Raw genomic sequence first — 272,140 nt, 5'->3', positions numbered from 1 at the left:
AACTAACTTATCTAAGGTTATCTATTCGGTAAGTGACAGAGCTTTGAACCCAGATGATCTGGCTCCAGCATCCACATGATTAACCCCTTTGCTATACTGCTCTCCACAGACAAACTTAGCTAAACAAGGTCACTTATCTAAAGTTACATAGTTGCTGGGGTGCGGTGGCTCAGGCCTATAATCCTAACCCTCTGGGAGGCCAAGGCGAGAGGATTTCTTGAGCTCAGGAGTTTAAGACCAGCCTGAGCAAGAGTGAGACCCCATCTCTGTCAAAAATAGAAAAATTAGCTGGGCATCCTGGTCCATGTCTGTGGTCCCATCTACTCAGGAGACTGAGGCAAGACAGTTGCTTGAGCTCAGGAGTCTGAGGTAGCAGTGAGCTATGATGATGCTGCTGCACTCTACCCAGGGTGACAAAGCGAGATTGTTTCTAAATAAATAGATACATAGCTAATAAAGAGTGAAACTGGTATTTAAGCCAGGACTTTGCAGTGCTAAAACTCATATTCTATCTACCAGTCTTATTGTCTCTCCATAGCTTAAAGTTCAATAGCACTCTTACCATGTCCCCTGATGGGAACATTTCCCACAAGGAACTACAACATCTGAATCTGCAGGAATGGGAAGCACAGATTCCTCAAGTAGTTTTGATGTTAAATGAGTCCTCTCATACTTCCACTCCTGGATTCCTGGACTCATGTGTTGTACCTGGTAAGGATGCAGAACCATATAAAGGCTATTGATTTAACATACGTACTGCATCGTGGATAGTGTCCTAACCTCAGTGTATCATAGGCAAGCTAGCATCTCAGTTGTGCCTTCAACAGGCCCATCATTCTGTCATGTTGGTGGCATCTAGGTGATGTGACAGATCCCATGGCTGTGTGCCCATTGCTGCACCTCCTTGTAAGTTGCCATGCAGTGTTATATGTGAAGTCCTACTGATGAATCAAACGCTCCATAAGCGTTTGATGCTGCTGAAGACCCCATGAGCAGGAAAGGCAAACCCATACCTGGAATACATTCTGTTCCTACTAGAACAAATCTCTGGCCCCTCTAGGATGGAAGGGACCTAATATAGACAGCTTGCCACCAGGGTCTCCTTCAGGGATAGTGCCATGTGAGTGGCTCTGCACTGAGCTCTGTTACTAGCATATTGGACATTTGGCAGCATTAGTGGCTAGATCAGTCTTAGTCAGTGGGAGCCTCCAACCCTGCCACTGTGGTCCTCCAGAAGTTCACCCTGCTAGCATCAGGGTGGCCTATGACAGAGGATGACTGACATCTACCAAAGTCGTTTTGTCTACCTGTTTGTTAATGTCTCTTCTGTGACAGATGCTTTCTGATGGGCATTAACATCTGATACAAAAATATTCACACTTTGTGTCTTCTCTTATTGGTCCATTCACATGCCTTTACCCTAGACTACTTTTTTTTTATGAGACAAGGGGTCTCACTCCGTCACCTGGGCCAGAGTGCAGCAATGTCATCATAGCTCACTGCATCCTCAAACTCTTGGCTCAAGCTATTCTCCTTCTTCAGCCTCCCAAGTAGCTAGAACTATAGGCGCACACCACCATGCTCAGCTAATTTTTCTATTACTGTTTTTTTGTAGAGATGGGGTCTTGCTCTTGCTCAGGCTGATCTCAAAATTCCTGGCCTCAAGCAATCCTTCCACCTCTGCTTCCCAAAGTGCTAGATTACAGGCATGAGCCACCATGCCTGGCCCATTCTACAGGTTTTTTTTTTTAAAGGTGATACTAATCTCTGACATTTCCCTTTGGATGAAATATTGTTTTTGATTTATTGGTTGATGGGGGAGGAGTAGTTTCAGAAATTTCCACCTGGTCTTCCCCGTTATAATAGTTCCTATCACACAAGTCAAGAAACCAATGTGGGGGTTGTACTAACCATCAAGTAAGCCCATTCTAATTATATACTCAGGGACTGGAAAAATGACCACTGTGAGCCAGACCTAGGTGAAGATTCTACTGACCACCTGTCCTCCTGACCACCTGAGGTTTACCTGACCACCATATGCTCCCGCTAACAGGGAGGCTATGATAATGCTTTGGGCCTGTGTATCAAAATCGACTCAGGTCCTGTGACCAACTGTCCTTGAGACATTTGAATATCCCCTTTTCCCCAGTAGAAAGTACCTGAGTGAATGGCCATAGGTTCCTTTGGCTAAGCATTAGGGGAATCAGCACTGCATATACATGGTGTCACAGGGGCCTTATTTCAGAGGAACTAGCCTCTCTCTAGTCAGTGGATTCCAGGTCTGAAAACTGACTTCGGTAAGAAAACTGGTCAAAATCATCACACATTTTTATTGAGGTAGTTGCCCTAAAGCTCCTGATTATCCATCCTTGATTTTTCTGGTTGAATAATGTGATGGTTTGTTTTAGGTGTCAATCTGACTGTACTAAGGGATACCTGGATAAAAAGCAAACCATTATTTCTGGGTGTGTCTGTAAGGCTGTCTCCATAGGAGATTAGTTTGTAAATTGGTGGATCGAGCGTGCAAGATCTACCCTCAATGTGGGCAGGCACCATCCAATCAGGTGGGGGCATGAATAGAACAAAAAGGCAGTAAGGTGAATTCACATGCTCTCCCTCCTGAAACTGAGACACCCTTCTTCTCTCGCTCTTGGACATCAGAACTCCAGGTCTTGCACAGTGTTCCCCAGGTTCTCAAGCCTTTAGCTTCAGACTAAGAGTTACATCATTGGCTTCCCTGGTTCTGAGGCCTTTGGACTTGGACAGCCATACCACCGGCTTTGCAAACGGCCTGTGGTGGGACTTCTCAGCCTCCATACTGGTACGAACCAATTGCCCTAATAAACCTTCTATCTATCTATCTATCTATCTATCTATCTATCTCCTATTGATTCTGTCTCTCTGGTGAGCCCTGCCTAATACAAATAGATTGAGCAATACCTTTGCTGGCTGCACAACTACCTAGCCCCTAGAGATGCTGCCTCCTAACTCAGTGCCCGTCAGTCTCCCCTGGATACTACTTTGACCTTGCTGCTTGTTATGATAATTGTACCACTTGGCTCCCGATGGCTGAGCACTACCACCTGGCCTCTCTTATTTGGTACCCATCATTCCCACTGCTATTAATGAGCACAGTTCTGTAACATCTACCACCAACCCTGCCTTTCAGAGGGAGGCCACCACCTATGACCCAGAGGTGCTGGTTCCTCTCACCAGTATGTTCATCGTTGCTTTGGCCTTCCTGCAGAACTGTCGTCTGGTGAGTTTTCAAGGCTTACATGATCTGTTCATTCTAGCATTCTCCTTTCCTTAAACCTTTTAACCCCTTCTTCCACAGCCTGTCATGGCAGTTATAGTATTTCTACTTCACTTAAGAGTAGACTGTCACTTTCTCCAGGTTTATAAGAACCATTCCAGCAGGGTATCAGCACCTTGTCCTGGGGTTCTTGCCAGAGTGCTAAAACCTATATCCCAGAGAAGTATTCCCACATTTTATAAGAAAGTAAGGCTGTATCTTGGCTGGGTGCGATGGCTCACGCCTGTAATCCTAGCACTCTGGGAGGCCGAGGCGGGAAGATCGCTCAAGGTCAGGAGTTTGAAACCAGCTGAGCAAGAGCGAGACCCCATCTCTACTAAAAATAGAAAGAAATTAATTGGCCAACTAAAAATATATAGAAAAAATTATCCAGGCATAGTGGCGCATGCCTGTAGTCGCAGCTACTCAAGAGGCTGAGGCAGAAGGATTGCTTGATCCCAGGAGTTTGAGGTTGCTGTAAGCTAGGCTAATGCCATGGCACTCTAGCCAGGGCAACAGAACGAGAGAAAGGAAAGACAGAAAGACAGAAAGACAGAAAGACAGAAAGACAGAAAGACAGAAAGACAGAAAGAAAGAAAGAAAGAAAGAAAGAAAGAAAGAAAGAAAGAAAGAAAGAAAGATTGATTAGTTAGTTATCAAAAAGATTAAATTACCAATAAATAAAAAACAATATTTCATCCTAAGGGGAATGTCCCACATTGCTAAACACTCCTTTATCCAACTTTATGTTCTATCCCCATCCCTGGATCCAGCACCTCTAGAATTGAGTCTCATAGATGCTCTTTGAGCTTTATGTGTCAGCTAAGCTGTATAGAACCTTCAGAGTATATTACCTTTTCTCCTTAGCAGGCCCAACACTTCCCTGTTGGTTTATATTGTGATTTATCTTTGATATTCATCTGGTGGCTAAAAGGGGAGGTGGGGACAGATCTTGAAGGAAGGTGCATATAGTCTTTAAAGGTAGAGGTCTCTTAATCATCTTCAAAAGGAAAGCATTAGTTGTTTTTTTAATTTATTTTTTATTTTTTTATTTCAGCATATTACAGGGGCACAAATGTTTAGGTTACTTATATTGCTTTTGCCCCACCCGAATCAGAGCTTCAAGTGTGTCCATCCCCCAGACAGTGTGCACCACACCCAGTAGGTGTGAATATACCCATCCCCTCCTCCCCCTCCCACCTGCCCAACACCCAATAAATGTTACTTCTATATGTGCACTTAAGTATTGACCAGTTAGTATCAATTTGATGGTGAGTACATGTGGTGCTTGTTAAGCATTAGTTCTTAGAGAGTGGGCCTCTTCTACAGGTTCAGAGAGTTCAAGGGAATCTGGGGACTCAGGATCTGAATATATCAACCCAGATGTCTCCATCTCTCAGGGTCCCTTTTGTTCCCAGTCAGGCCCCTGAGCTTGCGTGACAGTCTTGGCTAGGTTGACAATTTAACATTCTTTGAACTTTGCTACTCCACTAAGTCCAGGGCCTGAGCCTCAGCTTTTTCTGCCCTTCCACCACAGAAGAGAATTTGTTTCCTTTTGTTTCTTTTTTCTTTTTCTTTTTTTCTGGTTTTCACATTTAGCCTTTAATTAATCATCCTTGGTTTTTTAATTATCTCTTTCAAAAGCATTAATTCCAGCAATAGCCATCCAATACCATTGTCTTTATAATTACTACTGCCCCATATTGCTCAAATGCCTAGTATATTGCACCCTGGTGCTCCCTTCCATGGGAATACCATCCCAGTTCATCACCAGTGAAAGCTTTAGCAATTGCAAGGCTATCTCATACCTGTGCTCCATCCACAGCCAGGGATGGAGTCCTCATTGCCAGCCAGGGGGCAGGCAATCTAGTTCCCAGATCCCATCTTAGCACCCATTTTCTACACCTCCTGGCACTAACTGTCACAAGTTGTATTCTCCAAGGAGCAAATTCTGAGATGGAAAGTAGCAGAAAGTTTGTAGGGGAGCACTCTCAGGAGGACACCTGTGAGGGGAATGGAAGGAAGCCATACTGAGTAAAGGAAGAAATTGAGCTGCAAAGTAGTCCTGACAAAGCCTCAGCTGACGCCAAAGGGAGTTCTGAATCTATATGGCCCTTCTGAGTTCAGGGGAGTGACCAGGCCTCTATATGCCCACGCCAAGCAGTCATTGGATGCAGACTACCCTGCAAAGGGGCATGACTTGGGCAAGGTGGCTCTTTTCAGCAGAGATTAATCAGAGTAAGTCCTCAGTTCTGAAGAGTGGATCTGGATGGTGCAGAACAGAATCATCCGTGACAGTGGTGCTGGGGGGCTTCTCAGAACTGAGGGGAAGAGAGACGGGACTATCCTTCAGGTGAGGAAGTGTTTCGACAAGTGTAACCCTCTTTCCTTATCTGCCTGTTAATATGGCAGGATTCTGGTTGCAAAATTTGACTCACCGTAAAATAATTTTAAAGATGTTTTGTTGATGAGACTTCTAGGGAAATATCTGGCCAAAAATAATTATTTCTAAAATTAATTATTTCCTGAGTTTAGAACAAGAGATCCCAGACAGCTTTAACCCTTTAGTTATATTTCTGCTTTAATAGAGTAACGTTTGAAAATACACAGATATCCAGGGAAAAAAAGTAAAGCAGTATGAGGTATTGAGAGCACAACTGTGCTTTAATTTGGGTCTTAAGTTTCTAATTGTAATAGCTATCATACTTCTAGATAAACAATGTCCACTAGATGCCAGTGGATGTGTCTCTGCAGACACATCCAATGGCAATAGTATAGTACACTGCACTTTGTAGCACGTGTCAAATACCCATTCTGTGAATTCACTGTGTTTCATCTTGTTTTTTGTTTTGTTTTCATAAGAAAAGGAGCATATCACAGAGTAAGGTTTCTGAAGACTTAGCTATGAAATATTGCCTGTCAATTTGCTTCTCAAACCGAAATTTTAAAAAACAGTATAATTTATTATTGAAAGCAATTTTATAGATGTGGGAATCTGATTAATTTCACAGTGATACTGGTTGAATATAATACTCAGAAATGCAGGTATTTTCCAGAACAATAGGATAGATAACAGAATTAAAGAATAATTCTTTAATAATTCACAAGGGAAAAAAAGATGATAAAATTTAAGCTTCTTTTTAAAATGTTTTACAATTTCTATAAAACTCTTTCTCCCAAGATAAATCATTTAACCATGGTACCCAAACATACTGAATACATTGCCTGGTGTCAAGGTGGGGAAACCCTCTCTTTTATATAATAAAATTCTCTTCGGATCCATCTTGACCCAAGTCCTGGTTGTTTGACGGCAGATTCCTGGCAAGAGACTTAGGGTTGTAATAGAAAGCATCACTTTCATCTACTGGCTGGTAATCTGGTTCCATTTCAGTTAGGAAGCCACTTCCAAATTCAGAGCCGGAGCCGGAGCCGGAGCCGGAGCCAGAGCCTGACCCAGAGAAGTCTTCAGAAATGGGGAAGATATCATCCATATTCTGGAATCTTGTTATTTGAAAGTATGAAAGAAAAATGAAAAACACAGTAAAGTTTAAGCTATAAGGAGGATAACTATAATAGTTTTTTAAGATAACGAAATATATGCAGCCACCCAATTGCTCAAGTTAAGAGTTAAAAGCTTCCCAACTATTCAATGCTTTAAAGCAAAAAAAAAAAAAGTCAAATTTTCTTATGTATTTACCTATACTTATTGTACCTAACTCATTGCACTTACCAATTCCACATCTATTGCAGACTCACATAAACAATGTTAATTTTCTTATCACTAGCATAGCAACTCTATATTTGAAATTTCCTCCTGGAGTCATTTTTGTAAAAAAAACCTCTTTTATCATTTTCTCCCTAAAAAAGGACAAGCAACTAAGTCTACCTAGACAGATGACATTTTTTTCTTAAATCAAAATTTCCATGAAACTTCTAATAGTTTACAGTACTTCAAGAAAGCTCACTTTTGAAAAATTCTGTGTAACAAGTTAAGCATTATATATACCAGCATATTAACATTTCATTTCTTCCCCACAAAACACCCCAGTCCAGGTGTGGTGGCTCATGCCTGTAATCCTAGCACAGGGAGGAGAAGTGAAGCCAAATAGGGGATAGGGAGGTAACCCACAGATTAGATTAGTAATGGGTGTGAGGACAAAAGAGTCCAGTATCTGCACAGAGGCAGGGACCATTTGTCCATAGTGACAGGAGGGAAAGCAGAATGTCAGAGTGAGAAGCAGTTACTGGTTTTGGGGATGGAAAATAGGAGAGATATTAGGAGAGAAGAAATGGTGTGAAAGAATTGTTTTGGAGATTTGGGGTTAGTCCCCTAATGTTTTAGATTTAAATGAATTATTATCAAAACCCATGACTTAAAAGTAATGGAGCATGCTGTAATATTATGTTCAAACTCAATGCTGTGGTTTTAAAGTCAGAGCACAGGGGTAGGACTGCAAAGTTGCATTTTGAGAATTGCTATGATATAATCTCTAGTGCAGAGAATGCCAGTGATAAACAAAGTCACCAAGATCCTCAAAGAGATCACAGATTTTCCTGATTTGGGGCATGATGATTTACCTGGTTTTGAGGACAATGATTTTCTAGGTTTGAGCCTGAAGACTAAAACATTTATGAAAATCCTTTTCTTAATACATTTTTGCTACATGCTGTATAACGTTGGTATTCATTGAAATAATGAATTCGAATATAATTGAAATTTTTGTTACTTATGAATTTATACTGGGTATTTTTTACAGGATTAAAGTAGGTTTTATTTGATCAAAAAGAAGTTTGGGCCAGGCGGGGTGGCTCACGCCTGTAATCCTAGCACTCTGGGAGGCCGAGGCAGGAGGATTACTCAAGGTCAGGGGTTCGAAACCAGCCTGAGCAAGAGTGAGATCCTGTCTCTACTAAAAATAGAAAGAAATTAATTGGCCAACTAAAAACATATAGGAAAAATTAGCCAAATTAATAAATTAAAAAAAGAAGTTTGGTTTTTGTTTTCCAAGTCATGGCCATTTATTCTTCCTTTCTCTATTTTTTTTAATCATTACTATCTAATTTCAGAATATTTTAATCATCCTCCCCCAAAAAACTCATACCCCTTAACAGTCACTCCTGATTCCTCCCTCGCTGTAGCCCCTGGCCACAGCCCCTGGCAACTACTTTTCTAACTTCTACCTCTAGGGATTTGCCTATTTGGAACATGTTTGGTAAGTGGAATCATACGATATGTGGCTTTTTGTGCCTGGCTTCTTTCATTCTGCATAGTGTTTCCAAGATTCATCTATGTTGTAGCATATATCAGTACTTCATTATTTTCATGGCCAAATAATATTCCTTTGTATGGATATATGACATTTTGTTTATTCAGTGATGAATTCCTATTGGATTTTAATATATAATATGTTTTGTTTACATAAATAAAACAATGTTCAATCATTTTCAGTACTTGTTGGTGAAAAGTACTCAATGATCGTCTCAGCCACTCACAAAAAAAAACCTTGCAAAAACGTATATGAATTATGTATACTTATAACTCCATATATCAGTATATACCGTACAATTTTACCATCTACTGAACAATAAAAACCAAACTACTAAAGCATGCGCTTGGAGAAAAACTCTGAACAATCTTCCCACTTCTGTGCCAAGATTTCAACAGAGATTCTATAATTACAACCACTTTAAAATCAGGCCAGGCACAGTGGCTCATGCCTGTATGTAATCCCAGAACTTTGGGAGGCTGAGGCAGGAGGACTGCTTGAGCCCAGGAGTTTGAGATAAGCCTGGGCAGCATAGCGAGACCCTGTCTCTAAAACAAACAAACAAACAAACAAACAAACAAACAAACAAAAAGAATTAAAATCAGAAGAAAGTCCACTTACGAAAAAGGGTCAGTCCTTGGAGGGAAGATCCTGTTGGATTCACCTGGAGCAAGGTCGAACATTGGTCCCTTTTCATCAATGCAGTTTGCAGAATTACTGTTGGGATTGCAGCGGACCCACTGGTACCTGGCTCTCCGCATAGGATAACCTGCCCAAACAAGGGAACCCACATAGTTAATAAATATTTATTACGGAGCTTCTAATCAGTCCCTAAGAAGTTCTTAACTAAATAGATTCTAAACTTGGGAGAAGGTAAAATGTGGACAGGTTTTGGAATCAATTTCCTGAGTGAAGTCCCCAGCTCTGTTACTGATAGTTATGAAACCTTAACTTCTCTGAAACTCCACTGCAAAATGAAGATACCAAGAGTCATAGCTTGTCACAAAAATTAAATGAGAAAATGCTTATAAAGACCTGAATGTGGCGCCAGGCCCAAAGCCTGCCTCTTTTTATAGAGATGAGTCAAATCAGTTCAGAAAGGTTAAGGCATACACTGACGAGTACCTGTGATATTACAGAATCCTAGTTCTTGTGTTTTAGGACCAGATGGTGTCCTTCAGAATGAAAAGTTTACCTAAAAACTTGTCCTTAGCCTGGTGCAGTGGCCTGTGCCTGTAATCTTAGCACTTTAGGAGGCCAGGAGTTCCAGACCAGCCTAAGCAACATAGTGAGACCTGTCTCTACGAAAAATAAAAAAATTATCCTGTCGTGGTGGCACACACCCGTAGTCCCAGCTACTAGGGAGGCTGGGTCAGAAGGATGGCTTGAGCCCAGGAATTTGAGGTTGCTGTGAGCTATGATGACACCACTGCACTCTAGCCCTGGCAACAGAGCAAGACCCTATCTCAAAAAAAAGGCAGCAAAACGTATCCTCTTTCTTTGCACTCAGACTTCATAAGAATAAGACTGTTCTATTCACAGAGGAACAAATTGGAATATCAAGTTTCTCACAGCTTCTTTTGGACTGAATTTCTAGGGAAGAGGCTCCAAATGTAGTGTTATGAGGTTGTATGGGAGATCGTTTATTAGTTCATAAAATAAAATCTTCATTGCTCAATTCAGCAAGGATGGAGGCCTGGTGTGAGAAATACTTCACCGTTCTTCAAAAGGTCATCTCCTCCCCACCCCAAGCACACACTTTATTCTAACTAACAAGTGCTACTAATAATTACCTAGCAAGAAGGAACATGTCTAGAATTCTTGAGAAATAGCACAAGACAATGTAAAACACTCAGACAAATTATACTCATGAGAGAGAATATCAACCAAATGTTTAAAAAGTAGTTATTGAAAATCCTGTGTAGCATCATGGAGAAACCTACCTTTAAAAATGAGTACAAAATCAGAATACCACTTTGTATGCATAATAGTTTCAACTATACAAACAGATACTGGAGGGAAATGGGAGGAAATACACAAAAATAACTGTGGTGGTAGAATCTTTGGTGATTTTTTTCTCATTTTGTTTTCTAAATTGCTATAACAATATTCTTTTAAAAATATAAATATTAAAAAACTCTAGACAAAAAGTAAATATTCTCCCATTGGTTTGTCTTTCTCTTTCTTTCTTTCTTTCTTTCTTTCTTTCTTTCTTTCCTTCTTTCTTTCTTTCTTTCTTTCTTTTCTTTGGAACTAATATTCTATCATAATCTTCCCTATGACTCCTGAGTATAGCTTACAGCGTCTAGTCTGGGACAGCTAGTTGTCCAAAATGGGTTAGCTCTGTCACTGCCTGGAGGCTGGGGACAAGGCAGGCAAGATGACATCTCAATGTCTGCCTGTTACTCACTGTGTGATCTTGGCCAGCTTAACCTTCCTGCACCTCAATTTCCTCTTCTGTAAATGGGAACAGTAACAGATTAACAATGAGATATAAACGTTAGGTTCTTAGAATGGGACCCAGCACCATGGTCAGAGCTCTTTAATGCTACTTTCTCTGATAATAGGGAGGAGGAGAACAATGACCTATGTCTGGCAGCAGACAACTTGTAAATTTTAATTTAAATGCAAATTCTTATTCTACCATGTAGTACCCTCTGACCATCAATTTATGGTCTTTCAAATCTGAATAATGGTATCCCAAAGAGTTGCTGTTTAAATGAGATAAAAGAATGTGAAGTACTCAGCACAAGCCTTCACACATGGTAGGTTATTTCCTACTATTTGCAACTTATTTCTCCTTTTCTGATTTATTTTCCCCGAGACAGCATTAGTTTGGCATCTAATTGCTACTTAGAAGCTTCTTCTTGTAGGTGGGATAAAAATCCAACATCTCCAGCAGAGGGCAATGTCTTCACACCCCATGCAGTCTAGACTAGCACTGTCCAACAGAAACATAAAGCAAACCGCACAGGGCATTTCAAATGTTCTACCAGCCATATTTAAAAAAAAAAAAAAAAACCAAACAGGTGAAATTAATTTTAATACATCGTATTTAACCCCATATATTCAAAATATTTTCATTTAACATATAATCAACATAAAAGTTATTAATGGGATATATTGCATTCTTTATTCATCCCAAGTGTTCCAAATCACGCATATTTTACATTACAGCATGTCTCAAAGTGTTCGGTAGCCACAGGTGGCTCATGGCTACTGTATTGGACAGAGCAGGTCTAGGCAATCTCCTCTGCATGTGGCTGACACACTGGACACCAGTGCTTACTTGCATGGGAAGTTAAATGGAAAAAGAAAAATAATGCTTTATGAGGAAGCATCCAGGTGAAAGACTACATCTTTTCACTAGTATAACAAACACAACTCTGGCAAATTCCTTTATTTTATTTTATTTTATTTCCATTTTCAGTTGGCCAATTAACGTTTTTTTTTTTTTTTATTTTTAGTAGAGACGGGGTCTCAGCTCTTGCTCAGGCTGGTCTTGAACTTCTGAGCTCCAATGATCCACCCGCCTCGGCCTCCCAGAGAGCTAGGATTACAGGCGTGAGCCACAGCGCCCGGCCAACTCTGGCAAATTAATAAAAAATATTTCTAAGGCCGGGTGCGGTGGCTCACACCTGTAATCCTAGCACTCTGGGAGGCCGAGGCAGGAGGATCGCTCGAGGTCAGGAGTTTGAAACCAGCCTGAGCAATAGTGAGACCTCCTCGTCTCTACTATAAATAGAAAGAAATTAATTGGCCAACTAATATATATAGAAAAAATTAGCCGGGCTTGGTGGCACATGCCTATAGTCCCAGCTACTCTGGAAGCTGAGGCAGGAGGATCCCTTGAGTCCAGGAGTTTGAGGTTGCTGTGAGCTAGGCTGACGCCATGGCACTCACTCTAGCCTGGGCAACAAAGCGAGACTCTGTCTCAAAAAAAAAAAGAAAGAAAGAAAGAAAGAAAAAATATATATATATATATTTCTAAGATACAAAATTCACCCATAGTTCAGAATCTCAGCTTTTAAAATTTAAAAAGCAGGCTTTCTTTGGGGGGCATGTTCAAAATGTAAAAGCAACTCTGGTGATGGTTGTAGAATTCCATGAATATACTGCAAACCATTGGATTGAACACTTTAAATGGGTTAATTTTATGGTATGGGAACACTATCGTTTTTGGGGAGGAGGGAACACTATCTTAATAAAGCTGTTTTCAGTCAGCATTTTTTCATGAAATTAAGATTTAAAAAAAAAAATAAACACATAAAAATAAAGCTGTTAAGGCCAGGCACGGTGGCTCACGCCTATAATCCTAGCATAGCACTCTGGGAGGCCAAGAACAGAGAATCGCCTGAGTTTAGCAGTTCAAGACCAGCCTGAGCAAGCGTGAGGCCCCATCTCTACTAAAAATAGAAAAATAAGCTGGGTGTGGTGGTGCACGCGTGTGGTGCCAGCTACTTGGGAGGCTGAGGAAGAAGGATTGCTTGAGCCCAGGAGTTTGAGGTTACTGTGAGCTAGACTGATGCTATGGCACATTAGCCTGGAGGACAGAAAGAGACTCTATCTCAAAAAAAAAAAAAAAGGCTATTAAAAATATATATAAACAAATCAAAGGTAGAAGTGCTTCCACTCCAAAAGTCTACTTAATTTGGGGCCGATGTTGTAAAATGTACTTAAAAATAAAGAACATGGTTACAGGCACAACATTCCTAACATAGCTATTCAAGAGTGTTGGCAAAACGTGAAAAGGTATGGTTCCAACACCTGAAGTTTCAGAACATCTTGACTCTCTCTTGTTTGAAATAAATGTCTTATGATTATTGTAATTTAAAAATTAAAAGGGAGTATTCTCATGGACAGAAAGGTTATCTTCCTAAAAGACCCACTTATAGGATCTGCTGGCTACTTTTGTAGTGAATTCCAGGGCAAAGAATGATTTTTATCTGAACATCTTCCCCTACTTGCCCTCCCACCTCTCCCCAACTCCCAAGTCCTTGTTTACCAAAATACTTTCTATGAGTAATAGTTACCAGAACAACTTTCTCCAGTAGGCACTCTGTATCTTTTTATATTATGGTACTAATTTTTCCGCCAACATAATCACAATTTACTAATTTCCTATTTTTAATGGAAACTTAAGCAGTACCTACCATGAAGGGGAGAAATGTCTGAGCTGGAGTTACTTCTTATTGGCCTATCTACCCTACAAGATAGATAAGCTCCCCTGCCCTTGCATGGTTTGATAAGCTATAAAAAACTCCAAGTTTACTTTCAATTTCTCCCTCCATGCAGTGGGAAACAGTCAAAGGAAGGTTTTTTGTTTTAATTAAAGAAACTCTGTAATCCACAAGCTGCAGTAAAGCTAATTCTGACCTTGAAACCAGATGACCAGTACTGCCATTGATTAGCCGTAATGGGCCTTAGGCAAGATTCACAAATTTTCTGCAAGGGTTTGATGTGTGGAGCAAATGAGATGATGAATGTCAGATCTAGCTTTCTCCTCTATGAATTGGTGCTAATTCCTCCTCACGGGGAATGTGATGCTGATTACCACGGAATGGATGTGGAAATCACTTTACAAACGCAGCACACCTGGGAGGAATCAATATCATTACTGAGATCTAGGAGACAGTGTAGAGCGGTCACATGGTCTAGAACTGGCCCCCTTGGTCACACCTGAGGGTGGAGGTTCCATTTTCTCTCTGTACGGGCATCTTTGAAAAGGAGAGGCAAGAAGAGTGTAGGATTCACAGAACTAATCAATAATCTCCTGGAGCTCCACGTTAAGCAGATTAGCCCTCTGTGCTCTCCAGGCTTTCCCACAGAGCCCCAAATTTCCATTTCTTTGTGCTCAGTAGACACAGTTTCACACCATGTCTTTACTTGGCTTTGACTTACAGGAAAAATAAGTATATTATGGGCTGAACGGTGCCCCCTCAAATTCATAGGTTGAAGTTCTAACCTGTAGTGCTTCACAAGGTGAGATTATTTGGAAATAGGGTCATTGCAGATGTAATCAGTTAAGATGAGGTTGTTAGGGTGACTCTAATCCAATGACTGGTGTCTTTATAAGAAGAGGGTCTTAGGACGAAGATGCGTGGAGGAAAGGCCGCGCAAAGACAAGGCAGAAGGTGCCATCATAAGGTAAGGAGAGCGGCCTCAAAATGAAACCAACCCGGCCAACACCTTGATCTTGAACTGTGAGGAAATCAATTCCTGTTGTTTAAGCCACACGCTCTGTGGTACTGCCTTATGGCAGCCCCGGCAAACTAATACAGTAACTAAGATAGTTTTGAATGTGCTCAGTAAAAGCAAGCCAAGAGCCTAGTTAATTTGATCATTCAAACCAATGGTTTAAGTAAACATTTCTTAGAAGATGGGGGAAGAATGTTATCCAGATCACATCTGGGGTCACGTGGAGGTGATGAAATGGTGTCGTGGCTCTTTGTGTTGCAGCTCGTGATGCGATCACTCAGACATGCAGCCATGGGTGGGCATGTGTTGCCCTTCGTGTTCACATGTGGGCACACGCCTTGAGTTCAGTACCAAGTTCAGTGCCTTTCTTTGTATACTCTCTAGTTTGTCAGTTCATTCATTGTCTCTTTTTTTGGTTTCCTTTTCTAACAAAGAGCTGAATCTACCAGATGATGACATAAACGCTAGCATTTTATACAATTTCATGATGATTTCCTTTTTTCTTCATTTCTTTCTAAGGAATACATACTATACAAGGAACATTTTTTGTTTTCATTCTAGTTTTACTTAATGAATCATAGTGGGAAATGTGATATTTCTGGGAAATTTTGAAAATATAAAGACTTCCATAGCTCTGGTTGGGGTATGCCCAACACCACCTGGTCACTCAAGTCTGTGCTACAAGTACAGACCTCTCTGCTCTCGACCTCGCCAGAATACATCGTTATTAGAGAATTATTTCATCAAGCCGAAGATTTTCCCTGAAAAGATCCAAGTAAAACCTGTTCCCTACAATGAACAATGTTTTATACTTTAAAAATAAATAGATTAATGAAGTTTCAGCAACATTACTTGGTGTTTCTCTTCAATGTTGACATCATTAGAAGAAAATGATTTTATAATTTTCCAATGTAAAATGAATGTCTCTGAGATCAACTGTGAGATTCCATTTCCGTAGGAAGTAAGATCATGACAACTAGAAGTCACTTTGAAGAAACAAATTCAGGGCACATATGTCACTGTGACTCAACATTTCCCTTACGAGTTGGGGGAACTTCATGTTTTTCTACTATAAGTTCTAGCATCTATTTATCCGGCCATGACCTCTGTCTTTTATTTAGACACTATTCCTTATTTACCAAAGGAGAAGATATGGTATTTTCTTACAAACTGATCATTTTCATGTTCTTGGTCATTAGAGGTTTTAAGTTGTTTCAGTTTGACTACACAACCCTAAATGATAGAGAAACCTAAGAAGGTATTTCCAAATGTGATGTTTCTCTGAGCAACAAAGCAACAGCACAAATACTAACATTCTCTGGCTTCTCTTTCAAATCTGAGAGGGTTTGCATTAACTATATCTAACCATAATTGAATTTTCAGTAAGAATCAAATTAAAAAGAAAAAAATACACAGAGTCAAATTTACTCTGATTAAAAAATAGCATCTCAGGCCAGGCGCGGTGGCTCACGCCTGTAATCCTAGCTCTCTGGGAGGCCGAGGCGGGCAGATTGCTCGAGGTCAGGAGTTCGAAACCAGCCTGAGCAAGAGCGAGACCCCGTCTCTACTATAAATAGAAAGAAATTAATTGGCCAACTAATATATACACAAAAAATTAGCCAGGCATGGTGGCTCATGCCTGTAGTCCCAGCTACTTGGGAGGCTGAGGCAGGAGGATTGCTTGAGCCAGGAGTTTGAGGTTGCTGTGAGCTAGGCTGACGCCATGGCACTCACTCTAGCCTGGGCAACAAAGCGAGACTCTGTCTCAAAAAAAAAAAAAAAAAATAGCATCTCGTAGTGTTAAAAATAATGTTTTTAAATGCATTAAAAATATCATGCATGAAAACCTGGGGTTGATACAGACACTCAGGGGTAGGTAGATATTCCAAAACACTCAAAGGTGCTGTCTCCTCCATCCAACTGACACACGAGTCATTTTCTATAGTCCCTTGTTGTGCTTTTTAAATTTATAAACCATGCATTTTCATCTAAAAATAAAATAGCACATTTTCATCATTGTAAGAGTTTACAAGACTGTACCTGCCTCGGAGTTTAATTTTTCTTGGTACCAAACTGAACTCACATCAAGGAGTTCAGCCACCCCAGGTCTTTCTTCTTTGCCTCCTTCCCCACAATATTATGCATTTTGTACCTTAAAATGAGCATAATCACTTGTGTGGACTCTGGGGCTCACAAAGAAGATTACAGAGGAACAAGACTCCTGAGTCTTACCTTGAACTGAAGATTCCAAAACCAGGATGAGGGTGAGAGCAAGGACGAGCCCACTGCACTTGAGTAGCCGCTGCATCACGACCAGCTCACTCCAGCCCCACCGGCTGCACGCCAACCTCACGATTAGGAAATGTAGCACTGTGCTCTCTGTCCCTTTTAGAAAAGGTTCCAAAACCTCAAACCCTGCCCAGAACTCACGTCACAATTTCCTGAACAAATAGAAAGAGATCCACATCAAAACCCAGAAATAAAGGAGGGGGTTAAGGCAGCAAAATAACTATTCATACCCATTATGAAACTGCACCGGACTCTCCCCAGGCCTCCTTTTTCAAAAGTTTTGCTGTTTGCCACTTGCCTGTTAGAAACTTTTTCCCCCCAAAACAGTAGAATCAGCATTCAAGACAGTTTGCTCTTCCTTTCTTCAGGTAACAATCTAAACATGAGATTGCTAACACTGAAAGTCACTGCATGATTGATAAGATAAGAAAGGGAGGTGCTGCCTTTTTCCTCACTGAACACCTTCAACATAAAATGTACTAATTTGCTTTTTCTTCAAGGAGCAGCATAACTTGCTGAGCCAAGCTTGAGAGGTGAAATGTCAAAGCTTAATTCTAATCTATGAGACTACAGGTACATGTTACGACAGCCAACTAATTTTTCTGTTTTTTTAGTAGAAACGGGGTCTCATTCTTGCTCAGACTGGTCTCAAACTCCTGATCTCAAGCTATCCTTCCTCCTTGACCTCCCAGAGTGCTAGGATTACAGGCGTGAGCCACCCAGCCTGGCCAGAGTTGTTGGATTTCAGTTTTCTTCATCCTGGACTCAGTTTCTCCCATCAGATCATTGGCTCTCTCTCTACCTCAAAAATACAGTGAAGATTTTCAGATACAAAGAATTTGTATCTGGTGAGTTTGATCACTTTAAAAAAAAAAAAAAAAAAAGAATTTGTAAAGCGAGTTATCTTGCATTCCTTTGCTCCTTCACACCGAGCATTTTTCATGATTCGGTTCCATTTATACTTCCATCTTTTCTCCTGGCAAAATTTTTTAACTTGATTTTTGGGTCCTCTGGCCTTGAATAAGCCCAAAATCAAGAACAGGGGAGGCCGGGCGCTGTGGCTCACGCCTGTAATCCTAGCTCTTGGGAGGCCGAGGCGGGCGGATTGCTCAAGGTCAGGAGTTCAAAACCAGCCTGAGCAAGAGCGAGACCCCGTCTCTACTATAAATAGAAAGAAATCAATTGGCCAACTGATATATATATATAAAAAAAAATTAGCCGGGCATGGTGGCACATGCCTGTAGTCCCAGCTACCAGGGAGGCTGAGGCAGAAGGATCGCTCGAGCCCAGGAGTTTGAGGTTGCTGTGAGCTAGGCTGACGCCACGGCACTCACTCTAGCCTGGGCAACAAAGCGAGACTCTGTCTCAAAAAAAAAAAAAAAAAAAAAAAAAAAAAAAAAAAAAAGAACAGGGGGAGGTGGTTCTCTTAGTGCGCTGCTAGAACTCAGAAACACACAAATCTCTGCCCCATGTGAACAAAGGAACAGCATTTTCCCAGGTCCTGGGCTTGCTGCAGATTTCTGGAGAACAAAGGCTCCATATTTAAGTCATACAATAAATGCAAGTTTATCACACAACCTTGCCCTTGCAGCATGGAATTTTTCCTTACTTCCTTTCCAGGTTCAACCACTCTCCATTTCGACACATCCATCCCTACAGCTCCCTGTAAGACAGTTTACTGCTCATGCCCACTTTCCATTTTCATCCTTGTCCTGGCCTGTCCTATGATAGGAGGGAGGAGTTTCCTTTCCCTTGTTTTAGGCTTCCTGCTGATTCCTTTACCATTTCCTGCTCAAGACAGGGCCTCGGAATCTAATTGCTGCGGTACAAGGACACAAAAAGTGCACATTTTGGCGCTCCTCAAGAAGCCCGTTGGTTATGAAATCCTATATAGGCTACTCAAAAAAAAAAAGCCCATTGGAACCAGCCAGAAGTGTGTCCACAACCCAGGGACTCCTCCAAGTGCAACAATCAACCCCAGTACTCACTAGCCCAGAGAGCTTGTCCCCTTTGGAATATTGGTTTCAGTTTGAAATATCAGCTGTCATCTTTGGTCCCTTTTAATCCTAACCCCCAATTTAGAACCCTGGCACCAAAACAATAATTCCTGTCAATGGCACCAATAAGTTTCCCACAAACCCTTAGAGCTGATTAGAGCTTATGCTTTAAAATGGTTGTTTTGGAAGCTTTTTCCATTTGGGAACTTCATTTTTTTCCTTCTCTGCGTCATGTTAAAAAACATTTGCAGTATTCATAAGCATTTGCTCTTCTCACACTACACCAACAACCAATGGTTTCCAAATAGTCTTCCTGCCGTCTCATTTCCCTAGTCCTCTTCAAGCCATCGAGGAGCAGGACAAATGTGTGCAGGAGCCAGAAGTCCTGGGTCCAAGCCTACGCCCTTCACTCACTCTTCGTGAGTCCATCACCCAGCTCTAACAATGGTGTGGATGTGCTCAAAAGCACAGGGCACACACCCCACACTGAGAGGGAAGTGTTGGCAGCACTCCTCTGGGCTGGGCACCATCTCTTGCTCAAAGATTTTTCCATTAACCAAATAGGATCCACATCTTTCTTTTTTTTTTTTTTTTTTATTTATTTTTATTTTTTTTTCTTTAAGGTCAAAGGGATGGTAAATTTTTTTTTTTTTTTATTTATTTTTATTTTTTTTTCCACATCTTTCTTATGTGTTTCCCTAAACCTCAACCTCTACAATATGCATGTGTTCCACAATTTTTTTTGAGACAGTGTCTAACTCTGTTGCCTAGGCTGGAGTTCAATCATAGCTCACTGCAGCCTCCAACTCTTGGGCCCAGTCAATCCTCCCGCCTCAGCCTCCTGAGTAACTGGGAGTACAGGCTCGTGCCACCTTACTTGGCCAATTTTTTTTTTTTTTTTGTAGATACAGACCTTCACTGTGTTGCCCAGGCTGGTCTCAAACTCCAGGCCTCAGGCGATCCTCCAGCCTTGGTTGGCCTCCCAAAGTGCTGGGATTACAGGCATGAGCCACTCATTCTTTTAAAGCTCCACGTTAAAGATTCTAGCACTTAGAAGTCTCTAGTCTCTCAAAGAAAAGCCACGAAAAAGTCTTGGCTCATTTAGGGTCTTGACTCTGAACTGGGTACTACACCAAAAAACAATAAATAGCAAATAGATCTTGTACCACATCTATATGTCTCTGGAGACCTAAAGGATAACCCTTGCAAGAATTTTTGAATTCTAGAACTGGAAGGGACCTTGAAAATCATCTAGTTCACCCACTCAGATGAGAACAATGCAAGTCCAGAAAGATTAAATGACTTCCTACTGGTCGGTCACACAATTGGTGAGTGACAAACCAGGTCTAGAACTCAAGTTTCCTAACTCATACCCCAGTGACAGGTAAGGAATGAAGGGGAAACAAGATTAAGATTTGTAAATAATCAGAATTCTTCCCTTTGGTCCATTTCTTTTAGAGGTACACACTACACATTTTTGTTTAGAATGATAAAATGACTGGGGTTTGCTTTTTTTTTTTTGTCTTGCCTGTTGCCCAGGCTAGAATGCCATGGTGTCAGCCTAGCTTGCAACAACCTCAAACTCCTGGGCTCAAGCGATCCTTCTGCCTCAGTCTCCCAAGTAACTGTGACTATAGGCATGTGCCACCATGCCTGGCTAATTTTTTCTATATTTAGTTGTCAGGCTAATTTGTTTTTATTTTTAGTAGAGATGGGGTCTCACTCTTGCTCAGGCTGATCTCAAACTCCTGAGCTCAAGTAATCCTCCCGCCTCAGCCTCCCAGAGTGCTAGGATTATAGGCATGAGCCACCATGCCCTGCCTGAGATTTGCTTCTAAATAATCTAGTTTGAGGAGGAGATGAGAAGGATACAGCTGTAGGGTGATAACCAAAGCTAAGTAATGGGTAAATAAAGAGTCATACTATTCTCCCTACTTTAATTTATTTTTGAGAATTTCCATAATAAAACTTTCTTTTTTTTTTTTTAGACAAAGTCTCACTCTATTGCTCAGGCTAGAATGCCATGGTGTCAGCCTAGCTCACAGCAACCTCAAACTCCTACGCTCAAGTGATCCTCCTGCCTCAGCCTCCTGAGTAGCTGGAACTATAGGCATGCACTACCATGCCCGGCTAAAAAATATATATATATATATATATATATATATATATATATTTTTTTTTTAGTTGTCCAGCTAATTTCTTTCTATTTTTTCAGTAGAGACAGGGTCTCACTCTTGCTCAGGCTGAGTGAACTCCTAAGCTCAAACGATCCTCCCACCTCAGCCTCCCAGAGTGCTAGGATTACAGATGTGAGCCACCAAGCCTGGCCCATAATAAAACTTTTTTAAAAAAATCATCTTTTTAAAAAAGTATCTTTATTTTATTTGGAACCCATATAAAGAAGAAAACATCTTCTAATTCACAAAAGGATGTTGCATAAAAAAGAAGACATTTTCTTGAAAGTCATATACTATACTTTAAAAAAGTAAAAAATAAATTAAAAAGAATGGGCCGGGCGTGGTGGCTCACGCCTGTAATCCTAGCTCTCTGGGAGGCCGAGGCGGGCGGATTGCTCAAGGTCAGGAGTTCAAAACCAGCCTGAGCAAGAGCGAGACCCCGTCTCTACTATAAATAGAAAGAAACTAATTGGCCAACTGATATATATATATATATAAATTAGCCAGGCATGGTGGCGCATGCCTGTAGTCCCAGCTACTCGGGAGGCTGAGACAGAAGGATCACTTGAGCCCAGGAGTTTGAGGTTGCTGTGAGCTAGGCTGATGCCATGGCACTCACTCTAGCCTGGGCAACAAAGCAAGACTCTGTCTCAAAAAAAAAAAAAAAAAAATTAAAAAGAATGGAGACTCAGACTTTTGGGGGGAGGGGGGGAAATGGGCATTTATTGAAACCTTAAAATCTGTACCCCCATAATATGCCGAAATAAAAAAAAAATTAAAAAGAAAAGACATTTTCTTTAAAAAGCGACCCATTTTTTCCATAGATCTCAGGCACCTGAGTTCCCCAATTCTTTCAGTTCTACCGTCTTTCCCACCTTCTTGCATTTAGGAGGAACTGTGGCCAAGGCACAAAATTATCCTGACACTTCTGTTCCCAAGGGAGCCGCTCCCATGTGTCCTTGGTCTCCTCACCGAGTGACAATGGATGGGTGCCATAGGATGGATGCCTGGGGAGATGGCACAGTCTCAAGGACATCCTCTGCTGTGCTGTGTGGCTAGCTTCTCCCTTCTCAGCACGATGGGCACACTTCTAGTTTCCCAAGAACAAGATTCCCCCTACCTCTTAAAAATCTCTAGTGTCCTATCCAGAAATTTCCCCAGGTACCTAAAAGTTGGGGAACTTGAGGATTTAACTTGAACTAGACAAGAGGGGTAGAGAAGAGCTCCCTTACCATAGTTTGGGTCTACAGTTTGAGTAGAAGAAAAATAAAAGTAGAGATTATACATGAAATTGCTGTACCTTCTGCTGAATTTTGCCGTGAGTCTAAAACTGTTATTTAAAAAAAGTCTATTTTTAAAAAAGAAAGGCATTAAAGAATTTATCAAATGCTACCTTGAGTCTAGTAGAATATGAAATTCCAATTCCAAAATCATAGGGATTTGAAGAGCCAAAAGTTACAGTGGAAGAGTGACATTCTGAATACTATTAATATAAATAACTGGGAGCAGGGGAATGTGTAACTTCTCTTGAGAATATTTGCACAGGAATAAAAAATACTGGAAACAGGCTGGGTGCAGTGGCTTATACCTGTAATCCCAGCGTTTGGGGAGGCCAAGGATGGATAATCGATTAAGGGTAGGAGTTTGAGGCCAGTCTAAGCAACATAGTAAGACCCATCTCTACAAAAAATAACAAATTAACCAGGTGTGGTGGTTTGCACCTGTAGTCCTAGCTACTCAGGAGACTAAGGCAGGAGGATCGCTTGAGCCCAAGAGTTGGAGGTTGCAGTGCGCTATAATGACACCACTGCACTCTAGCCTGAGCAACAGAGAGAGACTCTGTCTCCGAAAAATAAAAAATAAAGAAAAAGAAAAGAGGTTTTTATTTGACTTCTTAACTCTTGCCTTTTTCCCAGGACCCACTATCTATCGATGCAATTCTAAAATTTTTTTGTGTATCTTTAGTTATTTATCTTTTCTAATGCTTACTATGGAAAAGCCAGCAGTTGGGGAATTGCAAGGGGGGACTTAAAAGAAAGGACAATCTCTTGTCACCTTCCACCTAGAGATGACTATTACCATGTCTGGACTTTGGCAATTTGAAGTAGCACACATCACTCCCCCTCGTCTTCCTTTATTGTTTTTATTTTATACCCTATCCTGTGTAGTACATAACCCCACCCATGTCTCCAGAACTAACTTGATTGTTGATTCTAGCCAATGCTACAACCTGTCAATTTTACCACCGGAAGACTCCAAGCTGACTCTGAAGATAAGCAAACTGTCCATGTTCCCAAACTCAGTGACAATATTTCCTAGGCTTCACACCCCTACCTCACTCGTATTTTCTACTCCCCCAAACACTTACTTACCAAAATTACACTCACATAACTGCAATTATATTTAAGGTTATCAGTCACTAAGGAAGAGAGAAGTTCTTGCCCCTTAATTTGTAACCACAGAACATTAACCAGATCTTCAACGGCCTTTACATTTCAATTCCCGGAGGCTGACCACATTTACCAATTAAGTTACTACACTTTAGTTGGTTCTTATTTTTTTTTGCTTGGCTCCAGGCTTCTCTTTTTTCCTTTTTGGTCTTGATTACAAACATAAAATATGAACAGAATTGCAGGTAGTGAAATGCTATTCAGAAATTGCATGGCACAGAGATGGTATAAAAGTTTTTCTCATGGTGAATTTTAACTTTTAATCCTCACTACAGGTAAAAGATGCAGCCAGCCTCTATCGAAAAAGACAGTATCGGCCCGGCGTGGTGGCTCACGCCTGTAATCCCTGCTCTCTGGGAGGCCGAGGCGGGCGAATTGCTTGAGGTCAGGAGTTCGAAACCAGCCTGAGCAAGAGCGAGACCCTGTCTCTACTAAAAATAGAAAGCAATTAATTGGCCAACTAATATATGTAGAAAAAATTGGCTGGGCATGGTGGCGTATGCCTGTAGTCCCAGCTACTTGGGAGGCTGAGGCAGGAGGATCGCTTGAGCCCAGGAGTCTGAGGTTGCTGTGAGCTAGGCTGACGCCATGGCACTCACTCTAGCCTGGGCAACAAAGTGAGACGAAAGAAAAGAAAGAAAGAAAGAAAGAAAGAAAGAAAGAAAGAAAGAAAGAAAGAAAGAAAGAAAGAAAGAAAGAAAGAAAGAAAGAAAGAAAGAAAGAAAGAAAGAAAGAAAGAAAGAAAGAAAGAAAGAAAGAAAGAAAGAAAGAAAGAAAGAAAGAAAGAAAGAAAGAAAGAAAGAAAGAAAGAAAGAAAGAAAGAAAGACAGTATCTATTGTTGGAATCAGTTGCTTCTCTTCTCAAGTCACTGAAATGCTCTACAGCTTAATGACTGTTATTTGATGATATCCCCAAATGGACTAAACTTCCAGGTCAGCTTGGCATGGGCTATACATCCGCCCCCAAGCACCAAATGAATGAATAAATGAATAAATTTTGTACTCAATACTTCTATATATTTTTTTGCTTGTGCTAGTCTTGGCATCATGGCAAGATTATACCAGACATGTAGTTTTGACTGTTATAGAATATAATGGGTTCAAATAACTTGATTTCCAAAAAATTAACAGTAGTGTTTTCTAAACAGTAGGATGATAAAATGTTTCTTCTTCATCTTTTCCAAAACTATTCCTAATTTTGTAGAAAAAAGTGTGCACCATATTAATAGTCAGGAAAAAAACACTCAATAAAAATATTTTGATTGTGTACAAAAATTTAACTTTAAAAGACCCCTGTTAATGGAGGTTATACTTTGGGTAACCTCCACTGGGGCACGATGGGACTAAAGAAGGTGGTTCAGAGATTAGCACTCAGGGACCACCTGATAAAAGGAATTTGCCTCAAAACAATGTAGCTAGGAAAGAGATCGGAAGAGAGGAGTACAGTACTCAGGAAGGTTGAAGGGAAGAACACTTGTTGAGTTAAGCAGATAGTCCAAGTCTCATCATAAATGAAACAAGAATAGTTTCTTTTCAGATAATACTACTAGCATATGCGGGTAAAAGTGACATCCCTACTACTGCTTCCAAGACCTTGGAACTAGGGACATGAGATCCCTTCAAGCAAACTTACAATAATGAACTGGAGGAAAGACGCGCAGATTCACCCCAACACGGCAGACTTGGGGGAGGAGGAGGCGAGGAGAGGAGGTCCTGTCCTCAGAATCAAGCCAACCTTCCCCAAGGCACATCCTACCTTAAAGACCAACTGAAGGCTGGGCGCGGTGGCTCACGCTTGTAATCTTAGCACTCTGGGAGGCCGAGGCGAGCAGATTGCTCAAGGTCAGGAGTTCAAAACCAGCCTGAGCGAGACCGTCTCTACTATGAAAATAGAAAGAAATTAATTGGCCAACTAATATATATATATATATAAAATTAGCCGGGCATGGTGGCTCGTGCCTGTAGTCCCAGCTACTCGGGAGGCTGAGGCAGGAGGATTGCTTGAGCCCAGGAGTTTGAGGTTGCTGTGAGCTAGGCTGATGCCACAGCACTCACTCTAGCCTAGGCAAGAAAGCGAGACTCTGTCTCAAAAAAAAAAAGACCAACTGAAATCTCCTTGAATAAGATAAAAGGGCTTTTCCCTAGGGGAACAGAGGTGGTCTTTCCTTCTTCCAGATGGGTGGGAATGGGTGGGCTGGACCAGTCTGCAAAATATCTCCTTCTCAGGACCCCTGATGATGTTTTCAGATTTAGCTTCACCCACCTGGACAAATATGGACCGGAGGTGCCTAGAGAGTTGCTGACTGCTCTCACTCTGCAGCCTGTGGTCAGTGAGGTTCCCATTAGAAGGAAGCTACTCGGGCTGAACGGGTTCATGAAAGTCTGGACCCTGCAGGATCAGCTCTGAGGGTCGTCCTGTCAATGCTGGTTTTTAAGCAAGGCCACTTCACAGAGCTTCCAAACCCACAGACGCATTGTGCTTCCCACCCTAAGCTCTGCCTCAACTCCCCTAGTCCCCGCTGATGTTCAGTGAGGGTATTATCTCAACATCTGCATCTTTTTGAAATTTGGTTTTTATTGAAAAATAAAAATGTACATTTACTGTGTACAACGTGATGTTCTGAAATATGTATACGTTGTGGGATGGCTACATCAAACTAATTAACATGCAGTACACCACATCCTTACTACTTTTCGTGGTCAGAACACTTAAAATGTACTCTCAGCGATATTCAAGAATGTAGTCCACTGTTACTAACTGTAGCCACCATGCTGTATAGTAGGGCTCTTCAACTTATTCCCCCTAACCAAAATTGTGTCCAACACTTGCTTCTGAATAGAGGATGATGATTATTAAAAGACTGAAGATCATTTTAGAATGTAATCCTCGAGACAGGTTTAGGTAAAAGGGGTGGAGCTTGTGGGGAGGGAGGAAACAAAGAGGAACAAAAAAGAACTTGCTCAATATGTCTCAGTTCAAGCCCAGTCCAGTGGCTCCCGCCTGTAATCATAGCACTTTGGGTGGCCAAAGCACGAGGACCCCTTTAGGTCAGGAGTTCGAGATCAGCCTGAGCAAGATCAAGACCCTCATCTCTACAAAAAATTAGCCAGGCATTGTGGCATGTTCCTGTAGTCCCAGCTACTCGGGAGGCTGAGACAGAAGGATCACTTGAGCCCAGGAGTTTGAGGTTGCTGTGAGCTACAATGATGCCACTGCACTCTAGGTTGAATGACAGAGTGATACACTGTCTTGGGGAAAAATAATATATATACACATATGTGTGTGTGTGTATGTTCATATATCTCAGTTCAAAATCACACTGTTGGAATTCAAGGCTTGCCTTGGGATTCTCCTTGTTCCATGTGACCAGAAGACCCCCATCTCAGAGGCTTTTCAGCTATCATACTACGATTAGGGGAGTCTGGGCCCAGCCTGACTAGCCCACACAAGCTCACTGCCAGGAGCCATCCTCCTGTCATTTAAAACTGCATTTAGCCAACATGGTAGCCACACGTGGCTATTAAACACTTGACATCCAGCAAGTCTAAATTGAGATGTGCTGTATTTGTAAAATATACATTGGATTTTGACATAGTAAGAAAAAAGTATGTAAAATCTTATAATTTTTAAATATTGAAATGATAATATTTTGAATATACAGGGTTAAAATATATTATTAATATCCATTTCACCTTTCTCTTTTAAAAACATACCTACTTTAAGAAAATGGAGGCCGGGTGCAGTGGCTCACATCTATAATCCTGGCACTCTGAGAGGCTGAGGCAGGCAGATTGTTTGAGCTCAGGAGTTCGAGACCAGCCTGAGCAAGAATGAGACCCCGTGTCTACTAAAAATAGTAAGAAGTTAATTGCACAGCTAAAAATATATAGAAAAAAAAATTAGTCAGGCATAGTGCCACATGCCTGTAGTCCCAGCTACTTGGGAGGCTGAGGCAGAAGGATTGCTTGAGCCCAGGAGTTTGAGGTTGCTGTGAGCTAAGCTGATGCTATGACACTGTAGCCTGGGCAACAAAGTGAGACTCTGTCTCAGGGGAAAAAAAAAAAAAAAGTGGAAATTACATATGGCTGACCTATGAAAAAATTTGAAATTACATTCTTGGTTTGCATTATATTCTATTGGACAGTGCTGGCTTAGAAAATGGTGGCTCTTTTAAAATTAAAGCAAATCTTCCTTAGAAGAAAGAGATAGACGCACGACCTAAAAGAGTTCCTGCACTGAAAAATATCCCCTAACTAGGCAGTCCTCAATGAAAAGCACTCAGACATCGTTTGGAAGAACAAATGTAACCCAAAGACAAAAGCACACATGGGCGGCTTTTACTGGGACAATCCAGGTACGGTTCCGAGGACTTCATGTGTATTTTTTTTTTTTTTTTTGAGACAGAGTCTCACTTTGTTGCCCAGGCTAGAGTGAGTGCCGTGGCGTCAGCCTGGCTCACAGCAACCTCAATCTCTGGGGCTCAGCAATCCTACTGCCTCAGCCTCCCGAGTAGCTGGGACTACAGGCATGCGCCACCATGCCCGGCTAATTTTTTGTATATATATTTTTAGTTGGTCAATTAATTTATTTCTATTTTTGGTAGAGACAGGGTCTCGCTCAGGCTGGTTTCGAACTCCTGACCTCGAGCAATCCGCCCGCCTCGGCCTCCCAAAGTGCTAGGATTACAGGCGTGAGCCACCGCGCCCGGCCTCATGTGTATTAATTCACTTGATCATCATAATTGTCCTGTAAAGTCTTTTTTTTTTTTTTTTTTTTTTTTTGAGACAGAGTCTCGCTTTGTTGCCCAGGCTAGAGTGAGTGCCATGGCGTCACCCTAGCTCACAGCAACCTCAAACTCCTGGCTCAAGCAATCCTGCTGCCTCAGCCTCCCTAGTAGCTGGGACTACAGGCATGCGCCACCATGCCTGGCTAATTTTTTCTATATATATTAGTTGGCCAATTAATTTCTTTCTATTTATAGTAGAGACGGGGGTCTCGCTCTTGCTCAGGCTGGTTTCGAACTCCTGACCTCGAGCAATCCTCCTGCCTTGGTCTCCAAGAGTGCTAGGATTACAGGCGTGAGCCACCGCGACCAGCCTAAAGTCATTTTTGTATTAAATACCTATATATACAGATGAGGAAACTGAGGCCCATTTAATGGTTTAAATGCAGGTGGGATTTGACTTCTGGCAATCTGACCCTAGATCCTGACCCTTCCCTATTCTGCGACCCCACACTTGAGCTCTCCTTGGTTGGATGTTCTTTCCTGGGGGGACTTTCTTTGTCAGTCCTGTTTCTCCAGCAATCTCATCCCATCTCTGCCCTGGTATTTAAAAACCAAACACTCCTGCCTGTCGTGGGTGGGGAAAGCCCTTCTCTAGAATGACAGGTCCCTAAATCCCAGAGTTTGGGCAAAATCCAGCATCTGCCAACATGATGCTCTCAATTCCCTCTTTTTAACAACTCGGTGGCTTATGAGAACAAAATTTTGCCTTTCTGGCCCCTACAACCTAAAGGCTAGGACATTCTGCCAGGTTTGGGTTTTTTTTTTTTTTAATTTGTCAAAGACCGTTTTTTTTTTGTTTTGTTTTGTTTTTTTCACTGTTTGCATAATACTTTCCAAACCTTCCCAACGGACAGATGGACGGTTGCTTGCAAACGTTCAGCCTCAGCTAAGGAAATGCTCTGCAGGGAGCACCTTGGAGCACAGCTCCCACAAAGGAATGATGGGTACACTCTGGTGACAGAAAACCTTCTGCCTCTTTCGCCTCATTTTTTTTCCCCCCCGACCAAAGGCTTCTCCTTAGAAGCCACAGAAGTCAGATGGTTTTGCTTTATTTTAAAAGTATTAATAATAAGAATAATTAACTATTCACCCTGGAAAGACGCTGCAATTGCTATCTTATTTATATCATTGCTGTTATTATTAATTATTACAGAGTGCACGTGGGCTGGTGAGCACTGGTGCTGGCCGTCTCCCTTACAGATGAGACCACTGGGACCCAAGGAGTGAGCGGCTTACTCAAGGCCACGTCCCAGTTGTGAAAGAACCTGGATCAGAGCTATTTCTGGCCACATTTGTGTGATTTCCGTTGGCCCGGGGCGGGGGCTTGGGCAGAGCGAGGTCCCCAGGGTTGGGTAAACCACCCCACCCGCAAGGCAGCCACAATGCAATTAGCATAGGCACGCAGGCCCTCCCTCCTCCCTCCCCTTGGCCCTTTCTCAGACTCCTTATCTTTTGGGTGGCCCCTTCCTGATGTTTGTGTTGGATTTTATTTCTTTTAGGCTCTAGCTATTCCCTCCGACTGAAACGCTCTATGCCCAGACACTGGCGGGGTTAAATCCCTCGCCTTCTTCAGGTCTTGGCTCAAATCTCACCTTCATAAGAAGGCAGACACCGGCCCCCACTTAGTGCCATGGCCTCTCTGCACCCTGGCACAGCCCCGTCCTTTCCTTTTTCTGTGGCATTAACTCATTGTCTGCCACCCCCTGCTAGAATGCAGCTTCCTGAGGACAGGAATCTCGTGCTCGCTGATGTACCTCCAAGTGCCCAGAAGAGGCCCTGGCCATAGTCGGTGCTCAATAAATACTGGCTAAAATGGAAATTGTTCAAAGCTGTTCTTGGTACGCACAAGCTCAGATTGTAAGACCCTCAGGGCCAGGATCCAGGATGGTGTCCCTGTTGTACCCCCTCACAGTGCCTGCCACATAAGCCCTCAGCCTCAAAGCAAACTCTAACCTGCATACAAATGTCAGGGTAGGAGGGATTAGGAGTAACTTTTTCCCCCCCTGCTTCTTTACACTTTTATTTCTAAATTACTAAATGTTCCGTAATATAAAAATAACAAAGTAAGCTCAAATAAAATTCTGAGTACAGACAGAGGACCCCAAACAATGCGTGGTTTGCTTTGGACCTTGTGTGTACCCCACGCGTGACCCTCACTGCCTGGCGCATAAGCAGTGGAAGAAGAGAGCCCGGAAAACTCCAGGCACTTTCCTCAGGGCTGGGGACAGGAAACCAGCCCAGTGGAAAGGAGCCAGGTCCTCGCTTCAGAGAAAAATGGGCTCAGAGAGATTTCGAGATATCGAGATATCGAGACGATTTTCAAGAGTGTGAAAGAACGTGCTGATCCACAGTTTTCCATCTCCGCGGGGGATGGAGCAAGGGAAAATATTCCTGGTCCCGTGAGACTTAGAAAGAATGCCTTACTTAGAAGGAGATTAAATATCAGCAGAAAATAACCAGGGGAAATTTGAAATTTCCAACTCTGGAGTAAAATATCTTTCGATTAAAACAAACAAACAACATTCGTAGAACAAACACCATGCTTCTTTTCCAAATTCCTATGGATTCTAAACATCACAGTAAAAGGATGGCAATAAAATGGTGTGGTTGGGAGGTGGGGCTTGGAGTCAGACTACTGGGGTTCAAACGTTCTACTTCCTAACTGTGATCCTAAGCAAGTTGTTTAATGTCCTTGTGCCTCAATTGTTCTTTCTTTTAAGTATGGGCTGATAATTGCACCGTCCTCACAGGAACACAGTGAGGATGGAACCAGCGACCTGGCGCCTGTGCAGACCCGGCCATGGTGAGAACAATGCCAGCAGCCGTCAGTGCCCAGTGAGGAGGAAGCGTCTCCAAAATGCCAGGAAGGTTAGAAATGCTGGGAGGTGTGCGTCCTTTCCCAGGGGTGAAGGGCTGGAATGGGGACCGAAAAGGTCCCCCCTGAGCTTACACAGAAGCTACAAGGAGACACACTAGATCTGGAACTGAAGGATGGGAAGTCTGGGTGGTGACAGGGTGGACAACTGGAAAGTCCAGGAGGAAAAACAACAGAAGCAAAACCTTCCTGAGAAATCTTAAACCCACGTTGTTTGACCTACTTCAGGGAGGTGACGAAGGGGCCTGCCACGTGCCAGGAAGGGCGTGGGTGTGAGATCTCACCTGAGCCTCACGCCACGATGCCAGGCTGGCCTCCCACCCCCGCCCCACAGGCGAGTGGAGACTCAAGGCCGGCTGGCAAAGGTGTGGGAGCCAGGGCAGGACCGAGGCCTGCACCCGAATCTGTTCACCGGGCCAAGCGTTACTAGAGTAACGATTGCTGGCACGTGCAATGCAAGCAGGCACTGCTCTGAGCATTCGCATGGACAGTATCAACCATTCCACCCTCCCCGCCACCCTCAGAGGACCGGACTGAAGAGGAAGCTGAGGATATGATTTGATCTGCGGAGGCTGAGCTCCGGCAGGAAAAACACAGGGGACCTGTCCAATTCAGAGCAGGCTTCCAGAACTCAAGCTGAGGTGGGCTCCAGTAGGCCTGACCCATGGGGGGAGAGTCTAGACCCCATCAGTCCTGTCCCCGCTCCACGGCCAGAGCCAGCTTGTGAAAACAAAAACCAGATCATGGCTTGCCCCTTCAGACCCTCCCAAGGCAGAGACTCCTAATGAAGCCCAATTTCTCCCTACCAGAAGTCTCCATTGAAGGCCTCTTAATCCAGGCCTCAAAGTCTCTTTGGGAGGGGCTTCTCGGACAGGGTCCGTGGGCAGCATCTCCTGTCCCGCAGCGTGCATGTGAAGCAGAGAGAGGAGAGCCCCAGCCTGGACGTGTGAGGCAAGACCCCACAGAGGCCCAAGTCCAGAGATAAGCAGGCCCCTGAGACATTTGACCTCTTGCCTTAGAACCCTAAAGGGGGTAATCATTACCTCAGGGGAGCCCTGTGAGATGAGGTTAGGACCACCCTGCTTGTCCTTCCCTGGCAGTGGAGACAGGAGGCAAGGCCACTCCCTGCCTGGGCCCAGTGTCCTCTGGACATCCCAACCTTCTCCCTACCCTGACCCATCTCCACACCATCCTGGTGCCATGATGCCAGGAGGTAAGCTCCAGGAGGGCAGGGACTGCCTGGTCCCAGGGCAACTGCGTTTTTGTGGCTCAGACACAGCTGGGCCGGGCACTGACTGTAGCATGGGGGCAAGGCGTGCACCAAGCCACACTGCCCAGGCTGGCGTCTGGCTCTGACATCTACCAGCCGAATGCCTTGGGGCTGTGTACCCTGGTTTCCACATCTGTTAAAATGGGGCTGATACTACTTCCTTCACAAGGACGTAATGTGGATCCAGTGAATTGAAACAGGAAGCCCTTGTGCTGCCTTGGCCCATACTTGCTCGATGGTGTTAGCTATTAATTAGCATTATTATATTTAGCTGCAGGATACTGGGCAAGTCACTTATCTCTGAGCCTCCATTTTTGTTCCTGTAAAATGGGAATGTTGTCTACCTCACAGGGCTGTTGGAAAGATTGAAAGAGAATATCATGCAGAGGGCTTAGTGCCCTGCCTAGAAAACAAGGGATATTCCATTCCATTCTCTAGGGGTCTTGCAGGTTAAGGGACCAACTAGCTGTGTATATTAATTAATATTAATAGGCCAGGTAGACTCTCTAGAAAAGGTAGAATTGGTCTGACCCTCCCCGACTAGGAGCGCATTATGAGTAGCTCCCAGACACAATTTCCCCCAACTTGATTCAGTGGTTAATTTTTTCCAAAGGAGAATCACCTTCTGGCTCTTTTTTCATTGAAGAAATGCTCAGAGAGGCTCCCTTTCCAGATCTCTGCCTGAGCAGAAGCCTTCAAAACCCTGCTCTCGGAGTGACTGGCGGTGGTGTTCCAGAGGTTGGCGAGGAGATATCTGGAGGCGAGACTGTCACCAATCAGCAAATACCAAACCATCCCACTTGCTCCTCCCTGCCACGCCGCTTCTTCCTGACGTAAAGCCCCTGGCCGAGCTGGTGTCGTCGCTGACTCAACACCAGGACCCCAAGAAGGGAATGACGGCAGTGAAGGCGCCAACACTCAGCTCCACAGCCGCCCACACTGAGAGCAAGACGGAGGCCAGTCTGCACTTATCCATCGACTCCGGGTCCTAAGCCAGAAGGGGACATCTCTGAGGTTGCTGCCTGTCCCTGAGGGCAGGGCTTTACCACCCTCACTAGACTGTGAGCCCACAATGGAGTCCCATGTCTGACAAAGGGTTCTTCCTCCTCTTTTGTGATTTTATTTACAAAAGCTTAGGAGTATAAATAAATAGATCAATCAATAATTTGGTTATACATGTACTAAGCTACTTCAATTGAAAAGATCTAACATATGCAATCAAGACGAGAGGCACAGCATTTAAACTTTTCCTTTAGATGGTCATTTTGGGGACAGATGTGATTTCTTGTCTCAAGGCTTTATGTCCTCCACTCAAAATGCCTCTGGGTACCTTCAAAAACACCTAACCCTTTGGCACAAGCTGCCCATTGAGCCACTGGTTCAACAAGTACTTACCAAGCACCTACTATGTGCTAAGTATGGCCCTACTAAGTGTGGGGCCACGGGGAGATGGACGCACAAAATGGACCCAAGCCGGGTCGTGCGGTGGTGCGTGCCTGTAGTTCCAGCTAGTTGGGAGGCTGAGAAGGGAGGAGTGCTTGAGCCCGGGGAGTTTGAGGATGCAATGAGCTGTGATCGTGCCTGTGAATACCCACTGCACTCATAAGAGACCCCGTGCCCCCCACCACCAAAAAGAAAAGGACCCAGACCTCAAGGATCTCCATCCAGTGAGGACACCAAAGGGTCTCTGCCACTCAAGTCCTGGTTGCGTCCGTCCATGATGGAGCACTGCAGCAGAGTTTGGTTTGCATGTTGCAACAATGGTGTAAGAGTTAAAATTTAAGAAAAACCTTCAACAGTCACTGCCCATAATCTTACTGCCTTAACACAACTATTTCCATTTGCCTGTGCCTTTTAGTTTTTGACACATGCATGCTATTCTATCCTGGCTCCTGTCATTCTGGTTCATGTACCAAAATTCCAAAACTCTTCCCTGTTGCTGGACTGCCATGATTTGGGGGTCTGTTTTGGTTTTTGGTATTGTGGAAAACCGCAGTGTTTGTCAACTCAGCAATGCCTGTGGAGCACCTACTTTGTCCAGGTCCTGTGCTGAGGTCACTAGGGGCCCAGAAGGTCCCCAGCCAGCCACACCCTCACAAGCTTGGGGTCCTTGGGCCTCAAGGACCCAAGAAACACCAGCAAACTATTTCCATGAAACATAAAGACACTTTGGAAGGCATACAAAGTGAATCACACTAAAAGCCCCAGCAAAGGAGACTCCAGTCTGAGGGACCCAAAAGACATACATTTTCAAAATGATTGAAGTAAATTGTTTGAGGAAGTCCCAGCTCCTAAGTTTTAGTCACCAGCGGAGCTGAAACCACCTCTACCCAAGGTTGCAGTTCTAAATGGCAACTCTTCTGATCTCATTGGCGACTGAGGGAAACTTTGTTTCAAAATGAACCTTCTAACCCCACTGACCCCACAGGAAATCCCAGACACCCCTGCTGCCCACTGGGAGTGCGTGACCAGGCCTGTGTTCAGCACAGGGGAAGTACCTCATGGGCTGGCCCCTCTGGACCTTCCCTCCTCCTCCCTACTTGCCACTCCAAAGAGAGAATGGGAAGGAAGCCCTAGAAAGGGGACTACAGCTTGGGTTTCCACTTTTAATAACTTTTCCAATGTTCCCTTAGAAATAAAAGCAAGAACACGCATTCCCTTACTCTACTCCTCCAAGACTTTCTTTTTTTCTTTTTCTTTTTCTTTTTTTTTTTGAGACAGAGTCTCACTTTGTTGCCCAGGCTAGAGTGAGTGCCGTGGCCTAGCTCACAGCAACCTCAAACTCCTGGGCTCAAGGGATCCTCCTGCCTCAGCCTCCCGAGTAGCTGGGACTACAGGCATGCGCCACCATGCCCGGCTAATTTTTCGTATATATATTTTTAGTTGGTCAATTAATTTCTTTCTATTTTTAGTAGAGACGGGGTCTTGCTCAGGCTGGTTTCGAACTCCTGACCTCGAGCAATCCGCCCGCCTCAGCCTCCCAGAGTGCTAGGATTACAGGCGTGAACCACAGCTCCCGGCCAACTGAATGTTAAATTGCAGTCCCTCCTCTGCTCTGCTATCTCCAGAGCACTTACCCTTTTCTAACAGTCAAATAATTTGCATAATCATTTGTTTATTGTCTGTCTTTTCAAATGTCAGCTCCCCAATAATTTTTGTTTGTTTTGTTGGATCACCCAGTAAGTGGACCAGTGCCCCAACACTAGTAGGTGTTCAGGAAATATTTCTGGAATGAATGAAGCCATGAAGAGGCAGCTGCAGTGGTTCAGACACAATTTGGGAAGGATGGTTGGTGGCAGAGGAGATGGAGGTACAGGTGGTGAGCATCCCAGAATGTCAGGCAGGCTGGTCCCCACCCTGTACCCAGGTATGCGGCCAGGGTAAAACCTGCCCTCCTGCTTTCTCCATTCTATTTGGCATCATTACCTGAACTAGGTCAGATGGGGGGAAGTCATTTTTGAGACTATGCTCAGATCCCCAAATTGCCTGCAAAATGTAAATAAGTAGCCAACTTAAATTTACCCAGAATTTAGTATATTGTTTTCACATTCGTTATTTTTTGAGATATAATTCATATACCATAATAGTCACCCTTTTAACGTGTACAACCAGGCTGGGCTCGGTGGGTCACACCTGTAATCCTAGCACTCTGGGAGGCCGAGGCAGGAGGATGGCTTAAGCTCAGGAGTTTGAGACCAGCCTGAGCAAAATCAAGACCCTGTCTCTACCAAAAATATAAAAATTAGCCAGGTGTTGTGGTGTGCGCCTGTAGTCCCAGCTACTTGGGAGACTGAGGCAGGAGGATGGCTTAAGCCCAGGAGTTTGAGGTTGCTGTGAGCTAGGCTGACATCATGGCACTCGCCTGGGCAACAGAGTGAGACTCTGTCTCAAAATAAATAAATACATAATAAAGTGTACAACTAAGTGGTTTTTAGTATATTCATAACCATGACCACTATCTAATTCTAGAACATTTTCATCACTCCAAAAAGGAACCCTGTAACCATGAACAATTTCCCCAGCCCTGGCAACCACGGTCTACTTTCTGCCTCTATGGACTTGACTATTCTGAGCATTTCATATAAACGGAATTATACAATGTATGGCCTTTTGTAACTGGCTTCTTTATTTAGCATAATGTTTTTGAGGTTTAATCATGTTGCATGTGTCAGCACTTCATTCCTTTTTATGATCAGATATTTCACTGTATGGTCATACTTCATTTCTTTATGCATTCATCTGTTGATGGACATTTGAGCTGTTTTCACTTTTTGACTATTATGGATAATGCTGCTCTGAAAATTCTTACACAGGCCGGGTGTGGTGGCTCACGCCTGTAATCCCAGCACTCTGAGAGGCCGAGACTGGTGGATTGTTTGAGCTCAGTAGTTCAAGACCAGCCTGAACAAGAGCAAGACCCTGTCTCTACTGAAAAAATAGAGAAGAAATTAGCTGGCCAACTAAAAATATACAGAAAAAAGTAGCCGGGCATGGTGGCGCATGCCTGTAGTCCCAGCTACTCGGGAGGCTGAGGCAGGAGGATTGCTTGAGCCCAGGAATCTGAGGTTGCTGTGAGCTAGGCTGACGCCACAGCACTCTAGTCTGGGCAACACAGTGAGAATCTGTCTCAAAAAAAAAAAAAAAATTCTTACACAAATTTTTGTGTGGTCATAAATTGTATTTTCAGTTCTCTTGGGTATATACCCAGTAGTGGAGTTGCTGGGTCATATGGTAACTCCCATCTTTTTTTTTTTTTTTTTTTTTTTTTGAGACAGAGTCTCGCTTGTTGCCCAGGCTAGAGTGAGTGCCGTGGCGTCAGCCTAGCTCACAGCAACCTCAAACTCCTGGCTCAAGCAATCCTGCTGCCTCAGCCTCCCGAGTAGCTGGGACTACAGGCATGCGCCACCATGCCAGGCTAATTTTATATATATATTAGTTGGCCAATTAATTTCTTTCTATTTATAGTAGAGACGGGGTCTCGCTCTTGCTCAGGCTGGTTTCGAACTCCTGACCTCGAGCAATCCGCCCGCCTCGGCCTCCCAAGAGCTAGGATTACAGGCGTGAGCCACCGCGCCCGGCTGGTAACTCCCATCTTTAACTCTTTGAGAAACTGCCACGCTTTTTTCTAAAGCTTCTCCTCTGTGATTATTCTCATTTTGCTGATGAGGAAGGAGGGAGAGAAGGGAGGCGATTTGCTCACATTCACATTCACCCGCTATTTATTGAATAGCAGACCCAGAGGGTGAGGGTTGCTCATGGAAAGGAACCTTCTGCTTCCCTCAATAATACATTTCATCCATTCTTCATAATTTATTTTTTTGAGACAGGATCTCACTCTTTCACCTGGGCTAGAGTGCAGTGGTGTCATCAAAGTTCACTGCAATCTCAAACTCCTGGGCTCAAGTGATCCTCCAGCCTCAGCCTCCTGAGTAGCTAGGACTACAGGCATGCACCATGATGCCAGGCTAATTTTTCCTATTTTTAGTAGAGACAGGGTCTTGTTCTTGCCCAGACTGGTCTCAAATCCCTGGCCTCAAGCCATCCTACCTCTTCGACCTCCCAGAATGCTAGGATTACAGGTATAAGCCACCACGCCTGGCCCTTTCTTCAGAATTTTTGAGAACCTTCTATATGCCAGTCACTAATTAGGTACTGAAATTACCTCTGAGAGTAAGACAGACATAGTTCCTGCCCTCTTGGAGATATAGTCTAGAGGGGGAAAAACTGACAGCAAATAATTACAGTTTTGACAATTCTATCAGAGGGTATGGGCTACCTTATCCTGTCCTTTGTATAGTGATAAAGAACTTGAACTTGGAGTCAGCTGCCCAGGTTCAAATCCCCACTCCCCAATTTCTAGCTGGGGGACCTGGGCAATTTTCCTAACCTCCCTTTGTCTCCATTCCTCAAGTGGAAAATGGGCAGAGTGTTAGTAACTACTTTAATGGTTGTAGGGTCAACTCAATGCATCAAAACCTGTAAAGCACTTAAAACCTGTCACTGGTAAGCCCACAATAAACACTAGCTGTGGAGGTTGCTATTATACTGTCTACGCCTTACCCGTCACTGAAGGGTATGCATCCTGGTCCCTCCAACTTCCGCTGTTTCCCACCACCTCTCCCCACCCCTCCCTGACCCCCAACTCCTACAGTGAGCGGGATTCCCACAGTGCTCTGCGCCCACATCCTGCAGCTGAGCACCTCTGGTTAGGTGCTCCAATTAGAATCCCTGAATGCCAGGCTCCTCACTGCACAGAGAAGGAAATACTTTTAATATATTTGCCTTTTCTGGGCCGTTGTGGTGGCTCACGCCTGTAATACTAGCATTCTGGGAGGCCGAGGTGGGAGGATCGCTCAAGGTCAGGAGTTCGAAACCAGCCTGAGCAAGATCGAGACCCTGTCTCTACTAAAAATAGAAAGAAATTAATTGGCCAACTAAAAGTGTATATACAAAAAATTAGCTGGGCATGGTGGTGCATGCCTGTAGTCCCAGCTACTTGGGAGGCTGAGGCAGAAGAATTGCTTAAGCCAAAGAGTTGGAGGTTGCTGTGAGCTAGGCTGACGCCACAGCACTCTAGCCAGGTCAACAGAGTGAGACTCTGTCTCAAAAAACAAACAAACAAAAAACCAAAAAATATTCATCTTTTCTCCTTAACTAGACTGTGAGCTCCTTGAAGCCAAGCCTTCTTGCCCCTGTACTGCTAAAAATATTTGTAGTGAGAAAAACGAGTGGAGGCAAAGTATAGAGTGGGGTGGCAGGGCTGAAAGAGCACAAGCTCTGGAGCCAGCTAGTCCCGGGGCCACAGCCCCAAGCTCTGCTACCCGTACCTGAGCTAGAAGACTTCCTTGGGACTCTCTGAGCCTCCTTCAAGCACCTGTGAAATGCGGGCAGGGGCAGCTGCCCTCAGAGCTGATGGGATCAGCAGGGACCTGCAGAAGTCGCTGGTGCATGGCAGGTGCCGGCTACCTGGTGGGTGCCTCTGTTCTAAGGAGCCGGACAGCAAAGTGCAGGAAATACACAAGGTCAGAAGGCAAACGGCTCTCGGAGATGTTCTCTGATCACTATCATGTACACTGGGTTGAATGGAACAGAATTTGCTGCTTGTGCATTTTTCCCCTCCTAAGCCCATAGATGCTTCTTTTGCTATTTTTTTTTTATTTCGGCATATTATGGGGGTATAAATTTTAAGGTTTCAATAAATGCCCTTTCCCCCCCACACACACATTCTTTTGCTATTTTTATTAAATATAAACAGGAACAAAAAGTATCCATTTAACTATCTGCAGTAAATTATTAAGAAATTTGAACAAGCAGAGATTGTGTAATTCTCGAGCCTTGTCATCAGCCCACGAGTCCAAGAAATACTATCAGTTCTAAGTTGTCCTCTGTTCCTAAGAAACTTCCTGGGCTGGCTTTATCGCGTTATTTGAGAGTCATGACGGAGGATATAAAAACTTGCTCCCACTCAGTGATGCCCTGCAAAAGGGACCACCCATCACTAGTGTCCTTCCCATGCTTAATTTTCAGACCATGTGTGAAAGATGGCGTGTTTCTCTTTGAAAGGTGCCTTTTCTTCGAGTAAGCTTCCTAAGGATAAGTTGTTTATTTGTATTAAAAGAGGGTCACAAAATTTTTCTATTGCAAAGAGCAAGAAATCCAAAAAATGCTAGTCATATATATTTTTGAAATTTTTAAAAATTTTTCATCCCCACCACGAATGGGGTTCAACAGGTTCCCCGTTGCTGCCAGCGTAGGGGTCATTTCCATGGCATTTTTTTCTTGTTAAAAGCGGCTTCCCGGTTTATTTTGTTTTGTTTTGTTTTTTCCTGTGGGCAATTTCAAGAGGCAGGGAGGATAATTGTCCCTGAGCTTCCTGCAATATTGAAAAGAGGCTGTGGCAGTTCCTGCTTCACCTCTGTCTTTTATTTCAGAGGTCCTTACAAACCAGGGAAATTTTGTGCAGAAGGAGCCCAAAATACAATTCTAGACTCAGGGAAATCTCACTCATTTTGGCAGGGGTGGAGCTGAAATTCACCTTAACTTAGCGACCTTTTTCTGAGATAGAGGGGATGAATTGTGCAAACAAGATCAAGGAGGGGCTGGGCTTGGAGTGGGTGGCTTACACCTGTAATCCTACCACTCTGGGAGGCTGAGGTGGGAGGATCGCTTGAGGTCACCAGTTCAGGACCAGCCTGAGCAAGAGTGAGACCCTGTCTTTACTAAAAATAGAAAAAATTAGCTGGGCATGGTGGCACGTGCCTGTAGTCCCAGCTACTCAGGAGGCTGAGGCAGGAGGATCGCTTGAGCCCGAAAGTTTGAGACTGCCGTGAGCTAGGCTGATGCCACGGCACTCTAGCCTGGGCAACAGAGTGAGACACTCTCAAAAAAAAAAAAAATCAAGGGGGAATTTCTCAATGATTTAAGAAAACTTAAGAAAATAAACTCCTCCTCACTAGTCAGTCTGCATTTTGTCCCAAAATGGTAAAATTTGACCATGAAATAAAAAATTGGTTGGCGTCAGGAAGAGAGAGTCAGCTCCCCTTTGATGGTGGCTAAAATTGGGCAATAAGAAAAGTCAAGAAGGAAAACAGAGAACAGAGAAGAGGAATGACGACAGGTCTGTATTGAACTGATGTTGAACAGAAACCAGTGAGGCCCCAGAGAGGAGGCTGGGACAGAACTCTCGAAGCCACATGCTCCCAAGGCTGCCACCAAGCCCTGCCCAACCAGACACCCCAGGACTTCGTACTGAAAACTTTTCCAAATCAGTAACCAGAACCCAACGACTGAAGGGTAAGAGCAGATATGAAATGAGCACCAATTCAGAAAATCCAGGGGCCTGGGACACCTGGGACACCTGCAGCCTGAGTCATACCTGAGCCCTTTGGGGATGTGGATCAGCCCCGACTCTAGGAGGGGACTCAGCTCTCTAGAAGCACATTCCCCGCCCTGTCCCCTTGTTTGTAGGTAGAGGCAGTTTGGAGATTGTGAGTGTTCCTTCACTTATTTCCCTCGGGTCCCTTTTGTCGCCAGCAGCCCCCTCCTCTAAAGCCGAGAGTAGTCTGGGGAGAAGAGTCTGTCCTGAGCTGGTCGGCCCTTGCTGAGACGACACCACCTCCAGGCAGGCCCCAGGCAGACGCCTCTGGCCCACTTCCTGTCAGATGTCAGCCAGGAGGGACACTGTGGGGTCACTGTGCTGTGGTTCTTGTCAAAGTCCTGAGCCCTTTCTCTGCTTGAGGAGCAAGGTCTTAGATAAGAAAGAGGCTAGAAGACAAGTCTTTGTAAGTTCCCCAGGAGGAGGAGGAGGTCACAGGTTAGGTCTCAGGCAGAAAACCTGCTGGTCTTTTGCACTGGAATCAAGAAGTCAGAGGATGAGACCTGGGGTGAACCCAGGGCCTCCGTCGCCTTTTGTCCCTGTGGTGTCCCGTGTTTATTTCTACCAATGAGTTTCCCCAGCGCGGTATGGAACCGGAAGTGTGGGCCACCCCACACCCCCATCTGACTTCCTCCTCTGGAGGGGAGACAGAGCAGGAGAGGGGAAAGAGCAGAGGGGACGAGCTGCTGTCCGTCGTGGGGAGTTCATTCCAACTGTGCAGCTCTGCGTCTCCCCTTGCGCGCTGGGGTGGCAGCCTCTGCAAGGGGCGCAGGACTGGGGCGATACCTGCGCGTGCTCCTGGGGAGGGCGCCCCGTGGCTTCCACCAGAGGCTGAGCGAGTTCCTCGACCCCAGGAGGAAAAAAGATCCTGCCTAGGGGTCCTGTTCTCCAGGCAGCACAGCGGCCACTTCCTGGGTCTGTCACTGGACCGGGTTCGGACAGGCTCTGGCCCAGGGACCCCATTCACCATCTGGAGAAGCCTACGGACCCCTTGCCCAGAATGCTGTTTGTTTTATTGATTGATTGATTGATTGATTGATTGATTGATTGAAACAGAGTCTCACTCTTGCCTGGGCTAGAGTGCCCTAGCATCAGCCTAGCTCACAGCAACCTCCAACTCCTGGGCTCAAGCGATCCTCCTGCCTCAGCCTCCCGAGTAGCTGGGACTACAGGCATGTGCCACCATGCCCGGCTAATTTTTTCTATATATTTTTAGTTGGCCAATTAATTTCTTTCTATTTTTAGTAAAGATGGGAGTCTCACTCTTGCTCAGGCTGGTTTCGAACTCCGGAGCTCAAATAATCCGCCCACCTCGGCCTCCCAGAGTGCTAGGATTACAGGCGTGAGCCACAGTGCCCAGCCTCAGAATGTTGTTTAAAATACATCTAAGTTACATAGGATTTACTTTTGTTTTTTAAGAAAACACCAGCAAGTGCATAGGATTTTTTTTTTAATATTTTTGCCAATCTTTTTTTTTTTGAATATTTTTGCCAATCGTGCATAGGATTTTGATTAAAACAAATATATTGAATACCAATAATCAAACTATTATAATTTTTAAATTGTGCTATAGTGATATATACATGCATCTTTACTAATGTATTCAACAATAAAATCTAGGAGAAAGTCTAATAATTATCTTAATTTTGAAGTAGGGATGAGCTTAAATGATAGTTCAAGACACCCCCCACAACCATACAGTGACATGAAAATATCTGTGATTTCTAAGGGTGACACAGTCACAGGCGTGGTTGACACTGCTGTGGTTTGACCCCTCCATCCATAAATGAAGAAAATTCAATTTCAGGTGGAGGTTAATGAAAATCAAAGTGTAATTTTTTCCCATTCAGGTTCACCGACTCCTCTGAATTCTATCTGTGGAGCTACAGGGTTAAGAATCTTTCCTTCCACAACACGGGGACAACTTCCGCAGCGGTGGTTCTTAAACCTGGCCACGAGTCAGTATTGCTCCTGACCGCTGGCATCCTGTGTTTTTTAAGATCCCCTAGGGGATTTTAGAGTCCACCGTGCCACCAGAGTGAAGAGCCCTGCGTGGTGAGAGGGCGGGTGCTAGAGCAAGTCTCAGCTCTGCTCTGAGACTGGAGCCGGAGCGTCGCTGCCAGTTCATCCAGATGTCACCTGTTGGGTGCTGGCCCAGCCAGGCCTTGTGCTGAGCACAGAGAACACCATGGAGGCTGTCTTCAACCCACTCCTCCCGGCCCTGGGCTGGCAATGCCCTTTCTTAGGTTGGGCCCTCCACGCAGTCACGCCTGCCCGCTGTGCTCACTCTCTCTTCTGAGCCCCGCACCCTGGTCCAGCCACAGCCACTCCCCACCTAACTCACCCCCACCCAGGCACAAGTCCAGCGGCACCACTTACACTGTGTTCTGTGAAAATGACGCCCCCTGGAGTTGTGCAAGGAGGTGGCACTGCCCACCCCACCCCCAATCAGAGTGTAAACTTATTGAGGGCAGGCTCTGTGTCCTGACCTTCTCCCCCTGACTCCCTCAAGAATTCCTTTCTGTTCTCTGCATCTCAGTTCCCTGATAGGAGACAGCTTGGACTCTTCCAGTTCAGTCATTTAGGATTCTTCTCCATAATCCATTCAATTGTTTATTCATTTATTCGGTTCACAAATATATATGTATATATTTATTTTTATTTATTTATTTTTTAAGACAGGATCTTACTCTGTTGTCCAGGCTAGAGTGCAGTGACATCATCATAGCTCACTGCAACTTCAAACTTTTAGACTCAAGAGCTCCTCCTGCCTCAGCCTCCTGAGTAGCTGGGATTACACATGCGAGCCAACACACCCAGCTGACTTTAAATTTTTTATAAAGGCAGGGTCTTGATATATTGCTCAGGCTGGTCTTGAACTCCTGGCCTCAAGCAGTCCTCCTGCCTTGGCCCACGCACCTGGCACCTGGGGGAAGGGGCTGGGGCTATCTGCCCCCTTCCAGAGGAATGCCCAAGCCGGCCTCAAATGCTGGAGAGTCAGAGAGAAAAGTCTGAGGCGTACCCCTAAGAGGAGCAAGGAAGAAATGAGGGAGGGGCTCTAGGACCTTGAGCTTCCAGAGCCAGCAGCAAAGAAAAGGCCCAGTTCCATTCCATTGTCTTGAAAAGACAAGGACAATGGCATTAGACTGCTCCAGTGAGAGCCATAGTTAACAGACCTCATCCCAGCCCAACGATGAGGGAACTGGGGCTGGTGGAAGTGAAACCTGTGAGCCAGAGGCCTTGGAAGTCCCCTCCCCTACTTCCCTCCCAGGACAGCAGCTCTGGGCTGAGGGCGGGACGCCCTGCTTCTAGCTCACTCCTCCGCGGCAACTCACGTCTTCTGTGCTCTTCCTGCGTTCTTCAAACTTATCTAGCACACTCCTTGCTCCTAGGCCTTGCACTTGCTCCTGTCTCTGAGCTGAACCTCTGGCCCCAGGTACCTCTGCTACTCAGTGCCACCTCAGAGCGGTCCTCCCTGCCCATCCTTTCCTATCAGAAACAGCCTGCCCCTCCACCACCCTGCTCCTCTCTGTCCCCCTTCCCTGCCCCGCCCCAACCCAACACCATATTACACACCGGTACGTACTGATGGAGTGATTGCTGGCCTCCACCAGCGGCATGTGAGCTCCCCGGAGGCAAGGACTGTGTGATGTTCATCATTGTGCCCCCAGAGTCTAGACCGGTGCCTGGCAAACGTCACACTCTGTCCCTCCCATTCTTCGGTTAGAGGATGCTGGGGAAATTACCCAGGCATTAATCAGACTTTTTGGAAATATCTTTCTCACCAAATATACTCATCAGTTGTACTGGGTTGAACAGTGTCCCCCAAAATTCATGTCCACTGGGGCCTCAGAACGTGACTTTATTTGGAAATAGGCTCTTTGTAGATGTAATCAAGAGAAAATGAGGCAATACTGGATTAGGCTGGGTTCTAATCCAATGACTGGTGTCTTCTTAGGAAGAGGAAAATTTGCACACAGAGGGAAGAGGGTGTGAGACAGAGAAGGAATGACATGTGACCACGGAGACAGAGATCCGGGTGCTGTGTCTGCAAGCCAGGGAACACCAAGGATTGCCAGCAACCACCAGAGCTTGGGGAAAGGGAAGGGAGGATCCTGCCTGGAGCCTTCTGAGGAAGCATGACTCTACTGACACTTTGATTTCGGACTTCCGGCTGCCAGGATGGTGAGGCAACATTGCTGAAAGCCACCCAGCTTGTGGTTCTTCACTAGGGCAGCCCTGCAAAACTAATGCACCCATATCACCCGGAACTCCAGTCTCATAAGTGGCCAAAAATGGATCCCTCCATTGGCTGGGTGCCCATCCATGGAAAAATCCGGAAGCACTAAACATCTCCCTGCCCTGAAAGAGCTTTCAATCTTTATTTATTTATCTATTTATTTTAGAGACAGGGTCTTGCTGTGTTGCCCAGGTTGGTCTTGAACTCCTGGGCTGAAGGGATCCTCCTCCTTCAACTTCCTGAGTAGCTGGGACTACAGGCGTCCTACTGGGAGCTTTCCATCTCATTGGGGAAAACACAACTTACAGCTTGTTCCTGCAAAGATTCCCCTGCCCATTCTCGTAACCAGATTTTCCAGAAAGAGGAAGTGCAGGGCCCCGGCTGACTGAGAGGAGGGGGCGGTGAGTCCCCACCAACCGATGTCATCTCGGAGCAGTGCTGCCCGGTCGGTACCTAATGCTGGTCACGTATTGCCTTTCAATGTTCTAGCCACACTTTGAAAACAGAAAAAGAAATTAGTTTTAATAACATTAAATTAGTCAGGTGAAATTAGTTTTAATAACATATTTTATTTAACCCCAAATAGCCAACTTATCTTTTAATATAGAATCGATATAAAAACTATTCACGGCCGGGCGCGGTGGCTCACGCCTGTAATCCTAGCTCTCTGGGAGGCCGAGGCGGGTGGATCATTTGAGCTCAGGAGTTCAAGACCAGCCTGAGCAAGAGCGAGACCCTGTCTCTACTAAAAATAAAAAAAAAAAGTTAATTGGCCAACTGAAAATGGAAAAAAAATTAAAAATAAAATAAAATAAAAACTATTCACGAGATATTTTATGTTCTTCTTCCTTTGAAGTCTTCAGAATCCAGTGTGTGCTTTGTGTTTACGGCACCGCTCAATTCAGGCAGCCCCCGGCACGTGCTCAGTGACCGCAGGTGGCTGGAGGCTGCGCACTGGAGGGCATGGTCACAGAGGCTTCCCGACCCACCAGCAGTGCTCAGTGGGCCTGCGGACCCCTCGGGCTTCATGAATGAGCTTGGGGATGTCCGTTCATTTCCCTGAAATTGTTAGCCAAGATGTGGGTGCATGTAACGTTTTCTCAGGAGAGGGTTGATAGTTTTATTGGCTTTTCAAAGGGGTCTGGGCCTCCCCAAAGGTGAGGAACCCTTGCAGTGGGTGTAGATTCGTGGGCTGAAGACTGAGTCCAGCTCCTTCATTTTGCAGGACAAGGGTCTGTGGGCAGAGAAAGGGGAGGTGCCTCACTCGGGGACCCCCCTCCCCGGCTCGGTCTGCACTGGCAGCTGGGCCTCAGGACTCGGTCAGGGGCCCTCAGTCTGCCCCCAGCCCTGGAGGGCAGCCGAGATTCTGGGCGAGACACCGGCAGCAGGACGGCGTGGGGAGAGCTGAAGTCTGCAGTTTCCACATCTTGTACCTATGGGTGATGCATGCTGCTCTCCACTCGGCTCTCACAGAAGTTTCCACAGAAGCGACGCAACTTCCTCTTGTTTGCTGTCCCCCGTCTGACTCATCAAGAGCGTCCCTGCCACTCAGAGAGGCTCCCCATAGACACCCTTCTTTCTCTACCCAGGGCAGGCCTGCCATGCGGGCTCTGTGCAATGGGGCCCCCAAATCTACACCGAAAACATAGGCATCCGGGCCCCAGGCCCGCTGACCCTGAATCCCTGCTGCTGCTGAGTTCTCCCAGTGACTCTGCATCACCTTTCGGTTTGTTTCTGGTTGTTTGCTAAAGAAGGCGGCATGGCTGAGAGCTGGGCTTTGCAGTCCTCTGAACTTTGAAGCCGGCCCCTGCCACTTTCTAGCTCTGTGACCTTGAGTCTCCATGGCCTTACATGCACGATGGAGAGAAGAGAGGTGAAGTTATTCACAGAGAAGAGAGCCCTGCTCCTGCCCTTGCAGAGATGTTCCTCCCCATCCCCTCGGCCTACCCCTCGCTCCCCCCTCCGCCCTAGCAGAGAAGTGCAGTCTAGTGGTTTGAAGTGTAACCAAACGCTTCAGACACCAGCACTTTGTGTCAAAGCCAGGGGTCCTCAAACTTTTTTTTTTTTTTTTGAGACAGAGTCTCACTTTGTTGCCCAGGCTAGAGTGAGTGCTGTGGCGTCAGCCTGGCTCACAGCAACCTCAATCTCCGGGGCTCAGCGATCCTACTGCCTCAGCCTCCCGAGTAGCTGGGACTACAGGCATGCGCCACCATGCCCGGCTAAATTTTTTTTGTATATATATTTTTAGTTGGTCAATTAATTTATTTCTATTTTTGGTAGAGACGAGGTCTCGCTCAGGCTGGTTTCGAACTCCTGACCTTGAGCAATCCGCCCGCCTCGGCCTCCCAAAGTGCTAGGATTACAGGCGTGAGCCACCACGCCCGGTCGGTCCTCAAACTTTTTAAACAGACCGTTGGAGGGCCGTTGGAGAGTGCGGGCGCACATTCCACACATGCGCACTGTGGGCCCGGGATGCGTCGGCTGCTAAGCAGGACAGGCAGTGGTGGCAAAAATACCTGGAGGGCCGGATGAATGTGCTAGGTGGCCCACATGTGGCCCTCGGGCTGTAGTTTGAGGACACCTGGGATTCTTACTTAAGTTCCTCCCTCGATGCCAAGATAAAGATAACCACTTTCCATGCTCAACGGGTGGAAGAAGAATGTTCCTGCTACCAATTTCAGGGTCTTAACATTTCAAGGTCATAGTCCAGTTCTGCCTGCAGCATGGAAGTGTGAGGTCACCCGGCAGGCGTCCCACAGTACTGGTGGCTGGGATCCTGCCATCTCATTTGGACAGGAAGGTGACTGTGTGACCGTCAACCACACTCACTTAGAGACCATATATTTTTAAAGTCCATAGATTTCTAAGTAACAAATTATTTCCAAAAGTGCCATATCGGATTATTCCCAAAGACCCCCTAAGGGAGGCAACCCGAGGAACAATCAGGACTTCCCCAAGCCCCGTGCCAGGTGGCTGATGCGGGGAGCAGGGAGCAGCTCCAGTGGCCTTGGCCACTGTGGCATCCAGACACCCACGCCCTCTGCCCCTTCTCCGCCCCATGCTGGGCACTGCTGGACCATGGCAGCCTGCGTTCCCGTCCTCACACGCAGCCTCTTTTCCTTCCTGCCCTTTCTCTTCCCTCAGGCCCCACCTCCTCTGCGAGGTCCCCAGGCCTCTCCAGCTCCCTGAATTCCCAAGCCGGGATTACCCGCACCCCTCCTCGCCCCATCCCCAGGAGCCGGAAGCACGGGTTCAGTGCATGGGACCTCGCACAAAAGAAGTGCTTGCCAAAGCTTTACTAGTCGTTGGACAGGATACGCCCGTACCGAGGAGTAGAAGTGGAAATGCAAATCAACTCAGGGCCTAGACCTTAGTTCTCTATCAGCCTGAGCACTGGGCCTGCCTATCTCATGTTTAGGTCAAGTTCCATTGAAACTGAAATTTCAAAAGAGAGGAAATGAGTGTTGTTACAAAACAGCCTAACCACAGTGCAACACATCTTGTTTGTTATCTGGATGACGCCTTTGGTTTCAGAAACACAACCCTATTGCAAGACTAGTTCTCTGGGCCAGGAACTAGGTAGGTCTTCAGTATTGGGTCAGCAGAAGACAGTGAGGGTTGGGCCTCTACTAAGGGTCGGGACCTCTCGATTATTCAGAAACACTTTCTCACAAATGGTCTGCCCTTCAGCAAAATGAATTACAAGATCAAGAAGGAAGCATCGTGAGAAAGAAAAGATCCTGCTCAGGTGTGTTTCTCCTGAGCTATAGCTTCTTTTATTTCATGGACAACAGGGTTGAATGATGTTATTGATCCAGTTTCCCTTTCTTCATTCGTTGCTAGGAAGCTCAGAGCCAATCCTGTGACCCATTAAAGTGAGGCTGTCCATTTCTGTATTAGTCTGTCAGGTGGCTTCATTTTATGCTTATATCTTTATTTTTCTCATGAACCTGCTGAAATTTGCCTTAAGTCCTATTTAGAATAAGGAGGAAGGAAAGAAGAGAAGGGAAAAAATGGTCCTTTCCCTTGAGTAATCAAGACTAGATAAGTAAGGAGATAAGTAACGATAATGAAAATAATATTCTAGAAGTTAACATCTACTTAGCACTTCTGCAAGGGGCTGTGGTATCATCTCACTAAATCCCCCAACAGACTCACCAATAAAAGTACAGAGCTATTATTTTCACCCAAATTACAATTACAGATGAGGAAAGGGAAGCTGAGGGAGGTCAAGTCGTGAGGCCAAGATTGCACAGCTGGAACCGGTATGACCGGGACCCCAAGCCCAGGTCTGGACGATGTCACACTTGGGCTCGCTGGCACCACCTCTGCAAAGCCATATGCTAGAGGCAGAAAGAGAAGGTGCCGCCGGGAGACCCGCAGGCTGTGGAGTCAGGGCCTGGCGAGCTCACTTTCTGCCGGCTGGCTCTAAAAACTGCCGATGCCTGTGACTCAGAGACCGTCACCAGGTTGTCATGATCAATAGCAGAGACACCGACGAGCCTGCCCTCAAACCCAGCTTCAGAGATGGCGCTTGTATCACGCGCAGGCTACACGCTCCCTGAGGGCAGGGACTGTCGTGTCCTTGCTGGGTCCCCAGGTCCCAGCACGGCGCCTGCGCAAAGCCGTCCTCCCCGCAGCCGTGCTGAGCGGACAGGGGGCGAATGGGCTCGCAGGTGCTCACAGCCCTCGCGGGCGCCGTGCGGAGCGAGGGAGCCAGACGCAGACCCACGCGAACGCTCTCGACCGCGCACGTGGCCCAGACACGCACAGGCCCTGCGTGTCTCCCATGGGGCCACCTGCGTCCCCACTACCACATCGCCATGGTTTACACATGCGAGGTGTACGGTGTTTCAGATATCAATGAAAAGGAAAAAATAATCACCTAGATACTTTATAGACAGAAATAAAATATAAACAGGTCTCCATTCAGGGTGAAGCAGAAGATTCAAGGGGCCTACGGAGACAGTTCACCTGGATGGCCGGAACGTTGGTTTCTGGCGGCAGGTGTTACATGGAAGCCGTAAGACCGGGGTTGGCCCCGGGACCCCCCACCAGGCAAGGCCACGGGAGGGAGCCTCTGGACTTTCCGTTCATCTTTGCCTGATGGAGTCCTGGTTCCCCCCTCCAGGCAAATCTGAGCGCTGTCGGCAGTCGGAAGGCAGAATGGGGCGATCGGATCCCAACGCAGGCACCGCAGCGCTCAGCGTCCTCCAGCGAAACAGAGATTTATTTTAAGGAATTTGCTCCTGCGCTTGCAGGAGCCGGCAAGTCCAAAATCTGCAGGGTAGGCTGGGAGGCTGAAAATTCTAGCAGGGGCTGATGTCTCAGTCTGGAGTCTGGAGGCAGAATTCCTTCCTCCTCTGGGGACCCCCGTCTTTTAAGACCTTCAACGAGTTGGTTGAGGCCCACTCACGCTATGGAGGGCAAACGGCTTTACTCAAAGTCCACTGATTTAGATGTTATCTCATCCAAAGATGCCCTCACAGCAACATCTAGAAGGACGTTTGATCCAGCAACTGGGTACCAAGGCCTCGCCAAGCTGACATAAAATTAACTACCGCAGGCACTTACTAGCTTTGGCCTTGGCCTTGGGGAAGATATCTGCTTCCTGATGGTATTGGAGGGTCAGAGAAGGGCACCCATGAGCACCGTGCACAGAGTCTGGAGTATGGTGAGTGGGGTCAGGTCTAAGAGGGACCCCTGGCCACGGAGTATGAAGGGGGTCCAGCCCCGGGATTTCCACACGTGTGTCAGTGGCAGCTGAGCCTCCTTTCCAACGAGGGGCTGCATCCCACAGGCTCAGAGAGCAGCCTGGGCACGGGTGTATCCTCGGTCCCCATTGATTCTGGCAGCACACATGGCCTGGCCTCTCGTGAGCTCCACCCGAGGGGCAGTGACGCTAATGCACCAGCTGGGAGGGGGGGAACCAGATCACGTCCACAGGAGTATCAACTCCAGTATCCTTTGGCAACTAAAGGAAGGAGCAGGCCCTCAGACATAGCCATCCAAGAAAGCCTTGCAGATCACCAAGAGGCCCTCAGCAGGGCATCCAGGCTGTATGGCAAGGTTACATGCAAAAGAACATAGCATATCGCAAAAGCATGTGTGAAAGGGAATCGTTTCCTTAAGAATTATGTCCAAAACAAAAATTAAAAAAAAAAAAAAATTCCGCACATGTAGCCAATAAAAGAAAAAAACAAAAATTAAAAAAAAAAAAACGAATTATGTCCAAAGTCTATACAGGCCCCCAGATCTCCACTATCCAGTAGTTTTCAGCCATTGACACTGCCCTAAAACACCTGAAATAAAATTTCAAATTAAGAAAGGATGACATGTTAAACTCACACTGGCCCTAGAAATGTCCATTCCAGGCTTGGCGGAAGAATTATGGGGACATGCGGCCTGCGGCCTCCAAGACAGCGGGCTGCATGCACGGCTGGAACAGGAATACGCTGGGCCACAGGGAGGAGGGAGAAGAAAGGGCTCGCATCCTGTGCACCCCCTGCTCACCCACGGCAGGGGGGACACAGATGGGGAAGTGACGGTGGAGCTTGTCCTGCAACTCCTCTTTGTTCTTCCGAGAGACAGTAAAGAAGGACTAAAGCGTCAGTGATTTTCTACTACACCGCCCAATTTCAAGAATCACATGAAAACGCACCTGCTCTCCCTTCCGCAGTGGGGAACACGCCGACTCGGCCGCAAGGCAACCGTGCAAAGGCGCAGCTAATCCCGAAACTCCTGAAGGGCCAGCGCACAGCGAGGACCCCGCTCTGAACCTCGGTTGTCCAGACCTTGCACCAAGCTTAGTGGTTGAGCCGGTTAAGTGGCCCATTTTAAAAGCTGGCTGTCCCGAGCAAGCGCCTCAGGAAGGATGCCCTGGTGGCTCAAAGCAGAGGAGACTGGAGTCCCTGTGTGTCCCAGAACAGCTATGCGCTGGGCCCGGCCCTTCCCCTCCACGGCCCCAGGCCAAGTTGCTCCTCCCCTTCCCTGGTCCCGTTTCCTCTTCCATGAGTGAGAGGTGGATTGTCCCCCAGATGCGTTCAGCACATCAACTTACAGTTCCTCAGGGCCTGCTTCGAGTCAGGCACTGTTCTTAGAGCTTACCTGTGAGAATGTGAATTGCTACCACTCCTGGGGAGGGGAATGTGACACTACTTACAGTAAAAAATATGCTCGGGATAGAGGTTACCCTTGGGGGAGTCTCAGGCTGCTCCTCAGATGTTGGCAATGTCGTGTTTCTTGATCTGGGTCCCATTTGTGTATTTTATTTGTGAAAATTCATTGAAGTGTACGTTTGTGATGTGTGCACTTTTCAGTACATACATTGTACTCCAATAACAGATTAAAATAATGCACCCCCCCAAACAAATAATGAACCTATGTCCTTTTATCTAGTAATTCCAGTTTTAGAAATCTGTCCTACAAACATAAAAGCATCAACGTGTAGATTCATTTACAAGCACATTTATTGGTTTGCAATAACATAAAAACAGGAAATAACCTGAATGTTCACCATAGGGAATGGTTGAATAAATAAGTTATATCCGCCCTACGGAATCAGAAACAGCTTATTAAAAAAAAAAGTCGTATCACTCTGTATTAAGCTGGAGAAAGGTTTATGATAAGGTAGTAAGTTGGGGGGCAGGGTAAGATGTCTGGTCTGATTCTATCTTGTAAAAGAACAAAATGGAAGGAACGCACGTATGTGCTCATGAGTCTGACTACATGTATGCGAGCACGGATAAAGGTGGGGAAGGCACCACCCACAATAGACACTGGTTGTCTCAAGGGTGTGAAGTTGGAGAATGAGGGAGATTTTTATGTATCTCTAGACTTGACTCATTATAATATGCACATAAAATTTTTTAATTAAAATTTTTAATAAACAAACAAACAAAAATATGAGATCCAGGAAAGAGAAGAGACATTCTGGAGAGGTGATTGGAAGTCCTAGGAGGTAGCTGGGCATTCCATCCAAAGAGCAATCAGTAGAGATGGGAACAGGAAGGGACTCCTGCGGGGAGGTCTTTGGGGGAACAGAATGCTATAGGATTGAATGTTATGATGGTGAGTCAGACAATCAGAAGACGTTAAGGGCAAATATTGAGGGGGAAAAGGCCGTTAGGAACTCCAGGAGGAACACAGGTCTGAGCAGGAAAGGAACATAATCACAGGATATTTTACTTGATTCTGCAGTAGGTGATACTGACACATCATCGTAATGTAAATACTGTTTATCGATTACTGACTTTTAGAATCTCCCTCTAGACAGAGATACAAGAACTTAATTATGACCATATAAATAGAATGTGTATTTACCGACCCCTGACAATGTATAAATGAAAATACAGATGATTCGTGAGGTTGATGAGGAAAAGGAAAGTTAAAAGGGAAAGGTAGGGCCACTGATATCCTTATCGTAGTGGGTGGCTAAGGAACGGAAGAACATGCACACACATATTTGCACATACTCATGGACTGTATATACATGTACATGTGTTACATATGTGGCTTAACCAAAAAGTGTTCAACTATATTAGGAGATATATCAGAGAGAAGTGCGGAGGGGAAGGGGGTGTTACAAGTCAGCTAAATCCTTTACTAGCATTGGAGAAGTCATAGATAGTTTTTTTAATTGATAAATCAAGAAATAGTGATATGGACATGTTATTACAACATATCAAAAAGACAGTTAAACAGGTTCCCTCCGTGGAGAAGCTGAGGGGAGTGACTAGGGAAGGGAGAACTGGGGACTGCAGCTTTTCATTTTAAACTCCTTGGAACTATTTTTTTTTTTAAATTAAAGATGTTTCTTAAATTGATTTAAAAAAATCATTTAGAATAAGATAATAATTTTTTAAAAAAGGAAATGAGTACAAGTATGTGTCTGTGTGAGCACGAGGGGTGGGGGACTTCAACGAGTTTGAATTTGGGGATAAGCGAACTAAAGAGCTGAGGAACTAGACACAGATGGTGACTAACGTCTTCAGGATGCATGGCATTGCCCTGGGAGGCGACGAACCTAGGCCGTGATCCTGAGGATCGTCACCGTCAAGGGATAGACTGAAAAGGCTCTTAAAGGAAACACAAGGAAAGGCGAGTGGGACAGAAGAATGGGAAAGTGCGGCGCTGTGGATGGAAGGGAGGAAAGAGCTTGATGGAGGGAGGACCCAGTCAGCCAAATGCCTGACGATCAAGAGGTCAGGAGTGATGAGGACTGAAACGTTTCCACTAGACTGGGCAGCAAGGACGTCCCTGGACCTCCAGTCACTGATTAAGTCCACCACATGCTATGTGCACATATACTGGTATTTTGGACTATATGCACTATATATAATAATAGTGTGTGCATAGATATAGATGATATAGATAGATATAGATATAGATATAGATATAGATATAGATATAGATATAGATAGATATATGGGGCTACCTGGCTGCAGAGATACGGGGAGAGGGAGCTGCATTTTTGTCATTCACAGAGTTCCAAGCTCTCATCCACCTGGCATGTGACTTTCATCCCCTCCGGAGGAAGACAGCACTAATGGCAGGCTCCAGGTACAAACAAGTCTCCAGCCTGCAACGTGGGGACTTGCCCAGGGAAGAGCTGCTCAGAAGCTCTGCCGTGATGACGCCACGGCACTCTAGCCCGGATGACAGAGCAAGACTCTGTCTCAAAAAAATAAATAAATAAAACGAAAACAAATCCCTGCTGCTGACCTTGGAACAACGCAGAGTTGCTCGCGTAAGAAGCAGCTTAATTAGCTGCTCAGAAGCTCTGCTACCGGAGAAAGGATTGCTCCTCCATAAGCAGACATTTAAGTTTTATTTTAACCAGATGTCACCACACTATAACCCTTCTTTGGGTAAGTATTTGCTCTACCCCAAACTTGTCAAGTTCCTGAGAGATGGTCCTGGATCTATACTGCAGAGTAAATATTAATAGCTAACACCACGCCCCTGGGACAACCATTTGGGTTTTTCCATTCAAATCCCCCTAGAAGTGCTGCTCACCCAGTCTTGTGTTACTAGTCAAACAACCTCTCTTTCCCTTTGCTCACTTCCCTTGAGGCAATCTAGAATATTCCTCAAGGGTCATTAGGGAGTGCCTACCTTTCATATGGGAGATGTCACTTCAAGTCCTGAGAGACCCAGTACTGTGGTTACCAGCCTCAGCCCCCAGCTGGTGCACCCAGCAGAAAAGAGAGTATTGCAGTTCCTACGCTACGCAGCGCTGCTGGGGACGTTTGCTCTGTCCCTCTGTCCCCAGGCTGAGTTCCCCTTGGGAACCAAAGGCACAGAATAACTTTCTGGTTCAGGATGCTTTTCCCTGTAAAAGCTGCTCCAAAACTCTCTTGTTCTAGCTTCCTTCTCTTAACTTCAAGAGTGTGGGGTTCTTGCACTATAATGTGGATAAGGATCACATGGGGTTCTACTGAAATGCAGATTCCTGGACCTGCCCCCCCCCCCCCCCCCCCCGGAGTTTCTGATCAGGTCTGGGCTACAACCGGGGAATCTGGAATTTAATAATACTTCTAAATGATTCTGTAGGCCCAGCTACCTGGGAGGCTGAGGCAGGAGGATTGCTTGAGCCCAGGAGTTTGAGCCTGCAGTGAGCTATAATGACACCACAGCACTCTAGCCCAGATGACAGAGCAAGACTCTGTCTCAAAAAAATAAAATAAAACAAAAATAAATCCCTGCTGCTGACCTTGGAACAACACAGTTGCCCACATAAGAAGCAGCTTAATTAGCAATCAGTACTTAAATTTGGAGCTCATAGTTCTGCTTATGGCAGCTTAGTGCCATCTCTGCTGACCAGTAGTCACTCAGGCCTCTCACACTTTATTAACAGCTCTTCTGGAACATTCTGCCTAGTTCTCTAAGCACCTCAAAGTAACTCAAAGTGGCTTTCATTTATAACACATAAGCATATTTCAAGTCAGATCATTCCAACATACTTTCTATATTTAGTAACCATGCCTTATTGCATTCATGTCGTAAGATACATATGACTTGTGAATTAGGAAGGTGAAAAGCAGGCCTGTGGAATTACTAAACTTTGTACAACTTGGGACACTCTGGCACATCTTCAGTGAATGAAACTTAAGCTACTTTTCAAGATGAGCTTGAGAATCATTTCTCCTTATTTATAAGTGGAATGTAATTAGATTTTATGGGCTCCACACACAGGGAGAAAAAAAAAAAGATAAAACACTGACTATTCAGAAGCAGAGTTCAAAACTCTTGCATCTAAAAGGTCAGTAAGGCCGGGCGCTGTGGCTCACGCCTGTAATCCTAGCTCTTGGGAGGCCGAGGCGGGCGGATTGCTCAAGGTCAGGAGTTCAAAACCAGCCTGAGCAAGAGCGAGACCCCGTCTCTACTATAAACAGAAAGAAATTAATTGGCCAACTGATATATATATAAAAAAAATTAGCCGGGCATGGTGGCGCATGCCTGTAGTCCCAGCTACCTGGGAGGCTGAGGCAGAAGGATCACTCGAGCCCAGGAGTTTGAGGTTGCTGTGAGCTAGGCTGATGCCACGGCACTCACTCTAGCCTGGACAACAAAGTGAGACTCTGTCTCAAAAAAAAATAAATAAATAAAAAAATAAAATAAAATAAAAGGTCAGTAAGTCCTTATAACATAAAGCCATCCTCCAAATGACTTTTGTACAAAACTGGTAGAGCAGATTGGAGATTATTCTGTTTTCATTGTTAAACCTTCTTACATAATTGTTCCATTTTCTTACTGTCCAAGCAATAGCTTTTGGGTGGAAATTAAAAGCGTAAAGATCATCCACAGATGACTACGGGGAGGGTGATGAGTCTTCTGATAACAAAACCTGACTTAGAGTGGTAACCGGAAAGGCAAAGTGATTGAGATACCCAGTGGAGAACAAGTGAGTGAGATACTGCAGGAGGAAGTGGGGGAGGAACCCTGTGCTGATACTGAGCTGGTGTGCGGCTGGGCTGCTGCGGGTCATGCCAGAGTCAGCAACTCATTATCATCCAGCCCTTTCTCAGGTTTGTTTTTCTCAGCTACAATTTTTGAACCCCATTTTCACACAGAACATATATAAGGCCTTCCTGTCACTTGCTATAGATGAAAAATTAATATTGGGTCATGACCTTCCTGAGAAAGAGGTTACTGGCTTAAAGAGTCTGGTTGGATTTATGGGTTACATGGGTGAGGTTTAATGAGAGCTATACTTTAGGATTTCTCCTTGACACATAGTTCTTGGTTGCTTTCTTGAATATTTTTCCCTATCCTAGGTGTTTTCAAAGTCTAATAATAATGATAATGATATAAAATTTTTAAAAATAGGGATAGACATTATGGCCTCCAATTAATTTTTTTATTTCTTTTTAAACATGGTTGATAGAGGTGAAACGCATTACATTTTTTTCAAAGAGATTATATCTCTCTAGAGTACGAAATGCCTAAATGGCCGGTTTATGCACTGCCATTTACAATATTAATGCATCTATATACACTGGGCCATTTAAAAAAATTATTGTTGCCCTAACATATTCAAGTTTTCCATCTTCATATCTCATAATTAATAACTGATTGTGATAATAAAAAAATAGACATGCACTGAAGGTGTCTGTGGAAAGTTTGGAAACATTGCAACAGCTACTTAGAAACAAAATGGATTATTTTTATTTTTTTCAGACAGAATCTCACTCTGTTGCCCAGAGTGCCGTGGCGTCAGCCTAACTCACAACAACCTCAAACTCCTGGGCTCAAGTGATCCTTCTGTCTTAGCCTCCCGAGTAGCTGGGACTACAGGCATGTGCCACCATGTCCGGCTAATTTTTTCTATATATTTTTAGTTGGCCAATTAATTTCTTTCTATTTTTAGTAGAGACGAGGTCTCGCTCTTGCTCAGGCTGGTTTCGAACTCCTGAACTTGAGTGATCCACCTGCCTTGGCCTCCCAGAGTGCTAGGATTACAGGTGTGAGCCACCGCACCTGGCCAATTTTTATTTTTTAAATTATTATTTTTTCCTTCTACTCTGAAGGGATGGATAATTTTCTTAAAATTTTAACTCTATATAGATAAAGCTGTATATCTATATTATGTAACTATATTATAGATATAGCTATAATTATGGTTTGGACAACGTGTGACTTTAGGTTAATCTTCCCTTATTATAGCTTCTACCTGGCTTAGTGGCTTGCCAGCAATTTTAGTTGAGGTGTGGTTGTCCCTTCTTATAGTCCATTCAAACTAAAATGGATATTAACAGAACAAACAGCTTGTTAACTTTGTAAAAGATATTCATGGTGACCTCGGTTCAAATAGCTCTGCCACTTGCTGGCTGTGTGACCTTGGGTAAGCCTCAGAGTCACATTCAGTAAAAGGAGGATGACAGTACCCATGTCATGGAGTACTCGAGATGATTACATGAATTATTTAGTTATTTCATACTTATAAAGTGCTTAGCAGAGTGCCTAGAATAGACAGAACTCAATAATGTTAGCTTGTATAAGCACATTATATATAAGGTGTTAAAGAAATTCCAAAAGCAAATTGGTAAAAGCAAGAGTTGGCAAACTATAGCCCATGAGCCAAAGCCAGGCTGTCAGTTGGTTTTTGTAAGTAAAGTTTTATTAGAGCATAGCTATGTTTATTCATTATGTATTGGCTGCAGCTGCTTTCAAGAGCAGTTGGGACAGACCCTGGAGAGCTCAAAAAAGTCTAAAATATTTATCATCTGGCCCTTTACAGAAAAAGTTTGCCAACTCCTGAGTATAAGAAGAAATTCCATTGACCAAAAGAAAAAGCATGTGAAATGTGAGCATATCCATTTTCCAGTCAAAAATAAAAACAAAAATAGAAAGGAAAACACATATCTTTATCAAGCCCTTCCTCTCACATGATTCAGGGAGAAACTGATGGCACGAGCTCAAACTGTGATCTGCAGAGTAGACAAGAACACGACAGAGAAAATCCAGAAAATGCCACTGAGTTAGGCATTTGCAACAACTTTCCCCAATGAATTGTAAAGGAGAAAGAAAAGTCTCTCCACCCAGTGTGGCCCCTGAGAATATCAGCAAAGAAATGAGAATGACATTTAAACAAATCTGTTCTTAATAACTAGGATTTCCCCAGCAGATAGCCTATGCTGTCTGGAAGACTTTCAAATTCATATACAAATTTTGACGTTTTTCTCAGACAACTGATCAGGATCAACAGGTAATATGCAGTCTTCTGATAATAGGCATTCAATACATATTGTTCAATAAGTGAATAAATGAATGAATGAATGAATGATGCCTTTAGCCTATAACTGTCTAAATCTAGCTAGACTAAGAAGGAAATTGCAAAAGACTTTTGTGTCAAAAGAAGCATTTTTTATCAGTATGTAGTCATTGCCCCAGTAATTGGTTTTAGGGGTGAGAAAAAGAGGAACAAAACATTGTCTGAAATAAATTTGTGGTTCTGACAAGCCATTAACTCTGGGCCAAATTCTATCATGCTGCCAAGACTTTCTAAGGATTTGGGCATATGTATTTCATGTAAGATTTTGCAAAATTAACACAGAATAATGAACCAAGTGTCTAGGTGAGAGACAGCCCCTACAAATGTACAAGGGAGTTTTCCAAAGACCACATGACATGTTATATCACAACAGCTGTGAGAATCAAGCTGTTTCCTATTAAGCCAGACATTAAAGATATTTGTAAAAATAGAAAATATGCTACTCTTCTATTTTTTTGTTGTTTTAGAAAATAATTATTTTCATAAAAAGTTATGTTTAAATTTTAAGTGCAAAGGGTCCTTTTGGCCAAAAAGTCTAAGTGCTGTTCTAGAGAAGCAATGGAATCTTGGAAGGCAGCTATCTTTGGGAAGCCATGCTCAGGGAAAACCGTGTTTGTGGAATAGGCTATGTGACCAGGGTGCAGCCCTGCAAAGCAGCCAGCAAGATTTTCTGCTGATAACTAAAGACAAAGTCTTAAAATATAAGTCACTGCAGACAGCAAATACTAATAGCAGAGTATGTTGATGGCTATTGGGATAAAGACTGGTTTTAAGACCATACCTGTTATACATGAATTTTATCTTTTGAACTCAAGCAGAATAACATTCTGGAAGAAGAAAAGCTAAGATTTAAGAGTCTATGTCTTAAACATCATATTCTCAGAGCTTAGTACAGTGCCTTGCTCAGAAATATCTCAGCAAAAAATCCTCTAATGAAAACCTAGGAAGTTGTCAAAGAATTTTCTAATGTTTGTTGGAAAGATAAAAATCACAATATTAAGGAAAGAATAAAAAATGTTTATAATTCATTACAGTATGACTATTTCCATTTTTTCACATTTCCAAGTATGTTTTTAATTATTGAAATTATAATAGATGCTAAATATGTCTATAAATTAGTATGTTGGTATCCTTTCTTGACATTCAGCCACATACATTCATGCTTTTACAGAAATTTTACAATTATATTTGTATAGTATATATAAATGTGCATTCCATTCTGTTGATATAGCTATCTTTATCTCCCTTAATATATGACCTCTGTCATATATTAAGATGGCAGAGTGTTCCCACTCCCAGTGTTTTCTTATATTTGATTATAAGTAAAGATATACTGGATAGCAAATGAAAAACAGAAGAGCTCAGTTAAGTATTTGCTAAACAAATGAATGAATGTATAAATGAAGTTATGAAGTTGAATAAGGTTGGTAGGAAAACGGCTATATCAAGAAAGACCTGTAACGGGATTCGTGCTAGAATCAGTTCTCAAGAGAGTAGAGTGCCGTATCACCATCCTCAAGGAATCTCCCTCCCCTCTGCCTCCGTTTTCCTTCCGAAGTCTGCTGAACGGATGCTGTTAAATAGCAATCATTCCATCTCAAGCTTAATATCCTAAACTCAACATGACCTAAACATAACTCAATTCTAACCCCATGTCTCACCCATGAAAACATGCTTCGTCTGCATACTTCCTCAGCTTAATATGGTTTATTCTTCTTTTCCCCTCATGTCCAGAATTTAACCTTTTAGCCTGTCCTGTGCACAGTTCTACCTCCGAAGCACATACTGAATTTATCCACTTCTCTCCATCTCTTCTCCATTGCCCTGGTCCAAACCACTTTCATCTCTCACTTGGATCAATCTTAATACAACCTAGCTAGTCTCCCTGCTTCCTCTGGTTCCCCCCAGCCACCTCTCTCTTCAAGCTATCCTTGCCCTACAAGTCAAAGTAGTTTCCTTAAAACTTCCCAGTGCATTAGAATAAAATCCAAACTCCTTACCCTGATCTACAAAGCTCTCTCCATCTGGACTCCCCACCCCATCCCACTCTTCCCCCTCATCTGCTCCCGCCACACTGGCCTTTCTTATCCTCTAAGATGCCAAACTCCTTCCTAAGCTTGTTCCAGCCTAGCATTCCCTAGAATACTCTTCCAAAAATGACTTGGCTGCTTTTTTCTCCCATTTAATTCTCAGCTCAAAGTCACCTCCCACCTTCTCAAAGGCCTTTCCAGATCTCCACAGCTAAGACAGCACCCCTTCCCACTAAAAGTTTACTATATCACTCTGTTTTCCTTTCTCAATAGCACTCATGACCTAATATTACCTTATTTGTTTACTCACTCCATGAGAACAGGACCTTGTTTATCTTGTTTATTACCGTATCCTCTATACTTAGAGAAATGAGTAGGGCCTAATCCATAGTAAACTTTAATAAATATTAAATATTAAGTGAATTATACATTGCTGTTATACTCAAAAGATTTTTTTTCCTGGCAAATTGATATCAAAGGAAAAGGTAATATACACATACAACACACACACACACACACGTGTGAATCTTAGAGTTCTGTTCCTAAGCTTTCAGAAGCAAATTAATAGGCAAGCCAACCACACAGAGCTTATTATCGATATTAAGTTTTACAACTGATTTTGATTGTATTGATTTTACACTGGATAGGGACCCCATTTCAATTCTGCATTTCTTAAAATGATTAACACATATTCACAATGTTTAATTCTAATGTATTAATATATACCCTTTTTCAACAATGCTTAAAAGTTTACAAATATATCAGGATCCTCTGATGAGACAGTGCAGCCAATAAGATTTTCTGGCACACAGTAGCAACTCAACAAATATTTACTAAATGAATGATATTTTAACATTTTCTAACTATGCAATGTTATTGAAGAAATATTCTTCTTTGGCTTCAAATAGCTAATATTTTTGAAGTGTCAAAAAATAAAACCAATTCTTACAAGAAAACAAAAGAGGAAATGGAAGTTTTTTATTAGTGAGACAAGTCAATTTTTTGTATTTCCAGTAAGGCCTTTCCCCCCTATAATTAAGACGAACTATTTTACAACACTTTACAACAATATAAGTTAGTTTTTAGAATTTTCAAAAGGGAAAGATTTATTTGGGAATTTAGGAAAGCAAGTATTTTAGAAAGAATAACTACAGAAAGTTATTTTTTTCTATTTTAACATGTTAACAGTCTTGTCTACCAGGTACATTACCCAGAATTTTCTTTGTTAGGAGTCTATCAAGTACTAGCCAATAAAGAATCTACATTTAGAAACTGAGGCAAAAAATGTTTACATTTAAATGGGAGAAACAAGCAATCCAAAATACAAATAGCATGTTACTTTTACAAGGCAATTTACATAATTAAGTGTCAATTATTAATTAACTTTATGTTGATTAAGGTCCTAGAAAACACTCAGTTGATCTGACTGTATCTCAAGCTCAAACTGCACTTTTATCTGGCTACATAGGTAAATATTACAATGGAATTGGGCCTGTTTGACTAAAGGAAAAAATCACTTCCATATTGCACATTTCCTTTCTTTAAAAACAAAGATTAAGTCAGGGCTATCTTGGTTCTGAATCTCTCCATTTTTGTTGGGAGAAGACTAACCATCTCTTTACTAAGTTCTAGCTCAACTTCTATTTCCTGGGCAGCCTCAGGGTGCTTTTCACAGTAATCAACAATAAATCTGTAATGTTCCAGTGATGTTGCCAGATTCTCTAGTTCTTTCTTAGGATCTGCAGTGATGATTTTGCCATAGAGACGGGCAACTCGAAACTTAGCTAACATGGCAGGGCGAAGAACATCTTCCCCTATATGCTCAGGAAATACTTTATTTGGGTCTCTTAGGGAGTCTAAGAAGAGCTGGTAGTACTTCAAAGCTGACTTATTAAGATTATTTATTTTTTTAATGATGTGTGAGTCAGGATCCCTTAGCTTGTCAGCAATGGCAACCTTCAGATCCATCATATCATAGTAGGCATGTGCAATTTCAAACTGAATCTGTCTGTTGACCAACAGGTAATACTGTGGATTCAGGTCTACAATTAGGGGCTCTAGCATGGCTATTCTGCGTTTATGCATCTTGCACCGTCTCTCCATGTCAGTTTCAAAGAATGCAAGCACCTTAAACAGAGCACTGTGGTCTTGGACAACTTCAATATGGTCAGTGACATAACCATCAATCTGAAAGAACTCTTTTGCCTCAAAGACATAGTGCTGACCCAATAAGAAAAGTTCTCTGGCTTCTTCAAAATCTAAAGGTCTCAAATAGTTCACTTTCTCTTCTACCGCAGAGATGGCATCACACAGTTCACCGGTTCCAAACTGCACGGCCTTTTTCCTAATGCTTTCTTCCTCATCTAGCTCTTTTTTCCTTAAAGCTCTAAGTTCAAACTGTTTATCAAGATCAAGCTCTCCTATGTTGTCCTGAAAGAAAAAAATACATTATGGTTAAGCAGGACACTCATCTATTGCTGTCAAATAATATTAAAGCAAACTTAAGAGTAAAGAAAACTCTCTTACTTCCTTGCCTTATTTAGGGAGGTATTATAATCTTAAACATCCTTTAAAACTTCTTTCTTTCTTCCAATTATATTAAAAACTCAAGAAATGTGAAAAAAATATTTAAATAAGATAGGTAAACCACTATAAACTACCCCTTCAAATAAGATAAATGCTATATATGAAAGTACTTGGAGAATTGTGGAGCATTATATACATGCAATACGTTATCAGTAGTATTTACTTTTTAACTAGTACTTAAATTTTAGTAGTATTTATAATTTTATAGTAAGCCTGTAATCTGCATCCTAAAACTATTTCACAAAGATACCATTAAGATTAGTGGTATGTTCAACTAGCCATGATTTTTGGAAAAAAAAGGAAAAAAAAAGATGAGTGGTATGATGTTTATGCTGTAAGTTATGTAGTGAAATATATTACAGAGAAATGCTCTACATCTCTTAAAGACACTAACGTGAAGACAGAACTAAATTTGCCTTCATAGTTAAAGTTATCTCCCCTACCTCTGGTGAGGGGCGGGGGGGAAGAGCTAAAACGGTTAAAAAAAATACGGTAAATTTTTCCTGACCAATAAAATTAAACAACAGATTCCTCAATGCTCAGCCCCAAGTCATTTTCTTCTTTTCACTTGACATTGTCTCTCCAGTAATCTTTCCAAAAACCCGTCAAGGCTACAGCCTCCCAGTGGCTCATGCCTGTAATCCCAGTGACTTAGGAGGCTGAGGCAGAAGGATCACTTGAGCCCAGGAGTTCTAGGTTACAGTGAACTGTGATCAGGCCACTGCACCTGGGCAACAGTGAGAGACTCTGTCTCCTTAAAAAAAGTAACAAAAACCAACAACAATCCTTCACAGCCCTGCTTGTTCTAGCCCCTTTCTAACTCTAACTTTATATCACACTTTCTCTCCCTCTGCTCCAACTTCACTGCTCTTTGCTCTCTCCCTTCTGATACCACCTTCCCTTATGCCACAAAACTCTTTTTTTTTTTTTTTTTTTTGAGACAGAGTCTCGCTTTGTTGTCCAGGCTAGAGTGAGTGCCGTGGTGTCAGCCTAGCTCACAGCAACCTCAGACTCCCGGGCTCAAGCAATCCTGCTGCCTCAGCCTCCCGAGCAGCTGGGACTACAGGCATGCACCACCATGCCTGGCTAATTTTTTGTCTATATATATTAATTGGTCAATTAATTTCTTTCTATTTTTAGTAGAGACGGAGTCTCGCTCTTGCTCAGGCTGGTTTCGAACTCCTGACCTCGAGCAATCTGCCTGCCTCGGCCTCCCAAAGTGCTAGGATTACAGGCGTGGGCCATTGCGCCCAGCTTGCCACAAAACTCTGAAGATTGCTTCTTCAGCTTCTTTGAATGGTATACCTTCTTTTCTCCAGTCTAGGTAACTCCTACCCATCCTTGGAGCTTGCTTCAAATGGTATTTCCTCCTATCATGCCTTCTCATCTCATCCTCTGTGGAACTTATCAAAGTTGCACTTTTACATGAAATCAAAGACCAAGTCTATATTGGTTCATCATAGTATCCCTTGAATCTTGGCCAATGACTGCACAGAGTTGGCATAAATAAACACTTAACTGAATAAATGCATATATGTCTTAAAGCTTGAAGAAGGCCTTTCAGATAAATACACAGATGATCAAAGGATGAAGTTTTTTTTTTTAAAAAAAGCCAGTTTAAGGAAAATCTGAGTAATTTAGTAGCATGGCAAATACGTGAGTTAAAACTAATCAAGTGATAAAGTTCTAGTACTAAATGAAGAGTAAAAGTTAAATAATAGTACATTTTGCTCGACACAGTGACTTCAAATGCAGGCCCTAAGTCTCTAAGTCTTGTTTACTTCCTTCCTGGGCTGCTTGTTTATTTACCTGCTCTCTAGGTTGCTTTCTTACATCACTTTACTGTTCTGCTCTAATAGTCCCTGAAACTCCCTTTGTCTGACCAGAAGAAAGCTGACAGCTCTTCCTGGCTCCACTTTCTCTAGACAAAAGCCCCATCCACAGTTCTCCCTACTTCTTTTCTTTCCCTAATATGCCTCATCTTTACTCTCTACCTCTAGAATGATCTCATCTTTTTAAGACCTATGCTTCTGGGGTTTTGAGGTTTATTTGTTTGTTTAGTTTTCTTTTGTTTAGTAGTTTTGCAAAGTTCTCTTATTATTCAATATTTAAAAATATTATACTTTAATACATACAAACAGAAAAACAAAAGTACAATGACTGTCCAAGAGAGCTATCTATGTATCTATACTTAGTATACTATATTCAAGTGACTTATCTTATTTTCTCCTTAGTGGTTAGGCCCTAGGATTCAATATAAATTAGTAATAACGATGATGTTAGTTAACAATTTGTTAAGGACTTAATATGTCTTGGGCACTATTCTGAGGTTTTATATAGGTTGATTTAACTGTCATAACAACAGTATTAAATAGGTACTATTATCTCTATCTTACTCGTGAGAAAATTGAGGCCCAAAGAGATTACATAAATTGCCATGAACATACAACTACAAAGTGGCAGGGCCAGAGTTTATACCTGAACAGTGTGTTTACAGAGTCTAAGTTCTTCACTGCCATCAGTTCTGCTTCTATACTTGAATTATTAAACTATTTCATGAACTATTTCTTTTCTTTTTTTTGAGAGACAGGGTCTCACTCTGTCACTCAGGCTGCAGTGCAGTGGTGGCATCATGGCTCACTGTAGCCTTGAACTACTGGGCTCAAGCAATCCTCCTGTCTCAGCCTCTGGAGTAGCTAGGACTATAGGCATGTACCATGTACACCTGGCTAATTTTTTTTTTTGTAGAGACAAGGTCTCACTATGTTGCTCAGGCCAGTTTCAAACTCTTGGCCTCAAGCAATGTCCCCACCTCAATCGCCTAAAGTGCTAGTATTACAGGCATAAGCTACTGCACCTGGCCAACATGAGCTATTTCTTAAAGTCTACCCTTTCAGATTTTGTCAAGTCCATACTATGTGTAAGATAACACTGAAAAGTATATAAAGATTAGTAAAAATTATTTCCTGCCCTCAAGTTTCTTACAGTCTAAAAGGAAACAAAGAAATAAGATACAAATAAGAAATACAAATAGGGGTAATACAAAACAGAATTTAAGTGACTTAGGAAGGGGTAAGAAAAGTTCTTGAGTTTGGAGGAGGGAGACAATATCAAACAAAATTTAGAAACAACAGAGGAAATGACTAACATGTTTGGCTATGTAAAACTCCTATATAGAGAAAAAAATACTTCGGGATAATTTTTTGAAAAAAAAATCATAAGATCAGGCCAAGCGCAGGAGTTCACAGCTATAATCCTAGCACTTTGGGAGGCCATGTGGAAGAATCATTTGAGCCCAGGACTTCGAGACCAGCCTAGGCAACATAATGAGATCCCAACTTTACAAAAATAGAAAAATTAGGTGGGTGTGGTGTTATACACCAGTAGGCCCAGCTACTCGTCGGCCTAAGGCAGGAGGATCACTTGAGCCCCAGAGTTTGAGGTTGCAGCAGGCTATGATGACACCACTGCACTCCTGCCCAGGCAACAGAGCAAGACCTCGTCTCCAAAAAAAAAAAAAGGATATGATGCAGATCCCACCTCTCAAGAAGCTTATATTCTAGCCAAAGAAAACTTTTCAAGGAAGAGGTGTAATTTAAGATAGGCCTTCAATGATGAGTAAGATTTTAAAAGCTTGAGAGGAGGAAGGTAAGAAATAGATATTTATGAGGTTATTTTACACACCTTTCATAATAAACACACAGTGAGCCCAATGAGCATAATCCCCATTGTAAGTTGTTACTTACATCTTGCTCACTTAGGGAACAAAAAGGCAACTTTCGACTGCATTACCTGCATGGCAAGTTGAGCATTTTGCATGAGAGTCAAACAGTATTTGATCCAACATCTTGCTATTTCCCCTTTCCTTTGATGATAAAGTTCTGGTACATCTCCTTCAGCTTCGGGAGCTAAAAGGACACAAGTGATTTGTCTAAGTTAATGATCACACTTTAATTTCATTGTGTACTATATTCTTTTTTGTATCACTGTTTCCTGATTATAAAAATAACAGATCCTCACTGACGCAGGAAGGGAAAACCCACCCCAAATCCTACTACCCGGAGGCACTCACTATTATTTTTGCATATTTCTTTCTAGTTTTTTCTTATGTTTTGTAAGTAAAAATTTAGTCCACACTGTATATTCAATTTCAAATATTGCCTTATCTGTATATATTATACCACTAACACTTTACCCATATCACTATCAACTCTTTAGCTTCATTTTTAAGTACAGCAGTATATACAATTAAATAGATATTCCATACTTTAACCATTTTTCTGATATTGGGAATTTGTTGTTTTCAATTTTTTACTATTACAAACAACTATATGTCATGCAATGCACATTCACAGGGAACCTGGTGCTAAACCATTCATAGATGGCCTGCTTCTGGGTCAGAGTTTCAAACATAGCAAAGCAGCTCCCTTGCTGCAATCTACTGAAAGTCATCCCTCCACATAAGGGTTTATAAAATTAAAAAAAAAAAGATTAAAAAAGAAAAAAGCTAAGTGCACTGGCACATGCTTGTAGTCCCAGCTATCTGGGAGGCTGAGGTAGGAGGATCACTTGAGCTCAGGCGTTCAAGGCTACAGTGAGCTATGATCACACCTGTGAACAGCCACTGCATTCCAGCCTAGGCAACATACAAGATCCTAGCTCTTAAAAAAAATTTTTTTTTTTTGAGACAGAGTCTCGCTTTGTTGTCCAGGCTAGAGTGAGTGCCGTGGCGTCAGCCTAGCTCACAGCAACCTCAAACTCCTGGGCTCCAGTGATCCTTCTGCCTCAGCCTCCCGAGTAGCTGGGACTACAGGCATGCGCCACTATGCTCGGCTAATTTTTTATATATATATCAGTTGGCCAATTAATTTCTTTCTATTTATAGTAGAGACGGGGTCTCGCTCTTGCTCAGGCTGGTTTTGAACTCCTGACCTTGAGCAATCCGCCCACCTCGGCCTCCCAAGAGCTAGGATTACAGGCGTGAGCCACAGTGCCCGGCCTAAATTTTTTTTTTTAATTAAAAGAAAACAAACTCTAAACATGAAGATATCTGTGCATAAATCTGTCTGGATTTTAGATTACTTCCTTAGAACAGATTTCTAGAAGTGGAATTTACCAGGTAAAAGAATTTACATAATTTTAAATATTCTCACAATATACTGCCAAATTACCAATACTCCAACCAAGAATACATGGAAACAGTCAATGAAAGTAATTTGGAAACACTGAACATTGTCATTTTTTTCAGCTTTCTGTATCACTGTGAGTTAGTTTTCATTCATTTTTTTGAGACATGTACTTTTAGACTTCAATGAATCTATAATTAATTCAACATAGTAAATAAGGGGAAAACCCAACTATTTAATGTGATACTGTATATTCCCTTAACTCTTCAGAGCCTCTGCATTTTTCTGGTCCATAATTAGAATGTCCACTTGTAAATAAAACATGATGTTCCAAAATCTAAAATGTCTTAGGTTAGAAACAGTTCAACACTGAGTTATAGAATCAAACAGAGATCTACAGTACTCAGTATAGTAACATGCTGTAAGGTTTGTAGCCTACGAGTAATAGGCTAAACTATATGGCCTGGATGTGTAGTAGGCTACACCATCTAGGTTGATTTAAGTATGCTTAATGATGTTTGCACAAATTTGAAGTTGCCTAATGAACACATTTCTCAGAACATATCCCCTTCATTAACTGATACATGGCTGTAATCCTAATTTTCAGATAATTTGGAAAAAAATTCTTTTCAGATTTGAAAAAATGAATTTAGGAAAGATTCTATCAAACATAAAAATTTAATATAAAGCTTAGCAATTAAAAAGGGTCATAATGACCCACTAATAGCTAATGACACAGAAGTAGATCAAATGGAACAAACTAGAGATCTTCAAAATAAACAAAATAGGTTCAGTATATGGGAATTGAGTATGTAAGAAAGGTGATATTTCAAACAAGTGGGTTAGATGCTCTCATTTGCCTACCCATCAGCCACTTCTCTCTCCATTCTTCACTAACAAAGCCCCATTTTTGTTTTGGTCTTAACTCAGTATGGCTGACTGCCTTGTGTTGTTGAATAAGGTGTTTCCCTAGTCCCAGAGGGTGAAATCCTGGCTAATGAGATAAATGGGGCAAGTCTGAAGGGCTTTCGGGAAATTTTTTGTTGTTCTTAAAAATGGATACAAGATAGGTATTTGCCCCCTCCCCTTTTCTGCTTCCCAGTGAAGATACGTAATGATAAATGTTTTTCGGGAGTTTTGTTTTGTTTTGTTTTTGAGACAGAGTCTCACTCTGTTGCCTCAGCTAGACTGCCGTGGCGTCAGCCTAGCTCACGGCAACCTCAAACTCCTGGGCTCAAGTGATTCTTCTGCCTCAGCCTCCCAAGTAGCTGGGACTACAGGCATGTGCCACCATGCCCGGCTAATTTTTTCTATATGTTATAGTTGGCCAATTAATTTCTTTCTGTTTATAGTAGAGACGGGGTCTCTCTCTTGCTCAGGCTGGTTTCAAACTCCTGACCTTGAGTGATCCACCCACCTCGGCCTCCCAGAGTGCTAGGATTACAGGCGTGAGCCACCGCACCCGGCCTATAATGATGAATATTTGGAGCTAATCTGCAATGATGTTTGCTGACCATGAAAGGACAAGCATGGAGATGAAAGCCATCAAACTGAGACAGCAGGATGCAGACAGAAAGCACCTGAACTATGCTTCCAAATTAACCAATCCTGGAACTGCTTAACCTTTGGATTTTTTGTTATTTGAGATATTAAATTCTTTATATTGTTCAGGTTAAAAAAAAAAAAGAATCAGAGGAAAAAGGAAATGATGAACTTATTATAAAACCTGTTTTATGACTCAAAACCTGTTTATGACTTAATACACATGTTAACTTGATTTTTTAAGAGTAAATAAAACATTATAATTAAAAAGATAGATATTTTGATATATCACTTGTGCATGTAGTATTCCAACCAAAAATGTCTAATCTGAATCTTGGCAAAAGGAAATATTAGACAAACCCCAACTGGTGGAAATTCTATGAAACAACTGGCTTGTATTCTTCAAAAATGCTATGTGATAAAAGAGAAAAAAAGGCTGAGGAACTGTTCTGGATGAAGGAAGCCTAAAGAGATATAATAATTGAATGCAATACACAATTCTGAACTGTATAATCCAGTACTGGGTAAAAAAAAAAATGACCTAAAGGATATTATGGGAACAATTGATGAAATAGAAATATGTATTATAGATGAAAGAACTGTATCAATGTTATATCTCCTGAATTTGATAACTGCTCTATGATTATGTAAGAAGACAATCTTGTTCTTAGAAAATACACACTAAAAAATTAAAGGGTAAAGGAGCTTAATGTGTGTAACCTCTTAAATGGTTCACAGAGAAAAATAAAATTTGATTGCAAATGAGGAAAATATCAAAAATTGGTGAATTTAGGAAAAAGGCATATGGTACTTCTTTGTTCTGTTCTTGCAACTGTTCTAAAGTTGGAAATAATTTAAAAATAAAAGAGTTTTAAAAAGCTATGTAATGAGACATGTCCAGATAAACTTACTGTCTTCTGTGGTTGACACCTTTCCAGTTTGACCAAAAATGACATTAGCAGCTGATAAACAGTGCCTGGCCTCCATAAAGCATAGCTGTTGGGAAAATAAACAGCAATAAATGTAACTCTCACACATATTTGTGACTAATACTTGCATACAGTTTTTTAATATGGGAAAAGCTATAAAATCAGGTAAAATACTCTACTAAGGAGGCCCTTGTACAGTTTCAGAACATTAAGAAGGTATAAGAGGCCGGGCGCAGTGGCTCACGCCTGTAATCCTAGCACTCTGGGAGGGCGAGGCGGGCGGATTGCTCAAGGTCAGGAGTTCGAAACCAGACTGAGCAAGAGAGAGACCCCGTCTGTACTATAAATAGAAAGAAATTAATTGGTCAACTAATATATATAGAAAAAATTAGCCGGGCATGGTGGCGCACACCTGTAGTCCCAGCTACTCAGGAGGCTGAAGCAGGAGGACTGCTTGAGCCCAGGAGTTTGAGGTTGCTCTGAGCTAGGCTGATGCCATGGCACTCACTCTAGCCTGGGCAACAAAGCAAGATCTGTCTCAAAAAAAAAAAAAAAAAAAAAAAAATGAAGGTATAAGACATATTATCTGGTTAAAAAGCTACCTCAAAGATTAAAATAATAATGCCTCCACATTCTTAATAATAATCTAAACTGGCTGAAATACAACTGCTGATTGAAAGTTAGCTCTCTTCATGCAATCAATAAATATATAGGAATGCCTATCAACCTAGTCTCAAACAGCCTCAAGAAGTCCTTTAGGTTCAGTCTAAATAGCCAACATTTTGTGCACAATAAATTTTTAGACCATTTACATTCTGTCAGAGGATTGAAAATTTAATTTTTTTTTAGTTATAGTCTTACTCTGTTGCCCAGGCTAGAGTGCCGTCAGCCTAGCTCACAGCAACCTCAAACTCATGGGCTCAAGCGATCCTACTGCCCCAGCCTCCCAAGTAGCTGGGACTACAGGCATGCGCCACCATGCCTGGCTAATTTTTCTATATATTTTTAGTTGGCCAATTAATTTCTTTCTATTTTTAGTAGAGATGGGGTCTTGCTCTTCCTCAGGCTGGTTTCAAACTCCTGACCTTGAGCAATCCACCTGCCTCGGCCTCCTAGAATGCTAGGATTACAGGCGTGAGCCACCGCACCCGGCCTTGAAAATTTAATTTTTATGAAGTAGTTTAGAGATCCCATTTATATACTACTGTTCAAAAGATAAATTCTGACAGGAAAAGATTCCTGTATTCTAAAATCTTTGAAATTTACAAACAATAAGGCTTCCCACCAAGTTTTAAGTCAACAGATTTCTACTTTATTACTGTTTTACTAACACATTTGAAGACTTCATATTTCAAATCTGGACATGAAAAACATCTCAAACACTTAGAGAAGATCTTCTTATTAATATAAACACTTTGTATTTGTCATGTAAGTCATAGGACCACCCAGCAGAAGTACAAAGTTAAAGTCCAACTTTTAGTTGGAAGCCACTCTCATTAAATAGAATACTTCATATGAGTAATACCTAAAAGACTTTTAATGGTTAGCTATGACTTTAAAACCTCAGCATTAAATGTATCTCTCCATTATGGCAAATTCAGAAGCCATCTTGAGACTATCTGGGCACCATTTGCAGTATTAGCCCAGCAACATTTATAGATCAAAATGTTGGCGTTAAATCTTGTAAGTCAAAAGAAAGTTACAGTTTACATGAAGAAAATTCAGTTATCCCCCTACAATCCTTTTTCTTTTTTTTTTTTCTTTTCACATATTAAGGCCCAGAGACCCCTACAATCCTTTAACCATTATTATCACTTCAACTTTGTCCAGACTGTCTCCCTATGAGCAACCACTGCCAGAACAGTGAGTGCCTTGTGCCCCCGAGGTGGCTGGTAAATGTGGGACTTTAGCACCTGCCAGGTAGAGTCTCACCAAGTAACAAAACCTCACCACTGGAATCAGATGAAGATGATAATGATATAAATGACAATTGTATTTTTTAAAATATATTAAAATCCCTCTTTGTAAAATACAACTTAGCTGGTTATAATAAAAACTCAAAAGAAATTTTGGTAAAAAATAAAAGTACAGGGTAGGAGAGGTACTCATGAAAATTACTGCATGCTCCACATAAGTAATGCTTAACAACTTTAAATTTTTAATCATGCTTTAAATTAATATCTAGATATCTTAACACTACCAATATCCATGGAGTTTTAAGTGTTAATTAAAATCTTAGTGAATATATATAAATTTTAAAGTTGCTAAACAGAATGAACAAGGGGCCTCCAACAGCTATAAAAAAGGTGCCACAAGCAGAGGCACTGGGTAACACTTTTTGATGATGACCACAATGAAATGAATACATGAAAATTAGAGTTAACCGAATGCTCTAATATATGCAGTAGCGTTACTTACACGCTTGATCTTAGACCAAAGTCCTAGAAGCGATGCTGCAGTCACCACAGCCCTTTCTCTCTTGCTAATAGCTTTTCTGAATGAAATTCTGTGGGACAATACTTTAATCATAGGGCGCATTTACAGAACCAACACTAACAAAAAGCTTAGAAAGAATAAAGGCCCAAGGATAAGGCAGCAGGTAACCAGAGAGATGAAAGAAGGAACTCTTGATAAGCAGAAAATTACCAAAATTTCAAAGAGGCTTGTGAATTAGAAATACAAATAAAAGTAATTTCTATTGCTGTGATATTTTATTAAGGATTAACAGACAGTCTGGTTGGGAGAGGTGACTTAAAATTGTTTTAGCACTAGAAACTCTTAAGGACTAAAGGAATAAATGGGTCAATTAAGAAGAGTACATCAACATGATCTGAGCAATTCTGATAAACACCTAAGAAGCCCCAAAACACTGTCCTTATGTAACAGTCGAAAAGAAGTATGTCACAAAGACCTGGAACTTTGGAACTCAGCAGAGATACTTCCAACATTGAAAAATTATTATATAGGAGTTAATTCTGAAAAATAACTGAAATGCATCACATGCTTTTATCAAAGCCCACATTTAACAGTCAACTTCCTCATACAAATTCTCAGAGTTACCAGATTACCACTACATAAAGATAAAGTTATATCTATAAGATAAAATCTGGAACTTAAGTTAATATCTCAATGAAATGAATTGAGTTAGCGTGCCCGTATCAAAAAAGAATTGGTGGCCGGGCGAGGTGGCTCACGCCTGTAATCCTAGCACTCTGGGAGGTCGAGGCGGGTGGATTGCTCGAGGTCAGGAGTTCAAAACCAGACTGAGCAAGAGCGAGACCCCATCTCTACTATAAATAGAAAGAAATTAATTGGCCAACTAATATATATATAGAAAAAAATTAGCCGGGCATGGTGGTGCATGCCTGTAATCCCAGCTACTCCGGAGGCTGAGGCAGCAGGATCACTTGAGCCCAGGAGTTTGAGGTTGCTGTGAGCTAGGCTGACGCCATGGCACTCACTCTAGCCTGGGCAACAAAGCGAGACTCTGTCTCAAAAAAAAAAAAGAATTGGTGTTAGGTAATCTGTAATTGTATGGAGAAGCAACACGTAAAACAATGATTAAACTCAGTATTTTTAAGACTCAAAAGGATTCATGCAATGAAAAAACTACAAACTTTTAGTACAGTGGCAAACTGGGCTGTGTTTTTCTGTCTAGTTCTATATCATAAAATACAAGTTACCTGTTTTTAAAAGATATTTTCAAAGTACTATTGGTTCTATTTTCATACTACTGATACTCTATTAGATAACTATTTCAAGAAGCTTACCTTATTAATGTAAAATTGTGACAAGGTAGCAGCATTAATAGCCCACTCTATAGGATGGTAGGCATTATGCTCCAGCTGGCGTTTTAGTGTGCTGTGGCAATAATGAGCAGCCTTCTCAAACATTTCCATGTGCTGGTAGACTTGAGCCAGATAATATAGGTTATGAGTATAAACCTTCTCAAATCTGCCAAGAAAAATAAACCAATATTTGATAATGATTTACAAGTAAATTTCATATATATTTATCTTGATCCTCCCATCAACCCTTTGACATGGATTTAGTTATTTTATCTATTTGACAAATAAGGGAACTGAGTCTCAGATTTTAACAAGGTCGCATAACCAGTATGTGTCAAATGGAGGTTTTATTCATATCAGAATCCACATTCTGTAACCTTTATATAAGTGCCTCGAAGCAGAAAACACTGTGCTTTTTTGAACAGGTACCTTATCTACTCTATGTGGAAATACCTTTAAGGGCCGATTTCTATACCTACTCACCTTTTTGATCTCTCTTGTTCAGTAAGTTTCTCTTCTTCAGGAAGAAAATGCTCTGTAGGATCAAGAGGAGGGCTCCCAATCTACAATTAAGAAAAACAAAAGTGCTTTAAAATTTAAAGTGTAAACATCAAGCGCCCTCTTCTGGAGGAACTGCAGAAATCAACTTTTACAAGCCAAACTATTTTTTCCTAGTTCACTTTCATGTTACCCAAGAAGTCATTTTCTTTTTCTTTTTTAATTTCACAATATTACGGGTATACAAACACTTTGGTTACATATAAATTGTCTTTGCACCACCCGAGTCAGCTACAAACGTGTCCATCCCCAAGACAGCATACACCACACCCCTTAGGTGTGAATCCCCTTCTCCCCCACACCTGATGAATATTACTTCCATATGTGCACATAAGTGTTGATCAATTAGTACTCATTTAATGGTGAGTACATGTGGAGTTTGTCTTTCCATTCTTGTGATAAATAAGTCATTTTCGTAACTATAAAATCTGAAAGAGTCAAACAAATAAAAGGAGATTGCCTACAAGCTCACAAAATTTTAACTGTTATTGCAGTTAAACTGTAAACATGCAAAAAGACTCTACCAATTTGCTTTTAGACATATACACCTCTTTTAGACATATATAATTCTTTAAGTATTTTAAATCTTAATTTTTCTGGTAAAAAAGGATATTTTAAAAATCTGCTAGCCGGGCACAGTGGCTCATGCCTGTAATCCTAGTACTTTGGGAGGCCGAGGTGGGAGGATCGTTCAAGGTCAGGAGTTTGAAACTAGCCTGAGCAAGAGCGAGACCCCATCTCTACCAAAAATAGAAAGAAATTCATTGGCTAACTAAAAATATATATAGAAAAAATTAGGCAGGCATAGTGGCACATGCCTGTAGTCCCAGCTACCTGGGAGGCCAAGGCAGTAGGATCGCTTGAGCCCAGGAGTTTGAGGTTGCTGTGAGCTAGGCTGACGCCATGGCACTCTAGCCTGAGCAACACAGTGAGACTCTGTCTCATAAAAAAAAAAAAAAAGTATAATAATAATACCAACCTTATCAGGCTGTTATAAGGATTGAGTTAATATTTATAAATCACCTACAATCCCATCTTAAGTCTTCCAAAACAGAACTGCTTAACCTCTGCCTCATTTCTACTTCTATAAGGATAGTTCCATCTAAGCACATCCTTGCTTTTAACTGAATTTACTAAACTCCAAAAGCAACACTGCTGTCCATAAAAAATGTGATCTTACATTCTAGATGTAAACACTAAAAGCATCACAACTTGGGCTCCTAGAATTCACAGGAAGTAAAAACAACTAAGATAGGAAGCAAGGCTCAAGGCACACACAGTAATAGATAAGCAATTCTTAGAGACCTCTTCAACAATTCTGAGAGCTGTTTAATAGGCTTATCCTTGTCTAGATGAGAGAAATCCATCAATGTATTATAATATTTTATGTATATACGTCACTGTTATGGCTATCACATTTCATATGCAACACTAACAGCCAAGTCAGTCTCTTCTCTTAACTGAAACAGAGGTATAACTAAGCACAAAGAGCTTTGCTGTATGTGTTGTTGCCATATTAATACTATTTTTTAATGAAATACTATAGGTGCTTAGTATACTGACATTTTTTTTTTTTTTTTTTGAGACAGAGTCTTGCTTTGTTGTCCAGGCTAGAGTGAGTGCCGTGGCGTCAGCCTAGCTCACAGCAACCTCAAACTCCTGGGCTTGAGTGATCCTTCTGCCTCAGCCTCCCGAGTAGCTGGGACTACAGGCATGCGCCACCATGCCCGGCTAATTTTTTATATATATATCAGTTGGCCAATTAATTTCTTTCTATTTATAGTAGAGACGGGGTCTCGCTCTTGCTCAGGCTGGTTTTGAACTCCTGACCTTGAGCAATCCGCCCGCCTCGGCCTCCCAAGAGCTAGGATTACAGGCGTGAGCCACAGCGCCCGGCCTATACTGACATTTTAAATCAACAATTTCATGTACAAGAGTGTAAAGACTAACACCTCTATTTGGCTTTGTGGCATTCTGCTCTTCTTAGTACTTTAGGGGGAAAGTTAAAATGCCAAGGTAGAAGAGCCATGACTTTAAAAATTCTCAAACTTGGGGATATAATCCTCAGGAGAAAAAAATGTTAAGGGCCTATAAAACACATATTATAAACATGCAATCTAAAATTCTTGTGGTTTTAATTAACATTTGATTTGCTCCAATTTTTATCCTCAAAGGGAAAGAGCTCTTTATGGATAGGAACTATATTTTATCCATATCTGATTCCTCAGCATTGGGCACAGGCCCTCGTACATAGTAACAATGATGAATGTTGTTGAGATAGAGTCTCACGATTAATGTCTAGTAAGCTAAACTGACAAAGCAAATGGGAATGCTGAGTGTTTGCATTCTGCCTGCGGCTCATTCCTTTCTGGAGCCAGATCACATGAGTTGGAATCCCAGCTCCACCGTTCACTTGTGTGTAGCTCTGGGCAAGTCACTTATCTCTGGTGCTTCCATCTCTTCATCTATAAAATATGGGTAATATTAGTACCTACTTCATAAAGTTGCTATGAGAATTAAATGATATTTGCAAATATTTATAACAGTATTTGTGAGTACTTTAAGGAAATTTGTTAAATAAATAAAATATCCCTCTGACTTATAACATTTTTGTCTCTTAACTGTCCCCCTAACCTACCAATGAATAACTCTTTATTACTATAGAATATATTTTCTTCTTTATTCTTCTCTTATTCTGTGTTTGAACAATTTTATGAAGAAAAAAAAATCCCTTTATCTTAATACAATAACTATTTAACTATATTACCTTGGAAGGCAGCACTGTAGAGTAGAAAGAATAGATATTTGGGGTCAAACCAGATTTACACCTTTTTTATTTATTTTTTTGAGACAGAGTCTTACTCCGTTGCCCCGGCTAAAGTGCCATGGCGTCACCCTAGCTCACAGCAACCTCAAACTCCTGGGCTCGAGCGATCCTCCTGCCTCAGCCTCCCAAGTAGCTGGGACTACAGGCATGTACCACCACACCCGGCTAATTTTTCTATTTTCTGTAGAGGCTGGTCTTGAACTCCTGACTTCAAGAGATTCTCCTGCCTCTGCCTACCATAGTGCTAGGATTACAAGTGTGAGCCATGGACCCAGGCCCAGATTTAAATCTTGATTCTGCTATTCATACTATATGCTAAGCTCCCTGAATTCAACTTCTTACCTATAAATGGGAATAATAATAGCTACTTCATGGAGTTGTTATAAGAATAAAATGTAGCCTGCTTAAGCACTCAATAAATATTATTTTGGTTTTTTTTTAAAGCCAGTCAAATTTAGCAGTGGGGGATTGAATATTAACTTTAGTGACACTAATGTTAATAAGTTCTGATAACCCACTACCATCAGACCAGCCAATATTAATTTTTATTAGTTACATCATTTAAAACAAAAATGTTTTTATTAGTTCACCTAATCATTTAGTTTACCTCTGCAAGGCCTTACCATAGAAAAATGTTTATACAGTTGTTATCAATGTATACGAATGTACTGTATATATTTCCCATGTATTGATGATCCAAATACTTGTCATTTTAATGACTGTATAATATTCCCTTTTATTAGTGCCACAGTTTACTTTTTTATAATTATTGAACATGTATATTTTCAGTGACTTTTATTATCTACTTTATTATCTGATCCCCACAACACTTCTGTATTATAGAGTTAGGTGGATTATCCCCATCTTATAGATGAGGAATGCGTGGCACTCACAGGAAATCTGAGTTCCCCCAAGTCAAGCTGTTTGTTATGACCACAAGTGAAACTAGAATCTAGGTCTAGGTCTCCTATCCTCAAATTCAGTGATTTGTCTCCCCTTGTTTTGAACTTTCCTTTACCTAGAATATAGCCACAGATTTTTTAAAATGACATTCTAACTTCTGCCACTATTAAATAAATAAGCTTTATGAAATATTAAAAAGATTTTTATTCAGGATTACTAATAATTGGTTGATACCATACAAGAAATTAACTTCTCCAACTAAATCCAACTTTATATTTTTTAAACTGAAATCCTACATTAAATTCACTCAAACATTCACACAGGAGTAATACTGCTTTATTTTTCTTTGTGTTGATCTAGATGTGCTATCATTCGTCATTTCAAAAAAAAAATAGTACAGTACTGCTCTAGATGTTGGGGCTACAACAGTGAACAGAATCATAAAAAACATCCTTGCTATCGTGAAGCTTACACTACAGTAGTGGAGATGGATAACAAACGAGATGAATCACTAAAACGCACAATATGTTAGATAGTGGTAAGTGCAATGGAGAAAAAGGAGGCAGAAACAGTGGACAGGAAGTTTTCAGGAGGGGTGATTTGCAGTATTAGATAGAATGACCAGTAATTACTCCTTCCATGGGAGACATTTTAGTTAAGATCCAAAGGAAATGAGGGAGTAAGCCATGTATTAACAGATATCTGGGGAAAGAACATTCTAAGCAGAGGAAACTAAGTGCAAAGGCCCTGAGTTGGGAGCTTGTCTGGTGGGTTTTAGGAAAAATTAGGAGGCCAGTGTAGCTAGAACAGAGTGTGACAGAGGAGAATAGCAGATGATGAAATTAGAGAAGTAATGGTGGCCAGATCAGATAAGGAATTTGTAGGTCTTCATAAGGTCTTTGGGGTCTACTCTGAATGAGATGGGAAGGATTCTGAAGGGGGCATGAAAACAAGATGACCAGTTAGGAAAGAACTGCAATAATCTCAGGAGATGATGGTGATTTGAACCAGGTGGATATAATTTTAAGGTGAAGCTAACAGAATTTGCTGATAAATTAGATACAGTGTAAGGCAGGGGTCCTCAAACTTTTTAAACAGGGGCCCAGTTCACTGTCCCTCAGACCGTTGGAGGGCCGGACTATAGTTTATAAAAAAAACTATGAACAAATTTTATGCACACTGCACATATCTTATTTTGAAGTGAAAAAACAAACGGGCAGAAACACTCGCAGGTGGCCCGAGGGCCATAGTTTGAGGATGCCTGGTGTAAGGAAAAGAGGAGTTGCAAAAGTGTTAGGCCTCAGCAATTGGGAGAAAGTAGTTGGTGTTTATGGCAACTGGGGGGCTTAGCGGGGTGTGATTATCAGCGGCTCACTTTTAGACAGTAGTTTTAGAGAAAACTACTCCACAAAAAGTGCAAATGTCAAATCGGCAATTGGAAAGATGAGTCTGGAATTAGAGAGGTACAGACCATAGATATAATTTGGGAGTCATCAGCATAGAGATGGTATTTAGAGCAAGGAAGTGAATGCATATGGGAAGAACAGAAAGGTCCCAGGACTGAACACTGGGTATTCATAGGTTGTGAAAATAAGGACAAAACATTAAAGATTAAAAAGGAACACCAGACAAGTGTGGTGCTGGAAGCCAATTAAAAAAAAAATGTTTAAAGAAAGAAAGACTGATCAATTGTGCCAAATGCTACTGATCAAATAAGATGAGAACTAAGAATTTACCAGTGAATTAGCAACATATAAATCACTGGTGAACTTGATAAGGCATTGATTCTTTTTCTTTTGAGAAAGAGTCTCACTCTCTTGCCCTGGCTAGAGTGCCTTGGCGTCAACCTAGCTCACAGCAACCTCAAACTCCAGGGCTCAAGAAATCCTGCTGCCTCAGCCTCCCAAGCAGCTGGGACTATTGGCATGCACCACCATGCCCGGCTAATTTTTTCTATATATTTTTACTTGGCCAATTAATTTGTTTCTATTTTTAGTAGAGACAGAGTCTCACTCTTGCTCAGGCTGGTCTCAAACTCCTGACCTTGAGTGATCTACCCACCTCAGCCTTCTAAAGTGCTAGGATTACAGGTGTGAGCCACCATGCCCGGCCTAGCAGTGATTCTTAACTCTAATATTGAGAGATCTCAAAACACTTCTGGTTATTTAAAGAAGTGCCACAAATAAACAAAAAACAAAATTTAAATCTATTTTAATTAAAAACAATGACTACCAACTTTGAGTAGGCAAAAGTTTATTAAGAACTTGAATTAATCTATTAAGATTTCTGTACATAAAATTCTTAAAGGGAAGGTATCATTTACTAACATGATGATGTATCATTTACTAACATGATGATGTCACCAATTTAGGAAATCTGAAACTTTTATATCCTTTTGGAGTCAAGCATTCTGAAGGTTGCATTTAGCAAACATATTTTTGTATATTTAGTCTCTTGTATGTGATATTTAATGTTTTTTCAAGTTCTTTAACATTATAAGGACATTTTATTAATGGTTTTTTTAAGCAGATAACTGTGACAAATAGTAATCCATAACAAAATATTGTGCCTAATAATTTCTCTTTCATACTAAAAAAGGTTAATTAGGGAAACAGATGGTAACACAGTGGTTTGTCACCTTTGCAGGCTGGGACCCCCTCAAGTGAGAGTTTTCAATCTAGGCTCCCCTAGAAGTTCTACAACACCTCTTTTGTACTACCATAGTAGAGAGGAAGGAAAAATTTGTAATGGATTGGGGACTTCTAACTTGCTTAACCAGAGTGGCTCGATCAATTTCTATAAGCTGCATTTCAAAGTTAAAAAAAAAAATCATTGAAAAACCATTGCCCTGAAACAGTGGTTCTCAAAGTACAGAACAGTACTTAGACCAGCAGCATGAGCATTATCCAGGACCTTGTTAAAAATGCAAATTCCTAGGCTCCACTCTAGAACTACTAAATCAGAATTAGAAGCCCAGCCTGCAGGGCTTTAATGAGCTCTCAGATGATTCTGATGCATGCTAAAGTTTGAGAACCACTGCCCCAAAGATTTCAGATATTTTGCTCAAGCAGTTCATTTGCTTTCCTTTAACCAATGCTTCTTCATAAAACCAAATAGATTTTTAGGTTATAAATATAAAAATATGCAAATAGTATTTTAGAATAGCATCAGAATATTTCTCTTTCTTTTAATTTCTTTTATTTTTAGTGATAGGGTCTTGCCCTGTCACCCAGGCTGGAGTGCAGTGGTACTATCATTGCTCACTGTAGCCTCAAGCTCCTGGGCTCAAGAGATCCTCCTGCCTCAGCCTCCCAAGTCGTTGGGATTACAAGCTTGTGAGCCACTGTGCACGCTAATGTTTCCTTTATAATTGTATTTAGACTAAGGTTGCCATTATACCTTTAAAATTCTGTAATTTTAAAATTATTTTTAAAACCTCAAAGTGTTTAATATACAATCATTTCAGCTATTAGATGACTTCCTAGACAGCTCTATAGAGAAGTTCCTGAGAACATAAAAGAGTCACACCAATATTATGAATGAGGAATTCTTACTATCAATTCTTGACTAGTTTCAATCAAAACTTAAAAATTTATCTGACATGTAACATACCTCTTTCATATATTGATTATATAGTGCTTCTGATGACTCTAGGTAAGCCTGTGCAGTTTCAATTTCTTCTCTTTCAGACCACAAGATACCCAGATTATTCTGAAAAATAAAGAAAAGAGAAACAAGCTATGATTATATAAAACTTCCAATTAAAGTAACTTTCGTTGTTTTTTTTTTCCTTTTTTATTTTAGTATATTATGGAGGTACAAATGTTTTTTGTTTGTTTGTTTGTTTGTTTTTGAGACAGAGTCTCACTCTGTTGCCCGAGCTACAGAGCCGTGGCGTCAGCCTAGCTCACAGCAACCTCAAACTCTTGGGATCAAGCAATCCTTCTGCCTCAGCCTCCCCAGAGTCCCTCCTGGGACTACAGGCATGAGCCACCATGCCCAGCTAATTTTTTCTATATATATTTTTAGTTGTCCAGCTAATTTCTACTTTTTTAGTAGAGACAGGGTCTTGCCCTTGATCAGGCAGGTTTCGAGCTCCTGAGCTCAAATGATCTGCCTGTGTTCGCCTCCCAAGAGTGCTAGGATTACAGGCGTGAGCCACTGCACCCGGCCACAAATGTTTAGGTTACGTATGTTGCCCTACTCGAGTCAGAGCTTCAAGTGTGTCCATCGCCCACCAGGGGTCCTCAAACTTTTTAAACAGGGGGCCAGTTCACTGTCCCTCAGACTGTGGGAGGGCGGTTGGAGAGTGGGGCACACATTCCACACATGCGCACTGTGGGCCCAGGACGAGTTGGCTAAGCAGGACAGGCAGTGGCTGCAAAAACACCCAGCAGGCCAGATAAATGTCCTTGGCAGGCCGCATGTGGCCCTCGGGCCGTAGTTTGAGGACCCCTGGCCCAGACGGTGTGTACCATACTCATTATGTATGTATATGCCCATCCTCTCCTCCTGCTCCCATCTGCCTGACACCTGATGAATGTTATTGCTATATGTGCACTTAAGTGATGATCAGTTAAAACCAATTTGATGGTGAGTCCATGTGGTGCTTGTTTTTTCATTCTTGGGATACTTCACTTAGTAGAATGGGTTCTAGCCAAGTCAATATTTACCGATCCAATAGTACTGGAGTTTGATTACCAATGAATTAACTATTCATAATAATATTGACCTTATGTAGTATGGTAGGTAGCTGCTATTATAAGACGGACCCCCAATGATTCCTGCTTTCTAGTATTCATACCCTTGTGTAATCTCTTCCCCTTGAGCATGGGCTGGATTTGGTGACTTGCTTCTAATGACTAGACTATGGCAGAAGTCATGGAAAGTCACTTCTAAGATTAGGTTGCAAAACACTGTGGTTTCCATTTTGAGTGCTCTCTTGCTTTCTCTCTTAGAGGGAAGACAACTGCCATGTTGTGAACCACTCTGTGCAGAGCAAAGGAAATGAGAGAGGTCAATAGTCTGAGGCCCTCAGATAAAAAGCCTCTGAGGAACCGAATCCTGCCAACAACCATGTGAGTGAGTTGGAAGCAGATACTCTCCCAGACTCAGCTAGAGCTGAGACTACAGCTGTAGCAAGTCAACAATATGGATGAGGAACTTTGAGCTACAGGCAATCAGCTAAGCCATGCTGAGATTCCTGAGATAATAGACAAGGATGGACCAGATACATATAATGCTTTCAAAATACTACAATCTCCTCCAGAGACTTTTAAAAGAAAAAAAAAAGAAATATTCTCAATATTCACTGTTTGGTTCAAGCCTAAAAAATAAAGAATGAACTCACATTCCAGAATAGGCCATTCAAATTATATGGTATGAAAATTCTGAACATACTAATATGCCTTTTCTCATCTGTTAAGTCATATTCCTAATGTCTACCATTTCAAACAATAGAATATGTATACTTTCTATAGAGTTCTTAAAATTATAGTTTTATAATTACATCCAATCAAAAGGTCATTGATTCTTCTTTTGCAGTGTCTTTTCTTATATTGATCTCTTCCTTTTGATTTCCATTGTGCCAACTTCCTTCTGTTACCATGAAGGCTAAGGTGAAGCTGACTGGATTCGGAGTTATATACTAAATACTTTAAAACCAGGTCAGTTTGTCCCCCGCTACACGTCTCTCTTATCAGGGTCTGCAGGGCAAATCGGGCCTGTTGATATGGTCAGAACTGAAAACTGGAGGCCTAGCTCCCCTTTAGGCACAGGCTTAGCCTGCCTTCCATTTTCTGGGATAGTACTTTAGGTACAAGGATACATCTGAGGCTGGGCTTCTACTGTATTTTGCTCACTTCCCTAGGGAAGGGAACAGGATAAGGAAAGAGTCTTTAATGCAGAGATTCTTAACCTCAATTCTATGGACCCCCACAGAATCCATGAAGAGAATTCAGAGTCCATGAATTTGGATGGGGAAAAAATACAAATTTATTGTCACTAATCTCCTACTAAAATTTAGCATTTCTTTTGATTATGAATACAGAAAACAAACTGCAGCAATATTACAGTGCTTGGGACTTTGTAACCAAGAGAAATGAAAAAAATATTTATATCATGCTAGTTTGCAAGTAAAACATCATTTATGCTCATTACTTCAGAATTATTGAAGCTATTAGACACATTTATTGATATTGTTAATGTGTTAATAAAGCATGTAACTATAACACATTGTTTTAAAAATATTTTGATAACTGTACTTCTATATTGATTTTGTAACCTTATATATATTTTATGCATTTAAAATCATTATCTGTTTTATGAAATATCAGCTTCACTAGACCACCAAAGGGGCGTGTGGAACAAAAATGGTTTAGAAACCCCACAGTTTAAAAAAGTGATTTGGGCCGGGCGTGGTGGCTCATGCCTATAATCCTAGCACTCTAGGAGGCCGAGGCGGGTGGATTGCTTGAGGTCAGGAGTTTGAAACCAGCTTGAGCAAGAGTGAGACCCTGTCTCTACTATAAATAGAAACAAATTAATTGGCCAACTAATATATATAGAAAAAATTAGCCGGGCATGGTGGCGCATGCCTGTAGTCCCAGCTACTCGGGAGGCTGAGGCAGTAGGATCACTTAAACCCAGGAGTTTGAGGTTGCTGTGAGCTAGGCTGACGCCACAGCACTCACTCTAGCCTGGGCAACAAAGTGAGACTCTGTCTCAAAAAAAAAATAAAATTGCACCTCAATGAAGCTATAAACAATAACACGAAGTACTTCTTATACATACATAATCTGGGGGTGGAGAGAATTAATGAACTAATTGCTTAGGAAATTTTCCTAAAGTGAAGTAATTAAGATGGTCGTGTCAGTATATATTGCTGAAAAGGTCAGAAGGAATGCCAGACAAAAATCATTCCTAAAGTCCTCAGAATTCAGTGAAGGTAGAAAGGGATATTCTCTTGATAATACTATATAATGTGGGTCCAGTTCGTAGTTCTCCAGGAAGACACCAGATTAAGACAAACTGTTAGAATATCATGAATTCCCATGAATACTTTCAAATCTTTTCATATACATGCACACACATAAATATGTATTTGTATATATTATTTACATGTATATATAAATTCTTCCTCACTATGTATGTGTATATATAAAATTTTTATATATTTCTTATACAAAAATAGGATTTTTCTACATAATTCTAAACATGCCTTAGAGTCTTCTCCCTCCCTGTTACTGTTGGCAATTTTTGCTAACAAATATAAATCATTATGTTTAATGATTGCATACTGCTCTTCCATATGGATGTAACGGAATTTAGTTAATCATATCCCTACTGATGTTTATATTATTTTCCTTCTTTAGTAATCAACAATGCTGTGATGAATATCCATGTTCACTTATTTCTTTATTACATTAGAATATTGATGTGGAATTTTTAAGTCAACCTGTTTTTTTTCTTTTAGTTTTGCTCTGTTGTCTGGGCTAGAGCACCATGGCATTAGCCTAGCTCACAGCCACCTCAAACTCCTGGGCTCAAGCGATCCTTCTGCCTCAGCCTCCCGAGTAGCTGGGACTATAGGCATGTGCCACCATGCCTGGCTAATTTTTTCTATATATTTTTAGTTGTCCAGCTAATTTATTTCTATTTTCAGTAGAGATGGGGTGTCACTCTTGCTCAGGCTAGTCTTTAATTCCTGACCTTGAGCCATCCTTCAAGCCACCGGGCCTGGCCTAAGTCAAACTCTTTTTTTTTTTTTTTTTGAGACAGAGTTTCACTCTGTTGCCCAGGCTAGAGTGAGTGCCGTGGCATCAGCCTAGCTCACAGCAACCTCAAACTCCTGGGCTCAAGTAATCCTACTGCCTCAGCCTCCTGAGTAGCTGGAACTACAGGCATGCGCCACCATGCCTGGGTAATTTTTTCTATATATATTAGTTGGCTAATTAATTTCTTTCTGTTTTTAGTAGAGACGGGGTCTCGCTCTTGCTCAGGCTGGTTTCGAACTTCTGATTCGAGCAATCTGCCTGCCTCGGCCTCCCAGAGTGCTAGGATTACAGGCGTGAGCCACCTCGGCCGGCCTAAGTCAAACTCTTGACTCAAGAGTTTTGATATTCATCTCCAGAAAGGTTCTATGAATTTATATTTCTACTAACAATGAATGATGGCATCCATTTCCTCATAGCCTCTTCAATACTGAGTGTAACTGATACCTTTAATAATCCCTGCCAATTTTTCTGTTTCATTCTTTTAGTCTGCTTACTTATTAGCAAGGCTCAATCTCTCGTCATATATAGTAAATATCAAATGTAATAAAATGCTAATGGTGAGGTACCGTCATTGGAAAAAATAGACCCATGGAACAGAATTTTTTAGAAACAGACTACAACATATAGAATGTAGTTAAATTACTATTGCTGTACTGTTTTAGTACCTGGTAGTTCAGTTACAGTGGATTACTTTTCATATTTTTATATTCACTTTTCTTTATTCTTTCAGATAAATGTACTCATTTTGTCAGGTTCTAAGAAAAAAAACCCACTGTGAGTTCAGCAGGAATTACATTAGAATATTAAGATATCAGGATGGCCAGGCGTGGTGGCTCACGCCTGTAATCCTAGCACTCTAGGAGGCCGAGGTGGGCAGATTGCTCAAAGTCAGGAGTTCAAAACCAGCCTGAGCGAGAGCCCATCTCTACTAAAAATAGAAAGAAATTAATTGGCTAACTAATATATATAGAAAAATTAGCCGGGCATGGTGGCGCATGCCTGTAGTCCCAGCTACTTGGGAGGCTGAAACAGGAGGATTGCTCAAGCCCAGGAGTTTGAGTTGCTGTGAGCTGGGCTGATGCCACAACACTCACTCTAGCCTGGGCAACAAAGTGAGACTCTGTCTCCAAAAAAAAAAATAAATAAATAAATAATAAATTAATTTTTAAAAAAAAGATATCAGGATAACAACATTTCCATGTTTAATCTTACCACCCATAATGTGATATCTTTTTTAAAATTATTAGTTCTATTACCCCTAATATTGTGAATGCAAAATTTCTAAAAATATTTTTTAAGCAGTTATACCTAATATATAAGAATACTCTTGATATTATATATTTATCTTACATTTTCCTGCCTTGAACTGATAATTCTAATAGTTTCTCAGTTAATTGCTTTAGGATTTTAGGTACACAAAGATCACATATGCATACAATGATTTTTATTTTTATAAATGATTTCATTTTTTTCAAAATTTATAACTCTTATTTGGTTTCTATATTTTGCACTGGCCAGAGTTTCTAATCAAGGTTTTGTTCCTGCTTTTAGTTAGAATATCTCTTACAATACACCCTTTAAAAAAGGATGATCCAGGCTGGGCGAGGTGGCTCACACCTGTAATCCTAGCATTTTGGGAGGCCAAGGCGGGTAGATTGCTTTGCTGGAGGTCAGGAGTTTGATACCAGCCTGAGCAAGAGCAAGATCCCATCTCTACTATAAACAGAAAGAAATTAATTGGCTAATACATATAGAAAAAATTAGCCGGGCATTGTGGCGCATGCCTGTAGTCCCAGCTATTCGGGAGGCTGAGGCAGGAGGATTGTTTGAGTCCAGGAGTTTGAGGTTGCTGTGAGCTAGGCTGACACCACAGCACTCACTCTAGTCTGGGTAACAAAGCGAGACTCGGTCAAAAAAAAAAAAAAAAGTATGATCTAAAAGATAAATCTAGTGACCAAAAAGAAAATAGAAAAAAAGAAAAGGATGGCTGTTTGAAATACTGTTATTTCAGAAAGATGTCACAATTGTAAGACATACAATTATTTTATATATCAACAAGAAAGCACTGCCAATGAAATAATAAAAGATAACCAACCAGCTATATGATACATCCCAATTTCAAAGATAGTAAAATTTAAAAAAATGTACATCTTAAAATCAGTAAAATACACTATATACTGAAGATACTCTATTACATTAAGGAAAGTTCTTAATATGGTATTTGAGATATTGAAGTAATTTTTTTTTTTTTTGACATAGGGTCTTGCTGTTATGGACTAGAGTATGTTGGCATCATCATAGCTCACTGCAGCCTCAAACTCCTGGGCTCAAACAATTCCCCTGCTTCAGCTTCCCAAGTAGCTGGGACTTAATGTTTTGTAGAGATGGGGTCTGGCTATTGCCCAGACTGGTTGTGAACCCCTAGCATCAAGTGATCCTCCCTCCTCAGCCTCCCAAAGAGCTAGGATCACAAGCGTAAGCCACCTACACCTGGCCTTGAAATAATTTTTTAAATGTTTACTAAGGTCTTAGGTTGTATGATTAAGAAAAAATTCAAATAATTGAGGACTTGTTTAAATTCAATATCTTAAAAATTTCATTAAATCATTTGTCCACTCCACAAATTTTCAGACTGTGCTTACTATGTGCCACATACTGGGGCTAGAAATAATGTGCAAAAAAAAATGCAGTCCCTGTTATTATATGACTTTTAGTTTTATTGGGCCATGATAAAAGAATATGACCTATACAATTTCCTTCTCAATTTTGAGGGTTTTCTTTGAGGCCTATTTACTATATGATCAATTTTGGAAAATGTTTTCTGGATCTCATATATTAGGAACTGGAACTATTGGATAAAAAAGTGTGTGGCCTAAGGCTTTGGTCCTAGGCAGAGTACCTAGAGCATATACAAAGAGTTCATACATATTTGTATTTTAAAGTGTTACGTTCCCAATGCAGAATGTCAAATTTATTTTTTAATAAACCAAGCACCATATAAATGGGAAGCAATAAGTATTGTAAGAATTCAAAGGTAGGAAGGAGAGATCAGCTTGGACCAAAATGGTCCAAGGAAAGTTACTAAAAGAACGAGTTAATTCTTCAGATGGGTATTGAAGAATGGACAGGAATTCCCTGGAGAGCAAACAAATAAAAGTGGCAAGAATGGAAACAGATTTCAGACATTTTATTTTGAATTAAATACGCTGGGTCAGGCATGTGGGCTCATGCCTGTAATTCCAGCACTTTGGAAGGCCAACGCCAGAGGATTGCTTGAGCCCTGGAGTTCAGGGCTGCAATGAGCTATGATGGGGTCACACTGCACTTCAGCCTGGGTGACAGAACGAGACACTGGCTCTATTTTAAAAAAAGAAAAGAAAGAAAAAGAAAAAAGTACTCTGGCCATTCTTTGTCATTTCCTTGAGACCTTAAGGTTTAAATTACTTTGGATTTTTCTTTTTGTTTAGATACAGGGGTCTCGCTCAGTCCCCTAGACTGGAGTGCAGTGGCACGATCACAGCTCACAGCAACCTCCAAATATCGGCTCAAGCAATGCTCCTGCCTAAACCTGTGTGTTAATGAACCCACAAGGGGGATTCAATGTTGTCTGCTGCACAGAAAGTCAATTATTGAGATGACGAGGATTGCTAAGGAGGAAAGGATTTATGTTTATAAAACATGTTACACAAGGAGCTAGGACTACAGGGCGGGCCACTAGGCCGGGCTAATTTTTTAGATGTTTTGTAGAAACAGGATCTCGCTGTGTTGCCTCATTTTTTCTAGGTACTAGAATGAACAAGATTTGGACTGGTGGAGAAGAGCTGGAAAGGGCATTACGACGTGGGAGGGTCTCGGAAAGCAATGCGTTGCCCACGACTAAGTGAAGCAGCAAGTGATGTTGTTGGAGTGGGCGACGAGGATGGAAAGGGAGTTTGGAAGCCCACGGTGGAAGGGAGAGCTCAGTAAGTCTTTAAGACTGGCCTTTCTGAAAGCCATGAGACCCTCTCTGGGATTCATGCCAAAGCTACAAAATCGTGGGGACAAAATGCGCCGGACGACGTTTGCCTCTGGCCTCGGCTTGGCGCCGGAGCCCCGCGGTGCCCGCTGCGCGGCGGCAGGCCGGGATCGCTCTCACCTGCGCCTGGATGTAGAGGGACACGCAGTCGTGCGAGAGCCGGTACCTGCGCAGCAGCCTCAGGCATTTCACCAGGTGCTCCTCCCCCGCCGACAGCTCCTCGGTGTCGATGTGGTTCACCCCGAGGTGGAACTCAATAACCGCCAGCCTCACCGCCTGCTGGGCGATGGGCCCCTCGGGCTCCACCACTTCGGTGGGCAGCCCCAGGGCGTGGTCCCCCGCACCCAAGCCGTCGTCGGCCTCAGGCCTCTCATCCTCGTCCTCAGGCGCCGGGCCGAGCAGCGCCTTGACCTCTTCCAGCAGCGCTCGGGCGCTGTATTTGGACTTGTACGGTTCCTTCTCCGGGTTTTTATGCAATTCCACCCGTGACAAAGCCAGCGCCGCCTGGAATTTCTCACAGACTTCGGCCCACGGAGTGTTCGCCATAGCAGCCTCTGCTGCCTAGATTTCCTTAGTGAGCAGTCGGGACTCCCGCCTTCCTTCTGTTTTGCGACACTTCACTTGCGGCTCTCGACAGGCGAGGGCCACTGCAGAACCGTAACCAATGAAGTCCGCCAGAGGCACCGCAGTACGCTCGGCAGCGGCCAATGGGAAGACGTAGCGGTCACCATAGCAACCGATGACAAGAAACTGAAGTTGTCAAAGAAGTGGTCCTCCTCCAGCCCCGCCCCTTGCAGTGGTTCGTTCCTCTCTAGCTTGACTCCGTGATGACGTATTTATATAAAAATATGTTTGACATCGGCTTACTTTAATGAAACATTTCAGAATATTGTTTACAAACAGCTAGCTGACTTTACTCGCGTTAATTGATAGAAGCTGAAAGGCAAAAACCTTTTGACATCAGTGTATACCCCAGACCATCAATCAATAAAAATTTCTCTTTTAAAAAGGGCTCTAAATGCAGCAGGGATCCGTTTGTTATTATTGATACATAATCTCTTGATTGAAAGCCATGAATATAAAAAGCACTCAGTATTTTCACCTCAACCCCAAAATACAGATGGTAGGAATGTGTACAACTGCCCAATGTAACAAGAGTTGTATATCACAAGTGATAACCACCTCACGCATGTTTGTTTTAAATTATATTCATAACTTTCCTTGGTAAGTTATGAAGTCAAATGGGGAGGGGAAAATAAGATTTTAACCATTAAGTACTAGCTGTGTAAAGTCTTTTGAGAGCACTGAGTTTGAAAGCTCTCATACTTAAGGTTTGAATCTCAGATAGGCTTTCTTTTTTTTTTTTTTTGAGACAGTCTCACTCTGTTGCTGGGGCTAGAGTGCCATGATGGCAGCCTAGCTCACAGCAACCTCAAACTCCTGGGCTCAAGCGATCCTCATGCCCCAGCCTCCCAAGTAGCTAGGATTACAGGCATGTGCCGCGATGCCTGGCTGATTTTTTCTATATATTTTAGTTGGCCAATTAATTTCTATTTTTAGTAGAGACGGGGTCTTGCTCTTGCTCAGGCTGGTTTCGAACTCCTGACCTCAAGCGATCCTCCTGCCTCGGCCTCCCAGAGTGCTAGGATTACAGGCGTGAGCCACCGTGTGTCTGGCCAACAGGTTAACTTTCTAAGCTTCAGGTTTTTCATAGTAAAATATAAATGATAATATTACTTATCTCCACAGAATTATTCTGAGGAGTAAATAAAATTAAAATGTCTGTCCTTTAAATGTTAGTGTCCTGAAAATGCCTTCCTAAACTTTACCCAAGGTATACCTTATCCATTTCTAGGGCTTTGATTACATGTGCTCCTCACTCCTAAAACTTTGTCTGCAATCCAGATGGCTTTCTGGAGCTAGACTGGAATATTCAACATCACTAGAACAATCACATCTGAATGTTCTACTGGCTCCTGTACATCAGTATGTTAAAATCAGAATTCATTATCTTCCTCTTCACATGCCTGTCCCTCCCACACCATATTTGCCACATTTACTCTTAGTGTGGTTCTCGCATTACTTGCCTCTATCCCCCAGTAGACTGCAAGTCCTGTAAGGGCTTTATCCCATCTCACTCATGATCCCATCTCCAGCACCTAGCACAGAATAGGTATTCAACATATATCTGTTGATTAACAGGAAAGTGATTGCCCATGGTTAATAATGGCAATAATGTTCTATGTATTAAAATCATCTAATCCTCAGAACAACTCTGATATACTATTATTTCCATTTTGTGGATTAGGAATTGAGGTCCAGAGAGATTAACAATTTATCAAAGGTCATATACAATAAGTAGGCAGTTTTACTCCAGAGCCTACACTTTTCAATTATGCTGCACTGTCTCAATGCAGGAGCTCAACAAATAAGACATTGTGACACATGGTACTGATTTAGCTGTGAGATGAAAATTAAAATTGAGGCCGGGCGCAGAGGCTCACGCCTGTAATCCTAGCACTCTGGGAGGCGGAGGCGGGAGGATTGCTTGAGGTCAGGAGTTCGAAACCAGCCTGAGCAAGAGCAAGACCCATCTCTACTATAAATAGAAAGAAATTAATTGGCCAACTAATATATATAGAAAAAAAAATTAGGCGGGCACGGTGGCACATGCCTGTAGTCCCAGCTACTCGGGAGGCTGAGGCAGCAGGATTGCTTGAGCCCAGGAGTTTGAGGTTGCTGTGAGCTAGGCTGACGCCATGGCACTCACTCTAGCCTGGGCAACAAAGCGGGACTGCCTCAAAAAAAAAAAAAAAGAAAGAAAGAAAGAAAATTAAAATTGAAGAAACTTTTTAAAAACTCTTACACAGGCAGGGCGCGGTGGCTCACGCCTGTAATTCTAGCACTCTAGGAAGCCGAGGCAGGCAGATTGCGCAAGTCAGGAGTTCGAAACTAGCCTGAGCAAGAGCGAGACCCCATCTCTACTAAAAACAGAAAGAAATTAATTGGCCAACTAAAAATATATAGAAAAATTAGCCAGGCATGGTGGTGCATACCTGTAGTCTCAGCCACTTGGGAAGCTGAGGCAGAAGGACTGCTTGAGCCCAGGAGTCAGGTTGCTGTGAACTAGGCTGACACCATGGCACTCTAGCCCCGGCAACAGAGTGAGACTCTGTCTCAAAATAAAAAAAGCAAAGCTATAGGAGGCCATCTTTCATGTAAGAAAGGGAATCTAAGAAAACACACATCTATCTGCTCATTTGTGCAAAAAAAAAAAAAAAAATACAAGCAGGATAAATCAGAAACCCAAGTAACTCGTTTCTTCAGGGAATAGAAAAGGGAATCGGAATATGATTGATTAAATGATCCCTTCTGAGTATACTTTTTTGTATAGTTTTGACTCTTAGAACTAAGTGAATGTTTCACATACCCAAAGACAAATAATTAAAATCAACCGTGACAATTCTGAACTGTGCTCGTCAGGAATTTTGTTCACTGTCCATCAGTTTTAGTTTGTTTGATGTGTTTTCATGACCATATTGAGGTTTCATGATTAGATTGTTTTTTGGGCAAGAATACCATAAAAGATGCTGTGTCCTACCCAGAGCATCGTATCAGGGGTTACACGACATCAATATCTTACTATTGGTAATGTTAACTTGGTTAGGGTATGTCTACCAGGCTTCTCCACTGTTCTGCCCTGGGTAATTACATATCTTTGAGGAGATACTTTGAGGCTATGCAAATATTCTGTTTCTTCAAATCCACTGATTCTAGTTAACATCCATCAGTGGCACATACCTGCAAGTTACTGATACTTCAAAAGAGTGTCAAGGTATAAAGATAAGGAAACTGAGGCATTGAGACATATTGGGTGGAGACTTAAGGAGACATGATAACTAAATGCAATGTTGGATCCTGGATTATCCCCAGAAACTGAAAAAGGACAACAGTGGAAAAATTGTTAAAGTTTGAATTAGGTCTACAGTTCAGTAATATTATACTAATGTTAATATCCTGGTTTTGATACTTATACTATGGATATATAAAGTGTTCAGATTAGTAGAAACTGGGTGAGGAGTATATGCGAATTCTGTCTTATTTTTGTAAGTCTAAAATTACTTCAAAATAAAAATTGTTTTTAAAAATTATAAGCAACGGCCGGGCGCAGTGGCTCACGCCTGTAATCCTAGCACTCTGGGAGGCCAAGGCGGGTGGATTGCTCGAGGTCAGGAGTTCAAAACCAGCCTGAGCAAGAGCGAGACCCCGTCTCTACTATAAATAGAAATTAATTGGCCAACTAATATTTATAGAAAAAATTAGCCAGGCATGGTGGCACATGCCTGTAGTCCCAGCTACTCGGGAGGCTGAGGCAGCAGGATTGCTTGAGCCCAAGAGTTTGAGGTTGCTGTGAGCTAGGCTGACGCCACGGCACTCACTCTAGCCTGGGCAACAAAGTGAAACTCTGTCTCAAAAAAAAAAAAAAAATTACAGGCAGTATTCATGTTCTTGGAGTATACACAATGACACATTTTAATATTGTCAATTCTATGCAATTGCGATGGAAAGAAACAACTAATTTAAAGTTACCTGGGGAAAAAAAGAAACTTGTCCTCAATTAAAACATAGATAGTATTTCAAAAAATCAGTGAGATGAGGCCGGGCGTGGTGGCTCACGCCTGTAATCCTAGCACTTTGGGAGGCCGAGGCGGGCGGATTGCTCAAGGTCAGGAGTTCAAAACCAGCCTGAGCGAGACCCTGTCTCTACCAAAAATAGAAATAAATTAATTGACCAACTAAAAATATATATACAAAAAATTAGCCGGGCATGGTGGCGCATGCCTGTAGTCCCAGCTACTCGGGAGGCTGAGGCAGTAGGATCGCTGAGCCCCGGAGATTGAGGTTGCTGTGAGCCAGGCTGACGCCACGGCACTCACTCTAGCCTGGGCAACAAAGTGAGACTCTGTCTCAAAAAAAAAAAAAATCAGTGAGATGGAATATTCAATAAGTGTATAAAATTATTAGTCACTTGGGAGAAAAATGCTAGATTCTCACTTGATCTTACACCCCACAGTAAATAACATCAATGGCCAATGTGAGATGTTAATCTTCACCCAATTAAAAGATGCAAATAAAAACAATGCAAATATACTTTGTGTCCAGCAAACAGACAAAGGCAAGGCAAAACCCACTATTGCAGTGCTGTGGGGAAACAGGTTCTCTCATGGACTGCAGAGTGCAAATGTACATTGGTACCAATTTGGAGAGCAGCTGGCACCAAAATTCCCTTTAACCCTCCTATTCTACCTTTAGAAAATGTATGCCAAAGTGACAGACAAGTATGCAAAGATTTATATGAGGACATTAACTTCAGGATTGTTTTAATGGGGGAAATTTAGAAATAATATGGCCAGCCAGTATTGGTTAAATGTGTAGTGGCATATTCATAAAAAATAACATGAAGTCATCAAAAATGTCACCGTAGATCTATACTTACAGAAACTGTGCACATGTTCAGGGGAAAAAAGCTGTTTGTAAAATTGAATTACTCTAATTTTATAAACGAATATATGGAAAATTGCACATCAAAATGTTAGATATGGGGTAACTATTGTTTTTTTGTTTAGATTTTTATACCCAGATTTTATTATTTTCATAATAAGTATCTCCAGCTATTTTCATTTTAGAAAACAAAAAGCCAGCGAAAACAAAGTATTACTATCTTTATTATGCCATAAGGCAGTATTTTATACATTAACTCAGCTTACAGTAGAAACATTTTATGTACAACTATAGAGTAACTGCTGCACAGATAGCTCCAACTTAAAAATGGGTTGTAATTTTAAACTCCATTGAGTTGTATGATATATAAATTAGAAAATATTTTCTCTGTAGAAAATAGTAAAAATGATAACATTTCCCAAGTCCATTTAAGCCAAATAGTAGCCGAGTACATTATACATTTATAAATACGATTTGAATTCTGGGATCCAAGAGAAACAGTTTCGTTTATTGAAACAGTTATGTTTTTCTTAAAATTAAGTTATGTGAAGTGAAATTCCCAATAATCTTCCCTATTACTCTTGATTTATGCCTGATTATTTTTCTTCAGGCTAACCCATAACCCACATCAAGGTTTTAGCTATTCCTTCCAAAGGACAGGTACCGTATCATTTAATCTGCTTGATAAGGTATCCATTCCAAACCAAATCATGAAATGTTCTGGTAGTAATACAAGTATTAAAGCATACCTGTAATTTGGGCAAAACCAGAATCTAATTAATTATAACCCACAAGGTATTAATATATGTGTACTATCACCAAACATCTTCTGCTAATTCCCTGTGGCTTGATGGGAAACCATGAGGAACTAGGAGTAGACTGAGAAAATTGACAAGTGGATCAAGGAAAAAGGCCAAGAGAATTCTGAGAACCGAGGGCAAGAAACCTCTAGTCAGGATTCAAGGATAGAACTGAAGTTCCAATAGAAAACGGATGCTGCCTCTAGGATCAGGAGTTGAGTTGGCTATGAGAGCCCCTACTGCAAGGTGATCAAGAAAACAGCAGTTAGAGGAAGGATGCGTGCCTGGCTTCTGGCCGGGCCTCTGCTTCCCAGCACCAAAAAAGAAAAGAAAAAGAAGAAAACAGCAGGTAGAGATAAAGACTGGGTTAAGTGAGAGAAACCATGTCCTAGAAAGATTTTATTTGTTCGAACTGAACGAAAATGAGACAGACCATGTAGTTTTGATTTTCCTATCATAGTTTGTTCCAGGATTCCCAATACAGAATCTCTAGGAATTAAGATGAGAAGATAATGCCACTCTCAAGCTCCTATGTGTTGTTCTTCAGTTCCCTCGTATCAACAACTTAAAATAACCATACAGTTTGTCTTAAAAGAGTCTCTAGGCAGCTAAAAACCTTTCAATAGAGAAGCTGTCTAACAAAAAAGCCACCTATACGGTGGCTTTAGGAACAAAGCCATTGGAGAAACTAAATTGAAGAATTCTACCTAAAAACTGAATCTTACCCACTAGAAGTTAACCTCTAGAAACATTAATGATCCATTAAGTTTTCACCATTAAAAGAATGTTGAATCATGCATCTTTACTTGTTCTTCCTTTGCTCTCCACAGTTATAAATTTGTTTCCCTCTTGCACATGAAGAATATTTCCAGTGGGTTTTTGTGATATACTTTTCAGCAATGCTCATCTGTGAACCCCCCTCCCTTAATTCCTTCTTGGTAAATAAAGTTAATCTTCCAATAGGAAGAAGTGGAGTACATTGTCATTTAAGCACCATTTATCCAGCCTTCTTACTTACAAAGAAAGCTATGGAGCCATCTTATACATCTGGAATTCCTTATTTTTTTTTTTTTTTTCTTTCCAGTCTGAACCATACGACAATCTGGAATTCCTTAAAGACCGTGGCTTTCTATTAAAATGTACTTCTATATATCCTATCTGTGAAGAATTCACAGAAGCATGAATCACCTTATAAGAAGCTAAAATGTACCAAAATGCAAGTAACTATGGGTGATCTATATCGAATGTACTATATCCTACAAATCGAGAGCGTACAATGTCATAAACTGTATTACAACCCAGCTAAATCTGAAATCTTGTTTCAAATCACTGTTTGGTATTAAGTCTCAGAAGACATGTTATAGAACCACATGAGTAATTTGTTTGGCAGGTGGCCAACGCATGCCAATTACAGAACTTTGATTGCCAAAGGCTCGAAGTGGTCCTCCAGAGACTGTTACATTCTGTTAAGTACTTAAGGAAGGACACTATTAAGAGACACTTTTAGTGCAAAAACAGGTCAACTTACAATGTGTATTGAGATACATGCTTGATTTTTATCTATAGACAATGAATTAGAATAAAAGTGAAATGAATTTCCAACACCTTTTCAAAAGGAAAACATAATAATGAAGTAGAAATAAAGTTAAAAACGATAATGATCAGATGAAATAATTGAGATGAAGCTTGTCTGTCCGAAAGAGACAGGACTGGGCAAGTGGTCAAAAGGAAGCACGGTATGCCTGTAACTTTGTATGAAAAATGATGTTCAGTTCTATGTTGCCAAACTTAATTTTCTTTTTGCTATAAAAATCCTCTACTTCTATTTACCAAATGCTTTACTAAAACTCCGCTTTTGGCCTTTGTTTTGGGATCTGTTACTTTTGTTGCCACCACCTGATCGCTGTCCCCTGAAGCCTCGACTACCGTCCCGCTGTCCCCTGAAGTTTCTGCTTCCTTCTCGCTGTCGCCTGAAGCCTCGATTGCCTTCCCGCTGACCCCTAAAGGCTCCATATCCTTCCCGTGGTCCTTCCAGCTCTGGTTGCTCCGTGGCCACAGAGAGCTGCCAGCGTCTCGAATCATGCCATTTCTCCTGTTGAGAGAAGATTTTAATTTCACCTCCTTTAAAGTTTATTCAATTTAGTTTAAAAAGGCATGAGAAAACCATTTTCCCCCCATTTCTCCAAAGAAAAACTAGGTTGGTAACGTAAGTGCCTAAAACGTCACTGGTCAAAAATAATGACCTTCATTGTCCAAAAGTCAGTTTACTGAAGTATGGGAAAATAAGTTTCACTGTGAGAAGTAGCCCTCACCACTATTTTGCTTATTAAATCATTTATTCAATTCAGTTGCTATAGAGTATCTATACCTTTCAAAGGTAATAAAGCCTTTTAATAGCTTTTATTAAAGGTATATACCTTTAATAAAAAAGGTATATATCATGTATAATTTTTCACAGCAGTGCTAAATAAAGATGTAGCAATTTAAAATGTCTATAAAGACTTGTATAACATACATAATTGGGGAGTGCAACAGGTAGATATTGTTCATAACTCTGTAGAAATGAAAAAGGAGAAATGAACAAGCTCAACAACAAAAATACCAGAATAAAAAGGTGAGGAAAGGCCAGGCATGGAGGCTCACACCTGTAATCCCAGCATTTTGGGAGGCCAAGGTGGGAGGATCACCCGAGCCCAAAAGTTTGAGATCAGCCTAAGCAACATAGCGAGACCCTATCTCTGAGCTATGATCGTGCCACTGCACTCTAGCCTGGGCAAGAGTGAGATCGTGTCACCAAAAACAAACAAAAAAACCCCAAAACAGGCCGGGCGCTGTGGCTCACGCCTGTAATCCTAGCTCTTGGGAGGCCGAGGCGGGCGGATTGCTCAAGGTCAGGAATTCAAAACCAGCCTGAGCAAGAGCGAGACCCCATCTCTACTATAAACAGAAAGAAATTAATTGGCCAACTGATATATATATATATATAAAAAATTAGCCGGGCATAGTGGCGCATGCCTGTAGTCCCAGCTACTCGGGAGGCTGAGGCAGAAGGATCACTCGAGCCCAGGAGTTTGAGGTTGCTGTGAGCTAGGCTGACGCCATGGCACTCACTCTAGCCTGGGCAACAAAGCGAGACTCTGTCTCAAAAAAAAAAAACAAAAAAAAAAAAAACCCAAAACAAACAGAAGGCTGGGAGAAAAAAATACAAAAATTTAATTCTCAATTGTCTTTTAGTAAGGGGACTACTATTGTTTCCCTATCTATTTTTCTATATTTTCATAATGAACACTTTACAATTTAGGTACTTGTTAACTTTAAAATCCAAGAGAAAAGAATACCTGCATTTCTGTTACTGATGCAGTAGGTACATCAAAGCAAACACCCTAGAAATCAAAGCAAATAGAAGTTAATGCAACCAATGAACACTGAATAATACCCCAAAAGGCCAATTATTATGTAGTGGGGGAGAAAAAAACAGGTATTAATTTTAGATGAACTTTAGACCAAGACCGACACATTGTAGCTCCCAAAAGCACAGAGGAAACCCAAGAAATATCTAAAAGAAGGACTCCAAAACAATTTTGATTTCCTGTCTACAGAGAGATTCTTGGCTATCATACTGTGCTAGCCCTTGAGTAGAGAATAGCTACAGTTTATAGCTAAGGAAACAGGCTTAGAGAGGCTAGCTGACTTGTCTAAGGCCTTACAGCTATTAAGTAGAGCAGGTATTTAAAATCTGGTCTGTATAGCTCTAAAACCTATGGTCTAAAGCCACAACGACATACTGCCTTCTATCAGAAAGGCACTGCTAACTAAAAGCAGAAAAATAAGTGATCTTCCATTGTTAAGTTTTCTAGTTTTCCTTAATTCAGACTCTTGTGAAAGAGTATAAAAAAAGCAAATACTTGGCCGGGCACGGTGGCTCACGCCTGTAATCCTAGCACTCTGGGAGGCCGAGGTGGGCAGATTGCTCGAAGTCAGGAGTTCAAAACCAGCCTGAGCAAGAGCGAGACCCCGTCTCTACTATAAATAGAAATAAATTAATTAATTGGCCAACTAATATATATAGAAAAAATTAGCCGGGCATGGTGGCGCATGCCTGTAGTCCCAGCTACTCAGAGGCTGAGGCAGAAAGATTGCTTGAGCCCAGGAGTTTGAGGTTGCTGTGAGCTAGGCTGACGCCACAACACTCACTCTAGCCTGGGCAACAAAGTGAGACCCTGTCTCAAAAAAAAAGCAAATTCTTGAACAGACATCTTATTACTTACTAAAGTGCCATTCTTTCCAATCAAGGTAGTCATCAACAAATATGACCAAACTATCCCTGTTAAGGGACACACACACTCCTCTCCCTGTTGTCTTTAACTGATTATTTATGAGGAATACCCCTTCCACCCAACAATTTACCCAATTACAACACAGGGATCATCAGATACTAGTGCATTTTGCCATTCATGGGAATATTCATTCACATATTTACTAAACATGTAGAGTATAATACCAGGCATTTATTGAGGTATAGGGATAACTAGAAAACAGTTTTCGCCCTTCAGTAGGTCATAGTGTTCTTGAAGCCTCAGTCAGTAAGATAACACAGCCAGGTAAAAATCTACCCAAACAAACTTATGTTCCAAATATTCTGAAGGACAGATGCCCCTAACTGCCTATTAAGATTTAAAGCTTCACATAGAAGTAGAAATCTAATGTCAGTATAAAAAGAAAAGAGGAAAAAAAATTATAAAATTAAAAAAAAAAAAATTTAAGGTTAAGCAATGTCATAAAGAATACTGTGAAGGGAAAAAATAAACAGTGGGTCCAGCGTGCACTTAGAGTGAGACAAACCATGGTATACTTGGCATCGCTGGAATAAAGGGTGTTGGTGATAAGTCAGAGGTGGGGCTGGTAAGGGGGAGACAGAAGCCAGGACATGAAGGATCTTATCCTCCGTATGAGGGTGTTGGGACTTTACCCAAAGGTTATGTGGAGTTGCTTAAGGAGGTAAACAACATGGTCAGACACGCAACGAGTTGAAGATAAACCTGATTTTGTTTACTAGGCCAGCATTCTCCAAGTATAGTCCAGGCATCCTTGGAAACCTGAGATCTTTCAAGGGTTCTGTAATTATTTTCATAATACTACTTAGATATCTGCCCTATTCATGCTCGCTCTCTCAGGGGTACAGTGAAGTTTCCTAGACACTATATGACGTGATGTTGTCATTGCTCTGATGGCTAAAGGAACACGATATTGTGTTCTAGGGTTCCAGGTTTAATTCTAATACAGTAAACATCAATAGATGTAACCCTATCAATAGATGTAACAAATGCTTTTCGGGGTTCCCCAATATTTATTAAGAGTGTAAAGGGATCATGAGACCAAAATGCTTGAAAGTTACTGTAGTAGTCTATGCCATTAACCAAGAGTAGGACTTAGAAGAAAGGACACCAGGTTTAGGAAGCAAGACTTAAAATTCTGAATTTGAATTCAAGTTTCTGAATAAGGTACTAATTAAGCCATCTAAGTGGACATGTCAGGGAAGCAGCTAGATCTTCAACTCTAGTGTTGTGTGCAGAATGGTTTAGGCTAGAGATATAGATATGGTACTTGTCAATGATGCAGTGACAACTGAGGGGCAAGGGTGAGATTGCTCAGGGAAGAAAAGAAAGTGAAAAGATGCAACATCCCTGAAGAACAGGAAGAAGCTACCACACTGTTTTCCTACCCACATAAAGCTAGCAAACCAAAGAGAGGTTACAAGAGGCCCCAGCCTTACCAGCTTTCCTTTGAGAAAGACCATTCCCTTCACTTTGGAATCAACATCCTCACCCAGTTGCTCTTTAAGTTCTTTCCAAGCATAACTAATGTTTGGCATTTCAATGGAACACCGCAAGATCATGGTCACAAAACCCTTATGGAAGAAAGGAGAACAAAATTAAAGTCTCAAAAACAAACTTCATTTCCCACCTTCAGGAGGAAGTGAAAACAACTGAGAAGCTTAAATTCAAATCCAATGCAAACCCCAAATTATAGTAGTGTCAGTATCCAGATTCTTCTCTGCCTAAAAAAAAAAAAAAAAAAAAAATATAGTAGTGTCAGAAATATGACAAGGAACCTTACCGCAGCTGAGTTGATCAAGGAGCGCTGGTCTACTGATGTGGCACCTGAAATATGAGCCAATGCTGCTGCCAGGGCTTCCACAGCTCCCTTCTCCTCTATCAGCTTCTGGGCTGACTCCTTGAAGTGACCAATGGCAGTGGGAGGCACAGAATCCAAAAGCCTACAGTTGGATTGAGAGTATATTTGTTATGGCCGGGCGAGGTGGCTCACGCCTATAATCCTCAGCACTCTAGGAGGCCGAGGCGGGCAGATTGCTTGAGGTCAGGAGTTCGAAACCAGCCTGAGCAAGAGCCAGATCCCATCTCTATTATAAATAGAAAGAAATTAATTGGCCAACTAATATATATAGAAAAAATTAGCCGGGCATGGTGGCGCATGCCCGTAGTCCCAGCTACTTGGGAGGCTAAGGCAGAAGGATTGCTTGAGCCCAGGAGTTTGAGGTTGCTTGTGAGCTAGGCTGACGCCACAGCACTCACTCTAGCTGGGGCAACAAAGCGAGACTCTGTCTCAAAATTAAAAAAAAAAAGAGTATATTTGTTAGAAGACAGGATAGTAGAGGTGGATAGATTTCATTTCCAAGACAACAGCACCTCAAGATAAATCAGTAGGCCAGGCGTGGTGGTTCACGCCTGTAATCCTAGCATTCTAGGAGGCCAAGGCGGGAGGATCACTCAAGGTCAGGGGTTCAAAACCAGCCTGAGCAAGAGTGAGACCCCGTCTCTACTAAAAATAGAAAGAAATTAACTGAACAACTAAAAATATATAGAAAAAATTAGCCGGGTATGGTGGCGCATGCCTGTAGTCCCAGCTACTTGGGAGGCTGAGACAGAAGGATTGCTTGAGCCCAGGAGTTGGAGGTTGCTGTGAGCTAGGCTGATGCCACAGCACTCACTCTAGCTTGGGCAACAAAGTGAGACAAACAACAACAAAAAAACAGTGTCTCAAACAACAACAAAAAAAGATAAATCAGAAACTTTCAAACCAAATCTTTCACATGTGTAACACATCATTTTGATGCAATAATCACATTTCTGTAGTAATAAATCCATTCCTTTGAGTGTATCTAATTCTAATTTACCACCAACTCCCCTGAAGTTTTATTCTAAGGAAATAAAACAATTAAGATGGTCATCAGTGTTACTTATAATATATAAAAAAAGCAACCAATTTAAAAATGTGCATCAGTATAGACTACTTATATAAACTACAAAACAGAGACAATAAAATGTTATATTGTCATTAAGTGAATGATAAATAATGTTGAAATTTATTAGTTTTTTTTTTTTTACAATAAGCATGTATTACTTTTAGAATCAGAAAATATAGGCCAGGTACAGTCGCTCACACCTGTAATTCCCACACTCTGGGAGGCTTAGGCAGGAGGACTGCTTGAGGTCAGGAGTTTGAGACCAGCCTGAGCAAGAGAGTGAGACCCTGTCTCTACTAAAAATAGAAAAATTGGCCAGGTGTCATGGTTTGCCTATAGTCCCGGCTACTTGGGAGGCTGAGGCAAGAGGATTACTTAAGCCCAGGAGTTTGAGGTTGCTGTGAGCTATGAGAACACCACTGCACTCTATTTAGGGCAACAGAGTGAGACTGTTTAAAAAAAAAAAAAAAAAACAGAAAATACTATGGTTATTTCCATTCTGAAATTAAATAATTCTCTTGCCCCAAATGCCAGTAGCACCTACCTTGACAAACACTGTTCGTTAACCCAATCCTCACCATCCAGATATTTATTGTAACATCAAGAATCAACTCTCATTCTACCAGGCAGGGGACTGGATTAATGTAGATATGGAATATAATCTTGCTATCCACTCTAATCAGTGGCTAGATAGGAAGCACTTATACCATATTTAAGTTACCATTCCTTAAAATGTCCAAACTAAACCAAACTATCAAATATTAATAGATTTCCTCTCATCAACAATACTGGGCAGGGATGAATAGAAATGATATTTACTTTAAAGTATTTGTAATATTCTACTTTAACACAGTCTGTTTTTATAAGTAGGTTATCAACTGTTTAAAAAAAATACAGTATATAGAACAAACATTAAAATAAACCACAGTGGTGGTAGGGAACATACCTGATGGCATCTTTGCTGGAAGCTTTAATTATTTCTGTTGCAGAAGGGACACCTATTCGTTTAAACTTGATTCCCTATAAGAAATGAACCATAGTTTAATGAACAAAAGCCATCAATTGTCTTCACCAAAATTAATAGTTCCCTGATTTTTTATATTCACCAAATGTATTTATTACATATAAAAAATAAATTTTGGAATGCTTTGAGGTTTACAGAAAAGTTACAAAGATAGCATAGAGTTCCTGTATAGCATGCACCAAGTTTCTGTTATTTTTAACATCTTACATTACTATGGTACATTTGTTTCAACTAAGAAATCAACTTTGCTAAATTACTATTAACTGAACCCCAGACTTTATTACATGTCTGGTCACTACATGACTTGTTTCTCATACCCTTGACAGTTTTAAGGAGTGTTCATCAAGTATTTTGTAAAATGTTACCCAATTTGAGGTTATCTAATATTTTTCTCAAGCTTAGACTGGTGTGGTGTGTTTTGGAGAAGAATAACAGAGGTGTAAGCCTGTCTTACTACCTCTTATCAGGGGGGCATGCTTATCACCGATGATGTGAATCATAATCAGCTGGCCCAAGGAGTATATGCCAATTTCTCCACTGTCAAGTCCTTACCCCCCACTGTATTCTAGTCTAAGTAAATGACTAAGTCCTATCAAGGGAAGGGTGGGGGGAGAAGCCCTGCCTCCTGGAGGGGGAAGTACCTACATAAATTATTCAAATTATTCTATAAGGAAAATTAATCTCCTCACCCTCACCTTTTGATATACCTCCATCCTTTAGTTTTCAAGCAATCCCTAAAACCCCCTAATCTTCACATAAATATTTCTGGTGGTATTCATATTATCGTTGTCTAAAACCGTCTTTCAAACGTGAAAATGAGACCACTGTTTTCAAATGCAAAGTTATTACAAAATGGGCTTTATTATTATAGGACAACATAAAACAACATGTACCTAACAAGTCTGCAGTCATGGCCACATGCTAGAAATAAAAATAACAATTTAAAGTGAAGAAAATTGAATAAGGAACTCAACATTTGCCTAATAAAAGCCAAGAAAATAGTTTTACCGCTTTTTGTTCCACTTGTACTAATTGATATTCTTCCTTGTGCTGATAAAAGCAGATGCAAACCCCCGTCCTTCCAGCTCTACCTGTCCGCCCAGAACGATGAATGTAGGACTCTACATCCTATTGAAGTAAAGAAAATACATGAAGTGACACTGAGCAATAAAAACACCAACACCTGAGCAAGCTATGCAGGTCAGTAAACACTAGCAAATCTGTTTATATATCTGGAGGCACAGGTAGAAGGTCCCTTAGCACTTCAATTTATTATTTTATTTTATTTTATTTTGAGACAGAGTCTCACTTTGTTGCCCAGGCTAGAGTGAGTGCCATGCGTCACCCTAGCTCACAGCAACCTCAAATTCCTGGGCTCAAGCAATCCTTCTGTCTCAGCCTCCCAAGTAGCTGGGACTACAGGCATGCGCCACCATGCCCGGCTAATTTTTTCTATATATTTTTAGTTGGCCAATTGATTTGTTTCTATTTTTAGCAGAGACGGGGTCTTGTTCTTGCTCAGGCTGGTTTTGAACTCCTGACCTTGAGTGATCCGCCCGGCTTGGCTTCCCAGAGTGCTAGGATTATAGGCGTGAGCCACCACACTCGGCCTATTTTATATTTTTATAAGTCTTCAAAATCCAGAGTGCATAATAAAAAGTTAAATCCAGTGTATATTCTATACTTACAGTACATACATCAATTCAGACTACCTACATTTCAAGTGCTCAACAGCTGTTATGTGGCTAGTAGATACAATATTGGACAGCACAAGTCTATAGGCTCATGAAACAATGTCCATGTCACACGTTTATGGGACTTCTTTTTTAAGAATTGGAGAATTCAGGCCGGGGCAGTGGCTCACGCCAGTAATCCTAGTACTTTGAAAGGTCGAAATAGGAGGAGTGACTGAGGCCAGGAGTTCAAGACCAGGCTGGGACATAGCAAGATCCTGGCTCTACAAAAGTAACAACAGCAAAAAAAAAACAAAAAAAAAACAACCAGGTGTGGTGGCATGCACCTGTAGTCCCAGCTACTGGGGAGGCTGCAGCAGGAGGATCGCTTGAGCCCAGGAGTTTGAGGTCACAGTGAGCTATGATGATGCTACTGCCCTCTCCAGTCTGGGCAACAGAGTGAGACTCTGCCTTAAAAAATGAAAAAGAAAAAAGAACTGGTGAATTCATAGTCATGAGGTATTTTTCCTGTTGTTGTAAGCAACCTTTAATTGTGAGGGATTTGCCAATTTGAGGAGAGGTTACAAGGTCTTCACATTGGAAGTGACTAGAACAGGCTCCTTTAGAGTAACCTTTATTCACGTGAAGTACTATCCATACCGTTGTAACAATGCTTCAGGGCCCTTCCCAAGAAGTTCCCATAACCCATGAATGTAAGCATCTCTAACCACAGAGGCTCGTTTTTTCTTTTCCCAGTGAAGCTATCCTTCAAAAGAAGTTGTTACAGATCTATTCTCTTCTGTCCACTAACTACTCATGCAGTTATATCTATCTTACCCTCACCCTACATGATTTCTTATACTCATCTTCAAGGTGCATCTCAAAATTGCACCAGTTGCCATAAGCTATCTTTCCAACCTCTGGCTACTGACGGCAATTCTACTCAACTGTCAGTGGTGGGAATTATAATTTTTATCATTTTAATTACATGCATTTTTAAAATCACCCTTAGCATCCTAGCATTTCAGAGGCAGCTGTTATTAATCATATGCAAATAAACAATAGAATTTCCGATCCATTTTAATACCTAAAAGAAACAAAACCAAATAAAATCTAAGCATAAAACACATACCTTTGGTGGACAGCTTTGTACAACCAAATCAACTTCAGGGATGTCTAAGCCACGCGCAGCAACATTGGTTGCCACCAAAACTCCAAAAGCACCATTTCTGAAACCTTTCAGGGTGATTTCCCTTTGCTTCTGTGGAATGTCTCCATGTAATGACTGCGCATCCTGCCAAATAAATAAACTGACCTAAAACACTAGTTCCAACAATAAAAGTATTTTTCATCGTCATCCATTAGGCCTGTAAGAGATATTCACATTTTGGTAATCTCCTGTAAAAATATTACAAAAGAGAAAACATGGACAAACCTCAAAATTATTTCTAAATCCTCAGTCATTAAATCTAACTGGATACAATTATATCTACTGAAGTTAAAAATATCAGACAAGAGCAATCAAACCTACTTTGTCAGTATAACTTTAGATTTGAACCACCATTTACTCATCTATAAGATGAGACATCATGACAGATTAGTTGAGCTTCGAAATGTATACTCTGACCATTAGTTGAATGAAACTTCCTCTCATTTGTAACCTAAAATAAACTAGAAGTCACTGGATGAATGAAAAATAGACCCAGCGCAGGTATGTCCACGGTAAAGATTTGTTGATACCCCCAGCTGTGCGGGCATGAGGGGAAAGACCAACCTGCGTTATAGCCGAATTCTGTGACAGCTCCTGAGCTTCCTTCTTGGTTTCGCAGAAAACAATAGTACGTCCTTGATGACCACTATACACTCGGATCACATCCCCAATCACTGCTGCCCTCTGACTCCAGTGGCACTTAATAGCCAGATGCTTATAAGACAGAAACAAAAGAATCTATTTAGTAAAACCTTGCTGGAACCTGAAATCATCTGCTCAACACTAATGATCTAATGTCTTAGTACTAGAAACAACTGCTCTAGCCTGGCAACAGTTGTCTGTCTGCTGCCACCATTGCTTGGAGAGAATAAAAACAAAACAAAATACTAAATAAACCATTAAAGAACAGAGCCATATATGTTCTGTTCCCCTGTGCCTCTCCCCTTTGTCCACAGAGGATCTGGCTTCTTTATCTATTATTTTCTGACTTAACCAGGAAAAAGTAGGAAAGGAAATGTCATTCCCCAGGATTCCCCAGGAAATCAAATAACTGACGAGTTTCTGTACGTTTTGCCCTTTCATCCAACTAAAAATGCAATCCATAGTCAGTTACTATAAAGGTCTGTTCCTCAGGTGAAATGAAGTATCAGACCTGAAGATAAAAACAGCTTCAATGCAAAGCACTAAATTTCCCTGCTGCCCCCAGTGTTTAAATTCTAAGTATGATTTCTTTATTAATATAATTCACAGATGGTGAAATTTAAGAAACACAGATACCATATACAACTCAAACAAAAATATATCTTTACTTGGCTTTTAATATGGATTTACTATTTATCTGGAAAAAAGGTGGATTTACCAGTCTTAGTATTATCAGAAAAAGATATACAATTTTATATTAACTGCAGCAACTAAATAAATCATTTACCTCCACAGTTATTGCCGTTTTCTGTGTCTTTTTACCAATCAGGTCCACCTGTTCATATGTAGATTTCATGTATTTCTTAGCAACATTAAATACCCACTGAGGGCAAGTTGCAGAAAAAAGCAATGTTTGGGGATTGTCTTCAGAATCTTCAGGGGGAAAAAAGTCAGTATGAATAATTCAAACAAGCCTACATAGTATTCCATCTCACCTAGTACTTCCACTGCCCATCAACATTCATCAACAACCACTTGAGGCCAAGTCAGGCATTGAGGACACAAAAAAGAAAGACACAGGTTTCACAATGGGCAAAGAAATACTGCGGAAGGAATTTTAACAAAGGATCCTTGCAGTAGCCAAAGTACTTTAAACTTATTTTGCTTTCTGTCCACTGGGCTTTATGAATCACAAAAGAAATCTGTCCAATGTAGCAAGACCTGGAAATTCATAAAGTCCAGTAACCAAGCAGTATAGACTTCTAAGCAAATAACCTATAATAAACACCTGAATTCTATACTCCCCAATACTTCCTAAATATTTTATTAATTTAGGGATTCTAGTCTACTCAGCCTTTGGGTTCAGCTACTATTTGGTTTGTACTTAAGAGAACCATTACAATCTCCTACATTTCAAAAGGCAATGTAAGCTGGTAGAACCCTTTTGGGGAGCAATTTGACAATGTATATCAAGGAGCATGAACTATTTACACATTTTAATTCAGTAATTCCACTTCTGGAAATCTATCCTAAAGAAACAATTCCAGATATTGAGGTGTGAGAGAAGCTATCTGCATGAAGGTGACTATAAGCAGAATTATTTACATTGAAAAAAATTAAAATAGGCAGATAGTGGAATTAAATCATAGCCAACCACTTAAAGGAATACCATCCTGAAATTTTACACATACAGTCAGATTATAATTGACACACACACACTAACACACAAAAAGTCAGGGAGAAATACACCAAAAGCAAAATGGAATTTTTTTCTTTTACTTTCCCAAGTATTACCCACTATAGTTATATGATAAATCATGACTTTTTTTTAAGACAGGGTCTTGCTGTTGCCCAACCTAGAGTGCAGTGACATCATCATAGCTCACTGCAACCTCAAACTTCTGGGCTCAAGTGATCCTCCTATCTCAGCCTCCTGAGTAACTGGGACTACAGGCACACACCACCATACCTAGCTAATTTTACAAAACTTTTTGTGGAGACAGGGTCTCACTATTGCCCAGGCTGGTCTCAAACTCAGGCCTCAAGCAATCTCCAGCCTTGGCCCCCCCAAAGTGCTAGGATTGTAGGTGTGAGCCAGTGTGCCTGGTCATGACTTTTTCCCCTTCCAACTTCACAAGGCTTCATTTATCTCTTAGAAGGCTACTTAATAACCACCCTTCCATTGGTCCCTTTTATCTGTGTATCAGATTTGGGGCTTACCTTTTTTATATGCAACACTTAAAATCTCTTCCACTTGTTCAGCAAAACCCATATCCAACATCTGATCAACTTCATCCAAGACAACATGCTTAAGTTTGGTGAGATCTAGCTTGCCGTTCTGTATGTGGTCTCTGATACGACCTGGTGTCCCAACCAGGATATCAATGCCATTCCGCATGCGGTCAACTATAAAGAGCACAAATGACAAGATTTGCCGGGTTATTAATAAATAAGTCTTTTATCAGTGTAGGGTATCAGAATGTATTGTCATTCTAAAATATTTATCAAACTACCAAGTACAAAGTAATATGTTTTTGGTTTTTTTAATTTTTTGAGACAGAATCTCACTTTGTTGCCCTAGTTAGAGTGAGTGCCATGACATCAGCCTAGCTCACAGCAACCTCAAACTCCTGGGCTCAAGCTATCCTCCTGCCTCAGCCTCTCAAATAGCTGGAACTACAGGTGTGAGCCACCATGCCCGGCTAATTTTTTTGTTTCTATTTTTAGTTGACTGGCTAATTATTTTTCTATTTTTAGTAAGATGGGGTCTCGCTCTTGCTGAGGCTGGTCTTGAATTCCTGACCTCAAGCAATCCTCCGGCCTTTGCCTCCCAGAGTGCTAGGATTACGGGCATGAGCCATCACATCTGTCCAAAGTAACATGTTAAGTAATGAAGATATACTCAAGGCATTCCTAATCTAGTGGGGAAAACATGTAAGAAGTGACAGTCCAGTTTATGAAGTGACATAAAAGAAAAACACACCACTGGGGGATGGTGGCCCTGGAAACAAATGACTTCCTTGGTTAGTGGAAAGTATCATGGTTTCATAGATAAAGTGAGAATAAGAATCTTAAAGAAATAGGCCGGGCACGGTGGCTCACGCCTGTAATCCTAGCTCTCTGGGAGGCCGAGGCGGGCGTATTGCTCGAGGTCAGGAGTTCGAAACCAGCCTGAGCAAGAGCGAGACCCCATCTCTACTATAAATAGAAAGAAATTAATTGGCCAACTAATATATACAAAAAATTAGCCGGGCATGATGGCGAATGCCTGTAGTCCCAGCTACTTGGGAGGCTGAGGCAGGAGGATTGCTTGAGCCAGGAGTTTGAGGTTGCTGTGAGCTAGGCTGACGCCACAGCACTCACTCTAACCTGGGCAACAAAGCGAGACTCTGTCCCAAAAAAATAAATAAATAAATAAATAAATAAATAAATAAATAAATAAATAACTGGGATGAGAAGGTGATAATGCAGCTTTTTACTGAGTTGCTATTGTAGTCTAGGAATCTCATCAGGTACTTTACATACATTATCCAATACAATACAATCTTCACAACACCCCTACAAGGTGGGTTTAGTAATCCTGTTTCACAGATGAGGAAACTAAAGGGCAGAAAAATTAAGCAGTTTGAACTTGAATATCACAGCTACTCTGTGAGGAGAGTCTAGATTCAGGTCCTTCTGATGCCAAACCCTATGTTCATTCCACTACAGTTAGAAAGACATAATCACAAGCTTTGTGTGCCAAAGCTAAGATGTTTTTTGTTTTTGAGATAGAGTCTCACTTTGTTGCCCAGGCTAGAGTGCCAAGGTGTCAGCTTAGCTCACAGCAACCTCAAACTCCTGGGCTCAAGCAATCCTGCTGCTTTAGCCTCCCAAGTAGCTGGGACTACAGGCATGTGCTACCATTTGCCCAGCTAATTTTTTCTATATATATTAGTTGGCCAATTAATTTCTTTCTATTTAGAGTAGAGACAGGTCTCGCTCTTGCTCAGGCTAGTTTTGAACTCCTGACCTCAAGCAATTCGCCCGCCTTGGCCTCCCAGAGTGCTAGGATTACAGGCGTGAGCCAAGCTAAGATGTTTTTTAATGCCTGAAATCCCTTCCTGATTTAATAAATATCTGCTCTACATAATAAAGCTCCAAGGTCTTGAACTGGCAAGTAATGGAATATTAGCGCAGGGGCTGTAACATTTGGGCCTTGGGCCCCAAGCAAAGAAAGTCTGTCTATGCAAGAAAGATGCAGGGATGCAAAAACAAATGGGCCAGAAACCCAAGGTCCAGACTGATAAAAAGAATAATCTTGAATTCTGACTTTCTGGTTCCCAGGACCCAACTAGACGCTGTTGTCTTGGGTTTAATAAGTTACCTTTGCAGCCTTTAGATAAGAATATAGATAGATAATACAAAAGTCCTCAGAAACATTTACAGGATTTGCTCATCATCATGCAGGATCATGTTCTTTCTTTTTTTTTGAGACAGAGTCTCACTCTGTTGCCATGGCATCAGCCTAGCTCACAGCAACATCAAACTACTGAGCTCAAGCAATCCTGCTGCCTCAGCCTCCCAAGTAGCTGGGACTACAGGCATGCACCACCATGCCCCGCTAATTTTTTCTATATATTTTTAGTTTGTCCGATTAATTTCTTTCTATTTTTTAGTAGAGATGGGATCTCCCTCTTGCTCAGGCTGGTCCCAAACATCGCCCTTCCAGAGTGCTAGGATTACAGGCATGAGCCACCACACCACGCCCAGCCAGGACCAAGTTCTTGACCATATTTAAATGACTAGAAGGTAAAGAAGCCAGATGTCAAAGCCCGAAAAAATCTAATCAGGATATCCAACACTGGATGGGATTTTCCTTTCCTCACTTTTAAACTTACTTACTTTGACCTCCATAGGGTGTTCCACCGTAAAAACAGGCCACTGCCAACTTTTTTGTGATGTCACTAAAGTCTTTGCTTACTTGATTTGCCAACTCTCTTGTAGGTGCAAGAACTAGTACCTGAAAAGGAAAAATAATTGAATTCAGTTGTTTCTTAATCAATTTGGAATTCACAAGAAAGTTCAGTTCATCCTAAAAAGTATTTTTAAAACATCTATTATGTGCTTTACAATGCACTATATGTGTGGAAGGACCACAAATATAATATGGTTCCTGACAAATATACACCCTAAGTAAAAAGCCTATGACCAGGTCTTAACCTATCAGAAGAGAAGTAGATGCCCAAATGTATGGTACTCCAGCAGGCTGGAAAAATTGGGAGAAGTTTCATGGAGCTACTAGTCCTCAAGGAATAGCATTCAAAGAAAAGAACAACCTGAGCAAGGAATAATACTGATGATGGTAATATTAGCTAATATTTGTGCTTTTACAGGCTCCACTAAATACTTTTTACATTCCTTCAGGTAATTGGGCCCCAAAACCTACAGGCTTAACTTCTACATTATAGTGAATTTAAAGGAACAAAATGTTAGCTAAGAAGGCCAGGCCAAAACCAAAAGAGGCTTTGAATCCTACAGCAGTCTGCGTTAACTAAGCATGAAATAAATGAGACAACCTAATACATTCGTCCAAAAGATATTTAATAACCATCTACTATGTGCCAAGCAGCACTATTCTAGGTGCTAGGGACATAGCAGTAAACAAATGAATTAATGATGGGGGGAGCATGGACACTGGAAGGCCAGTGAGCAAGTGCAGTAAGGAAAGAAAGACAACTGCAAGAAGCCACAACCAATGTGACAACATGGACATCCCAGGTTTATCAGTGAGTTAAAGTTTGTCAAATGTCAGGTTCTCCAGAAATGAGCCCAATGGACACCATCCTGATAAGGGGTCTTAGCCTCTTCACCTGAGTGCCCTCCTTCTATTCATCCTTCTCTACTACAAATGCTTTCTCCATCTAAGCAAAAATGGTCAAAGACACTTGACCAATGTTGTGAGTCCCCGGGACAACTAACTGAAGGGAATATGAGCATTACTAATATAGATGATCACGACCATGGGACAAATTACAACATTTATATATGCAGAGTTTGTGGCCAACAATCTTAAGAATTATCCTGGTTTATCTTTCAGAAATAGATCCACAGTAAATATAGCAGGCTGACTATAAGAACACAAAAATAGTAAGGTATATAAACAAAGCCTAAGAGATGTTTTTTCCTGTGCCGATTTAGAGCCCCTGAGATATGTGAGATATTGGTTACCTTAGGGGAACGACCTCTTTTCCTGTCTTGCAGTTCTCCCTGAAGTTTCTCAATCAAAGGGATGGCAAAGGAGAATGTCTTCCCAGTTCCTGTCCGTGCCTGTGCAACTAAGTCCTTCCCATTGTAGACATGATAGAAAGTCTTTGCTTGTATGGGAAACAGGAAGGTCACCCCTCGGCCTGTGAACAAATGAACTGTGTTACCTGACACTGCAATTCTTAAAATAACAGCCATACTGAAGGACTGAGGCATACTCATGCTTCTGGTCCTGCAGAATTAAGGAATTCTACCTTCTGGTCAGTATCTACAAAGTTAGGCTAAAATATATTCTTTTTTTTTTTTTTTTGAGGCAGTCTCACTGTTGCCCAAGCTAGAGTGCTATGGCATCAGCCTAGCTCACAGCAACCTCAAACACCTGGGCTCAAGCAATTCTCTTCCTCTGAGGAGGCTGAGGACTACAAGTGCACACACCATATCCAGCTAGTTTTTCCTATTTTCAGTAGAGACGAGGTCTCACTCTCTCTCAGGCTGGTCTCAAACTCCTGACCTCAAGTGATCCTCCCGTGTTGGCCTCTCAGAGTGCTAGGATTACTTCAAATATATTCTGACAGTAAAGAACCTGATATAAAATATCACCAACACTTAAAAAGTACCAAATTATATTACTATTTATTATTCTTAACAGATTAAGTTGTCATGAAATTTCCTCCATTGGCCAAGATAAGCCTGAAAATTTGGTGCTCTCTAGTCTAGACTGTGCTGCACCTGATTTCAAAAGCACCTAGTTGAGCATCTGTAACTGCCTAGCTAGTTTCACACACTGTTAAAATGAGTTGAGTCAGGCTGGATAATTAACCTAGCGATGCCTGAAGAAGAAGAGGATTAAAAAAAAAACAAAAAAAAAAAACCACCCCAAGATGGTATCAACTAATTGTTTAATTTCACCAGCACTATCAGTTGTTACACTTCTGAATATACATATTGTATTGAATAAATTTTAATCACTTGTTTAAGAGGCAGCCAAAATCATTACTACACTAGTCCTATACTAAATACACAGGCCTATTTCATTATATGGTTACATACAGATTATCTATCCTACATTAAGAATATGTCCTGTCTCATCTCAACAAAAACAGTAGAACACTTTAAAATAATATGTTCTAACATTGTACAATATTTCTAAGAATATTACCTTTGAGAAGCTTAATAGTCTCTTCAGATATGGGAAAATTAGAGAAAGCTCCTTCTTTTTGTTCCACAGATATTTCCTGTTAAATAAAGGGCCACAGAAAGAAATCAAGAACTACCCATACAAGTTAATACAGAGAAGCCTTCTAAGAAACAATAAAAAAAAAAGATATTCAAAAGCAACTATTCTCGGGCCGGGCGAGGTGGCTCACGCCTGTAATCCTAGCTCTCTGGGAGGCCGAGGCGGGCGTATTGCTCGAGGTCAGGAGTTCGAAACCAGCCTGAGCAAGAGCGAGACCCCGTCTCTACTATAAATAGAAAGAAACTAATTGGCCAACTAATATATATAGAAAAAATTAGCCAGGCATGGTGGCTCATGCTTGTAGTCCCAGCTACTTGGGAGGCTGAGACAGAAGGATCGCTTGAGCCCAGGAGTTTGAGGTGCTGTGAGCTAGGCTGACGCCACGGCACTCACTCTAGCCTGGGCAACAAAGCAAGACTCTGTCTCAAAAAAAAAAAAAAAAAAAAAATCAACCAAGACGACACAAAAATCTTGGTATGCAAATTGAGACCTGAAAAGGAAATAATCTATAAAATCCTACTAAAAGAAAAATCTATAGCAAATATACAGTGCACATATATTATGTATGAGTAGTAAAAGCAGATTCATCTTGACTAAGAACTATTTTCCCCAGCATCTTATACACACATCCATAGAAAATAAGGAACAAGCATTTATGAGTTAGTTGTCACTTGGCATTATTTGATAGTAAAAAACCCTCAATGCTCAGCAAAAGAAATAATTAAATGAATTTCTAAACATTTATATGATGGATTATATAACCATTAAACATATTTAATATTTAAAATGGAAAAATGCTTACGCAAAAACAGAAAAGTCAGGATATAACATGGCATATAGTACAATCTTAATCTGATTAAAAAATAATAGATGTATACATAAAAAGTACTGTAAGGAAACATCAAAATTTAACAACAGATTACCTCTCTGTACTTGAAAAATGCTTAATATTTACTGCATGAATACATGCTGAAATTCTAGGGATTGTTTTTCTTTTTTATAAATTTCTACATTTTCTAAATTCTCTAAATTCTCTAAATCACCTATTTTTTTATCATCAGGAAAAATATTATAAATGTTGATCATGACCTATGGCAAATAGAAAATTAGCACTAGGATTTTTCTTTCATGACTAAGTTTCTGAAAGATAACAGAAATTAGGTTCTAGACAAACATTTAATCATTCTTTTCAACTCAGGTTAATGGCCTAAACAGAAAGATTTACACAATCAAAGAAGCACCTTTTCAGTGGTTCCACTTAATTATGATTTATTTGGTTAAACCCCTTAGAGGGAAACTAGGATCCATTTACATAGCTATCTCTCCTGTTGATGTCTGACTTGCAAATAAGCAGATCAAGATCATCACTAAGCTTGAACAGATCTGCATATTTACAGGTGAGGCATTCTGACACCATGTAATTTTTACAATTAAGTCTCACTCTGTACCTCAAGGCATTCCCTTACAGGCCCACCCATGAGGTGGTGACATATCAAATTTTCTCCTACTATTAAATAGTATGTGTAGCAATCATCTACTTATTTATCAGAAACAATGAAAGATATATTCTATCTTTAAAGTGAAATTTTACCTGCTCTATCTCACTGTTACTTTCTTCACTGGCAGTTTCAATGGAGTTAGAGTCAGGTTCAGAATGAGAGAATCCATTCTTCAGTTCTGGGCTCTTCTCCCCTATTTCTCCATTCACTTCCTTTTCTTTCTTCATTCTCTTGGGCTTAGAAACACCTATTTCTTCTTCAGAAGGCTCCTCACTGATTATATTTTTGGTTTTAGGAGAAGAAACTTTCTTTTCCAAGGGTTCCTTTTTCTTTTTCACACTTTTGGTTTTAGGAGAAACAGTGTCATCTTGAATTGGCTCCTCTTTCTTTTTTGCCTTTTTGGATTTAGGAGAGTTCATGTCAACCTCAGAAGGACCTGCTTTCTTTTTAACTTGTTTAGCTTTGGGGGGAATAGTTTCTTCCTCTTCTGCTGCCTCTTCAGTCTTACTGGATTTTGGCTTCTCTTTTCTATTTTTCTAAAAAATTAATTTAAAAAAGCATAAACTCTAAACAAGGCACGTATACATTTGTGTAACTTATCAATTCTGGACTATTTCAAAATCATTGTCAATTATGATGAACAAAATTTGAGGGCATTTCAACATTTATACTTGCAACTTTGTCATAAAGTAAAAATCAAACAGTATGCTTTTTAGTACCATTTTTCAGCTATATGGAGGTAAGTACATATCAACAGTTTCATTAGTTTGGAAAATCAAAAGTATCTCTTAGTGAGGCTGGGCATGGTGGCTCATGCCTGTAATCCTGGCCAGGGCAGGAGGATCACTCAAGGTCAGGAGTTCGAAACCAGCCTGAGCAAGAGCAAGACCCCATCTCTACCAAAAACAGAAAAAATTAGCCGGGCATGGTGGCGCATGCCTGTAGTCCCAGCTACTTGGGAGGCTGAGGCAGGAGGATTGCTTGAGCACAGGAGTTTGAGTTTGCTGTGAGCTAGGCTGATGCCATGGCACTCTAGCCTGGGCAACAGGGTGAGACTGTCTCAAAAAAAAAAAAAACTATTGAAAAGTAAAAAAAAAGTTAAAAAAAGTAAAAAAAGTAAAAGTAAAAAAAAAACTATTGAAAAAAAGGTAACTATTGAAGTCATGTGGTTGAACAATTGTAAAACCAGATTTTTCATGAGGGACTTAGAGTAGCTCATTAGATACTCCAACAGGCTTAAACTAAATACTATAGAAAGTGATCAAATCCAAATTTAATTCCGATAGAGTAATAAGCCCATAATGTCCATAGACAAATAATGTTAAAACGGGTTTTTCTTTCTCCCTGCTAAAATTCCAGGTAAAACTAGAATTCATAGACAAATGATGTTAAAACAAATTTTTCTTTCTCCCTGGTAAAATTCCAGGTAAAACTGGAATTCATATCTTTGCCTTGCCTATCTCACAAGAGCAAATGGATTTACATAGAGACACTTCATGAAACAAAAAGCTAGGCAGGTTGGCTCACACCTGTAATCCTAGCACTCTGGGAAGCCGAGGCGGGATTGCTCGAGGTCAGGAGTTCAAAAACCAGCCTGAGTAAGAGTGAGACCCTGTCTCTACTAAAAATAGAAATAAATTAATTGGCCAACTAATATATATAGAAAAAAAATTAGCCAGGTATGGTGGCTCATGCCTGTAGTCCCAGCTACTCGGGAGGCTGAGGCAGAAGGATTGCTTGAGCCCAGGAGTTTGAGATTGCTGTGAGCTAGGCTGACACCACGGCACTCTCTTGGGGCAACACAGCAAGATTCTGTCTCCAAAAAAGAAACAAAAAGCTATAAAAATTCACAATCTATCATCCCATGTGTAAAAAAAAGCACCTAATTTAAAGTAAAACAAAATAAATGCACAAGTTACAAGGATATGGAAGGGGTGAAACTTCAAAACCAAAGCAGACAGATGACTACGCATCCTATCTGAAATTTCTGATCCTCTCCAACTCTTCATATTACAAAAACAATTAGGCAGTGTAGCCTCCTCTAAGAACCTTTCTAGTAGGGCCCCATGCCAATCCCCGAAATATAGAGGCTATTATATTGACCTAAAATCTACCTCCCTGAAACTTCAAGCCTTGCCTGCTTTCAAATCACAGATTAAGGGTAATCTCTCTGCCACATAACCATCCTTCTGATATATGAAAAACAAACCAGTCTCCCCTAAAGATTTCCGTTCTTTCATCCCTTAGTTTCACCAAATAAATTAAGAGTGAGTTTCCCATCCTAGCGGTCTCTTTTGGAATGTAATGCAGTTTGGTCATGCCCCTTTCGATTTGAGCATCCCACATTTTGAACACACTGAATGAATTCTGACCACTACCTCCCCACCAGGGGGTACAAATCTGCCCTCCAGAGGCTTCCTACAATGCCAAAATATTATTGTTTAAGAGCTCTACATCAAAAAGACAAAAACAAGGAAAGAAAATCCTAAGTCATGTACAATGCAAGTTCAGGAACAATCTTTGTGGGAATAAAGTTCTGACTGATAGAGTTCTGCTTTTACCTCAGAACAGACTCAGTCACAAGTTAAATCACCATCTAGGGAAGCAACAGCAAAGAGGCAGGCAGCTGTCAAGGTACTTTAAGACGTACCGCACACTGCCGGCCTCTATTAGAAAATACGGTGTATAGTTAGCACCACAACAGGTCTTTATATCCCCATGAGAAATCTGGTCAATAAATACTAAGAGGAACTGAATTACGTCATCTTCTAAGGGTTGCTTACCGGAAAACAAACTTCACTTCCCTTACTAGTGGTAAAAAGAACATCACTATAGACGGTGCGCCCACGTGCGCAGATGGAGAGAATTAAGACCTCGCTAGTCCAAAACGTCAGTCCCTACTTTGATTTGGTTTATAATTCCCTTCGCGCACGCTCACACCGCGAGTTAAGACGGATCCAAGAACTTGGGGTCTAAGCGAGAATGTCTTAACTCTGCGCACAGGGTGCCGGGCGCCCAGTCGCATGGGACCACGTGGGACACCCGGCCCTCTCCCTTGTCCAATCGGGCCTCCAGGCCAGAGCTCCTGGGACCTGTGATTAGGTAAAAGCCGAGGAAAAAAAAGGTCGCCGTGCGGCGGACCCAGCTCTGTCCGGCCGGCAACGCGCGCACTGGCCCGGGAGAGCACTACTCTTGGGCACCGCTTGCCGAGACCCACGCCTGGGCTCTGGACGTGCTGCACCTCGCCGCACGCCACACGTTCCCAGCCTGGGCACTTCTCTCATCTCCAGGGCCCCGCTCTTGTCAGCGCCCCGGCCCTGGCCCGGCCTCACCCCAGGTCCCTCGGTATCACCTTCTCAGCTTGCTTTCGCGGCATCTCTACTTTTTTCACGGTTGTGTCTGATTCCAAACCGGCGTCACTACGGAGTTTTCCCGGCATTATTCAGCACAAGGCGTTCCGGCCGACCGGTCTCTTCAACCGCGTGGAGAGGAAGAGACAGCGCCGCCCGTCAACTCCACCCAGATTCCGTCACTTCCCGTAGCAAACTACTTCCGGCGGAAACAGGAAGCCCAAGCGAGACTGACGTCCGCTTCATAGATGCAAAGTTCTGGGCACTGACTGCGGCGGGGCTAGGTGAATTAACTGTTTACAGCCCTTGGACACTAAAAGGCACCTACAGAAGGGCAGAGCTGGAAGGAATCACGAAGATTATCTTGGTACTCTCAAACACTGGCCAGGTGTTCCCTAGTCCCAGCCTGACACATGAAGGCTTCTAGTTTCTTTTGAGTGGCGCTTTAAATTAAATTGCTTGAGTTTGAAGGGTCCTTTAACATACTGACGCGCCGGATATGTGTTCTTAAGCATCTTATGGAAACGTCGACTCTAAAAGATGACGGCCAAACTTAAGAGCCTGGAGAAGAACTGGAATTCAGTCGGGTCTGTTCATTCATGCATGCACTCACCAAACATCCCCTGAGCATTCACTGTGTCAGGTATGAGAAATGTGGCTAGGATTCCCTAGCAGACAACACAAGCCTTGTCCTGATGCAGCTTTATAGACTGGTGCTAGAGACAGACAGCGTCAGTTGTTTTTAAGGCACCGAGAAGAGGCACCTAAACCAACCTGTGGAAAGGGCATCTAAATCAAGTAAACCCTAATTAGAATTTTACAGGGGTTCTTAGTCATGCATAATTTGGACAAAGTACTACTTTGAACAGTTAAGAGAAAGTGGCCCATTGAATTATCAGTGACTACTGTTAAACTTTTTCTGAACTAGTGATCCACAGAATTGGGAGATAATTTATCATAGTAGATTGAAAAATGCGTTAGAATCATATCTGGCTTTGAAAATCTGCCTTTGCCACTATTCTCTGTGATTTCGGTCACGTTACTTAATCTGAACCAGAGTTTCTCCTGCATGAAATGAGGATAACAAAACCTACTTCAGCTAGGCCCAGTGGCTCTTCCCTTAGATTTCAGCTCCTTTGGAGGCTGGGGCAGGAGGATTGCTTGAGGCCAGGAGTTCCAGACCAGAAACGTGGCTGGTCCTCTCTCAAATTTAAAAAATTATCTGGGGCCGGGCCCGGAGGAGTTTGAAGATGCTGTGAGCTAGGCTGACGCCATGGCACTCTAGCCTGGCAACAGAGTAAGACTATGTCTAAAAAAAAAATTATCTGGGTGTGGTGGCACAAGCCTGTAGTTCCAGCTAAGAGGGAGGCTGAGGTGGAGGATCCCTTCTGCCCAGAAGTTCTGTGCTGCAGTGAGCTATGACTGTACCACTGGACTCCAGCCTAGATGACAGAGTAAGACCCTGTCTCTCTCTTTTTTTACGATTTCATCAATTAAGAAAATTAAATAAGATAATGGATGAAAAGATTTGTTATTGCCTGGAACACAGAGCACAATAAACGAGAGCTGGCCGGGTGTGGTGGCTCACGCCTATAATCCTAGCACTCTGGGAGGCCAAGGCGGGCGGATTGCTCGAGATGAGGCGTGCGAAGGCCTGAGGAAGAGCAAGACCCTGTCTCTACTAAAAATAGAAAGAAATTAATTGGCCAACTAATATATATAGAAAAAAATTAGCCGGGCATGGTGGCACATGCCTGTAGTCCCAGCTACTTGGGAGGCTGAGGCAGTAGGATTGCTTGAGCCCAGGAATTTGAGGTTGCTGTGAGCTAGGCTGACGCCACGGCACTCACTCTAGCCCAGGCGACAAAATGAGACTGTGTCTCAAAAAATAAATAAATAAATAAATAAAATAAACGAGAGCTATTAAAACTCATAGGTGTGTCACAAATGTTTGGAAAGACAATTGAAAATATTACATTTTATGACAAAGGAAAATGTTGGAAGTTTTATTTCTGTATTTCATAAGATTAGCATTGAGCCAGGATCCTTGATTTATCCATGTTTGTGTCATCAAAATTTCAGACAGTGCCTGGCACATAGTAATGTGTCATTAAATGTTTATTGAACATTAACATGGCAGAGGTATAGGGGAACGCCTTGAAATAAATTTTAGCTGTATGTCCAGGTAGGAAAACACTTCCATTATCCTGGTATTAGATGTGAAAGAAGGGAAAGCAATCCACCAATTGACCAACAAAATGCTTAACATCTGAGATTTCACCATTGTACCAAGGACTCTGGAGTAAGTACACAAGTGAAGACCTAGTCCTTGCTTCAAGGAACCTGCAGTCTTGTTGATAAACCACAAAACTATGTAATGCTGCTGTACTTGATTCTGTTGTATACAGTACAGGGACATGTTTTTATTACCAACAGATATTCAACAAGAGAGTAAGCCCCAGAACACTACTAAATGGGAAACTGCTGTCAAAGCTTACAAAGTATGTAAGTTCCTTTGTAATATACCTGCACATAGGCTCAAACCCAAAATTCCAAGAGGAAACATGCAAAAGGCCCCTTTGACCCACAGGTGGCCAAATTATTACTATAAAACTCAGTAACAAGTAGAATTATATATGTTTTTTTTAGGATATGTGAAGTTCTGTTTGAATACTGACTCTGCCAGACCAGTTTCCTCTGATCTAGGTGATGTAATGTTTGCATAAAATTAGGGGGAGAATTTCTATTTTTAAAAAGTATGTACACACACACACACACTTGCACACACACTGAATTCAAAAATTGTTAGCAGGCCAGGCGTGGTGGCTCACGCCTGTAATCCTAGCACTCTGGGAGGCCGAGGCAGGCAGATTGCTCCAGGTCAGGAGTTCAAAACCAGCCTGAGCAAGAGTGAGACCCCGTCTCTACTATAAATAGAAAGAAATTAATTGGCCAACTAATATATAGAGAAAAAATTAGCCGGGCATGGTGGTGCATGCCTATAGTCCCAGCTACTCGGGAGGCTGAAGCAGCAGGATTGCTTGAGCGCAGGAGTTTGAGGTTGCTGTGAGCTAGGCTGATGCCACAGCACTCACTCTAGCCTGGGCAACAAAGCAAGACTCTGTCTCAAAAAAAAAAAAAAAAAAAGAAAAGAAAATGTTAGCAGTAGTTATCTCTGGGTAATGTGATATTATGGGTGTTTTTTATTTTCTTCCATTCACTATTTTTTCAGATTCTCAACAATGGATATGTATACTAATAAGAAAAAAATGGAATATGGTTTTTAAAAAACTGTTAAGCACTACCCCCCAAACATAGGAAACAATGTGAGAGAAGGCTCTCAAGACATTCACACCTAAAATGTGAATTCATTATTCAAACTTAAAATGCTGAAGAGAATAAAATAGATGCTATTTCACTTATAAATTCAAAAACCAAAGATTAGGGTAACTGATTCAAGTTCAAACAGCTGTTAAGTGACCAACTAGAGGGCAGAATACCAAAGAGGAGGCCAAAAGCCAAAAGTAGGAGACATGAAGGTGCTGGGTTCTAAAAGGAAGAAGCACAGTAAAGATACTTGTGGCTGAGTGCAGCCCAAAGCTGAGATTTTGATGAAAATTTTGCCCTATTCCATCTTTCTTTCAAAATATATGGACAGCTATTATTTTTGTTAGGACCCTTGCTAACAGGGAAGCTGACCGTTAGCAGGTAGATCCCTTCAATTCAACCACCCTGCTAGAATTTAGCTACACACTTACCTTTTTCAGCTATCCCTGAAACCTTTCAATGGCTGTCCAAAATAAGGCTTCCAAGATATGACTCTTGCCTTGTTCTCACCACTGCTTTCCTCACAGTGACAATCCCAGCAACAAGAGCTACTTATAGTTCCCCATACTCAGACTATGTTGTTTTATCAGCTCTTCTGTTCTGTTGCCTACATGCCCATTCCCACTAACCTGTTTTTTACCTGACTTAATTAATGCTCAATCATCAGATCTAAAAAGCTTTCTCTGAATCCCCATTCCAATTCCTGAGCTGGGTGCCCTTGCTGAGTTCACAAATCACTGCATTTAGTCACTGCTGTGGACCTAGGTTTACGTGTTTCACTGGATTCTGATCTCCTTAGTGCAGAGACTGGACAAGCACACAACTGGAGATTTTAGCCTTAGATGGCAGAAGCACGTCTTAACATGTTGTCAGGATAAAAGTATAGTTATCTTGCAGGTGTTAAGGTAAAAAGAGACAACTTGTAGTGGCTACAATTAGAGCAACTGAGTGGCTTCCTGTAACAACACTTAGCATTCTATTGTATGAATGGGGCTTATGTTATTCAAAACACAATACCAAACATAATACCTGAGACACTGTAGGCACACATGCTCTTGACTGAAAGTACTAGTACTCATGCAACTTAGTAGGAATGGAGCCCCTATTTCATGTGGGTTATAAATCTAGAACTCAGTTACTCAAATGAAGAACAAAGTGAGATTCCCCCTCCCCTCCACAATCATAGCTGTTGCCCATAATCAAAACTTCTCCCTTCTTCAATCCAGTCCTTCCCTCCTCCTTGGCTTAACTGATATCTGGATCTTAAAAATACATCTTCTGCAAGCTTTTCCACACAGATGTTGCTCACATTGCACATATCTCAGTTGGCATCAGTGTCCTCTTTACTTTAAACCCATTTCCAAACCATTACTCCTTCACTTTCATATAAAAGCCCTTGTCCCTTTGAAGGTAAGTAGAATGTTATTCTATAACCCTCCACATTCAGGTAATTTGCCAACCTCCATTACTCATTGACATTTTGGAACCTGACTTAGTCTTCCTGCCTTCTCAGTCCTGACTTGTTTTCATCCCAGGAGACTTCACTGTCCATGAATACCACCCATGTACCCACTGCTTTGCAGTTCCTTAACCACCTCAACTGAAAAGACCTTTGCCCGCAACTGGTCTACCATCAGACCCTGCACTTGTCTTCTCCCCAATTGCTCCACTCTTGAAATCTTAAATTCAGACAGCCCTCATGGACCTTCAGACTCTTGCCTTCTCTACATTCTGTTATCAACCCCATCTCCACTTCAATCCTTCAGCAATCTAGACTCTGTGGACCATTACTCCAATCACTTTTTGAGTCCTCAATGTCTTCACCTTGTCATCCTTTTATTCACAAAGCAAAACTCCAATCCTTGGTCAATCAACTATTTCCCATCTCCATTCCAACAACAAAATGCTAAGTGTTGCTATAGGAAATCACTCAATTGTTCACTACAAGTTCAGTCTCTTTTTACCTTAACACCTGCAAGATAATCATACTTTTCTACTGACAAAATGTTAAGAGACATGCTTCTGCCATCTAAGGCTAAAATCTCCAGTTGTGTGCCTGATCTTATCCCTCTGGGTCTTCATAGTGATCTTGCTCCATCATATATTCCTTCTCCTGAATCTTCACATTGCCCTCCCTCCTTTCTAGCTTCTTCCCATAGTATTTCAACATGCTCAAATATTCCCCACACTCTCCCCTACCAAGTCCTCACTACAATCCTACCTCCAGCTTTAGCTTATTTTTCCCTATTCATAGCCAAATTTCTGGAAAAGGTGTTATCTCTCATTTCCTACTTAACCCACTAAATGGCTTTTACTCTCAATACTCTTATTAGTATGGTTGCCTCTATGTCAGAAGTTTCCTTTTTGCCAAATCCAATGGCCTCAGGAGAGGCTCATCTCCTGGTTCCTTTAAAAGCAGGGGTTTAATATAATACTCCTGGGGTTTCTGCCATCTTTTCATCATCCCTTCTCATTGGGATCCCCTTTCTTCTACTCTGTATTAAATACATTGGTGTGTCTCTGGAGTCCTTCCTCAGTCCTCTTTTCTAACTATACTTTGGATAACCTTATCTACTACCCTAACAACAATTATCATTTTTTATTATCTCCAAACCTATAGCTCTAGAACAAATCTCTCTCCTGAGCTTCAGACCTATAATCCAGTTGTCTATTCTTTATTTTCTCTTATATATCTTATGGGCTATTCATTATTAAAATATATCTAATACTGAACTAATCATATTCCCACCTCATTCCTATATAATTTTTTTTAGACAGGTTGCCCAGGCTGGAATGGAGTGGCATCATCACAGCTCACTGCAACCTCAAACTTCTGGGCTCAAGCAATCCTCCCACTTCAGCCTCCTGCCTAGCTGGCACTATAGAAGCATGCCACCACACCCAGCTAATTTTTCTATTTTTTGTAGACATAGGGTCTCACTATGTTGCTCAAGTGGTCTTGAACTCCTCGCCTCAAGGGATCCTCCTGTCTAGGCCTCCCAAAGTGCTAGGATTACAGATGTGAGCCACCATGCCAGGCTCCTATATAACATTTATTGCTCTTCCTCCTAGTAGCCTATCTCACTGAGAGAAATACAGATTTCATTCATCTGCCTCTCTCTCATTTTCCAACACAATATCTGAGTCCTAATAATTCTATCTCCTGAAACCTCTGGAATCTATCCATGTTTCTCTTTTTTTTTTAATTAAAATCTTTTCTTTTTTTTTTTTTAACAACTTGCTTTAAAAAAGAATGTTCCATATCCATGTTTCTCAAAGTCCACTGCCACTATTTAGCCCACAGTGGTTAAGAATGCTGGTTCAGGCCGGGCGCGGTGGCTCACGCCTGTAATCCTAGCACTTTGGGAGGCCGAGGCGGGCGGATTGCTCAAGGTCAGGAGTTCAAAACCAGCCTGAGCGAGACCCCGTCTCTACCAAAAATAGAAATAAATTAATTGACCAACTAAAAATATATATACAAAAAATTAGCTGGGCATGGTGGCTCATGCCTGTAGTCCCAGCTACTCGGGAGGCTGAGGCAGTAGGATCGCTGAGCCCCGGAGACTGAGGTTGCTGTGAGCCAGGCTGATGCCACGGCACTCACTCTAGCCTGGGCAACAAAGTGAGACTCTGTCTCAAAAAAAAAAAAAAAAGAATGCTGGTTCAGAAGCTAGACTTTTCTGGATTTAAATCCTCATTCCACTAAATATTGTCCAGCTGTGTGATTCTGGACAAGTAACAGCCTCTCAAGTGCCTCAACTTTTCATCCCTCAAAATATTACTAGCCTTAGTTCAGATCACTACCATCTCTACCTTAAATTACTCCTACACCCTCTTAAGAGGTCTCCTGGCCTTCAGTCTGGCCTTTCTCCAATCCAGTCTCCTCAATATAGCCAGCACTCTTTCGAAAATATAAATCTCACCATGTTACTCCTTACTTTAAAACCTTTAATGGTTCCCCACTATCTTCAAGAAGTTTAAACTCTGTAACAGTGCATGTAAGGCCTTTAAAATTTGGTCCCTGTTAAATCCCCTTCTCTTTTATTCCTGTCCTATCCATGTCACATGAAACCCTACTGAACTAAGTCTTCAGACTTACCATGTTATTCTTTGCTTCCAGGTTCCACATATAACTGTTCTCCCTGCCTACATGCCCTTTCTCTTCTAAACTCCTCTTCCCACCTACATATATAGGTGGCTAATCAACTGATACTTCTGCTTTGTTTCTTTGTTATCACTTCTAAAAAGTCTTCCTGACTCCTAAAACTGGTTAGGAGCACCCCAACAAGGTCCTTAGCTTTCCATACCTTCCACTGTCTTGGCCTTTGTTAATCTGTCCTAATTGCTTATCTGTTACACTGTAAGTTCCTTGAGCACAGCAAGAAAACCTTGTTCACAACTATATTCCCCAGTGATTAGCATGATGGACACATAGCAGAAATTCAGTAAGTATCTGTTGAATAAATTAATGTGTGTGCACTGCTTATACACTCTTTTAATTATATTTAGAATTTAAAATGCTACACCTAATTAACCATGTCACCAGTTTATGCAGCCCTCTAATGTAGAAGTGATTTCTTATTTTCTGTCACATAGCTATGGAAAGAATGATATGAATATAAATACACCACATTTTGTAAAATGCAAGTAACCTTAAGTAAGATTAACTTGACTGCCAAGATTAGAAGAAATTCTAAAAGATTACATTGAGAAAATTCTTAACGCATAGTGAAAAGAGACAATAAAAGGAGGTTTTTTTTATTCAAAGGTATAACTGGATAAGTAGATTTGTTTACAACCATTCTTGTGAAATACTTTTTAAAAAAATACGACCAACTTCTTTGCAAATAGCATACACATACCTCAACTATGATGACCTAATTTTTGGTGGATAATGTACATGATTAGGCAGAAATAGGTAAGCCCACGCTGGTAGATTAACTATCCAATACTCAATCAAAATTCCGTTTGTGGCCTCCACTTCTTGATCGATTTCTATTCCCACTTCGTCTTCTACCATCTTGTCGACTTCCTGAGCGACTCCCCTGTCGACTCTGTCTACCTGACCGGCCACCAGATCGACCACCTGACCGGCCCGACCGGCCCGACCGTCCACTTGACCAACCACTCCTCTGTCTGGAATTAGATGTGTTTCCATCATAATATTCTTCAATTTCAGGCAGTTTGGACGGCACTGAGAGCATCCAGTCTGAATCATGCCATTCTGCCTGTTAGAGGAGTTTACAGGATTAATATAAATGCAAAACAGAAACCATAAGCAAGTACATGAGTATGAGACACCTTTTTCATATCTGTTGTTTATTGGCTAAAGGCAATCTACCTGTTAAATTCAAAGTGTCTGGAACAAAAATGAAAACCAGAAAATAAGCAAAATAAAAACATGTTCAGGCCAGGTGCGGTGGCTCACACCTGTAATCTTAGCACTCTGGGAGGCCGAGGTGGATGGATTGTTCAAGGTCAGGAGTTCGAAAGCCTGAGCCTAAGCAGGAGTGAGATCCCATCTCTACTAAAAATAGAAAGAAATTAATTGGCCAACTAAAACTATATAGAAAAAATTAGCCGGGCATGGCGGCACATGCCTGTAGTCCCAGCTACTCAGGAGGCTGAAGCAGGAGGATTGCTTGAGCCCAGGAGTTTGAGGTTGCTGTGAGTTAGGCTGACGCCATGGCACTCTAGTCTGGGCAACAGAGTTAGACTCTGTCAAAAAACAACAACAACAACTACAAAAAACATGTTCAAGCCGGGCGCGGTGGCTCACGCCTGTAATCCTAGCACTCTGGGAGGCTGAGGCGGGCGGATTGCTCAAGGTCAGGAGTTCGAAAGCAGCCTGAGCAAGAGCGAGACCCCATCTCTACTATAAATAGAAAGAAATTAATTGGCCAACTAATATATATATAAAATTAGCCAGGCATGGTGGCGCATGCCTGTAGTCCCAGCTACTCGGGAGGCTGAGGCAGCAGGATTGCTTGAGCCCAGGAGTTTGAGGTTGCTGTGAGCTAGGCTGACGCCATGGCACTCACTCTAGCCTGGGCAACAAGCGAGACTCTGTCTCAAAAAAAAAAAAAAAAAAAAAAACATGTTCAAAGCTCATTCACTAAAGTCCCTAAATTTTAATCTCAGAAGAAACTCTCGGGCCAATTTCAAGACTCTAAATTCATATTTAGTTTATACATTCTCTAAGATAGTATTACTATCTGGTTTCTCAGCACAAAGCAGATGAGCCATTAATAAGTAGTGCACTGTTTTCAGCAAGTGTACTGACAGAAGAAGTAAATTAATGATAATGGACATTAAACACCTGTCAACACCAGACAAGTACCATAAAATATAGCCATTGGAAATAATTTGGTACTGGAGTAAACAAACTCAAAATATACACATCAGTAGCTCACAAGACCATCACTATATCTTGCCATTATATTAATACATTAACTGTTTTTCATTGTAATCATGAGTTGCCAAGGAAAGTTATATTAAGACACTCTTCATCAAAATCATTTGTAAAAAAAATTAAAAAAAAAAAAAAAAAAGACACTCTGTTGGTGAGGATGGGAAGAGACAAACATCCACACACCACTAGTGGGCTTGGCAATATATGACTAAAGTCTTAAAAATGTACAAACCCAATTCCTCCACCTTGAAGCTGTGTTTCCTGATGGATACAGTACTTCCCACCTGCTCCCAAATTCTTGATCCTTCCCTCACCCCATCTCTCCCCCAGTTCCAGATGGTAATAAAGTTAAAACACAGACAAAAAAAAAAAAAAAAAAGGCACAAAACTTTTGGCCAGGCAGTCACTCTTAAAAATTCATCTTAAAGAGATTAACATGGCAATGCATGAAGAAGTACCTATACCAATGTTCAGAGCAGTACTGTTTATATAATATATATAAATAGGCCGGGCATGGTGGCTCACGCCTGTAATCCTAGCACTCTGGGAGGCCGAGGTGGGCGGATTGCTTGAGGTCAGGAGTTCAAAACCAGCTTGAGCTAAAGCGACACTCTGTCTCTACTATAAATAGAAAGAAATTAATTGGCCAACTAATATATATAGAAAAAATTAGCTGGGCATGGTGGCGCATGCCTGTAGTCCCAGCTACTCAGGAGGCTGAGGCAGAAGGATTGCTTGAGCCCAGGAGTTTGAGGTTGCTATGAACTAGGCTGACGCCAAGGCACTCACTCTAGCCTGGGCAACAAAGTGAGACGGTATGTATGTATGTATATGTAAGTAAATAAATAATATATATATTATATATATAAATAATATAAATTTCAGAAAATAGGACATTGGTTAAGAAAATTAGCCACCCCATATGGCTAAATGCTAGGGAGTCATTAAAATTAACCTTAATGTGTGCCTATAGTCCCAGCTACTTAAGAGGTTGAGGCAGGAAGATCACCTGAGCCCCAGAGTTTGAGGCTGCAGTGAGCTATGATTATGCCACTGCACTCCAGCCTGGGCAACAGAGCAAGACCCTCTCTCAAAAAATAATAAAAATAAAAAAAAATAAGTAACCAGCTGGGCATAGTGGTGAGCACCTGTAGTACTAGCTATTGGGGAGACTGAGGCAGGAGGATCACCTGAGCCCAGCAGTTCTAGGCTATAGTTGATTGTGCTCATTCCTGTGAATAGCCACCATACTCCAACCTGGGCAACATATATAGTGAGGCCTGTCTCCTTAAAAAAAAAAAAAACCAAGGTAACTGCATAGTTGACACAGAAATGTGTCCTCAATATATTCTCAATTTTTACAAAGATTTTAAAAACAGAATAGTCCCACTCTTATTTCAAAATACATATACAAATATGCACAGAGATGTAACAGACAAATTCTTCACTATGGGAATCTAGGGGACAACCTCTTTAACAGATAAAATACAAAGAAATTTTTTAAAAAGAGAGTGAGAAAGGAGAACCCTAGATTAAAAGAGATAAGAAACATCACATTAGGCCAGGCACGGTGGCTCACGCCTGTAATCCTAGCACTCTGGGAGACCAAGGCAGGTGGATTGCTCAAGGTCAGGAGTTCGAAACCAGCCTGAGCAAGAGCGAGACTCTGTCTCTACTATAAATAGAAAGAAATTAATTGGCCAACTAATATATATAGAAAAAAATTAGCCGGGCATGGTGGTGCATGCCTGTAGTCCCAGCTACTCGGGAGGCTGAGGCAGAAGGATCGCTTGAGCCCAGGAGTTTGAGGTTGCTGTGAGCTAACGCCACGGCACTCACTCTAGCCTGGGCAACAAAGCGAGACTCTGTCTCCAAAAAAAAAAAAAAAGAAATATCACATTACAATGTTGAGCATTGTGGATCTTATATTAAAAAATATTTAGACTATAATGAGAGAAATTTAAACACAAAATTGGATTATATTAAACAATCATTATTTGGGGGAGTTTAATTATGGTATTGTGATTATGTCTTTTTTAAAGTTCGCTATATTTAAGAAATTAACCAGGTATGATAGCACACGCCTGCAGTCTCAGCTACTCAGGAGACTGAGGTGGGAGAATCACTTGAGCCCAGGAGGTTGAAGCTACAGTGAGGTATGACTGTGCCACTGCACTCCAGCCTGGGCAAAAGAGTAAGACCCTGTTTCTAAAAAAATAATAAAATAAAATTCTTTATACTTAGATATGTGGAAATATTTATGGTTGAAATGATAGACTACTTAGAATTTGGTTTAAAAGAATACAGAAGTGGAGAAGTAAATGAAGTTAAGATGAAACAAAGCTTGCCATGAATTGATAGTTACTGAAGCTGGGTGATGGGTACATGGGGGGTCCATTATGCAAGTCTATTATTTTTTAAATATGTTTGAAATTATTTATAACTAAAAAATTTTAAATTGAAACACATTCACATTGGATATTTTATATTGACTTAGGCATGATAATAATACTGTGACTATATTTTTCAAAAAAATCCCTATTAGAGAAACACTCTCAAATGTTTAACAAATACAATTTTTAAAATACCTGTAACCTTTCTGACTCAGCTGTGGGAACATCAAAGCAAACACCCTAAAAGAAAAAAAAATTTTTATTTAGATGCATGTGAATTGATTTTTTTACTAATAAACTTGTATTTGCTGATAATCTTATATTAGCTTTTTAAAAAAAAGATTAGATTTGGCCCATGATTGCTTAGAGGGACCAAAATAGATAACACAGTATATATCATGAATGACAGAGACTGGCTGCTTAATATATTCTCTAAATATGAAAAGTAACTAAACATAATATCTAAAAAGAAGCTATTATTACTTATAAAAATCTAGAGCATTCTCTACAAGTGTTTGTAGACACTATACTGTTGTGATATGTCCCTTGTAAAATGATCCTTCTAATAGATTCCTTTGAAAATTAAATGCCAGAAAGTTTATTACTGAAGAGCTACAATGTTTATCAGATAATGAGACTGATACAACCCAAGAAGTTTTCTCTTTGGTCTTGGTTGCCAATAAATTGAAAGTTAATTTAGTACTAAAGTACAGCAACTAGTTTGCCTATTGATCTTGTTATATTTTCCTCCCCCACTCTACAATTTTTCTGAATGTGTATATTTTCTCATACTTGCCTCAAATCTTTTTTGAAGGGAAGTAATATTAAACTTTGAGAGAGAGGATTATTTCCAATAAACAATCTAGCTAATAAATTCCAATCTAGAATCAACCTATGTAGTAAAGTTAGATGAATAAAATATCTTCACAAAACCATTAGAAGAAATCAGAACCACTAAGATTACCGAGTCTTAATTTTGCTATATAAATGTATTAAAATACTTATTTAATTCATATAATTATCCTTATTAATAGCCAGGAACAGGCCACTTAAAAACCAATATAGTATGTTCTCTAAGTTTTAGAGCTGTTTAATGTTGCAAACATGAGTTATGTAGTCTTAAAGAATAAACACACACAACCCCACATAATATGTATACAAGAGCAGAAACTTAGATAACTTAGGTATTAGTTAAAACTAAGCAGAATTGGCTGGGCGTAGTGGCTCACGCCTGTAATCCTAGCACTCTGGGAGGCCAAGGCGGGCGGATTGCTCGAGGTCAGGAGTTTGAAACTACCCTGGGCAAGAGCGAGACCCCGTCTCTACTATAAATAGAAACATATTAATTGGCCAACTAACATATATATAGAAAAAATTAGCTGGGCATGGTGGCGCATGCCTGTAGTCCCAGCTACTCGGGAGGCTGAGGCAGGATTGCTTGAGCCCAGGAGTTAGTTTGAGGTTGCTGTGAGCTAGGCTGACGCCATGGCACTGACTCTAGCCTGGGCAACAAAGTGAGACTCTGTCTCAAAAAAAAAAAAAAAAAAAAAAAAAACTAAGCAGAATGACTTACAGCTCTGAGTTATATATAAAACTCCCCAAATTTATAACTGGAAACAAACTAACACAAAGAGAAAACAGTATTATTCATCTTATTAGGACTTTAAAAAAAAAAGAACATTATTTGCTAGTCTTTACAAACATCCGTGATGGTTGATTAAAAAGCTTTTTAATTGTCCAGAAAAACCTACCATATTTCCTTTTAGGAGGCACATTCTGGTAATCTGGGACACAGCATTACTACTCAGCTTTCTGTTAAGTTCTTTCCAAGCACAGCTGACATCCTGTATTTCCTCTAGGCTTTCCAGAGTCATGGTCACAAACCCCTTAAGGAATAAAAGATATATTATATTTGGAAAAATATCAGTGGCAGCAGGACAATGAAGTTCTAATTCTATAGCCCTTCATGACTTAACTGTGCATTTCTTATGAGCCAACAGTATTACATGGTTGCTAAAACAACTTCTTTGAAATTGTATTAATAGAAGACTAATATTTACAGATCACTGAAAATACTATTCTTTTATGCATTACTATAAAGATTATATTTAATTACAACCATCATGCTTTAAGAGAGAATTAAATCAGAACACTGGAGAAAAATAACAAGGTAATAAAGAATTAAGGAAATACTGAAAGACAAAGTTAGTTTGGAATGGAAAAACTTACAAGATGACATAAACCTCTTTAAACTTTTGAAGGACTATTCAGAAGCAAAAATTACTTGTTCTGTAAAACTTCACTGACAGAAAAACATGAGGAAGATACAAGGAGGCATTCACGTAACAAATATTTATTGAGTACCCCCTATGTATGTGCCAAAGACTCTACTAGGTGCTAAAGATACAGTAGTAAATAGTCTTTTCTCTCATGGAGGTTACATTCTATGGGATGGCTGAGGGGTGGGAAGATAGTAAACAAGCAAATACATAAAATGTCAGATGGTATTATAATAAGTTTCATGAAGAGAAATAAAGCGGGGCTAAGAATAGAGAGTAGAGGGAGTGTCTATAGCCATATCATTCTGAATGTGCCCAATCTCGTCTGATCTTGGAAGCTAAGCAGAGTTGGGCCTGGTTAGTACTTGGTTAGGAGAGTAGAAGGAGGAGTAAGCTACTTTAGAGTGATCAGGAAAGACCTCTCTAATATGGCGATATTTGAGCAGAGATCAGAATGAAGTGAAGGAGGAAGCCACATGGTTATTAGAGGAGAACATTCCCAACACTAAAAGAAATTGCAAAGAGGAGTAGGTTTATGTTTGAGGAACACCAAGGAGGTTAGGGTGGCTGAAACAAATAGGGGGAGAGTGATAAGATATAAGGTAGCAAAAGGAAGACCCTGTGGGACATTCACTGTAAGACATTTGTGATAAAGACTTTGAATTTTGGTTTAATCCATAAAAGAAATTTCAAACCACTAAAACCCTGTTTCTAAAATACTTAATCAGGTTAGATGATCCATCTGCCAAAGAGGGATTCTTTCATTGGATAAGGGCTGGGATTAAATGACCTTTTAGGTATTTCTTAGCTCTAAAATTCTATCTTAATAACTTCTTAAGAAATATGTTTTCAATACTGTCTTAAGAAGTACTTGGTAGATTATTAGGGATAGGATATTTGCTTGTTGCTAAAGTATCACCCCACAGATTACTAATTACACAGAGTACAACATACCATTACAATGGGAATACATGGCAGTTTCCATCTTAAACAAATGATCAAACTAAGTATTACTAACTAGTACTGGAACAATCTGATATTATATACCTCCCAATACGATGCAGTATGAGGTACACGATATTACCTATAAAGTACTCTTACCAAAAATGTTTAACCTGAATATAAAATCAAGCTCTGTCATTAAACTTCTAGTTTACAGGAAAGACTCTAGATAAAGACAAAAGTTAAATGATGCATGAAGAATTCAGACAAATCCAGAAGGTAGGATATTCTACCAGACAACTGACCTAGACCCTTGACAAAATCAATGTCATAAAAACTAAAAAAAATGGGCAAACAGTTCCGGAGTAAAAGAGACTAAAGAGACATAATAGCTGGCGGGCATGGTGGCTTATGCCTGTAAATCTCAAGTACTCAGGAGGCTGAGGCAGGAAGATGGCTTGAGGACAGGAGTTCAAGACCAGTCTGGGCAACAGAGCAAGACCCTATCCTCCCCACCCCCACCAAATTTTTTTTAATAAGCCAGGCATGGTGGTACATTCCTGTAGTCTAATCTACTTAGGAGGCTGGGGCAGAGGGACCACTTGGGCCTAGGAGTTTAAGAAGACCAGCACAAGTAGTGAGAACTTGCGCCCCCCCCCCCCCCCCCCGCCAAAAAGGACAGTGACATAATAACCAAATGTAACATAAGAACCTTAACTGGATCTTGACTTTTATTTTTTTTAACAGACAGTCTCACTCTGTCACCCAGGCTGGAGTGCAGTGGCATGATCCTAGCTCACTGCAGCCTCAAACTTCTGGGCTCAGATGATCCTCCTCCTGCCTCAGCCTCCCTAGTATCGAGAACTACAGGTGCATGCACCAAGAAACTCAGCTAATAATTTTATTTTTTGTAGAGACAGGGTCTCGCTATGTTGTCCAGGCTGGTCTTACAACTCCTGGCCCCAAGCGATCCTCCTGCCTCAGCCCCTGAAAGTACTGAGATTCCAGGTGTGAGCCACCACACCTGGCTGAATCCTGATCTTTAAAAAAGATATATACACACAGGTAGGGGTGTGTGTATAGATATATACACACACGTATATGTACATATACGTGTGTGTATATATATATATATATAGAGAGAGAGAGAGAGAGAGAGAGACAGACAGACAGACAGACAGAGAAGAAACAGACTTGGGCCCCATAAGTCACTCCCAGCAAAATGCCATTTGGCTGAACTATTAATACATGCCAGGTGGAAACCATCAGATGCCCCAATGCACTAATTTGTGCTATATCAAATAAGTCATATGCAAGTTAACCTACCTTGGCTCTTATTCCCTCTTCTCTGCCAAATGGGCTGCCCAAAATTAGTCTACCCTATCATTATCCCAAAATCCTGCCAGCAGGCTCTCATCTTATAGATGTCCAAAGGACTAGGCTTGCTTGCTCTCTCTACACTCACACATAAGAGAGGTCTTTTATTGACAGGTCCCCTCACCCTGGGACTCCCCTCACTTTTACCTGAATTAGTAATAAATCTTTGAACTACTTGCACCCAGAAGCTCTGGTATGATATGTTTTGACATCTGATACCAACCTGGCAATGGGCCAGGTCAGATGGTGTTACACACACCCCTCCACACATACAGGCAGTCCTTACTCTGCATGCTACTGTGTTAACTCTATAGTCTATTTCTCACTTCGCATGGTTCCAAGGCAACTTATAAAATGAAGAATAGGTTCTGGTATGTAAGTTTCAGTTAACAAAGTTCTGTACAAAGTGAGGATTTCCTATACTTCTTTCCAGATACACAGACAGACATTTCTGGGATAATGAGGAAAAATCTGAATATCGACTAAATATTATATAATGATACTGACTTATTAATTCTCATAGATAAGATTATGGTATTATGATTATGTAGGAGACTATCCTTATTTTCAGAGGATGCATGTTGAAATATTTAGGGATGATACTATCTTTCAACTTACTTTCAAATGGTTCAGCAAGAAAAAGTATATACATATAAAGATATAAAGCAAGAAGAAATCTATTGAATGGTTCCTAACACAAAGAAATGATAAATGTTTGAGTTGGGTATGTTAATTAGCCTGATCTGATCACTATATACATTGTATATATCAAAACATCACCATGTACCCCACCAAAGATGTACAATTATTACTTATCAATTAAAAAATGAAAATAAAAATAAATTTTAAAAAAGTTAAAAGAAGAGACATAAAGCAAATATAGTACAATATTAACAGCTATTGAGTCTAGGTAGATGGTATATGGTTATTTATCACATTATTCTTTCAATTTTTTCATAGATTTAAAAATTTGGAAGAAGTGACTGTCAAAAAAGTATTTGTTAAGGGGTGAAGGAAAACAAGGAGACCAATTTCTCATACTGTAACAGTTTTTTCCTGCACAGAAAGCAGAATATATTGAAGGATTTAAATGCAATACTCAGTAATTTACTATATAGTATCTGCTATGGTTCAATTTTAACCTTTTCTCAACCACATACAATTTTCTCACAGATTTCTACCTTATCAGAGGTGATTAAAGATCGTGGTTCAAAGTTCGATGCACCAGAAATGTGGGCTAATGCTGCAGCCAACGCATCCACTGCCCCTTTCTCTTCTATCAGTCTCTGAGCTGATGGTCGGAAAAAATCAACAGCAGCATAAGAAACAGAAGCCAGAGACCTGTGGTTTAAAAATAGTAAATTTTTTTGGTCAAGATACAAGGAAAAAATGAAAGATAGGAGAATGAATGGGAAAAGAAAGAGTAACATTTTCATATTTTAATATAACTGTCTGCTGATAAAATTGATGATTAAAATTTTCTGATATTTCAACTAGGGGAGCTTAAAGATGAACAGCCTAATACAAAAGAAAAAATTATTCAGCAAGGTCAGAAAGCATACCTGATGGCATCCATGCTTTTAGATTTAACTAAATCCATTGTAGAAGGAACACCTACACGTTTAAAAGTAATTCCCTGAAAATAAAAGAATTACATTAAAGAAAAATGGAAGTCTTTACAATTAATTTTTAAATTAATATAGTTTGTTGAATTTCCATTTCTAGGACTTAAAGATTTCCAAGCCCTACAAGATTAAAAGATCTGCTTTTTAAATAAATCATTATTTACAAACTTTGGAAAGAGAAAAAATTTTTTCGAATTCCTTCAGTTAACAATTATGGAATTTCACTTGCAAAACAGAGCTGATTCAAAAGAAAAGAAAAAGACATTGTTTAAATCTATCAAATTTTTTTTCCTTTATTACCTCATCTCATTCTACAAAGCATATGAAAGAGCATATAAAAACATACACAATAAAAATAAGAAAAAAATGTAAATTACCACAAAAAGCCCAGACCACAGAAAATGTACGCTTTCTTATATAAACTGGCTCTTACACCATTACTCAATATAATCTTAGCTACTAAACAAAGACAATGTTTGTCTTGTTTATTTGTGACAGAATCTCACTCTGTTGCCCAGGGTAGAGCACCACAGTGTCAACCTAGCTCACAGCAACCTCAAACTCCTGTGTTCAAGCAATCCTCCTACCTCAGCCTCCTGAGTAGCTGGGACTACAGGCACATGGCACCATACCTGCCTAAATTTTTCTATTTTTAGTAGAGATGGGTGTCACTCTTGCTCAGGTTGGTCTTGAACTCCTGACCTCAAGCAATCCTCCCTCCTCGGCTTCTCAGAGTGCTAGGATTACAGGTGTGTGTCACTACACCCAGCCTTACACTAAGACAATGTTACAATGTCCACCCATTTATAATGCTGGACTGAAATCACAATGCACTTTTGATTTTAGGATCAAGGGAAAAATTCAAGGGAAAAATGAGAAAATCAGCTCTTCTGTCTTCACAATAAAAGCTGTGTTAAAAAAAAAGTCTTGCAGCTAATATAAATTTAGATCTCCACATGCTTCACATTCAAATGCAGCTTAAACTGAGAAGTTATAAAGACCTACTTGTAAGAACAAATATAAAAAGAGCCCTTTTCTAAGGCATCATTTAGATAATAAGCCCAAAATAATTTAACTCTACTTACTGCTTTTTGTTCCACATATCTTAGTTGACCTCTTTCTCTTGGTTGATAAAAACATATACAAATCCCTGTCCGGCCAGCTCTACCTGTGCGTCCAGAGCGGTGGATATAGGACTCAACATCCTAAAGATAACAGACGTAAAACATTAAAAAAATATGGCAATTCCAGTCACTCCAGCACCCAAATAATAATGCTAATATTAATAATAAAAACATTTTTATTTCAATCCTATTGCTCTTTTCAACATCTCAAAGAATTTATATGTGTGAATTTTGGGGTAAAGAGCATATGATTTAAAAACTTTTGATCCACTTCATCTTAGGGTTCTTTATATGGCAACTTTTTACAATTTCTTTACATGATTTTTTTCTAAATCCTAACAATAAAGTTAATCGTTTGTAATGGTATCAGATTCTGATGAATTTAACACACTAACAAAAAATGGCTAAGAGCAAGAATAGATGACATACTTTTCACATCCCAAGCAATACCATGTAAATAAAATGGGAATTTATAAAATTGCTCTTATTTTCCCCAAATCAAATCCCATTTCATACCTGAGGAGGAGAACTTTGGATCACCAGGTCAACCTCAGGAATGTCCAAACCACGGGCAGCCACATTGGTTGCCACCAAAACTTTAAAACTACCTTCTCTGAAGCCTTTCAGTGTAATTTCTCTTTGTGATTGTGCAATGTCTCCATGTAAACACTGGGCATTCTATTTGGAAAAAGGGGGAAAAAATGAAGTATATAGCTCATATTTGCAACTGACAGCACCGGAACACCAGTCTATGCCTTTTTGCATTGTTTTTAAATCTTGTTTTCTGATAATTATAACAGAGCATACTTGCTATAAAAAAAACCGAACATTACAGAAAATATTTAACACAAAATGGAAAAGCTTCCCTAATACCACCCTCTTAGAAATAATTCACTGCTATAGTTCAGAGGATACTCTGTCAGATTTTATTAAAAATACACACATACACACACATTATTACAGTACTCACAAATACTACTATATACTATGTAAGTTTTGTACTTATTTATAAAAATGGGGTCATACTATATAGGTACTATTTTCTAACCTACTTTATAAATTTAGTATATTTTAGCTATTTATCCACATCTGTAGATGCAATTGTTTGTTTGTTTTTAAGAGAGAGTCTCACTCTCTTGCTCCAGCAAGAGTGCAATGGCATGATCACAGCTCAATGTAACCCTAAATAAACTCCTAGACTCAAGCTATCCTTCTGCCTCAGCCTCCCAAGTACCTGGGACTGCAGGCATGTGCTACGACACCTAGCTAATTTTTTCTATTTTTGGTAGAGACAGGAGTCTCACTCCTGTTCTGGCTGGTCTGGAATTCCTGACCTCAAGCGATCCTCCCACATCAGCCTTCAGAGTGCTAGGATTACAGGTGTGAACCACCATGCCCAGCTTTTTTTTTTTTTTTTTTTTTTTTAAAGACAGGGTCTCACTCTGTCATCCAAGCTAGAATGCTGTGGCATCATCATAGCTCACTGCAACCAACCTCAAACTTCTGGGTTCAAACCATCTCCCGGCCTCAGCCTCCCAAGTAGCTGAAACTACAGGCACACCCCACCATGTCCAGCTAATTTTTCTATTTTTTTGTAGAGACAAGAGTATTGCTCTTGCTCAGGAGGGTCTCAAACAAACTCCTGACCTCAAGCAATCCTCCCACCTAAGCCTCCCAAAGTGCTAGCATTACAGGTGCAGAAGAATATTAACTTTATCCTGAGGACAATTTGGAACAAATGAATGTAAGCAGAAAAATATCATGAACATATTAACATTGTAAAAGGAATACTCCAGCTACAATGTAGAGACTACATTAGAAAAGGGCAAGATAAGGCCCAGCGCTCAGGCCTGTAATCCCAGCACTCTGGAAGGCCGAGGCAGGGGGTCCCTGAGGTCAGGAGTTCGAGACCAGCCTGAGCAAAAGAGAGACTCAGTCTCTACTAGATAGAAAAAATTAGCCCGGCCTGGTGGCACACACCTGTAGTCCCAGCTACTCAGAAGGCTAAGGCAGGAGGATCACTTGAGCCCAGGAGTTTGAGATTGCTGTGAGCTAGGCTGATGCCACAGCACTCTAGCCCAGGCAACAGAGGAAGACTCTGTCTCAAAAAAAGAAGAAAAGAAAAAAAAAAAAGGGAGGGCAAGATAAAACCTAGGGCAGGGGTGAAGAACCTGCGGCCTTAAGGCCACACGTGGTCTTCTAGGTCCTTAAGTATGGCCTTTTGACTGCAATGAAATTTTACAGAACAAATCCTTTTATTTTTATTAATACATTTTTGTTTGTCTTTTATATTTTTATTTTATTTTTAAAATACTTCAAAAGGAAATATATATATATTATACAATCACTTTGGATGAATCAACTGCTGACTTGGCAAAGGTTTTATACTTCATTTGGATCATAATAGAAGATTTTCTTTGCTATGAAGAGTTACTCGCTTTGGGCATTCTTGGAAACAGAACACAGGGAATAGATTATCTTCAACAACTTTCAAGATAAACGTCCTGAAGTTGGACTGAATTTGATAATTTTAATGAGTGCATATACAGATCGTGTACTTTCCGTGACAGGAAAACATGAAGAGTTTATTGCACAGATACAAAAAAGGATTAACATATCCAGATGCTCTCCTGTCTTTTCACTGTATCTTGCATTAACAAAATATCTGTGCTGAAGCTACTATTTTAAGTGACACTTTCCAACAAGTTATAAGTATGGTTAACTGTAGTTGTGCAAATGCAACATAGCATCATCAGTTTCATAACATGCTGAAGTTAAACATGTGGATTTCCCCTATCATTCTAAAGCGTGTTGGCTATCACAGGGACAAGTGTTAGCAAAATTTTATCACTGTGAGAACATACAGTAAAATTTTATGAAGAATAGAATCAGCAATGTCAATTATTGAAAGAAGATTTCTATAAGAATACCAAATTTCTGTGTGATATCATGTCAAATCAAAATGATTTGAACATTTCTTTTTTTTCCACCTCCACCCTTGAGCATTTCTTTGAAAGGTAAAACTAAGTCTATATATGATATGTGGCAAAAAATGCATGCATTTCAAGAAAAGCTATTTTTTCAAAACACTTCTTCAAAAGGAAATTTCAGATGAACATTTTCCCCAGTTAGGAAAGGTCATTAATGAACAGGATGATATATGTGAATCATTTGAAGAATACACAGCTATTATAGACCTATTAATGGACAATACAATGAAAAAGCTTCACTGACTTTGAGAATCATGACATCACACTCAAATTAGCATTTCAGCCTCACACAGTTGATGCCACCAAGATATCTAAAGAACTACAGATGGAACTGATTGAGCTTCCAGTAGATGACATTTTAAAGTCATTGTCTGATGCTAAGAAAGATCCAATTGAAATACAGAAAATGCAAAATACTCACACCTTTGGCAACATGCCTGAAAAATGCTTTCCTGCTTTTTAACCACTTATTGCTGTGAATCTACATTCTCCTACCTAACCCAAATGAAGATGCCCTTAAGGTCACAAATGACTAATACCCATCTAGAGGATCAACTGAAACTGTAGATGTCCATGCTGTGACCAAATATTCAAATGCTTTCCAACAAAAAGCAGACAAAACAAAGTCATTAAAAGCTTAACTTTAAAATTAGGCCAAGCGTGGTGGCTCACACTTGTAACCCACCCTAGCACTCCGGGCATGGTGGTGCATGCCTGTAGTCCCAGCTACTCGGGAGGCTGAGGCAGAAGGATTGCTTGAGCCCAGGAGTTTGAGGTTGCTGTGAGCTAGGCTGATGCCATGGCACTCTAGCCTGGGCAACAAAGTGAGACTCTGTCTCAAAAAAAAAAAATGTAGTCTGTAAATTATATCTCAATAAAGCTTTTAAAAAAAAAAGGTCTCCTACTTTCTGAGCTCTAGCTATGTCCTTCACTTTTGTCTGGATCTTCTCTTTTCTTTGATCCTGCTACCCTTGGCATCCTTAGTTTAGATTCTAGGCCCAGCAGTTTCTCTTCAGTATGGGGCTTTGTCCAGGAATGGGAGCACTGGCTGTTACTTTTGAAAGTTTATATAGGGCCCAGCTTGCTCCAGTTCCTACACACCTTCCCTCTGGCTCCTCACAATCACCCTTGAGTGTCTAAAAATCCACCCAGTTTTAGCTGCTATTCTCAACAATTTGTTTGAGAATATGCTTTCCAGGGAGCATCTGTACTTAGAACTAGCACATTCTACCACATACATACAGGTCTTACCCTTATCTACCTGCTAATGTTTTAGAAATCATGAAAATACCTTGTCATTTATTTGTCATCTATGTTGTTTGTGGTTGCCCTGTGTTTTTACGTGGAAACTGGGGATTTATTTATTTATTTTTCCTACATATTTTTAGTTGGCCAATTAATTTCTATTTTTAATAAAGATGAGGTCTTGCTCTTGCTCAGGCTGGTTTTGAACTCCTGACCTTGAGTGATCCTCCTGTCTCAGCCTCCCATAGTGCTAGGATTATAGGCGTGAGCCACCACGCCTGGCCTGTCTTCTGTATTTCCTGAATTTTCAAGTTTGTTTATTTATGGCAAAACTAATTCATAGATGAAGGTATATAATATCTAGCTCTTTTTCTTTTTGTGATGCTTATATCCACTGATAACACCATCAGTCTTTTTTTTTGGTGAGACAAAGTCTCACTCTGTTGCCCGGGCTAAACTGCCATGGTATTAGCCTAGCTCACAACAACCTCAAACTCCTGGGCTCAAGCGATCCTCCTGCCTTAGCCTCTGAGTAACTAGGACTACAGGCATGCGCCACCATGCCGAGCTAATTTTTTCTATTTTTTTTTAGTTGTCCAGCTAATTTCTATTTTTAGCTCTTGCTCAGGCTGGTCTCAAACTCCTGAGCTCAAGCAATCCTCCTGCCTCAGCCTCTACAGTGCTAGGATTATAGGTGTTAGCTACCATGCCCAGCCTCATAATATGTTTTTTAAGAAAAGAAAAAAGACACGTGGATTTACTATTCTGATTGATTCATTCAATAAATATTTGTAATTAGTTTTATTACACAATTCAATATTACCCTCCCTTACCCACAGAAATTTATTTTTTTTTTGTTTTTGAGTCAGGGTCTCATTCTGTTGCCCAGGCCCAATCATAGTTCACTATAGCCTCCAACTCCTGGGGCTCAAGCAATCCTCCATAGGCTCCCAAATAGGTAGGACTACAGGTGCTTGCCACCACACCCAGCTTTTTTTTTTTTAATTGGTAGAGATGGGGGTCTCACCATGTTGCCAGGCTGGTATCAACCTCCTGGCCTCAAGTAATGCTAACTACCTTGGCCTCCCAAAGTGCTGGAATACAGGCACAAGCCAGCACGCCTGGCCTAGAAAAAAACTCATTTTTTTCAACCTTTGTATTTTCCAGATCACATTTTCAAAGACTTGAAATAATTCTGACAAAAACTGATAGAATCCTATCCTTACTTAAGTTGTAGGAGACTGACTATAACTTCTTTGTGAATTAAACCCAATTTTGAGAATGACTATCAAATTTGGCCCACAAAAGACAATATGATTTTTGTTCAGTGATTCATCCCCATAATCTCAATTAGAGAAAGCAAAAGAAAACACTTACCTCCCTGGTGGTCCAGTGAGAAAAAACAGAAAAAAAAAGAAAACACTTACCTGTTTTATGTGTGGATTCATAGCCATTTCAGTTACATTCTTCTTGGTCTCGCAGAAAATAATAGCCCTCCCTTCAGACCCACTGTAGACTTGAAGGACATCTCCAATAACTGCTGGCCTCTGAGACCAATGACACTGGATTGCCAAATGCTTTGAGGAAAGAAAATGTCAAATATCTGTTTCATTAAAATTATTTAAGGTATCTCTTATACATTTTTTCTATCAGGTCAAGAATTAGCCTTCCTGGGAAACGTATACAAAGACTCTCCTCAATTCCATTTAAAAACAAAATACAAATGACCGTCAATAGGTGAAAGGATAAACAAATCATAATATATTCAAATAACAGAATACTATCCAGCACTGAAGAAACCAACTACCAATACACAAAAAAACTTGGATGAAACTCAAAATACACGCCCAGTGAATAAAGTCTTAGAGAAAAAGAGTACATGTAGCATGATTCCATTTATATGAAGTTCTAGTATAGGGAAAACTAATGTATAGTGAGAGAAAAATCAGAATAATGATTGTCTCTGGATGGGGATAAATGACTGAGGAGGAGCATGGGTTGATGGTAATACTCACTGTCTTATAAGGGTTTGGGTTAAAAACACATGTATGATTTTTCAAAACTAGGCAAATGTGCACTTAAAATTTTGCATTTCATTGTATATAAATTTTCTTTTTGAGACAAATCCACCCAGGCTGGAGTACAGTGGAATCACCATAGCTCACTGAGGCCTGAGACGCCTGGGCTCAAGCAATACTCCTACCTCAGTCTCCCACATAGCTGGGACTACAGGCACATGCCACACATCAGACTGACTTTTTAAAATTTTTTTGTAGAGACAGGGTCTCACTATGTTGCTCAGGCTGGTCTTGAACTCTTGGGCTCAAGTGATCCTCCTGCCTAGGCCACCCAAAGTGCTGGGATTTACAGGTGTGAGCCACCAGGCCTGGCCTCACTATACATAAATCTTATCTTAAAAGACTGTCAATATTATATGGATGAACCTCAAAAACATGCTAAGTGAAAGAAGCCAGAAACAAAGTCACATATCATATGATTACATTTACAGTCACGCGTTGCTTAACGACAGCAATATGTTCTGACAAACACGGGGTTAGGTGATTTTGTCATTGCGTGATCATAGAGTATATTTACACAAACCACCTAGATGGTATAGCCTACTACGTACGCACCTAGGCTATATGGTATGGCTTATTGCTCCTAGGCTACAAATGTGTACAGCATGTTACTGTACTGAATACTGTAGGCAACTGTAACACAATGGTAAGTATTTGTGTATCTAAACATATCTAAACATAGAGGAGATACAGTAAAAATATGGTATAAAAGATAAAAAATAGTACACCTGTATAAGACAGCTCCATTATAATCTTATGGGACCACCGTCGTATATGCGGTCCATCGTTGACCAAAACATCGTTATGCGGCGCATGACTGTATATGAAATATCCAGACAGGCATATCCATAGAGACAGAAAGCAGATTGGTGGTTGACAGGGGCTAAAGAAAGGAGGGAATGGGGAGTAACTGCTTAATGGTTATGGGGTTTCCTTTTGGGGTGAAGAAAATGTTTTGAAACTAAATAGAAGTGATGGTTGTACTGTAAATGTACTAGATGACACTGACTTGTATACTTTTAAATGGTTGGTTTTAGTTATATGAATTTTACCTCAATAAAAAATTGTAAATATTGTGCTCTACTTATAAATATGCATGCTAAAATACTTACAAGGAATTATACTCATTTCTGCAATTTAAAATGAGTCAAAAATAAGATGGATATAGAGATGGATACACATGTAATAAAGGAAATACAGTAAAACATAATGTAGAATGTAAATGGCAGTGAACACTGTAAAATTCTTCCAACCTATATGTTTGAAAAGTTTTACTACAAAATGTTGGGAAAAACTTATATTGCATATTTTAAATCTGTGCATTTTAACATATATCTCAATAAAATTGTTTTTAAAATAACTGTAACATATATGAATTACAGAATACCTGAAAAGCAGAGAAAAGCACAAAGAAAACTAAGAATCACTTGTATGACCTACAACAAAGTCTTGCTTCTTCCCCACCTCAAAGAAAAAAAACCTGAAACTGATCAGCCCACAATCACCATCAACTCAAACAAAAATGAAGGCAGCAAAACATGTTAAATAACACCACAGGGATGCAAATAAGCAATACTGAGACTAGGGAAAACTTGTAAGACAAATAATGAGTTTTTCAACAAAAAATTGCAAAGAAAAAGAACTTGTAGATTAAAAAATATGTACGACACATATCAACCAGTTGAAATGTTAAGGATCTTATTTGGATCCAGAGTTAAACAAACTTTTTTTTTTAAAAAACAAAAAGGCAGCTAGGGTAATGTGCACACTAGATATTTAAGGATATCAAACAATTACTGTTTTTCTTCTACTGTGATAATGACTCATTATTTTTTAAAAGAGCCTTTACTTATCATTTAAAATATATATATGATTAAATGAAGATGAAATGATGACTGGGATTGCTTCAGCAGGGGTGAAGAATGTATTAGGATATAGAAAAGATCACTATTAAAGCCTGGTGATGGGTACATCATGTTCCTTATGCTACTCAATTTTTGTACAGATTTGAAAATGTCCTCAATAACTTTTTTTTCCACTGATACATTTTACATTCTTAGTGTAAAACTTTCAACCATTACAAAATACACAACATTTCTTTTGACCATTCTACACTGCTTCAGTCCCCTTTTCTAAAGTAATCATTATTTGATGTTTATTCTTTCAACCTATGTTTGTACATTTATATAAATACATAAAGAATCCAACTAGTACTATTTGTATAATTTTTTAAATAAAGTGATTTTGGGCCGGGCGCGGTGGCTCACGCCTGTAATCCTAGCACTTTGGGAGGCCGAGGCGGGCGGATTGCTCAAGGTCAGGAGTTCGAAACCAGCCTGAGCGAGACCCCGTCTCTACCAAAAATAGAAATAAATTAATTGGCCAACTAAAAATATATATACAAAAAATTAGCCGGGCATGGTGGCGCATGCCTGTAGTCCCAGCTACTCGGGAGGCTGAGGCAGTAGGATCGCTGAGCCCCGGAGATTGAGGTTGCTGTGAGCCAGGCTGACGCCACGGCACTCACTCTAGCCTGGGCAACAAAGTGAGACTCTGTCTCAAAAAAAAAAAAAAATAAAAAATAAAGTGATTTTGTACATATCATTCTGCAATTTAGTTTTAATAACTCACTCTTTTTTTTTTTTTTTGTAAGAGAGTCTCGCTTTGTTGCCCAGGCTAGAGTGAGTGCCGTGGCATCAGCCTAACTCACAGCAACCTCAAACTCGTGGGCTCAAGCAATCCTGCTGCCTCAGCCTCCCAAGTAGCTGGGACTACAGACACGTGCCACCATGCCCGGCTAATTTTTTCTATACATATTAGTTAGCCAATTAGTTTCTTTCTATTTATAGTAGAGACGGGGTCTCGCTCTTGCTCAGGCTGGTTTTGAACTCCTGACCTTGAGCAATGTGCCCGCCTCGGCCTCCCAGAGTGCTAGGATTACAGGCGTGAGCCACCGCACCCGGCCTATAACTCACTCTTAATTCGTTCTTTTTAACCACTACATTGTATTCTATAGCTATCATTATTGTCCACTAACCCTATTTTTTCCTACACACACACACATATACACATCTATTAAACGGAAAAGTAACATATGGTACAAACCTGTCATAAATACTATCTTTAATTTTTTTGGAACATACTATTAGCTTAATTTTCATGAAGTCAAAATTATCAGCCTTCTCCGTTATGGATTCTTCTTCTGACTTCTATGTTTAAAAAAGTGTTCCCTTTCCTGAGATCAAATAACTATTCACCTACATCTACTTTATTTTATGGCTTAATTTTTGAATCTTTCAAAAATTTTTTATGGTATAAGATATGGATATGGGATAAGGATCTTCTTTCACCTAAGCTTTAACAAATTATCCCAGCATTATTCTTTTCTAATCAATATGAATCACTTTCTTTCTTTCTTTCTTTTTTTTTTTTTTTGAGACAGAGTCTCACTCTGTTGCCCGGGCTAGAGTGCTGTGGTGTCAGCCTAGCTCGCAGCAATCTCCAACTTATGGGCTCAAGCAATCCTATTGCCTCAAGCAAGTCCCAGCTCCCAGGTAGTTGGGACTACAGGCATGCACCACCATGTCTAGCTAATTTTTTATATATATATTTCAGTTGTCCAGTTAATTTCTTTCTATTTTTTTCAGTAGAGACAGTGTCTTGCTCTTGCTCAGGCTGGTCTCGAACTCCTGAGCTCAGCAATCCTCCTGCCTCAGCCTCCCAGAGTGCTAGGATTACAGGCATGAGCCACCGCGCCTGGCCTGAATTACCTTCTTTATTGCATTCGAAATACAAGCCTTTCTTTGAGCTGCTTTAAATAAATAAATAAATAAATACTTTAAGTCTATCACTATGGCTGCTTGTATGTCTACTATCAGGATGTGCCTGTTCACATACCTTTTTTTCCCTATTTATTCTATTCTGCTCCTCAGTCTCAGACTATAAAAATACATAGTTATCTTATGGACTAAGAGCAGAAAAGAAAGATTAGGCCTGAATAGGTACCCAATGCTTAAGTTGAGCTTCAACAAATTTCAAAAGTAAATACCAACTAAAAGCTAAAATCTATCATGCTGGAAAGCTACTTACTTCCACAGTAGTTGCAGCCTTTTGAGTCATTTTTCCAACAAGGTCAACCTGTTCATATCTGGATTTCATGTATTTTTTTGCAACTTTGTATACCCACTGTGGGCAAGTTGCAGAAAAAAGTAAAGTCTGAGGATTGTCTTCAGAATCTTAAATAAACAAAAAGAATTCAAATGTTTTCTTAATATCCCATGATGTAGCCAGCTCTTAAAAATCCCCCCAAGCTTCAAAGAAATAAAGAAAAATTCAAAACTTGGGGTGAATTTTTAACATACAGACTTCATTGCAATTATTGAAACTTTAAACTTTCAAACCTGGGGGACAATATGAAGAGAACTGAACCCGGAAGGAAGGTGAGAATTTAAGGAGGAACAATGAACAAAGAAATCAATAAAATGAGTTAGTAAATCTAACTACTGACTATAAAAAATCATATATGGAAGAAAGCATAGAAAGCTAAGAAAATAGTTAAAAGTATGCTATAATATTTTCTTTCTAAATGAGAGAACAAATACCAAATAACTTTAGTTTTGTTAGAATACTAGGGACAATGTAATATCAATTATGAAATAAAAAACTCATAAGTTTTTAAAATCAAAGAATAATTGCTAATGTGCTTATTTTGAATTAGGATGTACCAGTTTTGTAGGATTCGTGAATAATATCTTCAACTTGTTCGGCAAAACCTAAATCTAACATCTGATCCACTTCATCAAGCACAACGTGGCGCAGTTTAGAAAGATCCAATCGGCCACTCTGCAGATGGTCTTTGATACGACCAGGGGTCCCAACCAAGATGTCAATACCATTTCGAATATGATTAACTGGAGAAGAGAGAAATGCCAATAAAACGTAAAAATCAAATAGATACTTTCACACTATTTCTTTAGACTTAAGTAGCAAAACCATCTTTGTATTACATCATACATAGTTACTCACTTTGGCTTTGATATGATGTTCCACCATAAAAACAAGCCACGCTGAGTTTCCTAGTAATATCTTTGAAGTCTTTGGCTACTTGGTTTGCCAATTCCCTTGTTGGAGCCAAAACAAGTACCTAAGCAAGAGGTTTAAAAAACAAAAAAGATCACTCAGTAAGTCGAATAGAGAAGATATATTTAAAAAAAAAAAGATACTTTTCTAAAGACTTATGTAAATTCAAACTAAGACTTTTTAAAGGTGCATTTAAACTAGGAATCTCAATATTAATTTCTTAAGTATTTAAAGACAGTACAAATAACAAGAACAATAGTTTAAATTTACTATATTCTCCCTTACTTCCTTCAGGTCTCTTAAAAAGTCACTTTCTCAGTAAGGTTCCCAAGCCTCTATTCATATCCCCCTCCCCTCTTTGTTGTTTCTCCTCAGCACTTATACCACCTAAGATATTTATATTTTACTTATTCACTGACTATCTATCTCACCTCCTAAAATGTAAGCTACACCAAGGCAAGGACTTATGTCAAGTTAGGTTACTATATTCCTTACACTTCAAACAGTGCCTGTTAACAGAACAGAAACTCAAAAATACCTGTTAAACGAATGAATGAATGTTCACCACGTGCCAGGCACTAATGCTTTACAGGAATTATCTAATTTTATTCTTACAAAAACTTTATGGAGCAACATTACCATGCCAGTTGTACAGATGAGGAACCTATGACTTAGAGAAGTTAAAAGTCTTACCAAAGATCCAAAAGCAAGAAGTATTGGCGCTAGACTCTCCAGTAACATCTTTCTAGCACAAAAGCTTTTGAAGGCACTGTTGAGACTATGTCCTACCTCTATTACTTGCAGTCTTTCTTAATTTTACCCAAGAAATACAACTCTCCAAAAAACATTTATCCTGTAAGCCAACACAGCCAACCTGATTTGGGATAGCTGATCCAAGACCATTATGATTTAATTATATTTATATATGTGAATTTTCTTTTATACCACTTAGGAATCTTTCAAAGAACAAACTACTTTCATTTAATTACATTTATATACATGAATTTGCTTTTATACTGTAATATCACTTAGGAGTCTTTCAAAGAACAAACTACTTTTGGTCATATACATGTTCAAATTATGATGCCAATTTTTTCTTCTTCACTTTACCAATCTTAAAGTTCACACAGCTTCTAAAAAGGTCAAATTTTAGGCTACAATCTTACTAGTCCACTTTGTTAGCTGATTTTACTATTTATAAATTAAGACAGATCTCCAGTACCCCAATAATACAGAAACTAGCAATATCATTTCTGTAACACTCTTAAGAAGCTGACAGTAAAATAAATGATAGTGAACATTTACTGAACTAAATAACCCCTTTTTAGAAAATTCATTTGTTTAAAAGTAAAGCTAAGGACTAAATAAAAGAGAAGAAAAGGGTCACTAAATATATTAACCCTAAAAACTACTATATTAAGACCTGCTGGCTTCATGATACAAAGTTATCAAAGACATCTATGCATTTATACACATTACATTCATATGCAATAACTATTTCACTTTAGCTTTACTTGAAATTTCTTTCTGTGAAAATCAACATATTTTTGCTTTATGCCAAAAAAGGGCTGACTTTTCTATCTTTGAGCTTAGGTACTTGAGTTTTCAATGAGTATAATTCTTTCGCTTTCCATTAATGTTTAAAGCTTTTATTCCCTATAATGATTACCTTTGGTGAACGGCTTTTTTTACTTGTTTCTTGATTTCTTTGGAGTCTTTCAATCAAGGGGATGGCAAAAGAGAATGTCTTTCCTGTTCCTGTCCGTGCTTGAGCTATTAAATCTTTTCCTTCATATACAGGACCAAAGGTCTTAACTTGAATGGGAAAGAGATATGTTACCCCTCGACCTGTAAAATGAGATTTCATTAAAATATTTCCTTAAAACTAGCATTAGGAAAAAACAGATTCATCTGAAAATGACATTCCTGATTCCTCAATGTCTGCCTAAAGATACATCATCTAATGACATTTACAATTATTCCTACTGCAAACAGGAATTACAGAAAAATGGGACTGAGTGCAGTGGCTAATGCCTATCTTGCCTATCTAATGCCAGCATCTTGGGAGCCCAAAGCTGGAGGATCACTTGGGGCCAGGAGTTCAAGACTAGCCTAGGCAACATAGCAAGACACCATTTCTATAAAAAACAGAAAAATTAGCCAGGTGTGGTGGCATGTACCTGTAGTCCCAGCTACTTGGGAGACTGAGGCAAGAGGATCACTTGAACCCAGGAGTTTGAGATTACAGTGGGCTATGACTGGGCCATTGCATTTTAGCGTGGGTGACAGAATGAGAACCTTTGTCTCAAAAAAGGGAATTATTAAAAAAACTAGTCTAAGGCAAGGTGCAGTGGCTCACGTCATAATCCCAGTACTCAGGATGTTGGGATGTTGAGGTAGGAGGATCGTTTGAGGTCAGGAGTTCGAGAACAGTCTGAGCAAGAGTGAGACCCCACGTCTACAAAAAAACAGGAAAACTAGCTAGGCGCGGTGGCACATGCCTTGCAGTCCAGCACACCTGTAGTCCTAGGTACTTGAGAGACCGAGGCAGGAGGATCACTTGAGCCTAGGACTTGGAGGTTGTAGTGAGCTAGGATGACACGACTGCACTCAGAGTGGGACTGTCTCAAAAAAAAAGTTGGTCTAAACTTTTGGCAAATACATATAATTCTTAAGGCTAAAAAACAGCAGAATACTTAAAAGAATGATGTAGAAATAACTGCAATTAAGAAAGTGCTATTTACCTATGCTTTTTATATTCTCTTTTTGGTCAAAAAAGGCACGAGAATTGTACAAAACCTATTAGTAGATTTTCAGTTACATATCCATTAAGATGCACAGTACCTTTCAGAAGCTTTATAGTTTCTTCAGAAATAGGAAAATTGGAGAAGGCTCCCTCTTTCTGTTCACGTGTTAAAGTCTGTCAAAATGAAAGCAAAGTTTTAAATAATACAGTTTATATTCTACTCTTCCTCATTTACCATTTTTAATTTTACTAAACAAATTAACTTTATTTTTTATTTTTTTTTTTTTAATTTTTTTTTTTTAAGGCTGGTCAAGTGGAGCAGTGGGAGTGGAGAAGGAACAAAGGAATCTGTAACTGGTTGTGATCAATTAGTTGTAAACACCACTGCACTCGGACCAACCCAAATTAACTTTAGTTAGTACTTACAAAAATTGTATATCTTAACTCACAAGCAAAATTAGTGGGAAATTCTTTTAATTTCAAAAAAGTATCCCTTTACATAGCAAGCTTACTTAATACACTTTCCCACAGTAAATTTTTTAATGTTTAACTCACAAAACTCCCTTTAGAAATACATCTACTATATAAATTTATATCTCCATTTGACTAAGATATTATAAAAGTTATTTAATAATCTAAACCATACTTATATAGACAATATTAATTATAAATATTAACATAAGCCTATAAACTAAGCTAAATTATGTAACAAGGAAAATATACTTTTTCAAAATCTAAAAGTTAAAAAATTTATTCCATGGCTTTAAAAAGATTTCTTTTTTTTTTTTTTTAAGACAGAGTCTCACTTTGTTGCCAAGGCTAGAGTGAGTACGTGCATCAGGTTAGCTCACAGCAACCTCAGACTCCTGGGCTCAAGTGATCCTTCAGCCGCAGCCTCCTGAGTAGGTGGGACTACAGGCATGCTCCACCATGCTCAGCTAATTTTTTCTATATAAATTTTTAGTTGGTTAATTAATTCATTTCTATTTTTAGTAGAGATGGGGTCTTGCTCTTGCTCAGGCTGGTTTCAAACTCCTGACCTTGGGCAATATGCCCACCTTGGCCTCCCAGAGTGCTAGGATTACAGGCGTGAGCCACTGCACTCAGCCTAAAAAGCTTTTCTTTTTTAGGTCACTAACATAGGGGAAAGTACCTATAAACTTAAAGACTTCTTTAACATATATGCAATATGTTACCATGATACCATGATGTTATCATTTAACATTTATTGAAAACTTTGTGTACTAGACAATATGTATACACAACAAAGACAATATGTCTACGCAGTAAACTTTGTTACCCATGTGTTTAAAGAAAGTAGTTTCAGAACCACAGGCAACAGCAATTTTCAAACTGGGAACCAGATAAAAGAAATAATTTCAGATTTAAATTGTAAGCCATTTAAACACATCTCAATGCTATTATCTTTTTAAGATTAAAAGAAAAAAATGTATTACAAAAGTAATACTTTCATTATAGAAATTTTAGAAACCACAAACAGAAACAAATTTAAAAATTATTACATAATCCATTCAGCTAAAGCCACTATGAAACATACTCCTCCAATCCTCACTCTACCCACATAAAAAATTTTTCAACAGAAATAAGATCATACTGTATATACTGTTTTATAACCTCCTTTTAAACAAAATAGACTGAATATCTTTCTAACATTCTTTTATATCCTGTGGGATCGCTGTATTCTATTGTATAGATAGCATACCTTATTAAACTAATTGACTACTATCAGACATTTAGAATGTTTAAATTTTTTGCAATTATCAACAATATTACTGTGATAAGAATACTTATTCATAAAGCTCTGCATATTTCTTGATTATTTCCTTAGGATAAATTCCTAGAAATAGAATTCCTGGGCTGGGCGCCGTGGCTCACTCCTGTAATCCTAGCACTCTGGGAAGCCGAGGCAGGTGGATGGCTCAAGGTCAGGAGTTTGAAACCAGCCTGAGCAAGAGCCAGACTAGTCTCTACTAAAAATAGAAACAAATTAATTGGCCGACTAAAAATATATAGAAAAAATTAGCCGGGCATAGTGGTGCATGCCTGTAGTCCCAGCTACTTGGGAGGTTGAGGCAGAAGGATTGCTTGAGCCCAGGAGTTTGAGGTTGCTGTGAGCTAGGCTGACGCCACGGCACTCTAGCCCAGGCAACAAAGTGAGACTCTGTCTCAAAAAATAAAAAAAATAAAAAAATAAAAGAATTCCTGAAATCTAATACAATCTAAACAAAATAACAAAGTTAAATCTAATATAATACAGAGCATTAGACCAGGCAAAATCCCAACAGAGCAAGCAGCAACCTAACGTTCTACTACTAGTAATACAGATTTATAGGGCCTCATTTAGCTCAAACGACAGAGGCACTTCCTAACAAATAGCAAACTCCTACAAACAAAAAACACCATATTGTGTAGGGCAAGAATTCAATTATCTTTTCCCAAAACTCCCTAAAGATTATGCATTATATTAAGCTAAAATGTATTTAAATATCAGCAATTATCAGATGTAAAGAATTTCTAATTATCAAGAATTAAGAATGTCAACGTTGTTTCTTTGTGAAGACCTGAGTAATTTACTAATAATTTCTAACACTTAGATAAACCTGTCAACTTTGGTATAGGAAAACCATGAGATACTTTTTAACAAATTCTGTATAAGAAAACATCTACTGTAACAGTTACTGACAAAAACAGTGGGCAAGGAATGCAGATTCTATACTAAGCATGTCTACTGCACCTTCCAAAAAATTAATACCCGGGGACAAATTTCTTTAGACCATTTTTATGGCTTTTCGTTCTTGTGACAGAGTCTCACTCTGTCGCCTTGTGTAGAGTGCAATGGCACGATCGTAGCTTACTGCAACCTCAAACTCCTGGGCTCAAGGGATCCTCTTGCCTCAGTCTCCTGAACAGCTGGGACTACAGGCCCATGCCACCACACCTGGCTAACCTGGCTAATTTTTCCATTTTTAGTAGAGACAGGTCTCATTCTTGCTCAGGCTGGTCTTGAACTCCTGGCCTCGAGCAATCCTCCTGCCCCAGAGTGCTAGGATTATAGGCATAAGCAACCACCCATTTTTAGGTTTTATTCCTGTTTTAAAAATGCAAACAGCTTTACATTGAAACACAGTTAGGACCTAAAGATCATTTAACATCACTATTGTTCCAGAAGCAGAAAAAGCAGAAGGCAAAATATACAAAGTCAAGAGGATTTCTGTACCTTGTTGCAGGAAGTCAGAAGTCAATTCACAAGTACTGGTCAGGATTGAAATAACCATAAGAAATGCAAGTAGATGACTATCACTAAGCAATTGAGAAAAACTGTTTAAGAACCCAACTGTACAGAAAGGGGTTTTTTTTGTTCGGTTTTTTTTTTTTTGAGACAGAGTCTCGCTTTGTTGCCCAGGCTAGAGTGAGTGCCATGGCGTTAGCCTAGCTCACAGCAACCTCAAACTCCTGGGCTCAAGCAATCCTGCTGCCTCAGCCTCCCGAGTAGCTGGGACTACAGGCACGCGCCACCATACCCGGCTAATTTTTTCTATATATATTAGCTGGTCAATTAATTTGTTTCTATTTATAGTAGAGACGGGGTCTCGCTCTTGCTCAGGGTGGTTTTGAATTCCTGACCTCGAGCAATCCGCCCGCCTCGGCCTCCCAGAGTGCTAGGATTACAGGTGTGAGCCACCGCACCGGCCCAGAAAGGGTTTTTTTTTTTTTTTTGAGACAGAGTCTCACTTTTGTTGCCCTGGCTAGAGTGAGTGCCGTGGCATCAGTCTAGCTCACAGCAACCTCAATCTCCTGGGCTCAAGCGATCCTCCTGCCTCAGCCTCCCAAGTAGCTGGGACTACAGGCATGCACCACCATGCCCGGCTAATTTTTTGTATATATATTTTTAGTTGGTCAATTAATTTCTTTCTATTTTTAGTAGAGACGGGGTCTCGCTCAAGCTGGTTTTGAACTCCCGACCTTGAGCAATCCGCCCGCCTCAGCCTCCCAGAGTGCTAGGATTACAGGTTTGAGCCACCGCGCCCGGCCCCAGAAACGGTTTTAAATTGATTATTCCCCCACTCTCACACCAAGAAAAAGGCAATATAATGAAAGGAACAAGGGCCAAAGGAAAAAGGGTCAGGCTTCAGCTCTACAAAGACTCTCCAGTCCAGTCTTGGCGCGGTGCCTCATGCCTGTAATCCTAGCACTCTGGGAGGACGAGGCAGGTGGATTGCTCAAGGTTAAGAGTTCAAAACCAGTCTGAGCAAGAGCAAGACCCCGTCTCTACTAAAAATAGAAAGAAATTAATTGGCCAACTAATATATACAGAAAAAATTAGCCAGGCATGGTGGCGCATGCCTGTAGTCCCAGCTACTCAGGAGGCTGAGGCAGTAGGATTGCTTGAGCCCAGGAGTTTGAGGTTGCTGTGAGCTAGGCTGACACCACGGCACTCACTCTAGCCTAGGGAACAAAGTGAGACACTGTCTCAAAAAAAAAAAAAAAAAAGACTCTTCAGTCCAATTGAGTGGCACTAGACACTAAGCAGGAAATGTTATAAAATCAATTCTGATTAGCCTAAAAAAATCAAATCAGCCTGTATTTCGAGGATAATGTCAAATGAAAATAAAAGTATCCATACCTCCTCCAGTTTATTATCACCTGATTTATGGCTAGAACTATCTAAGGATGATACTCGCTTTGATTTTTTTTCATATTCATCAATATCTCCATTTGGTAGATCTTTTCTTCTTGACTTATGAGATTTAGAGAATTCATCTGAAAGTCTATTAAATCCTTCCTCAGTGTCTCCATTTAGCTTCTCTTTCATTTTAGCTTTTTTGGGCTTGGGAGCATCCAGGTTATCCATAACACCATTTTCTCTTGCTTCTGATTTTTCATCTGAGTCATAATGGTGCCTTGACTTCCTTCTATCACTCTGTGGACAAAGAAGCAGTGACAAGAGGCTCACAAGGTTTCCTTTTAAGACTCTAGAAAGTTAGAGTATGACTTCCCCACCAGTTAAAAGCTCATTCTACAGTTATTTTGAAAACCCACCTGGTAGAAATCCAGACTGGTTACTAAAAGCCAAGCTCTAACTAAGCCTCACCTGTTGCTATCTTTCTCATCCCATCCCTTGCATTCAACAAGTCTCAGGCTCTAGCCCTCTCTAATACCATCATAAGATTTAAGGGAATAGCTTCTACTCAAGAAAAGAATGACAACCCCAGAATTATAAATTAAAAAACCAACAAAACTAACATTTCCAAGAGAAAAAAATTAATATTTAAATTAATATTTATTGAGTACCTACCCAGTATTGCGTAATGTGTTTTCAGCTTATCTTGTTTAAATCTTCATAACAACCCTATAAGGGAAGTACAGGTCCATAATCCCTTATCCGAAATTCCGATATCCATAAAGCTCTGAAAACCGAAAGTGTTTTTTGTAACTCATTTGGAGGCAAAACCTAACCTGACCTGATTTGACGGTAAAATTTATTTATTTTTTTAATTTGTGCAATCCTTCAGAAATGAAATGGCAAAACTTAACTTGAACTAATGTGAGGCTATTTATAGTCTTTATTAATCCAACTTAGTATGACTATTCATATTTAATATTAAGGTATTTGACTACAAGTTTCAGGCCCCAAACCCTGCTGGGGTGTTCCCCTCCTAAAAATTCCCAGATTTCTGAATTCCAAAACACATCTAGTTCCAAGGATTTTGGATAAGGGATAGTGAACCTGTATTACCTTTTTACAGATGAAGAAACAAAAGTTCTAGGGGGTTAGGTAACTTTCCAAAGACCCACATATGGGATTGCCTGCAAGTGGAAGTGCTAGAAATTAAATCTAGCACTGACTTGAAAGCCCATGTTCTTTGCACATCATACTTCCTTCCTGAACTTAATAATTGACAGGTTTTAAAGAAAAATAAAACAAAACTATATAATTCACATACTAGCCCAACTGCTATACTTTCATGGAAGGACCGTAATCCTGGAAACTTTTTTAAAAATTTTATTTGGTTAATGGAACTTAAAAAAATAAAGCAGGCTTCTGCAACTTCAGTTTTAAAGTGACAAACTGGTGACCAGTGTTTAAATATTTGCAGAACACAAGAAATGATTCAGAAATTTAGCACTTCTTCAGAATTACTGGTCAAGATAGTAGTTATTAGTTATAGTAAAAACTACTACCACAAAATTTACACCATGACTTACACAATTTTTAGTGTTCTTTCACATACAATTTTGTCACCTTTAAGACAGGAGTTGCTGTAAAAATTGAATAACACAATATGTGTGAAAATGCTTTGTAGTTACATGTTACATCATTTGATCTTTAGTTAACTGCACTAGCCCACATCTCCCCAAACTAATAGGTTCTACAGAAACAAGATTATTTATAGAGTTGGCTTTGGGGTTTGAATTGCTCCTGGGCCCTGCACTTCAGGGAGAAGTTGAAACAAGGCAAAGTGAGAACTCTCAGTCCAAGCCCAGCAACATGCCAAGGTGATGAATTACATCATTCCACTTTGGACCCACAGCACTTGACACTCTCCGTTTCCTTGGTTTCTTTTACACTCCATATTTCCTTCTTATCCTCTTACCTTTATCACATCTTCTTCAATGGTTCCTCTCCCTTCTCCTTCTGTGGATGCTCCTTAAATCTTTCTGTATTCTTTCACACCATTTTCATAGCTTCAACACACACTTTCAGACTCCAATCCTCACCTGCATTCCAATTCTAAGAACCTAAGGACCAGTTCCATATCTCAACACATCCAAACCAAAGTTACTTTCCTCACTACCAGACCACTATTCTCATGCTCTACTTCTATTAGTTGGTATTCCAATACAATCATTTCCTAATCTCCAGTTATCCTTCATAAAGAGCAATCAACAAATATTTCTGGAGAACCGACAACATGAAAGCCATCAACTTATAAGAATATAATGAAATGTAAGGATGGACAAAAGATAAGGTCATTTTCCTTAAGAATCTTTGAGAAATATTTGGGAAAGATACACACAGGAAAAATGAGCTAACTTTACAAGGAAGCACACAACAAATGCCAACTGAATGACAAAGATAGCCACTGGAGAAAGAATTCAAAGGGGAATGAGATTACTGTACACTAGAGTGGTTAGAAAAGACTAGACCTTGACAGATGGATAGGATTTGGATGCAAAAGGAAAGACAAGTATTTCAAGATGAGCCAAAATTAAAATAACTGTTTGGTGATTCCACTTACACTCTAAGTACCCACAGTAGTCAAATTCATAGAGACAGAAAGTAGAACGATGGTTGCCAAGGGTGGGAAGAGAGCCAAATGGGAGTTAGTATTTAGTGGGCACAGACTTTGTTTGGGATGATGAAAAAATTCTGCAGACAGACAGTAGTTATGGTTGCAGAACAATGTAAATATACTTAATGCCACAGAATATACACTTTAAAATGATCAATATGGTAAATTTTAAGTTATGTATATTTTACCACAGTAAAAGAAAACTAGTTGACTGGAATGGCAAGTTTACCTTAATGATAAAGGTCAGAAGGGTAGGTTCTGCTCTCTGAGGCTATACAAAATAAAGCTCATTTTTTGTCAAATGTCAGCCTTCAAATACTGCCACCTCAGCATCCTCAGCTCTGTTTTCTTTTCTCTAGGTCAAATACCTGTGCATTTTTCAGGACCATGTGATCGTCTAATTATTCTGGAATTCCTCCCCCCTTTCTTTTCCTTTTTTTTGAAGGCGGGGAAGAGAAGTCTCTACAACTCCTCTACGGGCACCTTGAGGCAGAGGCCATTTCCTATACTTATTTAGTTTAAATTCCTTGGTGCTCAGCAAAGAATAAGGTACAAATTAGGCTCAATAAATACCTGCAGATTGAATGAAAATACTGACAGTGAGAGCTATTAATAATACAACCGACACAATCTCCATCACTGCCAAATCCTGGCAACGCTGACTGACACTTTTCCTTAAGCCTCTATAGACTAGTTATCGAGGTTTGTAAAAAAAAAATCTTTCCTCAAGATTCTCGCACATAAGACAAGGTGACAAGGAAGTAACACATATTCAAGGCAATCATTTTTCGTAATTATCTTCTAAGGCTCCAATGAGAACCAAATGACAGGCCTTGCGGCTTGAGAAAGAGGGAAAAAAGAACAGATTTCGTGGTGATGGGAGCTTGAGTATGCCCATCGTCTAGGAAAGATTCAGGCGCCAACGGGAAGGGATGAGGGGCCAAGGGGGGCCGGCCCAAAGCCCAGAACTGTCCTTGTCCAGGTCGGGAGCGTGGAGGTGGAAATGGTCCCTGAGCGACCTCATAGGGCCAAGGGCGGCGCGAAAGGAGGCCCTCGGATGCTCTGGCCGGGATCTGACAAGCCATCATTAGGCACAGTTTCCCTCCCCGCCCAAGCCGGCGCAGCCCAAAAGGAGGCGCGGCCCTTCCTCAAGCGCACCTTTTGCCTCTCCTTCCTCTGGCTCTCGGACTCCTCCAAGGGTGCTTCCAGCTCCATAATGTCCCCCCAGAGGAGTTTCCCAGGCATTACTGGCCGCCGTCGCCTCCCTCCAGGCACAGTGGCCACAACCACCTACGGGCAGCGACGGCGTGAAAGGAAGCGGGGGCAGGGCGGCCACCCGGTCAGGGCCGTGCGTCACTTCCGGGACACGCACCGCACGGCGGGGGTTGGGGGGGGGAAATAATCCCGGATACTCTCGTTTTAAACTCTTCCCTAGCGCCGCAACCTCCCAGCCAATGACTGTGTGAGATCTCGACGGGCCCACCCTTGTTCTGAAGTGATTGGCTTCTAGAGTAAAACCCTGGCCAATCTCCGTAAAGGACGTGCGCACTGATTAGCATAAATGGTTCGGTGTCTCTTCCCCTCCCCCACTCCGAACACTTCGCTTCGGCACCGTGGCGAGTCTTTGGGGCGTCCCAGTGTGCACTGCTGGGGCTGGGAAGCCCCTAACGGCGGCGGAAAGGGGCCGGCGCACGCAGCAGGCCCGTGCCGAGGCGAGCGCACACCGCCACGCGCTGTCCTGCCATTCGCCGCCGGAAGCTGCAGCCCTTCCTCCCGCCCATTGCGGGGGGAGGCGTTAACGTTCAACGGCTTCGAGCGAGGCCAGAGAGAGGCCTGGCTTTGGTGGGAAGGGACTTCGAGCGGTCTGAAGCGAGGCAGATGGGCTTGAAGTGAAGTCCGGGACCGGATGGACATCCGTCCCTGAAGTCTTAGGTTTTAGTCACGCAGTTGGTCCTTGGTTCATTTTAGTCCACACGCTCCTATTTGACATAAGAGGAAACTAAATCCGAGAAAGGAATTTATCTGAAGTCATACAGTCAGTTAATGGCACAGTCAAGACTAGAGAATCTGTATCTTCAGAATCCGAGATCAGTGCTTTCTCTGCCACGTCAACCTGAAAACGAGTTTCAAAAAAAGTGTTTTGGGCCGGGCGCTGTGGCTCACGCCTGTAATCCTAGCTCTTGGGAGGCCGAGGCGGGCGGATTGCTCAAGGTCAGGAGTTCAAAACCAGCCTGAGCAAGAGCGAGACCCCGTCTCTACTATAAACAGAAAGAAATTAATTGGCCAACTGATATATATATAAAAAAAAAATTAGCCGGGCATGGTGGCACATGCCTGTAGTCCCAGCTACTCGGGAGGCTGAGGCAGAAGGATCGCTTGAGCCCAGGAGTTTGAGGTTGCTGTGAGCTAGGCTGACGCCACGGCACTCACTCTAGCCTGGACAACAAAAGTGAGACTCTGTCTCAAAAAAAAAAAAAAAAGTGTTTTGGGGAAGATTCTCCCATGAAACCAGTGGGAAAAACCTAAAGAAACCTAACAGTTTTGGCCGGAAAGAAAACAAGCCTAAATGTCTTCGACAGATTATGTATTGGCTGTGAATTAAAAAGGGCTTAATTTTACTGATGGGAATTTACTGCCCCTGAATCACAATCTTATACAAAACTGAAACCTTTGACAATACTAAGGAAAACTTCCTTGGTAAACATGCCTTTTCTTACATCACCGCTACTGGCTAGTTGGCTTTCTTTTCAGAGCCATTTCTATGTCTCTTCGTGATCTTTTGGACCCAGCCACTCTACTCTTGAGTGGAGAACAAGAAACTAAATTGAGATGTAGGCTCAGGGGTATTCTCACAAACCACTTGATAATGTCTAGCACACCAGCCTTACAACCTGAGCGTCAAACTTGCGTCTCAGCAAAATTACAAATCCCTACTTGTCACGAAGTTTGAGAATTGGTCCTGAATAGCTGGAACCACAAATGTTAAATCTGTGATTGCTTCAGGCCTTATCCATAGGTAAGGATTGGCCTGAAGGCAAGGGCACCTTATCGATTGAGTACTTATCAACAGTAGGAGTGTTCAGCTAATGAGGATAGAAAAATGCACCTTTCTCCCTAGATTATGAGGATAGCTGTGTATCTCTAGTTCTGTCCTTTTCTAAATCTTTTTGTCCCAATACCTCACACCTATTCCCAATTTTCCCATGGTAAAGTCTTTATAGCCCTACAACAGGGTATAAAGATGTGATAAAAACACAGGGTAGATGTAGCTAAGAATGCCACACCTAAAACTGGAATAAAAGGAACAGATGTTAGTATCTTGTGGTTGAAGGTCAAACGTGGATGAATTAGCTTTAGCTCCTCAGAACTCTATTTTTGGCATTCACTTGTATGTCAGAAGTCCTGAGAGCAGGTCTGAAGAAGGAAAGGACTAAACTGTTCCATTCTCCTTAACCAAGTGACTCACAAGCATACTTCTGTTTTTCAGAATAACCTTCTGTGACTTGCAACACTATAAACTCTGCCTTTCTAAGCCCTAAACTCACTGAACTCAAATCCTTAGCTGCTGTCTGTGGAAAGGGCAAGTGTAAACTGATGCATGAGTAACTTGACCAAGGAGTGGCTTAGCTGAAAAACATTTGGGTTCTGCACTATAGGAGTTCTCAGAGGGTATCATCTTGCCTCAATCAACTTGGAAAACTTAGGCCAGGCATAGAAAATTTTTTTCTTCATATTTGCTCCTTCTATAAATCTCGAGATATGTATCTGATGATGAGATTTGGAAGCATGAGGGAAAGCAATAATGTACACGAATAATTAAAATGAACAGTAATTCAAAATATAATCTTAAAAGAACATCTTTATCTTCCAAATATCTTACTAGAGTCACGGATATACTTCCTTTTGCAAAAAAGTTGAGTGCTTTTCCTGCTACTCTTTGTTCCAAGGTTGAATAAAGATTTCCTTTGCTTTTGGCCTCAGCTCATTTAAACTCTGTTACCTTTAAGATATAAAAACAAGATGGCTATTTCTAAATTTGCCTCTCTGATCATTTTCAAAACTATAAGATTTTTATTTTTACTCCATAATTTGAAAGTAAAAGGTAAAAATAGCCATCAAATACAACATTTTACATCTGCATGCCAATTCTTTTTTTATTCACCATAGAAGATGGAATCAATGCATGCCAATCTTATGTAACAAGAGAGCCATTATTATAAATTGACTAAGACACAATGGGGGCACAGAATGACTGTTAAGAGTACAAAGGAAAAAGCAGAAAGAAAGCATTATAAAAACAATGCTGGGCTGGTGACTCACACCTGTAGCCCTAGCACTCTGGGAGGCCAAGGCAGGAGGATCATTCAAGGTCAGGAGTTCAAGAAAGTATTATAAAAACAATGAGAGGGAAGAGGGTGTTTTTCCCATTGTCATGTGACCTTGGCCAACTCAACTATAAAATCTATTGTTAGTAAAATGAGGACAATAATGCTAATAGTGTAGGAAATTGGATCATTTGATATAATAACACTACAGAAGTAAGGTACAGAGATGCTTATCTTCACTTGAGGTTTTGACAGCATTAAAAGCAGCCATATTTGAGCACATTTATCACATGTATATTTATGTATGTATATCTAGCTCATAATTCAAATCTTTAGAACAGCTTTTTAAATGTTTAACCATTGGAGAGACATCTTGCTGTTTCTTTAGTCAATTACTTTGTAGATGTTTTGAATCCCGGGTTTCAGAGGTACCTCAGTCATCCCAGAAGAGGGCACTATTATCCAAGAAATGTTTGGAAGCTGCTTGTTAAAGAGGGAGAAAGATATGTGAGATACCGGCAAACTAGTCATGAGTTTGTATTTGATATATACCCCCATTCTTGTTTCATGACTCTGATTTCTCTCTTCCCCCACCCTTGTTAAGCAATAGCCTGTTTTTCCCAAAACCTTCTCAAGTAGCTATACTCAAAATGCAGTGGTTCCCAATCTTTTCACTTCTATAGGCTCTTTCCATTATTTTTTCCCACGGATTTGACATTTTGAAATATTTTGTCTGCTAAATTGCATTTAGTAATAATTCATGGTGATTCTTCTAATCTATGAATAAAACACAAATGCAGTTCAACAGTGTCACACCAGCATGGGATAGGATTACATTAATGAGCTGGTGTAATTTCAACCACTCGCAAAGAAACTTAATGTTTTAGTTAGCAAGAAGTTAAAGTTAGGCTAAGGAAATGTACGATTTCTATTAGTATTTTTGAAACATTGAAAATAGCTTGTAAAAAGTTCAGCTACTCTTTAGGGGACTCCCAGGAGTCTGAGATCCCAGATGGGAGAAGATAAACAGTATCTCACATTGTATGAATGTTTACAGTAAACCCATAGTTTGCATATTTTATTCCTATTTATAAAATAAGGTATTAACTATAAACTTGTTAGCTTAAGACATAACACCTCCCCCAAGCATACCTGGATTTTGATAGAAGATACATTCTGTAATCTTTACCCAAAAGACTAAATCTGTAATGGAGAAATTCCAGACAAACTAACAAAAACAGGAGACCTGTATAGTGGGCAATGTATTTACCTATCAGGCGTGGTTTGTGTCTATATAAATATATTAAAATTATACACATATATATATTTATAACAATATTAGGTACTTCCTACATTGGACACTTTTGGTAGATCATCCCTAAATCTCACAATAATCCTGTAAGGTAGCTATCGTTACTTATTTACAAATGAGAAAGCTGAATCGGAGAAGTTTGATAACTTGGTGTATCACACAGCTACCCAGGATGGGACTGGGATTCAAACTTGTGTCTGAATCCTAAGCTGAGATCATTAAGCTGCCTCAAGAAAACTGTTTTCTCATTAGAGAACAGACTGTAATAGAAAAGTGAAATAAAGAACTAACATTTCCACAAAAAAGCGATTATTGAGGGAAAAAATGCAGGTCACCTATTTTATAGAATAATTTTCCAAATGACAATTTAATAGCACATATTCTCATCTTTAATATCTGTGTTATATGATGAGTTTTGTAGGAGAAGAGTTTATTGGTTTTGTAATGGGCGTGCTTCATTTAATACATCTAATTAGTGTCATATGCCTCCAGTCACAAAATTAGATGGATTTCATTGGTACCTAGTTGTAGCTAGAGCCCCAAGAGACGTTGGATTCCTCACTCTACAAGAAAGTCAAAAATGAAACACAGTTGTTGGTGCTCCTTTTTCTCAGGGCTGGCAGGGATATGCACAGAAATGGAGACCTGGAAGCAATACTCGGGAATCTTGGATGAGTTCAATATTTCACATGACCCTCACTAAATCTTATAAGCATAAATCCTCACAGTTGGAAGGAGTCTTCAAAATCACAAGGGTCAATCCATTAAGCTAAATATTGGAAATTCCTCTGCAACATACCAGTGAAGAAATCACCAAGCATCTGCTTGAATGCCCTAAATAATGGGAATTCATGACTTTACAAAGCTGCCTACTTCATCTTCAGATAGTTTTGTCTAACAGGAAGTTCTGCAAACTGAGTTGAAATCTTTGTCCTAACTTCATTTGCTGGTGCTGATTCCATGCTGTAGGCCCCCTAAAACAATTTCCCCACCTCTAACCTGTCCTATAAAGTCTTTTCTATGGCAGATTACCCCACTTGGTACTCTAAGCAGGGTTTACGATGTCCTTGTGACCATGACTAATCTTCTTGGAATGCCATCATAGGTTGGTTGGGGCCCACTGAAAACAAACTGTCAGGAGTGAGTGGTCTCACCACTGCAAAACAGAGCAGTGACTCAGACCTCCTCTCCTTTGCACACCCACAGGGCTTACATGCAGCTCCCCATGGTGCTGGGCTTCACTCTGCCCCTCACTGTTATCAGGATGGTAAGAGCTGGAAAGAGGTACTCTCTAATTATTCAATTATCCTTGAGCTTTAAGGCATTGACAATCCTTAGAAACCTCTTAGAAAAAACATCCCCTCAACCATAAAACAGCACCATCATCCACCCCATCTACCCGGGGTGCTAAAACCAGTCTTGATTTCTCCATGTTCCCCAAACCCAAGAGAACTGACCATTCCAATACTCAGTCTGAAAAGGTCTGCTGGAAAAAATTCTGGCAAAGCTATCTAGGTCATATCACAAACAGAAATGGATCTAAATGTAGATGAACTGCTAAACATCTACCAGCCATTTTCCATCTTTTCTCTTAATCTCTGATTCAGAACCTCCCTTTTACTCACAAGCCATTTGGTAACCATTGCCCTTCTATCTCTACCATCTGACTTTTCATTGCCATGCTCTAGAGAGAGCTTGAAATGTAAAATGTAGGAAGGACCCAGAGTGGTAGAGCCAGATGTCTACTGCCACAGGAATTTTGGACCTTGTCAGTCAGTCACATTTGGAGCCATTTGTTCATGTCCAAGCTGGTCAAAGAGAAGTTTCTGGGCAGCAATGATTTGATAAAGGAATTCTTGTTGCAAAGTAGCAAACACCATTTATATAAATTCTTTGTGATAACAATAAGACTTCAGTTGCAGAGTATCCATACAACCCTCAAACACACACAGTGTTCTAAGACTTTGTGTTGAAATTTGGTGAGATCCACTTAACACAGAACTCAGTATTAGTGTAGGTAAAAAAAAAAAAAATTCTCTACTGGGTAGTAAATTAGTATCCTATGTATTTGAGAAATGAATATCTAAAAATTCAAGTTAATTACATTTAATTGGAAGGGGACTAATGATTACATGTTTTTTATTGCAAACAATCTACATATTCCCAATAAATTCATAGTAAAATAAGCTTTAAAAAGCTTTAAAATACCCTGGACAGAATCGCCGGACAGGTGGCAGCTGCCAACAAGAAGCATTAGAACAAATGATGCTGGGTTAATAAATTGCCTCATTCATTAAAAAAAAAAAAAAAAAACAACTTTAAAATACCAAAAAAGGAAAAAAGGCAATAATTAGAACAAACTATGTAGTAAGGTTAATTGCATATTTATACTTAGCTTTTGAAGATTCTTATAATAGTTGATTGAAAGAGTCTATAGTAATGCTGTACATTTTTACAAAAAAAAATTTTCCAAAAGAAAATTAAACATTAATGACTGGAGTTAGTTGTAATAAGGAATTGGATGTGAGTGTTTGACTGCTCTTTGTGCCTTCAAAGTTCTGCAGAAAATTCTGTCTTCTTTTCAATCCATCCAAAATGACTGAATTATTGGATGTCAGACTCTGTGTCCTAAAGATATTAAAAATAACAGGATTATTGTCTTCAAAAGGGACCTGGAATTTTTTTTTTATTTTTTTTTGAGACAGAGTCTCACTTCTGTTGCCCGAGCTAGATTGCCGTGGCATCAGCTTTAGCTCACAGCAACCTCCAACTCCTGGGCTCAAGCAATCCTCCTGCCTCAGCCTCCTGAGTAGCTGGGACTACAGGCATGCACCACCATGCCCGGCTAATTTATATACGTATATTTTTTTAGTTAGCCAATTAATTTATTCCTATTTATAGTAAAGATGGTATTTATAGTAGAGACAGGGTCTCGCTCTTGCTCAGGCTGGTCTCGAACTCCTGACCTTGAGCAATCCACCCACCTCGGCCTCCCAGAATGCTAGGATTACAGGCGTGAGCCACCATGCCCAGCCAAGGACCTGGATTTTTTTTTTTTTTTTTTTTTTTGAGACAGAGTCTCACTTTGTTGCCCAGGCTAGAGTGAGTGCCGTGGCGTCAGCCTAGCTCACAGCAACCTCAATCTCCGGGGCTCAGTGATCCTACTGCCTCAGCCTCCCGAGTAGCTGGGACTACAGGCATGTGCCACCATGCCCGGCTAATTTTTTGTATATATATTTTTAGTTGGTCAATTAATTTATTTCTATTTTTGGTAGAGACGGGGTCTCGCTCAGGCTGGTTTCGAACTCCTGACCTTGAGCAATCCGCCCGCCTCAGCCTCCCAAAGTGCTAGGATTACAGGCGTGAGCCACCACGCCCGGCCTAGGACCTGGATTTTTAATCAAAGCATTATACTTTCATTTGTTACTGTCATGTTGAACCGTACATTTGCTCATACTAAGGTGCACTTATCAAGTAAGTTAACCTTTAAAAATCTAAAGTTCTCTACATTTTCAAGGCTTCACAATAAATAGCACCTCAATTATTCAACAGCTGCTTTCAAAAAAGTTCATATTTTCTGAACAAAATCTCTTCTCAGATCCTATATCAAGTATATTCTAGGCAAAGACAGTAAGTTCCCTAAAAAACTCTTCCATACATCTGAAGTGGCCAACATCTTCCTGTGTAATGTATTACTTTTTGAGAAATCATATGAAAGGGAAAAGCCAACTATTATAATTTTCATATTGATAATGTTCTTTTTCTAGGAGCTGTAAGCTATGTTCATCCCTTTTCTAACACATCTGCCTTGCTTCAGCCAACTCACATTACTGTTTGGTTATTTTTGCTTTTAACAGTCCTTTTTTCTCACCTTGTTCCTCTCCATCAATTGACCTTTTGAGACAGAGTCTCACTGTCTCACTTTGTTGCCCAGGCTAGAGTGAGTGCTGTGGTGTCAGCCTAGCTCACAGCAACCTCACACTCCTGAGCTCCAGCAATCCTACTGCCTCAGCCTCCCGAGTAGCTGGGACTACAGGCATGCACCACCATGCCCGGCTAATTTTTTCTCTATATATTAGTTGGCCAATTAATTTCTTTCTATTTATAGTAGAGATGGGGTCTCACTCTTGCTCAGGCTGGTTTCAAACTCCTGACCTCGAGCAATCCGCCCGCCTCGGCCTCTCAGAGTGCTAGGATTACAGGCGTGAGCCACCGCGCCCGGCCAATTGACCATTATATTAAGATATATCTCAAAAGTGTGTCCTCCTATAAGTCTTCCCCCATACAGCCTATCACTGTTAATTCCACATCTCTTTGACTGTTATGATGAGTTTTTACTTTGTTCTTGCATTCAACCTGTCTGTTGGTCTCCTCAACTGGACTAAATTGTAATCTTGTAGATAGCAACAATGTCTTGTTCATCTCTTCCCCCCTAATCCTTAGAAGAATTATGGCACATAGCTGATGTTCAAATATTATTTTCCCTCCCCTTTCCTCTAAATGTCTTTAATGATTATAGATTATGCAGTCTTTCAAGAAAAATATGTAGGCAACTTTTAAGTAATTAAATTTGTGGCCAGGAGTAGTGGTTCATGCCTATAATCCCAGCACTTTGGGAGGCCAAGGAAGGAGGACTGCTTGAGGCAAGGAGTTTGAGACTAGCCTGGGAAATATAACAAGACCATATCTCTACAAAAATTTTAAAAATTAGCCAGGCATGGTGGTGCACTCCTATAGTCCCAGCTACTTGAGAGGCTGAGGCAGGAGGATCTCTTGAACCCAGCAGTTTGAGGGTGCACTGACCTATGATTGCACTGCTATACTCCAGACTGGGTGACAGAGCAAGACCTTGTCTCAAAAACAAAAACAAAAACAAAAACAAAACCCTCAAAATTTTGCAAACTAAAATTCTCAATTGTATGTTAAGAAGTAATTTCCCTAATCTGTTATTTTATTTTGTTTTTGCCAGAGAGAAAAAGAAAAGAACCCATGTCTTGTTGGTTTACACCAACATTGTTTGCTTTTAATTTTTTTTTTTTTTAACTTTTTAGAGATGGGGTCTTTGTATATTGCCCAGACTGGTCTCAAACTTCTGGCCTCAAGCAATCCTCCTGCCTCAGCTTCCCAAAGTGCTGAGATTACAGGCATTAGCACTGTGCCTAGCCATTGTTTACTTTTGAAGACAACATTTTTTGATTCTTTTATATACGTAATGTGAATGAAATTATTTCAAGCCAAAAAGATCTTGTTGCTCCAATAAAGATGTAATGATATGTTTAGAAAATATAAAGTTCTAGGAATTTATCCTATGTAAATAGTCAGAAATGCTCACAAACATTTATATGTAAAAATAATTCACTGCAGATTGATTTATTAATAGCCAAAAATTAGAAATAATCTAAAAGTCAACAAAAGGAAAAGAATGGTGATAATAAATAATGGAGTCCACATAAGAGAGTACTAAGCAGCCATTAAAAAGAACAAGCTAGATCTATATATATTAATTGCAGGATATCCATGATAAATTAGGTGAAAAAAGAAAGCAATAGTTGTGTATGATTTGTTGTTAAAAATATTTATATTTATAAATGCATATAAAAAAGTCTGAAAGAATATATACAAAATGGTTAACAATGTTTTGGTCACCTCTATGGAAAGGGAATGGAAAAGGTCAGGGAATGGAGACTTCTAGTTTTACTTTCTATAATTTTGTATTACTTTAATTTTTCAAAAGGAAACATATAATAACTTTATATAATAACCAAATCTAATAAAGTTAGATACCAAATTTTTAGGATGACCTTTTAGAAATTATTTAATAACATGGGAAGAATATACATAATATACTATTAATTGAAAAAAGCAATAAGCAAAATAGTAACTCAGTATGAGCCCAACAGACAAAATACATATATGCTAAGACTGAAGTATTAGAGAGAAATACACCAAATACAAGAGGATTTTTAAAAAATATCTAAGGCAGGTGCGGTGGCACATGCCAGTAGTCCCAGCTACTTAGGAGGCTGAGGCGGGAAGACCAGTTGAGCCCAGGAAGGAGTTCAATGCTGTAGTGAGCTATAACCACAGCTGTGAATAGCCACTGCACTCCAGCCTGGGCATCATAATAAGATCTCATCTTTTTAAAAATAAACAAAATTTAAAAATTTTAAAAAGCAATGTAAAAATATCTAGATTGCAGGATGATTACAGGTGTTTTATAAAATATTTTCCAGTACTTCTTAAATGTTCTGTCATGACTATATTACTTTTATCATCCAAACAATATTATTTAAACAAATTGGAGTGAAAAACATTAGCAGAAAATAGCCACATCCCTTCCTCAAACTGGGTAGACCCAGGAATATAAATGAAAACTTCCAACTCTCAATTCAGAAAGTGCTTGGTTTATAGTAGTTCCTTTCTGTTTCTAGAAATAATTCAAGATTTATGAATAGTGGAGCTGTCAAATTTGGTTCACATTGGAAAATTACCTACTATTTAAGAGATTTTCACTGTAACTTTATGCAATTTATTCAGTAAAGGTGGGCAGGATTGTATCATTATAAAAGTTGATTCAGGAGTTTCTCACTAGGTAACTCAATATGCCTTTGGTTTTAATAATTCCTGTGGGATAGTAGCTAATGAAATACTTTTACATGCACTTACCGTGGAGAATCTATCCCGCTATCTCCTGCCATGCTATGATTTTCTGTTCCTTCCAAGTGACTGTGTTCATGTTGGATATTCTGAGCCAACACTGGTATATGTGAAGTGCTGAAAAGTTCCAACTTTTGAGTGAGATGTTTTCTCATTTCCTGATTCTGAGGACTCTGATTCCAGCTAGCTGGTTTCCTTTCTGTGTCACCAACAGAGTCCTGTAGGGGTTCAGCTTCAGAACTGGCTTTTCGTGTGCTATGGTAATCAAATACACTTCCATCAGCTGCTGAGGCTGGGACGCATGTAGCCACACTGGGTTCTTCTTCATAGTTAAAACCAAATCGGGTCCCTGAATTTAGGCCACAGCTTTCAGAAGAGAAATTAGGTTTTTGGCTTTCCCCTGGGTTACTGAGCAACCTAGCAGGTTTGTAACATTCATTTCTTTTAAGCATCTGAGGCTCAAACCTATCCATTTTGCTATTGTACTCAGTCAGAGATCTCTCAGTCACTTTTTGTTTTCCTAAATGATTCCCCTTGCTCTCACCTGTAAAGGAATACTGAATGTGGCCAGGCAGCATTTGAGATAAGTCATCATTCTCAGAGAAGTCATCCTCCTCTAGATATAATGAGCTGCAGGCACCGTCATCATCTTCCACTTCATTCTGATATAAGGCCTGGTCTTCATCAGAAAGCCCTTCATTTTTTAGACTCTCTGTCTCTGCATCCTGGACAAATGCCTTTCTCATTAATTCTTCTGAGTCTCTGTCTTGTCTCTCAGGTTGTCTCAAATGGTTCACACCAAGTGGGTAATCCAAAAGGCTAAGATTTTGAAACTGGTGTATTGTCTTATCAATTAACCTGCAAGCAGAGAATGTTTGGTCTAAAGTCGAGGAACCTTGTGATGACAGGCTATGCAGTGTTTCTTTGGTCTCTCCTAATTTGTCAAAGTCCCTCAAGACTTCAGGGATTACCTCATTTTCTCCATCACACACCTCATATCTCAACATGGTTTCCCTAAAGGAACAGCGTTTACCATTATTTTGGAAAACAGTACGTTGAGGGTAATTTAAGAGGTGATCTCTGAAGTCATCATCACTTACGGGTTTGACAGTAGAGTGATTCATAAAAACGGATTCTGCTTTAAATTTATCATTACATTGTTCAGCATATGGCTGTCTGGCTTCACCATCAAAGGTTCTTGAGGAATCTAAAGACCTTGACCTTTGGAAAGATTTTTCCTTTGGTCCAGCCTGAGTGAGTTTTAGATCACTAGTCTTGTGAATGTTGTGCCCTTTGGTTATTAGGCTTCTTCGGTGAGACAAACCCTGGAAAGGATTACTGATTCGCTTTTTATAAATCAAATGGGAACCTAGCACTGCTAGATTCTCACCAAGTGGTTTCTGAACTACTGCTTCATTAGGGCTTTTGGTTCTAGGGGCGGGCTGTGTAGCAGGGAGCTTAGGGTGTTTTTCCAGTTTAATGCTTCCTGGCTGAAGTTCACTTCCCTGATTCCTGGCTTTGTGTCTATCCCTATGAGAACGGCCCCGCCCTCGAGTCTTTGCAGACCGACCCTGCCTTTTCTTAACTCCCTCTTTTGAAGGATAGTTATGCCTGATTGTCAGTATATCAGTGGAAGTGCCCTGGCTATTGTATTTTTTCTGTTCTTCATATTTTTGCATTAGGACGGTGTGTTTGGTTAAGTTGTCAACAGTCAGAATGGGGTTAATTCGTTTGATAATCTCATGTTCAACATCTCGAGGGATATTGTCCAAGTTATCCTCATCTCGCACAGGCCATTCTTCAGGTGGGAACTGAGCAGAGAAACTGCTGTGTTCTGTTTTGGGTTTTTCCTTTCTGGATATGCCACGCCACAAGAAACTAAAACCAAACTTCTTGCTTTTTTCTCTGTCTCTCGTGTACAGTAAAGGTTTGGTGCTCTCACAGACGTGATTCTCCTCAGACGCTGAAACTGCCCCATTCTGTGCCCAAGGTTTGAATTCCCCAAGACGTTTCTGGCCTTTTCTAGTCACTTCTGCGGCACCTGGTGGTTCCTGAACATCCTGGGTGCATGTGTCAGGGCAACACCGACAAGACTGACAATGGGAAATGGGGACAGCATTCTCTTGGGTTGACTCTGTGCAGCTCTCCACGCTCACCAGATATGTCATGGAAGTTGGCATTGGGCGACTTTCTTCTGATAGGAAGACTCTCTTATTTTCCTGGGTGGTTGTGTTTGTAATGAAGTAAGTCTGAGGGGTGACTATGAAGTATCCTTCTCCGGTGTGATAAATCTTCCTTTCTTTAATCAGAGTTCCCAGAGTAGTGTAGAGAATATCTCGAGATGGAATTGCAATGCCTAAAACAAATAAGCATTTTACACTGACAGAATTTGAATAAGAAACATTTTAATGAGTGAAATCACTAACTCAGAAATGATCACATATTTGCTTGATAAACCCAGAGCTGATTGTAACACAATTAATATATGTCATTAAAATGCCAACAAAACACAAATAATATCCATACTTTACTTATAATAAGAATATAATTTGGTCCACACAAAGACATATGGCTAGGTTAATGGATAAATAGAAAAAAAATCTAATCTGAATTCACTCAAATACAAACCCATTATAAATTTAAATTTTAACTGAGGAAAGCATTCTTGGTAAATAAACATGAGAGGTTTGAACAACCACAGTCTCAGAGCTTAAATATTCATAAGAATCTAAAGAAAAAATGAAAACCAGTCTGTGCTTGGATGAGGGCAAACTACTTAACACCTGAATATAGTAGTTTTTCAAAGCCAAAGGTAACAAAATAATTTTAAAAGAAATACCCTTTTCTTTTAAAATTCAAAATTATATTATGAAAACAATGTTAAGAATGCTTATATAAGAAAAGTCCTGGAAGAAAATATATCAGTATGTTAACATTGGTTTCCTTTGGGCTGTGGTACTTTTCTATATTTTCTGGATTTTTCTATAATAAGTATATTCATTGTATAATGGGAAAAATAAAAAATATCCTTCTATAATTATGCATTAGGATATCATTCAGCTATTAAAAGAATGAGATAAATCAATTTATGCTGGTATAGAAATATCTCTTAAGATTTTTTTTCTGTTTTCTTTATTTTGAGACAGCGTTTCACCCTGTCACCCAGGCTGGAGTGTAGTGGCATCATCATAGCTCACTCAAACTCCTCAAACTCCTAGGCTCAAGCAGTCCTCCTGCTTTAGCCTCCCGAGTAGCTGGAACAACAGGCTCATGCCACCACCTGGCTAATTTTTCTATTTTTTGTAGAGATGGGGTCTTACTCTTGCTCAGGCTGGTCTCAAACTCCTGGCTTCAAGCAATTCTCATGCCTTGGCCTCCCGAATGCTAGAATTATAGGCATGAGCCACTGTGCCCCACCTCTAAGATCTGTTTGTAAGTTAAACAGGGAAAGGTACAGAAAGAATATATAGAAAATCCAATTTATGTTATAAAAAAGGAGATACATATTCAAATACAATTTATGAGAGAATACATATAAAAAAATAGCAGTTTTCACCTCTGGAAAGTGGGAATGAACTGATGGGAGGTGAGGGTAGACGAACTTTTCCTTTTTGTTTTTTGCACTTCTCTCTACAGAGTCTGATCTGTTTGATCACTACTCATGACTAGAAAATAAAAAGGGATTGATCTATTTATTTATTGCCATTAGCATTTGTTTTTGAAAAAGTTCATCTGGAAACCAAAAGAAATACCATTATCAAATTTGTTGCCACAGGACTTTTGCTGGCGGGGTCTGATATAAGATTCTATAGATATAAGGTTCTATAGAAGGAACCTTATTCAACCCAGAAATTCCACTACTGGGTATCTACCCAAAGGAAAAGAAATCATTTTATCAAAAAGACACCTGCACTTGAATGTTTATTGTAGCACAATCCACAATTGCAAAGATGTGGAATCAACCCAAGTGCCCATCAATTCATGAGTGGATTAACAAATTGTGGTATATATATATATATATCATGGAGTACTACTCAGCCATAAAAAGGAATGAATTAATGGCTTTTGCAGCATTTTGGATGGAACTGGAGACCATTATCCTAAATGAAATATCTCAGGAATGGAAAAATAAGCACCACAAGTACTCTCTAATAATTTGGAATAAATTTATGGGCACACACGGGGGCACAAGGAAAAGTAAAGATCATTGGAAGTCAAGAAGGGGAGGAGAGGAGGAGCAAAAATCTACCTAACAGGTACAATGAACACTATTTGGGTGATGGGCACACTAATAGCTCTGATTTAAGCATTATAAAAGCTATCCATGTAACAAAAACATTTGTACCCCCTTAATAGTTTAAAATAAAAGTAAATAAGTAAAACCTAGGTGAATTTTATATATAAAGGATATCACCCAATTTACTTAGGTGTTCAAGATTATTTATAAATAGAAAACAAACACATGCAATGAACTGCAAATAGAGAAAAATGTATTACTCTACCTGCATAATGTTTCATCAAATGCTCCAAAAGTGATTCCTGTGTTACCACAGTCTGAGCCGCATTCATATCAGATATGGCACAGCAAAGAACTTCAGCCAAAGGTACAAACTGAGATTGAGCTATTGGATTCATTTGCACTGGAAAGACATCACCTATATCGGAGATTTAAAAAAAAAAACAGGGGTGTGATAAAGTTGATATAGTATAAAATGTTTGGAATTAATGAATCAAGAATAAAGACAATAGTAGGCGGAACTGCTATTCTTTCATCAGTCTTTACTCAGAATCTGTTAACATGACAAGCACAATGAGAGAAACTATGGCAGAAAAAGGTTTACATTATAGTCACTACTTTTAAGAAGTCTGTAGTATCTGTCATCATTTCACAAGCAAGAGACAGTAAGTTTCCACAAGAAAGCATAAAGTGCTTTCAGAGTTCAGGAGGTCAGACAATGCTTATATAGCAGTTCACATCTTCGTAAGCATTTTTTCACATTAACTGTCTTGAGAAAGGTAGATAGGAGATTATGATCCCCTTACTAAAGATATATAAAGCTATAGAAAGCTCAAGTAATTGTCCTAGGTCTAAAAGTAAGTTAAAGTGAGAGAAATAGGTCTTTTGACTCCTAATCTGGTGTTTTCACCATTCCACACTTTTCCTGATTGGGATGATCAGGAAGATTTTAAGAAGGGCAGAAGTGTTTTCCAATTAGCAAGAAGACACGGACCAAAACCATGGAAGGAGGAAAGCAAAAGGCATGTAAGAGCATGGATAGAGTCATCCTGGTTGGATAGAGTTTAAGGCTTATATCGGACCAAAGTGGAAGATAAGGCTGGAAATGTAATCTAGGCCATATTATCTTTTCTCCTAACCAACATTAGTTGTTACTAATTAAATGTTCTTCTTGACCTGCCATTACTCAGGTTGAGTTTTAGATTCTGCTGGACATCCATGGGAACCCCTTAATCAATGGAAATGAAAGACTAGGACTCAGGAAAGAGATTTGGGAATCAACTAACAAAAATGAGATCTGAAGCTAAGGAGTGAAATAAATTCTTTAATAGGAGAGTAAAGAAAAGGTGCCAAAGGTGCCAAGGAACAACACCTAAGAGACTGTCTACATTTAAGAGACAGTAGGAAATAGGAACCCACAAAAGAGACAAAGACACATACCAAAAGTATAAGAAAAATGTTTCAAAAGGAGCAGCAAGTCAACAGTGTCAAATGCTTGAAAGGAATCAAAAGGGTTGAGGAAGGAGAAAAGCCACTGTATTTCTTGATTTGAAGGTGGCTGTTGATGACTTTCAAGAAAACTGTTTTAGTAAAAAGAAGACAGAAATTAAAGGTCAGATTCAAGGCAAGGAGGTTGGTAAGAAAAAAGTAAAGTTAACGGGTCTTCCTTCTAGAGCATGGTTTCTCAACTTTGACATTTTTGACATTTGGGGTCAAATATATATATAAGGTGACCAGTGATCCCAGTATGCCCAGGATTGAGGTGTTTCCTGGGACCCAGGACTTCCAGCGCTACAACCCTATAACTGAAAGTCACAGGCAAACTGGAATGGTTAGTCACCTAGCTAGATAATTTTGTTGGGGGGGGGGCTGTCCTGTGTATTATGGGATGTTTAATAGCATCCTAGCCTCTATCCACTAGATGCCAGTAGCATTCCCCACAGTTGCAGCAACCAAAAATGTCTTCAGACATTGCCAAATGTCCCCTGGAGGGCAAAATCATCCCAGTTTGAAACCACTGTTCCAGACCATTTGTATGAGAAATCTGATTGTGGAAGAGGAGAAACAGATCACAAACCAGAAAGGAGTAGGATCAAATGAATACAACTGTGCAAGCATGTTGAGATTTTCTTAAAATAAGATCTCTGCTCTTATGGATGCAAAAAGGAAGGGATTAGTGGAGATGACAAAAATGATCCTGGGAGTGAGAAGATCAGTAAGACAGCAAGATCCCAGAGAACAGGAAAAGGAATGTGACCAAAGGCACAGGTAATGGGGCTAGCTCAAAAATAAGGAAGATGTTACTTCATCTGAGACTTGAAATAAGAGTAGAGGGTAGCAGAAGACCAAAAATATATTGAGGCAGAGAAGGAAAAAAATTTTAGTACAGCAAGGTCATTTGATCTCTGTAAGTTAGACAGGAAAGGATGTGAATGGGAGGAAGAAATGGGAGGAATGGGGGATGGAGGGTGGGAAGTGGTTGTTGTTGTTGTTGTTGTTTTAGAGATGAGGACTGGTTAGGTCTCCTGGGCTCAAGTGATCCTCCAGATCCTCCTGCCCCAGCCTCCTGTGTAGCTGGCACTACAGGTGCTTGTCACCATGCCTAGCTTAAGGAGCTATTTTTTTTTCTGAGACAGAGGCTCACTCTGTGGCCCAGGCTACAGTGCTGTGGTGTCAGCCTAGCTCACAGCAACCTCAAACTCCTGGGCTCAAGCAATCCTTCTGCCTCAGCCTCCCAAGTAGCTGGGACTACAGGCATGCGCCACCATGCCTGGCTGATTTTTTCTATATATAGTTGTCCAACTAATATCTTTGTGTTTTTAGTAGAGACAGGGGTGTCTCTCTTGCTCAGGCTGGTCTCAAACTCCTGAGTTCAAACTATCCGCCCTCCTCGGCCTCCTAGAGTGCTAGGATTACAGGTGTGAGCCACCACGCCCGGCCAAGGAGCTATTCTTGAAGTACTAGGAAATAATAAATGAATAAGAAGATTGTGAGGGAACCTTGAGTCTCAAGGTGATTAAGCACTATTTCTCGCAGACAGGTGGCAGTTGGGAAGGGAAAAAGGCTAGCATAAGCGAGGCCAACACATGCTTCTAACACTTCAATGTGCATATGAGAATCACCTGGGCACCTTGCTAAGGTGCAGATTCTGATTCAGAAGGTCTGGGGCAGAGCCCAGGATTCTGCATTTCTAACAACCTTCCAGGGGATGTTCATACTGCAGGTCTGAGTACTACTCTTTGGGGTGGTAGAGGGTTAGGGTGTTAATGATAACAATGTTAAAGTAGCTGACCAACAAATAAACATGGTCCTGAGTCTAGATGGGGAGTCAAGTGTAGCCAGAAGGAGGCTAAAGGATTCAGAAAACTTGATTATCCCCTGCACTTAACTCCCAGTGACAGTGGAGAAACCAGTACATTACACTGGTTGTTGAGGGAGGAAAGAAGGTGACGGACTGGTGAGGTTTCATGAAGCGTAGAAGCCAAAGCTGGTAGGTGGCCAATACTGGATTCTTTTTATATCTGCCTGAAAATAAAAGCCTTCCATAAGGAAATCCATAAGCAGTTTGCTACTTATACATCCTGTTGTTCTGTTCCCCTGTTTACTTAGGCTTTTCTATCTGGCACTGGAAGGTCACATCACAGGGTAGAACTGCTGTCTGCTTCTGCAGGATCTCCTCTTGGTGTGGTTGTGGCTACCCAGCTGGGTGATGCTAAGAGGCCTATAGCATTCTGGGAAGCCAAGATGAATGGCTAATCAATTAATTAGCATTTCAAAGGGTGGCAACAGGTAATGCCCTGAAACTCCCTGTCCAAGTGGGACATTCATTAATTTACCTAAAACAAAATCTTCCTTGAAACTCAGCTTTTGAGCTAAGGATAACAAGACTTTATCCTCACTTACTCTTGGCCTTTCTTTTTTCTCTCCACATCTGAGATTTACTTTCTTCTCTTTCATCTCCCTCCTCAACCAGACAAACTGTGAAACTAAAGTACAATTTTAAATATTTTTATGCTTCCTTAATATAACTTCATGTGCTTTGTTAAAATAAGTGACTTTAATTAAACTTTTATACTTCTCTCCCTCACTTCCAAAAAAAAGATTTTTCTCTTGTATGTGATCTTGAATTCATTACCCGTTCCCACTGCATTGGATTAGAGGCCCTTACTTTTTAAAAAGGGGAAGAAAAAGGTCATCCCTGCTTGAAAGACAAGGGCTAGAAGTGCCGCCAAAACCTAAAAAGACTTTGCTCAACCCCACAGTACCCATTCAAGCCTCACACTCACCTTTTCCCTAAATCCAGCCACTCTGACTTTCGAGACGGGGTAGGGGAGGACACTGAAAGGAGAGAGCTGAGTGGCTGGACAAGTCAGTGTGCTGCTGTCTGGTGTCCCTGCTGCACCCACCTGCCACCACTGCCCAAGTCTGTGCCCTTGGAAGGAGCACGGTACTGTGCTGCCACTGTGCCTTTGGGCTAGAAGTGAATCGACCCATTTTCTAGTTCAATCCTTAAGTATGTTTCCTCTTTTCCTAGGAAAACCAATAACCAAAATTCATTTTTCATGGGGGGAGGGAAGGGGCCTGGGGGGGAGGTGACTGGGGCTTCCTATACATTTGTTTGCAACCTCCTGTGAATCTATGATTATTTCAAAATAAAAGGGAAAAAACAGATCTTTCAGAAAGCGTTACTTTTAATTAACTTCTCAGAACTTTTTTCTTACTGTCTTAAAACCCTGAACAACTTTTTAAAAAGAATCCTAACACTGCTTGCCAAATCCAAAAATGCTCTTAGAAAATTTATTCCTAATTCCTACCATGGTGTTGGGATGGGTATTTCAAGAGAGTAAACAAATCTAGTACCAACTAGGAAGACTAACTGCCTTTTTCCCTCCTTAAAATTAATGCAACTATGCGGAAACAGCACTTTAGAGGACAGGTTAAATTGTTTTCAACCTCTGTGGTGGAGCTCCCTCTAGGCAAAGCCTACAGAAAATTAGTTTCTCAGTACATTTTCTTCAGAGCTGTTGCTAAGATACGTCCTTCAGGTACATAAATCATCAGGACTTTTCTTTGTGCAGGAAAGCAGAGTGAACCCTGACATGAGAACACTAAAGACAGAAGTGGAAATCATTTTCAAGCTACAGCCATAGTCTGTTTTGGTTACTTTTGCACTCCTTTGGTTTTGGAATACATAACTCTTAGAGAGTTTTCCACCAAAAATTAACTTTCTATGCAGAAGTTTCCACTTAGAGATATTATAGATATAACCAGATTTCACAATAAGACAAGGCCAGCCCTTCGGCTTTGTCTTCAACTACTACGGAGTAAATTGAAGAGTAACCTTAAGTGTAGGCCTGGCATAGACCTTTGACCCTTGATCACAGGCAGGAATTAGAAGGCTAAGGAGAGACTGGGAGCCAGAGAATAAACAGTTGACAACAATGTTACCTCTGTTTACACAGCCTTATACTCTTGTGTGCCTCAGAAATAGAGAAAGTGCTTAAGCTGCAAGACTGGTTTCACAAAAATACCAACAAAGTAGAGCCATATAGATGAGGCCATTTGTGCCTGCTACATTTTTTGCAGGGGTTTTTGTTGTTAATTTACTGATTCCACATTCTACTCCAAAAGGATTTAACTGGTGTATAATTTTTTTTTTTTAATTTCCAAGTCATGACAAAAGCAAAGGACAACTTTAAAAGCAGATTTTTTTTTTTTTTTTGAGACAGAGTCTCACTCTGTTATCTTGGCTACAGTGCAGTGGCATCATCACAGCTCACTGCAACCTCAAACTCCTGGGCTCAAGTGATCCTCCTGCCTCAACTTCCCAAGTAGCTAGGACTACAGGTTCACACCACCATGCCAGCTTAAGTTTTTCTATTTTTAGTAGAGAGGGGGTCTTGCTCTTGCCTCAGGCTGGTCTCTAACTCCTGAACTTAAGCAGTCCTCCAGCCTCAGCCTCTCAGAGTACTATGATTATAGGTGTAAGCCGCCACACTAGGCCAAAAGCAATTATTCTTTTAAAAGTCCACTTTTTGAGGCCAAAAAAAAAAGAATAGCGTGAGGCAAATTAAATGTATGTAGCATGTGGATGCCCAATCAGCAAAGGAAAATATTGAGCTCTTCACTATCCAAAGCTGATGACATCCAATAAAGTCCAGGGCAGGCGTTCCTGGCTGACAATCCCTGAATCAGCCTCCTGCAGGACGGATATAGACTCATACAACCCCAGGCAATCAGTCCCTTTCCCTGACTCTTCCCTGGTGCCTAATGGCAGGGCCCTAGAAAGCCCCTGGCCAGTAGGATCAGACCCCTAGGAAAGTGTGACTTGCTCCTGGAGTTGGTGACAATAGCTCAACAATAGTCCTATTCAATGCAAGACCTCATCAAAGTTCTGAGGAAAACAGGTGGTTTCTTTATGCAAGGACACAGAGGCCCCCTCCATAAGCCTCAGAAGGAAGGCCTCTAAAAGAATACCCTCTCCTGGTTGTTTTCTATTAGAAAAAAAAAGTGGCTCAAAGAGACATGCAGGAGGTGTGAATACTCAGACCCCAATGTGAGATATCAAGACGGATGCCTATGACAAATGTGGACACAGCAAGATTGCTTTTCACCAGAACCAGCAGGGCAGCTGGAGGGACCAGGCAAGCCCTCCCCAAGAACTGTGGTACTGGAGAAATGATCAACTAGGACCGTAGGCTCCTAAAATCTGCCAGTCACAGATTATCAGTGGGCAGCTTTAGTAAAACTAAAATAAGCCTAAACTCGGCGCTCTTCTAAGTGGGAAAGTTGGCATTAGCACATTGGCCAGTCCAGTGAACTCGTTTTTCCCAGGGGTGGTGGGTGCAAGGAGCACAAGCCAATGGGAGTGTGACTGTGATGAGGCCCAACACCCCAAGGAAAGGTCTGACACAGGGCACCAATGCTAGGGTTCAAACGGTATATTCATGCCATGTCTTGCAGGTGATTAAAAATCAGTTTAAGGTGAGGTTTGGTATCTTACGCATTTTAGAGGAAATACAGCCAGACACATAGAAAGCTTGTAACCTCGGGTCACCAAGTGAAAAAAGGTAGACCCCAAATCACTATAATCTGCCTGGCCCAATCCTGTGTTTGCTCTGTCCACTGAAGACACCCTGGAAGTAAAAACATTTTTGTCAAAACTGAGTATATTTATTTTGATATCTGAATGCTCTAGTAAAATTTTACTAAAATTAAAGTTTTACATAAAAACTGTACCTTTAAGGGGAAAAAAATTAACTACCATGCTTATTTTACATTTATCTTACATTTTTTAAGGCACCTAAACAAATTCCAAGAGGGATCTGAAATTTAAATTCTGACGTTTTGATTTGAGACGCTTGAATCTGATTTTAAGGTCCATAAGAGACTGTGCTAACAAATACGCAAAACAGAGGAAAGATTTCTTTGGAAATTTGGAAAGCATGCACAACCATGTGTCATACTAAAACATGAATTGTCACAAATTCTAGGCAAAACTAATCCTAATATTACTTATTTCAGATTTAAAATACAAACCTTACTATAAAAACAGTCTCTATACAAATGTGTTTATGAACTCTGTGCTAGGCAGTCTGCCAGAAATTCATGCATTATTGACCTTCAAGTGGTTTAACTGAGCCACTCTAACTCAGCTAATTACCCGGACACATGAAATCTGAGACCATCTTTTTGGGCGCCTGTATTGAATCACACTGTGGGAAAGGTATCTTCTATGTGCATTAGAGATGACAATAGAGCGTGAATAAAACAGCCTGCAGATACGCTCAAGTTTAATAAAAAAGGATGTTTTGTTCGAAGTAATCCTAGAATCTTCCTTGATTTTTAAACTGTTCTTTTATCCAGTACAGAATTTCCACCAAATGTTTTTAACATTAAAATTAATCCTGTACTTTAAAAAATGAAAGTGTTTTGTAACAACATGCTCCTCATCAGAGATAAGATGCTATGCAAAAGCTTCGGAGGCTTTAAATAATTAGATCTATTGTCCTATAACATCAAATAGGTTCAGAAAATCAAACGCAATGGAAACAAAAAGAAGAAAAGTTTCAGGCCAGGAAAACCAAGCCCCTCTCCATGTCTCCCTTTTATTTTGGTAAAGTAAAAGAATGCAAACACTTTCCTCCACATTTAGAAACAAAAGAGTACCAAGACTCAGAAGCTGGCTGTAGATCTAAGGGTAATTGGGTTATCTGCCATGGAAGCTGAAATTCTTTCTCAAGCCCCATGATGTTTATTTTGGACTCCGAGACAAATGGCTCCCTTCTGGGACATGCCCTCTGCTGACAAGCTAAAGGCTTCCCTCAGAAGCCTGGGCTATTCAATAGTAGGAGCCTTTAGTAATATCTTCTTTAATAATCACATTTCAACCTGTCAGGATTTTGTGAATTAGCGACCTCCGTCTTTTCAAGTGATATATCCACTAATATCCACACTATCAGTTGAGTCACAGAGGCCCTGGACCAATTATAACAGACCCCACGATTTGGTTGTCTGACGACACGTAGAAACAGAGAAGACTGAGGTGACTCAAACCAGCTGGTTTTCAAAAAACATTAAAATGATTCACACTCAGCCCAAAGCCCTTGAGGCCCTGATGTGCCTTTCCCTAAACTCTTTTCCCTTCAGGACTTCCACTCTGAAAAAAAAAAAGGAGAAGGAAGGCTTCCACTCTGGATATGTTACTGACTCTACCCCAGTGTGTTAGTTTTCAGTGGCTGTCAAAATCAATTATTTCAAATTCAGTGGCTTCAAACAACACAAATTTATTATCTCACAGTCTATAGGTCAGAAGTCTGGGCAGCTTGACTGGTTCCTCTGCTCCAGTCTCGAGCCCAAATCAGAGTGGTGGTCAGCCTGGGCTCTTTTCTGGAGACTCGAGGGGGAGAATCTGTTTTCCCACTCGTTCTGGTACTTGGCAGAATTCAGTTCCTTATGGTTGTAGGACTGAGGACTGAGGTCCCTATTCCCGTGATGGCTGTCAAATGGGAGCCTCTCTGAGCACCTTAAAGCCACTTGCATTTCTCCTCAGGTTGCCTCCTTCATCCTCAAAGACAGCACTGAATCCTTCTCACACTTTGATTCTCTTTGACTTGCTCTTCTGTTGCATCGCTTCTGCTTCTAGCCACAGAAAATTCTCTGCTTTTAAGAGCTCCTGTGACTAGACTGGGCCCACCCAGAGAGTCCCGAAGAATCTCCCTAACTTAATGTCCATAACCTAATTACATCTGCAAAGTCCCTTAGGATGTGGGCATCTTTGGGGGACCATTTCACCTACCACACCAGCTATAAGGGTTGGGGGCAAGGAATAGCTAAGGAGAGAGGTACAGCTTGTAAAACCGGTTACAGCAGGAGAACATCCTATCTTTGCCCTCCAGGAAAACCTGGGGAGATTAGAGGTGACTCTTCTTCCCAAGATTCTGGAGGCCACACAAACAAATGACAGTGACTGGCAGCTCATCTCTGTCAGTCAGGTGATGAATATAAAATGCTACTGTACAAAGCTGGAGGAAAAAAATCCAGCACCAAAGTTGTTATTTGAATAATAGGTAAATAAATGTGTTGATGTTTTTAAAAGCTGTCCTTTCTATTCACATAGTCCTCACATCACAAATGAGCCCCATACTGGCAGTCAAGCTATCTGAGCAAGGTACCAGGGTTCTAATTCAGATTCTGCTACGTGGCCCTGTGTAAGCCAACACTCTTCTCTGGGTCTCAATTCCCTTGCCTCTATGTGTGGGACTGAGCTAGCAGTCCCAAAAATGTGTTCTGTGCAACATTCATTCCATGAAATGCTCTGCAAGAAAAAGGGTCCCCAAGGCCAAATGTTTGAGAAATGCCACTTGGAGTCACAGCAGTATTGTTAAAGGCTCTGAAAATGTCTGTAATGAGCAACAACCTAGTTTATTTAGCCCAATGTTTTCCAATCCTATTTGACAACAGACTCCTCAGCTTGACTTGCCTCCATTCAAACTGGCCTCTCCTTGGATAGTCTGGACCTTCCCACATCTGTGACTTTGTCCCTGTCGCTTTCACCTACAGCATTCTTCCCCCCACCTCAGCGTTTCAAAATCCTCCCTGTCATTTAAGACGGACTCAAATGCTAAGTGACCCTGTCATGAATATTCTCTGAGCCCATTGGCTGGATATATATTCTCCTTTTTCACATACGCACGCCACTTAAGAAATATTTCATGAGTGGCCACCAAGGTTTGGCATTAGGCACTCATAATACATTGACATTATAATCGCACAGTCCCTCAATCATTCCTTATCCAGCAAATATTTATTGAGTAGCTACTATATGCCAGTTACCAAGGTTACAACAGCAAACAGGACACAGTCCTCGCCCTCAAGGGCTTCGATTTTAGTGGAAGGAGCAAAGGTTGGAGGCAACATAATCCAACCTGAGGACTATAATTGGGAGGACTGGGACTCAGTATTCCTGAATCCCCTGCCTGAATACTGTTCTTACAAGTCTGTGGACACCTGGGCAGGACCATCTTGAGGAAGAAGAGCCAGACTTGTCCCCATGGGGCCCTGGGTACTAAGACAACATAGAATAATAAAGGGAGCCCTGGAATTGGTCAGGCAGCCTTGGGCTCAAATTCTCCACCCCACTTACTGTGTGCTCTCTCTGCATATTAATTAGTGACCTCAACTGTTTAAGATGAATAACAGCACCAGGCTCAAAGGTTATTGCAGGAAGACATTTGAAAATACCTGGAATAAGATTTGACACATGTTAGTCTTTCCATCGATACAAGCACTCTTTAACTTTTCTTCCCAAAGAAAGAACTTGATTATCCTTTGTTCCATGTCATTATTAGTACTCCAAGTTTTTCCTGTAGGGCCCTTGTTGGGCAGGTGGATGGATTTCTTGGCCAATCTTGACTTTTCCTTTCCCAACTCTTATAGCCTATTTGACCAGACACCAGTCCTGACCAAGACCTTCTTCCCACCTGGAAAGAAACAACTTATATGCTGGCAAAGCCTACTGCTAGCCCTTCTTTGCTTCCGAGAGGCATACCTTCATAGTCCATCTTATCCAGTGACCTTTTATTGTGACCCCTTGTGGCAGATAACATAAGTTGGCCCATTTAATACATGTTACCAATCTCCTTTTTCCTTACCTTCCTCTAGTGTGGAAGCAAGAAAGTTTAATAGTCAATTTCCCAGACTCACTTAAAACTAGCAGACATCTGACATAATTGTGGTCAATGAGATTTTTTTTTTTAAGGCTCTTCTTTCATCTTTTTTTTTTTTTTTTTGAGACAGAGTCTTGCTTTGTTGCCCAGGCTAGAGTGAGTGCCGTGGCATCAGCCTAGCTCACAGCAACCTCAATCTCCGGGGCTCAGCAATCCTGCTGCCTCAGCCTCCCGAGTAGCTGGGACTACAGGCATGCGCCACCATGCCCGGCTAATTTTTTGTATATATATTTTTAGTTGGTCAATTAATTTATTTCTATTTTTGGTAGAGACGGGGTCTCGCTCAGGCTGGTTTCGAACTCCTGACCTTGAGCAATCCGCCTGCCTCGGCCTCCCAGAGTGCTAGGATTACAGGCGTGAGCCACCACGCCCGGCCCTAATTTTTTATATATATATTAGTTGGCCAACTAATTTCTTTCTATTTTTTTACAGAAGAGATGGGGTCTCGCTCAGGAAGGTTTTGAACTACTCCTGACCTTGAGCAATCCGCCTGCCTCGGCCTCCCAGAGTGCTAGGATTATAGGCATGAGCCACAGCGCCCAACCATCTTCTTTCATCTTTTATCCTTTCTTCCTTGACTCTTTGTTCCTGCTTAGATCTTGAAGAGGATGCAGCCATCTTGTGACCATGAGGTGACAGGCACAATGTCAAAAGGCCACCCTCTAATGAAGGCACAGCAGAAAGGAAGTGCAAGCCCAGATCTCTGACAGCCTTGCTGTGCTGTGCTTGCTCTAGGTTACCTACTTCCAAACTTCTAGTGATGTGAGACAAACCTACCCCTCATTTGTGCAAGGCATTTTTTGAGGGCTTTCTAGAACCTGCAACAAAACACCTCTCTAACCAAAATAACTAGTAAAAGACATCCAACATGTAAACACCGTAACTGCCAGAAGCTAGAATGCCACGCCGATGGGTGCGTACAGAAACAGTATCACAGCTCCTGATGTTTACCTGTATCATGTCAGGTCTGGGAATGCAAAAGCTTTGGGACAAGACACAGAAGCTTCACCTAGTCCTGCTAGTTTTTACCTGTTTGGGGAAATCTGTACCAAAAAGGTAACGATAGGTAGTCTCTTGCTGATTTCCTTGATGCATGTAGAAATCACAGAGGGGAAGATAAGAACTGTCACAGCTGTTCACAGAACAGTGCACTCTCAAAATGGGTGTCTACAGTTACAGCCCTGAAAACAGGATGCCTTTCAATCGCTCCTGAAAGGAAGTCTGGTGAAACAAAGACAATAAGTCAACATCACCTTAGCATCAATACTGGATTAACTCAGGACTTAAAGAGGCAAATACTGGCTAACCCCATTTCTATTTCATAAGTGGGTAATCCCTGCCATTTGTTGAAGAAAGTTGCCTTCTGTCCCAAAAGAGCCTGAACCCACCCAGGCCACAGGTCTCTGTGGCTGGGTCATCCTGGAGGTGGATTAAGCCCAGCAGAGGCCTCCTGCTCCAAGAGGACTGGGCTCTGTGGTGACAGGCAAGAGCTGGGAGACACCTCAGCTTTGCGTCACAAGATAAACACACATAATGCTATCTTCTACCCCAGACTACACACATATACACATGCCTGTGTCTCTCCTGCTGATGGAGCTGGGGGTCGGGTGACCCAGAATAATGAGCAGGACCTGCCCCACAGTCCAGGGAGGCCTTTGCATGTCCACAGGTGCTTCCTCATGCCCCCTCAGCGGGGCTGCCCTGCCCTGTCAGACGGACGCCCTCTCTCCCGGCCTCCGAACCGCGAGCACCCCAATCTGGAAAGCATTGCTGAGTTTCTGCATCAATGGTCTCTTTCAGTCTCCAGACTGTCTGCTGTGCCCCAACTGCTTTCAAGTTGATTACAGACTCTTTTGGCCTCTGAAATATTCACTCTAAAAGATAAAAGCCACTCCAGGATACAATTCCCATAAATGTAAGTTTTACTAAAGAAGCATTTCCAGGCTGTTAGAAAATTTTAAGACACAAACTATTCAACCTTAAGACTGTGAATTCCCTATTCTTCAGCACAGAAGGCTTCATATAACATCTGGGCAGATGTGTGACTGCACCTCAGCAGGGCTTCAGCATATTTTCACAAGGTCTCTGCCTTACAAACCAAATGTAAAGGTCACAACCCCTGAGAAATCTTAAGAGAGGCTGTAGGTCAGCAGCTCTGATCTCTACATCGCAGCGTCAACCTGACTGCTGCTTGTAGGGGCAACCTACTTCACACCGAGCCATCCATCACTGCACCTCTGACCCAGCCATCCTGAAGGTTTTCTCAGAGTGTGTGTCTAGGCAGAGCCTGCTAGGTCCATCTGCAGAGGTCATCTGACCTCTGCCTTGGCCTTGCACACTGACCGGGCTCCCCAACCCACTCCAGATAAGCACTCGTACTGTTTTCCTCTCTCTTGGGTTCCAGCCAGAAAACGAGCCCCAACATCTCTTTTAAATACACTTGCCTCCTAGCTGATTGCTTCCCTAGCTCCCTCTTCCTCCTTTTTAGGCACCTAAGACTGACATTCTCCATTTAGTCATGAAATATCCCCTCTTCCAAGTGCCTGCAGACAGCACTCCCACTCCCGAAGGTCTTCTCAACTCCAGCTCCCTTCACCAACCAACCCTCATGTCCTGGCCACCACCTCCCCCTCCTACCTCCACCTCAGGATTTTGCCTGGCAGCGCAACGCATGGTGCCTCAGCTCCAATTTCAGGGGGCAAAGCCACTTCCTGTGAGCCTGGAGCCACAGAGACTGCTGGGTCATAACCCATGTACCTGTCCTGCTTCTGCCGTGGCCTAATGGGACACTTGTTAGCAAGAGAAGCAGAGTCTTTGTCTTTGAAGGTTTGTGTGTTTTTGATGTGTCACTGAAAACGTGGGATCCTCTGCTAAGTTATTTTACAACTGTACTATGAGAGACTCTAGAGAGATTTACCTAACTCTGAAGTTGTGTTTACATTTCAAGGGAAAATGAGGCCCAGGACCTTGGAGACATGTCTAGGTCATAAAAACTGGAGCCACCAGAGCCAATCTGGTTCCTGGAAAATGTATTTGTATTCCAAAAGGTTAGAGGGAAAACCCAAGATCTTTTCCATTCTGTCTCCAAGCAGCAAAAAATTTTCCTCCCTCCTCTTAGGAGAGGAGAGGGAAGCAGTTGCCTTTTTCTCCTGAATATAAACAAAGAAAATCTATTTTTCTCTGTCCCTCACCTGTGGCATATCTGCCCCACTCGAGCCTGAGGAGATTTTTCCGTCTGGCTTTCATCATGCCACCTTGGGGTAAGCACTGGAGCAAGGGGTGCCCACAGGGTTACAATCATTTACACAATATTATGTTATCTTATTATGCAAATAACTAACCGTCTCTGACCCAGAACACCTCCTGTGTGCATTCAGAATAAAATTAATAAAGATGAATATTAAAAGCTCAACAGTTATGGCAGCAAGGATGATGGTGTCCTATTTGTCACATGGTTTACCAAGACAGACAGAGGGGAGCCCTATGGCTGCCTGGCAGGATCTGAGCAATATCCATGAGAAACCAGCACAGACCTACCAAAAGGACTGGGAAGTTTGTTAGCCAGAAATTAGGACACAGGCTTGGAAAATGCAGCCCAAATGGTACTTTTCATTTTGCTCTCCCTTGCAGGTGGGAGGGGAAGGGGTGCAGGAATTCTTGGAGGTGGCCTTTAGGTGGGATAAGAAGTTTCCGTTGCTCTGTCCTACAGGGGAGAGAGGAGAGTAGGTTCATTAGCTCCCACAGCCGCGGCAGCTCTAGAAGGACTGCAGAGCCAAGATACTCAGCACACGGAAGGTGTCTGGCTTGCTTTCTCTGCTCCCCACTGTCCTTAGTTCCCTTGCTACCCCAGCCCATCTGGGACAGGATCCCAGAGGGCACCGCACTAGTCCCCTCACACAGGAGAAATGGGAGTGGAGGGGAGAAATTCGCATGCTGATGATTCTATTGGATACGGGCAACCATGTGCCCACAGCAGAGGGTGATAAGGAAAACCCCCATCTATTACTCGGCATCAGCCAGGAGACCCCCACCACTCACGGAAGACCCGCATCAGCATAATACTAACCTACTGCCTGACACATCAAGTAACCTACACCTGATACCCCACCCCTCGGACCACCCCAACTTAATAAAAGTGGGAAAAATCGGGTAGACTGGCTCAGAATTTGGTGGCGAGACCCCTCTGAGCCCGCTGGCGAATAAACTTTGAGTCCCCAACTCTCCGTGTGCATCTCGGTTTGTCCTCGGGACCGCCCACTGCAACACTTGCTGTAACAAGGGGACACAGAACCTGGGTAGGTGGAGATGCTGAGGCACGTGGAGTGAAACCTCCCTGAGGGGCAGAAGGAGTCCTGGAGCCTTCTCTCACGGGCGCCAAATGGGGAGGGCTCTAAAATGCCACCCTGTTGCCCACATTTTTGCCTCCCTTTTTGCATTTCCTCCAGGAGGGAGGAAACAGCTTCTTCTCCCTGCAGCTGTGATTTTATCTCTGCAAATGCTGGATTTAACTGTTAGGGGTTTACTTTGCTGGGAGGAAAAAAGAGGAGTTTTAAAACGGCTTTGTATCGTTTAAACAGCTCTGTGCTGCTGTGTCTGAATGTATGGCAGAAATTGATTTGGATGTTACATGCTTGTCACAAGTGCTAAACAGGGACTGTCTCATCAGGGAAGCTGCAAAGAGTGAATCGGATGTCTTTGCTGTTGCCACCTGTGGGTGCTGATAAGGAAAACCCCCATCTATTACTTGGTGCATCAGCCACCTGAGACCCCACACACGCACCCCTCGGACCACCCCAACTTAATAAAAGTGGGAAAAATCGGGTAGACAGGGTTCAGAATTCGGTGGTGAGACCCCTCTGAGCCCACCGGCCAATAGGTTTGTCCTCGGAACCACCCGCGGTAACGGTGGGATGAATGCCTCTTAACCCTGAGGTTCTGGAGGTAATCAGAAAACCGCTGGCTTCTCACTACTAATGGAAGCCTGAAATCTTATCAGACTCTAGGTGTGGGAGATAGAACAAGTCCCTGTGCAGATTTTTGCCCTTCTGTTTGCCTAAAAAAGGCATTATGCCAAAGAGCATAGAAAGGGAGCAGGTTCCAGATTGAGGTACACTTTGGGGAGTTTTTGTAATGGTTATTAAAAACATGCCTTTTTGAAAAGGAGCCCTTAAGCTTGTTAATGAGCTCTGGTGGAAATCAGATACGCCCATTTTGGGGGCGAGTCAACTTGGTCTCTGTGACTAACAGGAGTGAAAAGAACTTTTTAAAATATCCTCACTCGAAAGGCCTAGCTAGCCAGGCAGCCGCTCAGCTTTGCATGAGAAAGGGGCAGCTGTCTCTGTCTGCAGCCCGAAGTAAGGAAAAGCCAAGGGGTCAGGGGCAATCCTAGAATGCCAGGTTTCCCCTAATTGCCTGGGGCCTCGCTCACCTTTCAGCTCTTCTAAACTGAAAACAGGTGTGGTCACCCTGCTTAGGGAGCAGGGCTCAAGACTTTGAGAGTGTTGAAAGACACCCCTTTGTGGGCCCATGAGCTGTGGAAGGACCTGAGAACGCTGCGGACCTGTCTGGATCGCACAGATACCCACGGAAAAGGCTGTTCTCCGGTGAAGCCACTGCTGACGGAGCCCGACTCTTCCCTGGTGGAATTTCCATCCAAAGCTGCAAGGCAGAGGAGATCAAACGGCAAGAAGCATGGTCCCTCTGCCCACTCTGGGTAGACTGAGTCAGATGGGACTTTGGGCCTCCTCCAGGGGAGATCTCATTGCTATTGGCTTTTTGTGTTCAGCCTTTCTGACTTGTGAGTCTGGCAAGTTGTGCCTTTTCTGGCGCCTGGCAGAGGCACTCAGCAATCAGCTAGCGGCTAGCATGACTCGACTCCCTCACCCTTCTCCGGGTACCCACACCTCAGGAAGGCAGTCTGATTATTCAGTGCAGCTGTCATCGGAGAGGGCTGATCCTCTCTCTAGGCCTTTCACCGGGTCATGATCAGGACGAGAAGGGCAACAGAGATCCATTTGGAAACACTTTCTAAAATTCAGAATTCCACCCTGACCATAAAATCTGGACAGGATGTATCTCCCTCTCCCCTAACTCTAATCTCAAATCAGCTGGCCTGAAAGGGGTTTTAGGATATTCAGACTTAATTAAATCTGTTTAAATTGTGTGAAAATGTTTTGTAAAGACGCTTTGTCTCTCTTGTACTCAAATCTTCTAGACAAAAGGTCTAGATGAGAATGGAGGATAACACAAAAATTAGAAGTTATAGTAATGAGTGATTTATGCTGATTTTTTAACAATGGAGGGAAAGCAAAAAGCAAGGCCCTCAGAGAATGAAAACTTTCCACCATGGGGTTGGGGTGGGAGGGGGATTAATGATCTTTGTTCTGCAGAATCTGCTCCTGGAGCCCTCCTCCCAGAAGGAAAGCCCTCCCACCCTGTTGCCCTGTGCCCCTCTTCCTAACTGCTTTGCTGGCTGCAGTGATCACTTTGAGTTCTAACTAATAGCTGACCATACTGTTCCTGCCTGACAGCTGTGACCAAAGAGAGTAGGGGATGGTCCCAGCTCCTGCATTTTCCAAGTAGAACACCTCCCAATATCATCCACGCAGCAGGACAGATGAGTTGGTGTCATGAGCAAGCAGAACTGCTGGAAACTGACTACCTCCAGGCCGTCCCTTGGAAAACAAGAACTGAACTGACCTGAATTATTTGGAATGAAGTAGAAGACCCCAAAACTTACGAGCTGTTGAGAGATGAGAGGCCACATTAAGAGTCCTGCCCATTTGCACTGCCTAATGCAGGTATGTCCCACTTGGGGACCCTAACAATAAACTCTTGTGCCATGTGTGCCATCTGTGGTTGTGTATGAAAGGCAGGCATTAACTCTGATGAAAACACTGATTTATACCTAAAGGTGGTTACCAGAAACATTCAAGCATTAAAAAAAAAAATACCCAGATAGATCAAGTAGCTCTTAGACACATACTCTGTGGGCAACGTACCTACAGTGACAGTTATGCCATTAGAAAGGTGATATGAAATTTTACGGAAGACAGAATTTGCTAGATTTCTTCCCTGCAGGCCATGGCAAAGTCTTCCCAAATTATTAATATATACAGCTATGCCTTGGGCCAGATTAATACAGAAACTTGAGGAAGCCACTAGGCTTTAGAAGGTAGACCTTTATGGTAAATGAGATTTATTCAACTGACTAAAACCAGAAGCCTTGGAGGGCGAAGCTAAGACCAAAACAACATGGGTTGACCTCATCCTGCCCTTGGAGTTCTGCAGGCAAGAGCTGGATAGTTGCTGTTTTAGACAAACCCAAAGGATTTGGTCCTAGCACCTGCAGGTCAAATTAGAACAAAATGACTAATGCAGTGACATATTATGGAAAATTTACTAGTAGCCAACTATGGAGAAATGCAAAAGGTGGAATGATGGGAGTGTAGAGAAAAGAGGTTTGTGTTTCTGAACAGTTGGGGCTTTCTGAATAAATTTTGCTGAAAACAGGATCCTGGGCTAAAAGCAAGCCTTGGAAAATTAATTTACAACTGTATAGATGGAGAACTCAAGATAGATTTACCAAACTCCAGAGGTATGTGTTTATATTTCAAGGGAAAATGAGGCCCAGGACATTGGAGACATCTCTAGGTCAGAAAGCTGGAGCCACCAAGGCCTATCTGACCCCTGGAGAGATGTTTTACATTCCAAGGTTAGAGAACCCAGAATCCTTTCCATCCATTCTACAAATAGCAAAGGATGTTTTTGTCCCCATTTGAGAAGGGGAGGGGGAGAGGTAATTCCCTTTGTCCTGTGTATCAGCAGAGAGAATTTTTGTCAGTCCCAGGCCTATGGCATGTTCAGTCACTTGTGTGGGAGGTTTTCCCATCTGCTTTTCATGGCATCATCCCAGGGCTGATGCAGTTATGTAATAATTAATCTGGTCCCACCACAGGTTGTCAGTGTGAGCAGCTCTGTGGACTCACTCCTCAGCAAAACAAAGCTGGCAAAAACTATTTTTAAAAAACAACCATTTAAAGTCTCTGGAAATCATTTTATGGGGCATTTGCCAAATGAAGAATCATTCAAGATAATCTACTAAAACTTGGTAAGAATGGTGAGAGTCGGAGGCCACTGAGCCATGATCTGCTCCTTTCCTCACATAAAAAGCTCCACTACAGACCGAGTGTGGTCAGGAATCAGGGCTGCCTCTCCCTTAGCTTCCAACCGAGGTTTACAGCATCTCCTGAGGAGAGGCAAGGCTCCCGTATTTTCTATCCCCTCCAGCTCAAAGCTGAAGGGGTTAAATTTCTGGTGACTGTGGCTGAGATACTGGGGGCTCCCTTCCTCCCTACCCCAGCTAGAATTTAATTGGATCAGACTGCTGTGCAATTTTGCCCCAGGGCACTGTTGAAAACAATAGAGTGATCAGCTGGTAACCGGTAGAGTCCAATGAGCATGGTATAATAATATCAAATGAGGCAGAGATTAGGGAAAGAGTCAAAGAGAGCCCAGCTAAAACCACAGCCATCCCAGGGTGACTGTGGGCATAACCAAGGCTGGGCCCTTGTTGAGGAGCAATATCACAGGTTTCACACTACAGAGGAAAAAGACTCTGCTAAAATAATCTAGGCAAGTCACAAAAGCAAACAAATACAAACCCAAGAGAGAGGAAAGAGTAACCAGAGTTGCTACAATACCATTACCTAAAATGTCCAGTTTTCAATAAAACATCACAATGGTAGGTAGACAGTGAGGGATTCCAGGTCTGCTAGGGATGAGAGTGGGTGCTGTTACCCCCATCTTGGTCCTGCCCCACCCTAGTTCTCCATACCTGGGGGAGGAGGGAATACCTTACCAATCTGCCAATCAGAACTCGGCACGCCAGCTGCAAAAGAATGCAAAGGACTCTCTAGCCCATGGGCCAAGCATCATAGGTACCACAAAGTCCGGAAAGCGACCATGCACAGTAAGACTGAGGTCACACAACTCTCCACTGTCCAATCAAAGTGGTTCCATGGTGACCTCTTAATCACAAGGGAGGTCTCAATCTGGCACTATAAAACAAGATGCAGACCATAACCAACCCCCCCCCTTTTATTGCGCCCTTCCTTTTGCTCTCCCTGTGCTGCGACAATGGGTCCAGTTGTCATCTGTGGTGTATGTACCATGCTCTGTAAACCTATGTTACTCCTGCCCCATAATCCTATCTTCCTCTCCTCAATAAACCTCACTTTCGTGCTTGCCTAACTTTGGTGCGTCTGGTCATTCTTTGGCCATGAGCACGCCAAGAACTGACATTTCAGACTAAAACCTGACAACAAGACATGCAAAGAACTATTAATAGAAACATGTGACCTATATGCAGGAAAAAAAGGCAACAGAAACTGCCTGTGGGAGGGACAAGTTTCCAGACTTAAAGACTTCAAAGTGGCCATTATATGTTCAAAGAACTAAAGGAAACCATGCTTAAAGAAGTAAAAGGAAGAAATGAATACAATGTCTCATCATGTAGACAATATCAATGAAGAAAAATTTTATTTATTTTTTAATTTTCTTTTTTTTTTTTTGAGACAGACTCTCACTCCATTGCACCAAGTAGAGTGCTATGGTGTTAGCCTAGCTTACAGCAACCTCAAACACCTGGTCTCAAGCGATCCTCCTGCCTCAGCCTCCTGAGTAGCTGGGTCTAGAGGAATGCCACCATGCCAGGATAACTTTTTTTTTTTTTTTCTTCTGAGACAGAGTCTCACTTTGTTGCCCAGGCTAGAGTGAGTGCTCTGGCCTCAACCTAGCTCACAGCAACCTCAAACTCCTGGGCTCAAGCAATCCTTCTGCCTCAGCCTCCCAAGTAGCTGGGACTACAGGCATGCGCCACCATGCCCGGCTAATTTTTTCTATATATATAAGTTGGCCAATTAACTTCTTTCTATTTTTATAGTAGAGACGGGGTATTGCTCTTGCTCAGGCTGGTTTCCAACTCCTGACCTTGAGCAATCCGCCCGCCTCAGCCTCTCAGAGTGCTAGGATTATAGGCGTGAGCCACAGCACTGGCCAATTTTTTCTATTTTTAGTAGAGACAGGGTCTCTCGCTCTTGCTCAGGCTGGTCTCGAACTCCTGACCTCAAGCGATCCACCTGCCTCAGCCTCCCAGAGTGCTAGGATTATAGGCGTGAGCCACTGTGCCCAGCCTTTCTTTTAGATTTACTTTTTTATTGATACACAATAAAGGTAGGTATTTCCCAGGTATATATGATAATTTGATACATTCATATAGTGTGAAAAGATCGAAGCAGGGTAATTGGAATATCCATCACTTTAAATATAAGTATAAAGACTTTTTACCAGCTGGGCTTAGTGCCTCATGCCTGTAATCCTAGTAGTCTGGGAGGCCAAGGCGGGAGGATCGCTCAAGGTCAGGAGTTCCAAACCAGCCTGAGCAAGAGCGAGACCCCGTCTCTACTAAAAAATAATAGAAAGAAATTAGTTGGACAACTAAAAAAAATATGTATATAAAAAAAAATTAGCCGAGCATGGTGGCGCATGCCTGTAGTCCCAGCTACTAGGGAGGCTGAGGCAGGAGAATCACTGGAGCCCAGGAGTTTGAGGTTGCTGTGAACTAGGCTGATGCCACGGCACTCTAGCCTGGGCAACAGAGTTAGACTCTCTCTCTCTCAAAAAAACAAAAAAAGACTTTTACCACTACAATCGGAGGACAACTAACTATGTTAGAAAGTAGGGGGGGGTACAATGAACACTATCTGGCTGACGGGCACACTTATAACCTTAACTCAAGCATAACAAAAAAGAAAGTGAGTTAAGACACATGATTAAGTATACTCATGGAGCATTCCAACTTCCTAGACGCTGAGGCTTCCTCTTATTCCTCCTGCCTTTTTTAAGGATGGAGTTCTGTTTGACTGTGAAGACCTGTTCCCCCACCACCACCCGCCCATTCTCTATGTCTCCACTCTGTGTAATGGAAGCCAGTGGTCAGAGTCTGTAATGTCCCTGTAGCTACTACGCTCTCGCCCCAGGCCCTATACTCCAAAAGGCCTGACAAACTACACAAAAGTCTGAGTACAAATAAACAAGGTGTCATGGGATCTCAGCTACTGATAAAGCGTTAACTTTAAAATGAGTGTGTCCCATAGTATTCAACTCCAAAGAAACTTTTGCAACACAAAACCCAACAGAGATGAAAAATGCTCATCATCTCTAATCATCAGGGAAATGCAAATCAAAACTACAATGAGATATCACTTAACTCCAGTGAGAATGGCCTTTATCAAAAATCTCCAAACAATAAATGCTGGCGTGGATGTGGAGAGAGAGGAACACTCCTACACTGCTGGTGGGACTGCAAACTAGTTCAACCTCTGTGGAAAGCAATATGGAGATACCTTAAAGCGATACAAGTGAATCTACCATTTGATCCAGCAATCCCATTGCTGGGCATCTACCCAAATGATCCAATGACACTCTACAAAAAAGACACCTGCACTCGAATGTTTATAGCAGCACAATTCATAATTGCAAGGCTGTGGAAACAGCTCAAGTGCCCATCAATCCAAGAATGGATTAATAAAATGTGGTATATGTATACCATGGAGTACTATTCAGCTCTAAGAAACAATGGTGATATAGCACATCTTATATTTTCCTGGTTAGAGCCGGAACCCATATTACTAAGTGAAGTATCCCAAGAATGGAAAAACAAGCACCAGATATATTCTCCAGCAAACTGGTATTAACTGAGTAGTACCTAAGTGGACACATAGGTACTACAGTAATAGGGTATTGGGCAGGGGGAAGGAGGGCAGGTATATACATATATAATGAGTGACATGTGCACCATCTGGGGGATGGTCATGCTGGAGACTCAGACTTGTGGGGGGAGGGGAGAAGGGCATTTATTGAAACCTTAAAATCTGTACCCCCATAATATGCCGAAATAAAAAAAAAAAAAAACCAACAGAGGTTTCCTTATAGCTTAGGGGAGCTGAAAAGTTAGTGTCTTTTAGAAACCCTAATCCAATATTTCCTAAACTTCAATCATTTGGGTCAGCTTTGAGATCTGGGACCTCTCTGCATATGTAACATTTGTCTTCAAATCAATTTTATTAAAATCATTAAAAAGGAAACCTTATGTACCTACTTTAAGTGAAAAATCAGTACCCTTTGCTATAACAGAAGGTATACCTTAGCACATTAAAATTTTTTTAAATGTTTCAATGTTTATCTGAAGCAATTTGTGTACCACCACAATGATATACATGCCACACTTGGGGAAATATTAATCCATTGTGTGGGATGAAAGGGTATAAATAGAAATAGTGGGCACTGTATTTGTGAAATGCCCTGGGTTTGAGAACCACACTTCCTTCTGAAAAATATGTCTTTGACTTCTCTGAACTTTGTGCTGAAGGCACATGAGTAACCACTAATCTTTAATGCACTTTGATTTGGTTATAACAGAATACTTAAAAAAGAGAGGGACAGGCAACTGCAGGGCTAAACAATTAAGCTCAGTTTAAAAACAAAAACCACAGCTCTGGGATTTCTGAAAAGCACCATCACCAAATGCTATTGCTGTCCAGGGACTGGTCATTTTATATGACCCACAAATACCATTTAAAGGGCATGCCATAGCTTATTTCCCTTCTTACAGTTGTGAAGAGTCAGACAATAGTAAGTTTAAGAGAAAAGGATTCTGGCAAATGCTGTGACCAAAACAAAAACAAAAAACAAAAACCCCAAAGCCCAAATACTAAAACTGCTCCTTGCAGGTAGTTTTTCAACCTGTATTCCAACGGAAATCAAAATCTGGAACAGGAAAGAAAGAACAATCACAAGAGGCATTTGAGGAATACACCTCATCCAGAATTAGCACCTTCTAGTTATGATCAATTAGCAGGGACTAAGGGCCAGGCTCCTTGCCTCTGCCCTGAAGGAGACATAGAAGAAAAATGACAGATGTGTTTTCCAGTGTAGGAAATCCTGCTCAGCTTATGTCCACAGGGCAATGAGACCCAGTGGCCCTCCCTGTGCCCCACCTGGCAACCAGGTCAGGGCTGGCCCAGCACAGTTCTTGATCAATAACTAAATGAAAGGCCTGGATCAGTTCCAGGCAGGAGGAAAGTTGAAAATACTTCTACCTTAGAACCCCCAAACCCAGCCTCAACCCAGCAAAACAACTGCCCCAAAACCTAAGCCACCACAAGAACACCTTTGCTGATGTTCTTAAAATTTATACTAGCGTCATCTTTTGTTCCCTTTCAAAGTATTTCTCCCTCTCAGTTGATGCAGATTTTCTAATTCTCCTCAAGGGATTTGTTCCTTTTTGATCCTCAATGCCCCTGTGCCTCTAGGGAATTTAAAAGGGGCTTCTGAGGTTTCCACTTTCTCTGCTTCCTCAAGCACCTGCACTGCTTACTCCTTGGTATTTGAAGGTATTTTGTTTCACAGGAGCTGTTCAAAGACTCAGGAAATCAAAGGTCAAAATTTACATTTGTAACACAGTCAGAAACAAAGAAGATTTACTAGAGAGACATATTGCCTCCACGGATCAGAAGATCCAATATAGTTAAGATGTGAATTCTCCCCAAATTGATCTATAGATTCAACACAATCCTAATAAAAATTCCAGCAAGATTTTTTTTTTTAGAAATGGACAAGCTGATTCTAAAGTTTATATGGAAAAGCAAAAGACCTACAGTAGCCAAACAAAAAGAAAAATAGTTGAAGGATCCATAATACCTAATTCTAAGATTCACTATATAGCTATAGTAATGAAGACAGTGTAGTATTGGTGAAAGAATAGGTGTATAGATCAATGGAAGAGAATAGAAGTATACCCATATATATGTGGCCAATTGCTATTTGGCAAAAAGCCAAGGTTATGCAATGGAGAAAGGACAATCTTTCCAACAAGTGGGTCTTGAAGAATTGGACATCCATATGCCAAAAATAGTGACAATAAACCTCAATCCATAACTCACACCATACACAAAAATTAACATGAAATGCATCAGAGATCCAAATGTTAAATCTAAAAGTATAAAATTTCTAAAAGAAAATATACAACAAAAATCTTTGTGATCTTTGATAAGCTTAGATTTCTTAGGACACATAACAAAAACAAATAATACAGAAAAAAATGATAAATTAGACCATTAAAATTAAAAACTTTTGTTCTTTGAAAGACAATGGTAAAAAATAAAAATAAAAAGACAAGCCAGAGTCTAGAAGAAAACATTTGCAAAACACATATCTGATAAAGGACTTATATCTAAAATATATAAAGAACTATAATTTCATAAGAAAAGCTATTAATGGGCAAAAGATTTTAATAGACACTTACCAGGAAGATACGGAAGTGGCAAAAAGCACACATGTAAAGACAACTCACTAGTCATTAAAGAAAGATATATATTTTTAGTTGTCCAGTTAATTTTTCTATTTTTTTAGTAGAGATGGGATCTCGCTCTTGCTCAGGCTGGTTTTGATCTCCTGAGCTCAAACCATTCACCCACCTTGGCCTCCCAGAGTGCTAGGATTACAGGCAAGTGTGGCCACCACTGGGATTTTGATAGGGATTGTATTGAATCTGTAGCTCTCTTTGCATAGTATAGACATTTTTTTCTTTTTTTAAATTAATTTTTAAATTATTTTAATTTCTTTTTTTATTTTCCTCTACTATAAATAGAAGGAAATTAATTGGCCAACTAATATATATAAAAAAACTAGCCGGGCATGGTGGCACATGCCTGTAGTCCTAGCTACTCGTGAGGCTGAAACATGAGAATTGCTTGAGCCCAGGAGTTTGAGGTTGCTGTGAGCTAGGCTGATGCCACAGCACTCATTCTAGCCTGGGCAACAAAGCGAGACTCTGTCTCAAAAAAATAAATAAATAAATAAATAGAAAAAACAATTCTAAAATCTCTATAGAATCACAAAACATCCCAAATAGCTAAAACAGTTTTGAGAGAGGAAAACAAAGCTGGAGACATTATACTTCCTGAATTCAAAATGTATTACAAAGCTACAGTAATTAAAAGAGTATGCTACTGACATAAATACAGAAATATACAGCAATGGAACACAATGCAGAGCCCAGAAATAAACCTATTAATATACAGGGCATATACAGTTAACTGATCTTCCATGAGGGTGTGACGGCTCACGCCTGTAATCCTAGCACTCTGGGAGGCTGAGGCAGGAGGATCGCTTGAGCACAGGAGTTTGAGGTTGCTGTGAGCTAGGCTGACCCCACAGCACTCTACTCAGGGCAACAGAGTGAGACTCTGTCTCAAGAAAAAACAACAACAAAAAAACACACTATAGGCAGAGGATGGTCTTTACAACAAGTGTTGCTCGGAAAGCTGGATATTCACATACAAAAGAATGAAGTTGTACCCTTTCTTATACCATACACAAATAACAACTCAGATTAAATACTCAAACTTAAGACCTGAAACCAAAACTCTTAGAAGAGAACTTAGGGAGAAAACTTGATGACACAGGTGTTATCAATGGTTTCTTGGATATGACAACAAAAGCACAGGCAAAAAAAAGCAAAAATAGGCCAGGCTCGGTGGCTCATGCCTGTAATCCTAGCACTCTGGGAGGCCCAGGTGGGCGGATTGCTAGAGGTCAGGAGTTCGAAACCAGCCTGAACAAGAGCGAGACCCCATCTCTACTATAAATAGAAAGAAATTAATTGGCCAACTAATATATATAGAAAAAATTAGCCGGGCATGGTGGCGCATGCCTGTAGTCCCAGCTACTCGGGAGGCTGAGGCAGAAGGATTGCTTGAGCCCAGGAGTTTGAGGTTGCTGTGAGCCAGGCTGACGCCACGGCACTCACTCTAGCCTGGGCAACAAAGTGAGCCTCTGTCTCAAAAAAAAAAAAAAAAGCAAAAATAGGTGAGACAAACATCAAATATTTTTTTTTTTTTTTTTTTTTTTTTGAGACAGAGTCTCGCTTTGTTGCCCAGGCTAGAGTGAGTGCCATGGCGTCAGCCTAGCTCACAGCAACCTCAAACTCCTGGGCTCGAGCGATCCTTCTGCCTCAGCCTCCCGAGTAGCTGGGACTACAGGCATGCGCCACCATGCCCGGCTAATTTTTTATATATATATATCAGTTGGCCAATTAATTTTATTTCTATTTATAGTAGAGACAGGGTCTCGCTCTTGCTCAGGCTGCTTTTGAACTCCTGACCTTGAGCAATCCGCCCGCCTCGGCCTCCCAAGAGCTAGGATTACAGGCGTGAGCCACCGCGCCCGGCCCAAACATCAAATATTAACATTGGTATTTTATCTCTGGTGTGGACTATAGCTGTGGGGGCATGAGGGTGTGTGTGCATGTGCACTTGTAAATGTTTTTATAGTTTTAAAGTCTGTACTACTGTTAGTACCTATTATTTTAATTTGATGGGTTATTTAGGTAACACACTCACAAAGTGCAAGAGGGTATATAGTAAAAAATCTTTCCTTCCCCTGCCCCCAGCCACCTAGTCCCCTTCTCTGGAAACAACTGCAGTGACAGTTCCCTAATCCTTCCAGAGGTAGTTTATACATCTACAAGCAATATGGATAGATATATCCACCCTAATTTTTACAGAAATGTTAGCATATTACATATATTATTTTTTTTGGAAACAAAATGTTTCTATTAAAAGGTCATTAAAAAATAATGTATAGCCTGGCATGGTGGCTCACGCCTGTAATCCTAGCACTCTGGGAGGCTGAAGCAGGTGGATTGCTCAATGTCAGGAGTTGAAACCAGCCTGAGCAAGAGTGAGACACCGTCTCTACTAAAAATAGAAAACAATTAATTAGCCAACTAAAAATATATAGAAAAAATTAGCGGGGCATGGTGGCACGTGCCTGTAGTCCCAGCTACTTGGGAGGCTGAGGCAGAAGGTTTACTTGAGCCCAGGAGTTGGAGGTTGCTGTGAGCTAGGCTGACACCATGGCACTCTAGCCTGGCAACAGAGTGAGACTCTGTCTCAAAAAAAAATGTATAAATGCAAGGAATTTACAGCATTGTTCGAAGTGTGCAGAAACACTAGTTCCATGGGACGTAAATAGAGTTACGTGAAAGAGAGTTTCCTAGCTAAGTAAGTTTGGAGACCACATTTATACAGCTCTCATTAGTGCAAAGACTTCAGGAGACCTTGGTATGCTGATTATCTATATCTAGGAGGCTGGAGAATAGTCTGAGTGCTCCAAGCTTGTTCCACCAGGGAAATCCCTTTTTGCCAGACTCCTCTTGGGGTAGATGTTTGAGGCATTCTTGGGAAACTCTAAGTCCTTTTGCAGCATCTTACTGTGGAATGGGCTGACCGGCTTGTCTCGTGGGCCTGGGGCCCGCCCTATAGAGCCGTGTCTCAGAGCCCCTATGACAATGAGGTGGAAAAAGAGAGAAAAGTGAAAACTGCCCAAGTCCCCCTCCCGGAGAAGGTCTGTATGTTGGACTACTGAGGCTGGGCCTAGGAAACAGCATTGGACATACATTCTGGGCCTTGTCCCCAGTGCTAACCACGTGACATGGGGCAGAATCCTCCGCCTTTTGTAAATGGCAGCCACCATGCTTGCCCTGCTCCGAAGCTGTGGAATTGGGATGTGGAAATGCTTTGCTTGAAGATGTTATTCTCCCCATCTACCACCTGGCAATGGAGCTTTCAAGAAGGGGCAGAGTTTGGATGTCCCCTGGGCTCACAGGTTTCATAGATATGAGGGCTTCCAAAGGCCCCCTGGAGGTTTAGCTCAATTCTGTGCTGGTAGGGAAAATCAGACCTTAAGCTTTTATAATGCAGAGAAGTCTCTAGATCAGCTAGCTCTTTATGCATGAGGAAACTAAAACTGCTTGCCATGATCACTTGCAATATTAAGCTTATTCCATGATAATTGACTCTCTTTTCTTCTGATTTAATCTTTTGGATAAAAATATGCAAAACGATCCCTTTTTCTTGTTGATGCCAGAGCGAGACCCCGTCTCTACTATAAATAGAAAGAAATTAATTGGCCAACTGATATATATATAAAAAATTAGCCGGGCATGGTGGCGCATGCCTGTAGTCCCAGCTACTCGGGAGGCTGAGGCAGGAGGATTGCTTGATCCCAGGAGTTTGAGGTTGCTGTGAGCTAGGCTGACGCCACGGCACTCACTCTAGCCTGGGCAACAAAGCGAGACTCTGTCTCAAAAAAAAAAAAAATCAGAAGAGTAAAAGTAAAATCATCTCTGTTTGCTGATGACATGATCTGATATATAGGAAACTCTGAATACTATACACACACACACACAGACACACACACACACACGAAACTGTCAGAACTAATAAACAAATTCAGTAAAGCTGCAGGATACACAATCAATATACAAAAATTCAGTTATGTTTCTATATATTTAGCAATGAACTATCCAAAATCCAAAAAGGAAATTAAGAAAACAATCCCATTGACAACAGCATCAGAAAGGATACAATTCTTAGGAACACACTTAACTAAGGAAGTGAAAGACATGTATGCTGAAAACTACAAAACACTGATGAAAGAAATTAAGGAAGACACAAATATGTGGAAGGACACGCTGGTGTTTGTACCGTATACTTTCCAAAGTGTTTTCACAGATGGTATCTCACTGGAGCCTGAGGCCAACGCTGTGAAGGAGAGAGGGCGGGAGGAATGCTCGTCCACAGATGAGGCAACCAAGGCCCCAAGGGGACTGGATGAGAAGCTGGTCACTCAGCTGGTTAGTGACAGAGGATTAGATCCCGGGTGTCCTGCACAGCCCCTGAGCTCTTTCTAGAGCCTTACTAGGATGTCAGACCTGCCACTTAACAAGCACCAAAGGCATAAACACCAGTAGGTCCAGGGGAGCTTATGTAACCCCTCAAAGGCACAGGACACCGCTGCAGGCGACAATGTAGATGGAAGATAATGCACACCTCAGGCTGGGAAGTATCTACCATGGACATCATGTAAACAGGACTATAAATGTAATCACATACATGCACCTTACTGCTTAACACTCTTCAGTGGCCTCAGGCTCAGAACCACACCCTTCAGTACAGGGGTGAAGGCCTATCCCAACCAGCCCCTCTCCCGGCTTTGGCGTCACTGCCCACCTCGTGCTCCATGCCCTGTAATGCTCAGCCGCTTGCAGTTTCCCATGTGGGTCATACAACAGGGACACAGGCCCTCCCTCTCCACTTAAAACGTGCTTCTCACTAAGCTACCATCTACTCCTTCTTTGTACCTTAGTTTAGGCCTCACTTCCTCCAGTAAGCCTTCCCCAGACACACATGTACGCACGCATGGGACCCTTGTCAGCTGGCCTTCTACTGTTCCCTATGACTGTGTACCGCTTATTCATCCATCTGCCCCCAGGCCGTGAGCTCCCTGAGGTCAGAGCACGAACCTGTTGTCCCTCTCTACGGACTGACCGTCCCAGGGCTGGGCACACAGAATACGCTCAATGCGCACCTGACAGATGATCATGTGAGCAAGGGAGGCCCAGCATGCTGTGGCTGCTTCAACAACCATGTTACTTTGGGATGCTTCACCAAGGGAGAGTGGTATTAGAGAGTCAAGATGTCTGGGCAGGACTAAGGGGAAGGTACCACCTCCCTGTTTATGGAAAATATCTTAAGAAACCTCAGTGTGAGCTTTTGTCTGTTCTTCCCTGGGTCTCTTTTTTTTTTGAAACAGAGTCTCACTTTGTTGCCCAGATTAGAGTGCCATGGCGTCAGCCTATCTCACAGCAACCTCAAACTCCTGGGCTCAAGTGATCCTCCTGCCGCAGCCTCCCGAGTAGCTGGGACTACAGGCATGCGCCACTATGCCCGGCTAATTTTTTCTATATATATCAGTTGGCCAATTAATTTGTAGTAGAGACGGGGTCTCGCTCTTGCTCAGGCTGGTTTTGAACTCCTGACCTCAAGCAATCCGCCCGCCTCGGCCTCCCAGAGAGCTAGGATTACAGGCGTGAGCCACCGCACCCAGCCTCCCTGGGCCTCTACACAGGTGACTGGCAGGCTGACCCAGCCAAGGCCAGGAGTTGGGACATCTCAGCCAGTAAAACAGAGCCAAAGTAAGCAGGAAGCTGTTTTCGGCTGTAGAACCAGAGGCTTAGAGAAGGGAGATGACAGGCCAGAGGGCGCCCAGCAACGTAGCAGCAGGGTTGGTTCCAAACCCAGGCATCGGGATCCCAGTGCAGGCCCTTGTACAGCACCAGGCACCCTCTGGGATCTGAGCTGAGGCACAGGACAATGATGGGCGGTAGGCCTGACCAGCACTAAGGAATCTGGCATATGACAGGAAGGACAAGGCAAAAGGACAGAGGTCTTAAACATAAATGTATGCCAGGCTAGCAATGATTAGCATGGGACCCACTGGAGACAGGCTGTCTAGAGAACAAGAATGCAGAGACCGGTTCTCTTTGTCCTGCATGCTTGAAATTGCCATGTGTTTTGTTGGTTTCTTGACATTGTCTGTGGCCCAGGCACACACTGAATGTTCTCAGGTACCTTATCTTCAATACGACCTGCTATGGAGCTATTTCTTGTCCTCATTGTACCCATGAAGACAAAGGGGCAAAAGGGGTTTACTAGCTCAAGGAAACATAGCTAATAAGTGGCAGGGCAGGAATTTGAACCCGAGTTTTCTTCACTAACCAGGGTGGTTCTGGGAGATTTGGAAACTTTAAATTACAGTTTTCAGTGACGACTCAAGTCTCAGTTTTGCTGCCTGTAATTGAAAGTAATTTTGCACTGGTGTTCTTCAGTAGTAATGCCTAGATTCACAAGGATATTAACAAGGCTCAGTGCATGTTACAATGAAAAAGGAATATGAGCAATGTGTTAAAAAACAAAAAAAGGGCCTGGCACTGTGGCTCACGCCTGTAATGCTAACACTCTGGGAGGCCAAGGCAGGTGGATCGTTTGAGCTCAGAAGTTCGGGACCAGCCTGAGCAAGAGCAAGACCCCGTCTCTGCTAAAAATTGAAAGTAATTAGCTGGAAAACTAAAAATATATAGAAAAATTTAGTCAGGCATGGTGGCGCATGCCTGTAGTCCCAGCTACTTGAGAGGTTGAGGCAGAAGGATTGCTTGAGCCCAGGAGTTTGAGGTTGCTATGAGCTAGGCTGATGCCATGGCACTCTAGTTTGGGAAACAGAGTGAGACAATGTCTCAAAAAAACAAAAAACAAAAAAAGGCCAGGAGTGATGGCTCACACCTATAATCCCAGCACTTTGGGAGGCCAAGGTGGGAGGATCACTCGAGACCAGGAGTTCAAGACCACCCTGGGTAACAGAGTGAGACCCTGTCTCTACAAAAAATTAAAAAATTAGCTGGGCATCATGGTACACATCTGTAGTCCCAGTTACTCAGGAGGCTGAGGCAGGAGGATTGCTTAAGCCCAGGAGTTTGAGGTTGTAGTGAGCTATGAGCATGTCATCGCCCTCCAGGCTGGGTGACAAAGCAAGATCCTTATCTCAAAACAAAACAAAAACAGAAAAAAACATGGAGCCGTGGATACTTGTTAACTATCCAGATGCTACATAAAGATGACCCAGCTTGATAACAACAATATGCCAACAAGACATCCTATTGTGAGCCCTTTGGGCTCTTTCAGACTGAACCCTTCCTGAGCAGAACAAGGTAAAGGGCAACATCTGGCAGAACAAAACTAGAAAAACATGGCTGGGAAGATCCTGTCAGGGAAGGAGGGTGGTGAGAGCAGGGCATGGTCAGAGCAGCTGTTCCTGCCATTTCCCTGGGGCCTCCGAGTGGCCCAAAGACCTGGTGGGAAGCTGCCAGCCTCATGAGGAGCGTGAGTTCCGGGCACTGGCTGATGAGAACTAGCAGAGCCTTCTTGGGAACCTGGGAGGACTGGTGGGGAACAGAGAGGAAGGCAAGAAACCCGAGCAGCACCAGCCACATTGCAGCCTTGATTCCATTTCCTGTCTGCAAAATGGGCAGAATTATTCCAGCTTTCCACCTAACAGAAGACAAGGGATAATTGAACTAGAAAAGACTGGAGAGATGCCAAGATCTGTCCAGAAAGAGGACAAGATAAAACAAAAGCATTTGTTTTGGGTGACCATTTAAATGATTTTGTCATGGCCATTCATTTCTCTGTGGCTAGAGATTTCTCACCAACAGAATGACATTTTAAAAGGGGAGAAAATATGAACTTTTTTTCTTAAGGTTGTGAGGAAGGGCACTGGGTTGACTTTTTGTTATTGCTGTTGTAACAGAGTCTTACTCTGTTGCCCTGGATAAAGTGCAGTGGCATCATTGTAGCTCATAGCAACCTCCAACTCTGGGCTCTAAAGCCATCCTTCTACCTCGGCCTCCCAGGTAGCTGGGACTACAGGCATGCGTTGCATTGCTCAGCTCAGTTCTTTTTTTCTTTTATTCTTTTTTTGGTAGAGACAGGGTCTTACTGCTGCTCAAGCTAGTCTCGAATTCCTGAGCTCAAGCAATCCCCTGCGCCTCAGCCTCTCAGAATGCAAGGATTACAGGTGTGAGCCACCTCGACCAGCCAAGAAGATATGAATTAAAAACATTTCTGTTTATAGTAGAGATGGGGTCTCGCTCTTGCTCAGGCTGGTTTCAAACTCCTGACCTGGAGCAATCCCCCCACCTCAGCCTCCCAAAGTGATAGGATTACAGGCGTGAAGCACCACACCCAGTCTATGCGAAGTTCTTGAACATGCAAAACTAATTTTGGTTCTAAAAAAAAATAATAATAGCGGTTATCTCTGAGGATGGGAGCTGAGCTGACAGGGAAAGGGCAAGAGGAAATTTCTGGGGTAGTGGTAATGTTCTAAATCCAGTTAGAAATTTGGTTTACACACATATGCATTTGAAAAATTCATCAAATAGTACATGTAATATTTGTGCATTTCACTAAATATAAATGTCACTTAAAAAACTCCATTGGCTACTAAGCCTTATAAGATGCCCTGCTGCCATCCAAGGTGGGACTTCAGAAACAAGGCAGAGTAGGAGTTGGACCACTCTATTTCCTCATCATCTCTATACACTCCCCCATGACATTCCCCAAGTCACAGAACAAGTAAGAACAGCAGTTCAGAGATTTGCTCAACTCTTGCAGCACCAGGCACCAGGCACCCTGGAAATGTACCTCCTCTTCCAAACCAGATCCCAGAACAGAGTGTGAAATCAGTCGACATCTAGCTTTGGCAATTGGTCTCTACACTCCTGTAGCACTTGCAATTTTGCCTCGGTATCTCTCTGTGATTGGAAGCCTGTGCTCAGAGGTGCTTCCAGGAGCAGGTACAAGGGCAGAAGGAGAGGTAGGAAGATCCACCACCTCCCTCTGGCCAGCCTGAACTGCCTGATGTTCAGTAACCCCCACAGCACACACCAGGGAACACTTGCTCAACTACAGGCAAACCTGCAGGGCCCACACACGTCACTGTGGGATGGAGAAGACTGTAGGAACCAGCCAGCTTCGGGATCACAGCCTCCCACTCAGCCTCCTCTCTTGAACTGAACAGATTGACTCCACAAGCAAATCCAAATGAAAGATGCATTAAAATGCAGAAGCACCTAGAATAAGTACCTGCCACATGAATAAATTCATGAAGCAAGTATTAAAAAAAGAAGCAGTGTGACAAACAGGCTTTCACGTGTCCACATGAGATGTGCCTCCCTCAAACCTCCTGCACATTAAAGAAAGTGAAAAAGAGGCACAGGCATTTGGGGCATTTTTATTCAGTGAGAAAAGATGCAAGGCCCTGCTTGGGGTGAGAGAGTGGAGACACCTCAGCCATACATTTCAGGAGAAGGGAACAAACTTGTTTAGCCAAGTGGCCTCCCTCCCTCTTCAGAGGCCTCCTGCCATTAACCTTTTGCATCCCAGTAGGTGTGGTCTCAGAGTAGCTACAGATTCTTCCAAACAAACACAGGAGTCCCCCCCTCACTAAACACCCCTACCCTGCCCACCCCAAGCGGCTCAGCTGGGTAAGCAGCTGTCTCCCAGGAGCTTCCAGAACTCACCCTTTCATTTGTTAATGTCACTGACTAAGGAAAAACAAAAAGCAAAACACTTGAGGACTGGAACCACAAACAGTTAACAGCTCCTTGTTAATCAAGCTAAAGCTCCAACGTCCCTCTTTTTAGGGAAATACTCTCGGTCTGGGAACTATTTTTCTCCCTTGAGGAAAGGTGAGGTGGGAAAAGAGAAGAAGGAAAGAAAAGGCACAGAACTCTAGGAGAGAACAAAAGCCCCCGCAGGCTTTAAGGCTGAGGTCTGCACCTGGGGCTCAAGTTACTCCTGTCTGCTCATGTCTTAGGAGGCCCCATGAGCCCCAGGCCCAGAAGCCGGAAAAGGATGCAAGGGAGCACAGCTGGGTTTATAAAGCTGGTGGCCACCCCTCCTTGCCTCCCTGCATTTCTGTCTGAGCTGGCCAGCATACTCCCTGTGCCCAAATGCTTTCATGTAGGAGTAAATGAGCCTTTAAAAAAATCCACAGCAAAGAGACCAAATTGATCCTTTGTCCTTTTCTAGCATCTTGCTGTTTCCTACAAAGTAACAGAGAGAATGGAGCACAAGCCTGCAAAAGTCCACAGCAGCTCTTCCCTACCCTTCCTGGATGTCCATTTTGGCTTCTGGAAGTCAACTCTGCCAGGGTAGGGAGAGCAACCAGACCAAAACTTCCAATTCCATAGAAACACCATTTGAACCAGCAAACCCACTACTGGGCATCTATCCAAAGGGAAAAAAAGACATTCTACAATGAAGACATCTGCACTTGAATGTTTATGGCCGCACAATTCACAATTGCAAGCATGTGGAGACAACCCAAATGCCCATCAATGCATGAGTGGATTAATACAATGTGGTATAGACCGGGTGCGGTGGCTCACACCTGTAATCCTAGCACTCTGGGAAGCCGAATTGGGAGGATCACTCAAGGTCAGGAGTTCAAAACCAGCCTGAGCAAGAGGGAGACCCCATCTCTACTAAAAATAGAAGGAAATTAATTGACCAGCTAAAAATATATAGAAAAAATTAGCCGGGCATGGTGGTGCATGCCTGTAGTCCCAGCTACTTGGGAGGCTTAGGCAGGAGGATTGCTTGAGCCCAGGAGTTTGAGGTTGCTGTGAGCTAGGCTGATGCCACAGCACTCTAGCCAGGGCAACAGAGACTCTGTCTCAAAAAAAAAAGAAAAAAAAATGTGGTATATGTATACCATGGAATACTACTCAACTACAAAAATCAATGGTGATCTAGCACCTCTTATACTATCCTGGATAGAAATTGAGCCCATCCTTCAAAGGGAGGTATCACAAGGAGGGAAAAACATGCACCAATTGTACTCACCATCAAACTGGTACTGACTGACCAACACTAAGGTGCTCACATGGTAGTAATATTCACTGTGTGCCGGTCAGGGATGGGGGTGGGGGTGGGGGGTTAACCCACAACTAATGGAAGCATAAGGCACTATATGGGGGAGGGACATGCTTGTAGCCCTGGCTTGGGCAGTGCAAATGCATTATTTGTAACCAAAATGTTTGTACCCCCATAATATCCTGAATAAAACAACAACAAAAAAACTTCCAATTCCTTTGGGGGAAGCAGCTTCTCATGCCTTCACCACCCTCCGGGACTCTAAGGTGGCCCAAGAGCTGCCATGATGCCTGGTCTATGCTGACCCAGCGACTCCAAGTTAGACCTCTAGTTAGCAATTAGCAACCCTATTTAACCCTATTCAAAACAAAAGGGTCCCTTCTGCTCCCCACCTGCACGTATCACTTGGCATCAATTAAGATCTTTCTCCATTTTGTGCCTCAAAATTCAAAATGGGTGGTTTTGTCCAAATTCCAGCTAAATGTTCAAATTCTTGTCAGGACTCAGTTATTAAAATCCTCAAAATCGGCTGGGCGTGGTGGCTCACACCTGTAATCCTAGCACTCTGGGAGGCCGAGGTGGGAGGGTTGCTTGAGCTGAGGAGTTTGAGACCAGCCTGAGCAAGAGGGAGACCCTGTCTCTCCTATAAATAGAAAGAAATTAGCCAAACAACTAAAAATAGAAAAAAGTTAGCCAGGCATGGTGGCATGTGCGTGTAGTCCCAGCTACTCGGGGGGCTGAGGCAGGAGGATCACTTAAGCCCAGGAGTCTGAGGTTGCTGTGAACTAGGCTGACGCCACGGCACTCTAGCCTGGGCAACAGAGTGAGACTCTGTCTCAAAAAATAAAATAAAATAAAAACCTCAAAACCATTCCTGCCAAGAGATGCAAGTCAAGGTTGATGGATGCCACAGGGGAAAGACCACTGGGTTTCACACCCCACAGAATACAACGTCCATTACATCCTGAGTCATGTTTGAGGCACCATAACCCAGTGGGCAGAGAAAGAGGGCACCGGGTGACGTGCTGCATCTTTCAGATGGCATCAGACAGCAACAACCCAGTCACCCGCATTCACCACTGCTCACTGGACCCCCGGGTAGGGGAGTAGTGGCTGCCTGACTTAACACAGTCCTCTCTTATTTCACCCCCAGGTCTCAATATACTCTATGCTCACCCTTTGAAAGGGGGTGCGGAACGAGAGAATGTAACCACTAATTCAAACCAGAAAAACTGAGGACACAGAACTGAAAAGAGTTTTTCATGCAGCCTGTCTGAAAGACCCCTTCCTCCGTGAGGATTCTGGCTTGGCTACTTGGCTCACTGCTCTCAGAGCCAGAAACCTAGTTTCTCCACTCACTCCTGCAAGTAAAAGGAGATGAAACACGTGTATGTGGTTTTGTAATGAGTTCTCCTTTGCTCTTAAGAAAAAAGGGGAGTGGAGGTGGGGGGGAGGACAGACAACATGGAGGTGAGAAATCAAGGTTCAACCAACCTCACTGGCCTGGGCTATGGAGACACCACCTCTGAACAGATGAAGCACAGTACCAGGTGTCTCTTGCTGCCCTGTTCCCTTATCCCTAAGGACTAAAACAAAAGTTTTTTTATATGCTGTTCCTCCTCCTCAGATGGAAGGCAGAAGATTTATGGAGTAAGACAGAGGGGTTCCTTGGTAGGAGTCAAACTGAGGGCTGGAACAACTGGTGACTTGTCAACAACACACCATTAAATGACCCTCGCAACCCCACATAAATGCAGACAGACAGAACTGAGCTGTTACAGGCAGCTGACGAGCCTGCCTGAGTTTAGTGGCCAGAGTCAGAGACCACTCACTGGTGCAGGGGGTTAGTTTCTCAAATGAGAAACTATTTTATGCAGGCAAAAAGCTGTCTGCTTTCTAACAAACCGGTTAGTCTGAAAAGGCTGGGAAGGTGGAATCCTCTCTATTCAGTTAATGGGACGGGGCGTGTCCAGAGCACCGCTTATTTCTTTTTCCCAAGCAGTAAGGGACCTGTTCTGCTAGGCCCTGACCCAAGACCAGCGCACCATCCAGTACAGTAAGACATGAAGACCTCAGACTGTCGTCTGCTTCAAGTCTGTAATTAAAAAAGTGGAAAAAGAAAGGAAGGAAGGAAGAAGAGAAAGAAAAAGCTGCGGCCAGATTTGGCAAATTCTGGCCATCCCCCTGGAGCGCAGCCTCGCTCTCCATCACTTTTCTAAGTAGAAAGTTCCTTCTGCCAGGAACCTGCGCACTCCACTGGCTTTAAGAGTTGAGGAACAGAGGCGTCCTGGAGCTGGCCCTGGCAGCTGCCGGCACACCGTGGGGACTGTAGCTTGTGGTGTCTCCGCGGCATCTTGGCAAGCCAGCCCTCCTCCTGCCACCCCGCCTGGCCCTCAGCCCGAGCTCGCACTCCCGCAGAGTGGCGCCTCCACTCCGTGGCCGGGAGCCGGGACCGCACTCGTCCGCGCAGCCCGGAGTTCGGACCCGCAGCTCGCGCGGGCGCCCCTCCCGTTTGGGCCCCGCACTCACCCACCGCCCTGATGCGGAAGCCGCGCGGCGGGCGCAGCGCCCGGCGCCGCCAGGCGTCCCGCAGCACCTGCAGACAGGCGGGGGGCGCCTGCACCAGCAGCACCCCGCGCCGCAGCCAGCCCTGGAAGGCCAGCCGCGAGGCGGCGCGCGCCAGCCGCGCGTTCCAGAAGCAGCGCGCGTTGGCGCGGCGGAAGGCGCGGAACACGGCGCGCCCGCCCGGCTCCTCCGCGCCCCGCGCGGCCTTCTGCGCCTCCAGCCGGCACAGCACCAGCGCCAGCGAGCCCGGGGCCAGCTGCACGGGCCGGGCCATGCCGCCGCGGGCGGCCGGGAGCCCACAGCCCAGCGCACGGGCCCGCGCGGCAGCCGCACGCCGGCGGGAGGGCTCGGCCGACTGCGCGCGGCGCCGCTGCCGGGGAAACGGGGCCCGGGGGCGGGGCGACTGACTCGGGGGCCGGGGGTGGGGCGGCCGCGGCTCCGGCTGGCGGAGCGCCCTGGGGGGATCCGAGTGCTGATCTCCCCGCCTGTCTCCACTCCACGGCCCCCGGCGACGCCCTGCACTTCCCAGTCGCCCGCAGCCGAGAGCGCCCCTTCTCCGGATGGGCGCGCACGGGGCTTTTCCAACTCCTCGGGGAGTCCCGCAGCCCCCTGGGGAGCCTCTGACCGCTGCGCGAACTGCAGGGGTCCCTAGAGCCGGGAGGACAGGGCCGCCGTCGTCGCCCTGGCCTTGGGGTCGTTCCCAGTGAGAGAGTCCCCAAGGATCAGCCTCGGGTGTCGTGGACCTCGCTCAAACTGGCAGGAAACCCAGGTTTGAGTCTTGGTTATGCTTCTGCTTTTTTTGTTTTTGAGAGAAAGTCTCACTGTGTTGCCCAGGCAGGGGTGCTGTGGCCGTTCACAGTCGCGATCATCACGCGCTACAGCGATCCTCCCGTCTCAGCCTCCACGAGACTGGGAGTCGATGCGCGTGCCAGCACACTGGCTGGCCTGCTTGACACAAGTTATTTCCCTTCTCAGGACCTCAGAACTGTCCCAACAACTCATTTTACAGGAGAGTAAACCGAGGACCCTTTCGTCCATGAATTTCTGAAATTCTAGGCTCTGGCCCCTAGGGTACCCCATACACTCGAGTGGCGAGGTAGGGAAAGTGTTCTAGCGGTGTTGCTGTGCTTGGTGAGCTGCAGTGAAATCCATGGGATTCAGCCCTGAGTTGGATATGGGGATTCCAAAACAAACAGACACTGTCCTGGCCCTGGAGCTCCCAGCAGTGAAGGAAGACAAGCTTGCGATCTCCTGTTTCAGCAGAACGTAGCCAGTGCCTCAGCAATGAGGGACAATTCCGGTGCTAAGAGACAGAGGCTGAAACCCAGATTGGGGCCCTGGGTGAGGACTCCTTAACGAAAATGAGCATTTGAAAAGAGAACATAGAAAAAAAGAAAGGAAGGGCATTGTGCTTGGTACCAGAACTCAGTACTGTGAGGAAGCAAAGGTACTTGGCAAAAGCTGGGGCTCATTCCCTGCTTCCCATTCCTTTGGCTCATCAATCATCAGTAACTATAATAATTTGAGATCATCTATACCCTGCCCCTAGTAAGCGCACAATGAATTATAAATGATAATAACAATAGCTAACGTTTATTGAACACTCATTATGGGAGCGTTAACGGCACAACTCTGTTTATTGCTATTATTACTATCTCTGGTTTTGGTTTTTGTGTTTTTTACAGATGAGGAAATTGCAGCTAGTTGGATTAAGAAGTGTTTCCCAGTGACACAAGTAGTAAGGAATGGACTCAGACAACCGCCAAGTCAGGCTTCCCTATGAGAAATAAGTCTGATTTCAGGCTGGGCGCAGTGGCTCACACCTGTAATCCTAGCACTCTGGGGAGGCCGAGGCAGGATGATCACTCAAGATCAGGAGTTCAAAGCCAGCCTGAGCAAGAGCAAGACCCTATCTATACTAAAAATAGTACTAAAAAATACTTGGCCAACTAAAAATATATAGAAAAAATTAGCCTGGCATGGTGGTGCATGCCTGTAGTCCCAGCTACTCGGGAGGCTGAGACAGAAGGATTGCTTGAGCCCAGGAGTTTGAGGTTGCTGTGACCTAGGTTGATGCAACACAGTGAGACTCTGTCTCAAAAAAAAAAAAAAAAAAAATGTCTGATTTCATCTTGAAATAAGCACATGTACCGGAGACAAACATCTGACATCTCAATTCTGATTCTTGGATAGTTGGATGGATGGATAAACACAGCCCAGAGAACAAATGCAATAATCTCACTGAGAGGTAAGCTTCTTACTCTGGATTCTATCATGGCTCTCACCTTGCAGAATCAAGGGTGGCCTTGCAAGTGCAACCTTTTTTGTTGTTGTTGGAGGCAGAGTCTCACTGTCGTTGCCCCACCTAGAGTGCTGTGGCATCAGCCTAGCTCACAGCAACCTCAAACTCCTGGGCTCAAGCAATCCTCCTGCCTGAGCCTCCCAAGTAGCTGGGACTACAGGCATGCGCCACCCTGCCTGGCTAATTTTTTTCTATATATATTAGTTGGCCAATTAATTTCTTTCTATTTTTAGTAGAGGAAGTACAACTTTGATCCCCATATCTCTAGTATCTAGTACAGTGTTTTTCCTAAAATAATAAGGATGGTGATAATTTCCATTTACTCTCAAGTCACTTTGTGCCTAGAAGTATATTAGGATTTTACATGTATGATCTACTTTTATCCAAAAATTAATCCTCTGAAAGTGATATTATAATTAAATCATACCTTCCACAAGAGAAACAAAAGCTTAGCAAGTCTAGGCAGCATGCCCATGAGGACAAAGCTACTAGATAGTGAGGCAGTGATCCCATTGTCTTCTTGCCCACTTACCTGACTAAAGGACAAGCCAGGAGATCATCACCCTGACTCACTGGACCTGTGGCCTAGTGCGAAAAGTTGTCCGGAGCTTGAGTCCCTCTCCTAAGAATTTGAATTGGAAATACACAGAGATAGGTCCTTCTTAGTAGGGGCTGTAGCTGCAAGGATGCTGCGAGGTAGAACCCAGCTATGAGATTTTATGGCCTGAAATTACTAGGTAGCACTGTCTTAAGCATGGGGACCATTTGTTCAGATGTATGAAATTCCTCTTATCATTTTGCTTAAGCTAGTCCAACTAACAAAAGCACCCAGTTAACAAAAGAGGGAGCGAATGCAAGGAGAAAATATTTAAACTGTAGCCAAATACTTAGCCACATTTTTTCCCCAAAGGATCAGCTACATCCCAAACTTCTACAAAATGGAACATGTCTTAAAAAGTTAAATGGAAAACTGTAGGCTGCTAACCCGAATGCTCTTGTATTATTACATGGCAAAACTAGAGGAACAACTTTCAAGAGGTTGCCATCTTTGTGGTCTCTGCAGACCAAAGAAACTAGAAGACAGAATTAACATCATTCTCTACTTATAGAGGCAGGAAAGTTGTCAAATCATGTTTGTTTGTTTGTTTATTGATGCACTGATGGATTGGGATTGAATGGGGGTTCTCCCTATGTTACCTAGGTTGGACTCAAACTCCTGTGCTCAAGTGATCCTCCTGCTTCAGCCTCCCCTGTAGCTGGAACTACAGGCATGCACCAACATACCTGGCTCAAATCATATTTGTTTTTTTTTTCTTTTCATTATTTTTCAAGGGGGGTGTTGTGAGGAACTGTACTCAGTTTCCTTGTTATTTTTTGTTGAGAAAGAGTCTAAGTCTGTCACCCTTGGTAGAGGGCAGTGGTGTCATTGCAGCTCACTACAATGAGCAGTTGGAGAACTCCTGGGCTCAAGTGATTCTCCTCCCTCAGCCTCCAAAGTAGCTGGGACAACAGGTATGTGCCACAACGCCCAGCTGATTTTTTTCTTTTTGATAGAAACAGGAGTCTCACTCTTGCTCAGGCTGGTCTCGAACTCCTGACCTCAAGCGATCCTCCCACTCTGACATCCCAGAGTGCTAGGATTACAGGCATGAGCCACCTTGCAGACCTCAAATCGTATTTTAACTGAAAAGTCTCAAGATAGAATTGTTTGATTTGTTTGTTTTGAGAAAGATCTTGCTTTGTCACCCAGGCTGGAGTGCAATGGCATCATCATAGCTCACTGCAACCTCAAACTCCTGGGCTCGGCCAGGTGCGGTGGCTCACGCCTGTAATCCTAGCTCTCTGGGAGGCCCAGGTGGGCGGATTGCTCGAGGTCAGGAGTTCAAAACCAGCCTGAGCAAGAACGAGACCCCGTCTCTACTATAAATAGAAACAAATTAATTGGCCAACTGATGTATATAGAAAAAATTAGCTGGGCTTGGTGGCACATGCCTGTAGTCCCAGCTACTTGGGAGGCTGAGGCAGGAGGATCGCCTGAGCCCAGGAGTTCAAGGTTGCTGTGAGCTAGGCTGACGCCATGGCACTCACTCTAGCCTTGGCAACAAAGTGAGACTCTGTCACAAAAAAAAAAAAAACAAAAAAAAACAAAAACCTCCTGGGCTTAAGTAGTCCTCCTACTTCAGCCTCCCAAGTAGCTGTGTCTGTAGGCATACGCCACCACACCTAGCTAACCAATTTGCTGTTGATTTCAAATGTAGAGTAGGCTTTTGGGGGATGGGACATAAGATCTGTGAAGAGTTTTTGGGCTTCAGGACCACTGAGGAAGATTGAGATGGGCTTGTCCTACACAGGAGGGAATGAGAAGCTAGTGCCTTTAACTGACTTGAGGGATCGATGCTACTGAGAGTTATCTTTCCCAAGGGACACTTACTTATGCTTGTAGAGACTAGACTCCAAGTTGTCTCTGAGGCCATGCTGTAAGGACCGTTGTGGAGTCTCTGAGCCCACAGAGAGCTTTGGAGGTTGGAGGAGATGGAGGAACAGCCTTCAACATCAGTACCCTATAGCTGCAGGTACTGTGATAATGGCCACCTCAGGAAAAAGACCAGGCCCCTTCTCTCTGTCTTCTGGGTACTATATAAACCCCTCCAAGATTCTTGGACAACTCCAGAGAGTGACAACCCTAAACAACCCCTAAACAAGATTCAACTTTGACCAGCTCTGACAAATGGAAGCTTGGGGTTAGATTCTATCTGGTTTGGAAGACTCAGCCTGAAGAGAAACAAATTCAGCCCTGCTACATTGTAATTGCTCTAGAAGATAAACTGGACCCTTTGATGTTCATACCTGTTTTGTGTCTACCCTAAGTAGGGCACTCGGTGTTCTTCACACTCTGACTCCAGACAGTCTTTCTAGCTTCATCTCCACTTCCCTCGTTGCCCTCCTCCCCAGTCCACACTAAGCACCTTCTGCTCCCAGCGCACTGCACGACACACCTTCCGAGAACAAATGCTCCCACCAACTTGGCTCAGGTTATTTCTTCTGTCTAAGCTTTTCCTCCTTTGCACCAGCTGGTATCCTATAAAACCCAGCTCATAAAGTCTGTGACACATCCAGCAAGATTTCATCTGCTCTCAAGCACATTGTTAACCCTTTTATCATATAACTTTTAACCCTTTTAACCTTGCTAACTACTCTGATACAGGCCATAATATTTAGTTACCTGTCTCATCAGGCAACCTGAGATTCCTTGAAGGCCAAGCTCCAGCCTGATTCATCTGTGTGCCCTGGCACCTCGCCCAGTGCCTGGTACAAACATTTGTTCAACCTGAACAAATCCAATGTAATTAGTACTCGATGCAAACTAACACTGCTTTTGCTGCGTTCTCGCCAGCCTGCTGACACCACGCACGAGGACGTTTCTGGTGGTGGATCTGGAAGGTAAATCACCTGGTTTTCCAACAGTCAAAGGCCAGGGCGAAGCCTCAAGGAACAGGCCTCATCACATTGAGTGGCTTCTCTGGAGTCTGTTTCCAGCATACATGTACTCAGGATAATGTTTTGATTATCTGCCTCAGATTTTTTTTTTTTCACACCAAAATTCAAGATTCCCTTAACTCAGAAAAATCAACCCTTGACACTTAAGGCTGGTTTAGAAAGCATTTCCTGTCTGGATTCTCTTTATTAAGACCATTTCCTCTTCTATAGTACCTTTCTTCCCTTTACAAGAAAACAAACAAACCTGGAGACTCCCCTTTCTGTTTCTCAAAAGGAAATGTGAGGCTTTGCCAAGCAACTGTGTTGACTCAAAGGGCAGAAAAAAGAAGGTGAGGGGCAGGGGGTATTAAAGAAAAAATTATTCATGATACTTGATAAAGGAAGACTTTATTTAAGCTATGGCTGTAGATATGGGGACCACTGCAATGAAGAGAGATGTTGGGCTCAACTCCAACTTCGGCAAGGACAAATGGGGATTTATGTCCAAGGAGCAGGGTGGGGGTTGGTGGATGGAAAATTACTAAGAGGAAACTTCAGGGGTGAAGGGCATTCTCACTAGGCCAGCTCAACAGAATTCCCGCTGAAGGCAGGACAGAGTGATAAGATAGTGGGGGTAGCTGGGTGAGGTGGCTCCCGCCTGTAATCCCAGCATTTTGGGAGGCTGAGGTGGGAGGACTGCTGGAGGCCAGGACTTTGAGACCAGCCTAGACAAAAAAAAAGTCTTTAATCGGTTTAGTGAAAAAATCCTCCACCCGTGGCATCTGACCACACTCAATTAATTTATTTATTCATTTCTTCCTTCCTTTCTTTCTCTCTCTCTTACCACCCTCCCCACCTTACTTCCTTCCTCTCTTTCTCTCTCTTTCTTTCTTTCCTTCCAGGCTAGAGTTCAGTGGCATGGTCATAGCTCACTGCAACCTCACACTCCTGGGCTCAAGCAATCCTCCTGCCTCTGCCTCACAAGCATCTGGGACTATAGGAGCAGGTCACCATGCCTGGCTAGTTTTTAAACTTTTTGTAAAAATGGAGTCTCACTATGTTGTCCAGGCTGGTCTGGAATTCCTAACCTCAAGTGATCCTCACACCTAGGCTTCCTCAAGGATTACAGGTGTTGAGCCAATCCCACCAGGCCAGGATTCTTGCTCAAAGTGGATTCCACAAGGACAGAGAGGGAAGCCCAAGGTTGCCCCTAGTCAGAAGGGACTTGAGGAGCCTGATTAAAGTTTTGATCAAAGGAGACTTTGTTAGAGAACGACATTAATGCCATTTCTTTAAAAAAAAAAAAAAAAAAAAAAAAGGCCGGGCGCGGTGGCTCACGCCTGTAATCCTAGCACTCTGGGAGGCCGAGGCGGGCAGATTGCTCGAGTCAGGAGTTCGAAACCAGCCTGAGCAAGAGTGAGACCCCCATCTCTACTATAAATTAAAAAAGAAATTAATTGGCCAACTATTATATATAGAAAAAATTAGCTGGGCATGATGTCGCATGCCTGTAGTCCCAGCTACTCGGGAGGCTGAGGCAGCAGGATTGCTTGAGCCCAGGAGTTTGAGGTTGCTGTGAGCTAGGCTGACGCCACAGCACTCACTCTAGCCTGGGCAACAAAGCAAGACTCTGTCTCAAAAAAAAAAAAAAAAAAGCACCTTCACTCTAGCTGCTGAATTTAGAAAAGACAGACGTCTCTGGACCACAGTAACCCTGTGTGTAAAATGGGAGTAGAAATACTTAGCTTACCTGAAGGATTTCTTAGAGTCCCTTCCAGCTTCATGATTCTACAGGCTCCACTTTTACACCCAAGGATGAGAACCATAAAGTAGCTTAAATAGCTATGGAGTCAAATGAGGTACTAAAAAGATCCCAAGTCAGAGACTGAGAGCCAGTTATCACCAAAGCCGATTCTGATTTGCCTTAAATAATTCATTTGCTTTGTCTTTCCAGTCGCAAAAGGCAAACACAAAAATATTTATTGGAGAAAAAAATAAGGTGCTTAGTTGGAACAATTAAAAGTTAATAATACTAGAAATCCTTTAATTGTGATGTGAGGATCCAGTTAACACTTCCCACTATCCTGCCCCTCCCCACTTAATTAAAAGAACTAACACCCATAAAGCATTTAAAACATCCCATAATCCCATTTTTATTTAAGGGGGGAAAACTGAAATAATGATCATTATGTTTAAGAGAAATTATTTCTGGGTGGTGGGATTACAAGCAATTTTATCTCTTTGAGCTTTTCTATACTTTCCAAAAATTCTACAACAAAAAAAGTCCCCAGTAATTTTTGGTTTGAAAGAAGTTAAGGCAGCTGGCTCTCCTACACTTGGGGCCATCAAAGCCAATAAGCTTCCTAACCAAAATGAGGAGATGCCACCACTCCATGACCCCATTAAACTTGGGGTCAGAGAGAGCAGGTCTCAGAGCCTGAAAATATGACTTCCTGAAAGAAAGCTGGATCACCCGCCTGTCAAGAAGGCCTGTAACCAAGCAACCTTGAGGAGCAAGTCAGGAAAACTCTTGTAATTGGAAACATGGAAAATTAGACTCACCTTTCTGGCTACCAAAAAAAAAAAAAAAAACCAAAAAGAAGAAGTATGAAGGGCTAAGGCAAGATGCCAAACCCAGTTTCAGGATTTTAAAGGAGAAACCACTTTTCTTCAGTTTTATTATAGCACTGAGTGTAAAGCTAGGCCTCATATCCCACTGTTTACATGCAAATCCCATCAAAAATGAGCTGGCCCCACTCCAGGCGCAGATCTCAAAGGAACTCTGTTTCCAATGAAGCCCCTTCCCTCTAGCCCACAGTTTTTCTCTGCTCTGTCTTGGGAGGAGGGGAGAAAAGATTCTTAAGTCATCTCCTCCTTCACGCCCTGAAATTATTATTGATTGGAACACAAACTGTTCTTTCTGCCTTCGCACATTCTACCTATTACCAATTTTTTAAGCTTCTTTTTTTTTTTTTGAGACAGAGTCTCGCTTTGTTGCCCAGGCTAGAGTGAGTGCCGTGGCATCAGCCTAGCTCACAGCAACCTCAAACTCCTGGGCTCAAGCGATCCTCCTGCCTCAGCCTCCCGAGTAGCTGGGACTACAGGCGTGCACCACCATGCCCAGATAATTTTTTCTATATATATTAGTTGGCCAATTAATTTCTTTCTATTTATATAGTAGAGACGGGGTCTCGCTCTTGCTCAGGCTGGTTTCGAACTCCTGACTTCGAGCAATCCGCCTGCCTCGACCCCCCAGAGTGCTAGGATTACAGGCGTGAGCCACCTCGCCCGGCCTTTTTAAGCTTCTTAATGGAAGGAACACAGGAATCCTCTTACTCATCCACGTGTCTTCTAGAACACCCCCACAGTACTGCTCAAAAGCAAGAAAATGGTTCCCTTAACAAAATGGTAAAGAACAAAAGTGTGATACGGGAGGACTAGATGAAGTTGGTATCAACCCTGAATCTGAATGAACTGAATAGATTTAGTGCAGTTAACGTTCCACAGAATGTAGAATCATCTGGATCAGTCAGGCGAGGTGGCTCATGCCTATAATCCCAGCTTATTGGGAGGTCGAGGCCAGAGGCTTAATTGAGGCCAGGAGTTCAACACCAGCCTAGGCAATATAACAAGATCTGTCTGTACAAAAAAGAGGAAAATTAGCTGAGCATGGTGGCACATGCCTGTAGTCCTAGCTACTCTGGAGTCTGAGGCAGGAGGATTGCTTGAGACCAGGGGTTCAAGGTTGCAGTGAGCTGTGATCAGGTCACTGCACTCCAGCCTGGGCAACAGAGAGAGACTTTCTCAAATAAATTAATTAATTAATAGATTAGATAGACAGATAGATAAATAAAAGTGAAGATATCTTAAGCACATATTTATTCTTTCTTCCTTTCGTTCTTCTTCTTTTTTTTTTTTTTTTGAGACAGAGTCTCGCTTGTTGCTCAGGCTAGAGTGAGTGCCGTGGCGTCAGCCTAGCTCACAGCAACCTCAAACTCCTGGGCTCAAGCAATCCTTCTGCCTCAGCCTCCCGAGTAGCTGGGACTACAGGCATGCGCCACCATGCCCGGCTAATTTTATATATATATCAGTTGGCCAATTAATTTCTTTCTATTTATAGTAGAGACGGGGTCTCGCTCTTGCTCAGGCTGGTTTCGAACTCCTGACCTCGAGCAATCCGCCCGCCTCAGCCTCCCAGAGTGCTAGGATTACAGGCGTGAGCCACCGCGCCCGGCTTTTTCGTTCTTCTTAATATTAAATATCTAGTCTGCGCCATACCATCCAGAACTTGCTCGATCTCGTCTGATCTCGGAAGCTAAATATCTAATACTCAGATTTCTGTTTCTCACAAGTTGTTTTACATTTGTTCAAATTAGGACTCAAACAAGGCTCACATTTTTCCATTGCGTTGGTTGAAATGTCTCTTAAATCTCTTTTAATTTAGAGATTCCTCCAGTCAACCCCCACTCCTGCCATGAGTTTGTTTTTCTTGTCATCAATTTGTTGAAGAAGACTGCAGTTCTAAGAAATACTAGACCACATAGCACTCTGGGAGGCAGAGGCGGGCGGATTGCTCAAGGTCAGGAGTTCGAAACCATTCTGAGCAAGAGCGAGACCCCATCTCTACTATAAATAGAAAGAAATTAATTGGCCAACTAATATATATAGAAAAAAAAATTAGCCGGGCATGGTGGCGCATGCCTGTAGTCCCAGCTACTGGGATGCTGAGACAGCAGGATCGCTTGAGCCCAGGAATTTGAGGTTGCTGTGAGCTAGGCTGACGCCACGGCACTCACTCTAGCCTGGGCAACAAAGTGAGACTCTGTCTCAGAAAAGAAAAGAAAAGAAAAGAAAAGAACAGAAAAGAAAAGAACAGAAAAGAAAAGAACAGAACAGAACAGAAAAGAAAAGAAAAGAAAAGAAAAGAAAAGAAAAGAAAAGAAAAGAAAAGAAAAGAAAAGAAAAGAAAAGAAAAGAAATACTAGACAATAAGCTACTGGAACTAATGGAAATGCTTTATCTTTGTGTCCTTCCCTTTCTTGCCCAAAGAAATACCTGCAATTTATAGACTCAATAAGTATTTATTCCTATTGTGTTACAGGAAATTCTAGAAAGCCTTTTCTATTTTGTTTAAATCCTCTGTAGAATGTTTTTTTTGGGTTTTTTAAGAGACTGTCACCCAGGTTGAAGTGCAGTTCAGGCTGGTCCTGAACTCCTGGTCTCAAATGATCCTCCTGCCTCAGCCTCCCAAGTAGCTAGGACAATGCACCACTGCACCTGGCTCCTCCACCTTTATTTTTTACATATCAGTGTGTTTTGTTTGTTTGTTTTTGTTTTTGAGACAGAGTTTTACTTTGTTGCCTTGGCTAGAGTGCCGTGGCATCAGCCTAGCTCACAGCAACCTCAAACTCCTGGGCTCAAGCGATCCTCCTGCCTCAGCCTCCCTAGTAGCTGGGACTACAGGCATGTGCCACCGTGACTGGCTAATTTTTTCTATATGTATTAGCTGGCCAATTAATTTCATTCTATTATTAGTAGAGATGGGGTCTTGATCTTGCTCAGGCTGGTTTTGAACTCCTGACCTTGAGCAATCCGTCTGCCTCAGCCTCCCAGAATGCTAGGATTACAGGCGTGAGCCACCACACCCAGCCTATCAGTGTGTTTTTAAATATCAGTGCATTGGATAAATTTTGTGATTTTCTTTTTGGCTCATCAGTAAAAAATTATTACTAACCCTCAGAAATCACCTTTTACAATAAGGTACATCTGGGTAGCAGAATGCTTATAAAATACACTTGCCAATACATGATTTTTTTTTTTTTTTTTTGAGACAGAGTCTCACTCTGTTGCCCAGGCTAGAGCCAGTGCCATGGCGTCAGCCTAGCTCACAGCAACCTCAAACTCCTGGGCTCAAAGCAATCCTCCTGCCTCAGCCTCCCAAGTAGCTGGGACTACAGGCATGCGCCACCATGCCAGGCTAATTTTTTCTCTATATATTAGTTGAACAATTAATTTCTTTCTATTTATAGTAGAGACGGGCTCTCGCTCTTGCTCAGGCTGGTTTCGAACTCCTGACCTTGAGTGATCCGCCCGCCTTAGCCTCCCAGAGTGCTAGGATTACAGGCGTGAGCCACCGTGCCTGGCCTAAAACATGAAATTTTTAAATAACATCTTCGAAGGAGAAAAATGTCTGTTTTCCAAAAACTGTAGCATGTACCCTCACTCCCTGTTCCATCTTCCCCAAAAAAATAGCAAAGAAAAAAAAATCAGCACACGGAAACACAGAAAGAAGTGGTATGAGCCTTCAAATAAGTAGGAGGTTGCAAATTCTGGTCTAGATACCAGAGTAGTGGCAGTGTTCCTCACAGGACAAAGATTCACATAGAGAATATTAAGATTTGTTTCCTTTAAGTAAACTAATTTTCATTGCACATAAATCACATTGTTTGGGTGGACATATGTTTCTATACAAATCAGGATCCTCCGGAGGCTTGACCTCAGGACTTTGTGACCAGTCAGGGCAATACAGTGAAATCCCATCTCTACAAAAAATAAAAATTAGGCCGGGCGCGGTGGCTCATGCCTGTAATCTTAGCACTATGGGAGGCTGAGGCAGGCGGATTGCTCAAGGTCAGGAGTTTGAAACCAGCCTGAGCAAGAGCGAGAGCCCGTCTCTACTATAAATAGAAAGAAATTAATTGGCCAACTAATATATATAGGAAAAATTAGCCGGGCATGGTGGTGCATGCCTGTAGTCCCAGCTACTTGGGAGGCTGAGGCTATAGGATTGCTTGAGCCCAGGAGTTGGAGGTTGCTGTGAGCTAGGCTGACACCATGGCACTCTAGCCCGGGCAACAGAGTGAGACTTTGTCTCAAAAAAAAAAAAAAAAAAAAAGACGTCTTCCTCTGTAGGCCTCCCAGAGTGCTGAGATTATAGTTGTGAACCACTAAGCCCAGCCAATTTTTACATTTTTACTTATTTTATTTTTTTTTTTTTTTTGAGACAGAGTCTCGCTTTCTTGCCTAGGCTAGAGTGAGTGCCGTGGCGTCAGCCTAGCTCACAGCAACCTCAAACTCCTGGGCTCAAGCAATCCTCCTGCCTCAGCCTCCCGAGTAGCTGGGACTACAGGCACAAGCCACCATGCCCGGCTGATTTTTATATTATATATATTAGTTGGCCAATTAATTTCTTTCTATTTTTATGGTAGAGATGGGGTCTCGCTCAGGCTGGTTTTGAACTCCTGACCTTGAGCAATCCGCCCGCCTCGGCCTCCCAGAGTGCTAGGATTACAGGCGTGAGCCACCTCGCCCGGCCTTACTTATTTTTTTATTAAAAATATTTTTTATTAATATGAAGGGGAGGGAGTAAGGTTCAATTTCCTTTTTTTTCTTTTCGAGACAGAGTCTCAGTCTGTTGCCCTGAGTAGAGTGCAATGACACAATCATAGCTCACTGCAACCTCAAACTCCTGGGCTCAAGGGATCCTCCCATCTCAGTCTCCAAAGTAGCTGGGACTATAGGCACATACCACAACATCTGGCTCATGTTTCTATTTTTAATAGAGATGAGGTCTCGCTCTTGCTGAGACTGGTCTTGAACTCCTAAACTCAAGCAATCCTCCCTACCTGGGCCTCCCCTAGTGGTAGGATTACAGGCATGAGCCACCATGCTGGGTCCACTTTTTTATTTTTAAATGGTTGGGGGGAAAATAAAATATCTTGACATGAGAAAATTACATAAAATTCAAATCTCATTGTTTATAAATAAAGTTTTATTGTAATACAAGCACATTCATTCACTTATGTATTCTCTATGGCTGCTTTCATTGGCAGAGTTGAATGGTTGCAAAGCCTAAATATCTCCTCTCTGGCCCTTAATGAAAAACTTTGCCTGGTGTAGAACCCTGTCAGTTTGGGGACTGCTTTATAGAAAAGGGCCAGACATATGGAAAGCATTGCTATACACAAATGGTGGGCCTGCTAGTCCAAACCAGTTGATTTCTATGTTAGATGCTGCTGGAAGATAGAACTGGTAGCTCTTGTGTGTGTCCCCAGGCCAACATGCAGAGCTGAGGTGGGGCACTTTAGTTTTTGTTCTCACTGCCCATTCAATCTTGAGCCTCTCAGCTAAGCCAGTCAACTGGGAGACCAATGAGTGCCAATTTCCTTGTGAAAAGCATTTCCTTAAGGCAGGCTGAGATTGCCATCTCATTTCACACAAACAATTCAGATTCACTAGGTTCACCTGGGTTAGATTCAAACCAGGGCTTAAAAAGTGAAAGGCAGCCCTCTTACCAATCCCTAGAGCTCTCTAGACACCTTAGGAAAAAAGTGTCAAAGAATCCACCTCATTTACCAGAAGGGGATCTAATGCTATAAGGGTAAACTGCCAGCACATCCTACAAATTTTATACCCCTCTACAGTTTACCCTCAGATTTCCCACAGATGTTTACGGCAAAACTTTATTAGGGCCATGTGTAGTAATCAGTTTCCTTAGAATTCAATCCAAGCACCAGATAGCAAGCCCTCCATTTAAGAGTTTTGAATTTTTAGGGAACCAGAGACCCATTTCCAAGAGACAATGAATTCTCAAAACACATTTCTTTTCTTTTCTTTTTTTTTTTGAGACAGAGTCTCACTTTGTTGCCCAGGCTAGAGTGAGTGCCGTGGCGTCAGCCTAGCTCACATTAAGCTCAAACTCCTGGGCTCAAGCAATCCTCCTTCCTCAGCCTCCCGAGTAGCTGGGACTACAGGTATGCGCCACCATGCCCACCTAATTTTTCCTATATATATATTAGTTGGCTAATTAATTTCTTTCTATTTATAGTAGAGATGGGGTCTCACTCTTGCTCAGGCTCGTTTCGAACTCCTGACCTCGAACAATCTGTCTGCCCCGGCCTCCCAGAGTGCTAGGATTACAGGCGTGAGCCACCTCGCCCGGCCACACATTTCTTATAAGTGAAAATATTCTTTTGCTTATGGGGAAAAGATGCATTTATAGTCAACCTTATTTTATACCAGATTGCCTAAAATCTATTGTAAGTAAATTTTATGTATATGTTGGAATTTTTTTTTTTTTGAGACAGAGTCTCCCTTTGTTGCCCAGGCTAGAGTGAGTGCCATGGCATCAGCCTAGCTCACAGCAACCTCAATCTCCTGGGCTCAAGCGATCCTCCTGCCTCAGCCTCCCGAGTAGCTGGGACTACAGGCATGCGCCACCATGCCTGGCTAATTTTTTCTATATATTTTTAGTTGGCCAATTAATTTCTTTCTATTTATAGTAGAGACTGGTCTCACTCTTGCTCAGGTTGGTTTCGAACTCCTGACCTTGAGCAATCCGCCAGCTTCAGCCTCCCAGAGTGCTAGGATTATAGGCGTGAGCCATTGCGCCCGGCCAATGTTGGAATATTTTAATAAGATGAACATAGCTGACTACTGAAATTCTTGGGTAGATCATTACATAAAGATAATAAAAATCTCTTTTGAGAGCACATAGTTTGTCATTTGAAAGAACCTTATAATTTTAAAAATTGAAGTGCCATTCATGTAATATAAAATTAGCCATTCTAAAAGGGAACAATTCAGTGGCATTCAATGTATTCACAATACCATAGTTTCTCTTTTATGTCAATATAAGCTTTTCACATTTGCATAAATTTTAATATTTTGAATATTAAGAGGGCACATGTATCCCTAGTGTCCCTGTTCCTTTAATGAATTTGAAGCCAAGAATTGTTGTGGTTTTTTTACTTTGTAATTTTTTATTTCTTTATTTTTTTTCTATTCTTTTTTTTGTTGGCCAATTAATTTCTTTCTATTTTTAGTAGAGACGGGGTCTCGCTCTTGCTCAGGCTGGTCTCGAACTCCTGAGCTCAAACGATCCGCCTGCCTTGGCCTCCCAGAGTGCTAGGATTACAGGTGTGAGCCACCACGTCTGGCAAGAATTGTTTTTTAAACTAATAAATTGTCCTTCTTGGCCATTCAACTGTTGCCAAATAGTTAGTGATAAGTGGTAAATCACATTAGTGGATAACAGGAAAAAAGATTTCTTTTAAAGCAATTATGATCACTCAGAAGAAGATCGCATTTTCTAGGTTGTAGATCTTTATTTGGACTTTTTTTTTCAATGCCTCCTCTTTCTGTGTGGTGGCACATGCCTGTAGTCTCAGCTACTTGGGAGACTGAGGCAGGAGGATCCCTTGAGCCCAGGAGTTTGAGGCTGCAGTGAGCTATGATGAGGCCATTGCACTCAGGCCTGGGAGACAAAGCCAGACCCTGTCTCAAAAACAAAAATGCCTCTTTTGTTTTTGGACATTCATTGTTTTTTTTTTTTTTGAGACAGAGTCTCGCTTTGTTGCCCAGGCTAGAGCGAGTGCCGTGGCGTCAGCCTAGCTCACAGCAACCTCAGACTCCTGGGCTCAAGCAATCCTCCTGCCTCAGCCTCCCAAGTAGCTGGGACTACAGGCATGCGCCACCATGCCCGGCTAGTTTTTTCTATATATATTAGTTGGCCAATTAATTTCTTTCTATTTATAGTAGAGACGGGGTCTCGCTCTTGCTCAGGCTGGTTTTGAACTCCTGACCTCGAGCAATCTGCCCGCCTTGGCCTCCCAGAGTGCTAGGATTACAGGTGTGAGCCACCTCACCTGGCCCATTCATTGTTTTTGAATAATGACATACATTATTAAAAATTCAATTGAAATCCTAGCACCCATAAATGTTCATCTTTAGGTGAACATTTTCTAGGTAAACATGTAAACAGGAAGGTAAGAAATACTTCTAGAAAAATGGAATTGTACTATACATGATACTTTAAAACTATTAGACTTAGTTTCAGGAAAATGAAGTAGACATACTTTTCCCTATTCTTCTCATTTAATAAAACTAAAAAGCTTAGGAGATATATCTATTTTTATCTCAATCTGTATTTCTGTATCTCCCAGGCATAAGATTCTGAAAGGTGGAGAGAAAGCTAACTGCCTGGCTGGCTGGCTCAGGACCCCAGGACCAGAGAACACTATCTCCTAAGACGGGAGGATCTCTTGAGTTCAGGAGTTCGAGTCTAGCCTGTGCAACAGGACAAGACCCCCATCTCTTAAATAAATAAATAAATAAATAAATAAATAAATAACTACTCTTTTTTTTTTTTTTGAGACAGAGTCCCACTTTGTTGCCCAGGCTTGAGTGAGTGCCGTGGCATCAGCCCACTCACAGCAACCTCCAACTCCTGGGCTCAAGCGATCCTTCTGCCTCAGCCTCCCAAGTAGCTGGGATTACAGGTATGCGCCACCATGCCCGGCTAATTTTTTCTGTATATATTAGTTGGCCAATTAATTTCTTTCTATTTATAGTAGAGACGGGGGTCTCACTCTTGCTCAGGCTGGTTTTGAACTCCTGACCTCAAGCAATCCACCAGCCTCGGCCTCCCAGAGTGAAAAACTACTCTTGAAACAAACAAAAAATAGTCTCAGCAAAGAAATAAAAAACCTAAGCAAAGAAATAGAAGATGCAAAAAAAAACCCCAAATTGAAATATTAGAATTTAAAAACAGAACACATTTTTAAAAACTCAGTGGATCACCCAGCAATTCTATTCATAGGTATATACGTATGAATATTCATAGGTATATACCTATGAAATGAAAATATATCCACATAAAAACTTACATGTGAATTTTCATAGCATTATTCATGATAGCCAAAAAGTAGAAACAACCCAAATGTCCTTCGACTGAGGGATGGATGAACAAGTTTTATCTGTAACTTGGAACATTATTCAGCCATAAAAAAGAAATGGAAGTACTGATACATACCACAAATGGATGCATCTTGAAAACATCATGGCAAGTGAAAATGAAAGCAGCCAGACACAAAAGGTCACACTTTGTAATGATTCCATTTATGTGAAATGTTACCAATCAGGCAAACTCACAGATGCAGGGAGCGTATCAGTGGTTGTCAGGGGCTCAGAGGAAGAGAGGAATGGGGAATGATACACACTGCTCATGGGTATGAGTTTCTTTTTAGGGTAATGAAAATGTTCTGGAATATGTCCTTGAGTATACTATAAATATTAATAAAAATTACTTTGAAATAGTGACTTTCATGTTATGTGAATGTTATCTCAATGTCAGAAACTGCAAACAAACAAGAAAATCCCTCCTCACGTTTCAGAGCACCAAGTACTTATGAGGCCTGCAGAGTCTGGCCTGAAAGGACTCACTGACATGCCAGGGCTCCCAAGGTGGGCAGAGATCTGCTCATTGTGGGGAGTGTCTGAGCCCATATTTGGGGGGAATTTCTTTTCTGAATTCATATCTTTCATCTGACTTTTGTTTATACTCTTTTAAGAGAGAGGGCTTTTTTAATACTTAGGTCCTATGTTTTGGGGGAACTTCCCCTTTATGTTATCTTAAATGCCCTTTGTCCAAATCTGCTTCTTCGTTTGTTCTATGGACACATCTCCCTTTAGCTCTCAAGATTCAAGAGAATTGACACAAAGTCCTTTATGTCACAGGCTGTCAGCTTATTGCTACCATCCTACCTCCTTCACCACATTTCACCTTTAAGGCTCCTCCCTTAACAAGCTAGGTAAGAGAGTATAAAAATGGCTGGGATGGCTTACTTTATCCCTAGCTCCACCTCCTGGACAGAAACTGGGTCTCCACAAGAAGAATCTCTGCTTCTCCTGTGGCTTGACCTTGCTGTTTTCTGGGATTGCTCTAAGAATCCAAGAATACTTCTTTTAAGACTCTGGCACTTGCAGAGAAGATGCATATTGTTCAGGGTCTGAGAGGGGAGGTGTCAACTCAGCATGCACCTTCATTTCACGATAGTTATGACTGATTTTTCTTTGCAGGTGGGAGTTTTCCCTCCATTTCATTATTTTTGTATTTTTAAAGAGCTTGAATAGAAGATGCCAAAATGACTTTATTTCACTATTTTTATCTTGATATACCATATCCCAACCCAAATGTCTAGGACGGCCCCCTTTACCAGGCCAGGAATGAAGATGTCTGTCCTCTTTGCTTTCATTCATCAGCTCTTCACCCTCAAAACACTTTATATGTGCTTCTTTTTTTTTTTTTTTTTTGGAGACAGGGTATCCTATCTCCCAGGCTGGAGTGCAGTGGCATCATCATAGCTTACTGTAATAGCGACCTTCTGGGCTCCTAAGCAGTCCTACCACCTCAGCCTCCCAAGTTGCTGGGACTACCTGCAGGTGCCACCATGCCCAGCTAATTAAAAAAAATTTTTTTTATAGAGACGGAGTCTCACTATATTGCCCAGGCTGATCTCAAAACTCCTAGCCTCAAGTTGATCCTTCCACCCCAGCCTCCTAAAATGCGGAGATTACAGGCGTGGAATATAGGTATATCAATGGAATAACGGCCACCTCTGGCAGATATAAATATGTGACTTCATAATCTTGGGCAATTCTTTTTTTTTTTTTTTGATGGCCGCTTGGAGTTTATTTTCCACTTGGTGTACGGCCAGAGTTAAGGGTGTCAGGAGAGCTTGGAGTGCTTGGACAGTAAAGAGCAGGGCTCGCTCCATTTCCTATTGGTGTCTGCAGTGTTGCTACCAAAGCCAGCTTCTCCCGGGCTTGCGGCAGCCAGCTCTACAGGACGGGCGGGCTCTGCAGGACGGAGCCTGGGCTGGTGGTGGCGGCTCCGGTCAGGACAGGGGCTGGGCTGGCCGCAGGGCTGCTTGCTCGCGGCTTTCCGGACCAGGCCAGGCCGCAGGTGGTCATGATTCTGGAGGCAGGCCTGGGGACTTCACACCCGTGGTCGTGAACGGGACAGTGTACTTCCCGAAAGAGCAGCTCACGCACCGTGACCTGGGTCAGCCTTGGGCAGACGCGGGCGGCGGGGCACGGCTTCCCCAGCTCCCACACGAGCTGCTGCCGGCAGGGGAGCCCAGGCGGCGCCGGGAGTAGTCGTGGGTGGCCCGAGCGAGCGAGCGAGCCGCAGCGGCGGCGGCCGCCATGCTGTGGTGTGCCGGCTGGTGGGAAGCTCGGCGGTGACCTCTCGCGGGACGCGGGCGCTAGGCCACCGTGCCCATTCGCGGGAGACCCCGGGAAGCCGCTTCACGACCTCTCCGCCCACGCAAGATCTTGGGCAATTTATTCTAATGAAGTAAGGGCTTTATTTAAAACCTTTTTTTTTTTTTTTTTTTGGAGACAGAGTCTCGCTTTGTTGTCCACGCTAGAGTGAGTGCCGTGGCGTCAGCCTAGCTCACAGCAACCTCAAACTCCTGGGCTCAAGCGATCCTTCTGCCTCAGCCTCTCGAGTAGCTGGGACTACAGGCATGCGCCACCATGCCCGGCTATTTTTTTATATATATATCAGTTGGCCAATTAATTTCTTTCTATTTATAGTAGACACCGGGTCTCGCTCTTGTTCAGGCTGGTTTTGAACTCCTGACCTTGAGCAATCCACCCGCCTCGGCCTCCCAAGAGCTAGGATTACAGGCGTGAGCCACCGCGCCGGGCCAAAACCTTTTTTTTTTGAGACGGAGTCTCGCTTTGTTGCCCAGGCTAGAGTGAGTGCCGTGGCATCAGCCTAGCTCACAGCAACCTCAATCTCCTGGGCTCAAGCGATCCTGCTGCCTCAGCCTCCCGAGTAGCTGGGACTACAGGGACCCACCACCATGCCCGGCTAATTTTTTCTATATGTTTTTAGTTGGCTAATCAATTTCTATTTTTTAGTAGAGAAGGGGTCTCGCTCTTGTTCAGGCTGGTTTCGAACTCCGGACCTTGAGCAATCCACCCGCCTCGGCCTCCCAGAGTGCTAGGATTACGGGCGTGAGCCACCGAGCCCGGCCTGGCCTGCTATTTATTAAAGAAAATTCTTACCAGCCTGAGCAAGAGCGAGACCTGTCTCTACTATAAATAGAAATTGGCCATCTAATATATATAGAGAAAAAATTAGTCAGGCATGGTGGTGCATTCCTGTAGTCCCAGCTACTTGAGAGGCTGAGGCAGGATTGCTTGAGCCCAGGAGTTTGAGGTTGCTGTGAGCTAGGCTGATGCCAGGGCACTCATTCTAGCCTGGGCAACAAAGTGAGACTCTGTCTCAAAAAAGAATTAAAAAAAATAATAAAAAAAAATTCTTTAGGCGGTAACTTATTTAGTTATGTTTTTTTTTGAGACAGTGTCACTTTCTTGCCCAGGCTAGAGTGAGTGCTGTGGCATCAGCCTGGCTCACAGCAACCTCAAACTCCTGGGCTCAGTGATCCTACTGCCTCAGCCTCCCAAGTAGCTGGGACTACAGGCATACACCACCATGCCTGGCTAATATTTTTTTGTGTATATATATATTTTAGTTGGTCAATTAATTTCTATTTTTGGTAGAGACGGGGTCTCACTATTGCTCAGGCTGGTTTTGAACTCCTGACCTCGAGCAATCCGCCCGCCTCGGCCTCCCAGATTGCTAGGATTACAGGCGTGAGCCACCATGCCCGGCCTAGGCAGTAACTTATTTACAAGAAATCCTTAATGATTTAAAATAAGAGTACTGCTGAAGTCCTCACTGTGACTAAAGAGTAAGAGGGGGAAGAAAGAAGGAAAAAAAAAACAAGTATTGCTCAAGCAACACCGAATGTCTGGAAAGCAAGAAGTTTGTGATCACAGATTTACTTTTGAACCTGTTTCCTAAAGTGATGTTTATCTGTACACTATTGGAGATCCTAGGCAACCAAGAACTAAATACGACCACGCCTTAAAACAGGAATAAATTAACTTGAGGCTGAAAAGCCCTGGCTTTAGAATGGCAGGAAAAAAAAATTTTTTTAAGAGACTAGGTGTTGCTATGTTGCCCAGGCTGGAGTACAATGACTATTCACAGGAGCAATCATAGTGCACTATAGCTTTGAACTCCTGGGCGAAATCCTCCTTGCCTCAGCTCCCCAAAGAGCTGGGTCCACTGATGTGTGCCACCGCACTTGGCTTCAAAATCAAATTCTTAAAATGATTGTTGGTTAGCTGGTTCTCTTCTGGAAATAGCAGCTCAAAGTTTAAGCATGCAGTTTAAACATGGCAGCATTTCTAACTACCAGGTGAACGCCTCCTGAGTTTGCAAAGCTGGTAAAAACCCTGGGATAAGTAACAGATGTATTTGGGAAGTGGCATAATTGTAGCCCAAAGCTAGTGTACTTTATGTTTTATAAAAGAATGGTTCAAAGTAGTTTTCCTTTAATTAAATATTTATGTTATAGCCAGAAACAGCAAGTGGTCTTTATGTGGCCAGGGACTGGCTTCCAAAATGTTTATCTATCTAATAAAGAAAATGAATGGCCATTAAACATTAATTCTTTACATGTTAGAGGAAGATTCTGCTTTTTCCCTGCCTGAAGGAAGATAAAAAGGCTACAGATAATCATGAGCTGCATTTGGAAACACACTCTTATAAAATGACTGGAGGGTAGGTTCAATTAGGAAGTGGATCTGAAGTTTTACTGAGGCCAGATGATGTGAAACATAACCCTTTACCATAATCTGGAGACCACAAAGGAAAACCTTTTTATTTTAGTTGTACTTTCTCACCTTTAGAATGGGGAAAATAAACTTTTTTTTGAGAGAGAGTCTCGCTTTGTTGCCCAGGCTAAAGTGAGTGCCACAGTGTCAGCCTAGCTCACAGCAACCTCAAACTCCTGGGCTCAACCTCAAAATCCTTCTGCCTCAACCTCCCAGTAGCTGGGACTACACGCATGCGCCACCATGCCCAGCTAATTTTTTCTATATACATTAGTTGGCCAATTAATTTCTTTCTGTTTATAGTAGAGACAGGTCTCGCTCTTGCTCAGGCTGGTTTCGAACTCCTGACCTCGAGCAATCCACCTGCCTCGGCCTCTCAGAGTGCTAGGATTACAGGCGTGAGCCACCGCGCCCGGCCAAGACCATTTTTAAACTTACTTTTTATATTTTTTTGTTCTTTGCCATTAACTAGCTGTGTAAAAGACCAATTTTTTAATGAAGCTTAGATTACTACTGCTATTAGCAACTTTCCAAACTATTAAATGACCGATCCAAATAATAATTTGTCAAAGCGAATTAATCCCAGTACTAATTTACATTTTCAGTTTATCTTAAATTTGAAAATTTAGAATGATCATGAACCAGATAATGCAAATTCCTCATATTTAGTCTCCTTAGATGTGAGAAAGTTTTTTTATAAGTTTCGAACTCCAAGATTAATGTTTTAAAAACCTCCATTTAATGGTTTCCTATAGATCACATTTAAAGTTATTCCCTGTGCTTTATGAAGCTTCATCTGCTTGAACTGCTAGAGCAACACTACAAATACTGATTATTGTTGGAACCAAATAAATATGTATACAACCAAAGCCAAAATCTGCACCTGATTTTGGAGACAGAGCTTTAGGGCAAAGGCCATGAAAACACAAATAAATACTAATTAACAAAAAAACAGAGAGGAGTTTGGAAAAAGTTTAATTATGAAGTTAAATTAACTCCCCAAATTTGAGAACCTAGAACAAACTTCATACAAAGAAGCACCCTATTAACCACATGTTAATAATGAAACTGAAGTAGTGCAATAAAGGAGAAAAATTAAAGTGATTATATGGTATCCTTTGATGTTAGGTCTAGGGCACATGGGTTCTAAAACCAGTGAATTGGAAAAGCCATGTGTTCTCACGACATTGCAAAACAATGCCAAGAGCTAAATATTTTGAAGGTAATTGAGATATCTAAACCTAGACTTCAAAATATTTTAAAAGTTTAAATACCTTAGTAAAGAATAAATGTTTTAAAATATCCACTTAGAAAATCTGAGGGGAAAAAAAATGAGACTTAAGCCTGAAACTAGTTATCCCCGCTGAGGCCCACAGTCAGACTTTGTTACCATTTGAAGGAAGCTCTCCTGACAGATTCATGCACTTCACATGAACAAAATTTCTCAACACACAAAGATCCATAGCAGTTTAGGATCTACACAAAACACATGGATTCTTTAAAAACTATTAGTTTTGCTTAGGTCTTGACATCACTTCTAAGCAAGAGTACTGTTGGAGCAATGCTGAATGCAACTGGCAAAGCAAGAAGCTCATGGATCATAGGTATTACCTTGGAGCTTCAGTTTTCCAAGGTGATCTTTATCTGCAGACTAACGGGGAAATTTCAGGCAACCAAGACCTAAACATTACCAAACCTGAAAACAGAAATAAACTACAGAGCTAAAGGCTTAGTTCTATAATGGTAGGATTCTTATTTTACTCCAAATCCAAATTTTCTCTGGATTTGATTTCAATTTGAAATTCGGCTGGCTCACACTAACAAAACATATTAAATACATTAAAATGCTTTGATGTTTTTGATTAATAAATGTCTGAAAAACCACTGAAGTTAAACCTGCATTACAGCCCTGCATAGTTTAAGTATCTGATATCATCAAACTGTAGACTTAGGCTCACCAGGTTTCTGAGTTAATCCAAACTGTGTCCAACACAGTTTCATCATACCAATTGATTTACAATTAGTTTCGCTGTGTTAAACATGGTGTGAACTCAAACGGCCTCATGTTCACCAAGCTCTTCACTCAAAATCTGTATGGTTGAGAATATGTGGAGAAAGGAAAAACAATTTATATGGATGGGGTACTGCAGTTCCTGGCCTCTGCCCAAGTTTTTTGCTTAACTTGGGGCCCAGGCTTGAATCCTGCCTCTGTGGTTGGGACCCTGACAATTTGCAAATCCTCTATTTTAGGGGCTGGACTCTGTCTCCCTGGCCCTGGGCCAAGTATAACTCGAACTGATAAACTTCCACGAAAACAAGATTACAATCTGTGTGATTTTTAGTAATACTGATAATTACCTGGAGGACTACCTTCTCCTCCAATCTCTTTCCACTCACCAGACTGGACCTTGGACAGTGAAGTCAGCTTGTATACAGCAATCCGGACTGTTTTTTTGTGTTTTTTTTTTGAGACAGAGTCTTACTTTGTTGCCTAGGCTAGAGTGAGTGCCATGGCGTCAGCCTAGCTCATAGCAACCTCAATCTCCTGGACTTAAGCAATCCTCCTGCCTCAGCCTCCCGAATAGCTGGGACTACAGGCATGTGCCACCATGCCCGGCTAATTTTTTTTCTATATATATTAGTTGGTCAATTAATTTCTTTCTATCTATAGTAGAGACGGGGTCTCGCTCTTGCTCAGGCTGGTTTCAAACTCCTGACCTCAAGCAATCCGCCCGCCTCGGCCTCTCAAAGTGCTAGGATTACAGACATGAGCCACCGCGCCTGGCCTGGACTGTTAACCACCCCAGGTAGGGGAGAAGCATCATCAGTCTGACTATGGGCATACTTGAGTTTCTTAATTCTTAGCCCTAGAAACTCCATATGCTTCAAAGGATGCCTACATAGCATTCTAAAAAGTCACCATCCCAGAAGCACCTGTGGGAAAAGAGCTCCTTTTTTGATATAAAGGTATTTATGAGAATGAGGTGGCAGAAGCACTGTTGGCATAATTTCTGCCTGAGAAACTATTAATAAAATGTATGGAAACTTTTGGTTTTGGCATGACATTCTCCTGGTATGAGGATTAAAAGATCATACTGATTTCCAGAAATATCTCCCATCCTGCAAATTCCTAAAGGTAAAATTAAATGACAGATTTGAGGGTTTAGATTTAAAGGTATGTTCATTTCATTTTATTTTTTAGACAGAGTTTCCCTCTGTTGCCAGGGCTAGAGTGTCATGGCATCAGCCTAGCTCACAGCAACCTCAAATCCTGTGCTCAAGCGATCCTCCTGCCTCAGCCCCCCCAAGTAGCTGGTACCAAAGGTGTGCAACACCAGGCCTGGTTAATTTTTTTCTATTTTTAGTAGAGGCGGGGTCTCACTCTTGCTCAGGCTGGTCTCCAACTCCAGGGTCTCAAATAATCCTCTTGCCTCAGCCTCCCAGTGTGCTAGGATTACAGGCGTGAGCCACCTTGCCTGGCCTTAAAGGTATGTTTAATTTTTAGAAATCGAACCTTAAAAATTTATCTTTATTTTCAATTACAAAGGGAAAGTTCTCAGGATAGAATATGCATATATCTAACCCATGTACTTAAATAACTGAGGAGATCTTTCTGGAACCTAGAAAGACAAAATACTTGATAGAGCAATATCCCAGGAACATATCTAATTCAGCCAAATTAAGTTTCTCTCAACTTTTAACTTGCCCATTTAAAGCAATTTCTATACAACAGCCTAACTGGTCATGGAAGTCCCCCCTTCTGCCCTAAAGAAAGAACAGTCTTTTTGGTTATGGCTTCATAGAGAATAAAGTCACTGCTTGAAGGTTAGGTCTCTTTAAGAGTCAGGCAGATGATTAACCCCTGACTGATGATGCACAGAGAACCTGGAACTGAAAGCCTGTGCTTAAACTCACTCTCATCTTTTTTTTTTTTTTTTTTTTTTAAGACAGAGTCTCACTTTGTTGCCCAGGCTAGAGTGAGTGCCGTGGCATCAGCCTCGGTCACAGCAACCTCAAACTCCTGGGCTCAGCAATCCTACTGCCTCAGCCTCCCGAGTAGCTGGGACTACAGGCATGCACCACCATGCCCGGCTAATTTTTTGTATATATATTTTTAGTTGGTCAATTAATTTCTTTCTATTTTTGGTAGAGGCGGGGTCTCGCTCAGGCTGGTTTCGAACTCCTGACCTTGAGCAATCCGCCCGCCTCAGCCTCCCAGAGTGCTAGGATTATAGGCGTGAGCCACCGCGCCCAGCTTCACTCTCATCTTTTTAACAGATCCCCCCTTACTGCTTTTTTTTTTTTTTTTGAGACAGAGTCTCGCTTTGTTGCCCAGGTTAGAGTGAGTGCCGTGGCATCAGCCTAGCTCACATCAACCTCAAACTCCTGGGCTCAAGCAATCCTCCTGCTTCAGCCTCCTGAGTAGCTGGGACTATAGGCATGCGCCACCATGCCCGGCTAGTTTTTTTTATATATATTAGTTGGCCAATTAATTTCTATTTATAGTAGAGATGGGGTCTCACTCTTGCTCAGGCTGGTTTCGAACTCCTAATCTCGAGCAATCTGCCTGCCTCGGCCTCCAAGAGTGCTAGGATTACAGGTGGGGTGTAAATTCTTAAAAAAAAAATACAAATTCTTGCCAAGTATGGTGGCTCCCACCTGTAATCCTAGCATTCTGAGAGGCCGAGGTGGAAGAGTAGCTTGAGCTCAGGAGTTCAAGATCAGCCTGAGCAAGAGGGAGACCCCGTGTCTCCACTAAAAATAGAAAGAAGTTAATTGGCCAACTAAAAATATATAGAAAAAAATTAGCTGGGCATGGTGGCACATGCCTGTAGTCCCAGCTACTTGGGAGGCTGAGGCAGAAGGATTGCTTGAGCCCAGGAGTTTGAGGTTGCTGTGAGCTAGGTTGACCCACAGCACTCTAGCCCAGGTGACAGAGTGAGACTCTGTCTCAAAAAAAAAAAAAAAAATAGAAAGGAAGGGAGGGAGGGAGGGAGGGAGGGAGGGAGGGAGGGAGGGAGGAAGGAAGGAAGGAAGGAAGGAAGGAAGGAAGGAAGGAAGGAAGGAAGGAAGGAAGGAAGGAAGGAAGGAAGGAAGGAAGGAAGGAAGGAAGCTGAGGCAGGAGGATAGCTTTAGACCAGAAGTTCGAGTCCAGCCTAGGCAAAATAGCAAGATCTCATCTTTATAAACTGAAGGGGAAAAAAAATAAAAAAGCTCAAATTCTTGGGCCCTAACCCAGACTTCTAAATCACAAAAAATCTGGGGTGGAGCCCGGCAATCTGTGTTTTAACAAGCCTTCCAGATGATTCAGATACATACTAGTTTGAGAACCACTGTTTTAGATTAGGCATAAAATAATCACATTCAGACTCTACCATTAATGGGACTGAAATAGGAGCTGACTCAGTGACTTAAATAGCACCTCATCTTACTCTCATAATATGCCTCCAAACACACAAGAAAAACTAAGTATATAATTTATGTCAGCTGGGTATGGGGCGCATATGTATCTATAATCCTACCACTTTGGGAGGCCAAGGTAGAGGATCACTTCAGGCCATAAGTTTGAGTCCAGCCCTGGTGACATAGTGAGACTTCATCTCTACAAAAAACTTTAAAATTAACCAAGTGTGGTGGCATACACCTCTAGTCCCAGATACTTGGGAGGCTGAGGCAGAAGGATCTCTTGAGCCCAAGAGTTCGAGGCTATAGCGAGCTAAGATCATGCCACTGAACTCCAGCAGCCTGGGCAACTAAGTGAGAGGGAAGGAATTAAAAAAAAATATATATATATTAGATGTATGTACACACACACACACACCCCCACACACACACCCACGCATCTACAACATAAAAAGGGGAGGAAAATAGGGGGGGAAATGGGCATTTATTGAAACCTTAAAATCTTTACCCCCATAATATGCCAAAATTAAAAAAAAAAAAAAAAGGGTAGGAAAATAAAATGTTACCACTGACCTAGCCTGTAGCCAGGCTGAAGTGCCACAGGGTCAGCCTAGCTCATCACAGCAACCTCAGAATCCTGGGCTCAAGAGATCCTCCTGTCTCAGCATCCCGAGTAGCTGAGACTACAGGTGTGCACCACCATGCCCAGCTAATTTTTTCTATTTTTAGTAGAGATGGAGTCTCACTCTTGCTCAGGCTGGTCTTGAACTCCTGAGTTCAAGCTACTCTTCCACATTGACCTCCCAGAGTGCTAGGATTACAGGTATGAGCCACCAAGCCTAGCCCTAGTTTATCATCTGATTAAAATTTTTGGCTTGGTCAACAATAGATAGGACAAGAGATTGTATTTTTACTTCTAAATAAACATCCAAAATAGTTGGGAAAGGCAAAACAGGTTCTTCCCCTCATTTCCTCTAAAACCAATTTTTCTGTATATAACTTGTTTTTTCCCCTCTAGCTTAGTAATCTCAATTTCTACTTCCAATGAAACTATTTTGTAAGAAACACACCTCCAAGTAACAATATAATGGAATGATTTTGTCCTTTTTTCCATCATCCCTATTTTTATTCTGATTTAAATTTATGTAGGGGGGAAAAAGCCTGACATGTGGCTCACGCCTGTAATCCTAGCACTCTGGGAGGCTGAGTCGGGCGGATTGCTCGAGGTCAGGAGTTCGAAACAAGCCTGAGCAAGAGCAAGACCCCGTCTCTACTAAAAAGAGAAATTAATTGGCTAACTCATACATATGAAAAAAAAATTAGCCAGGCATGGTGGCATACTCGGGAGACTGAGGCAGAAGGATTGCTTAAGCCCAGGAGTTTGAGGTTGCTGTGAGTTAGGCTGATATCATGGCACTTACTCTAACCTGGGCAACAAAGCAAGATTCAGTCTCAAAAAAAAACAAAAAAAAAAAACCCTGACATGTGGCCTTTATATGATCTTTCTCATTGAAAGACAAACTCTTGGCCAGGCGTGGTGGCTCACGCCTGTAATCTTAGCACTCTGGGAGGCCGAGGCAGGTGGATCACTCAAGGTCAGGAGTTAGAAACCAGCCTGAGTAAGAGACTCCATTTCTACTAAAAACAGAAACAAATTAATTGGGCAACTAAAAATATATAGAAAAATTTAGCTGGGCATGGTGGCATGTGCCTGTAGTCCCAGCTACTTGGGAGGTTGAGGCAGGAGGATTGCTTGAGCCCCGGAGTTTGAGGCTGCTGTGAGCTAGGCTAAAGCCATGGCACTGTAGCCAGGGCAACAGAGTGAGACTGTCTCAAAAAAAAAAAAAAAAAAAAAAAAGCCACATGGATTCCATTTAGCTTGAGTCACATGTAACATGGCAGTTTACATTCTCATATTCATCTATTTTGAACACCTAGCCATTATTCTAACAAAATAAGTAAAACAAATGAAATAAAATAAACTCTAATATGGCATATATTTTTATGACAGTAAAACATCCAGTGTTATTTAAATACAAAAAACCTAATGGTCTGTTATAGACTCCATTAACTTTCTACTAGTATAACTTGACAGACAAAATGTCATTTAACTTTATATTCCTTTACAGCAAGGTTTCTCAACCTGGGCCCTATTGACATTTCAGCTGGATAATTCCTTGTTGTAGGAGCTGTCCAATGCAATACAGGATGTTTAGTAACATCCTTGGCCTCTACCAACTAAATCCCAGCAGCACTCGCTCAGTTGTGAACCAAAAAAACCTCTGCAGACACTGCCAAATATTTTCTGAGGAATAATTTCACCCTCTCTTGATAACCACTGTTTTAGAATATATCACATTTCCTACCTTTTCACTCAATAGTTAAATCAACTCTTAAATATTCACTATAATTCTAAAGGAAGTACACAGATTAATTAAAAAAAATTATTTTTAATTAAAGAAGGCTTAACTTAAGGCATCATACTGACATCTACTGGCTTGGTACTGAACTGTACATTTGACATATACTGCATTTTTTAAAAACCCTCAAAATTAAAAGCAACATAGGTGCTATTCTGGGAAGGTAGGAAAATTAACTGAGTGCAGTAACATTAACATCAGGACAATTAACTTTATGTAAAGCCTAAAGTATACAATAAAAATACTAATTCTCTATTGCTTTCTTAGTTTTTGATATATTTTCTTTTGGATGAACTGAATTCTTAATGAATACTTTTAGAGACTGGTAATTAGAGGAAATTTTTTGGTGACGAGTAAAAAACTTTCTGGTTCAAAAAACTTGCAAAAATCAAGCAGCATGCTATTTTATGATTTACACTGAAAATTTAAAAGATGGACTAAAAAATGAAAAACCTAATAAAGATATTTCTATAAATAAAATTTTCTAGGCATTTCAATAAAAGACATTTGGTAATTAAATACTACTATCAATTAAATTGATGAACTTTATTGGGGTTGAAACTATAACAAAGTTCATCCTAAAACATTTTGCAATGCAAAATTATTTCACTCAAGGAGTGTTTAATAATTTGGATGCTAGGAATTACAAGCAATTTTCAAAAGCAGAGACTCACATTCATAAAACTTTATACATCATTTGAACTAACAGATATTTATACTACTAAAATCAAACATGCATCACCTTCAAACATTCTTATATCATGATTTTATATATTACATTATTTAACACCAATCTTCATCAGTACATGTATTTTTATCATACACTCGCACCATTTTCCTTGGATTTCTGATCTTTGTCTTCATTCTTTACATTATCCTGTAAAACAATATAAAAGGAAAAAGTACATTTTATTAGATTACCTTAAGTTAATTAGATTACCTTAAGTTACTTTGAAGGTAGCTTACAATGGCATTCAAAACCTATTAAGGTTTTGTTCCTAGTTATAAAGAATACTAATAAATTAATTTTAATGTCTTGGTGCCAAAGAACTTTCTTCAATTCTGCCCAAAAATAAATGTGTTTAAAAAAGAAGTGAATGATTTTATCTTCTAGAAGTTCAAACCTACTCTCTGGCATAGAAAGAAATATTAAGACACAAATGCACCATTATTTGCTTTTCGAAAAATCACTAAGAGCTTAATAACATTAAAATACATTAAAGAATGCCACGAATAGATTTTAAAAAATAAACTATGAGACTATTGAAAGTACAAAATTTATTTATTTATTTATTTATTTTTTAAAGTACAAAATTTCTAACCTTCTTGAGAACAGTGTGGATTTCATCCATTACTGTAGATAAGTTTCTGATTGTCTTACTCAGTTGGTTTTCAAATTGCAAATTCATGTTTTCTGAAATCTTTAAGTTTTCTTGTAACTGACTAAGGTCCTTTTTAACTTCTCTCAGTTCACCAGAGAGACTCTTGTTGGAATTCTCCAAGTTTAATATAGTTTTTTCATCTTCATCTGTTAAAAAAAAATCCAAAGTTCACATGTTAATCCCTAAAATTTCCAATTTAACTTTGAGGTTAAAAATATTTAAGCCATGGTGCACTCGCCCCTCCTATCTCTTTCCATGTACATGAATGTCCTGAATGATGTTCTCAAGAGCATCAACAATGCTAAAAAAGAGGCAAATACCAGGTTTGTATTAGACTATGCTCCAAAGTCATCCTCTGGTTTCTAACTGTAATAATGAAGCCTGGTTACACTGGTACACTGGTGAATTTGAAATCACTGATGATTGCAGAACTAGAGAAACTACCGTGGCCCTCACAGCCAGATGAAACAAATGTGGAGTGATCATCCGCAGATCTGATGTGCAAGTCAAGCATCTAGAAAAATGGCAGCATAATCTGTTCTCATCCCATCCGCATGGTTTCATTGCACTGACAACCCTCAGCTGTCATTATGGACCATGAAGAAAATGAAAAGACTGAGAAGCGAAAATCCTGGGATTCTTTTTCTGGGGATGTAATATATACTTGCAAATAAAATGCCTCAATGGGAAAAAAAAAATGCTTAAGCTATGAAATTAAGAAGCTGATACAATTATGTAAAATGACCATAAAGGTTGATTTCATTAGTTATAAAGCATATTGTAATACTCATGTATTTATTTATTTATTTTTGAGACAGAGTCTCACTCTGCTTCCTGGTCTAGAGTGCCGTGGAGTCAGCCTAGCTCACAGCAACCTCAAACTCCTGGGCTCAAGCCATCCTTCTGCCTGAGCCTCCCGAATAGTTGGGACTATAGGCATATGCCAACATGCCCAGCTAATTTTTTCTATATATTTTTAGTTGGTCAATTAATTTGTTTCTATTTTTAGTAGAGACGGGGTCTCCCCCTCTTGCTCAGGCTGGTCTCGAACTCCTGATCTTGAGCAATCCACCCGCCTCGGCTTCCCAGTGCTAGGATTACAGGCATCAGCCACGCACCCTGACTATTCATTTTATTTAAATTTTAACTAGTATTATTTCTAAACCCAGGTTCCATTCTTAGGTGATGGTATAGGCTAAAGAAAATAGAAACAGGTAAAAACTAAGTGGAAATAGAGGAGGATGGAAAGAATAAAATAACAAATATGAAGATGTAAATGAAGAGCTAAGATTCTTACAACGCAAAGCAATTTTATAAGCTGAAACAGGAAAAAAAATCAAAAGTAAAGTTACATATGTGCCCAGACTAAAATGCATGGTATGTATATGCATGGGCATGTAGGTATGTCATGTGTATGTATTCGTATACCCCAGCAGGGTGCTGAAAGTATTAACACAGTCAATGCCATCCGTTACCTGTTTTTTCTTCTAGTAACTGCAGCTTCTGTTCTACTTCAGCTCTTACTTTTTCACTTTTTTCCAATTTTTGCAAGAGGCTTCCTACATCTACCATTGCACCATTATACACAATGAGGCCAACATTTTCTTCTACATCCTTTGATTCCTGTTTTACTGTTGGTGTAGGAAGTAATAACCTGTTTCCTAGAACATAGTATAAAAGATTCCATATTTTAGTAAGCTATTTATCTTAATAGCCTAATTAATATGCTTATAAAAAAGCAAGATCTTAAAATAATGCACACAAACCTAGCATATCTTCCAACAATGATTCAGACTCTTCATGGTTTTCTTCATCTTTTGAGGTGTCTGTTAATTTCCGGTAAAAGCAAGATTCACGGAGCACTACTTTATTAAGAAGCTTCTTTACCTTATAAGCAAGTAAGTAAACAAATTAAAAAGATGAAAATACATTATTTGATTGTCCTAGAATAATTGTTCTAATTTTCACCTATAATGAACATCCATGAAAACTGTTTTCTCAAGTATCCACTCCCATTCAATTAAAGCAGTTATACTTTTTAAGTGTCTTCCCTATAAATCTAAGTTCCAACTTATTATTTGAAAAAAAAATTCATTAAAAAGACAAAGAATAACATCGATGGAAATTCTAACACATACATTAAAATATATGTAAAAAAAGATGTTTATTACATCTTAGCTTGTAATTCTAAGAAATGGAAACTATCAGCAATAGGGACTAGAGTTAAGTAAATTATGATACATCTATATAATGAGATACTATGCAGCTATAAAAAGAATGAGGTAGATCTTTATTTTCATGGTAGAAAGACTGTAATATATTGCTGAATGAAAAAGGTGCCAATCAACATGTCCAGAATGATTTCATGTCTTGTTTATGAAAATGGAACTATCATATGTAGCTGAAAACTAGAAGGTTATGTATTAGCTCCAAGGAATAGAACTAGAAGAACAGGGAGAAGGGACTGTATACATTTCAATATTGCTTGGCTGTTTTAAAATCAGCATGTGCTGGCCAGGCGCGGTGGCTCACGCCTGTAATCCTAGCACTCTGGGAGGCCGAGGCGGGCGGATTGCTCGAGGTCAGGAGTTCGAAACCAGCCTGAGCAAGAGCGAGACCCTGTCTCTACTATAAATAGAAAGAAATTAATTGGCCAACTAATATATATAGAAAAAATTAGCCAGGCATGGTGGTGCATGCCTGTAGTCCCAGCTACTCGGGAGGCTGAGGCAGGAGGATTGCTTGAGCCCAGGAGTTTGAGGTTGCTGTGAGCTAGGCTGACGCCATGGCACTCACTCTAACCTGGGCAACAAAGCGAGACTCTGTCTCAAAAAAAAAAAAAAAAAAAATCAGCATGTGCTGTATTTCTTTTATACATTAAAAAGTCAGTAGAGATTTAAAGGAAAGATAAGCACCAATCTATAGAATTAAATATATTAATCTGTTATCTTTTTTTTGAAAAGGTAACTTTTTAAAGAGTCACTAAAAAATGATTTTATATCAAATATTCACAAGATAAATTACCTGAGCCCGAGAAAGATGTAGTCCAAGAGTATAAAGTATTTCTTCCAAATCCTTTTCAAGAAGGTAACCACAATGACTTTGATCAAAATAAACAAAAGCCATTAACAGATCCCTGTTAATTGTGATCATCTGAGTCTTCTCTTTTTCCTAAAGAAAATGCAGAAGTAGAAGACATACTATACAATTCTTTTTTCATCCCTGAAAAGTGAAAAAGTGTGACTGTTTCCATATAATAGCAATAATCTGAAAAGACTTTTGCCCATCCTAGCTAAAATGAGTTCATTTTGTATATTAATATGGGAGAAAAGAATCAGATATACTGGTTGCCTAAGAGCCACAAATACCAAAAAACAACTGAATGAATTTTACATAATGGTAATATATAGACATACAAAGTATTACTAAACTTCATGACTGTTATTTTCAATAAGTTTAGAATATATAAGATATAGGAATCATCATATTATCAAGAATACAGCATTCAGGTAAATACCTTATCTTTAGAGGGCCTCTCCTTGCAGTACCTGTTGATATCTCTTTTATCGTCTCGCTTGTTCATTTCTTCCTCATCCCTATCTGTAAAATAAATACAACAGCAGCAAAACACTTATAAATACAGGTATTTTCAAGTTAGGCACAGAAACACACACCTGTAATCCCTCAGGAGACTGAGGCAGAAGAATTGCCTGAAGACAGGAGTTTGAGGCTGCAGTGTGCTATGACCGTGCCTGTAAATAGCCACTGCACTCCAATCTGGACAACATATTAATACTTCATCTCTTAAAAAACAAAAAAACGCTATATATTTTTAACTACTATAGAAACCAGAACTACTATTCCATTACAGAACAGTTTTCAAGTGACAAAATTGCAAAGAATTATATGAATAAAAATACTTTGGATCATAAAAAACAATTATAAATAAGGAAAAAATTTAAAAAGAGATTATGTAGAAGAAAAAAACTGATTTTATTGAATCAACTAAAAGAACTTAATTCCATAAATACTTGAACATTTTAAAAAAATGAATTTTATAGACAAAATTGAAAACTATAGAACAAATTTAAATAAAACAAAACAGGGTAATGCATATTTTTCTAAAAGCCAAAAAGAAAAACAGCCAGCATACTACAGCTAACTGCAGATAGATTATTTTAAAGTAACACTACAGGAGAAATCAAGATGTTCTTAAAGCAATTAAGAAGATCTAACAGTGTTGTTTGTATTTTGGTTTTTTCTTTTGACATATATTCTCACTCTGTTGCCTGAGCTAGAGTGCCATGGTGTCAGCCTAGCTCACAGCAACCTCAAACTCCTGGGCTCAAGGGATCCTCCTGCCTCAGCCTCCAAAGTGACTGAGACTACAGGCCCATGCCACCACACCTGCATAATTTTTTCTATTTTTAGTAGAGCCAGGGTTCTGCTCTTGCTCAGGCTGGTCTCGAAATCCTGAGCTCAAGCATGTTCCCACCTCGGCCTATGATTACAGGCATAAGCCATCGCACCTGGCCTCATAGTGTTAATATCTAGATTTGCTAAAACTAACATGTATCCCATGATAAAAGATGGATACTGAGATAATTTATTTATTTATTTGAGACAGAGTCTCACTTTGTTGCCCAGGCTAGGGTGAGTGCCGTGGCATCAGCCTAGCTCACAGCAACCTCAAACGCCTGGGCTCAGTGATCCTACTGCCTCAGCCTTCCAAGTAGCTGGGACTACAGGCATGCGCCACCATGCTTGGCTAATTTTTTGTATATATATCTTAGTTAGCCAATTAATTTCTTTCTATTTATAGTAGAGACGGGGTCTCCCTCTTGCTCAGGCTGGTTTTGAATTCCTGACCTTGAGCAATCCTCATGCCTCGGCCTCCCAGAGTGCTAGGATTACAGGCATGAGCCACCGCGCCCAGCCTAATTTATTCTTAAGAAACAAATCTACTAAGGAAAATCCATAATCATGGAATATATGACTCCAATCTATACTGTTATAGCCTTAATAAAATTCAACTATCAAAAATACTTGAGTGATACGAAAGTCATGACACTCATTTTATTTTCTAAATTAGAATATTTTGTTACAATTTTTACTATTCTTTTTTTTTTTTTTTTTTTTTGAGACAGAGTCTCGCTTTGTTGCCCAGGCTAGAGTGAGTGCCGTGGCGTCAGCCTAGCTCACAGCAACCTCAAACTCCTGGGCTCAAGTGATCCTTCTGCCTCAGCCTCCCGGGTAGCTGGGACTACAGGCATGCGCCACCATGCCCGGCTAATTTTTTTTTATATATATATCAGTTGGCCAATTAATTTCTTTCTATTTATAGTAGAGACGGGGTCTCGCTCTTGCTCAGGCTGGTTTTGAACTCCTGACCTTGAGCAATCCGCCCGCCTCGGCCTCCCAAGAGCTAGGATTACAGGCGTGAGCCACAGCGCCCGGCCAATTTTTACTATTCTTAAGATAGGTTTTCACTCTGTCACCCTGGCTAGAGTACAGCAGCGTCATCATAGTTTACTGCAACCTCAAATTCCTGGGCTCAAGCAGTCATCCTGTCTCAGCCTCCTGAGTAAGCTGGGACTACAGGCGTGTGGCTCCACACCTAGCTAATTTTTGTTTTTTTGTTATCAGACAGAGTCTCACTCTGTTGCCCGGGCGCTAAAGTGCCGTGGCATCAGCCTAGCTCACAGCAACTTCAAATTCCAGAGCTCAAGTGATCCTCCTGCCTCAGCCTCCCAAGTAGCTGGGACAACAGGCATATGCCACCATGCCTGGCTAAATTTTCTATATATTTTTAGTCAGCCAATTGATTTCTTTCTAATTTTAGTAGAGACGGGGTGTCGCTCTTGCTCAGGCTGGTTTCGAACTCCTGACCCTGAGCCATCCACCTGCCTCAGCCTCCCAGAGTGCTAGGATTACAGGCATGAGCCACTGTACTCAGCCTACACCCAGCTAATTTTTAAAAATTTTTAGTAAAGATGGCATCTGGCTGGACTCAACTCAAACTCCTGAACTCATGCGATCCTCCCTCCTTGGCCTCACAGTGTGCTGGAATTACAGTCATAAACAACCAAGCCTGGCCTCTGTTGTTAATATATATGTTGGACTATAATGATTTTTGTACAAAATGCAAAAGACACAAAAAATAGCTGGCAAAAAATAAACTTCCTATACAACCACAATCACTACTGTAATCTGACCACTTGAGGAGGCAGATCCAAGAGGATCATGAGGCCAGGAGTTTAAGACCAGCATAGGCAAGAGAGAGACCCCATTTCTATAAAAAATAGAAAAATTAGCTGGGCATGGTGGCACATGTCTGTAGTACTAGACCTCGGAAGGCTGAGGCAGGAGGATCACTGGAGCCCAGGAGTTTGAGGTTGCAGTAAGCTATGATGAAGCCACTGTATTCCAGCATGGGCAACAGTTGACCCTGTCTCAAAAAAGAAAAAAAAGTGCTAATATAAAAAGATTTCATCAGTTATGGGTTGAACTGTATCCCCTAAATTCATATGTTGAAGACCTAACCCCTAGTATCTTAGAATGTGACCATACTTGGAAATAAGTTCTATTCAGAGGTAATTAAGTTAAAATGAAGTCCGAAGTGTAGGCTCTAATACAATGACTGATGTCCTTGTAAGAAAGGAATTTCTAGACAGAATAACACAAAGACAGAATGTTCCTAATGGCATCTAGAATGGTGAATTCTTTCCAGGTTTTCAATGGACTTTTCCCAGATCCATCAGAAGAATCACTATCTATAGGAGATAGTCTTACAAAATGTCTTTCTCAAATAAAAAGACTAGAAAGTCAAAATGACTTCTTGATCCATGGGCTGCAGAATGGATGTTGTGTAGGCATGAAAACATTAATCTCCTAGCATATCTCCATCAGTGCTCTTGAGGGACTAGGTGCATTGTCAATGAGCAGTAATATATTGAAAGGAATCCTTTTGTTTCAGTAGTAGGTCTCAATAGTGGGCTTAAAATGTTCAGTAGAGGCTATAAAAAGGCTTAGGCTATAAAAAGATGTGCTGTCATCCAGGCTTTGCTACTCCATTTATAAAGCCCAGGCATAATTCTTTTTTTTTTTGAGACAGAATCTCATTTTGTTGCCCAGGCTAGAGTGAGTGCCGTGGCATCAGCCTAGCTCACAGCAACCTCAAACTCCTGGGCTCAAGCAATCCTCCTGCCTCAGCCTCCCAAGTAGCTGGACCTACAGGCATGCGCCACCATCCCCGGCTAATTTTTTCTATATATATTAGTTGGCCAATTAATTTCTTTCTCTTTTTAGTAGAGACAGGGTCTTGCTCTTGCTCAGGCTGGTTTCAAACTCCTGACCTGGAGCAATCCGCCCGCCTCGGCCTCCCAGAGGGCTAGGATTACAGACGTGAGCCACCAATCCCGGCCTACGCAGGCATAATTCTTTAGCATAATTCATAAAGGCCCTAGAATTTTCAGAACGGTCAATGAGCACTGGCTTCAACTTAAGTCACCAGCTGCATTAGCCCCTAATTAAGAAAGCCAGCTTGTCCTTTGAAGCCAGGCATTCATTGACTTCTCTCTAGCTATAAAAGTCCTAGATGGCCTCTTCTTCCAATAGAAGGCTGTTTCAACTGCTGATGAAGTCTATTATTTATCTTCAATCATCTTAGCTAGATCTTCTGGATAATATGCGGAAGCTTCTATATCAGCATTTGCTGCCTCATCTTGCATTTTTATGTTATAGAAATAGCTTCTTGCCTTAAACCTTATGAACCCACCTCTGCTACCTTCAAACTTTTCTTTTGCAGCTTCCTCACCTCTCTTGTCTTCAGACAATCAAAGAAAGTTAGGAACTTGCTTTGGACTAGTCTTTGGATTAAGGGAATGTTGTTGCTGGTTTGTTCTTCTATCCAGACTGCTTAAAGTTTCTCCATATTAGCAATAAGGCTGTTTTGCTTTCATACCATTTGCGTTCACTGGAGTAGCACTTTTAATTTCCTTTAAGAACTTTTACTTGAATTCACAACTTGCCATCAAAGGACCTAGGGGAGCTGTCACAATCGGTTTAGCTTCTGGCCTATCTCAGCTTTGACATTCCTTCTTCACTAACCTTAATCATTTCTACCTTTTAATTTAAAGTGAGAGATGTGCCTCTTTTTACACTTGAACACTTATAGGCTATTGTAGGGTTATTAACTGGCCTAATTTCAACATTGTTTTCTCTCAAGGCATAGGTAGGCCCAAGGACGGGGGGAGAGACCAGATAAAGAGCTGGCTAGTGAAGCAATCAGAACACCAACAACATTCATTAAGTTTGCCATCTTCTGTGGGCATGGTTTAGGTTGCCTTAAAACAATTATAATAGTAATATCTAAGATCACTGAACACAGATCATTAGAGACAGGGTTTTGCCATGTTGCCCAGGCTGGTCTTAAACTCCTGGCCTCAAGTGAACCTTCTGCCTTAGCCTCCCAAAGTGCTGGGATTAGAGGCATGAGCCACCACCCCCAGCCATGGCATTGACCTCAGATCACTAAAACGGATACAATAATACAGAGAAAGTTGGAAATATTACAATTACCAAAACATGACACAGAGACACGAAGTAGGCATATATAGTTGGAAAAATGGCACTGACAGACTTGATGCTGAGTTGCCACAAGCCTTCAATTGGTAAAAAACACAGTTATCTTTGAAGCACAATAAATTCCAACAGGAATTGATTTATCCAACAGGATAAAACAAAATATGTCTACAGTTTTAAAGGAGTTAATTATATGGACATGTGAATTGTAGCTCAATAAAGATATATTTAAAAAGGAAATAGGCCGGGCGCGGTGGCTCACGCCTGTAATCCTAGCTCTCTGGGAGGCCGAGGCGGGCGGATTGCTCGAGGTCGGGAGTTCGAAACCAGCCTGAGCAAGAGCGAGACCCCGTCTCTACTATAAATAGAAAGAAACTAATTGGCCAACTAATATATATAGAAAAAATTAGCCGGGCATGGTGGCTCATGCCTGTAAGTCCCAGCTACTTGGGAGGCTGAGACAGAAGGATCGCTTCAGCCCAGGAGTTTGAGGTTGCTGTGAGCTAGGCTGACGCCACGGCACTCACTCTAGCCTAGGCAACAAAGCGAGACTCTGTCTCAAAAAAAAAAAAAAAAAGGAAATAGGCAAATGTTATAAAACTGGATTGTGGGCCAGGCATGGTGGCTCATGCCTGTAATCCTAGCACTCTGGAAGGCTGAGGCAGGAGGATTGCTTGAGGTCAGGAGTTCGAGACCAGCCTGAGCAAGAGCAAGACCCCCATCTCTACTAAAAATAAAAAGAAATTATCTGGACAACTAAAATTATATACAAAAAATTAGCCGGGCATGGTGGCACATGCCTGTAGTCCCATTTACTCGGGAGGCTGAGGCAGGAGGATCGCTTAAGCCCAGGGGTTTGAGGTTGCTGTGAGCTAGGCTGACACCACAGCACTCTAGCCTGGGCAACAGAGTGAGAGTCTCAAAATAAATAAAATAAAATAAAATAAAATAAAATAAAATAAAATAAAATAAAATAAAATAAAATAAAATAAAATAAAATAGAAAACTGGATTGTGATGATACTTTACCAATTCTATAAAGTTACTAAGAATTATTAAAATGTACATTTAAAATTGGTGAGTTTTGTGATATGTATTGGTACCTCAATAAAATGTTTTTTAAAAAAACAGAATGTGGGCCGGGCGCTGTGGCTCACGCCTGTAATCCTAGCTCTTGGGAGGCCGAGGCGGGCGGATTGCTCAAGGTCAGGAGTTCAAAACCAGCCTGAGCAAGAGCGAGACCCCGTCTCTACAAAAAAAAAAAAAAATTAAAAAAAAAAAAAAAACAAAAAAAAAAACAGAATGTGGCCAGGCGAGGTGGCTCATGCCTGTAATCCTAGCACTCTGGAAGGCTGAGGCAGGAAGATTGCTTAAGCTTAGGAGTTTGAGACCAGCCTGAGCAAGAGCGAGACCCCATCCCTACTATAAATAGAAAGAAATTAGCCAAACAACTAAAAACAGAAAAAATTAGCTGGGCATGGTGGCAAGTGCCTGTAGTCCTAGCTACTCAGGAGGCTGAGGCAGGAGGATCACTTGAGCCCAGGAGTTTGAGGTTGCTGTGACCTAGGCTGATGCCATGGAACTCTATCCAAGGCAACAGAGTGAGATTCTGTCACACACAAAAAAAGAAAAAAACCAGAATGTGTCCCACAACCTAATTACTTATATATATATAATATAGTACGGAATGGCTCAGACACTTTAGAGTTTTATTATCTAGGAGAATTTCATTTATCACTATAAGCTTTAGTTTCCTCAATTATAAAATGGAGATAATATTAGCCTCTGGGTGAAATTGTGAGGGTTTTTATCAAGAGTCGACCATATGGCCGGGCGCTGTGGCTCACGCCTGTAATCCTAGCTCTTGGGAGGCCGAGGCGGGCGGATTGCTCAAGGTCAGGAGTTCAAAACCAGCCTGAGCAAGAGCGAGACCCCGTCTCTACTATAAATAGAAAGAAATTAATTGGCCAACTGATATATATATAAAAAATTAGCCGGGCATGGTGGCGCATGCCTGTAGTCCCAGCTACCCGGGAGGCTGAGGCAGAAGGATCACTCGAGCCCAGGAGTTTGAGGTTGCTGTGAGCTAGGCTGACGCCACGGCACTCACTCTAGCCTGGACAACAAAGTGAGACTCTGTCTCAAAAAACAAAAAAAAAAAAAAAAAAAAAAAAGAGTCGACCATATACTACACAAAGGTTAAATTCTTTTTTTTCCATTCACTTACAACTTATAGTTGTAACACACTTTGAGTATAATCTTGAAAGCTATCACTTATAAAACTTTGTCTCTCTGAAACATGTATGTTTTTGAATTTATTTTTAATTATTATGGGTACGTAAGAGTTTTATATATTTACAAGGTACATATGATGCTTTGATGCAGGCATACAAGGTGAATTAATCAAATCAGGGTAATTGGGGTATCCTCAAGCATTTATCATTTTTGTGTTAGGAACATTCAAATTCTACTCTGTTGTTTTTTAAATCTTTTTTCTTTGTTCACAACAATCTATATATTTTCATCTTTCAGTTATTTTAAAGTATGCCCTAACTTATTGTTGCTTATACTTTGTAGTGCTATCAAATATTGACATTCTATTTAACTGTATTTTTGCGCTCCTTAACCACCCACAGTTTATCCTCCTCTCTCTGCTACCCTTCCCAGCCTATAGTAACCATCTTCTATTCTGTCTCCATGAGATCAATTGTTTTACGTTTTTTTATTAATTTTTAATTTTTTTCTTTTATTGCTCAAGAAACCAAAATCTAAGATCAATTGTTTTAATATTTAGCTCCCACATATAAGTGAGAACACGAGATTTGTCTTTCTGTCCTTGGCTTATTTCACTTAACGTAATGTTTACCAGTTCCAGCCATTTTATTGCAAATGTCAGGATTTCATTTTTATGGCTATATAATATTCTCTTATAAACATGCATCGCAATTTCTTTATCCATTCATCTGTGGGTAGAGACTTAGTTTGATTCTAAGTATTAGCTATTGTGAATAGTACTACAATAAACACGGGAGTACAGGTATCTTTGATACACTGGTTTCCTCTATTTTGGATATATACCTAGCAGTGGGACTGCTGGGTCATATGATAGTTCCATTTTTGGTTTTCTGAGGAACCTACATACTGTTCTCAATAGTGGTTACACTAATTCACATTCCCTGTAACAGTGTACGAGGATTCCCCTTTATCCACATCTTTACCAGCATTTGTTATTGTCTGTCTTTTTGAAAAAGCCATTTTACAGCCTAACCATGAGTGAGACTCTGTATTTACAAGAAAACAGAAAAATCAGCCAGTATGGTGGCACATGCCTGTAGTCCTGTCTCAGGAGACTGAGACAGCCAGATTGCTGGTGCCCAGGAGTCTGAGGTTGCTGTGATGAATGAGACCCTGTCTCAAACAAACAAACAAAATGCCTTTTAACTGGGGTGAGATGGTATCTCATTGTAGTTCTGATTTCTAGTTCTCTGATGAATGATGCTGAGGATTTTTTTAATATACTTATTTGCCATTTGTATGTATTCTTTTGATAAATGTCTATTCAGATTCTTTTCCAATGTTTTAATAGGATAATATGACTTTCTCGTATAGTGGTTAAAACTCCTTACATATTGTAGTTATTAATCCCTTGTCAGATGGGTAGTTTGTAAATATTTTCTCCCATTCATTGGGTTGTCTCTTTACTTTGTTGACTGTTTCCTTTGCTGTGAAGCTTTTTAGCTTGATGTTATACAATTTTGCTTTGGTTGCCTGTGCTTTGGAGGTACTACTCAAGAAATCCTTGCCCAGAGCAATGTCCTGAAGCATTTTCCAATGTTTTCTTTTCATAGTTTCAGGTCTTAGATTGAAGTTTTTAACTCATTTTGATTTTTATAAAAAAAAAAAACACAACGAGATAAGGGTCTAGTTTCATTCTTCTCCATATGGATAACCAGTTTTCCCAGCTCGAACTCCTGACCTTGAGCGATCCTACTGCCTCGGCCTCCCAGAGAGCTAGGATAACAGGCATGAGCCACCACGCCTGACTCAAAATCTTTTTCAATGGCTGCACAGAATTTAATTGCATGGCTACATCAAAGTACATTTAAATAATTCCTTATTGCTGAACATTCAGACTGATTATAATTTTTTGTTTCATAAACAATTATGGAATATACATCCATGTTGTCATTTTAAATGATATTGTTAATTCCCATTTCTAAATTTCTGTCCAGAAAAGGTATAACAATTTACACTGCTCCAAGAAGAGTGATGATAGTGTACCTCTTTTCACTCTTGTTAAACTGTTACCTTTTATTAGAAAACTTAATTTTTTATCAATTTGATAGGTAAAAAATAGTATCTTATCTGTTCTTCTAATTACTAACAGGATTCAACACCATTTGAGACATTAACTGGCACTGTATTTTCATTTTTAAAAAACAACCAATTCCAATTTTCCATTGAAGAGTAGTCTCTGTATATCTAGGCTTTTTAGAAAATAAAGAGACTAAAGAGGTAAAAACAAATAGATTTTTAAAAGAGGAAAAAAGAGTAGTCACCAGGAAATTTAATAGGATAATAAGATATAAAATATGAAGAAAAAAACATGACAAAGGATAAGCAAGCATCAATTGGAAAGACCAGGGAAACAAATAAAAAAAGAACTATAACGCCTGTAATTCTAGCTCTCTGGGAGGCCAAGGCAGGCGGATTGCTCGAGGTCAGGAGTTCGAAACCAGCCTGAGCAAGAGCGAGACCCTGTCTCTACTATAAATAGAAAGAAATTAATTGGCCAACTAATATATATACAGAAAATTAGCCGGGTATGGTGGCGAATGCCTGTAGTCCCAGCTACTTGGGAGGCTGAGGCAGGAGGATTGCTTGAGCCAGGAGTTTGAGGTTGCTGTGAGCTAGGCTGACGCCATGGCACTCACTCTAGCTTGGGCAACAAAGCGAGACTCTGTCTCAAAAAAAAAAAAAAAAAGAACTATAATCCTACCACCCTATTTGGCTTTGTAGATTATGATATTTACTCAATAAACATTTAGAGCCCATTTAGATATTTAGACTGCTCTAGGAACTTAGAACACACATTAGCAAAGAACATAGAAAAAACCCTCTTTCTTCTGTAAGGGCTTTTTATACAAGTGAGAAGTAGACAGAAAATAAGCAAAAAAAAGTAAGTAGTAAATGGTAGAATAGGTTATTAGTTGTTTGGCGGGGTAAAATAAAGCAAGATAAGGAGAGACTAGGAATGTGTATTGGAGGCAGGGCGGGGCAGAGGATTGTGTTTTTAAATAGAATGGGGCACAGAGCAGGCTTCACTGTGAAAGTGATAGTTGAACACCAATTTTAAGTGTGGGAAATTAAGGATAGTGGATATCTCCAGGAAAGAATTTGCTGGCAGAAGGAAATGCCAATGAAAACCTCCTAACACAGGAACATATGTGATGGGTTCAAGGGGAAGAGTGGTAAGAGATAAAATTGGAGACATAATGTGGTACGGTCTTGTAGGTCATTGTAAATACTTTAGCTTTTTCTATGAGTTAAGTAATAGCCACTGGAAGAATCTGAACAAAAGAATGAAATGAACCAAATTTCACAAAGAACATTGCAATTGTATTGAGAAGAGACTTGACTGGACAAGAGAGGAAGCAGGGAAACTAGTTAGGAGACTATTAATATAATCTAGGAAAGAGATAACATGGCTAAGATTAGGGTGAAACCACTGGAGCTGGTGAAAAGTGATCTGATTCTGGTTATGTTTTGAGAATAGAGCCAATATGACTTCCTGATAGATTAAAAGTAGGATATGACACAAATAAAGGAGTCCGAGGTGACTCCTGGGTGTTAGCCTGATCAACTAGAAAGATGGAGGTGCCATCTAAGGAGCTGTAGAATAGGTGAAAGTCAGAGGATTCGTTTGCTTTTTGGTAAAGAGGGATAGCAAGAGTTCAATTTTAGAGATGTTGATTTTGAAATGTCAGATAACTAAGTAGAAATGTATAGCAGACAGTTGGATATGGGAGATTGGGAGAGAGGTCTGACCTGAGAGATACATTTCAGCATTATTAGTTTATGGATAGTATATAAAAGCCATAATAATGGATGAGAACAGCACCAAAGCAAATGAAAGTAGAAAAGACAAGACAACCAACTGATAGCTGAGAATTAGGATACTCTAATACAGACAAAATAATGGGAGTACTGCTTAATAATATAACTAAAGCAGTGATTAAAATATATATTATGAGGATAAGGGCAAGAAAATACGACTATAAAAAGGCCTAAGTTTTCATTACCAAAGCAAGTAATAAAGATAAAAGAAAAAATATTGGTCTATGCATAGTATAACATTAATACTGAGTTATTAAGGCAAATAAGATTAGATATTACATAGAATTAAGAGGTGGTATTATGACATTATTATTAATTTTTTTAAGTGTGATTATGGAATTGCAGTTACTTAAGTGTATATATTTTCCTAGGTAAGTTGAAGAATTCATACTTTTAAGTGGATCAGAAAACCACAAACACAAACAAAACAAGGCAAATATTAACAACTATTGAATCAAAGTTGATGGAGTATGGCATATATATGGATTTCAACTTTTTAAATGTTTGAATATTTTCATCAGGGAAGAAAAAATGATATGGTAGACAGAGGACAATGTAGAGATAAACAAAATATACCTTAAATAATAATAATCCCCAGAGATATAAACTAAAAAAAAACTTATGATTTTATATCTCAGGAAAAGACTATTAAAAAAAAATCTCCAAATCTACACAGAGAAGAACAGGTATGATACTCAGAGGTACTTGATGGCTGACATCTATGATTGCTCAGGATTATCTATTGTAAAGTATTTTGAAGATCACCCCCATTGGTAAAAGTCTGTTTATTAAAACTTGGGCAATAGGTATACAGGTGTTTATAATTATTAGCCTTTAAACTCTATAAGCACTCTTTTGCATTATGATAGTATTCATTTACAAATGCCCAACTTAATTTTCTGAAGAACATATTGCATGAGACAATGGAGACTATTATACCTTTTACGTCACACTTTCAGCACCATGTTCAGGGAAATTTATTCCTGAATATTAGGTAAGTAGTAATTATATTATGGGACATATGGCCAGGTGCAGTGGCTCACACCTATAATCCTAGCACTTTAGAAGTCTCAGGCAGGAGTACTGCTTGAGGCAAGGAGTGTGAGACCAGCCTGAGCACTAGCGACACCCCATCCCTACATAAAACAGAAATATTATTAGCTGGGTATGGTGTACACACCTATAGTGCCAGCTACTAGGGAGATTGAGGCAGGAGGATCACTTTAGCCAAGGAGTTTGGGGTTGCAGTGAGCTATGATGAGGCCACTGCACCCTAGCCTGGGAGACAGAGCAAGACCTGATATCAAGAAAAATTTATACATGGGACATATGATAATCAATTTGCCTTAAAACAATCTTTTCCCCTAAAAACTAATGAAAGTACAATTAGTTAATAATTATAGATTTCAGGGACACAAAGTCACCAAACAAAATGTTATTTTTAATCCTAAGGAGTAATAAATAAATTTGAATTATACCATCTTCTTCATCCTCGGCTTCTTCTGCTTCCATTGGATCATATTCATCTTGATTATTATCTTCTTCAGTTTCATCATCATCTTTAGAATCATCTTTTCTTTTATCTTCTTTCTGTAATTTAAAATGCCTTAGAATTAAGCAAGAAAGTAACAATTGACTAAACATCAAACATCAAGTGACTAACTAGAAAACATCAAATCCATTCAAGTTAGTTTCACATTTTAACCTTTTAATAATCATAATAACATATTTCAAAAATAAATGATTAGAAAACTAGCTACAGATGTTTATATGGGCTTAATTCGATGATTTATATTTCGAATAATAAACTAAAATCTTTGTTTGTCCATTACATTTTACTGAATTCTCATGGAAATTAATATTCTGTTACAATCTAGAAGATTCATCGAAAACATCTAAATCAGGTTAATAGCCATAGAAATAATTAGAGACCTTCCGTTCATCTCTATCTTCTTTTTTATCTTTATCATCTCCTGATTTTCTCCGTTTGGGTTTTGGATCATCATTTTCATCATCTCTTTCTTCTTTCTTATCTTTTCTGTCATCCTTTTTGCTTTTCTTATCCTTTTCTTTTTTGTCCTCTTTCTCAGGAAGCGATAGTAATGATTTGTATATTCTGACACCAAAATCTCTTTGAAGCATTTCATTAAACAGTTCTGCAAACAATGAAACCTATAAAAAGACACTAATATTAACTCAACCAACTTCAACAGAAATACTAAATAAATCCAGCACAGTTAGTAATTTATTAAATAAAACCTGGCCACATCTAAAAATTATGTACACTTATAATACAGTTATAAGAATTAAGGCTGGGCACAGTGGCTCATGCCTGTAATCCTAGCACGCTGGGAGGCCTAGGCAGGCGGATTGCTCGAGGTCAGGAGTTCAAAACTAGCCTGAGCAAGAGCAAAACCCTGTCTCTACTATAAATAGAAAGAAATTAATTGGCCAACTAATATACATAGAAAAAATCAGCTGGGCATGGTGGCACATGCCTGTAGTCCCAGCTACTCAGGAGGCTGAAGCAGCAGGATCGCTTGAGCCCAGGAGTTTTATGTTGCTGTGAGCTAGGCTGATGCCAAGGCATTCTAGCCTGGGCAACAAAGTGAGGCTCTGTCTAAAAACAAAAGAATTGATGATGAGAGCCGGGAGCTATGGCTCGGGCCTGTAATCCTAACACTCTAGGAGGCCAAGGGGGGGGGGGGATTGCTCAAGGTCAGGAATTCAAAACCAGCTTGAGCAAGAGTTAGACCCCTTCTCTACTAAAAAGAGAAAGAAATTAATGGGTCAACTAAAAAAAAAAATATATATGGAAAATTAGCCGGGCATAGTGGTGCATGCCTATAGTCCCCGTTACTCAGAAGGCTGAGGCAGAAGGATCGCTTCAGCCCAGGAGTTTGAGGTTGCTGTGCGCTAGGCTGACGCCACAGCACTCTATCCTGGGCAACAGAGTGAGACTCTTTCAAAAAAGAACTGATGATGAGGAGGCTTAAAATTCTCAAAGGAATGCTCTCAAGAGAAAAATATTATATACAGTTTGGGCCAAATATTATATATAAAATAATAGCCCTGCTATATATAGAAAATATAGGAGTGTAAAAAAGAATTTGTATCATCCAAACATAACCACTAATCTTCGTGATAAATGTACCTTATTCATGTACTCATGAAGTTTGATTTAAAACTCAAGCTTTAAATCAAACGCCTACTATAAACAGGGCCTGTTTCAGGCACTGGAGAGACAGTATTGAAGAAAGCCAATACCCCTCCCTGCCCAGTGCAGCTTACAATCTGATGGAGAGAAGGAATAATGAAATCAATATAAAATTTTAAGGAAAAAAAGAAAAAAAAAGCAGAATAAGCACTTAGAGAACAAAAAGAGAGAGTAGTCAGATAAGGCCTCTTCGATCACGTAACGTTTGAAAAGTGCTCAGAAGGAAGCAAGTTAAAGGAGCCACATATAATACATATCTAGAAGAGCACTCCTGGCAAGAGAAACAATTCAAAACCCTGAGTAGGGAACATGTATTACTACTATGCAGCGATCCATAAATAATGAATTACAGCATACTCATGAACCTAAAATTAAATATTAAATTTCCTATATACGTATTTCTAAGGTTAAAGGTCCACCACTTGCAACTGACCCTTAAAGTGGTCTAAAATTTGAAATGGTTCACCACAGCTCTAAAATGTATAATCTTTGGCAATCTGCTATATTTGGTAAAATACTTTAATCAACCTATTTTCCTGATCATAAGGATAATGCAATTTAATCACAATTACAATTGGTTTTACAATCTGTTTCTTTAGTTTACGTACAATCTCTTTAGATTTTTTTTTTTTTTTTTTGAGACAAAGTCTCATTCTGTTGCCCAGACTAGAGTGCCATGGTGTCAGCCTAGCTCACAGCAACCTCAAACTCCTAGGCTCAAGCAATCCTTCTGGCCTCAGCCTCCCAAGTAGCTGGGACTACAGGCATGTGGCAACATGCCCAACTAATTTTTTATATATATATTTTTAGCTGTCCAACTAATTTCTTTCTCTTTTTAGTAGAGACGGGGGTCTAGCTCTTGCTCTGGCTGGTCTTGAACTCCTAACCTTGAGCGATCCGCCCAGCTCAGCCTCCCAGAGTGCTAAGATCACAGGCATGAGCTACCACGCCCGGCCTCAATGTCTATAGATTTTAAATTTAAAAACTTTGTTAGTAGCAAAATAATCATGAAGATGTTGAAAATTACACACTCTAAGCCATTAATGTAAACTACACAAAATCCCTATTTGTATAAGTAGTAAGAAGTATATTTTTCACCTAGAGTTTTCTATTTTCCATTATCTAGACATAGAAGGCAATAATTACAATGTATTATGTAGAAAGAAACCTAGGCTGGGCTCACACCTGTAATCTTAGCACTCTGGGAGGCCGAGGTGGCTGGATCCTTTGAGCTGAGGAGTTCGAGACTAGCCTGAGCAAGAGTGAGACCCCATTTCTACTAAAAAAAAATAGAAAGAAATTACCTGGACAACCAAGAAATATATATAAAAATAGCTGTGCATGGTGGCGCATGCCTGTAGTCCCAGGTACTTGGGAGGCTGAGGCAGTAGGATTGCTTGAGCCCAGGAGTTTGAGGTTGCTGTGAGCTAGGCTGATGTCACGGCACTCTAGCCTGGGCAACAGAGTGAGACTCTGTCTAAATAAATAAATAAATAAAATAAAGAACCTTAGAGAATAAACCCCACTAAACGTGAACCTGACTGACAATTTAGATCCAGCTATCAATCTACAAGAAACACATAGGACAGAGGAACACATAAACCAAATCACAGGAGGACAAGCATGGTGCTTCAAACCTGTAATCCCTGCACTTTGGGAGGCCAAGGCAGAAGGACTGTTTGAGGCCAAGAGTTTGAGACCAACCTGGACAACATACTGAGACCCTATCTATAAAAAATTATTTTTAAAAAAATTAGCCAGGTGTGGTGGCATGCACCTATAGTCCCCAGCTACTCAGAAGGCTGAGGCAAGAGGATCGCTTCAGCCCGAGAGTTTGAGGTTGCAGTGAGCTATGAGGGTGCTCCTACACTCTAGCCTGGGCAACAGAGACTGTCTAAAAACAAAAGAAAACAAACTACTATCACGGGAATGCAATCAACAAAAATGAGTCTAGAAGTAACTTTTGAAGAGAGATCATTTGTATTTGTCCTCCAAAAAGTAAATTAAAAGAAAAAACAACAAAAACAGAAAAAAACAGAAGCAATTAAAGAGGCACTCAAAGAGACTTCAGAAACTTATTAAATAGCCACAATGTGTAGCTGGTTGCTATTTCAAATTAAAAACATTACCTCAAATGAATGTTCTTTATTATCCTCTAATCTGTAGTCCAAAAGGACACTCAAAGACATGATGCTACAATCAAATTTGCCACTTTTTGCAGCCCAATTTGGATGTACAATGATGGCTGGTTCGTCAGGCAAAATATACCGTCTTTCCCGACGCTGGCGCTCCATTTCCTCTTGACGTTTCCTTTCTTCTTCCTAAGTATTCGAAATGTTAAGCCATGGTTAAGCTTCCACATACGATATTATACCATATAAAGAAAAAGAACAAAGTTCTGATAATGATTATACTAGACTTAGGGTTGAGAAGGGAGAGAAGTTTAAATTTACTAAGGATAGTAGCTTTTATGGCTCCTAATTTTCTTTTGGATTTCTCAGCATAAAAAACTACCTTCTAAAGGGGCAGGAGGGAATTACCTATATTGAGATTATATAAATTAGAGGATTCTGAGAAAACAGTGGCAGTAGCATAGTTTTGATCTTTCTGAAATACTGCATCTTAAAAGACAGCAATATAGACATGAAAACCCCATGGGGATCCCCAACAAACCTAAGTAGCAGGGTATCTCGACAAACCCATATACAAATGGATGGGAAAAGCTGCAAGATCTATGTGTTACTAGATTGGGGGGGGGGGGAGCAAAAACAAGCAATGGGTTGTAAAATGTGCCTGAGAACAAGGAACTCACAAAACAGCCAATAGGTATACGCTAGAAAGTGCAGCACATCAATTTAAGAACAGTAGCAGAAACTAGGCAAAGTTTTGCCCCCAAGAAGAAAGTGACAGTAGGGTCCATGTTAAGATCTGAAGGGTTCTAGAATACTCTAGTTGTAGGATCCTGCCAAGCTAATTGACCAGGGCTTTCTTCTAGCACAGGGCTCCCCCACTGAGGAGAAACTGTTGGAATTGAAATAATATAGAGTAGGACAGGAACAAACACAGACATAGGAGAAGGCCTACATAAAAAGTGATAAAGAGCAATAGAGATGAGAAACCTCAGAAAGTAAGTCATCATTTGTTTTTGATAGAACAAGAAAACAAAAGAACCTAAGAGTAAAGCTCTTATACAGTTAGAAAAGCTATTAATATTTGAAGTAAAACCTAATAAATGTCTAGACAAACTTAATTCACATAAAAACAAAAAAATACTGAGGTAGCTAGGCATGGTGGTAAGCATCTGCAGTCTACCTCTTGCTCAGGCTGGTCTCCAACTCCTGGCCTCAAGCAATCCTCCTGCCTCCTAAAGTGCTAGGATCGATCACAGGCTTGAGCCACCACACCCAGCCTTAAATTTACTATTTTTAATATATGCTAAAAGACACTAAGAAAATGTTAGAGGGAACAGAGGCATTCTGCATCATGTTCTTAACATTCTGATTAATTGACTGGTAGGTCACATATCTGATCCTTGTATTAACCCTTCAGCTTCTCTAATGGAAGTGGCTACAGAAGGTAGGAGGTAGGC

At 41.3% G+C, this 272,140-nt stretch overlaps 6 protein-coding genes across 14 annotated transcripts in view; all 6 read right to left on the bottom strand.

The window, feature by feature from the left end:
• Positions 1-5,858: 5,858 nt before the first annotated feature.
• On the bottom strand, positions 5,859-17,162 carry SRGN (serglycin). The gene is made up of 3 exons (XM_012762663.2): positions 16,993-17,162; positions 9,184-9,331; positions 5,859-6,796 (listed from the first exon to the last, which is right to left on the bottom strand). Exons 1-3 carry the CDS (start codon positions 17,066-17,068, stop codon positions 6,550-6,552), a joined length of 471 nt encoding a protein of 156 aa, XP_012618117.2. The 5' UTR covers positions 17,069-17,162; the 3' UTR covers positions 5,859-6,549.
• Positions 17,163-62,982: 45,820 nt separating this feature from the next.
• KIFBP (kinesin family binding protein) lies at positions 62,983-92,695 on the bottom strand. Its single transcript, XM_012762664.2, has 7 exons — positions 92,195-92,695; positions 83,897-83,995; positions 76,480-76,559; positions 75,979-76,162; positions 72,191-72,275; positions 68,404-68,519; positions 62,983-64,455 (listed from the first exon to the last, which is right to left on the bottom strand). The coding sequence occupies exons 1-7, from the start codon at positions 92,618-92,620 to the stop codon at positions 63,580-63,582; spliced, it is 1,866 nt and encodes a 621-aa protein (XP_012618118.1). The 5' UTR covers positions 92,621-92,695; the 3' UTR covers positions 62,983-63,579.
• A 5,078-nt stretch (positions 92,696-97,773) lies between these two features.
• On the bottom strand, positions 97,774-122,723 carry DDX21 (DExD-box helicase 21). Its single transcript, XM_012762665.3, has 15 exons — positions 122,524-122,723; positions 119,264-119,707; positions 117,595-117,670; positions 116,400-116,578; positions 115,074-115,191; positions 112,410-112,595; positions 110,977-111,122; positions 110,112-110,261; positions 109,470-109,631; positions 107,673-107,792; positions 106,587-106,660; positions 104,494-104,653; positions 104,150-104,284; positions 101,715-101,759; positions 97,774-100,468 (listed from the first exon to the last, which is right to left on the bottom strand). Exons 1-15 carry the CDS (start codon positions 122,608-122,610, stop codon positions 100,199-100,201), a joined length of 2,352 nt encoding a protein of 783 aa, XP_012618119.1. The 5' UTR covers positions 122,611-122,723; the 3' UTR covers positions 97,774-100,198.
• Positions 122,724-130,585: 7,862 nt separating this feature from the next.
• On the bottom strand, positions 130,586-164,828 carry DDX50 (DExD-box helicase 50). 6 transcript variants are annotated; one of them, XM_076010055.1, is made up of 16 exons: positions 164,613-164,808; positions 161,456-161,567; positions 160,784-161,080; positions 156,237-156,312; positions 155,062-155,240; positions 153,339-153,456; positions 153,038-153,223; positions 152,403-152,548; positions 147,663-147,812; positions 142,517-142,678; positions 141,962-142,081; positions 140,814-140,887; positions 140,433-140,592; positions 136,405-136,539; positions 134,849-134,893; positions 130,586-131,076 (listed from the first exon to the last, which is right to left on the bottom strand). In XM_076010055.1, the coding sequence occupies exons 3-16, from the start codon at positions 161,009-161,011 to the stop codon at positions 130,801-130,803; spliced, it is 2,055 nt and encodes a 684-aa protein (XP_075866170.1). In that variant the 5' UTR covers positions 161,012-161,080; positions 161,456-161,567; positions 164,613-164,808; the 3' UTR covers positions 130,586-130,800. The 6 variants fall into 6 exon arrangements, with proteins under 6 accessions (XP_075866170.1, XP_075866172.1, XP_075866171.1 ...); XM_076010057.1 differs by having other exon boundaries at positions 161,456-161,509; positions 164,613-164,699; XM_076010056.1 differs by lacking the exon at positions 164,613-164,808 and adding an exon at positions 162,756-164,602.
• On the bottom strand, positions 164,614-219,481 carry STOX1 (storkhead box 1). Its single transcript, XM_020280436.2, has 4 exons — positions 219,140-219,481; positions 180,251-180,403; positions 175,758-178,104; positions 164,614-171,719 (listed from the first exon to the last, which is right to left on the bottom strand). The coding sequence occupies exons 1-4, from the start codon at positions 219,447-219,449 to the stop codon at positions 171,572-171,574; spliced, it is 2,958 nt and encodes a 985-aa protein (XP_020136025.2). The 5' UTR covers positions 219,450-219,481; the 3' UTR covers positions 164,614-171,571.
• Positions 219,482-249,263: 29,782 nt separating this feature from the next.
• The window catches only part of CCAR1 (cell division cycle and apoptosis regulator 1), a 61,742-nt gene continuing 38,865 nt past the window's right edge, over positions 249,264-272,140 (bottom strand). For all 4 annotated transcript variants that reach the window (XM_076010051.1, XM_076010052.1, XM_076010050.1 and 1 more), the window contains 9 exons: positions 270,681-270,872; positions 267,267-267,506; positions 266,813-266,924; positions 254,153-254,235; positions 253,660-253,806; positions 252,402-252,522; positions 252,111-252,296; positions 250,576-250,781; positions 249,264-250,130 (listed from right to left, as the gene is read on the bottom strand). In XM_076010051.1, the coding sequence (XP_075866166.1) occupies positions 250,071-250,130; positions 250,576-250,781; positions 252,111-252,296; positions 252,402-252,522; positions 253,660-253,806; positions 254,153-254,235; positions 266,813-266,924; positions 267,267-267,506; positions 270,681-270,872 (1,347 nt within the window). In that variant the 3' untranslated portion in view covers positions 249,264-250,070. The remainder of the gene's footprint in view (positions 250,131-250,575; positions 250,782-252,110; positions 252,297-252,401; positions 252,523-253,659; positions 253,807-254,152; positions 254,236-266,812; positions 266,925-267,266; positions 267,507-270,680; positions 270,873-272,140) is intronic.

The sequence above is a fragment of the Microcebus murinus genome, chromosome 14 (assembly GCF_040939455.1).
Source record: "Microcebus murinus isolate Inina chromosome 14, M.murinus_Inina_mat1.0, whole genome shotgun sequence".
NCBI classification, from domain to species: domain Eukaryota; kingdom Metazoa; phylum Chordata; class Mammalia; order Primates; family Cheirogaleidae; genus Microcebus; species Microcebus murinus.
This window is presented reverse-complemented; position numbering and strand designations above follow the sequence as displayed.

What these genes read in the sequence shown, in the direction of transcription:
- SRGN (XM_012762663.2), bottom strand. Translation starts at nt 17,068, where the DNA reads ATGCAGCGGCTACTCAAGTGCAGTGGGCTCGTCCTTGCTCTCACCCTC. An exon ending in TTTGGAATCTTCAGTTCAAG is followed by an intron (nt 9,332 to 16,992) that starts GTAAGACTCAGG and finishes TTGTTTGGGCAG; the next exon opens with GTTATCCTATGCGGAGAGCC. An exon ending in CCAAGGACTGACCCTTTTTC is followed by an intron (nt 6,797 to 9,183) that starts GTAAGTGGACTT and finishes TCAAATAACAAG; the next exon opens with ATTCCAGAATATGGATGATA.
- KIFBP (XM_012762664.2), bottom strand. Translation starts at nt 92,620, where the DNA reads ATGGCGAACACTCCGTGGGCCGAAGTCTGTGAGAAATTCCAGGCGGCG. An exon ending in GAACAAGAGAGATCAAAAAG is followed by an intron (nt 76,163 to 76,479) that starts GTGAGTAGGTAT and finishes TTTTCTTGGCAG; the next exon opens with ATTTGAGAAGGTTTATACTC. An exon ending in ATGCTCAACTTGCCATGCAG is followed by an intron (nt 64,456 to 68,403) that starts GTAATGCAGTCG and finishes TTTTTCTTTCAG; the next exon opens with GACAACATAGGAGAGCTTGA.
- DDX21 (XM_012762665.3), bottom strand. Translation starts at nt 122,610, where the DNA reads ATGCCGGGAAAACTCCGTAGTGACGCCGGTTTGGAATCAGACACAACC. An exon ending in AAACGGCAATAACTGTGGAG is followed by an intron (nt 110,262 to 110,976) that starts GTAAATGATTTA and finishes CTGTCTTATAAG; the next exon opens with CATCTGGCTATTAAGTGCCA. An exon ending in CCTTGATCAACTCAGCTGCG is followed by an intron (nt 104,285 to 104,493) that starts GTAAGGTTCCTT and finishes TTCTTCCATAAG; the next exon opens with GGTTTTGTGACCATGATCTT.
- DDX50 (XM_076010054.1), bottom strand. Translation starts at nt 164,699, where the DNA reads ATGCCTGGGAAACTCCTCTGGGGGGACATTATGGAGCTGGAAGCACCC. An exon ending in GTGATAATAAACTGGAGGAG is followed by an intron (nt 156,313 to 160,783) that starts GTATGGATACTT and finishes TCATTTTGACAG; the next exon opens with ACTTTAACACGTGAACAGAA. An exon ending in GATATGTGGAACAAAAAGCA is followed by an intron (nt 140,888 to 141,961) that starts GTAAGTAGAGTT and finishes TTTTATTTTCAG; the next exon opens with GGAATTACTTTTAAACGTGT.
- STOX1 (XM_020280436.2), bottom strand. Translation starts at nt 219,449, where the DNA reads ATGGCCCGGCCCGTGCAGCTGGCCCCGGGCTCGCTGGCGCTGGTGCTG. An exon ending in TTTGATGAAACATTATGCAG is followed by an intron (nt 178,105 to 180,250) that starts GTAGAGTAATAC and finishes TATTTGTTTTAG; the next exon opens with GCATTGCAATTCCATCTCGA. An exon ending in AGCGGGATAGATTCTCCACG is followed by an intron (nt 171,720 to 175,757) that starts GTAAGTGCATGT and finishes TAATATCTTTAG; the next exon opens with GACACAGAGTCTGACATCCA.